The sequence below is a fragment of the Primulina eburnea genome, chromosome 10 (genome assembly GCF_022965805.1).
Source record: "Primulina eburnea isolate SZY01 chromosome 10, ASM2296580v1, whole genome shotgun sequence".
NCBI classification, from domain to species: domain Eukaryota; kingdom Viridiplantae; phylum Streptophyta; class Magnoliopsida; order Lamiales; family Gesneriaceae; genus Primulina; species Primulina eburnea.
In genome coordinates, this window is record NC_133110.1 from 3122202 (window position 1) to 3402684 (window position 280483).

Sequence of the window (280483 nt, forward strand, 5' to 3'; positions counted from 1 at the left end):
AGCTAAGAGTATTACTTTTCTATATTCTAATTTTGTGTTTGGATTTTTTTTTTCTCAAATTTCTTCGCAGAAATGGATATATTTTGAACAAAAATTTGTGTATCATAAATACCAAATTAGCTATCATATGCTATCTTTAGAGTTTTTCGATACCTTAACTTATCATTACAAAAATAAAAGCCTCACCAGAATCAAGCCAGATTTAAATTTCTAACAGTCAACTATGTTATTTTATAAATATAAATGTGTAAAAACCATTTTGGATATTTTTTTGGATACAATGATGGTGTTGTATATTTTCTAAACTACCTAAGAATATCCGCACAACTGAGATTTGATTATTTGAAATTAAAACCTTACTATTCTTGTTGTTTAGGCCTCATGTGTTGGAATACCATTTTTTCGAACCTAAGATACATCGAAGTTTAAAAGTTAAGAGAAATTTCAATCTCCGTCAAACTTAATAATATAATTAAATTCCTTGAATTCGACCATCTCAACGTAAACAAATAATTCATTATTCGTGTAACCCTCGATAATTCGGAGATGCATGTAATTGTAGGTTCACATCTCATGTGATCCGATATAACATTGATCTCTTGTACGTACTTACCATTGTTCTAGTTACGGTTGTTATTCTCATTATGTGCATCAACTCTTTGATCACAAGAATGTCAGTACTCAAGTCTGATTGCACTCATCAGATCATTCTAAGAGCATCTAATAGCGTCATCCCGTGAACCATGCATAGATACCACTGATAACACGTGCGAAATCCAGTACAATATTGTCAGTGTACAGTATGATCTCTTAAATATATATATCCATACCGAATTTGCAATCATTAGTATATCGAGAGTTGCATAAGAATTCGAAAACAATATGACATATCTTCAAATAATCATAACGGAATCATATGTGCAACTAATAAAACATCTTTTTATAAAGAACATGTCTCGTTCTGCAAGAGATTTCTTACACTGGTAATTTATCATATCACATAAGATACCAACACTCATAAATGAGCTGTGAATATCCGAATACAAAGCATTGAGTCATACTTATACTAGAACTATACTCAACCTTGCCACTTTATTACTTCTGTGGAGTCGATAAATAAATCAAAATGCATTGCTAGTCTATATAGCCTCCATATTGTCCTGAGTTAAATAACTAACGATGTACAACCATGATACGAACTTATCCACTCGATAAGTGATAACCACTTGGAAAGTGCGAGAAATGGTTGTTCATTGATGCATCATATAATCACTCGTTTGTATGTTTTGACATCTAAATGTAATTATAATGAAACATGATACACCACATCATAGATACTATTACATGTTCGAACGACATTTATCTGTACTTTACACGATTGAATCGATTAGGAACATATTTTATAATATACAGTAACTTATAAATGAATTTCAAAATCACCATCATATGAACGATCTCATAGTACCAAAATATATTTAAATATTTATCTATACACATTGTATATGTATACGAAAAAAGTAAATATCATAATCAGATAAAATCATAAAATATTGTTAAAATAAAAATTATTTTATATAAAAGCCAATAAAGTTCAATTCAGGAGTTAACTCATTATCATACCAAACGATCTTCCACATTTTTTTATATGTTTTGTTAAGAAAAATCTAAATTTGAAAGTAGATTATCATCTATCAATAATGTATTTTGTACATTATTTTGTATTACCCACCTCAAAACATTAATAACAATAATATTTAACAAAAGTCCAAAGCCCATAAAAATCTATCGGACGAACCATTGATACTTAGCAAGTCATTGGGCAGAAATGCTTGGGCAGATCAGCAGGAAATTGGCCCATTGCCGTTGTAGAATCTCAGTATTTGATTATCGAGCGACTTCATGTCCTAGACGAAAATATATTGTCAATCAGAATATATAGTTTACCTATGTACTTTCGATTTTTATTACCTATTTTCATGTTTATCAATCATTTTATTTTTCATATAATAATCACGACTAGCATGAAGTATTCTCTGTTTTCACTTAATTGGACGAGTCCATCTTAAAAACCCAACTTATTGATTAAAGCTGCGTTTGATTTGGAGAATAAAATAAACTAATGATTAGTAAGTAAATATAAAGAAAATGATTGTCGTAGAAATGTAATATATGGTGTTATGTTTGGTAAGACTTTTAAGTGTAGGATAATTTTGAATTTTTTGATGAAAGGACAAAATTGCCCTTTCTTCTTTTCTTTTCTTCTTCCACTCCGACGACGGGTGAAAGCGACGTTCCGACAAAGTCGGTGCGGCCGGCAGTCAGCGACGTCGACGGCTGTCGGTCGGCGGCGACGGTCGGTGGTCCGGACGTCAGCTGGTTCTCGGCGGCTGCCGCGGTGATCGACTGACGACGGCAGTTGTCGGCCGGAGTCGGCAGTCGACCGGCGGCGGAGGCGGTCGGTGGCGGCGGTCGTGGCGAGAAGTGGTGGTGAGTTTGGATATAGGAGAAGGATAAAATTAGAAAAATAGGAAAGATTAAGAGTTGGATAAATAATCCTAGGGGGTGAGGATGTATTATTTTAACCCACCTAATATAACCTAATCATTCATAAGGTGTATTGAATTGATTAAATAATAACGCGTATCAAACAAGTGATAAAGTGAGTTAAAAAAAATAAATCCACCTTATCATAGCAACCAAACGCATCGTAAATATATTATAAGCGGTCATGCTAGTCTTCTTACTTGTTTATTGAAATACATATTTGTGATACATGAATTTTCTAATATGATTTTTTTAAAAAAATTATGTTTAATTCATTATATAAAATATCATATTTTTTAGAAAGCAAATAACTTTGGAAAAATATACTTAGAAGACAAACCAAATCAATGAAACTGATCGATAATTAATTAACCCAAAATTATCCAGTATGTTTCTTTCCCATAAGTCTAGGCTTTTGCAAGAGCTACTATCTGATTGGTCCATTCCAGAGCACGCGGATGACCAATTGTCAATCACCACCGTTGATCCAACGAATCCAACGCTCCAAATTATCCACCACATGTCACCCCAGCTCAAATTCACTGTTACTTAAATCCAACACCACCAATCTCTCCTCATTTTTGTACGCAGAGTTCAATTTCCGACGAGCATGAAAGGAGCAGGTGGAAGAAAGGGCGGCGGTCCGAAGAAGAAACCGGTGTCGCGGTCGTTGAAAGCCGGCCTGCAGTTCCCGGTTGGCAGAATCGGTCGGTATTTGAAGAAGGGACGATACTCTCAGCGGGTGGGGACCGGGGCGCCGGTTTACATGGCTGCTGTGCTTGAGTACCTCGCTGCCGAGGTGATGCAATCTCTCTTCAATTTCAGTGTCGCTACTTCTTTTCATGAATTTCGATCACCTGATTTGTGATCACTTGAATTTTGGCTTTTTAAAAAAAAAATCGCTTGATCCTTTGAATGGTCACGGTCTCGGTTCCTGTTCATAATCTAGGCTTTCATCGATCGAATTAGGTTTAGAGTAGATTTGAATTGAAATGATTCACAAAATAGCACCATGTTCTGGACATGATTTTTTTGACATTTCTGTAAATTTTAGGTAATTTTAGCAATTTCTTATTAGTATTTAAATGTGTTGAATGATGATTTAGATATCTATACTGCTTAATTACTCTAGTAAATATATTATCAACTATGTTCTCAAAATTTTTTAAACGAAAATGTATATGTGTGATTGATTTCACACTTTTGGCAGGTTCTGGAGTTGGCTGGAAATGCAGCAAGAGACAACAAGAAGAATAGGATCATACCAAGGCATGTTCTTCTTGCTGTGAGGAATGACGAAGAACTAGGGAAACTTCTAGCTGGAGTCACGATAGCATATGGTGGAGTGTTGCCGAACATTAACCCCGTCCTTCTACAGAAGAAGTCAGAGAAGGTAGCTGAGAAGGCCCCCAAATCTCCGTCGAAGGCCAAGAAATCACCCAAGAAAGCTTAAAATAGGTGCCGGAGTTCTTGGTCTTTTGTAGTGTTGGCTTCTGTCTATGCCTTATTTGATCCAGTATGGAAGGGTGTTCATAAATGGTGTAATTGTACAATTCCCTTTTTTTAGGCTGAGTTGATAAATTATTGAATGTTGTTGATCCTTTGGTTTTCGAATCATCATCTTGGGAATGTGGTGTTTAATTTCTATGTTATGAAAGACATAAACTTTGAATTCTGAGTCGGGATTAACCGGATTATTCATGCTCGAATAACATATTGAACGACGTTAAATTATGAATATAACGTATGAAACATACTTTGCTATCAATATTTTATACTTCCATCAAAGAGTGTCGTTAACCGAATTTCTCTGTCCAAAGTACACATCGAGTCATTAACTCGAGAATTCCCTTCTAACTTGTACGAGGGCAAAAAAAAATTTACAGAAAGAAAAAAGTCTGAATTGAGTTCGGCTTGTGACATGCACTCATAAATTTTAATTTATTGGTATAGTGGTGATTTTAAATGAATAGTTTGATTTGTGAATTTATTTGTACATAATTTCGTGAGATTTTTCATATAATCAATATAATATTTTTATTGTATTTCTATGGACAACTCAAAAAATGGAAAATTAAACATGGATGGTAGGATTCAAGCTTATAAAAATAAAAATCAACTAAAATTGGTATACATTACCCCCTAGAGCTATACAATCATATAAAATTTACTCAATGATGTATAGTTGTTGACCAGGTTCGTACAAAGTTCGAATTATAAAATGCAAAACATGATGTATGTTTTAAGCTTTTGACAGTGAGTTGAAGCAATAATCCTAAGCCAATCTCACGTACATTACCAATTTATTTATCAAATATTTTTTATCACGGCGAGTTTGGGTAGTAATTTGTTTGTTTTTACTGTTTCAAAAACAAAAATTTATTAAATATTTTAAAAAAATTATAATTATATTGGATAACAGTTTGCCAGAATTGGTTTGATATCAATTTTTTTAAAAAAAACTATGTTTGAGTAAGGTGTTTTTATATGAGGGTGATTAGAAGGACTTAATTGAATGTCAACGCTTAAAAGTCTAAACCGATAAATAATTAGGCTTCTCAAACTCAGAAGCAAACCTAATACGCGTGGATTTGGATTAGCACTCGGCAAGTGGTTGACTACGAGATCGTCTCAAAGAGTATTTTTTTTGTGACAAATTTGTAGTTCGAGCTGTGGAAAAATATTGTTTTTTATTAAAAATATGGATCGTGTCAAGCCGTAGCATTTTATAAGAGACATATTCTTCTTACTATGAAATATAATTCATTAGTAATCACATACTCTTCTTGTGCATGTATTGTATATGTATAAATTAATCTTTTGGAATCTTAGAAAACGGCCAATAACACCTAAAAGTCATACTCTAAAATCAGCATATTTAATAACAAAGTAAGGTACGGTTTGATTCGTGGAATGAGACAAATGGTATGGAAATAAATAATATTTTTTTAATAATAAAACATGTAAAAATGATAGTTAATATAATATTTGATTGATTCATTTGATTAAATTTGAGATAATATGATATCATCGTTTTATCATTTGAAAATATTAATAAAATATTTATAATATTATTTATTGATGCTAATTTCGTAATTTCAATTCAATGATTTGATTGATGTTAGGGGTGTATTCAACGTGAGAAATTTATTGACTTTTAATGACTTTTGTAGATTTTAAAAATCTAGAGGTATTCAATCAAGACTTTTGCATACTCTATAGAAGTCTTGTGGTATTCAAAATAGACTTTCATGGAGTTTTAAAAAGTCAAGTGGTATTCAACATTGACTTTTATAAACTCTATAAAAGTCTACAGGTATTCAAATTTCCATGGACTTTTAATAACTCCATGGAATTCATTGACATACAAACATTAAAGCCTAAGGTACAACTACAAATTGTAAAAAATTGTATTTGGTTCACCCCAAAGATTTGAATGGATTTTTAAAACTTCTAACTCTCTCTCTCGCTTCACATCACATATCTTCATATCTTCTCTCCTCTCATCTATTTCTATTACTCTCTCAAATTTTCGAAGTGTATCTCTATATATTTTTTCATCTTTCTTTTTCAAAATTTTCATTTTTTGGCTGATTGTTCATTTAATAATTTTTTATTTTAATAACACGGGGAAATTTTGAATTATAAAATTGATTTTGTGATTTTTAATTTATGATTTATACAAATTAATGTAATATTCAATAATAATAAGATGATAAAAAAATGTTGTTTAATTCTTAATAATTGAATAGTTTCGTAACAACAATGATTTTTTAAATTCATTTTCGTATTTTTAATTAATATGTAAGCTATGATATTTTTATACAAAATTATATTCACACAATAATAAATAATATTATTTTTACATTTATATTATCAATTTAAAAATAAGATTACATGTTAATCAATTGATGTATTTTAAAAAATTTACAAAAATGCATATAAACCCACATATATATACATGTAAAGATTAAACGATTTAATTTTTAAATAAGTAAATTTATTTATTAATATAAATATTAAAAATAATTTCAAATTGTATGTTATATATGTCAATTAATTATTGGTTCAAAGAAATTAATAAAAAATCACATGTTATAGTTAAGTACAAAATTTATAAAATTCTATAAAAAAAATCTACAAAAGTCTATAAAAATCTTGGAAAAAAGTCTACATAAATCCACATAAATCTGTTTATAAATCTGTGAGATTCCATAAAAGTCAATAAAAATTTATCAAATCCATAAAAGTCTATCATTTTAAAAAGTCATCAAAACTCTGAATTGAATACACCCCACTAAATGATTGGTAGATGGATAAATAATACAGTGCATCAAACATAGATTAAATTGGATAAAAATATGAATAAAAATATAGATAAATAACAGCATGATCCAAATAGATGGTGAAATGATTTTTTCTTAATATTTCATAATAAAATGGTGAAAAAAAACCATATATTTTTAAATTTTAGAAGAAAAATATTATAATATTCGGCTTCTAACATTTTCTGAATACATATTTTTTTATCAAACAACAAATTTTTTTTAAAAAAATTTAACTGCAAAGATTTATGTAAGAAATTTAAAACAATAATGTAAATTTACTTTGTCCGTCTCTCATAACTATTAAATTTATTGTTTTGACTCATTCAAAAAAACTCCCACGATTTATCCCTATCATTGACGTTAGTTTAACTATTAAACAATTATGAAAAATAATAGAAAATTTTAATTTATTTTAAGAAAATAGACGTCCCAATCTCTCTTTCCCACAAACGCTTCCCTCCTCTTTTTCCTCGTACATTAGATCCCTCTTTTCTCCTCCTTTTTCCGGCGATCTGGTAATTATTTTCATTTTCCTCGATAGATTTTGCTTTTTACTTGCAATTTTGAGTTTTTAACAGCTGATTTTAATCGTTGGATCAAAATCTGCCGTTGGTAGGTGGTTTTGATTGACTTTTTTTGTTGCTAGGGTTTATTTTGAGGAAATAATTTTGGACAAACTGAAGCAAATCTGATGGCTGCTCCACCCGCCAGAGCTCGGGCTGATTATGATTATCTTATTAAGCTTCTATTGATCGGTGACAGCGGTGCGTGTTTTTTTGCACATTTTCGTTTGGGGTGATTTTTCTGTGTTAGACGGTAAAACGTGTGAATCAGATTATGTATTTGGTTTGTTCATAGCTGAGTTTGAGGAGAAATAGTCACATTGCTTGGCACGCATGCTATTTTAGATTTTAGGCAAGGAAATTTCAATAATTTCGTTACGTTAATTGGATTGAATCTTTGATAGGACATGTGTCGTTTATTATTATTTCTTCGATGCACTTGAAAATATTTGGTTGTTGGGATGGAATTTGTTAGCAATATTATTTGGACAAAATGGAACGATGCTTCATTTGTTCTTTATAGGAAATAGTAAGCTCTTCGTGTCTTTTAGATTCATAATATTTACGTACTTTTTACCAAGGGCGCATATCCATATGCAGACTTTAGTGTATTTAATTTTATTGTAGAAGTAATATGACTGGAGTTTGAGTCCTGGAAAGGAAGTTAGGATAAGTTTATTGTTTTAATAATTCATGAGACGGGGCTTGACAATATATAATCCAGTCTATACCCAAAAAAACATGTTCATCTTGAAAATATGAAAAGCTTGTCAGTTGAAGAAAATTTCCCCAATTTATTTGCTTTCTTTATTGGTTTTGGATTGCGTCTTTTCCAAACTCACATGCTAAAGATTATACATATCATCATAATATTTTTATAAAAAATTTGCTCAGAGGAGTTGAATTTATAAATTTTAAGCAATTAATTTATTTTTTTTGTGAATTGTTTTACAACTTCATTCATCTTTGTTTGATTTCGTATTTGGTAAATTTAACCTGAAATTGTCATTTGGAGTAGTCACTTGCAATGACTAGTATCGAAGTTCTAACTTATTGATGCCTTGTCAGGTGTGGGTAAGAGTTGCCTTCTTCTACGTTTTTCCGATGGTTCTTTCACCACAAGTTTCATCACCACCATTGGGTAGGATTCCTTCAAATTTAGATTCATTACAATTATGTTACCTTTTAACATTCTCCTACATGTATGATTCTGCTATATCATTCAGCATTGATTTCAAGATAAGGACTATCGAGCTTGATGGGAAAAGAATCAAGTTGCAAATTTGGGATACTGCTGGACAAGAGCGATTTCGTACAATCACAACTGGTATGCATTTGAACGATATTGGAATATGCTCCGCTCCCTTTCTCTTTTCTTATCGGGACATATCTAAGATTACAATTTCAGTTGGAACTTGTTTTGTTTCTGCCATTTTTGAGGCATGCAGTCGCTGTTGCACTTTATAATGCGAGGTGAAAAATCTGCATACGGTGAGCTCATTGCTTATGAGGACTCCATGATTTAGGTGTTGTGAAGCTGTGGTAAATGGTGATGAAGGGTGGCTATAGAAATGTGGTAGGGGTATTATGGTGACCAGTTAGGGATGATAGTGGCTTTACTAGAGGAAATGGGTGTGGCTGCTGGCTCTGCTAGAAGCAATCAAGAGGTTCTGTGGGTGCTATGGTGATTTTTGGTTGGATGTAGTCCGCAGTGATGAAGGTTTATAAAAGGAAAATCAAAGCATGGTCTGATGGTGTCATTTTTTTAATTATCAAAATTTTATTGGCTTATAAGCTCTTCACCACTCCCTCAGCTCCAACACTATTTCCAGTCTTATGACTCTTATTGCATGTTAATTTTTTTAGTAGATCTCCCTATCTGCAAGCAGCAATTAATTATTCAAAGAACCATTTCATTTCTTGAACTAGACTCAGCTCATTGCCTGAGCAATAACTTTTTTCAGCTTATTACCGAGGAGCAATGGGCATACTGCTGGTGTATGATGTGACCGATGAGTCATCTTTCAACAGTAATTACTCTTCACTCACACGTGCATTTATTAATGTTTTCCATACTTCTTAATTAACTTTTAAGTTTATTTTCCTTTCATGGTGTGCTGTGCTGTATCTAATCAAAATTAATTAATCCTTTTTTAGACATTCGGAATTGGATCAGAAACATTGAACAGCATGCCTCCGACAATGTCAACAAGATATTAGTGGGAAACAAGGCTGATATGGATGAAAGTAAAAGGGTCTGCCTTCTCTGTTTCTGTTTCTCTCTCTTTCTACACATGTATCTATCTATCTATCTATCTATCTATCTATCTATCTATCTATCTATCTATCTATCTATATTAACTGTTTATGCTTAAATTTATGTTCTCTGTTAGCCCAGTTTTCCCATGGTTTAGATCTAGAACTCGATTCTATCTATCTATCTGTCTGTCTGTCTTACTTACTTAAAGGATTTATGTTCTCTGTTAACCCAGTTTTACCTACTATCTTTCTATCTTTAAGCTTAATTGTTTTCCCAAGTTTTCCCATGGTTTAGATCTAGAACTCGATTCTCTTGAAGTTCGACGTGGGGTGATCGAACTTCAACCTTAGAAGTAAATTCGAAATTTTTAACAAATTAAGTGTAATGAAAAACAATATTTATTAGGCTTGTTTCCCCCCTTTAATGTGCACCCATCTTTCTATTCTAGTTTATGTTTTTCCTTTATCCAAAATAATCTGACTTACCCAGCTGAACCTGTATAGGCCGTTCCTACATCCAAGGGTCAAGCACTTGCTGATGAGTACGGAATCAAATTCTTTGAGACTGTAAGTCACACTTATTGCTGAAGTTTGAATTTCTTTTTTCCCGACTAATTCAGTTCAAATAACATCATTTGAAACAGAGCGCGAAAACGAACATGAACGTGGAGGAAGTGTTCTTCTCAATAGCCAGGGACATAAAGCAAAGACTTGCTGAAACTGACTCAAAGGCTGAGGTATCCAGTGCCATATTTTATAAGCTCACACTTATATCTCTTTTTTTATCATATCAAAAGATTGACCTCTGTAATTTTTTGCGTAAATGCAGCCCCAAACTATAAGAATCACCCAGCCAGACCAGTCGGCAGGAGCAGCGCAAGCCACCCAAAGATCAGCTTGCTGTGGTTCTTGAACAATACGGTTCCATCAAGGACAAGGTGATCGATTATGTCCTTTTATTTGACCATTTTGACAAAGAAACAAGTCTTTGTTATGAAAAACACCAGTGCTGCTTGTATTGTTGTCCCTCTCATTATTTTAGAAATACAGAATTATGTTGTCTTTATTGGTGGAAGTATTCAGTAAATTAACACTTGTAACGAACTTATTTGGTTTGAAATTGGAATCTCATGATATTGATTGGCTTTTTGTTTGTTAAAAATTTATCTTTTACGTGTTTCTGTTTTTTGTTTATCAATAAAGCACGACAGATCAGCCAAACTGGGAAAAGCAAAGAAATCATAATATCTTGGTCCAGCTATTTTGAATTGTAATTATATCAGTTATTTTGTTTTTGATTTGCGTAAAACATTAAAAATATTTCTCGTATGGTACGGTTAAAAAATCAGGTGAAGCCCATGGATTTACTGAATCTGGTAAAATCCCAATAAACTGAGACTTTTCTGGTCTGCTTATGATGAAACACATTACCCACGATAAGATTTCGTGTTTAAGAGCACTATAAATAGATATATGTTTCTGGGAGAGCTGGACTTTAGATACCTGCGTTTTGCTTCCATTGTCGGTATTTATCTCAAGATTATCCTAGAACATACTCTTTAAGTTTACTTCGACTGGAACTGAGTTTTCAAGTCTTAGTAAACCAATTTCATGATCACTAGGCTAATTGGTTTATTTCTGTTACTATAGCCATCACAATCATATTAGTCTTGCGCTGCGTGGAAATGGCCGATATCCGAGGTGATATAAAATGGATACTAAATTGTTGGTTTGTGGGTGAGGTTCCTTGCAATGAGTTACCAATATTTTGGGGACCGAAACCGTTGTTTTCTTTCTTCCAAATTGATGAACAAATGATAATTGTCTATTTTGTCTAAAGGCTCCGACATAATCATGACTTTTGGGTTAGTATTTTTGCTTCTCACTTTATGAAAGATTGTGAGTTTTACCTATGAATTATCGTAGTGGGAAATTCGTAAGATTGGCCTTTATGACAATGGCGTTAAGATCATATATATTAAACTAATCAATAAAATTTGATAAACTGTGGGAGACTTAATTGTCAACTTTATGTTTGTATAATATAATATACGAACATGTGTGTTCTCAGAGACATAGACGAGTTGGTAAGTCTTTGGGCGAACGTGAGTTGATATTAACTAACGTCACATGATTTATTTTCGTGTGGTACATATTCTCGTCGAAATATTGTGGGGATAGAGGTCGGTGTTTTCTTGTCTGCCTCCTCGGACTTATGTTTAGTTGTACACATCTCTCAATTTACCTTCTCGTCCACCTCTTTGGACTTATGTTTGGTTGTAAACATCTCGCAATTTACCTTCTCGTGTCAAGAGGTCACTAACTTATATGGAGCCATCGGCCAACCTTTAAAATAAATATAATAAATGAATATGCGTACTTTATTTTTTATTTTTTTTAAATAATCGATTTAGTTTAATTATTACAAAATAGAGAATTTTAAATACTTAATTTAGTTAAATTTCTAGTATCTAGAATGACACAGATACTTGAGAAAAAAGTGGTAAAAATATTGTAAATTCTGAAATTATTAATAAGTAAATTGAATGAAATGTAAATATTGAATATGAGGTTAGGGCAAGACTGAAAGAAAAATATGCTGGGACAGGTCATACGAAAATTGGTTATTATAAACTTGTCAAGGTCTATAATTTATGGCAAAAATTTGTGTGAGACGGTTTTACGGATCATATTTGTGAGACGGGTCTTATTTGGGTCATCCATGAAAAAGTATTATTTTTTATGCTAAGAGTATTACTTTTTATTGTGAATATGGGTAGGGTTGACCCGTCTAACAGATTAAGATCCGTGAGACGGTCTCATATGAGATCCACTCATAATTTATACTATGGTGGGATATATAAAATTAAAATATAACTCATAAAATATATTTATTATTATTATTATCTATTTATAAGGATGTAAACGAACCAAACCGTTTGTGAACTATTCGAAGCTCGATTCGATTAAAGCTCATTTGAACTCGTTTAATGAGGCTCGTTAAGATAAACAAACCAAATTCAAACTTTACAGTATTCGGCTCGTTAGCTCGTGAACATGTTCGTTGGGAAGTTCATGAGTAATCTTTTAGATGAAAAAATAATATCTTTGATTTATTGATTTTGCATATTATTTATGAATATATAGAAAAATCTATTAAATATATTTATTATAATAAATCTACAAATTTTAATAAGAATAATATATTTTTTTTAAATATATAATTTACTTTTTAATTAATTTAATGAAAATTTAAATGTATAATTCATATTTATTAAGCTTGTTTAGTCTCGATAAAAACTTGAATAAGCTCGTGAGCCATGCATATATTCGTTAAATAAAGCTCGAGTTCGGTTCGATTATAAACGAACCAAACTCAAACATTCAAGAGTTCGACTCGACTCGACTGGATTACATCCCTGTCTAATTATATCTATCTAGAATATTAGGTTGCCCTTGTCACGCCGCAGTGACCAATTACGGATGAGCTAATTATAACGTATAGATGGAATATGTTTGATTTTTTTAAAAAAATGAAAGATATATTAGCTTATTAATATTTTTTTAATATAGATTTTATATCTTTAAAACTTTTAATATTGGTGGTTGGTGCGATTAAGTCAAAAGACATGATTATTCGAAGGTTGGTATTGTTATCCTCGGTTGAATATTGATACTTGATATGATTTTTTTTATTCGAACAATAATTCTATTCCAACAAAGTAAACCAAACAATTAATTTATTTCTCCCAAACCCTCGAGTCGTCGCGTTGCAGAAAAGAGTACAAGGTTGTACAAATTTCATCAATTTTGTTTACCTCGTTCTTTTAGAATACTGGCTGTCACAAAATAATAAAGAGAAAAAGATTTTTTTGTTTCATCAAATCTTTTTTTAATCATTTTCGATGTTTTGTGTCCTTTTCATTTATATTATTTTGATAATGCAGATAGAGATACCTGATAAATTGGAATGCCTACGCACGATTTCACTTGGATTTCCTTTATAAAAAAAATTGTCGTCCAAAATTTTAATAATTGACGAAAAAGTTTCCAATGATGCGACATCGTATTTCATGACGGCACGGTACAGCAAAATGATACTGAAAATGAAAATAGATTCTTGTTTTATTTATGTTGCTCTCAGTGGAAAAGATTTAGCGAAATTGTTGAAACAATTCCTTTCTTTTAAAAAAAGATTGTTGGGTAACATCTTGATTAGGAGAAAATATTCGGCAAATTTTCTCCAAATGTGAGATGAAATTGGTTTTGACGCGTGTTCAAATTTTTCATACCATGTTAATTTGAGAAAATTGCATAATATTTTCTCAATTATCCAGATTTTGGTCTTTTATATTGTCAAATTTCAGTTTTACTATGTTTTTTTAATATATATAATAATAATTTTGGTATTTTTTTGACAACATGAAAGGTTTGAAGTTAACGAAGTGGAAATATACAGAACTAACAAATTAAAAATAGATGACATAAAATTTTCAAGTATAACCTTTTCGAAAAATTATATAAATAATATAAGAACTGATTAATAAATAATTTTAAGGTCTGTTTTTTTATATAATATTAATACATAGTATGGATAAAACTTCAACTAACATGACTGGACTCACAGGCAGGCGAATGAAATCAATATCCAACATCATCAATGGAGTCCTACTCTTTCAACAATGAGAGTACAGTAATGAGATTCCAGGATCATTTTAATGGGAAGAAGAGTCAGATTCCAGAGGATCCAAGCTGCTTTCAAAGTGCAAACATAGTAGAATGTTTAATTGGTGCAATGCTTATGCAGAAAGCACATCCGATTAAAGTTTAAAGGCGGTATCGAATCAATGGGATTCGAGGGCCCTGGGGTCTTTGACTTAGGCCTCGACTATCCATTATTAACGACTAACTTCTAAGGCACACGCGTCGCGCATGTACTAACATGAAATATATATATATATATATATATATATATATATAACAGTTCATGAGTTACATGGAGATTATATGTAAAATGTTTAATTAGTAGGGTCAAACTAGGTCAAAAGTCTGAGCAGAGAAGAAACATTTCACCTTATTTAATGCTAAATAAGAGAGCCGATGAGAGAACACAGTAAAGGAGCTTCTCCTGATCTATTACAATTATTAATAAAGCACAACAATCTTAACTCTCCTGTGGCTGAAATAATGGAGACAACCTAGGGCAGCCACACTCTTCCTATTATTAAAAGATAACTAAAAGTTTAATCTATTATAATTGTAAATTCGATCTTTAAAAATACAATGCACGACTATTTTTATCAAAAAATTTTGATTCCAAGTAGTGGTGTCTTTTTCTTTTTTGATTTGAGGAATACTTTAAAATTTGTTTCAGTTTTTAAATAAATTGCAATAATAATAATAATTCATTACTTTAAGTCACGTCATGCAATAATGTTATATCAAATGACAACAATTGAGTAAAAAATTCACACTATAATGGCTAAAATACATTTCGTATGAAATATATATGATTTTAAGTAGGTTTTTTATTAGACGATCTGACGGTTTATATCATTTTATAAAATTAATTTGGGAGGAAATAAAAATTATTCTGCATGCAAAAAGATTTTATAACCATCTAGGGTGCAGTGGAGTCAAGACGTGGTTGCTTTAAGTCACCACTTGTCAACTCTACTGCACATATATAAGCTGAATGCCCCTTCTCAATTTTTCGAACATTATATTACACAAACTATATATTACACAAACTAAGTATTGAACAAAATCATTGCAGAGTGAATAAGATAATAAAGGACAGTGTGACAGACTGACAGCAGTAAGTTTAAGGTAAACTTGTAATATATATTCTCGCTCTCATTTCTTATGTTGTTTTATAATGATTTTCAACAAATACATATAAATTAGGAAAGCTTAATAATGCAGAACATTGAAGTGATGTCTGGATAATGATTTAGTGTTTAACAAAGGATGAGATATTGGCAACATAAAAAAGCCGTGTAGTGTCTACCTATGTTTTTCTTCGTTTTTGCGTGAGGGCTTCATTTGATTTCCATGTTCCCTTTTTGTTACTATCCCCATATTTCAGTTGTTGTTTGTTTATCTTTCTAATGTGCACAAATAGGTGTCAGTTTGGGACGTGACAGCAAGAAAGCAAGCAGAAGTTGAGCTTCACAATGAAATTTCAAGTACCAGATGGGAAAACCCACCTTTTGTTCCAGAAGGCAAAACCATTCCTAGGTGTAATTTTCCTGCAAGCTGGGTTGGCGGGCATGGACATCATCTCCAAAGCTGCATTGAACGAAGGAATGAGCAATTATGTGTTCGTGGTTTATCGGCATGTCGTTGCCACCATTGTCATTTCCCCTTTCGCACTTGCTCTAGACAAGTTAATCTCTTTCAGTTTATACATCTCACGCTTTCGATTTCTTTATGTGAATATGTGTATCGTGTATTGGCTGGGTATAGACAATTATTCACTCATGACAAAATTTCAAATTTCTCATGTGATTTAATTTTCTTCTCTCAAAATATTCTTAATCGACCCAAGACTTACTTTGAAGTTTTAAGTGTGCATTGTCATGATCTTTCATTGATTCTAGCAAATTTAAAGAGAACAGTATGTGTTGTCCCACAGGAAAGTAAGGCCAAAGATGACTACCTCGATATTTGCCAAGATCATGCTTCTCAGTCTTCTGGAGTAAGCTCCATTGGATTTAAACTTAATTTGTTTTTCTTCTAGCTAGTGTCATCTGCCATAGCCATCATAACTAAATTCGAGATTAAATACATAACAGGCCAGTCATAGATCAAAATCTTTACTTCATGGGAATGAAATACACGACAGCAACTTTTGCGGCTGCTATGGCAAATGTTCTACCTGCCATTACTTTCTTCATGGCTTACTTATTCAGGTGAATTTTGTCGTTCAAGTATTAGTATAAAAAAGAAAAAAAAAAAATCTTGATATTTAAACACATAATTTATAGTGAAAATTCATCGAATGCACACGCACAGGCTTGAGAAGATAAGATTAATGAGCATCCGCAGCCAAGCAAAGATAATAGGAACTTTAGCTACCGTTGCGGGAGCCATGATCATGACCTTGGTAGGAGGCCCGCATATTGGTGTGCCATGGACGAAAGAAGGAAGCGGACATGCACATCAACAAAGTCAAATAAATCTTCAGCATTCAATCAAGGGTGCCATCATGATCACGACTGGATGTTTTAGTTGGGCTTGCTTCATGATATTGCAGGTAACTAATAAACTATATAAATTCTAATTAATAAGGACAATTAATGATATAACTTATAATCCAACCGTGAATTTTCCCATGTACTTAATTATAGGCAATTGTCTTGAAAACGTACCCTGCTGAACTCTCTCTCACTGCTTGGATATGCCTTTTGGGAACTGTGGAGGGAGCGGCTTTAGCACTTGTTATGGAGAAAGATAAGTCAGCAGCTTGGTCCATAGCATGGGATACTAAGTTTCTTGCAGCTGTATACAGTGTAAGTAATATGATGCAATAACATTTCGCACTTGCCCTATTGGATATTAAAATGTAAAAGGTTTTCGAAGTCATTAACGATATTCGATTCTGTAGAGTCATATTGCATTTGGAGATAAGGAAAACAATATAGTCCAGAGTCGTTTACAATCGAGTTTTGCAGGGTATATTCTGTTCCGGTATTGCTTATTACGTCCAGGGAGTGGTAATGAAAGAGAGAGGTCCGGTTTTCGTGACTGCATTCAGCCCGTTGAGCATGGTTATTGTTGCTGGCCTCAGCTCTGTCATCCTGTCCGAGCAAATGTATTTGGGAAGGTAAAGCCTCGACTTTTTATTTTGTTGTTGGTGAGAACAAAGTAAATACTAAAACAAATCAATACTATGGTTGAAAGCGCTCTATCATAGATATTCATATCCACCTAAAACACATGACAAGATATTTTGAGTCCCTTAAAACTCTGCTAAACACATGTACGTTCTTTACGCAGAGTCGCCGGTGCAGTCGTCATAGTAATCGGCCTTTATTTAGTTGTGTGGGGGAAAAAGAAAGACTACGAGCCCCATTTCGTCGTGGAACAGGAATCCTTATCAATCAAGCAAAGTGAAAATTTGAATGAACATGGCGATGGGAGTTCAAATTTGGAAGTTGTCACCACCAATGTTCTATCCGAAGAGGCAGCCATTCCACGAGACGAACACGTTAACAACACTAAATCCCCCCGAACATGGAGTTTTTACGTTTTCTGCTGCATCTGTTTGCATCCCAGTAATGTAACAGGGTCTAAATGAGCGAGTTGAATTCATAATGGCAGCAATTCTAGTAATCTAATCGGAGTTAAATCCAAATTCGTACGTAGCAGATAAACCATTTATGCTATTTTGAACGTCAACCCAGGATCCACAAATACTAAACAAATTACAAAAACAGCAACACCTGCAGGCAACTTAAAATAATAAATTTTAGTGTTTTTCTATGTAAATCTCGTTGTTCAATTTAATTTTTTTAAATAAATTCAAGATATAAGTCCTATAACCAAATTATGCTCCAATACTTTATGCTAAAATTTTCTATCTTTATTTATCATAAACTTTTTAGTAATGCAAATATTTTGATTAAAACAATAATTATGTGATATTTTTGAATATTTGTTTAAAAAAAAATTTGTAAAACCATGGGCGACCAGCGTGGATGAATGAGACATAAATGGTGAATTGTGATAGGTGGGCGTGGAGTCAGGTGTGGAAAAAAATGGGGCAGGATTAGGATGGCGCACGGTGGTGGTGGTAGCGGGGGTGGCGCACGCTAGCATCATCACCCATACTCCCACCTCATTCTTTCTACCTCATCATTCCAACCCCCACCACCACCACCCACCTAGCTACTATTGTGCTCCGCATGACTATTGCGCCCATCCCCACCCACTACCACTAGCCCCCCCACCCACATCCTCTTCCTTTTTTTGTTTTCACATTCATTTATTCTTATCATGTGCACCTTCCCGGCCTGATCTTCTCCCACACGAGAAAGACTCGATCTTTTCGCCGTGGATTGCAGCGTTCCTCCGCCTTGTTAACTTGAACCTCCGCCGTGAATCGCAGCCTACTACCACAAGGAAATACCAGTCTCGATCTATCATATCCTTACACCATGGCATCCGCCTCAACCGCAGTCGAAGGTGGGGAAGTAACGGCCACGGTTGCTGAGACGGCCGCGAAGGTTCCCCGGAGATTCCCACCTCCGTGCTGGACCCAAGAAGAAACATTGGTTCTGATCGATGCCTACCGCGAGAGATGGTACGCCCTCCGCCGAGGGTACCTCCGCACGGCGGACTGGGATGCAGTGGCGGAAACCGTGGCCAACCGCTGCCCGGATGCCACGACGGCAAAGACATCGGCGCAGTGCCGCCACAAGATGGAGAAGCTCCGCCAGCGTTACCGTGCAGAGAAACAACGCTCTGTCACCTACCCTTACCCCGCCGGACGCTTCTTCTCTTCTTGGTTTTTCTTCGATTACATGGAAGCTATGGAGAACGGAACCACCCCTCCGGCGGAAGCTCAGAAATCGGGGAATTCCGGTGATGGGCCTGACCCTAATCCTTATCCCGATCAGAATTCCTTGAAGCTGAAGCTTAAATCCAAGAATTCTACCGATTCGAGTCCTGATATTGGATTTTACAGTGGTGTCAAGCCGAATAAGTTCAATCCAGACACCAAGATTTCGAATTGTTATCCTTCATACCTGGAAGAAGAGGACATGCCTCCGCATGAAAATCCCGTAAATTCCCGATCAAGAAAGCCAATGAATGGAATCCCCAAAAATTTCCCCAAAAACGTAGATTTCGGCAACGGGTTCCATCAAGAAATGCTTCCACCAGGATTAAGAGGCAAAAAAATTGAGAAAAATTCAAATGAAGAATATTGGGGCAATAGCTTTGTTGCTCCAAGTTACAGAGCTGCGGCCACCAGTGGGTTAAAGCGGGGAAGAGATGCGGTGGAGGAGATGGTAGAATCTATCAATATCTTGGGGGAAGGGTACATGAAAATGGAAAGGGCAAAGATGGAGATGGCCAGGGAATTGGAGGGGATTCGAAGGGAAATGGAGATGAAGAGGAATGAAATGATACTGGAATCACAGAAAAAGATAGTCGATGCATTTGTTAAAGGGTTGTTCGAGATGAAGAGGATCAAGAAAACAGACGCAGACGCAGAAGAGAAATCTATTTGAATAGTTATAGATTTTAGATCGTTTCATGTGACTTAGAATATTGACGCATCTGCAAGATTTGGTTGCGAAGTTGAGGTTTCTGCTCAAGTTCGGGGTAGAAGTTGATCAGAGAGGAGCCAGAGAGTGTTTGTATATTTGTTGGGCAGGTATCGTGTGTATATTTGATTGTCCTTTCTGCTTAGAATGTGTTATGGAATGTGATGTAAAATAATGGGCTCTGTTGTATGGATTCTTGAAAGCATGGGAAAGGATTGAAAAGTCTGAGTTATTTTTTAGCTCAACACAAAAGGATGGCTAACATAAATGAATGGAAGTAAAGATGATAATTTTCTCCGAACTTGAATGAGAATTTGATAGCCGATCAGCATTGAAGAGGGTACAGTGGAGATTTTGTTATTTTTTTTATATTGTTTAATTTGTTAATTTTTATATTTTTCTATTTATTGTTCTCAACAATTCAATAAATATGTATAACTTACTCGAAATAATTCAAATTTAAAAAAATATAATTCTATGTGATAATAAAATTTTATAGGTAGATGATGATAAATATAATAAATGAAAATAAAAATAAAAAATATGAAAAGATCGACCCATTTTCGTAACTAAATGTCATGAGTACAACTCTATTGCAAAAATCGAGGTTAAATGCTTATTCATTTGCTTGGCTCGCAAGTGCATTCACAGGCGAAAAATACGGTGTTCAAAATAAAGGAAGAAAAACTTGGCAATTTGGTAACTGAAGTAAAACAAAAAATGTAATTGCAAAATGAAGGGGATGAAGGCTGCTAGATTCAAAGGTAAACTTAACACATATTAATGGAACGGATCAAGACTCTTAACTTTGACGTTCTACAGTAAAATTTGTCAGAAAGGTATATTTATGAATAAAGTAAACAAACTAAAGCAATGCTTTCCCAACTAAAATCACAACCTTTGTTCTCTTTATCGTCCCATCAACAAAACAGAACATAACGACAACAAAGCCATGCATCACACATCTTCTGCAAGTAATATAGGGTGCCACTGGATAACCCGAAAGAAGAACCAGACATACGCGCTTCATCATCTAAAGAGTTGGGCCAGATGACAAAAGCCTACAGTTAAACATGAAGGATTGCAACTTATAAGGGAGCTGATCCATAAAAGACTACTTCAGCTGGGCCAGTCATGTAGACGTGGTTGTCATCTTCTCGCCACTCGATATCCAATGGTCCTCCGGGCAAATCAACCCGACAACTCTGTTTAGTTGAAAACAAAAATGAGGAGCAGGAGAAATAAACATGTTGCAAGTGGCAAGAACACTAAACGTCGTCGCCATCGAGTGTTCATTCTTAAAGGAACTGAGACTAAATCTCTCACATGTAAATTTGCATGCCGAAAATTATTTCATGAGAATCCAAATTAATAAACTTTAGAGCGTGTAAAATTGGAGTCTCAAACTTACTCTCCCAGCACGACCCTCAAGAACCGCAGCAACAACTACAGCACAAGCTCCGGTCCCACAGGCCAGAGTTGCACCTGCAAAAAATAATAATAATAGTAACTGTCGAATTACCGTTATGGAAGTCAATGATCCTATATTTGTGATAGAAAAGATTGAAATTGTGCCTGCATATACATAAGCAGCTATAATGACATGTTAAAATATAGGTACAAAGAAAATATGAACCTGCTCCACGTTCCCAAACTCGCATTTTAAGGTGACTTGGTGAGAAGACTTGAACAAATTCTGTAATAGCACAGGGCAAAGTATTACAATGTAGTGACAAATACATGTGAAAGTTTTAAAATCATGGACAACAAGGAAATAAGACCAGATTGTTTTATTTTCTCCAAATATCGAAGGAAACAGCCTGCTGAGTACAACCATAACAGGGATTCATGTGATCTAGTATGTTAAACGAGTTAGTATACATGCTAATGACAGGGAAATACGACAGGATATAAATCTCTGCTAGCAGTGGCAGACTCAACGCACTGTACCTGTGTTTGTTCGGGCAGGGAACATCTCGTTATGTTCAAATTTTGGGCCAATTTGTGCTAAATTAAGTTCATCGACTCGTAAATCCTGTGCCATTAAAAGTAATCAGGGAGAGGAAGCAAGAAATGGAACAGCCATACATCATGACAATATGAGAAGATTACAAGCGGAGCTAATAAAATTTTACCTTGATCGCTTCTGTACTGAAAGTGACACAATGAGGATTTCCCATGCTAACACAAGAAACATTCCAGCGTACCCCATCTACATCCAATCTTTCTTTTACAACAGACTGATTTTCATTCGGAGGTAATTTGGTAGGAACCTCTGATGCCTTCAGAATTGGCTCCCCCATATCCACTCTGACCTGAATTTTTTTAATAAATACTGAATAAATTAGTTAAAGTAACGATACGAAAAAATCTACTCATCGATCAATTAAACCTTAAGGTTTTGCAAGTAAAAGTTAACTTTTCTATACTATTTACAACCCACCAAAACTCAAATATCAGAATGTGAGGTATAAAATTCAAAAAGTACCTTTCCATCTTCTTGAATTTCGGGAACAATTAAACCAGCACCAGTATGCACAGTGAAGCTACAAGACCAAACAATAATTCATTTACATTTTCCTTCCAAATCCAAGCGCACAAGGTTTTGGTTAGAAAGTGGATAGAACAATAAGGGTATGGCCTATGATATCTACTAAATTCAAAAGTATGCAGAGGTTAGATATAACAAGTGATTACAATTCTTCTAGATTAAATAGGAGGAGGAAGAGATGGGTTATATACATATATTGATCCACAAAAATTTCAATATACTGAATGGAATTTATGGATCCACAAAAAACAGTAATCTAATGATCCAGATCAACTTAAAATTCACAGAAATCATATGATGCCAACATAATTTGAGGCAATAAATTAGAAGGAAAGGAAGTTTATGGGAAAATATAAATTTCTTTTGACCAAAAAAATAAAGGGTTTTCAAACCTCTGCTTCCCATTTAGATTTTCAAGCTCTGCTATAAATCTGGCAAAACATCGAACTCCATTACCACACATCTGACAATAACACAAAAGGTTGCCAAATAAGCATTTTCTTTAACAAAGGTAATTATGCCAAATTATAGGAAAAGATAAAACAAAATGAATCGCTAAATGCATAGTTCGCTTAATGAACCAATGGAATCAGATATCCATCATACTTGCTTCAAGAAAAGGAGCTAACAAGGAAAGTTGAACTAATGGACTCTTTTTTTATATTCCTCTGTCTTCCAGTGTTAAGCTAACAATAAAGTCCTCCATATGCCTTCCGTTCTTAGTTGGAGAGTTTTGATGCCCCATATTTTATAGAATATATCATCTTCTTTTACCATTATATCACTGCAAATGCACCTAGTATGGAAACACTTGTATCGTTTCTAAAGCAGGTGTTAAGCAAAAACACTTTTTTTAATGCCATTCGATCCAATGCTTAGAGAAATAAATAATACCATCATGATTCTGTATACAATCAAAAGGAAGCTGGAATAGATAAATTAGTTTAAAATCAAAGAATGACTACCTCTGGTTCACTACCATCAGAATTAAAGATCCTCATGGTATAATCAGTTCCATTGATACCGGGCAATATAAATATCACCCCATCAGCTCCGACGCCAAAGTTTCTGTCACACAATTTCACTGCTTGCTCAGAAGTGATTTTGGGCTCCATTGTGTCCCGATTATCTACCTATTGAACCAGCTCTCACGGACATTAACAATTAGAAACATTACCAACAAGTCCTACAACTACATCCATTATCCAATGTGTATAAAGTGCACATGTACAAAACAATAAATTAAAACTAACAATAAAGCATATAATAACTCACTAGAACTGCATGAATTATTGGCTTCATGTGTGGTTCAAAAAGATATTAATACAAAATACACAATATCCTCTTGATGGCTTAGATCATTAAAAGATTTTTCGATTTAATAATACAAAATGAATGAAAGAATAAAGCTCTCAGATCATTTTTTGTGTCAGTCACTACAGAAATTCTTTTCTGCATTCATCTTTTGGTGAAGTTCAATTACGATCCTCTACTTGAAGGTAGTCGATTGGGCTTCATCTTCACCACATTCAGTGTAAATGAAGAAAGATCGATCAGAGGGGATAGATGAAAATGCCATCTCAACAATATAATGATCCCAAGAAAGTGAAGCCTTCAACAAAAAATTACAGAAAGACCACCACCGTAGCGCGGCTATGACCCTGCCTCTCATATTGATGAGTTTTGACCCTATCCTTGCGCATTTACAAATTTGAAAAAGATAAAACTTTTAAATAAAGATGAAAAAATTCATCTCATAAAGTAAGGGTAAAATTTCCATCAAGTATGCAAATATTCAAAGAAAATCAAAGAAAGATCGTGATATCACCATGTAGTTTATCAAGTCAACAGATGGTCAATATGTAAGAGGAAGACCAATAGGGGAAGGCCTAGCATTGCCTAAAATTCGATCATTCATCCTAAGATATATTAGGAACCTCAGCAACAAATTAACTTCATTAATTAGTATGGGATTAAAAAATGGTCCGCATTTAGCATAAATGTTGTATAACTTACCAATATGAAATCATTGCCCAGTCCATGATACTTGACGAAATGAAGGATTCCACTTTCTTTATGATCCAGAAAAGACGTAGAAGAGCCCTTCTCGGGAGCCTCAACGCTCATCGCAGAGAAAATGCGGAAACTGGGTTTGTTTGGGACAGAGGAAAGGATGTTTGAGTTCAGAATGTTAGGTTTCTGAATCGACGAAGACACGCGTAAGAAGTTGAAAGTAAGGTGGGAGGAGTACGAAAGCGAGCGGTGGTTCACGGCGGCAAACGGCAGCGTTGAGGCGGCGGCAATTGCCATAAGCGTCGGCGAGTTGTTGGAGAGCGAGAGAAGCTCGAGTCAAAAAGGATATGGAACTTGCCTTTAAATTTTATTTTAATGTAGTTAGTTTCGGTAATTTTATTTTTGGTTAATCCTACCAATTAATTTATTACGGAAAAGCAAACCTAGAGATATATCTGTTTGAACATTTCCATTTTTTGTTGGATTAGTTCAATAATATAATATAAACTTGAAAAAATATATATTATCAATTTTGTTCTTTTCATTTAGTAATTAAAACATATATATTCATTACCCACAAAAAAACATAAATCTCACATTAAATCATACAAGACTCGAGTATTTAAGACAGTACAATTTATTGTTTAGTGTCTATACAATATATTGTTACATGCAACAGAGTTTATGATTCTTTGGATAAAGAAATTAAATTCTTAAAATATTTATATATAGTCTAACACTTGATCATCATCATTAAAGAAGTAAGGATCCTAAAACATAAGAAATAATCGTAAAAACTAATCGAAGGTCAACACAAGAGTTGCCATACCTGATTCTCCAATGGCTAAAAGAAAACAATATATCGTTCTGAATTAAAATTTACATAATTCAAAGTGTCCAATCTGTTGAACAAACGAACACACAAAACTTGGGGGAGACTCGGCGATTGTTTAGATAATCCCAATTTTGTTGGCGACATCCAAAGCATCGTAATCAGGAGTCAATCTAACATATGCCTTCTTGGTTCCGTCCGGCCTGAAAAAAAGGGAAAAAACCAACCATGAGATGTTAGTCGCCTTTGCTCGTTTACAAAAGCCAGGCGATAAGTAGGCGGCAACATACAAGAAAATCTTCTATGCAAATCATCAGACTAGTCATAATTGTATCATAAACCAAAATATGATGCAAAGTGGAGTAAAACTAGTCAAGGGAGTTTAGAATTAGGAAATGAAAGTTTAACACAGATGCAAACATTTAAAAGGTGCCTCACTCCGCATTCAATAACTCACAAACTATACTTCTATGCCAAATTCTGATTGGTTTATCATTGTTAGACGTTATTTTTATCATCCAAAGACTATCAATCTACAAGATTAGTGATCAAGGTATGAACCATGATGCCATTAAAGCATTTGACAATTATATCATGAAAACAGGGCCTCTTGATTTTTATCGGCCAAAAATTGTCTATCCACAAAATAAAATTGATGATTAATGCAGCAATCATAAACCATAACTACGTTACAGCATTCAAAAGATGATTCTGAAACCAAATCCCTATTTTCCGGAATTGTACCGATTGATTTCAAACTTAGGCAATTTAGAAATAAGAACACATTTTCCATTGGCGTTGGTATATTTATCTCAGCGAACCTATTTTTGAAAGCTTCTTAGCAAGAATTATGCCAGTACTTCTCAAACAACCTATAATGAATTTATATCAAAGGCAGGTAAACTTCAGATACATTCAAAACCATGGGTGTATTATAATATGATGAAACAATCACAAAACAAATATGAGAACACTGATTCTTCGATTAGAGGTTACATGAAAAACTGCATAAGGTGAAGCAGGCAGTGAAAACAATCAAATCCTTAAGTACCTGATAAGAGTGTTGACTTTCTTGGTCTGAATGTCGTACATTTTCTTGACTGCATCCTTGATCTTTTTCTTGTCAGCACGAATGTCAACAATGAAAACAAGAGTGTTGTTGTCTTCAATTTTCTTCATTGCAGACTCCGTGGTGAGTGGATATTTCAAAATCTGGTAATGATCAAGCTTGTTGCGGGGAGGGGCACTAATGCGAGGATATTTGGGATTTCTGTCGGTCTTCAACGTCCTTGGTCGATGAAATGTAACTTTTGTGCGTATCTTCTTCGACTTCTTCTTAAATGTTATTGAACCTGATTTTACAGCCTTCGAAGTTTTCAAGGCTTGAGCCTTTGGGTCTGGCTTTTTCGCTTGATCAGCTGCAAATGAATGCAAAGGTAAAAATATTAACAAAAAACAGATATCCTCAATACTCCATATAGTTAATATCACAATGCTCAAGATATAACATCCAAATTAAAGCATAACAATAGATCTTCAATATGAAAAGCACAACCTGCAAATGCTACGTAAAGCCACTGAGATCAAACTGATGTGGCGTATTATTTTTTTCATTACTAAATATGCACAGGAACAGGAGGCAAATATTGGTCTCAGGGCCCAATAAAGGTTGACGGTTTCACAAGTAAATGCACAATTTCAAGTTGGTGACTGTTTTCAAAATAGCTTAACAGATACACAAGTAAATGTTAAAGACCCAGTTCTTAGTTCCTAAAAAAGCCAACTTCATGGGGGGTTACTCAACCAAATGTTAACATTCTCAATAATCATTGAAACTTTGAGGACAAATACAAATCGATATGTAGCATGAACTAGGCATGCGGCAAACATCTGAAATGAGCATTTCAAATATCTACTACCTAGTATCTACACAACGTCTTCCAAAAATTATAACGCTTTCCATACTATTCAATACAAACACCAACAATTTATAGGAATCTGAAACGAAGAAAAATATTACAGTAATCCTGGTAAATATAGCGGACAAAAAATTTGAAGCTTACATGTTTACAATTCACACTCTTAACGGAAACAGTCATTCATTGAACCTGGATAAAGACGTACCTTTAGCGGGGGCCATTTAGCGACGCCTTACCTGCAAAATCAATCGACCGATTAACCCAGAATTCGTAAATGAGATTAAAATCAGATGCGTGGAGCAGAAAAAATCGAATTCGAAAGAAATGTGTAAGCGAGAGCAGTATACCTCAACTCCGGAGAATAGCGATTTTAGGGTTTCTGGAGACGTAGTCGAATCGAGGGTTTTATACCACTTAGGCACGAGCTGTCCAACCTTAATATTGATTGTTTTAAATCTTTATAATAATTTTCTGCTGAAAATATTAACTGTAAATAATAAAATATTTATTTATCATTTCCACTCTTTTTTTGTCTCGAATACATACATATTGGAATAAGAGCAGATATCTTGTGAGACGATCTCACGAATCTTTATCTATGAGACGGGTCAATCTTACCGATATTCAAAATAAAAAGTAATATGCTTAGCATAAATAATATATTTTCGTGGATGACCCAAATAAGATATTTGTCTCACAAAATATGACTTGTCAGACCGTCTCATAAAAGTATATGTCTTGGAATAGATCTATGAATTTTGGATATTAATAAATTTTAATTGAGTATATTATTTATGACACATGTAAGACACGGAAATTAAAACAATTGATATATGTACATATTATTGAAATCATAGCACAAATTTACAACTTTTAAGTACTAATCAAATCAAATTAGGTATGTAATTACAATTTTTATGTATAAAATGTCACTTTTTGAGCCAATCTAGGTACATATTGTTGAAAATACAGTACATATGTAAGTGTTTCAAGTATCAAATGATTTCAACTGTATGTAAAATTAATTTTTGGTACAAAATCAGAACAATAATTTTGGATACTTCTAAGAAAATGTATTTTATAGCACTCAAACTAAAAAATGTGGGTATAAAACTTTAAAATTAAATCATCGTTTTATCAATTAACTACATCAATCGATTCACTCTTATGCTCATCGATGAGATGACACATAATAGATGCGTTGAAACATTTACAAATTGTAAACGTTTATGTATAGAAGTGTCCCCTCATTATTATACACGGAAGTGAGCAATGCGAATAAGAAACATATCGGCACTATATATATACACATACATGAGGGCTATAACTACAAAATCTGAATAAAAAACATAATATGCAACGAAAATTAATTATTTAACACACAAGTACAACTTGAATAAATATAGACAATATTTAAATTATGTTGTATTTGTGCAATGTCTCATTACCAAAATTCGCTAGAAAAATATGCAATCGTTTACATCAAAATAATACTAGTAAGAATAACAAAACCAAATTACTTAACACTCTAAGGAAATAAAATGCATCAAAATAAAACTAGATGCATAAATCTTAATTGCTTAAAAACAATAAAAGAACACTCTGCGTCAGTGTTGTTCTACACATCTCTTCAACATCAATCAGTAACACAGCATAGACATGAGTCGATCACTCAAATTCTTCAACACGAATATTGTCTCCAACTCTGAAATTCGTTTACATTCAAAAAAAAAAAAAAACTCCAGCAACTGTGTAAAAGTCCCTCTCCGAATATTGACCTAATTGTCTTTCAATAAGAACAAAAACCTACAAACATGAAAACAAGAGTTTATTATGAATAAAGTTCTATTCAAATCTAAGATATTATATCTCAGAGATAAATACAAAATGATATAGGATAAATATTATTCAAATTAAATTAGTCTAGACATGCAAAACTCTTATTTTTCGATTTGAATAAAAGTCAAATATTAATTAAGAATAAAATATTGAAAAAACATAACTTGATTATATTTCTATTATTGCAAGCTAATTTATTAAATAAAAAAATTCAAAAAAGAAAAACGAATACTATATAAAATATGTTGTTTATTGAACGGCAGAGAAGTGAGCAAAGCCGTCACGGCAATTCCACAAATATTTTATATTAATAATAAATCGCAAATAACAATCCAGCTTCCCTTGATTTGGACCTCCATAAAATACCACGTGCCTAACAAATGGTACAGTGGGCCCACTAGTCACGTGAAGTGACTAAATTCTACATATTGAGCGGCTGGGTTCTTAAGTACTATATTACACCCTAATCTCCTCTCAACCAATCAGCGACCGGCTCCCACGTGGGACTATAGAACCCTTCCACTTTCATGACATCACCTGACCACCCACAACCTCATTAATTCTCTGTTAATGATAAAAATTTGTGTGAAACGATCTTATGAGTCGAATTTGTGAGACGGATCTCTTATTTGAGTTATCCATGAAAAAGTATAATTTTTTATACTAAGAATATTATTTTTTATTGTGAATATGGGTAGGATTGACCCGTCTCACAGATTAATATCCGTGAGACAGTCTCACATGAGACCCACTACTAGTTAAAATACAATTATCTGATTTGTGAAATGTATTTTAATTAAAATAATTTGATAGTGGGTCATAACCGATTTGGATCTTGCCACAAAATATTTCGTCGACAAAAACCTAGAAATAACTAACAAGCTTTTAAAATAAAAATCTATCTGAAAACCATTTTTATAAATTTGTTTTCTTGATTATACAAATATTAACAAATTTAAGACGGAATTCTGAATTCCAAATTGAATTGTAACAAAACATCCTGTACTATGTCGAAAACTTGTATTAGACGATGTCACATGACGTATTTTGTGAAACAAGTCTCTTATTTAGGTATCAATGAAAAAACAGTACTCTTATTACATTTTATTGTGAATACGGTGCGGTTGACTCGTCTCACAGATAAAGATTCGTGAGAGGTCTCATAAGAGACTTACTCTTATTTTAATATATAATAATGTCAACATCATCGTTCTTTGTTTGTTTTAATATTCGAACGTTTTCAACGTCTGGGGTTCCATTAATGAAGGTTTTGGAGCTATGTAAATTTCTGCAAGTGCCATATCATCCATTTCCCATTTTTCTAAGTCCTCTCTGCCGAACCTACCCACCTACCTACCCAACCACCCTCTAATTTCTTTCTCCATATTTTCAAGAACACCGATCGATCGATCATATGGCATCTGGCTCTTCTGCTCAATACATCCACACGGTAAAACTACGTACTCGCCTTTGTATATATATCATCACCAGCTTTCTTTTCTTTATATATATATATATATATATATATATATATATATATTCGAACTCGATTGCAGTTAAGAGATCGAAAATCGAATACGATGATGTAAAAAATCAAATGATACTGAAATTTTTGTTGGTACTACAATGTTTATTGCAAACAATGGTTTTAAATTGAGGATAAAATTGATCGGGGGTGAAATTAAAACAGGTACAACACTTGATAGAGAAGTGCATAACGTTCAACATGAGCAAAGAGGAATGCATGGAAGCACTCTCCAAACATGCAAATATCCAGCCAGTTATTACTTCAACAGGTTAGTGGTTCACTAAAAGACGCATGTGGTCATGTCTTGCGAGCACATTATATGGCCCCCTAGGTGGTGAGACATTGATTCTTGATTAGCAACTACCTCGTATCTGTATGTCAGTCAAGTCTCTAAGAGAAGAATATAATACAATCTTATAAATTTATTTATATCATTCTGAATTCACGAAGTTAACTTCACTTTAGTTTTGTTAGCTTATTTTTTCATTTTTTAAATAAATTTTGATATGTGTAGCATATGATTTATTCTTGTTACATGAACTATATAAGATAGAATCGGTGTAAAACAAGCGATATTCAAAACATATTTGGAGTTGTTAATATTCTATATTATTTGTGATTGTATTTAAAATATTGTAGTGTGGAAGGAGCTCGAGAAAGAGAATAAAGAGTTCTTTGAAGCCTACACCAAGAATAGAGAGAATAAAGCAACTGAATTAGCAGAGACAACTCAAAGACTCCAGAAAATACAATTGGATTCTTCCGAGAAAGATTCAAATGATGGCTAATTATCAGTAGAGTACATTATTTTGGACGCTAGGCTATGTTTTTTTCTTCATATGATGGACATATGACGAAATTCGACAAAATTATATATTGGTTGTGGATTAAAGAAAATAAAAACCCAAATTTCATTGAAAACGAGAGAGAACAGTTTTTACTCCGATTTAGGTGATAAATTTCGTATATAACGTAATTTGATTTTTTTTTTTCACGTTTTTACGGATGAAAGTTGACTATATATGATCTACAAGGGCCGGCTTGAATGCAAAATATTCAAAATTTTAATAATTTTAATGAATATCGATGGGAAAGTCTCATATCTTCGATCAGTCCCTTTTGTTTCTGTAAATTTGGCGGTATATGAATTATTGCGTGGTAGGAATAAATGAGTACGACGGGAGGGAGATGCATGAGAATGACAGTTTCATGTTAAATGTTTTCTTGTGCCACACAGGCCACAGCCTACGTACGTTCGTTTTGGGTTAATAAAATATGTGAGGCGTCGTTTTGAGTAATCTTCATCATCTTCTTTTTCCCTATTGTTTGGGTGATTTTCGTTGAAAATTTGTGGGAACTTGTAAAGATGAAACCGGTAATTAATAATTATGTCTGTCATCTGCGTATCAGCCAAGACTCCTGGACTCGACACAGCTATCGCTAAAAGAATGGGCTGCGCCACCCCAGAGGAACTCTGCAACTTGACGTCGATGCTTGTGTGAATGACCAACTTAATCAATTTGGCGTTGGTGGTGTACTGCTGAGGGAGTACTCCAATGGCAAAAAATTACATTGCTCGTTTTGCTTCTTTGTCCCCCTCCCCGTTCACTTGGGAGTATGGGAATTTTCCTATTTGGTCGGGATTATTGTAATTGAACATTTCTCTGCTTGATAAAAGTTACAATTTAATTACCCATAAAAAAATGATGTTTATCCTTTATTTATGCAATTTATTTTTGAAAATAGAATGTACATGTGCTGTTAAAAATTGGCTACCAGGGAAGCAGATAACTTATAACTCATATGATATCAAGGTCTTATATTTAAGACGAGGTTTCGAGTTCGAGATTCAATTGTATCAATCTCCTCATTAAAAAAATTGACTACCTAATAAAAATTTACATGTTTTGACTAAAAAATAAATCATATAAATTTTTTATGAAATATTTTTTTCAAATACTACTGCGAATCAAGTTGACACCCAAAGCGACCCACTCGAGAAGTATTTTAGGAATATATATGTTTCCCGACTTCCAAACTATATCATTTACCAACATTTTCAAGGGCTTTTGAAAAATATAATGACAATTAAAAAAAATCATTACTTTTTCTCGGTTTCTTGTCTGCGCCTCAGTAATTATCATCATATTTTTTCAACAAAATATACACAATTATTTAATTTGTTTTTGAAACCATATTGCCTGCTTGATTTCTAATAGCTCCCTCCATCCCTAATATTGAATAATGATCGTAAAAACAAACTTGATTTCAAAGACATTACACATTATAATCCAACTAAATCTTGTATTTTATTATTTTTAATATATCGATCATAACCATGTATTTTTCAAGTTTCGGAAATTTTAGTATTTTTTTCATCTAGTGTTTTGTTCTAATTTTTGAATTGCTGTCCGCAGTAGCAGATCGGAAAATTAATTACCAATAAAAAAGGACTCGATCGTTTCATTTGGAAGCATATAGAAATATATAAAATAATCGAATCGAACACATTAACTTGCCTTCACGGAATTTGTTCACGACTTTTTAACGAACTGCATCGAAAATTCTTGCTTGGAGTCGCAACACGAGAGTTGTCAACGCCTCAAAAGCGTGCGTACGCATGCATCAAGAAACGCGACAAAGACCCATGGGGATAGCAGCAACCTTTGCAAGAATAGGTTGGTCAACTTTTTATTTTTATTTTTATTTTAACTGATATTATTTTACTAGTTACCAAACTTAAGTGTAGCGAAAGAACACAAATAACGTATTCCCCCACGTCAACACTGGCAAGCAACATTTTTGGAAACTTCCAACCTCCAAGCCTTTATATATAACCGACCCTTCAACTCCTGAAACCCCGCATACCAAAACAAGTTTACTCTCAAAATCTCCTTCCCAAATTCCAATCCTTTACCGTAATCAAGACTCCAAAGATCGACGATGCCGAGAAAAGGCATGAGAAGCTTACTGTTTTCGCCAAAATCTTCTTCTCCTGCCGTCTCTCCGTCTTCTGATCAATTCTCTTCTCTTTCGCGGTATGGATTTTCGCCGGCTCGCCCGAGTTTCTACGACTCGGTGATGGCTCGGACGCTGGATATGGTGGAGGCGATGATCGTTAAATGGGACATTGAAGCAACTGCTTTCGGGCGAGTTACTTCTCTGTTCTACGATAATAGAAAAGAGGCCAAGGATTTCATCAAATGCGTCAAAATTTTGCACAGGGGAATGCAATATCTGATCACCGAGGATTCCAAGTCTGAGAAATTGATTCGCGCGCAGAATTTGATGCAGATTGCTATGAAGAGGCTGCAGAAGGAGTTTTACCAGATTTTGTCCTTGAATCGGGCCCATTTGGATCCGGATTCGGTCTCTATTCGGTCTTCTTGCACCTCGATCGAATCCAGTGTCTCAGATTACGAGGACGATTACGATGATGATAATGGTGACGACGTCAGGGTTGTGAATGAGTCGATATATGAAGTTGAAGATGTCTCGACTGCAGTGATGGCGGATTTGAGATTGATTGCTGAGTGCATGATCTCGTCTGGTTACACGAGAGAATGCTTGAAAATATACAAAATCCTTCGCAAATCTATTGTTGATGAAGGAATTTACAAGCTCGGTGTGGAGAAATTTACTTTTTCTCAAATTCAGAAAATGGATTGGGAAGCTCTGGAGTTGAGGATCAAGGATTGGCTTAACGCCGTGAGAACTGCAGTGAAAACTCTCTTCAATGGAGAGAAAATTCTCTGCGATTACGTGTTCGCGAATTCAGATTCAATCCGAGAGTCCTGCTTCGCAGAGATCACGAGAGAAGGAGCTATGATTCTGTTCGGGTTTCCGGAAGATGTAGCAAAAACCTCCAAAACAGCGCCGGAAAAAGTGTATCGCCTCCTCGACATGTACACCGGAATCTCCGACCAGTGGTCAGAAATCGACTCAATTTTCTCATCCGAAGCAACGGCGAGTATCAAACAACAGGCGCTCACGTCGCTCATATGGATCGGCCAATTCGTGCGAACCTCGTTCAGTGACTTGGAATCAGCTGTATCAAAAAGGTCATCTAAATTGCCGACCACCGGCGCCGGGATTCACAATCTGACGACTGAAGTGATGAATTATCTTACCATCCTCTCCGATTACAGCAGTGTTTTAACCGACATCTTCTCCGACGAGCCACCTCCCATTAAATTCTCCTTGCAAGAATCATATCTCGAACTCTCGGACTTCGATACAACTCCGGCGCCGACGATTTCTCGGAAATTGGCGTGGCTTATTTCAGTCCTCCTCCTCAAACTTGAAGCCGAAGCAAAGACCTACAAAGACATTTCTCTATCTCGCCTATTCCTGGCCAACAATCTTCAACACGTGGTCGTGAAAGCCCGAACCTCGAACCTGAAATATCTCCTCGGCGAGGTATGGGTAACAAAGCACGAAACTAAGATCAAAGACCTCGCCGAGAACTATGAACGGTTAGGATGGAGCCACGTCGTCGACACAATCCGAACCGAAGCTTCGGATGTCGGTGCGGTTTAAAAAGTCAAAGAAATATTCAAGACATTAGAGTCTTTTGACCAAGCGTATAAAAAGCAATCAGAGTGAGTAGTACCTGATAGCCAACTCCGATATGATATTAAGGTATCTATCGCAAGAAACGTATTTCGACGATATCGCGAGTTTTACAATACTCGTTGTTCGGCAATACGGAGACAGGAAAGTATGGTTAGTAGTCAGATTTAACCCCGAGGATGTTTTGGGCCAGGGCGTTTTTCGTCAATTGAGTCGTCAGAGTCCAGACTAACTACAACATCAGCACGACTTGGTTCAGAATTCTGAAATATATATATCAATAGGTTTGAAAGATTCAATCTAATTTTCTCTTGAAAACAAGAGAAAAACATATTTTTATTTATTATTTTGAATCGCAAATATGATTTTTGGTATTTATCTATGAATGTGGTGTATTCAAATATAACTTTTGTTTTTACTGGATGTGGAATGATTTACATATGAAAGATTAATGATGGTTCGAACTCTGGATTGCTGTTTTAGTGGATCTCTGTTCGATCATTAACGAAGGTCTGGAAACACAGACAGGTAAAAGTCACAAACAATTATTCTAAAAACCCACCCGAGTTGTCGGCAAAATATGTGTGAAATAAATGAACACATGATATAAGATATCACATGCAATTTCAGAAGATGTGCGACAAAGTAGAAAGCAAATTCTCAATCGAATTTGCTTATTGTGTTCAATAGCCATGATATAGATCTCTCCACCATCATATCAAATCGTAACATTCTTTCTTTCTTCTTTAATCTCAATACATTCTTATTTGAATATGTTGTGAGGTTTGTTCTTCTATATTAAGATAAGAGAGTGTGTTATCTTTCAGTGATTTTACACCATAAAATATTATAGTGAAATTCTTTTCATCTAGTCTTGATTTTTTATCAAAATGATTTTTAGGAGTTTTCTACGTAAGTCTTGATGTCTAATTTTATCCATTTTCATATTTATATCTCAAGATGCGAGCATGATACCAACAAGTGATACTATAGCCTTAATTTAAAATTTCTTAAAATTATGATTATGTTATGTGGTTGCAACCTTGACTGATATTCAACATCAGAAAATATTTTAATGATATTTTTTATTAAGGCAAAGTTATTTTTTCATGTCTACTAAATTACTGTAAACATAATCACGGGTAGATACGAGATATATAAAAAGTTCAATCAGATCAATTTTATATTGTGGAAAATAAATATACAAGAAAATTATTTGTCGGCTATTGGAGATAAACAAAGAGAAAAGACGGACGATGGAAAGTCATTGGTAACATATGACTCTATATTTAATAGCTCTAGGTAAGTTTGGATCGTTCTCGAGGCATTTTTCTACCACCAGGATCATCTTCGAACTATCTTCGATCCAAAACGAGACAAATATCATATATATTATAGATATGTAATTTGTAGAAAATAATTTGTGAATATTTGAATTAAAAAAATTGACATTAATTTACGAGAAATAATGTGAGAACATTTGAATTTATAAATATTAGTATTTTCGTAAAAATTAATTGATAATCAGTGATCACAAATCCATACCAAATTCTGTTAATATAAGAAATTTTTTCTTAATATAATATTATATAATTGATTCTGAAGACGATGTATAGCAACTCTTAAAGACGAGTCTAAAATCAACCATTCATTTGGAGAAATTAATTAATGAATAATAAATATTTTGACATCTATTTCAACTGATTAATTTCTATTGATTGCAGCAATAAATTGTAATTAAGGTTTCCCTTAAATAATATCACGTACAATATTAAAGTTTGTTAATTAATAGAAAGACAAATGGCTGAACTAAAACAATTAGTAAGAAACTTGTGTGACAACTGATATGATTTCCACAACACATTTAAAAAAAAAATCTCTAAAATTTATCGTTCTCAACACTACTGTTTAGGTATGAAGAAATTATAATTATAATAAAATATTAAACAAGTAGGTCTCTTGTGAGACGGTCTCATAAATTTTTATTTGTGAGACAGGTACCGATATTTACAATAAAAAGTAATACTCTTAGCATAGAAAGTAATATGTTTTCATGGATGACCTAAATAAGAGATTCGCCTTACAAAATACGACCCGTGAGACCGTCTCCCACAAGTTTTTGCCAATAAAAAACTCAAACACAGATTTATTCTAATTATATTTTACATGCTGTTTTTTTTGTAAATAAAATTATATTTATACTAATAATTCAACAAAAAATGAATGCCAATTTAAGGAATGAAGAATAACAAGAAGTATTTGAAAAATGTGATATTTTTTTATTTAATATTTATGGCAGTTCAGATTTCAGAATTTGTAGACAATGCGGGTATATTTTTCAAAATGTAATTTAATGTTCATTAAATTATATGTTAATTATGAATTAAAGCCCAAGAAAATTGAGTAACTGCAAACAAATGGTAAAAACTTGGGTAGTCGAGGGATCTGCAACGGGAGCGAAGTGGAAAAGAAGAAAACATGACCAGGTTGCAAGGAAGTGAAATATGAAATTTAATCTGGAGTAGGTCTCTCGTAAGACGATCTCACGAATTTTTATCTGTGTGACAGGTCAATCCTATCGATATTCACAATAAAAAGTAATACTCTTAGCATAAAAAGTAATATTTTTAATGGATGACCTAAATAAAAGATATGTCTCATAAAATACGACCCGTGAGATCGTCTCACACAAGATTTATGAGCAATTTCAGCTTTGATATGCAAATTTATAGTTTTTATTTATAATTCAAGAAAAAAACAGAAGACCGAATCGAGACTCACAGTGTTCTAATAAAAGTTAGATTTTCGTATTCTTGTAGGACCCATGGAATCCAGATATCTCCACACTGGTATGATATTGTCCACTTTGGGTTTTAACCCTCATGGTTTTGCTTTTGGAACCACCCAAAAGGCCTCATACCAATGGAGATATCATTCAATCTTTATTAACCCATGATCTTTCCCTAGATCTTTCAATGTGGGACTTTGGTTGCATCCCAACAATTCTTCTTATCATATTTTGGCATGATTCGTGTTTGATACACCCACACGCAAAAATCTGAGCCAAACACGTACATGTTAAGTGACAAGAAATAGTTAAATATTCATCTAAATATAAATTTTGAGATAATATTCAAATGAAACAATATGCATGATAACTTCAGATGTTGCTTTATTTTTTATGCCCCTCTTAAGAATAATGTAACGAGGAAATGACAGAAAAAAGAGTGAGAATAGATGTAATATAATAATGAGAAATCAGACATGTCAAACGACCCACCTCGTGTTATTGAACAACGTAGGGTGCAACATAAGAATGTCAATGGGTCCGAGTTTTACCCAGATCCGTAATAGACTCGTGTGTATGGGGTGGGTTGGGCATACTACATGGGTTATAAGGTGGATCTCGAGTCCAATTTTTCAGACCCGTCTGGATATGGGGCGGGTCGTGAGTCCTATAATATCCGCCTCATACCCGCCCCATATATGTGGATATAAATATTTTAGGGTTTTAGTTTTATTCCTTTTCATTTTTTTAGTAGCTCACCTCAACCATAACGATCTTAGCTATTCATATGTCAACTGTTACATTTGAATATGCTTTTAGCAATAGGGGAAGAATAGTTGGTCCTCATCTTAGTAGATTTAAATATTGCATGCTCGCTGATTTTATATTGATCTGTTTATGACTTATTTGTGGGGATGTCAAGATATTTTTGGAGAGCTAGTAACTCTTTTTTTTATGTAATTTTTTATGTCGTGAAAATAATTTATTTGTTATTATTAAGTATGGTCGAAGACATGAATTAAATTTTCACAATGATGTATTTAGAGGCTTGTCTGTTTCATAATTCAGTCATGTGAGAAGAAATATTATTTTTTTATTTTTAAAAAATCCGGGTCTCACGGGTCTACCTGGGCCCATTTCATATTCGAGATGGGGTGGGTTCGAATAATATTTAACCGGGGTGGGGTGGGTAATGGGTCAAAGTTTTTTTCATGGGGAGGGTCTTGGATTTAGCCAAACCCGCCCCATTGACATCTCTAGTGAAACATCTCGCAAACTTGACATAGTTTTAAAATTTGATTTTGATATGCTAATTAAAAATGTTGTTCAGATTTTTGACTTAGAATCGGGCGAGTCAACAATTTCTCGATGTCGTGACAATATTTTTTTTATTATCAAATTTCAGAATTTTAAGTGTCATATCAGAATTTCTTTAAGGTCGATGGGCCAAATGAATTGTAAAAGATGATGGCAGCCCAATAAGGCCTAAGCTTCTGCCTTTTAGTGCACGTGTATATATAATTAAATTTTAAACAATACTCTTTATAGGATGCAAAGTCAAATATGGCCCAAAATTGTGTCTAAATAAATAATTTGAAAGAATCATTTCAAGATTTTCGATAATTATCCTACACGTCCAATTAATTATTACGTAAATAATAAATAATTTCGATATATATATATATATATATATATATATATATATATATTCTTAACATTTTATTTCTATTTTTCTAAACAAATGTTGAATTTTTTTCCCATACTTATCATTGAGAACACTGCGTATGTAGGTCAACATATTTTGAGTTTTAATTATATAACTCGTCAATATTTAGTTTTAATCTAACAATTTATATTTTTTTTGGTTTTCACATTTTTTCAGTCGAAATCACTAAATCAATCAAATATTAAATGGCTCACAAAACGAAAATAAAACATATATTATATATAATAAAATAAAATAAATCTAAGTAAAAATAAAGAGAAATGACAAGTTTTTTTCCTAATTTTGAAATATTGAATATTATTTTAGTTTTCTCATTCATTTTTGTTTTGATTTATTTAATATATGTAATATATATTTATTTTCGCTACATGAACTATATAAAAAAACAATATTGTTAAATAAACAATATTCGATGTGTTTAGTAGTTTACTGTCAAAAAATAAGCCTAAAAAATTATTAGATAAAAATCAAATATTATTCTTTTTTTCTTAAAAAAAAACTACTTTAATACAACCTACAATAAATGAAAAGTTTTTTTTTTTTTTTTTTCTCCGAGATACATTTTCCACACGTGGGGAGCCCACATACCACAATCAGCAGACATCCTTGACCTTGACTTTATATTAACCACACGCGGGGAGACCACACAAATCAAAATTTATTTTAGTATAAAAATATAAGTTTAAAAATTTCATTACATCAACTATTATCCTTAAAGTGTTTTAAAACAAGAGATTTTGTTAAAAAGAAATTAATTCAAATTATTCACTGTGTCATGTGCCAATTTTTTTTATATAAAAACTATAACGTATTAAATAATTCTTATCTTAAAATATAAATCGATATTTTTTAAAAAATAAAATGTGACATTTAGATATAAAATATTTAAATATTAATTTTAAAATAATAGACTGGTCTCATCATTATAATTAACTTTTTTCCTAATCATGTCACAATCAAGCTCTCATATTAAAATATTTTCATGATTTTTTTTACTCAAAAATATAATCATGATTAAACATGGAATTAATAATAAATATACACAATGAAATGTAGTTTTTTGATTTAAACATGGAATTAATAATAAATATACACAATGAAATCTAGTATTTAAGATGCTTTTAGCCTTATTTATTGTGTTGGATAATTGATTGGTTTCTTTACATGGATTAATATGCTGAAAAAGTTGAAAAATTGGACCTTTCTTTTTAAACCTTTTGTTGTTGAAAAATTCGTAATTCTTGCTTCTTTTCTGTAAATGATTGCTCAGCGTTGACTTAAATCCTTTAGCGTGTAAAGGGTTTTAGCGGAAATATGGAGTTAATCCATATAGAAATGTGAACACCAATTGACATACCGATTCTGCCATATAACAGGAATCAGATTTTGCTCGTGCATTCTTAGTGGGTTTCTTTTCTCCCTTTTTTTATTTATGAGTCTGAGTTTTTATGTTGATTTTTGGTTTCCACATGTGAAATTTGATCCGGGCTTGATTCCTAAATGGTGAAAAAAATGGGATTTTGACTGCAATAGGGACCTTGAAGTTTGGTTGATTAGTTTATAATGGAGGGTTTAGCTAGGCAACAAAGCTTCCATAAGAAGCAGATGAAGAAACAGTTTACTCGAAAACGAGATGATACCGCGTTACATTTGGCGACAAGAGCTGGGGATTTGGAAGTGGTTTTGGAGATACTTAGTAATAACGAGGGAGATGGATTAAAAGAATTGTTGTCTAAAGAAAACCAATCGGGCGAAACGGCGCTTTATGTAGCTTCTGAATTCAACTATGTTGATCTGGTTAAGGAGCTGATAACGTACTATGATGTTGGTTCTGCTTCAATCAAGGCTAAGAATGGGTACGATGCTTTTCATATCGCTGCCAAGGTTGGTGGATTGGGTAAGTGGTTCTTTCGTTTTTGTTAGAAATCGGACAATATTATTTACAATCACATATGATGTTATTAAATGATTATATATATCACCTCTATGGGAATGTAAACTAAGAGAGATTAAGTTTATAAAGTTTAAGGATTGCGTCTAGATCCCACTATGTTTGATTGGAAATGTTTGTGTTAGTCAGACCTAGTGTGTTGTTTAGTGTGTAATCTTGAAAATTCTTTTTTTATTACAGAAGTTCTAAAGGTCCTAATCGACGCCATTCCTCAACTTTTAGCAACGGTGGATCAATCAAATGCTACACCCCTTCATACGGCTGCAGCACAAGGTCATCTTGAGGTGGTTCAGTTTCTGTTGGATAGAAATAGCAGTCTTGCCACCATATCAAGAAATAATGGTAAAACTGCCTTGCATTCTTCTGCACGAAACGGCCATCTCGAGGTGGTCAAGGCCATTTTAGGAAAAGAGAAAGGAATCGCGACATGGGTCGATAAGAAGGGACAGACAGCTCTTCATATGGCTGTCAAGGGAAGTAATGCTAATGTGGTTGATGAGCTTATTGCATCAGATGATACTTCACTTACCATTGTTGATGGAAAGGGAAATTCAGCGTTGCACATTGCCACGAGGAAGGGTCGACTGCAGGTATGATTATTTTTCACATGTCATCTCTTTCTATGTAAGAGCACCTTCCAAAAGGACATTGGGTTCTACGAATGTGTGTTCTATAAATTTGTCATAAAAAAAAAGGTGGTTCTCTATATTTTTGTATTTTTTCCCTCTGTTTAGTTATATGTAAATTTTATCTTTCCAAAAATAACTGAAATGAAATTCTGGAAATAATGATTTGAACAAACTTTAAATTTGATACATACATAAAACAATAAAAGTAAAATTTGTTTATTCGATATTATTTGTTTACACGTCATTGCTCATGTAGTTTCAAGGAAGAAGGAATCAAGCTTATAGCAGAAGATATGAATCATAAAATCATATGAATAGTGTAGTTTCCAACCAGATTACTACGACTGTAAATCTGTTCATTTCGAAGATGTTGTTCTTGGGTTTGAGTCGCATTAGGTGCATCAATATAAATTTTAAGAGGGCAACAAACTGATGACGATGATCATAATAATAATTGCAATATGTTGTCATATAAACTTGCAAGTATTTGGACTTAGTAAGGTTCTATCTTTCAACGATTTATATTTGAAATTGAGGGCCATACCTATGTGCACAATATAGCTCATTCTTGACCCAAATCGTGCAGATTGTTCAAACTCTATTGAAGCACAAACAGGTTAATAAAGATGCCATCAACAAATCTGGGGAGACTGCTTTTGATACGGCTGAAAAAACTGGGCATTTAGAGATTGTGAGTATCCTACAGGAGTATGGTGTTAAGAGTGCAAAGTCCTTAACAACTCAACCACCCAAAAATCCGGCCAGAGAGCTCAAACAAACCGTAAGCGACATAAAACATGAAGTTCACGACCAGATCGAGCACACACGCCAAACTCGGAGAAAGGTTCGTGGTATAGCCAAAAGGCTCGGTAAAATGCAAACAGAAGGGATTAACAACGCAATAACCTCAACAACTCTGGTTGCTGTTTTGATTGCCACGGTTGCTTTTGCTGCTATTTTTACTCTCCCCGGTCAATATGCTGATAACCCGAAAGAAGTTCCTCCAGGATCTTCTATCGGAGAAGCAAACATTGCACCAAGACTCGATTTCTCGATTTTCTTGATATCTGACTCTCTGGCACTATTCATATCGTTAGCTGTTGTTGTCGTTCAGACATCTGTGGTAGTTGTTGAGAAGGAGGCGAAGAAACTAATGATGACGGTTATCAACAAGCTTATGTGGTTGGCTTGTGCTTTTATTTCTGTCGCCTTTCTTGCTGTATGTTACATCATTGCGGGGGATGAAGAAAGGTGGTTGGCTATTGGAATAACCGTTATAGGGACACTAATCATGGTTACGACACTCGGGACATTGTGTTACTGGGTGATAATGCACCGCATTGAAGCTTCTAACTTGAGAAACCGCCGCTTGTCGGCAAGAAATAGTAGATCACAATCATGGTCCGTGTCGATGGTTATGTCGGATGAGGAAATCACGGAGGATGACTATAAGAAACTTTATGCACTGTGATTTTCATATGTTAGGTTGTGTGATATGTTGTCTTTCAGTATAAGGAACTGGATTGTAATTTTTCCTTTTTGGATATAGAATCAGAATCACTTGGTGACACTTTATTGCCTAGTAATTATAGAAAATGTTGTATGATTATCATTTATCTAGTTTGTTTGTTTTGATTACTCATTTCTGCATCTGCATCTGCATCAGCATCAATATGTTAGTTCGAGTATGGCATGCGAATATATCGAGTTAGCTGCTTACGTTGATATGAACTTGGTGTTTCTAAGGTTGCAGTAGCAGCACCATGTAAATTAGAGACATGAGAGATCCTTAATCGTACCTTTCAGTGGGATCTGTTACAGCTGACTATGAATTTTGTCGCAAAATGAATAAAAATTGTTTTATTTTTTAAAATTTTTCGGTTATTTTTAAAAATTGTGTCTGTTATTCTTCTTCACGTGGTTTAGAATCATGAAATAAGTGCAGTGAACTAGCAAAGTTGTTTAGGAGGGAATAAGTGAGATCCACACCCGAGTGTTCGCTTTCAAGAAATTGCAGATTCGATGAATGGATTTTCAGGATTGATACTAGTGCCCCTTGAACAAATCTGGACATGAGTAGATCAAAGAAACGATGGTCAACTCGAAAGTGCAGAAACCACTCTGTTAAGCCATTGGCACGCACCACTTACTGTCCAGAAATGAGAACTACTGTACCAACAAGTTGTTTGGGACCGAGCAACTTTGGCCCTTTATTCCATTTGGCTCTTCCTATTTCTATTTTCCAAGATTATCATATATAGGGGAGTCCTACTGTTCTATGTGGCCTAATATCGAAAATAGACATGGTGGTTGTTCTACGGTATAAAAAGTTCAACAATAGCTTTTTGTAGGTTTGCTGCTTTCATCCAACAATGGATATATAGCTAAACTCCACTTTCCCGCGTCTCTATCTATGTGACATTTGGATGATCGAACAATTCAAAATATTTGAATACATTGTTACGTCCGAATACCAGACCATATTTTAAACCGGGGAGCTCCCATTCCCACCACGTGCAGCATTCCTAAAACATCCAATCTCTTGCCTAAACTTTACATGGATCGGTTTTACGTAGGTTCTTTTTGAGGGTTCATTTAGTTGATATAGTTCTTTTGAAAGTGTTGCATATAAGTCTGAATTATTGAGTTCACTTCCATTAATGAACTGAATTTCAATAATTTGAAGGGTGTTGCAGAAAAAACTTGATGAAACTTTATGGTCAAGAACAAAAATACTAGCTGGTTTCTTGTATTTTCTCCTAAAATTTAAAATAATCAGAAGAAGCTACATTAGTGAACTGGTCCGACATTGCTTGAGGTGGCCATGAAAATACATGTGATAGGTTCTTAAAGTGTTCGATACTCTCACACATTAATTACATAAGGAACTTTAGAAGATTGGGTGCAAGAAGAACGTATCAATCCAATGAACCAACATGTCAGAAGGGATTGTTCTGAATTTCTTGGACGTGGAACAATATTATCCACAATTGTAGGATCGTCGTATTTTTGAGGAAACTTGAGTATAAAATAGTTGTTAACGGCCACCATTCTTGTGGTTACAGTGGTATAATCCTCTCCCACAGAAGAGTTTAGGCTTCAAACTTGATGACAACAAATCTCCTCTCCCCATAATGTAATAAAGAAAAAAAAAGTTGTTAGCAGTGGCTTATGATTCCGTATTACTGCTTGCAGGTAATCAGTATCGCAATTTATTTGTTTTGTAGAACTTGGGTTAATGTTTTGTTCGCGATTACGGATGCGAAATAATTGTGGAAGAAATTTACCAAGTGTGTGGATGGTGGACTCACAAGGTGGCTGAAGCTTGACAAAATACAAGTAAAACTTACACAAGGAATGGAGTTTAAAGGGCCTCGACTCTGACATAAATTTGTTTGAGATTTTTTTCTTGGGTTGATATAGAAATAATTGGCCATCCGTATTCAAAAGTACTCAATTTAATTCTTGGGTTGATATTTTGTTAGTCTCACAATGCCATAAATCAGGGTAACATGAAACAACGCTTGGTCCATTTTCTGCAATCAAAATTAGATGCATCGACGATTTGATTTGTCTCCCCATTACGAGTACTTCTGTGTTCACACGTCTATTTTCTTGTTAAGGGGCCCCGACTCACTGAGGTTTCACATGCATGCTTTTCTGGTCTTTCTCTTAGTTGAATGTTAGGCTCATGTTTCACAATATTAACAATGGTTTGATGATATTTTGTATGGAAATTCTTGGAACATTTGCTTGTTAAATTTTAGCTTGATTTATAAAGGCAATCAATTAATCATTCAAGCAAAAAATCGGAGCTCATTGATTAACAAGTTGTACGTACTACAAATCTATGCAGTAACAATCAAGAAACTTGTCCAAAATCTGTTGAGAATTCTTGCAATGATCAATGGCTGCCTCTATTGAACCCTCAATCTCAGTGGCACTGCTGCTCCTTTTAAGCACGGAAGAGGAGGAGGAAGGAGAACTTGAGGATAAGAGTTTGATCGGAGAATTTAGATTCTTGGCATCAGAAACTGACTTCCTGCACACATTTTCCTCAATCCCTTTTTCAATATTAACCTTCGTTACAGCATCTGCAGTTTGATTTGTATCCTTTCCAATGAATACAATTGGTTTTTTCTTGGCAAATGTAGTGAACTTATTCGAACATTCCTCTGTTTTCGGCAAGTTTTGGGGTTCTGAATTGGGATTTGCTTTGGCACAGGACTCATCTGTGCAAGCAGATTTGTTAAAAAAAAAATTCAGTTTCTGCACAAGAATGGAATTTTTTATCAGCTCAAGTTTCTTGGACCAAGACCTTTTCATCGGGTGATTATTCATGAAACCGGTGAACTAAATAGGCCATTCGAATAAACCGTCATGGAGACCCGTTTCACAGCACTCCCTGCAAGAATCCAATGGCAATGTGGAGTAATTACCATATTTTTCTACGGGATGTTTGGCGATTTCGACTGGGGTGGTGGAGGCGGTTTGGTGGAGGAGGAGGTTTTGGACCATTTTCCGGTGGAGAGCTAGGCGAAGGGGGAGGATTTTGCCATTGTAGAAGAGCTCGTCGGCTGTGGAAATGGCGGAGTGTGTGTTATTGGAAGTGGAGGGCATTTGGAACTCAAATTCTTGGCTTCGTGGGGAGGAATTTGTGGAGACATCGAGCGAGTTCCAGGGTGAAGATGTAATTTCCATCTCTATGTAGTCTTCGTCTTCACATTCATGTAATGCAAGATTTATAGCCATTAATGGGAGATGACGAATACGAAACGATAACGAATACGAAATAGTTGCTATAGAGGTCCATTATGCAGTCACGCAGGCGTGGCTCCGAGTACAGGACGTTACAGAATGGTGATTGTGATTCCTTTTGTCCGACATGCTAAAAATTAAAGATTTAAAATGAATTTATAATGATTTATAAAGAAATTTTATAACAATTTGAGTTACTCATTTTCGTAAAACGGAGATAAATATGAAGTTCTTGCTATAAGAACTCATTATGCATTCACGCAGGACGTGACATAATCAACATTAAATATTTGAATTTGGTTGTGAGAACTTGTTTCATGACTTCATCTTATATTGGTTGGATTACGTCGGTATGCTATAAACTAACATATTTTTTTTGTCTAAAAATATTGGATTTCTAAAATTATATGGAGTCTAAAAATGTAGTCGCATTTTATATTTTTATTTAATATAAACCGAATAAAAATCTTCACATATTGATTGGTATCAACATATGCATATATCTATCTATCTATCTACATACATATACGTATGTACGTATTCGTGTGATCACTTTGGTTCCAAAGCACTCCAAAAGATCCTTTTCTCGCAATGCACTCGAGCACATGCGATAGCTACGTGCATTGATATGAACCATAAGATACGAAAGATTATATATAAGATTCAAAACCACATTTCAAGAAAAAGACAATAACATCACTTTGAGATTCTAATTGTGCAGAATGGCACTTTAAGACAGCATTGTGGTCGTGGAAATATGCACAATCCACTTCAAAATGTAGAGCCCATTAATCATATTCTAGTTTCAGCTTACGAATAATATGATATCAGTTTTGTATCACACATAAATACTATGTATTTACCTATGTCGTGTTTCCATCTTGTCTCGGGACGCTTTTTGTCGCTGGAGTGGGGACCTTGAACCATTAGATATGGATCATCATGGTTATCTAACAATTCATCATCTTTGGTCCGCCAGTGTCCCACGATCTGCAAGAAAAAGCTTGCATGCATGGTTAGGCCAAAGGTGACTAGATTTTGTTTGATTCTTGTACACTCTTTCTTGATTCCTTCTCAATCTTGTCATCAAATTCCCAGTCACAAATTCCGTCCATGGAGTTGTCTAATCCATGATCCTCAAGTTCCAATTCAAATTTTAGCTTTGATAGTTGTTCTTCCGCATCTAACGACTTCCTCCCAAGAGGCTCAGGTTTGTCTTGTGGAGGCTGCCTCGGTGATAGAAAGGGAATTCTCGAGGCTTTCAACTTTGATGGTGTCTCGACACTGATCAATGAAGTATTTATTTCAAATGTCGGTCTCTCAATGGATTCGAATTCTTGTTTGATCAACTCAAGCGCGTCTAATAGTTCCTTGATTCTTGCATCACTTTTCCTAGAAAGAATGAGTCATGTTGTTTATTTCAGAAGTTAAAAATCACGAGCAGATCCTGCCATGATACTAGAGGGAGCAAATAATGTTAAAATTTTGTAATGAATTTTTCTACTGTACTTGATTCGTTACCTGAAAGTCCACTCAATCGTCACATCATCTCCCTCTCCCCAATTATGGGATCCACCCTCTTTAAAGTTATACCAATAAGGCTATTAACGGGGGAACATTTTTCTACATTCATGAAACGTAGACACAAGTATAACTCACCTTAAAATCTTGTTATCTTGAGTAGGAAGAAGTCGTTGCTTAATGTTTTCCACTACACTGAAGGCTGTTAGGAACTGCAAGAACCAGAGAGAGATCAGTGAGACGAAAAACAGAATATGGATGAAATTTGGTAACACCCATGCCGGAAACACTGATGAAATGAATGAGACATTTTCTGATGGATTGAACTCTTATATGTTTGTACAAGACTTGGACATGTGAAAATTTGTACCTTGGTTTCTATGGTCTGGTACTGTTCTTCGAGTCGTCTTCTTGGATCGACTGCATCTGTTTTTTCCTGTATAGAAGCTGGTGCATCTAACCTGGCACCACTATATATCAAAATGTTGATTTTTTTAACTGACACCTACACTTCCAAAGAGATAAAGTACCTGTTTAACTTCTCCACGAGCTTAAAATTCTCCACAAGTTCCTGAATAGACGCAATAGAAGCTCCCAACTCTTCCTGAATAGTCAAGGAGGCACCGTACAAGTAAGAAACCATTGGTGTCATGCCTATGATCTAACCAGTCAACCATAAGTAGAATAGTAATGATATGGCCCTGATATTTGGTACCTTGTATGCAGATAGAAGTCTTATTGCCAAGTTTGCAAAGTACTCTTCGTGTCTCTCCAGTTCCTCACTACCATAATAGGGTAAAAGAAAAAGTTGGTTGACTATCAACAGCAAAGAAGATTTAAGATTACACATTTAAAGAATAGTCAAAGTGAGTACCTATTCAAATGAAAATTAATGGAAACTCTAAATTTGAGGGAGTAGGACAGAAACAAGAAACATACTTGACCAGTTTATCCTTATGTTCAGAATATGAGGACTGGAAAGCCCAGCTAGTTTCAAGAAACTGGACAAATGTGTCGCAAACCTCTGCCTCTGCTCTGTATGAAGCAATAGCTCTTGAAAGCTCATCCTCCTAAATAGCATTATTTCTTAAGATAATAATCGACTACATAATTCAGCATGTTAGTTTTAATAAAACAACTTACCTTCAACTTGAAATGTTGAAGAATCTGATTGCTAGCCTCATCAAACTGATCTCGTTCTTCCCTGGTATTCTGAAGTCGGCCATGAGCAGAAGTCAAGGAAGTAATAACCTAAAAAAAATTATTAGACATGCCATTATTGTTGAAGATTGAATCAAATGGTAATCAGACATCACAATCACTCGTAATGGAATTTGTATATAAGTATGATTTTAATGGTTGTATTTGATAAAACCAAGTATTTGCCCTTCAAATTATAACAAATTTACTCCTTGCGATTGACGAAAAAAAATAGAAAAAACTTTGAGGAATGCTTTAGTCAAGTAACGGGACTACCATAAATTCTTCTTCCTATTCTTTAATGTTTAGTACATGTTTGCTTCAAAGCCATATGCACCTACTATGACTTGGATTTCTGAACAGAAAATATCTGACAGAGTTTTGGATTCATGCAGGAATGAACTCTTACGCAATATAGTTCAGATAAAGCCATGACCTGATGTATAGGGTTGTCTTTCTTTTGCGTAAAAAAGTTTAACAATTATTTCTTGGGACGTGCTAGAGAATGGAGCTCATTTTAAGATAAGAATTTGTAAAGGAATAAATGCAAGTTAAATCTGAAAGATGAAAAATCGAAAGTATCATTCCGCAAATAAACATCTTCAGCTGCGTTGAAAAGCCAACATCTGGAAGTTTCAAGAAAAGTGTATAACCATTTATCACGCATATGGCACATATCAATCCTGGAATCTTGGTATTCAGTTTTAATTGTGGAAGAACCAACATATACTCGCTATTTCACGTTAATTTAACCACAAGCTACTCAGTACCAACAAATACCTTCATTTACTAGGCGATGCAAAGATGTAGATACAATTCAGGCATCACATTTCAGTAATAGAACTATAGACAGGAGAAGAGGAGAATTTAAATACCTTTTTCAGCTCCCCTTCAAGTTTGTCCTTTTGCCTTTCAAGAGCTTCAATTTCAGAAACCAGTTCCTGGGAAGGGCCAAAGAGTGGGTTAAGTAGAATAACTCATGAAAAGAAAAGATGTGTCACAAGAAAATCTAATATTCTAATATCTAGGGGCGGACCGCGGATGTTCGTCCCCAATAACCCCCCCAATGTAAAAAAATTCAAACACAAACTTCGTCCCCTTGAATCTATCGTATCTCCAACTCTTCTCCCCACGCGAATTCTGGATTCTCCCCAGGTAAAACCCTTGGGAAAGCATTTCGAAGTAGATAATGATTTATAGCATCTACGAAGCACACATTTCAGAGCTTAGCCATATAACAAGATAAATCATAATCGCTCGTTTCTATTTCAGCTTCCCTAGAAATTGCTTCCCTGGCTTCATTACGGTTGAGAAAAGCAGCAACAAGGTAGGTCGATAAAATTTGTTTAAGGAGAGTAAAAGCAACAAGTCATTATCAATAAGCAAAAATATTAAAAATAGTTAATAACGGGGAAAGTACTAGAATCCCCGCAATCCAGCTGACTATTCGGGAGTGAAAAGTACATTGATTTCCCATCATTAGTAGTAATAGTAGTAAAAAAAGGGACCTTCTCAAGTAGACTAACTTCACTGGTTTTGGTTACACGAAATTTAAGAGCTTCTTCTTTCTGTGTTCTGCATGCACAATAAATAGGACATATAATACACGCTTAACTCCTTGAGAATGTAACATTTCAATCTGAGATGAAAGGTATAAAGTTTTTATCAGCATAGCTATGAAGTTACTCTCTATAAAAATATATAAGCAACTTGCTGTTAAATGAGAGGTAAAAACATACCAGAAATTTGGGAAAAAAAAAAAAACGAGTCATTCTGACCCCTAGCTGGAGCCAACTACAAACCTGTTGTCTGAAATACGCTTTTCAGCTTTTGAGGCTGAGCTAACAAGAGATTCTGATAGTACCTTTAGCTTATCAACCTGCACAGTGAAGATGAGAACATTAGGGATAAGCCAATAAAACCGAAAATGAGAACAATAGGTATGAGATAAGCAAAGAGACTAAGTCATGTGTTGTCTGAGATATATTCGAAAACATCAACAAGATCCGAGAATTGCACTTGTCAGAGCAAACAATTTAATTTGTCTTCAGCAATAGGATGGTGAGAGTTACCTTTTGATTATGAGCAATAGGAGAATCCCTGATCTTCAAAACTTTCTTCCACAAAAGAAGCTCCTCTAACCGTGAACAAAGTTTAATCTGTTCAACCTCTTCCTCTGGAGACTGCAGCGACTGTAATCAGATGGATTAGAAACTTAGATTTTATGTTTACCAATTAGCAGTCTCAGGATCAAATGAGAAATAGACTATTTATGGTTACTAAACGAGGCATCAGGCCAACGCTGAGACAAGGATCACTACTTTATAGTTATAATTGGCTCATGGTCATTAGTTTGCCATTTATTCCACCCATGGAATTGTCAGATTATGGCCAGTGATTGGAAGCTATGTGTTAGATATATGGAACACGCTTTTACATTTGTTGTACATTTTTGATACACGATTTTGTTAGCCACACACACTAACTACCCTTCTGTATATATATGTTGGATCTGTACGAGAACACTTACTTTTCCAGAAGTCAAGTAATGAATTGAGCTTAGCTTCATGTCTTTCTTTGCACATTAACATGGTATCAGAGCCAGGTACTGGCGATTTCACTCTGATTTCTTCGTCCAACCATATGTTCATTTGCTCCACTGTCAATGATCCAATGAGAAAACATACTTGGTTTAGTTGAAGTACCTGCCATGTTGACTACCGGTTCAGCTGGAGATTGAACTTTGCAAGTACCCAACAACTTCAAGATTTCGGCATACTGAGCAGGCGTAAAAATGGAAGGGACAGCAGTGTTTTTGTCAGCTGTGTTGGTCAAGGTGGAAGCCTCTGTCAGTGCATCTTCAGATAAATTTGCAGATGGCCTCGGAGTTCGAGGATTATCCCTATATCTGTCTGTGCATCTTTCAGCTTGTTAAGACTCAATTTTCCGCCCTTGTGAAAATCATTCGAACCGACAATGCACTTGATTTTTTCAAAAATGAATGCACTTTGTTATTTGATTCCCTAGGTATCGTACACCAAAGTTCTTGCCCATACACTCCACAACAAAATGGAGTTGTTGAACGTAAACATAGGCATCTACTTGATGTTGCACGAGCCTTGTGTTTCCAATCTTCTTTACCTCTGAAATTCTGGGGGGAATGTGTCTTGACCTTGCTATATCATTAACCGCACCCCTACTCCATTGTTGCAAAACAGGACACCACATGAAGTCTTACTCCATAAACCTCCGTCATTTAGTCATCTTCGTGTTTTTGGTTGTTTATGTTATGTCACATCCTTGACTCATAAAGATAAATTTTCTGCTAGAGCAAGTGCATGTGTGTTCTTGGGCTATTCCACTAATCAAAAAGGAGACAAAGTAATGAGTCTTGATGCACAAAAGTTTTTTGTCTCCCGAGATGTTGTTTTTCATGAGAGTATTTTTCCCTTTGCTTTTCCTAGTCATCCTCAACCTATTTTTCCTTCTCCTGTTACTCCTGATTTTTCTTCACCTTCATCAGACCCTGTTGAGGTTACTTCATCTGCCCCGTCTTCTCCTTTAGATGGTCCAGCCCTACATTGTAAGAATATGATTTATTATTATTAATTATTAGTATTAGTATTATATTTATTAGGTATTATAAAGTGCAAAACATTGAAAAACATGAAGTGCAAAACATTGAAAAACATGAGTGCAAAACATTGAAAAAAAACATGAGTGCAAAACATTGACAAAACATGAGTGCAAAACATTGAAAATCAAATGTGCCAAAATTGACTAAAATAAATAAAATATATTAAAGTATGCATCAAATTGTGGAAATTATTTTAAAATCTTGCCTATAAATAGATGTATTGAGTTTGAGAGAAATCACACCAAAACCTTTCCATCTAGAGCAAGCTTGAAGTTTGAAATCATCAATCTTTCTTGAAGTGAAATTTAGGAGCAATAATTCTGTTATACTTCTGAAAATTCGTTCCATCACTTCCGACCTCAGAATCCGATCTTCACCGTTCATAATACACTTTCATATGTTTTAAACATCATATCAAAATTTCAGCCTCATCCATACGGTCAAATTTTGTGAAACCCTTCGGCAAGAAAACTGCTCGGATTTCAAACGAGTTTAGCTAATTTACGGATTTTCGGACGATAAATTCCAGCTTGTTTCTTCCATAATTTAGGAGCACCTTTCTGTAAGTGGGCTTATGTTTTAAAGTATTTAAGTATGTTTTCGAAAATTCGATCGACATGATATATTCCTTCGATTTGATATATGAATATTTTGTTTCAATATATTGTTAAGCATGTTTAAATCAATTTCAAGTGCATGTTCTTTTCGTTTCAAAATTATGTTGTCTTTGTTTCATGTTATATTCTAATATATATTCTTAAACACCAAATTGGTGTATTCTAAGAATTATGTTTAAAGGCACTGTTATGATTCAAGTTAGAAATGGTAAAAAAGGAAAATTTTCCTAAAACATGATAAGATATGACAAGTTTATGGCCCTGATGCGGTGGGTAATAATAACCGATATATGGCCTCACCCCTTAGAGGAATTACATATAGGGGACTGATCAGTAACACCATGGATAATAAGATGAAATAACAGTGCAATACGAATAATTTATGTCTATATGCATATGCTAAGTTATGTTTGCTCATTGTTAATATCATATCTTGATATGAATAATTATTGTGACATGAAATTCATTTAATATTTACATAAATATATATAAGTTATGTCGTATCTATCATTTTATTGTTCCGACGTTTGTTGAGACACGGAAAATTTCGAATGGTTAAAGATCTATATATGTATATCCTTGTGTTATTGTGATCGATCGGCCCCCACTTGCTGAGTATTTCACAAAATACTCACCCTTACACCTCTCACTCCCAGATAAGAATGAAAAACAAGTTGAAGAAGAAGAGCAAATGCATTTCTGGGGATGGTAACGAGGTTTCAGTTGATCAAGACATACTTTGGAATTTGACTATCTTTTATTTCTACGTTGTTCGCTTCCGCACTCATTTATTAAGTTGATTATGTTGTAAAGACAATGTATGTTTTATGAAAAGACTGGTTTGGTTGTATACTGTACTACGAGGCTTGTTGATTTACGATTGAATAATTGTAAAACAACGCCGGATGTCAACTCACCCCGGTATCGGGACGTGACATTTAAGTGGTATCAGAGCCCTCCAGGTTCATAATCCGGCTGGGAAATTGCCATAGGAAATTTGACAAAGTCAGTTTTTGGCAAGACCCTAGCGACTTCCTACCAATGAACAATATTCACTGTTCTTATCGTGACATCTGAAAATCACCATATTCTATTGTTGAAGCATCCAAAATCACGTTTTGCCGTTTTTGGTAATAATCGTGAATATCATAAACTCCTTGTTCTAAGCCTTTCCATTGGTTTTATTTCAGGAAATGGCTTCCCGTACTCGTGCTGAAATACCCAAACGTATGCGTGAACTCGCTCTTAGTAACCACGAGATTGCGATGGCAAACCTTAGAGCTCAACTTTATGAAGAGCAACAAAAACACCAAGAGCAATTGTTGGCCAAAGATTTGGCATATGAAAACTTGAAAAAGGAAAAACAAGAGTTAGAAGAGATCAAAGACCATTTTCAGGCTGACGTACAAAGGTTTGCTTACTATCTCAACTCAGAAGAGAAAAATCACGAAATGACCAAAAATAAACTAGAGGCTTCCCAAACAAAAGTCCTTGAATTGAACAAAGAACACCAACAAATGCTAGAAGAATCCCAAGCACTCCAGTCTCAAATTCAACAAAGTATACTGATGGAAAATCAACGTCGTCAGCAAGATGAGGCCACCATTCAAGAACTACAGAATTCAGTGCACAATTTGACTATGCAAAATGAACAATTACAGAATTATGTTCATCATCTTGAGGATGCCATCATTATGGCATTGGAGCCGGAAGTAGAACCGGTAGAAGAACAGATGGAAGATGAAGTATTAGGAGATGGCGAGGTTTTAGATGATTGAGTATTTAGTGTCGTGACTATTTGTAATAAGGATTGATAATCCATTTCCTTTCTTTTACTTCTTATCATTACACTTCTGAAAACTTTGATTTGTATTGCTTTTCCTTCTCATTGGAATCAATAAAAAGTTTATTTGATCTATTCCTTGATTGATTTCATATTTGAGTTAATCTTCAATATTTTTGTACATAATTATTCAAACATCTTAGAAATTCTCATGCGTGTAGGAAATGGCAGAGAGACCCTATCGTAGCAACCGCAACCCGCGATATGCCAATCGCAACAATGATTGCAACAACAATAACAACGAAGATACACCACCAGCAGCAAGAGTTGGCCTTAGCAGAGAAGATTTAATGGCCATAGCAACCATTGTGGCAACAACCATCCAAGGAATGAGCCATGTAAATACCAACACTAATCAGCCACCACCACCTCCACCACCGAATGGAATCAAACACCATTATGAATCTCTTCGGAGGAATCGAGTCCCAACGTTTGACGGCAACCCTGACCCAGAAGTTGGTCAAGGCTGGCTCAAGAATATTGAGACACAACTCCAATTGCTTGAAGTGCCAAATGAACTAAAAGTGACTGTGGTGACACCATTCCTAGAAGAAAAGGCGGCCAAATGGTGGGAGACAATCTCAGCAAATATGACAGAAGTCGGACCAATCACATGGCAAAGATTTCGAGAAGCATTCTTGAAACAATACTATCCACCAGAGTTGAGATTAAAATTGTTGAGTGAATTTGAGAATTTTACTCAAACCCCGGATATGTCTGTTGTGGAGTACACTTCTAAATTCAACTCCCTTGGAACCTATGCTCCTGCCATCATGGCAGATGATATCCTGAAGATGCATCGTTTCAAACGTGGTCTGAACAGCCGTATCCAATCAGCTCTGGCAGTTTACCAACCCACAGGTTTTGATGATTTAATGGGAGCAGCCATTAGAGCTGAGACTGATATCAAGCGCCGAGAAGATGAAAATAAAAATAAACGACCTCTCACTGGACAATCTTTTCAAGGTAAACAACCAGTTAAAAGGTCAAACCAATCAAGTGGACCATTCAAGGGAACTCCTTCCAATTCAACTACGACATTCTCAAGCATAAAACCGTGTCCATTATGCAACTACCGACACATTGGAGAATGTCGAAGGAACACTGGTGCTTGCTTCAATTGTGGGAAGATGGGACATCGAATTGCTAATTGTCCTGAACCATTAAAGAAAATGACATGGTCAAACACTAATGATACCCCCAACAAGCCAAAGGAGAATAAGACCAATGCTCGTATGTTTGCCATAACTCAAGAAGAGGCAGATGATGCAAACGATGTCGTGGCAGGTACCATTATAATCAATAAAATTTCAGCTTATGTGTTGTTTGACTGTGGTGCCACTCATTCATTTATTTCTAAGAGATTCACTAAGAAGTTAGGGCTTATACCAGAGATACTTGTTGAACCTTTTAGAATTGCTACTCCCACCAGTAAAACAATTGAAACACATAAGATACATCGGAACTGCATAGTATATATCAATGAACACACATTCAACGCTGAATTGATTCAAGTTAACATGGTGGAGTTCGACGTTATTCTGGGAATGGATTGGTTATCCAAGAGTCATGCAATAGTAGATTGTCGGCATAAGATTATCAAACTCCGAACTCCAAGCCAAAAAGAAATCACATACCATGGCAAGGCTAAGAAACGTAAATCCCTCCTTTCTGCATCTCAAACCTGGAAAGCCATGAAGTCTGGAGAAATAGTTTATCTAGCAATGGTAAACGAAGTAAAAGAAGGAGTCGAGCTCAAGATAGAAGATATTCCAGTGGTACAAGAATTTTCGGATGTCTTTCCAGAAGAGCTACCTGGAATGGTTCCGGACCGTGAGATAGAATTCGAGATTAACTTGGTACCAGGTGCCACACCAATATCAAAGGCACCCTATCGAATGGCTCCAGCAGAACTCAATGAACTAAAAGAACAACTTCAAGAGTTGTTAGACAAGAAACAAATCAGACCAAGTGTCTCTCCTTGGGGAGCTCCAGTCTTATTTGTAAAGAAAAAGGATGGAAGTATGAGATTGTGTATCGATTATAGAGAACTCAACAAGATCACAATCAAAAACAGATATCCTCTTCCAAGGATAGATGATCTTTTCGATCAACTCAAAGGAGCCACAATATTTTCCAAGCTTGATTTGAGGACAGGATATCATCAACTGAAGGTCAAACCAGAAGACGTTCCAAAGACAGCTTTCAGAACAAGATATGGTCATTATGAGTTTACGGTAATGCCATTTGGATTGACAAATGCTCCAGCAGCTTTCATGGATCTCATGAACAGAGTATTCAAGCCATTTCTCGACAAATTTGTGGTGGTATTTATCGATGACATTCTCGTATATTCCCCAAGTGAAGAGGATCACAAAGAACATCTTCACCTGACTCTTCAGATGTTAAGAGAAAAAGAGTTATACGCGAAATTCAAGAAATGCGAATTCTGGCTAAAAAGTGTGACTTTCTTAGGCCATATCATTTCAAAAGAAGGAGTATCTGTGGACCCTAAAAAAGTGGAAGCAATCACTGGCTGGCCGATACCTAAGACAGTAACTGAAATTCGAAGCTTTCTAGGATTGGCAGGTTACTATCGAAAATTTGTTGAAGGTTTCTCTTCAATAGCTACGCCTCTTACAAAACTTACACAAAAGAACTCAAAATTTAACTGGAGTGAGGAATGTGAAAAGAGCTTCCAAACGCTCAAGGAAAAGCTTGCATCTACACCAGTATTGGTTCTACCCACTGAGGACAAAAGCTTTACCATTTACAGTGACGCATCAAAAGAGGGTTTAGGATGCGTACTCATGCAAGAAGGAAGAGTAATCGCATATGCATCAAGACAATTGAAGCCGTACGAGAAAAATTATCCTACTCACGACCTCGAACTAGCTGCGGTAGTTTTTGCCTTAAAAATTTGGAGGCATTATCTTTACGGCGCCAAATGCGAGATCTTCACAGATCATCAAAGTCTTAAGTATTTGTTCACACAAAAAGAATTGAACATGAGGCAGAGAAGATGGATTGAATTGTTAAAAGATTATGATTTAACAATAAGCTATCATCCGGGCAAGGCAAATAAGGTAGCTGATGCTTTAAGTAGGAAAAACATGGGTAAAGTGATCCTAGCTTCACTTTCTGCACAACCATGCCTTCAAGAAACAATCAAATTAAGACAAAATCAAGATCCTACTTTGACAAAACTTAAAGAACAAGTCAAAGAAAAGAAGTCACAAGATCTTCATATAGACGAGAAGGGAGTTCTGTGGATGAAAGGACGATTGTGTGTACCAAACATCGAGAATCTTCGACAGGAAGTAATGTCTGAAGCACATAAATCAAAATTTTCGGTCCACCCCGGCAGTACAAAAATGTACAGAGATTTAAAGAAAAATTTCTGGTGGAGCGGAATGAAGAAGGATGTAGCAGAATACATCTCTAGATGCCAGGTCTGTCAACAAGTTAAAGCTGAACATCAACGGCCTGGAGGACTTCTTCAACCCTTGGAAATTCCAGAATGGAAATGGGAACATATTTCTATGGATTTTGTAGTAGGTTTACCCAAGTCTAGGCAAAGTCATAATGGAATATGGGTAATCGTAGATAGACTCACAAAATCTGCACATTTTCTACCTGTCCGCATGAATTATAATCTGGAAAAATTGGCTACCATATACATGGACAATATTGTGCGATTACATGGAGTTCCGGCAAGCATTCTGTCTGATAGAGATCCAAGATTTGTATCTCGGTTCTGGAAAAGTTTTCAACAAGCTATGGGGACTAAGGTTACTCTCAGTACAGCTTATCACCCTCAAACTGATGGCCAAACAGAGAGAACAATACAAACCCTTGAAGATATGCTACGGGCATGTGCTTTAGAATTCAGGGGTAATTGGAGTGAACATCTACCTTTAATTGAGTTCGCTTACAATAACAGTTATCATAGCAGTATTGGAATGGCTCCATACGAAGCTCTATACGGTCGAAAATGTAGATCACCTCTGTACTGGGATGAGGTAGGAGAGAAATCCATAACTGGGCCTGAACTTGTCCAAGAAACCGTGGACAAAGTAACAATCATTAAAGAAAGACTCAAAATTGCTCAAGATCGACAGAAAAGTTGGGCTGATCTAAAGAGGAGACCAGTGGAGTTCACAGTTGGAGAAAAAGCCTACGTAAAAGTTTCTCCCATGAAAGGAGTTGTTCGATTCAATAAAGCTGGGAAATTACATCCTCGATACATAGGACCTTTTGAAATTTTAGAAAGAATCGGAACATTGGCATACAGACTAGCATTGCCACCAGATATGTCAAGAATTCATAATGTATTTCATGTTTCACAATTGAGGAAATACATCCCAGATCCAAGTCATGTTCTTGAAACTGGACCGCTCCTGATGGAAAATAATCTGAATGAAAAACTAAGATATGAAGAAGTTCCAATTCGAATTTTGGACACCAAAGAACAAGTATTAAGGCGACGCAACATTTCCTATGTTAAGATACAGTGGTCTAATCATACCGAAAGAGAAGCTACTTGGGAACTAAAAGAGAAGATGTTCGAGCAATATCCCTATCTGTTCGAAAATCTAGAAAACTCAAGTTTCAGGGACGAAACTTCCAATAAGGAGGGAGGAATGTAAGAATATGATTTATTATTATTAATTATTAGTATTAGTATTATATTTATTAGGTATTATAAAGTGCAAAACATTGAAAAACATGAAGTGCAAAACATTGAAAAACATGAGTGCAAAACATTGAAAAAAAACATGAGTGCAAAACATTGACAAAACATGAGTGCAAAACATTGAAAATCAAATGTGCCAAAATTGACTAAAATAAATAAAATATATTAAAGTATGCATCAAATTGTGGAAATTATTTTAAAATCTTGCCTATAAATAGATGTATTGAGTTTGAGAGAAATCACACCAAAACCTTTCCATCTAGAGCAAGCTTGAAGTTTGAAATCATCAATCTTTCTTGAAGTGAAATTTAGGAGCAATAATTCTGTTATACTTCTGAAAATTCGTTCCATCACTTCCGACCTCAGAATCCGATCTTCACCGTTCATAATACACTTTCATATGTTTTAAACATCATATCAAAATTTCAGCCTCATCCATACGGTCAAATTTTGTGAAACCCTTCGGCAAGAAAACTGCTCGGATTTCAAACGAGTTTAGCTAATTTACGGATTTTCGGACGATAAATTCCAGCTTGTTTCTTCCATAATTTAGGAGCACCTTTCTGTAAGTGGGCTTATGTTTTAAAGTATTTAAGTATGTTTTCGAAAATTCGATCGACATGATATATTCCTTCGATTTGATATATGAATATTTTGTTTCAATATATTGTTAAGCATGTTTAAATCAATTTCAAGTGCATGTTCTTTTCGTTTCAAAATTATGTTGTCTTTGTTTCATGTTATATTCTAATATATATTCTTAAACACCAAATTGGTGTATTCTAAGAATTATGTTTAAAGGCACTGTTATGATTCAAGTTAGAAATGGTAAAAAAGGAAAATTTTCCTAAAACATGATAAGATATGACAAGTTTATGGCCCTGATGCGGTGGGTAATAATAACCGATATATGGCCTCACCCCTTAGAGGAATTACATATAGGGGACTGATCAGTAACACCATGGATAATAAGATGAAATAACAGTGCAATACGAATAATTTATGTCTATATGCATATGCTAAGTTATGTTTGCTCATTGTTAATATCATATCTTGATATGAATAATTATTGTGACATGAAATTCATTTAATATTTACATAAATATATATAAGTTATGTCGTATCTATCATTTTATTGTTCCGACGTTTGTTGAGACACGGAAAATTTCGAATGGTTAAAGATCTATATATGTATATCCTTGTGTTATTGTGATCGATCGGCCCCCACTTGCTGAGTATTTCACAAAATACTCACCCTTACACCTCTCACTCCCAGATAAGAATGAAAAACAAGTTGAAGAAGAAGAGCAAATGCATTTCTGGGGATGGTAACGAGGTTTCAGTTGATCAAGACATACTTTGGAATTTGACTATCTTTTATTTCTACGTTGTTCGCTTCCGCACTCATTTATTAAGTTGATTATGTTGTAAAGACAATGTATGTTTTATGAAAAGACTGGTTTGGTTGTATACTGTACTACGAGGCTTGTTGATTTACGATTGAATAATTGTAAAACAACGCCGGATGTCAACTCACCCCGGTATCGGGACGTGACATACATGAAGTCCCAAATTCAGTCACTGTTTCCCAGCCACCAAGAAAATCCTTGCGTCCTCCTAAGCCTCCTATCTGGACTAAGGACTATTCTTGTCCTACTTTGTCTCACAGTAATCTAGCTTCTTCTTCTTATCCTCTTACCCAATATCTTACTTATTCCAAGTTTTCCCAACCATACCAAAGTTTTTTAGCATCCATTTCTTTAGACAGGGAGCCTAGTTCCTATCATGAGGCTATTTTAGATCCCCGATGGAAGGCAGCCATGGACCTAGAACTCGCAGCCTTAGAATCCAACCATACTTGGGATTTAGTTCCATTACCAGTTGGGAAGAAGCCAATTGGATGCCGGTGGGTGTATAAAATTAAACGTCATCCGGATGGGACCGTTGATCGTTTTAAAGCCCGTCTCGTAGCCAAAGGTTACACACAACAAGAAGGGATAGATTATCATGACACCTTTTCACCTACTGCCAAAATCGTCACTCTAAGATGTTTGTTGAGTATAGCAGCTGCAAAACAGTGGCCTCTTCACCAAATGGATGTCACTAATGCATTTCTCCAAGGTGATTTGGATGAAGAGGTATATATGTGTGTGCCACAGGGGTGTTCTCCTCAGGGGGAGCAGCGTGTTTGTCGGTTGCTTAAGTCCCTCTATGGCCTTAAGCAAGCCTCTAGACAATGGAACACTAAGTTTGCTTGTATTATGAAGCTTGCTGGATTTATGCAATCGGCCAATGATCACTCTCTTTTTGTTCGACATAATTCCGCTCATATCACCTTGTTGTTTGTGTACGTCGATGATATCATTGTCACCGGGAGTAGTGAGAAAGCTATTTCAGATTTAAAGGTTTTCTTGAATTCACAAATTCACATCAAAGACCTTGGCCCTTTGCGTTATTTCCTTGGCATAGAGGTTGCTAGATCCAAGTTGGGCATTTACCTCAATCAACGAAAGTATGTGCTGGAATTGCTCGGTGATTCTGGTTTAATTGGTGCTAAACCTTGTGATACTCCTGTTGTCCAACATCTCAAATTGACTAGTCATGAACTTGATGACTTTAATCGCAAGAACTCTATCTCTGGTCTCACAGATCCTTTATTATCCAACCCTGATGCTTATAAGAGGTTAGTTGGAAGGCTTATCTATTTAACAGTCACAAGACCGGATATTTCTTATGTTGTACAAGTCCTTAGTCAGTTTATGCATGCACCTAAAAAATCTCATTTGGATGCTGTGTTCCGTGTGCTGCGTTATTTGAAGTCTGCACCAGGCTTGGGAATTTTGTTGTCTGCTAGTTGTTCCTTTTCTCTTCAAGCTTATTGTGATTCCGACTGGGCCGCATGTCCAATGACTCGTCGCTCAGTCACGGGCTATTGCATAAAGTTGGGGAGTTCCTTGATCTCTTGGAAGTCTAAGAAGCAAAGCACCGTCTCACGTTCTTCGGCAGAAGCGGAATATAGAGCCATGGCAAGCACCACATGTGAGGTTACTTGGATCCTTGGTTTGCTTAGTGATATGGGAGTGACATTGCTCGCGCCTCCGACCCTGTTCTGTGATAATCAGGCGGCATTACATATTGCTGCCAACTCGTTGTATCATGAGCGTACCAAACACATAGAAATTGATTGTCATTTGATACGAGAAAAAGTCAAAAATGGTGTGATCCGAACTGCTCACATTTCTACAAATGAACAACTTGCGGATATCTTTACTAAAGGCTTGAGTCGTGAACAACATTCCTACTTGCTGTCCAAGCTTGGTGTGTTGAATCTACACCAATCTTGAGGGGGAGTGTTAGATATATGGAACACGATTTTACATTTGTTGTACATTTTTGATACACGATTTTGTTAGCCACACACACTAACTACCCTTCTGTATATATATGTTGGATCTGTACGAGAACACTTACTTTTCCAGAAGTCAAGTAATGAATTGAGCTTAGCTTCATGTCTTTCTTTGCACATTAACACTATGCTACACAAGGATTGATTCAGGATTCTTAAAATAATAACAGTGGATTCTCTAAAATCATTTCAGTGCTCACTCGTCGTTCTTAAAAATAGACGAGAGACCATCCATAAGAAAACAAGACGAGAGAAGAATCTTACCTCTGTTGACATCTCATTTGCAGCTTCGGATGATTTATTACAACTTAGAGGTAATTGCTTCCCATGCAGTTTGTGATGAATACTGGAAACTTCGGAGTCTATTCTGAGAACATATAAAAACACAAACCTAGAAATGATTAAAATGGTAATCTATGGAAAGTGGAAAGATGCCAACTGCAAAGCCACCAACTAAGTATTCTACAAGTATATAAATTATGTCACTTGATTAACAGCATCATTTATCATGTAGAAGGCAAACCTTTCATTACCAATTCATAGAAACTCAAAGTACCGGAATTTGTCCAGAATTGCCTAGTTGAAATTTTTTGAAAGGCAGGCCTCTGAAAGAAAATGAATGATGCCGACTTTAAAAATTTCATGCTAGCTCATAAAATACTTGGGTCTTTTTGTGCAGTTTTGAGTCCCTTAATGGTTTGCTTCAAGGTAAATTTAATGTGCGCAATGAACCAGTTTGGAATTTCGCAACCAAGAATAGTCCCAGTCACATAGACTTGTCAACATTAAATAAGCATATATTACGAAATTATGGGAGTTATACCCTTAACCACCTTACTAACACAGCATTTTTTTTAAGCCCTGCAATAGCTTCTTGTGCATGTTGCAACAGTTCTTCCCTCTTTGCCTGGAGTTATAAAAGATGAAAAAATACCATTCACAAATGCTTCAAATATTCGGTGATATCATTGTTAATGGCATTGTAAACTGCCAAAATCTTGTTGTTTATTACCATACCAGTACTTCATCATCGTAGTTTGAGAATGTTTTTGCCAAATCTCGAATGTTGTTAACTGTTGCATTATGAGCATCTTTTCCACCCATGAGACATAGCCTGAATGCATGATAATGTTATCGTTCACCCAGGGAAAACATAAAATAATGAATTACTCGATATTCATAAAATCTATTAAGAAGAGTCAAGTAAGTATCACCCAAAAATCTCCAGAAGCAAGGAAATCTCCTCATCATTAGGCTTTTCCAGTATCTGGCCCAGAAAAGAGTCAATTGTCAGCCACCATCTATCACAAAGAACAAAAAAACCGTCCCAATACAGTGTAACTAGAAGACGAGACATCATCACAGTTGTGCTGCCATTACTGTAGAGAGCACGTGGAGATATATGTTTTTCAGCAGAGTACAGCAAAGGTGGGATTGGCAAAGAAGAAGAAAACAATAGGAACAACATAGAATGTAGTTGAAATTAATTATGAGGAAGATCAAGAGATATAAAAGTAGGAGGAATCTTTAGGAGTGGGGGCAGTTTGCAGATGTTTGAAAAGCAAAGAGAACAACTGAAAACTGTCACTCGTAAATCTTACCAAAGACAGTGTTATGCCCTCAAGAGCTTGACTATGAAGGAATACGTCTCGAAAATTCATGGGTTCTCCACCAAGATCATGATCATAATACAAAATCTGTCATTGTAATAAAGAAATATGATGGATAACTAATGCTAAAAGTTAAGAAAATCATTTGGATACTCTTTTGACGTAGAAAATTAAAAATCCTTCACAAAATTCAGGCCCAGAAAAATACAAGATTTTGTGATGGAGAGCATAAACTTGTAAATGCAAGCTAGAGAACTTGAATATTGAATGCAGATCATGCTGGAGTCAACACCAAGAAGCTATAACAAAAGGAATTCTACGTGTTGCAGCCTAAGTATATTAGCCTAGATTTGTTTGTAATTGTCAGGCCCATGTAATTGAGAAGTCCGCCTCTTCTCCCCCCGGAGAATATGAACAAAGCTGTCGGAAATTACTTCTTCCAAAGTTTGAGTTCATGGGACGTGACACAAAATAATATTTGTACTCCAGCAAAAAACTGACACAACTGATAGCTTCCAAACACGAAATTTACACACAAAATAACTTCTGCAAGTGAAACTGAAATCTCCAGTTAGAAACAGAATATAAAGGCTGACTGAAAAGACAAACCACTGTTGGCTTTGTAGGAGAATCATTAGATTCAAAAGATAAGTCAAGATGTTCAGTTTTGAGAGCTCCATCGAGTCTCTCTATCTCTTTCAAGGCCACTAACCATCTTCTTAGTAACTGAACTCTCTCTACCCCCCTACATGTAACAGAAACTTCTTCCAATCTTTTTACTGCAAGCTTGTAACTTTGGAAATTCCGAGCTCCCTGTAATTCCAGAAATTGACAAAAAATTAACAACAAAGTGCGTGGGACAAAAATGAAAACCGAACCGACATGAATAAATTGCATAAAGTAAGTCCAGATTCAAAATAGCATCTTATACTAAACAGAATGTAAGTGTGAAAAATAATAGTCTAAATATTGTAACATAAACGTTTGCATGTCATAATGTTTTAAGTAAATAAGGCGTTGCATATAATGATTCAATGTCAGTGGTCAATACTATATGTTAGTTCATAATCCATTAATTACAGTAAGAGTGTTTTGTAAGAATGCCCATAAACCTAAACACATCACTACAAGAAAATGATATTACAACTACAAGATAAATACAGGCACAAGGATTATCCAACCGGTGTGTACCACAGAATAGTCTGCTGGTCCATGTGATCTGACAACAGTGCCTTGTTCTGAATCTGTGTCATTAAACTCCCGGATGAAAATGCGTCGAACTTCAAAATTTTCCAAAACAATGATTTTTACCGATTAAAAGCAGAGGTGAAAAATGATCTTTCTGGATCCTAATGAGTTTAATGAAACTAATCTCGCACCACTAAAGCATTTCAATTAATGGGCCAAATCAACGCAAAGTTCCCCTCAGTTACACTCGACGCATGCACATGCACACGAACAAAGAGAGATTAACAAATAAAAACATTACAATGCGATCCTGGAAAATTTTGGCGCCACCAGCAACGGCTTGCCCCGCTTTATGCACGACGGTGTCTTTATAACTGCGGACAGCGGAGCTGAGTTGGACGCTGCCGCCGGCTTCCACAGCTCTGCTCATCGCAGATCGAATCCACGACATAATTGCGAATTGCTGCTACGATTCACAACAATAAATTACGCAAAATGGTAAGTAAGAAAAATGGAAAATAGAATCGATGAATGATAAATTTTATCAGAGAGCGAACGTTATGAGAAGTTCGAGTCTCGAGCCATTCGGTTCGCGCGTCGCCATGTGCTTTACCGAAAATGCCCTTGACGATTTAAAGATCTGTTTTCATCGATATTTGCCTTGAATGTGTATTTGTTGATACATCATATACATTTTTACATTGAAAAATCTTTATAAAAACAATATTTGTGAATTAAAATAATGCTTCGATTCCTTGAAAATCGAACTTAATTTCAAAAAGTTGTTTATTAGGATGAAAAATTTGTAAGATTTTCCGTAACTTTATTTTCTCATATTCGTGATAGTTCAGATTGTATTTACTTAAATGTTAATGGATCAAATTCATGCATCCAAAAAGATATGTGTCTATATGTCAGTGTTGCCTTATATCCTTTAGATATCAGTCTTACTCTTACCCTGTCAATATTACCTGTTAAGGTCATGTGACACTTTTTAAAGACCAACCAGATTAAGCTGTGACTCGTCAGTAGCATGACACACTCCTTAAGAAGTCACTTATCCCAGTACCACTCTCACTCATGCACAATTAATCCAACATCTCAATACTACTTCTACTCATACACGCTTAACCAAACAAATTTGTTTTTCTGAAAAGAAACAACTCAAGAAAATGTTATGAGAACATAGAAAAGGATTTGTATTAATATCATTTGAGTTATTCTATATGGATGAAGGTCAAAGGAGTAGATTAACAAGATAGTTAAATATCCGAGTAAATAAAGAAATGTGTCCTTACATATCATAGCAGAATTGTGGAATTTTCCAAAGTTTGAAAAAACATCATCACTTTTATTAACATGGACGCAAAATTAATAGGTGTGATGAAATAATAATTTATTGAATATGATCTAATTTGGATTTTGATAATGATAGAGTGCATCAAATTTATATGTGCGATTGGTTAAATAATTTATATGGTAACAACTTAATCAAAGTCTCAATGTTATGATGTGATCACATAATAATTCTTGACAAAAACTCGTGTGAGACGGTCTCACGGGTCGTATTCGTGAGATAGATCTCTTATTTGGGTCATCCATAAAAAAGTACTACTTTTTATGCTAAGAAAATTACTTTTTATTGTGAATATGTGTAGAGTGGACCCGTCTCATAGATTAAGCTCCGTGAGCACTCATAATTCTTTGGTTTAGACAACTTTTCTAAAGAAGAATAATTTTGAAATTGTTTGTTAAAATAATACTAACGTATATGTCTACAGGGATTCTAAGAATTTTTTTAGGTGATTTATCCATTTATGTCAAGTTTAGCATTTTTATGTAAATTGATCAAACCAAGCACATATAAACCAATCCCGATATAATAAGATTAAATTTTTTGGTTCAGAAATAATTAAACTAAAACATATTATTTATCATAGGAGGATACCTGATGTAGCCAAAAATTGGATTATACGAATTACTCTGCAGGTTCGTAAACGAATTCAAGTAATCGTAGAAAGATATTTCAGCTAGTTTGTAAACGGGTCCAAGTAGCCGGTGTAGAGAAATCTTTGTGAGTTATCATCTACGTCACAAACAAACGTCTGAGACGTCAGGGTTTGCCCGGCGTAGATATTTCAACGCTCAAGTTAGAAAACAATTTAAAGATGTTAATTAAGAGCTAAAAAGTTTAAAATAAAATCATCTCTCTTTTGAATAATGAGAATCTTTCCTTATTTATAATTTTTTTTGGAGTGTATAACGGATTTGGACCTTTATATTTAATTTAGACCTCAATAATAAATTGAATAAGTCATTACCCTTCAATACCTTTGTTTTTACTCAAACATAAAGCTAGCACAGCCAAATCTAACGTTTTATAAAAACTAACGACGTGATTTAAAAATTAAACTGAATAGGACTGTAACGAAATATTAATAAAAGTATGAGGGTAAATATGCAAAATGCTACAAATATGGTAATTTAATTTGCATTTATTCTTTCTGGTCAGGAAGCGCAGTATACATTGCTTCCTTGTGGCGATCCAGATCTTAGGGGCATTATCGGAACCAAAATCCTTTTTCACGCGATATTCAACTCCTTCCTCCTAACAGCAGCCGCCTTCCGCCGTCTCCACCGTACCCAAATGACGAAATTACCTTTCCTTTTCCTCGTCTTCTCCCTCGTTGTCATCCTGCCGCCCATGGCCGCCGAGATCAAAACCCTGAAAATTTCCTCCGATTCTCGTGCCATGATTCTCTTCGAGCGATTCGGATTTACCCACACTGGTCAAGCCAACATCTCCGTGTCTTCGGTCTCCGTCGATTCCCCCGGCGCATCCGCTGATTCCTCCCACCTCGGATTCTTCCTCCTATCGGAAGAATCTCTAATTCAAGTCCTCGTTGAACTACAACAAACCCCTTCTTTCTGCGTTCTTGAATCGAAATACACTACCCACCTCTTCACTTTTCGAGATCTGTCTCCGCCGCCGCGTTCCTCGTTCCAGCGCTCTTATCCGATCACTTCCCCGAATGAGTATTCGCTCTTCTTCGCAAATTGTGCTCCTGATTCTACGGTGTCGATGGAGGTGCGCACGGAGCTTTATAATCTCGATGGTCCCGTGAAGGATTTTTTATCGGCCGGGCTGACTCAGTTGCCCTCGTTATATTTTTGTTTCTCAGTTGTTTATTTTGCGTTTTTTGGTTTCTGGATTTTTATATGTTTGAAAAATAGGAGGGTTGTTCATCGGATTCACGCCTTGATGGGGCTGTTGGTGATTATGAAGGCGTTGAATTTGTTGGCTGCGGCTGAGGATAAGCATTATGTGAAGGTTACTGGAACGCCGCATGGGTGGGATGTGTTGTTTTACATTTTCCAGTTTATTAGGGTCGTTTTGCTGTTTACGGTGATAATTTTGATTGGTACTGGGTGGTCGTTCTTGAAGCCTTTCTTGCAGGAGAGGGAGAAGAAGGTGTTGATGATTGTTATTCCATTGCAAGTTTTGGCAAATGTGGCTTCCGTTGTCATCGGGGAGACAGGCCCTTTTATTAAGGATTGGGTTACTTGGAATCAGGTTTTCTTGTTGGTGGATATCATCTGTTGCTGTGCAATTATTTTTCCGATAGTATGGTCGATTAGGTCGTTGAGGGAGACATCTAAGACCGATGGGAAGGCTGCAAGGAATCTAGCAAAATTGACTCTTTTTAGGCAGTTTTATATTGTAGTGATTGGGTACCTTTACTTCACGAGGATTGTGGTGTTTGCACTTCGGACAATTGCTGCTTACAAGTACCAGTGGGTGGCCAATGCAGCTGAGGAAATCGCCAGTCTTGCATTTTATGCTGTGATCTTTTACATGTTTAGGCCAGTGGAAAAGAATGAGTACTTTGTACTCGATGAAGAGGAGGAAGAAGCAGCGGAGTTGGCTCTCCGGGATGAAGAATTCGAGCTTTGAGTCGGAGATTCAAATGGTACACTTTTTTGTGTTTACACCAGCCTCACATTTGAAGATATTGAGTTTGTTTAGCCAATCTATAGACGCATTTCTCTTAAAGTTAAGCAGCGTACCTGTTTCTCTCTCACATTCTCCAAGAGAAACATTTACTTTGATGTTATAGTTTGACTTTGGATTATGAAAACGTTTTATCGATCTGTCATTGAATGTTGTGTTCCACATCTTTACTTCATTATGATTATGATATAATTTCTTCGTTAAATGAACTAGGATGTAGATGGTAGATATCAAAATTGTGCGCACTAGCAAAAATGGCTTGGGATCTTCTTTCTCTATTTCTGCAAAAACCTTGTCTTTTATCTGATTGTTATTCTGACCATTGGAAACGAATGTGTTAAGTCGTCGTTAGCACTGTGGTTTTTGTTAATAATGGCTGTTGTTCGTTTCTTCATTTAATTATCCCCATCTATTTGACTTCAAAGATCATTATACTGGATTAGTATTGTCTTCCCAATTGTATTATGCAATAATTGTTAGTCGGTTAGTCCCCAGGAAAATGGCTATGCATTGAGTCAGCCACGAGTAAAACATGAACATGTACTGCATATGTCATGGACACGTGTCATAAGTATCATTCTGAGTATCCAGTGTTTCGTGGCCTGATGTGTGCAGCTGGTACATCCATAGTTGTCACAATGCGCGCTTTTTTGCACTTTAAGCGTGCATCGGATACAAACAGCTTTTTCTTTTAAAAAATTCTGATAGTGGATTTACTCCTTGCGCTTTTATTTACTACGGGCACATCAAATATATGAAGAGGTAGAAGGATGAAAATAGCAGCTGGTGAGGAAAATGTTATGAGAACTTAAAAGTGATAGCAGATCATTTTATTAGGGTTTCTATTGTTTTGAGCTCGAATATTTTCTTGTCCCCTCTCCAGTCTACCCTCCCTATACAACGGTTTGGCCCTGAAATGACTTGCTGATTCTAGACTTGAATATTGTCATAGATCTTGGGAAATTTATGAGTTGTGTTTGAAAGAATAGAAAATTAAAGTGATATTGATTAGTTGAACATCCGAAGTTCAAGAAACGTGTAGTTTTTGGCTTTGTGCCCACTTTAACACCCTTTTCATGTCTTTTATTTGGTAACAAGCCATGCTGTTTTGTTCTTTGTCACCAAGTCACGCCCATGCGTTAAAGGTGGTTTTGTTTTTTAACCGAACCTTCTTGTTTTATCCCAGAATAACAATCAATTCTGTGGTTAGAGCAATCCATACCATTTTCATTGTAAAGCAGCTTTGTCCTTTAAATTTCTATTTATTATTGTGTTGATGACTGCTATTTGATTCAGAATAAATTTTTACCTTTCTTGAGCTATTATTTTGTATGCTATCCTTCTTGTAGCTTGAACAGTGAAGAGATTCTTCCATCCAGCATCCTAAGTAAACCCAACCATGGTTATATTTCAAAACCGGAACCATTTCCGAAGGACTGAAACCAAGAACCAATGACCTATCCGTATGCACCAAATTGTCTCTAAAATATGGGCAATAAATTATTTGGTTAATGTTTGTCCTGAGCCAGGTCTAGTATGAAGCTCCTCTTGGCTGCTGCCTTTGTTTATTATATATTATGTCTTTCCTATTCTAAGCTCACTTTTGTCTCTTTGTTATTTTTTAAAACCTGAAATATACTTTATGTCGTAAAGGATGGTTAGAAATCCTTTATCTTTTAAACCTAATCGCTCTTTTGATTTCGGATTTAGGTTGGCCATGTTTTTCTCATTGCTGGAAAGCTGTTGCCAATGGGTTTTTGGCATATGAATTCAGCCTTCCACCTCAGAATATAACTGTGTTTTTCTAATGCATTTGGCATCAAAACTTGGTGATTATGTTATGTGTTTGTTTCACATCACCTGCGCATGGCTTTCGTTTATGATTGTTGATGATTGAATCGATAGATGTACATGTAATTACACCATGATCCTAATTAAAATTTCAAAAAGAGAAGCAATCTTTTTAAGTATAGGACTGATGCGTGGTTATGCTATTAAGTTTACCAGTTTGCCTTTACTTCATCAAACCTTTGTAACATGCTTTGACATAAAAATCCTCCTTGTCGTGCCCTTCATATTTCAGAGATTATGGTAGGCTTTTTTATTTATATAAATTGATTGAGGTTGAGAGTATGCTTATCTTGCATAGTATTGCTTGATTAAGGTTCCAAGCATATTTAGATGCGGGTAAGAAAAGTAGAATAGGCCATGCCTTTTTTTAAAAAAAAGTTTTGAACGATCCGTAGTAACTTTACCTTGTCTACTTGGTTAAGAAGCCACAGTATCATTGATTTCAATGACTTCACACCCATTTTTTTAGAACTTATTCTCGATTCATGATGTATTTCCTGCTGCATGTTTTTTTCTCATTCTTTACAAATTCTTTGGTGAATGTGTGAATGAAGAGTGAAGCTTATAGTTTCGTGCCCATGTCCGATCAAATTTTCATCTTGTTATTGTTGATTCAGAAAGATTGTACAACGTTATACCTGATTAAGAAAATTCAGTAACGTAGTTCGATATTAATTGAATATGATATGGATTGAATACAAATGTTCTTGAAGTTTGTTTGTTTGTTTGTTTGTTTTTTTTTTTTTATAGTATCAAGATAGAAATTTTTTCTATATACAATAATAATAAGCTCGTTAGCAATTATTTCATATTGGTTTTAAAAGTTTGTCATATTTTTTTACAACCAGTTTTACACTTCATGATGACTATCATATATTATCGGTTTAAAAATAATAATTATCATATATTATCAAATTTTTTGCCAAACCAAAATCTTGCCACCTCTTTATTTAAATAAATACAATTCAAATATTAACACCCGCTAGAATTAAATATGTTTTGCATATGTCAAACTCATTTAGTCATTACTACACCTGGAAATGTTTCGATTGAATGGTGAAATGGACAATATATTAAAATGAGAGTGATTGAATATTATAAGATACCATATGTTTTATATAATATTGTTTTTGGCAATAAATTGAATTATAAAATTGATATAGCTTGGTTATGTTAGATTACTTGATCAAAGGTAGCTAGGTTTATTGTAGTAACAACAATAGCCCCTCGTGTTTATCGGATGATCTAAAGTTTACCGTCAAGTGTGGTGGATATTAAATTTGAAATAAAACGATAAATTATAATTTTTTTTTTCGAATAATTAATAAATATAAATGATAATATTGTAATTTTAATTACATAAACTAATAATCGCAACCAGACTTTTGATAAGATTGAATTACCAATCTTATCTAGTCAACCAAAGGTAAATTATATATATATATATATATAGTAATTAATGAAAATGGACATGACATTGCATTAAATTTATACATAATTATATTATTTATAAGGAAAGAAAGAAATAAACTTTTTTTGTTTTGGGGGGGGGGGGGGGGGGTTGTATATAAATAAACATTTTCAAAAGTCAAGTTCCTTCACATCCATAGGGGTGGTGCAGGACAGAAGCCGACGGAATATGGCTCTAAACGCAGCAGCGGAAAAGTCCTTCACCTCCTTCATCACCACGCGCAGCCGAAATTCCCTCATCCGGAGGGTCCTCCACTTCCTTTCCCTTACCGTCGCCACCATCTCCCTAACCTTACCGAGACATTTCAGGGTTTTTTCAAGCGGAGTCTCTTTTTTTGAGAATGTGTAGCTTCTGAGATACATTTGCCTGCATGATATACTGTCCACCACCCTACTGTGCAGCCGCGCTCTGCCATGCACTGCGGCGGACTCCATGAACTCGACGTCGGATTCCGGCCACTTGTAGAGGTTGACATAGGTGGCCCTGACTGGAGATCTCGCGTCTTCCACACAGCTGGATATGCAGATTTTGCTCATTTGATCTGAAATGTTCTGTTTTTTTCTTGACTGATGCCGATACGGAGTACGAATTTTGTGTATAATTAGGCCTTTTAAATTTGCAAGAAAAGCCTATGTCTGCATCAAGAGGTGTATGTGGTGGTGGCATATAATATATGGAATATATGATTAAATATATATATATATATATATATATAGAAAGTCAAATAAAATAATAATATCTTTTTTAGGAAAAAGGATCATGAAGCGTTGAGTCACCATCAGAATAATTACTTAATATTGTCAAAAATTAATTATAGTTGAAAATATGCTATGTGGTGAAAAGGATTGCTTCAACATTTATCAGTCCAAGGAAAAACCATATAGTACTGATAGATAGATATATAGTCACTATGCATCTGAAAATTAAGTGCGATGGAGCATCCATAGGGACGGATACGGTACGGTATATCGTACTGAACTATAGTACCGTATAACGTATCGAAAATATCGGTATGTAATTTTTCCATACCGATACCGAAAATTCGGTATAAATTCCATACCGATACTGGAAATTCGGTATACCGCACATTCGGTATACCGAATTTTCGGTATGAAAAAAGTTCATATCGGTATCGTACCGACACCGAAAATTTTGTCGGTATACCGAACTTAAATTTTAAAAAAAGTAATAATAAAAAATTATTTTCGATATTTCGGTATATACCGAAATACCGAAAAAAAAAATATTCCGTACCGATACCGAAAATTTCGGTACGGTGATACCGTACCGAAATTTTCGGTATACCAATTTTTCGGTAAGTTCAATATTTTTTTCGGTACGATTTTTTGGTATTTCGGTATTTTTTCTCATCCCAACATCTGGCATTCCAGTTATTGTCATCTGACGATAGTTCATATCCTTTTATTCGACATTATATATACATCATGCCAAAACGAGAAAATTCAGCAAGAAATAAATGATAACAATAATGGATTTTGAAGAGAAACCTCTCAAGAATTCAGATTAAACTATAACTGTGGGGTACCAACCAAACTATTGCACATAGTCGAATATTAAAGCAAATGAATCAAAATAAAGTCAGATATCGGTAAAAACATGAAAACCACCACCCATCCATGGTTCGTTCGATCTTACATGTGGGAGCACTTGCCCCCACAGGATTTAGATGGTCCAGATTTAGCCATATTTGTGATTTTTAAAAAAAAATTGTGAACCTCATGTATTTGTGGTTAAATCTGGACCTTTGATCTATATATGGGGCACTGCCCCCACATGTAGGGTGAAATATTCCCCCATCAAGATCATGTATATACATCATTTTCTGGGTAGAGTTTGTAATTATGCCAAGCAGCTGGGGCGGAGCCAAGATCTTGGTATAGTGTAGGCAACAATATATTATAATTAATAAAGCAAAAAAAAACACTTATCAATCGATAGCTAAAAATAATAGTGTGTCATAAAATTTGAACATAAGTTACGCACAGCCAATAACATTGACAATTGATGAGAAAACGTCAAAAAAATGCGAACTATACAAAATTCAAAATCAAAACAAAATATGATGTAAAATATATGTTTGAAAAATAAGCATGATTTCATTATCGATTGAAAAAAGCATAAAATTATAAAATAATTGAATGATCGACAAGTATTGAACGAAAAAACGAACCTAAAATTCTATTTGCAATATATATCAGATCCAAAAAACTCTCGCGTATTTCTACAAGGCTTCATCCCAGAGAGTTCAAACTCCAAATACTATCCTGTATTATTATTATTATTATTATTATTATTATTATGCAGCTTCACCCAAATATGAATATTTCTATAAGAAATTCAAACCACTATGGCACTATACAATTGGAATAGAAACTAATATTCATGCAGTAACTTGCATGGTGCGACCGTGAATTCGTGGGAACTTTTTAAGCAAACATGAGCAATTTTTGGTGGTTTTTAATTTACTTGAGAGGAGAACTTTCGTTTGGCGAGATAAATGGAAGTTAACTTCTATTTAAAAATTATATTAATAGCGGAAATATATATATATATATATATATATATTAAAAAGAAGTTTTCACGTGCACCTCTTGCTTTATAACAATAATAATAATAATAATAATAATATTGGTTTAGAAAAAATATATCTTTTTATCATTACATAAACAAGCCGAGATAAAATCTTTTGTTTGATTGCAAATATTTCGGTAAGGATGAACTTGATGGATTGATTACAAAAAAGAAAAAAGAAAAAAAAGAGAATATGTTATCATAAATTCATAAAGCCGATGTATTAAGAAAATTGAACAGCCGCATTTGCATAGCCTTCAGATGTAATTACGCACATATCTCTTAATTCAATAAGATATATACCATTAAAATTACTCAAAAATGTCAGCAGTTGGATTCGATTTCTTCGATAATGAATATGATAAATAGATTCGAGCATTCGTAATTTTTGAGAGATTTAACCCCCAAAAAATACAATCATCTAATAATAATCCTATATGATAATGGAAATCATATAGATAAATCAAATTTATGAGCTAATTAGCTATACGATCTTCAATGGATTAATGAAGCAAGGATAATATTTATAAGTAGATGAGGTCTCTTGTGATACGGTCTCATGAATCTTTATCTGTAAGACGGTTCAAACCTACCAATATTCACAATAAAAAGTAATACTCTTAACATAAAAAGTAATATTTTTTCATGAATGACTCAAATAAGAGATCTGTCTCACAAAATACGATCTGTGAAATCGTCTCACACAAATTTTTGTCTTATAAGTATTTATTATAATCATTGTATGAGGCTAATTGAGACACTGTAAAACAAAATATCCGCTGATCCAATTCCAAACATCGAGACCAATCCATCAAATATATTGTTAAACCTACATTTTGTAGTCATTTTTATATTGGCAACCACTTTCTTATGGGAAAAACTTGGAATTCGCTTTGCAGTGCAGAATTTCCTCAGAAAAATGGTAATGGACATTACCTCCTTATGGCAGCATATTTGAATAAGAACATATACCTCACCACATGCTTTATTTCCAACAGTATTACTTACAATAACACAAACAGAGTCTGATAATTTATTACATATTTGATTGGTAATGGTATAAGCACAAACAATAATTTCAGTATCATATATGTATAATCACGATTTAGCTTTCACCCTGCATGAAGATGTAAATTAAACAATGTGAATATAAATAATAAAAAAAAACGAACGAACGAACAAAATTATGCATTAAATTTGTGCGCGTTGTGGGCACAAGAAGTTACCAAAAATCGTTTTTTGATATATGCCAGGAGTTTTTCAGGGTTGCACTTTGTTGGCTTGTAAGCATCAATCTTATTTATCGCCTGGATAAAAATTTGCATGAGCTAGAATTTCAGACGCGGTGAGAGGTGAAGACATGAGCAATCAACTATGAAATATGTGTAAGGTTCATGTGAAATTTATGAGATTTCGTGCATGTAGTAGTTTACATGGTAGTTTCATAGCTAAAAATAAAATATAAGAGCATTCATCCACAAGGAATCAACTATCGGTATACTTCACCATTTGGTTCGTCGGATGACAAGATAAAGATCTATAATATGCAAATAATTAACTGAAATATATGAATATTATAAATATGTTTAACTCAAATTATAGAAGTTGTTGATTGAGAGATAAGGACGTGAAATCTTATGATTTGCAATAGACGAGATAGCAATATAGCAATCACAGAAGAGAAAGAGACACGGGAGAGACACACTTACACTCTGACAGTACAACTACAGGACCAAAAAACTAGCTTCGATTATCTATTGTTTTTAATTTATTTAAATCTGTAATAATCTAATATCCACTTAAAACACCATAATGATAATAGCACCGAGACATTGCAGATATGGCTTGCACACACCATAAATTAAAGTTCATTTTGCAGATACAGAATGTGGAGGAGCGAGGAAATTTAAAATCACTGGAAAGCCTATTATTTCTAAAGATTTGCTTCGATTAGGAAAAAAACTGCGGACGAGATAAAACCTCTTGAAAAGGTTCAAGCATTTTCACAATTGCAACAAAGCAAAAGACAGAGCATTGGATCCTAATAACGAAAAGCTGTAAAAATAGAACCCCAACAGCAGTAGGCGAAATTTACACCTCCAAGAAGTGAAACAGCAAAAGAATCCAACAACACACATCTAAGAAGGCTGTCGCTGTGTGTTGCTATTCCAAACCAACGGCTCAAAGTGCAAGCAACTATTCCGATAACTACTAAAACACCTCAAGGCATAAACAAGGCATAAACAGATTAGAGAGAACAGTGCATGTTTTAGCATTAAGACCTTTCACTGTCAAGAAATAATGAATGGATCAAATACCTCAATCCATGCTGCTAGTTTTGGCCTGCCTGATGTAATGTTGTGTTTAAATATTTCTTGGAAAATGATGTGAAACCTCTCTACAAATGGAGCGTACACAGCATCTACCTGCAGAACGATTGACATTATGATCACCCTTTTGTCACACTACTTTCTAGCAATCATCACACATGGTCAAACATTACCTACCAATCGCGTTATTTTTCAAAAAACATTATCCAGAACCAACTCGAAATTCACAAATCTCCAGTAGTTCTAAATATTTTTCTAATATTCTTTTTTTTTTTTTGGTATGATGAAAGTAGGGGGAGGGGGTTGGTTGTTGACACATGGGATGAAAAATCAAATACCTGACTGAACTGACCAAGGAAGAATGGTCCATCATCAAACTTATGAAGGGCGGTTTCCAGGTAATCAAATACAGCAGCTGTGTAACAAAATATTCATTAAACCAATCAATATCATGATGGACAGACCTATGCAGTAAGAAAGGAGAGGCTACAACAATACCAGCTTCGTTGACAGCGTCTCCTTGAGTGATGTATACAGCTTGTTTATGAATGTATCACTATAGACTATCAACTCCTCAGCAAATTTCAGTTTGGCGGGATCCTGTGGTGCTCTCACATTAAGATTTATTTATACGAAAAAACAATTGAAGGAACGAAAAGATCAGATTCAGAAAAGGAGAACTCAAATCATATATTACATCAGGCAGTAGAGCCGGTCCACCAAAATTGCTATCGACGTACTTAACCAAATATAGGCTCTCTCCAATGACTTGGCCATTATGTTCTAACGCTGGAACCTACAGATGAGAAATGAGAAAAGTAAGCGTAATGGAGCCTCCAGTAGCTTGACTACGAGTAAGTTCATTTCAATCTGACAGTAGTTCATATCTTTTTATTCAACATTTATCACGCCAACCATGAGAAAATTCAGTAAAAAATTAATAATAATCACAGCTACTTATCATGGATTTTGAAGAGAAACCTTTCAAGTCTTTGTCCTTCTCTTTCTTTTTATTTTTGGGAAGGGGTTCTTAATTATGAAAGAATCAGGAGTGCATTGCATATATAAGAGTATCAGACTGAATGGGAAAAAAACTCGGATATGAGTTAAAACATGAATATCAGCACCATCAAGAACAGATACCTTATTTTCTGGGTATACTTTCTCCTTGTACCAAGCAGGCCTGTTCTCAAGGTTAATTAGAACCAAATTCACTTTATCATGTAAACCCTGCATTATATAATTTTTTGGGGGGCATAAGAACAGAACGAATTCAAAGACAATAGATTAAATCCAAAATGCTATCGGGTATTTTTATAAGGCTTCAGCGCAGACAGTTTAAATTCAAAATACTATCCGCCATTATTATGCAGCTTCACCCAAATATGAAAATGTATATCAAAAACTCAAGCCACTATACAATTCAAGTGAAAGTATAATCAAAATATGAAACCGATGACATAATTTCCTTAGCATAAAGTTGTCGTAAATCTCCCGACATGATAAATCAAATGACAACACATCCATATCCTTGTTCATCAATTTATTTTCCAGTCAACCCAAAAAACAAAACACACATAAAACAAGTCAATACTAATTCCTTGATAAGCTTCATTTAACCATAGACCTACGACACAAACACATTTTGCTACTTTCCAATTAATGAAACAAGAAGTAATGACAACAAAAACTGGCAAAAAGGCACACCGCACACCTTATAATTCCTGACAATCCATACACGCTGAGCATACGGGCACGTATCACTGATATACAACCTTCAGAAAATAAAACACCCTTCGAATTATTCCACATCAGATATAGATTTTCTAACAAAAAATCAGGATACGAACATTAGTAAATCACGCAGTAAAAGTACCTAGTTGTTCCATCAGAGAGAGGCGGCGGATCAGAAGTCGAATCCAAAACCGGAGGAAGAACCTCAAACACGGCGCTGCAAATTCACAAAACAAAAATTACTTCATCACCACAAACGAGTAAAGCAATCCAGAACCACATCAAAATCATAAAAAATTCAGAACAATCCAGTATACACTGACAAGTTGATCTTTCAGAATTCGAGGAAAACCCACGATATCAAAAAAAAGCAAAAAAAAAAGGAACTCACGGAGCAGCCATTAATGCTTTTCTTCGAGTTCAAAAGCAAAGGTACTGAAGATACCTAATGGAGCAGTGAAGCCTTTATATTCAACATGATCGGGTCCGTAGCAGCCAACAAACTTCGTTTGATGGCATGAAAAACGATATCGGCTCCGTCACTGCTTACGAGTATGGACTAGAAATTCTGAATATTATGCTAGAATGCGTCAAAGTCAAATAAAAAGTATTGATGCTGACATGGACGGATTTTGGTTCCCCACAGTCAAATTAAACCTCACATTTTCACAAGTTTCGATCCAATTTTCTGACAACAATTAAAAAGTCTAATGAGAAAAAGTATTCAATTTTTTATTTTTTTAATAAAAAAATATTATTTTTTGATAGTTATATAAATGAAAAAAATATCTAACTTAACTTTTATAAATTTTAATAATTATTTTTTTACTTAATTTTTTTTAAAAAAACGTCAACTTATCTTTTATTTGACTATTAATTTTGATGAAAAATTTCTTACCCTATTTTTAGATGTGATTTTTTATGTGTATAAAAACTTTCTTATTTTAATCATGAAGTTATATATATACTTACAATTTAATATATATGATAAATGTGAACTTGTAGTCGCTATTTTTTGATACACATTAGTGTTCAAACCATGATAGCGAGATAAATAATTCCTGACAAAATGCCAAAAAGTTTAATCGCCGAAATCAGTTGAGACTAATAAGCACAATAGATCAAATTATAATAAATGAATTTAGAATTCGAGTTGTTGCAAATACTGATATTTAATTACTATGATATAGTTATTAAACTTAATCTAGACATATCAATTTAAGTGGATGATTGAGATTATTAAACTAAATTATAATTTAACTAGAATGCTAACAAAATTTAACAAATCAACTTGCACGTGCTTTGGAATACATCGAAATGAAATGGATTTCACTTTAAAAGAATGGATCGAAATTTCAAATTTCATGCACATAAACAAATACTTTGGATTTAAATAATAAAATTTTAAAAAAAAAAATCGTATTAAATCCTTTGCTTTAAACTAGCCATGAGAAAGTAGATGAAGCCCTCTAACGAGGAGTCCACAATAACTTCAGTGAGGTTGGTTGTAGAAGTCCCAATTATCTACAATGACAAAATTACTAAACTAGAGCATTGCAGCAAAACGCATGCGGAAATGTTCGCGGATTATCTAAGTAGTTATTATTTATTGAGTGAAATCGTCTACGATTATGGTTGTACACCATTAGTCCTTCGATCCGAGACAACGTGAAGCTCTGAATACTAACATGCATTTTGATTCGTTTATCGACTCTATTGAGGGTCATCGAGTGACGAGGTTAGATATAATTTTGAAATTCTTAAGAATCAATACATTGGAGTTGATGATTCACCATTTGTCTATGGACGAAGATATCTTATATGATATGATGAGTTAATAGTGTAAGAAATTTCTGATCAGAGTAAGACATGTGAATTTTGGAAATGTGTTTCTTCAGTTAAACATATCATATCATTGTTATTACTCAAAGATGCATCACATCTTTATCGAATTCATATGCAACTCTCGATATACCAATGGTTGCATATTTGATCAGGATATATGAGATGAAAAAACCATAATGTACGTTAACCATAACTTAAGATTATTGTAAGCACTATCAGTAATACCTAGAGGATCATGAGACGATAATAATATATGCTCTTAACATGATCTAGTCTGAATAATGTATGCTATCAGACTTGAGTTCTGACATTTTTGATCAAAGAATTAATGAGAAAAATGAAGCTAATTAGGATAAGTTTGAATAAGAATAAATGTCATTTTGAATCTACATGAAGTTGTGAACAAACGACTAGCTATATCCCCGAATATTGAGGGTCATACAAGTATAGGATAATGTGTTTTCGTTGAGATAATCAAGTTCAAGAAGTTGAATTTGACACTGCAATTTTATGGACATAAAAATCAATGAAATTTTTGATATTCGAAACTTTCAATTTTCATTATATGAACAAGATTTGTACCCTATGTACATGAGTACATCGATGTTTTCTGATCGTCCTAGGATTTCTGAAACTATGGCGATCCAGTCTCAATGCAAAAATTGTTTAAGATATCTAGTGCTAAACAAATAATCAAGTATTCGACTGTGCGTCTCATTAGATGATTAAATGAGAGATCCGTTCGTAGATATTTACGAGAAGTATTAAATCCGATTGAAAATCGGAATAGTCGGAGTCGACGTTAAATACGCAAAGTTAAATAAATGACAGCATCCTATGAATGTTATAAATTATACAAATCTCAATAAATGTTTCGGAAATTAAAATTTTTAAACTTTCACTACTTACATGTTTTTTGGATGGGAAAAAACGGATATTTATCTTGTGGATAAATCGTTCTTTGAGGCAAGAATAAATGGCAAGAAAGAGAAAGTGAATGACAGCAATACGTCGAATTGTCAGTGTTTAGCATTGGATGGTAAAGTAATGATCAAGATTTGGCTAAACGTTATTTATCATGTGTGTTCATATAAAGCATGAAGTTCTGCTATTAAATTGTTCAAATCTTAATTTGATTATTATTTTATATAAAAGCTCTTGTATGAGATCGAATTTCTTGAAAATGACATTTAACATAATTTGTAAAATTATATAAGTCATTTCATAAGTATACATGTTATAAACTTTTTATAAATGTGATAATGTCACGTAAGATAATATTTTAAATAAGAATTTCAAACTTATTAAAATAATTCAAGAAATCATGTGTGACAATTAGAAGAGTCTGTAAGCATTAAGCCATAATTAATTATAAAAAAAACTCTTTGTATAATTAATTATAAAAAAAAACTCTTTGTATAATTAATTATTAAAAAAAACTCTTTGTAAATATTTTATTTTATGGGAAAATATTATTATTTTTACATATATTTGATATTCAGAATCAAAGCCAAAATTAACCTACTCGCGATCCTGAGGAATTAATCTGCCATTTCTCTCGACTTTAGGCTTCGTTTGGCTTACTTCACGTTCTAACATTTACACAGAAAAACTCCGCATACGCACGTGCTATGGCGGCGGCGACTGCTATCAAAATCGAAAACCCTAGAAACCTTTCGAATCTGGATTCGGATCCGACGAAGAAAGAAGCCTCCTCAAATATCCGAGCGACGTCTTCCGAATCAGATGCTGAAAAATCGACGGGTAAGATCGAGGAGGTCGATGCGAAAACGAGTGACGTTAATGGCTGCGCTGCGGTTACGGATATCCAGAAGAAGATGAAACGCGCTGAGCGCTTCGGAATGTCTGTCAAGTTCACTGAAGAGGAGAAGCGAAATACTCGAGCGGATAGGTTTACTTTTCTGTCCTCTCTTTCTCGTGAACTTCTTCTCTTTTTTTTTCAGTGTGTTTAGTATTTGACGATTTGTGCCAGGATTAAGCTTAGGGTTTGTTACTGGGAGCTTCAAGATGCACCCTTTTAGAGTTTTGAAATTTAAATTTGAAATTACTTTATCAATCTTCTCTATTCACTGCGACTCTTCTTTCATGTTTCATCTGTTTCTCACGAAGCAGCAATATAGGGTTATTTCATGATGATTAAATACTTTTGCTGTTCAGATTCTAAGTTTTTTACAGCCGGAATTGCTGTTGTTTTGTTGTTCGAATAAATTACTTTCATCTGTGTTGAGTGGTTTTTCAGGAGAGCTGCTTATGCTGTTAGACCTCTATAGTAGCCTCTTCAGAGTATAATAGCAAATAAAATTTACTTATTTTGTGAAACAATTTTTTGGTCGCATGATTTAAATGTAGGTTTGGAACTTGTACGTCCGTCAATGGATCAGATTCTTCAAAGAAAGCAGAGGAGCTGAAGAGGAAGGCTAGGGCTGAGAGGTTTGTCTTTTCTTATTTGATGTTCATGTTTCTTGGGTCATGCTGTTAAAATCGTATGTTGTGTTTCCCTAGATTTGGGGTTGTACATACTGTCTCTGCTGATGAGGAAGCAAAGAAGAAGGCTCGACTTGCTAGGTTTGGGTCCATTTCCAAGCCTTTATCGGTGGAGGAAGATAAAAAGAAAGCTAGAGCAATCAGGTTCTTGTCATTCCCCTCATGGCTCCTTTCTTGTGTCAATAAAACAGAGTTTAGAATAATTATGTGATGGGTTAGACCACCTCTATTCCACAGGTTTTCTAAACAACCTAGTTCATTGTCAAAAGAAAAGGGTGAAAAGAACATTGACGAGGTAAGATTCAAAATTTTTCAGCATCTAGTCTAGCAATTATTTTTCACTTTTATTCTGAGTCTTGGTCTGTTCCCCCATTTGTTCTATTTACAATTTTAGGAGGCAATTATCACAGGCGAGGCTGATGTAGGAACCTAAAGAAACTATTGTTTTTGAACAACTGTAAGACATTGCTTATATATTTTCTTTTGTTCAAATTTCTATGCGCTGTGATCTGGAAAAATTACATCACCTCAGTTCCTCAAAATGTTATTATTCTCATTTCTTTCACTCACTTCTGGCCCTAATTATCATTCTTCTTTTCCATTATTTTCAGGGTGGCAGGTTAGAGTGCTAATGCCATGCTTTCAGATATCTTTCTTTAGTAGCTAGTTATTTTACATTACCATAATAATTACAACACAACTAGGGCATCTTATTTCTGTAATTTTGAAGTTGGTAGTTCTGGTTTACCTGGTGAGTCCTGGAACAACTAAAAGCCACCTCTGTCGAGTTATTTATTGAAAATGGCCACCAACCTTATCAGAAGTTTGAAATACATGGAAGACTAGAATCTCACAAAGTCTTATGCAGAATGGGTATAACAACTATTGTGCGCCTTGATCTTTCTTATGATGATTTTTTTCTTATAATTGGACCTGTGTCCTGACTCCTGATGACTAGTTTTGTGTGATTTTGTACTTTGATGGTGGGCTAGTGTCGATGACACTTTTCGGAAAATTTGCTCAGTAATTTTTTTTAAGTCAAACTAATTTTTAGTAGCAGAAAGCTGTTTAGTGTGAACTCATTACTCTATTCCGACTGTTTAGAAAGAATGTCACAACTCACAAGTACAAGATATATAATCATGAGCCTATTTTATGATATTCTATTGATGTGGTGTTAGACTTTATAGGTCAAGTTTATTCTACTGGCCCATTAGATGGAGTAAAATATTTTCCCTTCCATTTTGCATTTTCCATGTTGATTTCTAATTTTCTATACGTATCTGAGAATTGTTTTCTCTAGCAAGAGACAGTTACTTATATGTTCTCCTGCATTGATCTTTTGTTTTCTCGATATGAGGCATTATGATCTTAGTCGAAAATATGCCACAAATTTTCAAGAATCTTGCAGATTTACTGGCTTGACGGAAAATGGTTTGTTTTTCTTCGGTGTTCTTTTTTCCCCCCTGAATAGTGGGTTGCATATTTTCTATGCGGCTCACGTGTTGACAGAATTAATGCAAGCGCTTGGTAGGTTTTTTGGTACTGTAATTGATAGATTGTTGTGTTCAAAGACTCAGTAGTCTATTGTCTTGTATTATCAAGAGCTACTAGTTGAGAAGTCCCTTTCTGTATGACTCAAGAGTTTCTGATGAGGTTGGTGGTTGAGATGCACACCATTTCTTTGGAGGTGCGTATTGTTTTCTAAGGCCTGACCAGGTGAATCTGCTAGGAACGTCAAGAATATGTTGTTTCTTCGACTGAATTGACTCGGTCTAGCTTATTTTCTTCCATTTTGTTGGTGCTTGTAAAGACGAGGTTTTACTGGTCTGGTATTCTTGTATTGAATCCATTCGTGTTCAGTTTTGTGCCTCGAATGCATGGACACATTTGCTTTTTGTTCAACTGTAGAAACTGGTGTGAATGTGTGTGCTTGCTTATTTTTTTTGCACACCTTGTGTAGAAGTATTTAATAAACATTTCAGTGCACAGTGGAGATGTTTATTTGTTTACACCTCTGCACTTAATTGCGCTGAAATGGCAGTGTTTAGTTGGTTCTTAAGCTTTGCTTCTCAACCATAAAACTTGTGTGAAAACAGGACGAAAATTTGTTCTTGGAACATTGTTGGATATATGTGAGGAGGCCATTTTTCTGTTAATCAATTATAAAGTTTGTTTAAATGTGATATTTTCTATAATAAAATTTTAAAATATCAGTAAAGTTGCTGCTCAGTTCTTGAAACAAGTTTATGTGTGAAACATGCAATCTCGCCTGTCAATGAGACGAGCTCTATATTTAAGAACGATTTATATTAAAGACGTGGGTTACATCAAATTTCAAACTTTTTGAGTCGCCGCTGCTGCACTGTAAATCTCTGGGTTGTTCAAGGGTCTTCAACTCTTGTATTTTTTATCTTCGAATTGGCCGATGGAACAATAGGGCGAGAGAGGTGGTTAAAATATCTAGACATTGTGCGTAATTTTTTTTTAAAATGTTGTGTGTTTGTCATTTAACTTAAATCGAATCTGGCTAGAGAAGCTTCTTCCAGAAACTAGTTTTTATATGTATAATGATATTAGATGCATTAGCTATTTTAAGAAGTGTTAAAAAACACTTTTCCAGAAGCAAGAAGACATCATTTGTGTTTCTTCTTTAACTTTTACTTAAAAAATAAAATTTTTTTTGGCATCAAAATAATATAATAGCTCGTGTTTTTTTACCAACATATAAAACTTAAAGTCTAGTACTTGTTTTTTGTTTTAATTTTTGGCTACTTACTCCATTAAATTGGCCTTCTGTCTGAGTGAACATTGTATGCTAAATTTGTAATATTAAGAATAACATTGTTTCAAATAGACATCGTGACAGTAAATTACTTTAAACTATAAAATAGTAGAAAAGGGTTCACTCATTTTTAACTATATAATCACATAAAAGGATGCGAATGCAACCATTAGAGTCAACAGCCAGAATCAAAGAGTACTTCAATTTAAGCTCTTTATTCCCTTCAGATATATTCTTTAGACGCTAATCTATTCAAGTATAATTGAGCCAAAAAACCTTAGTCTAGCCTACTGTAACCGCGTTGATACATCGTCGTTTCTCCATTGAGCTTTGAAGTTGTTCTTTAGCATTCCTTAGAGCATCGAGGACCTCTTTCACAGTAGCATCAAGAACTTCTGGATCGATAGTTTGACTCTTCTGCGGCGTATCGATTAGAATCAACGCCATCGAATTATCCACATTATCCTCTGAATCTTGATAATCTTCTTGGTTAAGTCCTTCATCAGTCGATGATTCTGTACTGCAATTGTAAATCATTTGAATGGACAAGCAATCAGCATTAGTGCCATTGTACCATAACTACGGTTAAATTTTTGATGTTTTAAACAAGAAGTTGTGCTTGGATTATTGCAATTATCAATCCAAGTACTTTGAATCAAGAGGAAATCGATTTTTGAAATCCTCGATTTTAAAATTTAAAATATCCAAATAATTAAAACAGATTGACTTCATAAATATGAAACTCTCGATTTCAAATGACAGTGTCAGTGAAAAGATGAAATTTTGAATACCAACCCCTGCTTATCCATATTTGAAGAATTTTCTGCCGAATTTAGCAAAAGATCCTCTGAAACTTTCGCGGACATTGGTATTTGATCCGACTCCATTTCAGTTTCCTGCCCATTTGAACCATTTTTGTCCATATTTTCTGATCCTCTAGGAGACTTGAAATGCTCCACCGATTCTTGATTTTCACCCTTTTCTTGAATTTCTTTGGCGCTTGAAGAAGCTAATGACGACTCAGAGGAAATGTCGCTTCTGTCCACTAAAATGGACTGCTCCGATTCATCAGAAACGTATAATAAATTCATGGATTCGAGCTTCTTGATCAAGAATCTCAGTTTCCTCTCGGCCTTGTCTCTTGATTTCGCCTCTTGTTTTAGCATGGTTTCCAGTTGAATCAGCTGTTATTTTCAGACATTAAGAAAGGTAGCAAAATCATCTGGACCTTTAAAACCTCAACTTCATCAAAAGACGGAAAAAGTACCTTGTTCCCTAATTGCTCAGCCTCATCTTTAGCATTTCTTGAGACCATTCTCTCTGCAAGCAATCTTCCCCTTAAAGAATCCACTGTTCTCACAATGTCTTCTTCCATCATTTTCTCACTGAAAAATAAAAATCCCATTTCAAATTTTGGAAAACATAAAAAGGTACAATATCATTTTCCATTATAATTGTCATAAAAAAAAAAATCACCTCCATTTCACATCACCATTGTCTCCTCCTCCTGACATTATTGAACTTCGTGCCTCAAGTTTTTTGGCGCATCAGGTGGGATCAGTCCGTGGAAAACAATGTTGCATACTTTTCTTTATCTCCCATTTTAGGCTTGAAGCAATTGGGAAAACAGTGAGGAAATATATAGTTAGTTTTTGGTACAATAAAATTTCTACTTTGGTATTTGGGCTCTGGTTTTTGAAACAACAAAAAAATATTATATTATATAATAAAATAATTAATTAATTTTTAGGTATGTCAGAGTGAAGCTTTGGCCTTTTCCCTGCCCCCACCATGAATGATTTTCTGGCAACGCCTTGCCTTCTCTCTCAATTACTTTACATTAAAGTAGTAACTGTTGTTTGCTGAACTTCTTGTAACTTTCTGTTTTGATGTACTTTCACCATTTGCCTAATTATTTTCTCATTAATAGTCATTCTAATTACAATTGATTTTATAATTATGTCTCATATATTTGATTAAGATGGTAAAATAAATTCCCCAAAACTACGAATATAATAAGTCGAGTTCCAAATTTGTAAGAATATGTATAAAATACGACAAACGTGGTTGTAATGGCACACTTATTTGTCCGATAATAAAATTTCTGGTTTAATTAATTAATTAATTTTTTAAAATGGAAATTTTTGCTCAATTTTAGTCACGGGAAATGGAGATGTGCAAATTTCACCGCCCCATGCCTCGTGTCACTCTTCGTGCCCTGCCAAGTTCATTTAATGCATATGGTATGGTTTTTATTACTCGAATTATTACTATTATTACTAGTTATTCTATACACGTATCGTGTGTGAAAAATAGAAGTGTGTTTTGAATATAAAAAAAAAAAAACCAAAAGTGTAATATTAATATCATGTAAAGTAAAGTTGTAAGAAAAAATCGATATCTTTCTCAAATAATTACTATCATGTTCTCAACTTTAATAAAATAAAATAGATTCAGCCTAAAATAAATATCAAAACATGATGATTTGAATACTATATAAAGCGCATTCGATCATGCAAGAGCCAATGTCAGTTCTTGTAAAAAAGTATAATTATCGAGATGAAAGATGCAATAATTGACGATGTTTTAACTGTCAATTTTATCTTTTGATAAAACGAGATTGAGCTCCTCTCAGTTTTTTTTTTTTATTTCTGTAATTTATAAGTACTATTGTGCATATATAACTTCGAGGATCACTCGGAAACATTTAGGGATGTAAATAAACTAAACCGTTCGTGAGCTATTTGGAGCTCGGCTCGATAAAAAGCTTGTTTGAGCTCGTTTGTTAATCATATCAAACCAAGCTCAAGCTTGATTTTGAGCTCGACAATTTAATCAAACCAAGCTCAAGCCTAAGCGTATTCGGCTCGTGAGCTCGCAAACATGTTCGTTAATAGGCTCGCGAGCTCGAACTCAGCTCGTTTAGGTGGCTCGTCAGCTCGAGCTTCACTCATTTGTTGAGTTGACAAATAAAAATATTAGTAGTAATAAAAGTTAAACTTTTATGTCTAATATAAAATTAGTTTATAGATATATTTAATTTTAACAAGCTCGAATCAAGCTCAAATTCGAGCACGATTGTATGTTTTACGAGTTCGAAAACGAGTCGAGCTCAAGTCAGGCTTGTTAAATATGATAAACGAGCTATTAATAAACCAAGCTCGAGCCGGGTTTGATTAACATGATAAACGAGCTTTTAACGAGTCGAACTCGATCTTTTCACAAGCTTAGTAATTTCAAAACAAGTCGAATTCTAGCCTGATGATAAAAGCTCGAATAAAGCTCGAGCTCGAGCTCTATCAATCTTAAACGAGCCAAACTCAAGCCAGATAATAAAAGCTCGAATCAAGCTCGAGCTCGAGCTTGAATTAATCTTAAACGAGCCAAGTTCAAGCCTGATACTGTTCGACTTGATTTGGATCGTTTACATCCCTAGAAACATGGCTATCATTACATTATTTCTTTTATTTTTAAAGAGAAAGACATGCTATGTACTTATTACTTGGTCGAGAGATTTTGGGAGTGTTTGGGATTTGAAATGTTGCTGGTGATGAATATTTATCAAACTTGGTTATTATTATTATTTTTTTGGTTGATGTTGAATTTTCTCCATCGTTTTGCTAATGGAGTAGGCCAAAACCAAGCGATGTTAAATTATTATTCCTAAAATATAAATTCTTATTTTATGGATTTTGCTATTATTTTTGTTTTCGTTGTTATTCTATACTTAAAATACGATTTTTATAATAGTAATTTAAATAACTAAATAAATTGGTTTTAACCAATCCTCCCAAATGAACAATTACTTTCTTTTTTCACATTTCAAAAGAATTCTTAACTATAAATATTTCTACAAATAATTTACAAAAATGAAAAAAATTATTTGTCGAACAGCAAAAAAAAAAAAAATAAGTGCGTGTATTTGGCGTGGCCACTTCCACACAGTAAAAAAAATAATTTTGTAATAATAATTGCCTTTTTTAAAAAAATCTTTCCTTAGAAGCTAAGCCTGGAGATCAACTATTCTAACATTCATAACCATTATTGCATTTTCCCATGCGTTCGGGCCATGTAATAATCACCAAATGACCATGGTTTATTAAATAATCTTTCAAATTACTTTAAATTTTTGGATCTTTTCCAAAAAAAAATAATCAAGGGATTGATAATAAAAATAGAAATAATTTTAAATTCAGCATTGAAACTGATATTAGAAACTAAAGATTTTTCAAATCCGAAATAACAAATCGGTTTATTTGTCGAATAAAATTCATTTTATAATGGATTTTAAATCTTTCACGAGTTATTTTTATGGGACAATGAAGTAGATTTTTACTTTCAAATCAAAATCTTCCGACCCAAATGCAATCTAAATATATTACATGACCAAATCGATTAATTTGATAAGAGTACAATTACACACAATTTACTTAATATTTAGTAAACAATTTTCTTAACAAATGGACGTGGTGTACATTTAGCCATCAAGGGTTGTACCTTGGGAGTAGTTACTCCCGGGCCTTCACTCATATCAATCTCCCCAATCTTTTTCCAATCAAAGCACTGGATCAAGGATCCCAGGCCCAGACCAATAGCAGAGATCGCCAAATTTTTGCCTGGGCAGGCCCGTCTTCCTGACCCAAAAGGAATTAATCTATAGCCCAAATCATTCTTCCTCTTTAAGCTCTCAAACCTCTCGGGCCTAAATTTCTCCGGGTCCGCCCAAAATTTTGGATTGTGGTGAATTTCCCAAGAGTTGACTAGTAGTATAGTTCCCGCCGGAATCCGGTATCCTCCCACCGTGCACTCCGCCGAGGATCGGTGAGGCATGATTATGGATACCGGAGGATGTAAGCGGAGGGTTTCTAGGATGATGTGTTGGAGATGTGGAAGCGCCGCCACGTCGGATTCGGCAATGAGGCGTTCGGTTCCGACGTTTGTGTCGATTTCGGTCTGCGCCTTTTTGAGGACGTGTGGATTGTCGAGTAACAGGGAAAATGCCCACTCTACAGCGATTGATGATGTTGACGAACCTCCTTGGAGCAGAACCTGAAATCGCAGATTATGTAAGTGATTTTTTAATTAGGTTTTTTACCATGCTTATTTGCAAATCGGAATATTTTTTTTTTTTGGCGATTTTTGAATCAATTTCTGAAATTTTATTTGATTAACCGATGTGCAATGTATACTTTTTAGCTGAATTCGTAAATCGACTTTCATATTGATTTGACCTACAATGAGACGATATTTTAAATTATATAGGTTCTTCAAATTATTGAAAGAATAAACTCAACTGTCTTGAATTTGATCCCTATCAGATTGCTTTTCTGAAAAAGATGTGTGTGGGACTTAATTGGGGAAAAAAATAAATTCTTACTCAATCATTAGAGTTATTTAATGCCGCTCAATCTTGACATGAACTGGTTCAAATATTCTTGTTTCGTTGTTATTCTATACTTGAAAACTCCAGCATGTATATATATGTTTTAAGGTCTATTTCTTGGCTCGATGATTGTAACATTTTGGCACCTGTATAATATAAAAAGTTAGGTTCCAAGATAAAAATGATATAAAAATCCCATTTTGATTTAGTTTAATCAATGGTATGTCATAATATATCAAGTTAAGTAAAGAATCAGTCGTTAAATAATAGGTTGTCTCCATTGAAGTTGAAATTAAATTAATTATATTAGTGCGTAGAGAAAGTTGGAAGTTGACATTCTGCAGCCTGTCTGTTGCAGCTGAATGGCTGCAGAACAATATTTTTGCGAAATAATAGTGCCTGAATCATAAATTGTGGAAATAACTTACCAAGAGGAGGTTTTTTATGGTTTCGTCGGTGTAATACTCAGGTTCTGATCTTTGCAAGTCCAATAAAACTTCCACCATTGTTTTCTTCTTTCTAACAGTTGCAGCATCAGCTAAGCAGGAACCTTGATTGTCCATCATTCCTCGCTGTTCTTCGAGTACCTTTTGCATAAAATTGTCTCGCTTTTCATGTATTGATGTCAATTTCTTTTCTACATGTTGGAATCCAAACCATCGCATGAAAGGCAAGTAATCGATCACATTCGTCTCAAAGGCCAGATTAGTTGTCTCAGTTGCTATCTCCTCTAGTAAATTGGCTTCTTTTAAGTTCTTCACGCTCTTCCCATAATACCTATGTAAACAAATATATAATTTATTATGCTCAAATATACTGTGAATCTATTTGATTGGTTGTATTTGAAAAGATTAACGTTCATACTTGGCTCCATGGGTCGTTCGAAATAATTATTTTTACCGGCTTGCTGTTGACAGTATGTTTAATTATCTAAGATTCCACGATCTTTATACATTCATAAATTTGAACATACCTTTTCCCCATGATCATTCTCGTCAAGACATTGAACATATACTCGAAAAGAGCTGATTTGACCTCTACAACTCTGTCGAGTTCTTCCCCTGTGACATGTAACAGCTTCCTAACTAGATTTAGAGTTTCATCAGCTCGAATTTGAGATAGCATCTGTATCCTGTGAGAGGACAGTAGCTCAATAGATGAAATCCTTCGAAGGTTCCTCCAATGCTCGCCATATGAGGACCAAGAGAGGCTTGTATAGTTGTAGCCAAAATGTCTCCCGTTGAGAAAATCGGGCCGATTTGCAAATATTAAGTCATTTTTGTTAGTTAAGCATTCTTCTACTAGAGAAGGAGATGAAACAAGGAAGACGGCCCGGGACCCAAGCTTTAGGAAGAGAGCAGGCCCGTATCTCCTGGAAACCTCAGAAAGGCTCCTATGGAAGGGTCTTTTTAGCAAGTAGATGTGCCCGATGAATGGGAGGGCTGGAAAAGGGCTAGGAGGAAGATTTCTTAGTTTGTTTATAACATGAACTGCGATGCAATAAAGGGCCAGGAGTATTACTGGAGAAAGATACAAGCATAGATTTTTCATTGCAGATTGAATTTCTCTCAAATTTATGATTTTCGATTTTGTGGCAAGAGTATTTATAAAGATGGTGGTGTGTCAGAAAGTCAGAAATCATGTAAATCAGTGCCTAGAAAATTAAACTATCAAGTATTTTTCTTCTTAACTTGTGACTATTTTAGAAGCTTGATATTGATATTAAATTGGGACGGTTGGTGCCTTCTCTAAACTGCATGTGGTGATCCAATTATATATGATGGATATTAGATTAATTAATATTTGCGGGGATAGAAGTTGAAGACTACTGGGTGAGGGTTTCTATTTTATTGCAATATTTTAATGATGAATTCATCTAAGTAGTCCACATTAGGTGTTTGAGCCTATTCTGACATCAAAAAATACAATACAATAGAGTACAAGTCAAACTAAAATATTTCTTACATTTTCCAGACAATATGCTTCCAACAATCAATATGTTCAGGTAAGATACGTGTGCATGAAAGTATGAATGTGAATGTGAATGTGGATGTGGGTTTTCAAAATTCACGACTTTATTGTTCATATGCATCTGTTTAATTAAATATTATTTATTATATTTTTTTTTCTTCAATTGAGGTGCATAAATAAACAGTTCCACACATGACAGGCCTTGTATCTGGTATTCCTAATTGGGCTTTGAGCAACCATGGATGGGTTGGATTGGGTTCTAGTCTGAAATCGACAACACATTTTGTCATATATTTAAAACTTGTTGGGACAATGAAAATATATCAGGGAAAGAGAATCCAAAGTGTGTGTGATATCTGATGTACCACTTCAATGCCACTCAAAGGGATCCAAAACAAGCAAATAATTGCATAAGCCTAATTTCTAATCTCATACTTTGTCGCTTCCAATTTTAAAAACACACTTGAAATTTTAAACTCAAAATTTTCCCTTTCACGTATCAATCTGAAACAGCTAAACCACACACGCAAGATTCGACGGCATTTTTTAATTACAAATGAGTGATACTCAACAATTCTACAACATTCATTCACTACCACCATTCGTTTCATTCTAATACTACATTCCTGCACAGACATATTTTGTTCTCCGATCAATGAGAAATTGTTGAAGCAGAATAATTGTCCATGTTGGTTAAAACGATCGAATCATGGTGTTTGGACTGCTCTGTTATCATTAGTTATAATTTTTTGCAAAGCGGCAAGCGATCGCTCCCATAATTGATATCAAAGTCAGGGTCATGAGTTCGATTATCATTGATTGCAATGACTTCAATCATTGATAGAGAGATTGTTGAAGTACAATAATTGTCTATGCTGGTTAGAGCGATCGAATCATGTGGTTTGAGATACTATATAGTATAAAATATTTAAGTTACACTATTAGCTCTAGTCATATTTTTTATAAAACGCCAGTGATCACATTTCTTTTTCCTATTGTCAAAAAGTGTTCCAATCAAAGTACCCCACTATGAGATATGGTGGAAAATTACATTTATAGAGTGAGTATATGTAGTTATTACAATTTATTTAAAACTGATGAGAGTAATAATTTATTTACATGTGAAATCTAAAGAATATCACCATCTTGGAGACAAAATATGTAATAATTTCAATTCTATCTGGAAATATTTGCTAATTTTCAATTATTGTCTCCATATCATTTACTAGGCAGTCAATATCGAGTATGAAGTATGAACTAACGATCAATATTGAGTATGAAGTATGAACTAAAGATCATGTGCGAAAGCAGTCGCCATCAGCACCACCACCGGGAATCCTGGTGAGATCCTAAAAAATTAGATCAATCTCACAGCGGACATCTAATGAAAATAATGGCCGAACGGCAGCTCACACTTCTCTCCCTTCCTTCGTCTCTTCCTTGCATATTACTCACTCCCCTCCAGTATGATGGCAGCGCCACCACCGTTGCCACTGCTGCTGCCACCCCTGTTCCCGCCTTTCCCAGCTGACCGCCGCAAGCCATCACATTTACAAAATTACTACATTTGGCCACCTTTTCAATGTACTCGTTTAATAATTCAAACGTTGAGAATCCGCGGAACCCGGACAGATTTAATATGTTATAGGAGACGTGCTTACACAGAAGAATCCGCCATTGCGAAAGCGTGTTTCGAGCAGTTCTTGACAGTCGTGTTGATGGAGTTCTCATAGGAGGAGGAGGAAGACGTGGAGGTCTCGGAGTTTAATGCTCGCGAAGGAGTACAGAGTTTGTGCGGCTGCACTGCAGCGCCTTGCATGGAGTTTTTAAAAAGGGTGAGGTTGTACAGAAGGTGGCGAGCTATGAGGAGGGACATGTGGTGCAGCCGTGCAGGGAGAGGGAATGGAGTGGCGGAGGGTGAGAGAGAAAAGGGTCGGGGAGGAAAGGCGTCGGTGGTAGAGGGCGGAGATGGAGTTGGTGAGATAGGAGAGTCTGGGAGGGGAAGAGTGGAGACTGGAGAGGGCTGCCATTATTACGACTCTCCTGAGATTTGGTTTGCATCATAGGATCATGAATGTGTAAGAATATTATTTATAATTAGGCAAAAATGTGTGTAAAACGGTTTCACGGGTTGTATTTTGTGAGACAGATCTCTTATTTGGGTCATCCATAAAAAAATATTATTTTTTATGTTAAGAGTATTATTATTTTTTATTATGAATATCGGTAGATTTGGCTCGTCTCACGGATAAAGATGCGTGAGACCGTCTCACAAAAAAAACATACTATTTATATTTACAGTCTTCGGAAATTTTATACTAAAAAAAACCAATTTTTTTTAAATAATAATAATGTTTGACCTAAATGGGGCATATTGTATCTCTAGTTAAAAAATTATCGTGCAAGCAAAATAATAATAATAATAATTTTTTACACGTAAAAAACTTGCACATCACCAGATAGGATAAAGCTCAAATCACTAAAAATTTTAAGAGTTGACAGTGTACAAACTACTCATTTCAAAGCTTTTTTTAACCACAAAATTTCTATTAATTAGTCGCAATTCACGATTATAATTAATTAAAGATGCCTCTGAGTAAATGGGGGAAGATAATTCAATGCAAATCATTCCAATATTACAATAATTATACACGCCATTAATATTGAATTGCCCTAATTCTAACTTGTTGTGAAACAATCACGGAATTCCCGATCAAGATTAATCCAAGAACTCAAATATACATTCAAAGAAGAATTATGAACAACCCTATATGAAATCTTAAGGACACAAGATATATAGTGGTTCGGCCAATAGCCTACGTCCACTTTGAACCAGGAGGAATCGTATCTTATTAAGACTCTCAAGAATCAGTTTACAGGGGAACGCTTCTGTCAAAGATAATAGAAAGTAATTCAAAGTGCCAGCTTAAAGAAAAATGAAAGCTCGATCTCCTTAAATACATAAGTCCCCACTTGTATTGAATGAGAAGAAATGATTAACAATTTCTCAACTGCCACTTAACCAACCAAGCTTCCTATTATTCAATATATTGACTCAAGTAGGCCCCTGTGCTTCCTTTGGTTGAGAGATGGATATAATTCATCGGTCAATGGTCAACAAACCTCCACCTGAACGATGCATTAACCCCATCCTCTCCCTCCTGGTTCGATCACCTTCCCATCTAAGGTGGCCTGCCAACTCTGAGTAGTGCTCGACAATGTTGAAATTTTGTCCCTGCCACTACCTTTGTTAGCATATCTGCAGGGTTGTCTTCAGTTGAAACTTTGTGAATTTTCACCTTTCCTTGAGACACCACATCTCGTATGAAATGGAATCTTACCTCAATGTGTTTGGTTCTCTCATGATGTACCAGATTCTTGGCCAGTTGTACTGCCCCTTGACTATCACACCACACCACAGCCTCAGTTGCATTTCCTTCCAACTCTTCAACCAAGCCTCTGATCCACAAAGCTTCTTTGAACGCTTCAGTTGCTGCTATATACTCAGATTCAGTGGTAGATAGAGCTACAATTGGTTGAAGTGTTGATTTCCAACTGACCGTGTTCCCGTATAATGTAAAAACATACCCGGTTTGTGATCTTCTTTTATCTTTATCTCCAGCATAATCAGAATCCACAAACCCAAACACCCTCTCATCATTTTCATTCCATTTGTTGCTGTAATTCAACCCAACTTCATAAGACCCTTTTAGATATCTCAAGATCCACTTCACAGCACGCCAATGTTCACGGCCCGGATTGGACATATATCTACTGATTAGACTTGAAGCATATGCAATGTCAGGCCGAGTGCTGACCATTGCATACATTATGCTACCAGTTGCACTGGAATATGGGATTTTCTTCATATCATACACTTCATCCTCAGATTTGGGACTTTGTTCAGTTGATAATTTGAAGTGTGCACCAACAGGAGTAATCACTGATTTGCAATTCAGCATATTGAATCTGTTGAGAACTTTAGAAATGTATCCTTGTTGTGTGATGTGAAGCAGCCCTCTTCCCCTGTCTCTTTGTATTTCCATTCCCAAAATTTTTGAGGCTTGGCCCAACTCTTTCATTTCGAACTCAGAACTTAGAAGATCCTTTAAAGAGTTCATTTCCATCACACTGTCGCTTGCAATGAGCATATCATCTACATACAACGCGAGGTATATTCTGGTCTTATCCTTTTGTCTTTTATGATAGAAACAGCTATCATAAGAGCTTCTTAGATACCCGTTATTGATCATAAAAGTGTCGAACCTCAAGTACCATTGTCTAGATGATTGTTTGAGCCCATATAAGGATCTTTTAAGAAGACATGCCTTATTTTCATCTCCTTCTTTCACATATCCCTCCGGCTGTGACATATATATTGTCTCTTCTAGTTCACAATGTAAAAATGCTGTTTTTACGTCCATTTGCTCCAGCTCAAGGTCATGGAATGTCACCATAGAAAGTAGGACTCGGAGGGATGTGTGCTTTACTACGGGTGAAAATATTTCATTGAAGTCGACTCCCTCTCGTTGAGTGTACCCTTTGGCCACTAATCTGGCTTTGTATCTTGCTTTTTCAACTCCGGGGATTTCTTCTTTAACCTTATAGATCCACTTGCATCCGACTAGCTTTTGGTTATCAGGTTTTTCCACAAGGATCCATGTATTGTTTTTACGTAGGGATTTAATTTCCTCATCCATTGCTAACTGCCACAGTTCACTATCATCACCGTTCACAGCTTCTCTGTAAGTGCTAGGTTCATTACTCATGGATGCAACAGCGGCAGACAGTGCTTGGGCAGATATGTCAGCATATCCATATTTGACAGGTGGTCTAATCTCCCTCCTCTTTCTGTCTCTTGCCAGCCGGTATTGACTCAAGCTTGGTTGGTTCTCACATTGTGAAGTTCCAGAGGTATGTTCATGTTCAAGTTTAACTTCCTGTTGTTGTTCCATCTCATAATCAGATGCCTCATCTTCACTGGACAATCATTATGTTGCTCCTTATCATATATCATCGTCACAGGGTCTGTTTTTAGCATTTCTTGTTCATTGAATACCACATCTCTGCTTATGATCACCTTTGATTTATTTTCATCTTGGAGCCAACACCTATAGCCCTTTACACCATCTGGATAACCTAAGAACACGCATTTCTTTGATCTAGGCTCTAACTTTCCTTCATTAACATGGACATAGGCTGGACAACCGAAAATTCTCAAGTTTGTGTAGTCAACTTCTTTTCCTGTCCAGACCATCTCTGGTGGTTTGAAATTTAATGCTGTGGATGGTGATCTGTTTATGATGTGTACTGCGGTTGCAACGGCTTCCCCCCAGAAACGTTTCCCAAGGTCTGCAAAATTTAACATACATCTAACCTTGTCTAGGATGGTTCGATTCATCCTCTCAGCAACTCCGTTTTGCTGTGGAGTGTGCCTTACTGTCATATGTCTTGCTATTCCAGAGTTTTTACAGAGTTGAGTGAATTCTTCACTCAAGTATTCCAGGCCATTATCAGTTCTGAGCCTTTTAATCCTCTTCCCAGTTTGGTTTTCAATTAGACATTTCCACTGCTTAAAAGTCTTCAATGCATCACTTTTGTGCTTGAGCATATACACCCATACCTTTCTAGAGTAATCGTCCACAAACGTGATGAAATAACTCGCCCCACCCAAAGTTTTTACTGAGGTAGGGCCCCAAATATCAGAATGAATATAGTCAACTGTGCCTTTGGTGTTGTGGTTTCCAGTGTTGAACCTTACACGAGTTTGTTTTCCAAGCACACAGTGTTCACAAAAATCCATTTTGTGAACATAATCTCTACCAAAGGCACCTTGTCTATTGAGCTCATCGATGCCTCTTTGGCTAATGTGTCCTAGTCTCATATGCCACAGTTTAGTCATGTCATTTCTTGTCTCAGAGAGCAGGTTGTTCATGAGGGGCATAGTATTACCTTGAAGGATGTACAAGCCGTTTGTTTTTATGCCCTTCATTATGACTATTGCACCTGATGTTATCTTTAGGACTCCACCTTCAGCCTTGTATGAGTAGCCTTTAGCGTCAAGGCTCCCAAGTGATATCAAGTTTCTCTTAAGGCCTGGAACATATCTAACCTCTGATAGTGTTTTGCAAGATCCATCCTTCATGCTAAGCTTTATGGAGCCAATTCCAGTCACCTTGCATTCTGCATTGTTTCCCATGATCACTTTCCCCCCATCATATTCTTTGAAAGTTTCAAACCATTCTCTGTTTGGGGTCATATGAAAAGTGCATCCCGAGTCCAAGATCCATTCACTTTCCACTCGATCACTTGTAATGGCCAACACATCTGAATTCTCATAACCATCAGAGACCATGGCTTCATCTGCAGAATCCGTCTCTTTTGTCTTCCACTTCCTTTTTCTTTCGGGACAGTCTCTTTGGAAATGTCCTTCCTTGTGGCAGGTAAAACATTTCAACCGTGCCCATGATTTTGATCTGCTTCTTCCCCTTCTATTATCGTTTTTATGATTTCTTCTTTCGAGTCTTCCTCTTGTCATCAATGCTTCTCCATCTCCTTCCTCTTTTATTGCCTTCCCATTCATTTCTTTGGCCTTGAGGGCAGTCTGGACTTCATCCAGAGATATATTTTCGCGGGCATATTTCATTGTATCCACGAAGATTGAGTAAGCCTTGGGCAATGAATTCAGAACCAATATCTCCTTGTCTTCATCATCTATTCTGATATCAAGATTTTCCAAGGAGATAACTGTCTTGTTGAATTCATCCAGGTTGTCCTCAATTGACATGCCCTCCGTCATTTTGAATCCGAACAATTTTTCTTTGAGATGGATTCTATTGAAAAGAGTATTCGTCATATATAATTGTTCAAGCTTGAGCCATACCCCTGCAGCCGTGGATTCTTTATCCACCTCACGAAGAACACGATCACCAAGATGCAAAATAATTGTGCTATACGCTTGTTCCAGCATATCCGCCCTTTCTTCGGTGCTTAAGTTTGATGGTAACTTCTCTTCTCCCTCAAGAGCTTTAGCAACTTTCATTTGTACCAAGATTGCTCTCATCCTCTTTCTCCAGATTGAGAAATCCGACTTTCCATCAAACCTTTCAATATCTGCCTTGGTCACCCCCATTCGGGACATCTTCGTGAAATCTTCAACCGAGCTCTGATACCAATTTGTTGTGAAACAATCACAGAATTCCCGATCAAGATTAATCCAAGAACTCAAATATACATTCAAAGAAGAATTATGAACAACCCTATATGAAATCTTAAGGACACAAGATATATAGTGGTTCGGCCAATAGCCTACGTCCACTTTGAACCAGGAGGAATCGTATCTTATTAAGACTCTCAAGAATCAGTTTACAGGGGAACGCTTCTGTCAAAGATAATAGAAAGTAATTCAAAGTGCCAGCTTAAAGAAAAATGAAAGCTCGATCTCCTTAAATACATAAGTTCCCACTTGTATTGAATGAGAAGAAATGATTAACAATTTCTCAACTGCCACTTAACCAACCAAGCTTCCTATTATTCAATATATTGACTCAAGTAGGCCCCTGTGCTTCCTTTGGTTGAGAGATGGATATAATTCATCGGTCAATGGTCAACATAACTGGATTGTTGAAATCTTGGTTTCAATTTCACCAAACTATTTACTCCATCTGTTCCAAATATATAGACTTTTTTTTGCCACAAATTAAAATGTCATCAGAACAACAAATTTTACAAACAATTTTTTTTATCCCTGTTTATTTCATTCAAGAAATTGTTGCACATATTTCAAATACTTAGTTAATATGTGTATTAGTACAAAAAAAATAAAATTAGAAGAGATGTTACTACATTAAGAAACTGAACTATATATTTGAGACAACCGAAAATGAAAACACAACTCATATATTTGATATGGAGGGAATATATCATTGTATTCTGAATTAGCATTCAAAATGAAAAATCCATAAATATAGATTTGTCTAAAATTTTAGAAACACGAAATTGTTCATTTAAGATTTAATTAACTAGGTTTCAAAAAAAAGTTTAATTAAGTACAATAATCTCAACATCACTCACCATAGAGTTGTATATTATCTAGAATGGAAGTATCATTAATTTAATTATTTATTTATATAAAAATTTCATTTTATCAACTTCATAAACTATAACATTATTTATATATATATATATATATATATATATATATATATATATATATATATATATATATATATATATATATATATATATATATATATATATATTGTATCGTTTAAAAATAAAATCTAAAACGTTTTAACTTTCATTATATATAACTTTTATAAAGTGCAATTGTTGACTCCGAATGTAATAATTACTACCAACTTTTAGGTAACTTAAATATCCAATTCAACGCATGTAATTCTAGATAATAATTCTTTCTCCAATTTATTCTCCATTCACTCGTCTCCATTGTAATTTCCTTTGCCCTTCGATCCATTTCTTTCACCACCGTACCTCATCTTTTTTCTTTCAGCGATCCCTCGTTAAAGTTCACTTGAGTCAAGATATTAGAAGTTTCAGCCATCAAATTTCAAGGTAAAATTAAATAATCCCGATATCGATTTAATGTTTTTTGTACCCTCCTTGGTTATAAATATAAATATTCTCCAAGTATATTCCACCGAATTAATGAAAAATATTTTTGTTCAAATTAATAAGACGATTCCTGGTCAACTATTCAGGAACATATATGTTTTTTTAATACATCCGAATATAATTTTTCGTCTTGTCGTTGATTATTCATTAATATTACTGAGTTACCATTAAATAGAAAATATTAAATGTTGATGGTCACTTTATTTAATTTATTGCGAAATATAAGACGATTGATTTTCGTTGAATAAAACTCGAGTTGTATATATATCCAGATCTGTATTAACGTTATCAGCATATACTTAATTATTTAATAAATGGGAAATTATAAGATTCGGTTTTATTTGTTTATTTAAAAGTTTGGAAATATATAGTAAAGATTAAAGGCTTACTTGATTCATGCTAGATCTGCATTTCTGTATGATTTCAATAAATTATTCATTAAGTTTTAACAGTACATGTATTTATCAAGATTTCTCATATGTAAGGAGACATCCATTTGACTCTAATTTTGTATTTAAAGAAAATTAACATTGAAACATTAATCGTCTAATATAATTTGAAATGAAATATTTGAATTGGGTCAAGGGGTACTTATTTATGGTTAGTGAATTTATGTAATGTTAAATTGGGAAAATCTTACTTTCGTAATCTAATCTTATTGCCTTAATCCATATATTAAAAAGATCATGATCAATGTACAATGAGAGTTATACATTGGTTACAAAGTGCATTTGAAACGACAAAACTTTCATAAATACTTTTCGAAAGAGTATTCTAAAAAAAATTCGAAGATAATTTTATCATTTCAAATACATTTTGTAACTCAATTTATAACTCGACTCCACATTAAAAAGTTCTGATTTTGCCATCTATTTATGTACAATAATGTGTGTGTGTGTGTGTATATATATATATATATATATATATAAACATTTAGATGCACATGCACATAAGTTACACACCATGCGCACACCTTTCCTTTTATTTGATCTTTGATGTGTGGAAATCAGAAGCGGGCAAGAACGAAAATGAGCTCCGCAGGAACATCCGGAAAATACCAACAGCCAGCATTTACAGCCGCAACAGCTTTACTCGAACTGGCGAACTCCCACGTGAGCCCCGAGCTCGAGGAGGCATGCAGCACAATCGTCTCCATGTCCCAGAAACAAGAAAATTTCCATGAAGAAGAAGCTCGGAGGTACGGGAACCCTACTCGACCCTTCGTATATACTGCTTCGGATGGCACCAAATCCGCAGTTGCTCCATTAAGAAAGGTCCATGGCAGCAACAACCCAGCTAAAGTACGAGACCACCGTCTGTTCAAAGACAGTCGACCCCCGCAATTTTCGATGCTGAATCTGGTGCGGGATGCGGTTGCAAGATTGGCTGGTGGGGCGGGAACTAGGGCCGACGTCTGTGATTTGGTTCGGCACTCGCAGTATTTAGTGGACGATATTGTGGAGGAGACTCTCGTGAAGATAGTTCGCGGGGCTCTGGATCGGTTGCGCTGCGAGAGTGATCCTTGTGTGGGATATGATAAAGATTTGAAAGTGTGGGTTTATTTGCACAAAGATAGAGGAGTAGAAGACTTTTAATTGATTTTGTAGGCTATGTTCTTTTGTAGATAATTTTTTTAAATTCTTTTGATTAAGGTTGTATTATTATGCAATTATTAATCATATAAATTTTAAAGAGTACTTTACAGCATACAACTATATATTCACATACAAACACGTTCCAAAGTCCAAACCTCGATCCTACATACATTTTTGTTAATGATTTGAAACAAATGCTTTTTGTGTGTATTGGGTAAACTCAGACAAACATAGTAGCTTACAAATCACTTTATAGCCCGTTAAACGTCTGGGAAAGTTCTGTGCAACAGGTTCGTCCAAAAAAATATTGATAAGAGGAATCAAAATCATAATCATTGGTCAAATATTGAGAGCCACTTCACCAACTCATACGTCTTGTGGGCAAACCTCATTCCTAATAGTTGCAAACAAGATTAATTAACTAAAGATGCCTTCTTGTAAACCATTCCAAAATATTAATTAATATTTATAAATGCATCAAAATCGATTTACGTTGATAAATAAAAGGAAAATTTGGTAAGTAGAGATTTTTCCAAATTTTTAGCTATACAATAATGTTGATTTAATATTTAAGTATAATTAACAATTTCGATACAGAGTATATTGTTTTTAGTATATCATATGGAATGGATGCAGTACTATTTAATTATATAATATTATCGTTTTGTCACCTTCGAAGAATCACTTGTTCATCCATATGCTTATTTGATGCACATAAGTTGCACACAGTTTTCGCACTCGCAGACTCCTCGGCAGAAACCTTCGCAACACATCTGGAGCTAACATTTACAGCCGCAACAGCTTCACTGGAACTGGCGAACTTCCACATGAGCCCCGAGCTCGAGGAGGCGTGCAACGCAATCTTCCGCATGTCCCAAAAACTAGCAAATTTCCATGAAGAAGAAGCTCGGAGGCAGGGGCGGATTTAGTGTAGGGCGAACGGGGCCACGGCCCCCCAAAAAATTTAAAAAAAAAATTTAAACTAAATATATAAACAGATTTATATATACATGGCTCCCCCAAAATGAATGATACGTCCATATATCTCAGTGGCTAAAGCCAATTATAACGTTTGATCCACCCGATTTCGAAACCTGATCCCTCTTTCTTTCTTTTTTTTGGCTTACCGAGAAATCCGCGACGATCGCAAAATAAACTAAGCGGCCCCTATGTCGAAATCCTAGATCCGCCCCTGCTAGGTACGGAAACCCTACTCGACCATTGTATATATCCACCCCAGGTGGCACCAAATCCGCAGTTGCTCCATTAAGAATGGTACACTGGCAGCAACAACCTAGAAAAAGTACGAGACCGCCATCTCTTCGAAGACAGTCGACCCCCACGGTAGATAATTTTTAAAAAAATATTTTGATCAGGGTTTTATTAATATTTGATTATTCCATCATATAAATCTTATTGTTTATCAAAATTCAGTTCTTCATTATATATATTAAATATCGATATTACTATATAAATTTTTACCAACACTAATGATTACATTTTATTTTTACGTAATTACATAGATTCTTAAAATGATAGTTTTAAGTAACTGCACTGTTTGTGCAGTATAGTTTAAGCATTGGTATTTGTCTACCATTAGTGTTGATTAAATTTTAATTTTAAGTAACTATAGAGATTATTTAATTTTCTTTGTGCAGTATTTGTGCATCTCGTTCTAAACATAATTGGTACTAGCTATCCACCTAGGCGATTTAGATTTCTAATTTAAGTAGGATTATGTTTCGTTCGATTTTATTCATATCTACAGTAAAAAAATAATATTTTATTACATAAAAATTTATCATTTTTATAGATCGGGTCGAGTCAGAAATTCAATTCATAAGAAGATGTCGTAAATCTTTTTGTTTATTTTTTAAAATCTTAAAGTTATTATTTTTATTTCCTATCTTACCCATTATGATGCTTGATATAGAGATTTCATCGGGATGGGTTTATGGTCAATTCTTTTCAAAAAAAAAATCTTTTGCAAAAGTCCTCCATGTTCTCACGTGTCAGTTTCAATTGAAAAACTTCTATGTTTAAAAAATTACGCTCTCGAATTTTGACATGCTGCACGTAACAGAAAATAACCGCATCTGGGCTGCCAAGGAACAAGCGTAAATATATGGAAATAACCAGTTAAACTTCATTTTTTAAAAAATAACCTTCTCAATTGTATCATTTTTCTATCTACTTAAACCATTAAAAAATGTTTATAAAGATAATATTGCTATTAGAATGTAATAGCATGGTAAAATAGAACAATCGAAACAAATCATTTTTTTTCTCTATCATTAGCGGGCAAGAAAGATTCAACTACAATCCTTCCAAAAATATTATAATTAAAAAAACAATTGGACAAGACAACACAATATCTCTTACTATTTATTAAGGCTGAGTAGGTTAGAGTAACTTCCTTGGTCTGTTTTTTAAAATACCTAAAATACCCTTCACCCCACTCTCTACATTACTAATTATATATATTAATAAAGTGTTAAAAAATAAAAACAAGTCACATGTAGTTTAGTGGATAAAACCTATGTTTCTTAATCATGAGGTTGTAGGTTCAATTTTTGCTTGGGTCTTTTTTATTCTTTTTTAATTTATTTTTTAGTTCATATATCAAAATTATAATGTAGCCACTCATTATTTTTTATAAATATATTTTGATCCTAATTTAAATATAAATCAAATAAATTATAAAAACATATCGTACAAGCACGCAACGCGTGCGTCGTTATACTAGTTATAATAATAACGTTCAAGTTCAAAACCAAAACAATTGTCGCAGGTCTCTACTCAGTTCTCAAATCATAGAAATCAAGTTTTGAGTACTTAAACATTTCAACTACAGTACGCTGGAAAATAACAGAAAATAAAACATCGACCTCAGTAAACCTTACATGACCGTATCCTACCATCGCTTACCTTCTCCACAATTTCATGGAGATTCGCTGCCCCGGGGAGAGCGGATATTTTCATTGTCATCGACAGATCTGCTGTTGTGTCTTGGATTGGGGCTTCTGCCCCGACCACTGGTAGCATAAGGGCTTTCATCGTCCCCCCTCATGGCAGGGTCCCCAGGGCTTTGGCTATCCCCCCTTATGGCAGGGTCCCCAGGGCTTTGGCTACCCTCCTTAGGACTTTCATTATACCTGTCATCTGGCTCAGTTTCCATTCTGCTTCTCCTCGGAGAAGGGCTCCTTCTCTCACTTGGACTATCATCCGTAATAGGCGTTGGGCTGCGCTTCCTGTTCTTGGAGGGAGTAGAGCCCCGTTTTCGTTCGGGAATTCTGTCTGCAGGACTTCTTGACCTCCTCTCATCGTACTCAGCATCACGGCCTCTTCTAGCAGGGGACCTTGACCGGCTGGACAGAATGAAGAATTAAAGATGGGTGCAATCAGTTGGAATTTAGTGCAGGAACTTAGTAGCATCTCTTTGCAGGAGCTGAAACTTTTAACCGGAAAATTTAATTTTAAAATAACAATCAACCTGTAACTGCGGCTTCTGCTGAAACTTCGACTCCTACTCCTGCCACGATGAGGAGAACGTGACCTCACAGGAGAGCGTGAATAACTGCGACCGCGCTTACTGAAATAGACTCGGATAAAAAATTAAGAGATGCTTACATAAATTACACACAACTACTTGTCTGGAAAACATCAGGCAGAAAAGGAGAGTAAATCACTATGGCAAATTAAATACACTTACCTCTGCTTCTTAGGGCTATCCTGGCAGTTCTTCTCAATATGACCTCTTTCCCCACAGCGATAACACTTGTTTTTCCAGTCTCCAGCCTTGCAATCACGAGCCCAATGGCCATCAATGCCACAATTGAAGCACCGTCCAGAACCTGGAGCAGGACCTTTGCCAACATATTCTCGAACTCCTCCAGGTCCACGTGGTACCTGCAGCCACATCATTTAACACCAGAGGCTAAGCATACAAAAAACTAAGACAAAATTGTTCCCAAGGAGCTTATTTTAGATGTCTCTTAAAAAATATAGAAGTGGCTACATTTAATTATGTCAAAACTGCATCTTCAAGTGACAAAAGGCATGACAGGGCCACATCCAGCCACGTTTTTTGCTTAAAGTGGGAAAAAATTGAAAGAATGAGCCTCAGATTCACTTACTCCCTTGGCAAATTCAACAATGATATGCCGTCCATCAACATCTCTTCCATCCAAGTTATATCTAGCATCATCAGCATCCCTAGGATCGCTGAATTCCTGATAATTGTGATGGGAACACAGAAACCCACACGTAATTGTCAAATATATAATGAACTCGTAAATGGAAAGATAGAAAGGAATCTGTTAATAATTACAACCAAGAACAAGAAAGATAGAGAGTGATGATACATACAACAAAGGCGTAGTCTCGCTTCATATCCACATCGCGTACTCTGCGGAAACGGTTGTCAGAAACATTAAGATTTAGGGCCATCATAACTTGCGTACTGGAGTGCATGAAACTTGGTCCTCAAGACGAACTAAACACCAGTTTGATTGTTGCAAAATCCATAAAAACATGCAAAGACAACATAAAGAATCGCCAAGACAATCCACCAAGTCCACCCTCTCACCATTGACCACCAGGTCAGGAATATTCCACCCTCCCACCATGGACCACCAGATCACGCAAAGGCTCAGAAACCTTCAATAGAACCATTCAAGTTAAACGCAGAAGCACCTCTGCCACACTGTTCCTTCACAAATAACATGATCACATAGGTGCCAAGGTAAGAACTATGCTTGGAAAGCAAAAATGTTCTTACTTGGAGGTAAGAAGCAGAACCACATTCTACAGTGCCAGATCTCTCATGACAGACATGAGCATGGGTTTGCTAGAAAGCTCATAAATCTTTTAAGGGTGGAAAACTATTTCATTACACTACCCAGGTAAACCAAGAGAAATAGTTGCCTATAAAGAACAAATTGGTCTGCAGTATCAAGCAGAGAATTTTAAAGTAGGTGATAATGGATAACAATATTAAGACGACCTCAGTACCTCGGCCCATTGTGAAAAACACACGTAAGAGAAATTCAGATTTAGGAAAATATTTCTCATAAAAAAAGAGACATTATTTAGAAATAAGAATGTAATACACTTAATAAACAAGCTGAATCAGCTACATTAATTTACACAATGGAGGTGGTGACCAGAGAAAGTAAGCATGTATTAAAATTTAGAGTACCTATAAAAACATCAATAACCAAAACACATCATCTACAAATATAGAAAATCATATGAATTAAATGAAACCTGACAAACAATTGTAAAAAGCATGACCCTCCACAAAATAAGCCGGAGATTTCACATTTGAAAATATCAGTAGAACAAATATCTTTGAACAAAAACGAGGACATGGCAATTTATTACCTTCCATATCTGCTGAAAACATGTTCCAAATCTCGAGAACGGGTTCTGGATGACAAATGACCAACATAAAGGCGTGTATTACCACCATATCGATCATCGTGACGAGGCATTTTTTAGCTGCAGCAAAAAAGCTAAAACTCAAGATTTGCAAAAAAGGAAAAAAAACATCATCAAGGTAAAATATAAAATCTCATATTAACAAAAACACTTGACACCAACAATGACCCAGCTAAACCTGCTTGAAGCATAAAGATAACCTTAAGTAGGCAAAACACTTAAGTTTGAGCCAAAGGGCATCCAGATACAACCAGGATAAAGGAACTGAACTTATCACAACTGTTTCTGAAAATTTATATTTTTTATTGATACCTCTAAACAACTTAAATCCCTCGTAAATTCCAAAAAGTCTCAATTAGAATACAAGAAAAGATTGGGAAAGTATGATATTAACAACCCATTCCAAGGAAAAATCAGAGAAATCATAGGAAAGTGAAACACAAATCAGATGATTGGAAAAAGAAAGAAAAAAAAGCTCAATTATTCCAGAGATGATACTTAGCCCAACTTCAAAGAACACGCTGCATTTTAAAAAAACAACAGAAAAAAAATTACTTTACAATAGAACAATACGCATCGGAATAAATCCAATAACTTCCATGAGCAGAAAAAAAATAATTTAACCAATTAAGATCATCCTCGATCCCAAATATTAACGCGGGGACAGAAAGTAATAAATATTCCCAAAATCCCCAGTCTAAAACCGATTTCTCGCCGAAAACAATAGCCAGAACCTAAATGAATAAAAGATAGAGCAAAATTTGCATAAACAGATACAATTAATACAAATAAACCTAAATATTGAGCACAAGAAAACCTGACAAAAGAGAGCCCAGATTTTGTTGACGAACCCTTATTATCCAGAAAACACCAAGACAGTACGGTTTCGAAGTCGGAAAATATTTTTATACCCTCAAAGCTAGTGATTCCTGCGGTCACGATGATTCATATGACATCTAAGGGCCACAAATTAGAATAAGGTGGGCCGAGATGCATCCCTAGACTAGGTCGTGTGATGCCCAAGGCCCACATATATTATAGTTTCTTAATCGATCCTATTCGTTAACTACATTTTAAATTGTCTTTAATCCTGCATTAGCCCAACAAACATGTATGCCAGTTCAATCACTCGAGATTTATTGGTCGTATTCATAATCAAAACGTCCGATGCTAACATGTAAGAGTGCGTATATAATATTTTTTATTTTTTATGCTAAGAATATTACTTTTTATAGTGAATATCGTTAAGTTTGACGCGTCTCAGACCATCTCACAAGACAACGGCTTATTGAAATTTTGGCAGCTCAATCGAATTCACGCAAAAGACTAAAGGCGCTAAAACCCACAAAATTGTACATTATATATAATAGGGTTGAATAGCAAATCAAGGTGACTTGGGTTGACTTCGAATATCAGGAGTCTATCTAAATTTTCAAAACACGAAAACTAAAAAAAAAAAAAAAAGAAACGTATCATATCAACTAGCCATTTTCCAGAATTTGATAAACACTGAGGTAATCCTCATGTGTAGGCATATATGTATGCATCCTAGATTAGCATCCGGCTGATGTCTCGAGATATTTGTAGGCGTTGATTCAAGATTTGTTCCTTGTCCTTGTATTCGATGCCTCTGAATTTGCAATTTTGATCGGCATTTCATGGTTGTGTCGACCCTCATACGTCGTTATGAAAGTGGAGGGATCTTCTGAAGTTCTCTCGACATACTTCCGCACATTGCACTTGGGGCTGGTGCACTTGTAGTAACTCCTGCAAGGGCAATCAAACACACCACAACCTAAGAGCCAAGAAACGGAACTGATGCCATGTCTTAATCGACACTGTCCACCCTTGAAAATAGCTGACTATTTCGATGACGATTCCCACTCCCCAAAAATTGTATCAGAAGACAAACTTAACTGGTTATGTAAATTAGTGTGCACTGCATTGCAAGATTCCAGTAATTTTAAAGAATAATAATAGCATCCTAAATTCATTAAGTAAAAGAATCAGCTAAAAAAATAATTGAAGGAGGAAGTGTTTTTCCTCTATAAATTAGTAACAATTTTTATAAAAATTGTCGCAATAATTATTTTAGCAACTTTTTGACATTTTTAATGCATGATAGCTCATGCTTATTGTATACCAAATGATCTGACAAAAATCAAGCAACTTGATCTACTAAAATGTCCCAATATTTTATTAAATATCTAGACGCGCATTTAATTTCTATACCAGGGGAAGATGCCCAGGGAGTTCGCAAATTTAATACTAACCTTGGGTATGAATTTCCCTTGACAACTTTCTGGCCATACTTTCTCCATCGAAATCCATCCCCGATGATATCAGAATCCGCGTTGTTCTGGACACCATTCCCAGGCTCGGGTGTGCCTTTCTCCGCACTACATGCTTTTAGTGATTGGATCTGGCATTTCCTGCAGTATAAAACCATAACCTCAGAATGCTGTTGTTATTGTGTGAATTCAAATATCAAAAGTTCACATATGAGTAGGAAAGCAATGGTATTGGCGTTCCGAGCTTTTCGAGCTAGTTTCAAACGTTATTCAATTCATGTTCGAAAATATCAAACTTGGCTAAGTTCTATCATATTTGATTACATATTTTTTAGACCAAAATATTAATTCAATAGCTCTAAAGGCTCGTGAGCTTATATTCATATTTTAGAAATATATTTCAAATTACATGAGCTCACAAGTTCGAACCTGAATTCAAGTTTTTACCTAATAAAACTCAGAAGTCAGGTTCAAATTAAAAGAATCGAGCTCGAATTCGAATTTTTAGTACCAAACTCAAGCTCAAGATAGTTTATTCTTCCAGCTTGAAGCAAGCTAAAGCATATGAGCTCAAGCCAATAAAAAAAAATACTATTAAGCTGAATTCGATTTGTTTGCATCTCTGTACATATCCTAGTGCCAGAGTAAAATAACTGTGTCACCTTCTTTTGCTTTTAAAGCCATCATCTTCCGCTTCCAAAGCTTCACTTCCTTCCTCCCATTCCCCTTTATCAGCATCATTGGAAGTTGAGGCACTACCATCGAACAATACATCCATAACTGTTTCATTGATTCTCGGAGAAGCACCAAGAAAATCTGATTGGGTGAATGACTCGATGGTAATTTGATCTTTAGACTCACTCGTAAGCCCTTCAATTCTATCAGCCTTCTGATTATTTGACACGGAACTGTTTACCTCAATTTGAGCAGTATCACATGCAGGTCCCAGAGGTTTTGAGTGGCTGTGCTCGCCCTTGTAGACCACCTCCGCAATCTGCTCATCAAGTGTTCTTTCTACCATCTTCTTCGCCAAACAATTCGGGTATGTACACTTGTAATAACTTCGTGGATACTCACTTCCCTTAACCTGTTTCTGTCCATATTTCCTCCAGCTATGTCCATCAGAAGAAGCTCGCTCCTCGTTGTTAGAAGGTAGCAAGAAACTTTTGTCTTCTTTGGAATTTACTAGCAAGTCATTTCTCATCAACTCTGATATTTTAATAGATGAACCAACCTCGGTATTTTCTCGTCTGGAATTAATGACATTACTCCCCTGGTCAAGTACAAGTTCATAAAACACATACCTTTGCAACAAATGCAAACATTTAGGTCACGGGTCATTTTTAGTTCCATAACCATGTTGGAGCGACATTTTTGGAACTTTATGCATGTAAATATTAAATTGGGAGATATAGGTAGAAGAAATAGTAAACTTGATCATTGTAAATAATTATTGAACTGAATTGATACTTGCATGTGCGTAGGTCTAAAAATGTCACAACTCAGCTGTTGAAGAATAAAAAATGATAACCAAAAATTTAGGAAATTTTGCTCTTATACTGAATCAACTGTACAACAATTAATCTCAGAAGAAGATTGAAAATATAAAAATGTTATACTAACCAAACTTGCCAAGACGGAAAGAGTTGCACTCGTTACAAATTTAGCAATTGGTTTGTAAACCAAATTTGATGCATCATTTGATTTTGGGGCCAACATCTCCACCTGGAATCATCGGATGCCAAAACATGGAGAATATGAATGAAAAAATTGCACAACAAAAAAATTAAAGGGCCTTGAAAGAAGTAAATACCTTCCCTGTTGGCTTGAACCGGAAAGTCTTCGGTCTTATGGCTATAACTGCAGTTTCAGAAACATCGGCAGGTGAAGAATCCTTAACTGCATCTGAAAGCAACTCCGATAAAGATTTATGATGGGAGAGGCCTGGCCTCCTGGCTATTGGTTTCTTAATTGCAGTTTCATCCTCTTCATTAACTTTTGTCATAATTGTCGTTACAGCAAATATTCTTCTGCATAAATTCACATTGTACATGAGATCAACCTCACGTCCTAAAAGTGAACAAAACAGCTAACTTTGTGACACAAGCCGATCATCAGCCGTTTCAAAATTCTTGGCTCTTGCTGCCAGCCTGCTATTTTGTTCTCAACCATCAATATTTGACCAATTAAACTTGGTTAGAATCAGGACCGAAGGGAATTATCAACAAACAAATCGTTCCCACTTTCACCTTTTATTGGAACCGACGCTATCAGTTCTTTAATCATATTTAGGCCGACTCTGAACACAGTCACTTCTCTGACCGAAAGATTATATTTTTTTGAGAATAAAACAACGTTCCATTGAAAAAAGAATTCAACATTCCTTTTACAATGGTAACAACAAAAAGGTAGTAAATTAAAATCCTAGTACCATCCCTTACCAATGGCAGCTTCTATTTCCCCATTTAAACAAGTTAAAGAACATATAATTGGAAGAATCATGTGCTCATAGAATCAACAATTTTCTCCACAAGTGGTAAGGAGTTGGAGATTGAATATGGACTAACCAGGAATTACCTAAATCCACTGTTCTCTCCACTTGAACATCAAGTCATTTTGCTCCACCTGCATGCACAGCATTCAAATTCAAACTAAACAATACACGTAAAACAAGCATTTAAAAAATCCCAGTAAATTGATAAGCTGTTCCATCCCCACAACCCAACTGTGTAGTCCATTACCAGCAATTTCATGGACAAAAAGACAAACCCACCAAAAAAGTCATACAGGAAATCAGAGTGAAGAGCTAAAAAGGAATTACCCAAGAAATTGTTCCACTAACTCTCCGGTGTTACCTATCTCTCTACCAGAGAAAAAAGCCAAATGTTTCACGAATTGTGCACATATTCATGGCAGGGGCAGGATGGGTAATGCCTGTGAGGCCAACCAACCCGGGAATCCGCATTTGAGGCAGATTCACTGATTTTAACCCCAAAAGAATGGTAGTTGAATGCCAACAGCCACGTGCTATAATCCCATCCCACCTTCCTGTCCATTTCCATCTTATAAATGGTACCCCACAGGCCCACTACAAAGTAGGTTCCACCTACGTGAAATTTTGGATTTTCCTTTTTTTTTTTTGGTTTTTAAATAAAAAAATGGAATTTCTTTTTTATTTTGGGTCTTTTGAGAACTCCAGGAAAACAGTACATATAAATTGATTTGTGCGTGATTTCACATTCGTCTTGTATCTACGTGCATGGGGTCAATATGTTGTGAATTGATTTTTGTTCGCGAATTATTGTATTTTGTTTGTATAACCACAATTGAAGAGAGTAAATTTAATCTCGTTTAGCCATCCTTTTGCAGCTTCTTCAGCAATTTCTAGGCGCTTGATCCAATTAAGAACCCTCCCACGCGTTAAAGGACCTAATACACAATCCCGAAAACACCTGATCAAAATTTTCTCTGGAATTTATTTGTTGACTATTTTATATCAGAAAACTTGAAGAAGTAAGGCCCGGGATTTCAGACATCGGCCTCTCCTTTTGATTTTTGAAATTTCTTAAATCATATTTTATTAACAAACTTTACTTTTTTTGAATATTAAATTATATTCACTTACATAATATAATAATTTCATTAAACCGATAATTTGTTGAAATCGGTATTGCTACAATATTTGTCAAGAAAAAATAAAATAATCCACAACTATATTTCTTTAGTTCTTAGAAATTTCTCACTTACAATGCATACACAGTCTATACGTGTGAATGTAAACACTGTTGCATATTCTTAGCAAGTTTATCAAGGCTCATATCTGCTAAATTTGCATAGCAAGCTTCATGTTTCACCAAAGAGCTATCAGCTACATGTCCTGCAAAACACTCGATGTTGACCATTCCCGAAATCCAGGCTCAATATTGAACCACATCTATAGAGCCGAACAAAATGCGCCAAGTTGCAGGTAGTGATGACAGAGTGAAATCCACAATGGTACAACTCGGATACAATTAAAAGAAATAAATTGTTCACAAAGTTGACGGATGCATTTTGATAGTTCATCAAAAACTTGAGAATCACTCAGTCAAGGGAAAAAAAAAGATAATGACTTAAGATCTAGGCTTCTCTTTTTTCTCCTTAAAGAGTGCAAGGAGTGATACACCAGACACCTTCACCACCTTGAATCTGACACCAGGAATATCTCCGACGGCATGCCCCTTACGTCCAAACCCAGCAATCAACACTTCATCCTGTACAAATAGCAGCATATCAAGTTTAAACTCTAATTCTGAGGGCAATTAAGTAAATCAAAGCCGAGGAACTGATAAAAGGAACTCACATTTTCTTCTATGTAGTTTAAACAACCATCATTAGGAACAAAAGCTGCAATCTTTTTGCCATTCTTAATAAGTTGAACCCTGGCACATTTACGAATAGCAGAGTTCGGCTGCTTAGCTTCAATGCCACTGCAAATGTCAATGAATAGTAAGACATGTTAAACCATAAGACATGAATGACATGATTAAGAAAAACTAGAAGGCCTGTGGGAATGAAAAATTAACATTTTCTCCAGAACAATCCCCTTAGCATGAGATGAGCCAGCAAACGGTTTCTTCCATTCATTCCCCAGGTGAGATTTCTTGTAGGCCTTGTCAGCCCACCTCTGCCTTCTGCGGTGGGACTTGAGCTTGCGACCAGCTCCCATACCACGCGTCTTTCTATATGATAGATAGTAGACAATATAATGAAATAACTCGAGAAGAATAATAATATCAATAAATGTTGTAAAACAATTTCTTATCAGCTGCGGTACATGGAAAATCCATCATGTCAAATCTTTCTCACGCAGAAATCTCAAACTTTGAACTAACAATAGAATTGACAAGAAAAACGCCTATTCTAAATTATACTGAATTCCCTTTCTCCAAATAAATCTTCCATGCACCTTAGGTGCTATATCTCACAGAAGAAAGGATCAATTTAGTGTCATTAGATACTATCCCTACATTTGACAAAAGTAAACAAAACCTCATTTGTCGTCAAATTCACCTACATGATCTTTAAAATGACTCTTTTACCATTAAATTACACGAAACAGCAATATTCTTCCATAGAAAAAATTAGCCAATGCAAATAAGCATGGAGGGTGGGTCGCGACATCCAGTTCTTTTCTCTTTCTTTTCGTAAGAACAAATGCTTAACCACTTCAGAGCCCAAAAAATAAACATCAAATTCTCGATACTACCACGCGAACAAAACAACACTCAATTTATCCCCTTTGACCAACAGTTTATTGATTCGAGAAACACAAAAAAAACAAAAAAAAAAAGAAACGCATTCCGGAGATCTTTACGTACCCCATGATTGCAGAATCGAACGACCGAAGAGAAGGCTGCTACGGAATCAGAGGATAAGAGTGGAACAGCAGCTGAAATCCAAACTTCAAAACCCTAATCAAATATATAATTTTAATAGTTTTAGGATGTAGAAGTTTGTCTTTGAGCTCATGGACCTACGTACGTTGGTATCCAATAAGGTTAGCCCAGCATGTTAAAGCCCAAAATAATATTTAGGTGAGCGTAAGGCCAATTTACTTGACCCAAATACTCTGGATTTTGAGGCCCAAATCCCCATATGTAGTATTATCATGTTAGGTCGTCTAAGTTTTGCCAGTTGGTCTTTAGCTCTTGGTCCTCTGTTAGTAATGATGGTCCAGTTAATCTTTAGCCCATGGTCCAAATAAAATTTAAGTAAGCGTAGATACTAAAAAATAATAATAATAACACAGTTGATTAAAACTCTAAGGGCGTTACTGCTCTTAAATAAACCAAATACAATGTCTCTCTTACATCAAATTTTAGCCATAAAATTCGGGTGCCACCACAAAATGGTCATTTTGAGATGGAGAATCACTGATTTTTTTAAAGCAAAAAACTACTAAAATGGCAATGAGGACCCTGAAACTTTCTTTGATCTACTTCTGCACTTTCTTTAACAATACACCACCAATCTTCTTCAACATATTTCCATTTTTCTTTCTACCGAAGTCATCATCAATATCTTCATAATACGGCGAACCCAACTTACCAGAAATTGTGTGATAGTCCAAAGAACCCGTTCTTTTCACATATTTACCATTATTTTCGGTAGAGAGCATTGCAGCGGCTGCCTCAGCAGCCTTTCTCCATTGATCTGATTGCACTTTCAATCTCCTTAGTTCAGTTTCAATCTCTACGTTAACAGCTTGAGTTGCATCAAGCTGCTCGGTAGCACGCATGGTTTTTCTTCGACTTTTTTCGGATTCCTCTGTCAAATATCCAATCTTTATCAAGGCTTCTTGTTCGGCTGCTCTTGATGCCTCGGTTAAAGCAATGGCCTCATTAGTTGCTTTGTTTCTCTCTGTTTCGTTCTTCGAGATTTCGGATTTCAGAATTTTGTTTTCTTCTCTGATGGTTTGCAACTGAGTCTCTTTCTCAAGTAAGCATGCCTGCAGATCTTTGAGGAGTGATTCTGACTTCTCTAACTCTGTTTCAAGTTCTGATTCTCTCTCAGATGGTGCACTTTCGTCGATCTTTAAACTCAACCCCTTGTTCTGTGAAATGCTTTTCAAAGCATTATCTTTTTCAGTCAGTTTTGCCCTCAATATGTCAGCTTCGACTCGGTACTCTTTAATCTTTGCTTCTATTTCAAGTTGTTTCTTGAACGATTCAGATTTCACATTCTCAAGAAGTTCATTGGCATTATTTATCTCAAGGGCGCTATGATTGTATTCATCTTGATGTCTTCTTTCAGCAGTCTTCAGCGATGATCTTAAACGATCAACTTCATGTTTCAATTCCATGAGTTCGTTTTTCGGGACTTCTGTTTTAACATCATCAAAAGGATACGCTGAGATCTTGTTGTGATGACCTAAGTTAGACTGGAGACTCCTGACTACTTTCTCCGATGAAACTACTCTATTTTTTGAATCTTCCAATTCCAAGATCAAATTTTTGTAGGATTCCATGGCAATAGCATGTTTAGAGTGTAATGTTTCTTCAGTAATCTTCAAATCTTTCAATTGCGTTTGAGCTCTACTAACATCTTCCACGGCCCGAGCTTCAGCTTCCCGGGTATTATTTAATTGGGTCTTCAACTTCTCAACCAACTCAAGCCTTCCGTTGAGTTCGCACCTCAATCTCTGTATCTCAACACAAGCTGACTCAGCATGCCTAGCATGCGAAACTTCTGACCCGGAAACCCTGTCCAGTTGAATCTTGAGATTATGAATCTCATTCGTAGCAGAAGCCAAAGCAGAAGAGTCCATAGAATGTTGCTTTTTTATTGCTTCGAGTTCAGATTCCCATGCTCTATCTCGATCCTGAGAGATCTTTCGTAATTCTTGGAGACGAGCTTCTTCGGAGTCAGAAAGTTCCTTAAGTTGCTTTTGAGTCTCCTCGAGTTTAACAGACATGGCTGCTAGCTGTTCCTTGGCTTCTTCGGATTCCTGCTGAGCACTTTGCCTCAATGACATGGGGGAGCTCAGCCGATCCTTCGCCTTTTTTAGTTCCTCTTCCAGCTGAGCTATCTGAGACTCCAATTCAGACACCCTGCTCGGTTTTTTCTTCTGTGGTATTGCACAAAAAACAGACTTTTAAAGAGTGGTTTAGAAAAGTAGCATCGAATTCAGAAGGATTTGAAATCCATACCTCCAAGTATTAGTGAAGTGAATTCTTGGCTATATCATAATTATAGTTATGTAAAATATTCACAACTATATACCTCAGTGGCTGGACTTCTCGGTGATTGGCGCCCAACAACCTTGGGACTTCTGTTTCTAGATGTTTTGCTAACTGGATCTGGCGACAAAGCAGGATCAGATTCCGATCCCGGAATTTTGAATTTCTGGACCGTACGTGACATGACCAGAGATGCCTTTTGAGGTGCATCAAGAGAACCGGGACTGCAGGCAAGAAACGAGCAATTTTTTTACTAGAAACAAATTTGAAACGTACTGTACAGGATAACACATTATTCCACCCTATCTAACAATAAAAGGATTAACAACCCACTTTTGAATCATTATAACTTCTCAAGGCCATAAAACATACACATTAGTCATAGAATTTGTTAATTCAAGTGAAATATACCTTTCCGTCACAGGGTAGTGATACAAAGAGGCAGCTATTTCAACTGACATATTAAATAAGCAATAGCAACAGAAAACCAACAAAAGCGGGATATCATAAAATAAGATAAACTTACCGAGAATTAGAGGCCTGCATAAATGTCTGCAACTCTGCAACACTTGACAGAAATTTGACTGAGGAATTAAAATTTTTGGGATGCAATAACATAGGAAAAAATAAAAGTTCCAAGGAAAAATACCAATTTTTCATCCATTTTCAATTGAAAAACAAAATTAAATGGGAAAAGCACGTAGAAGCAAAGTTATCCCTTGAAAGGAAAACCACATAAACAACCTCCACTCCCACGAACCAAAACCACAAAAAAAGAATATATGAAAATTTGAAAGAAAAAAAAAAGTAAACAAATAATGAAAATAGCTTTCGAATGATCTAACAAATATCATAAATTTTGCATTCCGTTTTACTCCAGGATTCGAACGCTCGCGCTGTTTAGGAACAAGAATAATTGAGAGAACATTAAGTGCAGAACTTCGTATAACCCACAATCAGCAGAAACAGTTAGAGCTTTAATATTCGAGAACACAAAAGATGCACAGTTCAACATGATAATTAAAGTGAAAGGTTAGTTTAACAAATTTTTAGTATGGATTCACTTGTTTTTACTATCGTGTTAAACCATGATATAAAAAATCAGTTTTCAAGATTTTGATCACCATCTGCAAAATCTTTGCCAATATTTTCAGTTCTTTTTTTAAAAAAAAAAAAGAAGTTAAAATTCTCAACCATATTCGAATAATTTAGGTAAATAAAAAATGCTATACAAACAACAAACATAAAACATAATTTCAATAAACCGTACTCATAGCATATGATAGAAAGGGAGAGAGGCAGAATCATTAACTTTTAAAATGCTAGACCATAGACAAGAAGCCACTCGAGCACAAAGATTTCAAGTAGTCAGCATATTTTCAAGAAAATCGAAATCCACATTGAGATATTTATGTCCCATTTTTCTTCTGAACTACTAAAATATAAGTATGCGAAAATAATTTGTTTACCACTCCACAATCCACACCCTTGTAACACACTCTCGAGACAGAACAATGCAGAATCATATACATCCATTATTCGTTCAAAACTTGCTATACCTCCAATACTCGAGCTTTAAATTCTTAAAAACCAGCACACATTGAAAAATCTTCAACAAACTCCCATATCCAAAACTCAGCCGATCTTTTAAGCACATATATGCAGAAAAAGATGGAACCCAATAAAAAAAAATCATACAAACAGCCAGCAGAAGCGAACCCACATGGAAAAAAATCAAATTACAAGGAAAAAACAGCCGTTAGACTCACCAAGAAGAAGAATAAAGTAGTCAAAGGACAGCAAAAGTTTGAACCCTTCTTCACACAGATATAAATGAATCACAGCTAACTTGTTACTGCTGTAACTCTAACACGATTCTCAAGAAAATTGTGAAATGAAGTCGAAAACCTAATCTTGGTAGACGTAGAAAGTCTGAGACAATGTGTGTGTGGTGTTCCCGAGTATTGCTTCCATTATTTTGTTTTTTGGTCAGAATTCAGAAATTAACAATGGGGAAGTCCCGCTTACTGTGTAGGGCGTGTTTGGTCAAAGAAGCAAGAAAACAAAAAAAAAATCACAAGCACACAAAATGTGTCTAAGTTGGTAGAGTATATGTTCATAACCAATTTATCACACTTTCTATTCTCTAAGGAAACCTTTTTGAGGTAGTCTCACACACAAATTTACCTAGTGTGATATATCTGATTGACGCGGTTTGCAGACTATTACGTTCAGCTCAAAAATTTATTCAAAATACACCTACTCCGGATTACCGAAAAATATCTCCAATAGATCCTAATTTAGTTTCCTGACTGGATGTTTAAATTAATTAAAGAAATAACTTTGCTCTTGGACGTGACTTGTTTGAATTCATGACATTAAAGTGAATTTTAAATTTATCGTGGTGATTTAAATATTAATTAAGTGAGCTTATTATATAAAAATTATTTTTATCAGTTTAAATAAAATCTATGAATCCAAAACATAATACAAAAGAAGCAAAACGATTTAATATATTATTCAAAAACGAAGACAAATGATTTAGTATATAAATTGATAATTTTTTTTATGTGGAAGTAAATAATCGTAATATTTTACGTACGATCCAATAAAAACATGATTGAATTCTACCTCAAACTTAATTTTTTTTAAAGCTTTAATAAGTGAGATGATTTCTGTTATATTTTTATCATATTATATAATAAAACAAAAGTGTATAACTGCTTATTTGGTCCTTTAGGATCGTTCGACTCTACATGTGGGGGAAGTGTCCTCACAAGATTTCCACGGTCTAGATTTAACCACATTTGTAATTTTGAAAAAAAAAAGTGGACTCCATGTACTTGTGGTTAAATCTAGACCGTGGATCTACACATGGGGGCACTACCCCATATGTAGGGTGAAATGATCCCTTTAGTACGAAAACAAATATCCATATCTTTCCCAATTCAAAAATCATGACGAACCACTACGAATTTTGAAATTAAGTAATTATTTCAATTTATCTTATAGTAAATAATTGATTATAAAAATATTCCTCAAAATTCTTGATTTTAATATAATATAATAAAAAATTAGATAAAAAGTTTACCAAGCACAAAAAATATTTATTAAAATATTTTATTTCTCCCATCCCAAACACGGTCTTATGATGAAAGCCCTCGCTCCTTGGTCATGGCGCTTTTAACTGGGAATTTGAAAATAAAATATTTGAAAAATCCGACAAAATATAACTTAGCCCAATTTGGTTGCACGTCCACGTCCCAATTTGGCTAAAATTTATAACTGAGCTCCAATAATTCGATGTTTTCGAAGATAAAGGCTTCAAGTTTTGCAATATTATGTTGATTCGTAAAATTTTAAAATTTGTGAGTGGCTTTTTGGATGGTACGAAAATAATTTGGACTCGAATTTAATTTAAAAAATAATATTTTGAATATGTTTGAATTTGGATCAAAATCTATAATTTCGAATATGAATCGAATATTTTTTGACATGTGTAGTTAGCTCGAATGACATACATATATTTTCAAAAAGATTATTGAGAAATAAATATAATAAAGACTACTCTATTGTCGTCGGAGGAAAAATAAAAAAGACATCACATTTAGAAAAAAGAAATTATCATAATTTATATTATATATATATATATATATATATATATATATATATATATATATATATATATATATATATATATATATATATATACTTAATGATATTTTTAATATACCATGAACTATTCGAGTTTCAATTTCATCTCATATTCGAAAATTTGACTTCATTTATAAGGAATTAATAAATATTTATATTAAAAATACGATTAAGTCGTATTATTGTCTCCACATAAGTTTTGGTAAAAATGTCAAGTGTTCGATATTATAATTTTTATCAATGTTAAAGTCACAAGAAATTCATACAAACTTGCTAATTTGTTAGATCGACTGTAGTATCGAATATTTGTGATTGATTAAGGATTGTAATGTTAGAATGGTGAATGTAATCACTAAATACAAATTTTTAAAATTCTTTAAAGCCTAATTTTTTTTATTAATTATGTAATTTAATTTCTCAAAAAGTTTTAAAAAATATATTTTATTTAATTAAGTATGTGAGTAAAATATGGTAATTGTTAGTCTGGTGGAGTATTTATTCCCCACCCACTCGCACACGCATACACCACTTCTTTTGTTTCAATTTTTTCGGGCAAATATATGATTCTTTGCAGCAATTGTCGTCTATACATTTGTTTTTATGGCTCTAAATTTCGATATCAAGCGAGTCCTCACATTTTTATAGAAATTAAAAATGTTGATGATTCTAAAAATTAACATTTCACAACATCATATGACAAATAATTCAAGTTTAGCACAAAATAATCATGTTTTTTTTTCCATTTATGCTACCCTTAATCCTTATTTTCTCATTTTTAATGTTAGTGAAAATGACTCGTTTCTTCCAATGAGTGATTAAAATCGTTCAACGATTTTTGCGTAATTCATCGATAAATATGGAGAACAATGGGATTTGAAATCGAGCATTTACACTTCGAATTATGTACATCTATTTGAACTTAAAACAACGAATCATGTAGAATGCATATACATATATATATATATATATATATATATATATATATATATATATATATATATATATATATATATATATAAAACGATGAAATTTATAATCGCTACTGTTAATTGGTCCACATCGGTTGGATAAATAACTTTTGAGTGATATATATGGGATTGGACAATCCTCCCCCCTTGAACTAGCTTTTGGGGTTGAGTTAGATCCAAGTTCCAATCTTAACAGCTACTTTTTTATAGTTATTGACACAGTGGTCTTCAACCCATGAAGTTAATTAGTTAAAACGTACTAAACAAACCCTATGTGATAAGCTCCTCGAAAAAATTGTTCACTTGCTATATTAACTCAAACACTCGAATCCATTTTAGTTTACAACGAAGAAACTTCCCAAAAAAGTGTGGAGTAAAATTTTTATATAGGCCCAATTTTGTGTGTATATATCTATATGGATTTGATGTGTTGTTCATAAATGATGTTTATTTTTATATCTATAACTTGAAATGACTTAGATATGATAGACAATATAATCGTCAGCAAACATCTAGGTGCTTGCAACGTAATCTTGATGATGGGAAAGGTACGCTGTTAATAGCGTGGGATGATACGTTGACAGAAACGAGTGTGTCATCTGATGAAGAATGCCTTTAATAAAGTAACGATCTTTACTTTTTTTTTTCTTATTTTATCTACACCACCACTGCGCTTTTGCTTCCTAGCTATTTCATCAACGTCCCCCACTTTATTCTCTTGTTGTTTCCTGATTAATGCTCAAAATTTAGTGAATCAATCATTTTGCTGGTCTAGTTTTTTTTGGTGACAGCATTGGTTTATGGAGATTTCGGCGGATTCGAAGTCGTGGAGAGATGATCTGGCAAGCTTAGTGCAAGACTCGGGGATAAGATTCCCCGGAGATTCAGTCAGAGCTGCGGTGGTGGTGGAGGAGGTCACGACGAGTGGGGAAAGGGAGAGTTTGAAGGATCAAGTAAAGGGTTTCGTGGAGGCGTGGGGAGAAATGGTGGTGGAGTTGGGGAGAGGGTTAAGGGATGTTGTGCAGCAGACGGTGCTGACTGAGGATTCTTACGCCGTGAAGGGGATCAAAGGGCCGCTGGCTGAGGTTTCGGAGAGGCTGAGGATTTTGAATGAGGTCTTGCCGGAGGATCGCCACCCGCTGCACGTGTGGGCGGTTTTTCTCTTCGTTTTCATTCTTGCTCTTGCTGGTAAATTTGAAATCATCTCATGATTTAGCTCTTTGAAATAATCGTTTCAATTTGTCGCTGAATTATTAGTGGATAAATTCGTTGTTCCAAGTAAACAGTAACTGTGATCCCATCAAGGAACCGCGGTAAAGAATAAAGATAGTTGAATCTTAAATGTTTGTGGGTTTGAAAGGAACAGGGATACATGAGCAGAGGAAATTCTGTTTCATCGGACTTCATTCTATATTTTAAATATCTGACATTCATTTCGTACTGGTTCTCCAAGCATCTTGTTTGTCTAAATCTTTGCAGTTCTGAATGTAAATAGTAGATATGAAAGTTACGTTTCGAGGATGAAGAAAGTTTCTATACATCCTCCTAGTGCTGTGCGTATATTGCTTTCGGATGGTAGATATATAGCATATCACGAGACGGGTGTTCCGGCCGATAAAGCTAGATTTACCATTATAATCCCGCACGGTTTCCTTTCTTCTCGACTTGCAGGTATTAGGCTTCTCACTTCTGTGAGTTTTTGAATAAAACTGCAGTATTATGGACTGTTTGAACAATGAAATGGCAGGTATACCTGGTATCAAAGAGGCGTTGCTGGAAGAATTCGGTGTGAGGGTCATTAGTTATGATCTTCCTGGTTTCGGAGAGAGCGATCCTCATGCTACCCGAAATCTTAATTCTTCGGCTCTGGATATGTCACAATTGGCAGATTCGGTGAGAGTAAAAGGCAAATTCTGGGTTCTAGGATATTTGAGTGGCTCGTTGCATGCTTGGGCTGCTTTAAAATATATCCCAGATGAAATTGCTGGTAAAATCTTTCAGGGACACTCAACACTTGAAATAATCCTTTAGTTTCCTATTATAATATTTGAATTGACAGTATTGTTTTGACTACAGGTGCTGCCTTGTTTGCGCCATTGGTGAATCCATACGAGAAGAGCATGACCAAAGAAGAGAAGTCGAGAACTTGGGAAAAATGGACACGGAGAAAAAGATTGTTGTACTATCTGGCTCGAAGATTTCCAAAGTCCCTCAGTTACTTTTACCGTCAAACATTCCTCTCGGGGAAGCATGGTCGAATAGATAAATGGTTATCTGTGTCACTTGGAAAGAAGGTAAGTCATATCGCATCCTTGTGGATCGAACAAACCATACATATCTTCGGGGTTGGATTATTTATTGAGAAGCTAGCTACCTGGGATAGTTGATGAACTGGGGTACTTGAAAATCAGTTCTCTACCACCCTTGTATTGGATGGAGCATCAACGTTAAAAATCAATACTATATTCCACAATCACCTTTGATTTTATTAAGACAACTCTAAGCCTTTCAGACTTTGTGTCGTGGACGTAGGCGTTCGTGAATGGAACCCATAAATATTACTCTTTCGTTTGTCCAGGATAAAAGTCTCGTTGAAAAACTTGCCTTTGAGGAAATATGGCACAGAAATGTCGAAGAATCAATCCGCCAAGGTAACACAAAACCATTTGTGGAGGAAGCTATGCTGCAAGTTTCGAACTGGGGTTTTAGCCTAACAGAACTTCAAGCACAGCGAAAATGTCCGAGAAGAGGCATTCTCCCGTGGCTGCAATTCATGTATGGACTACCCAAATGTGAACTAACCGGATTTCTTGGCCGGATTCACATATGGCAGGTCCATACCTATTCATTGTATCTATTTCCTAGTGCTTTTGTATTTGAGTTTAAGCATTACCTTAACTGGTAGTTTTCAGGGAATGGATGATATGGTGGTTCCGCCATCCATAGCTGATCACATAGCCCGTGTGCTGCCGAATGCCAGTGTTCATAGACTTCAGGAAGAGGGTCACTTCTCATATTTCGTCCTCTGCGATGATTGCCATCGGGAAATATTATTGACCCTTTTTGGCATCCCGCAAGGTCCACTAGATACTGTCCATAAAACTCCAACCAACCACGATGAAAATGAAATTCGGGATGAGACAAATACAGCTTCTGTATGAAACATCACTTCTCTTTGGTACACGACTTCAGGGATTTTTCCAATTCTGAAAACGGAGCATGGAATTTGTTTCCCCTTGTCATCTGTTTTCGAGATAGTTTATGTGCACAACAAGAATCAAGATGAAAGCATTCCTTTTGTTTTCTTGAGCGTAGAAAGCTTTTCTGCCCTATTTTCCCATAACACAGAGCATTATAGTAAGAAAGGGAGAGCTAATTTTCACTTTAATTCCAAAAGTTGAAGTAATGAAATTAATTAATTCCAAAAGGGTAAAATGTTAGGACAGGCCATTTGGATGAATATATATCTATTTTCGTGGCGAGATATTTCTACGAATAAAAACAATTATAATATAATTAAAAAAATTCTGGATAATATAATGCAATTACCCCTACTTTATAATTATTTTCCTTGGATCATTACGTTGTAAGTTCCTCATTTATATTTACTCACATATTTGATTTTGAATTTTTTTTAAAAAAAACCCTCAAATTATTAGTCATGGAAATTAATTGATAATTATTATCGACTAAATTTATATTTAATAATTATTGTAGGAGTATGAGAACTAGTCCTCACGAAAGTTTATGCCATATGTCGGATTTGAATCTTGATGGACTTTGTTTTTCATAGTTAATCCATATTTATTATCAACATTTCAAGTCCTCGATTATTCTACACATGTCGATATAATCAGTGAACAGAAGCATGAGCGATCATCTCGTCATGAGTAGTAGCTGGACACTGAAAACAAAGTTATCATTGACTTCTCTCCAATAAATATTTGATTTGCTTGATATTAATTCATTGAGATGTTTATAATAAAAACGCATAATCTCTATACATTCTCTTGATATAAAATCATTTAACTGACTTGAGCTTCGGAGTGACTACACTGAAGAATATTCTGACACCCCACTAACGATCTATGTTATCTTAAGTGTGCAGACATACCAGAGTCTGGACACCTCTCATCCAAGATCCGATATATCAGGGCAGGAAGCAGCCCGACCCGATGTAATTACCCACCACTCTCAAACCCAATTCACCCGGTCATCCTCATGCATCTACACTTCATCAACGTTAGATTGTATATATGTCTATATATTAAACATAAATCAGCAAATAGTAGGATTTAAAAAAGAATTGAAGTACCCATGGAAGTTTTTTTAAATTTAAAATTGTTGAAATCAACAGATTTGAGAGTAAACAAATACGTCTTCAAACATATTATATACAAGCCCACGTGCATCCCAAATCTCTTTTATTGACTAGGAACCACGAATCAACTACCCAATTGACTGTTAACTAAGTTTTAAAATATTTATTATAATTATTTTTGTTACGATGAAAGAACTCACATCCGTTACTCTTTTGTATAAACGGGATAAATCTCCGGCTAAATGCAGTAAATTAAATTAGTGTTAGATTAAATTTAAATACTCGAATTAAATTCAAAAATTATTTTAACCCCAATCTTTACAATTTCGGGAAAAATTAAAAAAAAAATTAAGGAATCAGATTATAGATGTTAAAGTTGTATAATTCATAATTTACATTTTAAAACTTTGAAGAAATAAGGAGAGATGCTCTAGAAGTCCCAACCCTAAAAAATCCCATTATTTAAATTTCTCTGACACAAGGAAAAATTCATCACAGATTTTTTTTTTTTAGAAAAAAAGAGGGTACCAACTACCAAGCCACATGGAGTTCCAGTGCAATATGAATTCTCAACGCTGAGAATCCAACTGTAATCGCTGCTAAATATTTGTTGCAGCTATTAAATTTTATATAATATAATTTGGATTCTTTATTTATATTATTATATAGTTATTAATTTAATATTTATTACAGATGTCGTAGATAGATGATATATCACAAACATTCAATGAATATATCATACACATAATAATGTATATTAATTTAATGGATGATAACATAAAATATCGGGGGTTTTGGTAAAATATATTACGGATCTATGATATAGATCATCAAAATCGTAAATAATCGTTTTTTAAGTAAAAGAAATGCATCAACAAACAAAATATTAAAGAACAAAATATTTTGAAATTAAAAACTATAATACTATGAACATGTGTGAAAAAATTATATATTTGGTGTTATATTCGACTATTTTGCAATTTCTGTTTCTTTCATTGTAACAAAATTTAATTTTAGTTTGTTATCTTCATATATTGTGAATTGGCTATTTTTTCTACATAAAGCTAATGTGATGTCGACTTGATATCGACGTAATGCTCATGTGTGTGTTACATCAATGGTAATATTGCCATAAATTGAAAATTACAAGATTTAGAATTTAATTTAGATAATTTAAATGACTCAAATTACAAAGACAGTATATTTTGATGCACAGTAGGTAAACCCCAGTACTAACTCAACGGCTTACCAATCACGTTAATTAGGTAAACTACGCTGGACAAGTTCTATATGACAAGCTCACCTAAGAAAATGTTGGTAGAATGAATCGAACTTTTGATAATTGAGCAAACGCTCGTCTGTATCACTAACTCGTACACCCTATTGAAAGTTGTCATGGTGTAATTTTGGATATGCCTAAAACAGTGTCCATATTATCAAATTAACTACACGGTTTTCGTATACTGTAACAACATTTTTTTCTTCATATTTTATTGTATTTACTACTATTTAATTTTAAAAATTGTATAGATTTTATTTTAATAAAAAACTACTTCATTTTTAAATTTCCACGATCTGCTAATAATACTCATGCACCTTCGTTTAAAGTGAAATTATCCAACAATTAGAATTTATTTTATAACAACTTGAAGCGACCGGAGTTTTGTTCTCGCCAAAATTTGAATATTGGGCTCAGTCATTCATCAAAGGAGAAGATTGTGTCTCTTCACCACACATAGGGAGTGAACCAAATATGGATAAATTATTCTAGTAAATAATGGGAGAAATTGAAATTTTAGTCCTATAAATTAGTATGTTTTTCGTTTTAGTCATGCAATTTGTTAAAATTTGTTTTCATGTAGTAACTTAGATTTGAATATGTTTTTTTGTAAGACAATCTTATATATTTATATTCGTGAGACGGATTGATCTGGTCCATGCATGCAATGTAAAGTAATATTTTCGAAATAAAAATTAATACTTTTCATAAACCAGGCATCGGATACTCATTTCATAAAATTAACCCGTCAGACTGTTTCGCGACAATTTTTACAGCAAAAAATGACTAAAAAAAATCAAGTCCCTATATGAAACCAAAATTTTGAAAAAAAATACGATTAAAACTCATATCATATCAAGTTACATAACAAAAATTGCAATTTTCTCTAAATCGGGGTTTTAACATGGTTATGTTCAGTCCTTTCAATCAGTATTGGTATTCGATTATGTTTCAACAAGGTATCATTAAACCCTTAGATATGGTGTGAGGGTACTACCCCTATGCTAGCATCTCATCAACCCATGAACAAGATAGATTGAATGTGGGAAAATGTTTGCCCTTTGATGTCTTGTACCAAACGACTTGCATGTCAGTAAAACATCATCGCGTCTATCGCAACCGGACCAACAAATTTTGGGATGACTCGATATTTTAGTGGACAAAATTCTAGATTATAATGAAAGTGTCGATAAAAATCTAAGTGAAAAAATGTAAATATGTTTGTTTACGATTCACTTAATTTTATTTGGCAAAAATTGTCTGATTACTCTTTTTTAACAATTGGATAGTTAATCCGATCTTTGTTATTGGAATACCTCATTCATTATTGGCATGTCTACTACCAGAGATTTTTTTTGATAAAATGTAAATATAAAACTCATTATAAATCAAGTAAATTAACGTTTTCCATAATTTTTTTTCCTTAAAACATGAATAAAATGAATTTGATTATTAGAAATAAAAAAATTAGTAATATTTTTATATATTTTAAACTTTTCACATATATTACACGAAATAAATATCATGTCCTCTATCCAAAAATATATACTATATGTGACATAAACAAGCCAGTCAGATGGCCAAGTGGTCGCATGTACATGATATCTGCGCCTTTAAATTTTTATTAATATATTAATTAATTCCAGTGATCGAAAATTTCGATTCGCGAGGCCCCTCTCCTGAAGCTCCCCTCTCCTTCAGTCAACCACGCACGAGCCACGCACAAATACTGGCAACGACACAAAAGATGCATACAAACACAGGAAAACACAAATAACATAAAAAGATCCGAGCAAAAATCACAAGATTCGGCGTAGGATCTGTGCTTCGTGTAGAAGGATGCTAGCTTTATCGAAGCCGCTATCAAGTCCAAGCAGGACTGACAAATTTCCGCCGCCGTTGCTGAAATTCTTGAGGAGCAATGTGGGGAGCAGAAGCCGAGGAAGATCGCGCACAAGCCCAATGTTCTACACGCGCAGCAGAAAAATCGATGCGGCTCTTAATGGAAATATTCAAGAACCATCTTCCCCGAAAGTCACTTGCATTGGCCAAGTTCGAGTCCGCCGCTCCGCCGTGTCGAAGGCCGAGAAACCACGTGGATCAGCGGCGCGCCGCCACACCTGCTGGTGGGTCAAGAAAGCCCTTTTTGGTGAGAAGAATTTCACGCTATCATGCTGTCGAAAGAGGTCATTCAGAAGGATTTTCTGCAAGTGGGGTTTGTTTTTCAGGTCTGGCTACTGCAAGAAAGTTGACGCCACGGAGGATTCCTTCAGGGCTTATTCTGATCAGAAAACCGAAAATTATGAATATTTTGGAGCTGGGGTGCAAGAATTTAAGAGGGATTTTCTTGAATCTCCATCCTCTCCACCAAAAAATGCTTTGTTCTTGACAAGGTGTAGATCTGCGCCTTACAGATCTTCTTCACTGGGTGGCAGGTTTTGGAGCTCTCCGTTATCTCAAAATGCAGACGAAAACGAGCCAGAAAATGAAGCAAAATCGGAGGAACTGACGGAACCCAGATACGAAAATAGTCCAGAAAGCGTAAAGGAATCGGAAAACTCGGCGAATATCGAGCAAGAATCGGAGGAAATTGCAAGATACTCGCTGCACCCGTTACTACTCACAAGATGTAAATCAGAACCCGCAAGAACAGGAGCAAGGCTTGATCCAGAAGCCACTTTGTGGAGGCACAGAAAATTAGGGGCATAATTTAGAGTAATTAATACAATATTTAATATTTTTTAGTTTTAATTTTCGTTTTGGATTTGTTTTTTGTTTTTTTTACTATGAAAATTTAAGGTAATTGTATGAAGCAAAAATTATTGAAAATGAAGATATTTTGTATTTAGATAATGGGATATTTTCGTTTATTTATCTTTTATATATAATATGATGTTCGTTGACGGATCGTGCTATTAAATTAGTGTTTCGTTGAATGGTTCACTGAAATTGTTTGGTGTAGTCGACGCGTGGCGTTATTCAATGCTCTTTGGCGGTAGAGTAGGCGAAATCATATATGATGGGGGGGTGGATCTAGTAATACTACATATTTTGCACACTCAGTGCGTGTGTACAGTTTTTTTGTGATTATCTATGGATTAAAATAAAATGTGATAAATTATCGAAGGACTAATTGTTATTTGAATTGTTGTAAATTTGATATCAAATTAGTGCAAAATTGATAAAACAAAAAACAGATCAATTTTTTGTCTCTATTAAAAAATTCTTAATAATAGTAATAAATATGTAGTATGAGTTGACACAATAAAACGGGAAAAAGGGTACAAACGAGACTATGAAAAATTTAAAACTTTTCATTTATAGTGATACATGTGAATTTTTGGGACGCAAGGACAAATGTTACTTGTGCGCGTCGTGTATGTGTGTGTGAATGTGTGCGGATACGATTGATAAGAGTTACAAAACTCTTATGAATTGAGCTCTATGAGTGTATTATTTTGATTTATCTTGAAGATATTGAGTCCAGTATTATGTAATAAGACCAAAGAAACTGATTTCCAAATATAGATATATGGTATCTCAGAGAGAATATGTTTATGAGACGATGTCTAAAAAATCCAAGATCGACAATTATACTCAATTTTTTCGAGCTCATTTTATTCAAGAGTAACAAATATTTAGGAGGATATTTGAAGTTTGTAATCAGGATATGTGAATTATCAAACAGTGAATGATATAGTAATTTTTATTTGGAAGTCGAGATCAAGTAACTTGTACTGGTTTGTTTTTATATCAATGGCGGAGGTGGTACACTTGAGATGCCCCGCAACTTCAAGATATCTTTATCTTTTATAAATAATTATAAATTTATATGCAACTTATTAATGTATGATTATTGTATTTACAGTAACTTAAATAGGGATCACTTCTAATTGAACGATAATTTCCAATATAGTTTAAAGTTATATTCAACGAATTTTTAATTTTTCTTTGGTTAGTTTCGAATTGTTGAACGAATATCTACTGTTATCACATAGTCAGACACGATCTTGAAATTCCCGAGTTAATTTAATAAACACAAAAACTTTTATGATACAATCTCAAAATTCAATTTGTAAGACATGTCTCTTATTTGTGTGACTTATAAACAAAATATTACTTGTTATTATAAATATGAACAGATTTGATTTATCTTACGAATAAATGTGAGATCGTCTGACAAAATAATTTACTATTTCCTCACAATAGAATTACTATTCTTATATCATAAGATTTATTTTTGTTGTGACATGATTTATATATCCCATCAACTTCTTATAGGACTTGTGGTTATCTTAATATGTTATGAATTATTATTATTCCTTATTATTCTTGGGCCACCATTGATGTTTATTAGTTATTGAATGTGAACCCCACTTCTTATCGCATTTAATTACAATTTATTATAAAATTTAATTGAGCTCTTTATTTTATTGGCGGTATGAAATTTAATTAGGCGACACTGAATTGTCATCTCATTTGTTACTATTCATTTAATAGCCCTCCCTACTTTATAAACAATTATCAAACCACACACACATATTTTATATATATATATATATATATATATATATATATATATATATATATATATAAAATATGTGTGTGTGGTTTGATAATATATTATACCATCCGAGACTTGGAATCTAAAGAGGAATCTGATTCGTGGCGTTGTTTTACAAAAACTTTTTCTTATTGGTTTTTGCAGACATGGAAGTTATTGGTTTCCAGCTTATATACCATCTTCAATTCAAACTGAGCTAAGAAAAAGAGAAATTTAAACTCCAGAATAATAATGAATATAAGGTTCTTATTTGGAAATTTTACAACACACAAAGGATTTATGAAAGATATACCAAAAAAATTAAACAGAGGATTTACCGAGGACCCAAAGAATCATAAATTCATAAAAATCACTCATAAACGTCTTAAACGTCATTTCTCGGCTAAGTTGGTTGATGGACTACAACATATATATATATATATATATATATATATATATATATATATATATATATATATATATATATATATATAAAATAAATAATCATAATATATTACTCGAAATATTTGTCATCGTCATTTGTCACGCTGTGATCGACAGGCAAGATTTGTAGGCCTCATTTGGAAGTTTGGATAAGTTTTCCTTCCTCCCTTCTCTACGGCTTACCATTTCTAGTAAAAAAAAGTTTTGTAATTAATGGGAATATATTTTAAAAAATAAAATAAAATAATTGACTTTAAATCATTCGAGACAATTATGAAATTTTATTATTTTTTTAGTGAGTCTCATGTAAGACCGTCTCACAGATTGTGTCATCATAAAAAGTATTACTTTTAGTATAAAAAATAATATATTTTCATAAATGATCCAAATAAGAGATCCGTCTCACAAATATGACCCGTGAAACCGTCTCACACAGATTTTTGTCTTTATTTTATAACAATTAAATCCGTAACTGCCATCATTTGTAAGGATTAATTAAACTTTAGGTTAACGGAATAATTTACAAATCAACTGCATTAGAAAACTCTATGCATAATGCTCGTTCGAGAAACTACTGGCAAACTCGATAATTTAAGTTATTTACGACTTAATCCTCGACTGTATTTAAATGTATTTGGTAAACGATATGAATGTCAAATACATAAAATACAGGAGTGATTGAATGCAAAAATTCTTTTTAATAAATTATAACTTAACTTCAAACAACTAAATATAAATACCGTTGTGTCCAATTTTATTTATTCGTTTGGAAAGCAAAGCTCTCAGCGCGGATGCTCTGTTGGGCTCCGCTGTGCTGTGGGACGGGCTTTGGTAGAAATAATATTTGAACTGAGAGAAATAATTTGTAAGCCCAACAAAAGTCCACTAAAACATTTGGACTTTATGAACCATCTTGGCCCAATATAGACCAGGTCCGCGATACACTCGTAAATTACGAATCTGGAAAACCCGGTTCAATGGAACCCCAACCGGTTAAGTTGATAAAACAGGCCAGTATTCCAATCCAAACCGGTTTACACCGATTTAAATAGTTTACGAATACCAAACTGCCCCGACTAGAAACTATACATTTTTTTTTAAAAAAAAAGTTCGATTTATGAGAGTCAGATTAAACTCGAGCTTGAACCTTGATTTATTAAAGGCTAAAGCGTCAACTTTCAAGTCATCTCATAGATATAGATTTGTGACATCGTATCACAAGAAATCTAATCTTTTTTTTTAAGAAAAAAGGCCCATCATTTAAAATGGACGTATCCACCTAATCAACGTCTTTACAAATCGGGGACCTTAATAATTGAGATGAAAAAGACTTTACAGTCGTTCGACCACTTATTCTTAATACTTTGTGAGGGAAATCCAATCACACCAATTCTGTCGCGATGTTTCGTGTTTGGTAAATGCCGTAACGTGCAACTCGACGACTAAGCAACACTTCAATCTTGTTGTTTCTCGAATAGAAAGAATTGATGGATCGAGTGACAGCAGCACGCTGGCCGTGTTACGAATAATATCAAATTTCGTCCTTTTCGTGTATAATATTTTTAAAATATTTCCAAACGCTTTTAAATTTGATTGCTCAAATTACCGAAAATCGAACATGTGATATCGATTCTGACACTTACTATAAGATTGAATGTGATTTACTCGTGTAGTACATATTGTGTGAACCGATGCGTTCGCCGGCAAGTGTGGACGCTAGCAGCACTTATAGTAGACATTGACTCCAGATTAGGACATTGAATTTCTGTCGTGTGTTAAAATTCACGCGTACCGGCTATTGATTTTGTGTCATCCAAGCCTACTCGAAAAGAACACCTCACCCCCAAATAAATATTCAGTCCTCTCCGAGCATTGCATTAAATTTCCCAACTACAAATGGTCACAAAAGATTAATGAGTGGTGACGCCAATCTTGATCATCAATCAGAATTGAAATTGATTAAAGAAAGATGCCCGCATTCAAAAAAAGGGAAAATAAAAAAATTCCCAAGAAATGAAGATCTATTATTCCAAACTTGCAAAAATTTGGTAATAATTGTGAATTTCTGGGACTTAAGAAGAAATATGGGAACATATGCCCCCGTGAACGACGAATATGCATAAAGTTGGGGAAAATTCACGATATTTTATATATAGTGAGGACACACGTAAAATGTTAGGTTGTGTGTTGTGTAGTTAAGTCCAGCCAAAAGGATGGTCCGGTGAATGGGATGTATATCTAAGACATTTTCAATAATACACACATGGGAATGTCCATAGTTTGCCCATAAGGGAAATGGCATGGGCACACTCATCCGAGTCACAACGTATATCTTTACGAGTAGGACTTTTGTGAGATGAGACTGATCCATATACATAATTACTAAAATAGTATTTTTCGTGAGTCAGGTTCAGTTGGAGATATGTCTCACAAAAATGACATATAAGCCGGTCTCGTATGAGTTTGTGTGTATTTTTACAATAAGGCTTTAAATTATATACATCAAATTATAAGATAACAAAACTACTTGTTTGGTTGGTTTTTTAAGGTCTGTTACAATCTTCGAGTCCCAACAGACTCATCCCTTCACCACTCACATCAAATGCCAAGGGCTGATCAGTGGTAAATAATATGTATTTTACATAGACCAATATATATATATATATATATATATATATATATATATATATATATATATATATATATGTGTGTGTGTGTGTGTGTGTGTGTGTGTGTGTATATATATATATAATGCTTTTTTAAAAACAAATATAAGACCAAATATATAATTATATCCGTTATTTTTCCTTTCTTTCTCCACACCTAAACACTGAACGAAGAAAGAGCAGATCTCACACTACATAAATGTCACCACCCAACACAACACAATTAGGTCCTTGAAGTCTATTGCTGTGCAAAATGGTGATGCTCTCACTTTCCAAATCCTTTCAAATATCACCCTAAATTCATTCATACTTCCCCACACATAAACTTGTTTTTTTTCTTTGACGAAAAAGCTACCCAAAACGAACTAAAGGAAAAGAAAGGGAAATCGAGTCATTTCGTCGATATCTTGGAATATGGAGTTTAAGGCTAGACTCCTCGGAACACTAGTACTCATTTTCCTCGTCGTAGCACCGAGTTTCTCCCCAGGTTTTCTCTTATTCCATGTTCTTTTTACTACTCTACATCCATTACTACTCTACGATGAGACGATTCAGGCGAAACCATGTGTTTTAGTTGTTTAGAACGTAAATTTCTCGTGGCATCAAACTTTATGGGTACATTGAAATCATAATCTTGATTGGACTAATTGACCTTTTGTTTTTTAGGGACATTGCAAGTGAAAAGTATGGAATCTGACGTTTATTATGTTGATTATCGAGGTCCAGAGACTCACACCTATCTCCCACCACCAAATAGGGCTGCGGATCAGCCAGGTGTCGATCCCAAAGCAAGCTTGGCCCATCATAGATCAAGAGCTCAAAAGGCCCAAAAACATGTAAAATCTCTCCTTCAAAAAATAAATATTTATTTCAAGAAAATTAAAGTAACTTGCATTAAAAAACAAAAACAAAAACCCTTTGCAATTAGCCTCGAGAAAATGTTGAGATATTTAGTTCGAAGATTAGGAAATTAGTATTGCATTAATATATAAAAAAATAATAGAGTTATTTCAGGGAGTGATGATAAATATAAAAACGGGATAAAAATATTCCATTAAAATTCGAGAAATAATTTTTAAAAAATAAAGGATTCGACGAAAAAGACAAAATTGCTCTTGTTTAATAATTCTCGATATACATTTATTTAAATTGTTCTAATAATAAATATTTTCTAATGAAACCTTGTTCTCAGGATAATAACTTGGGAGGCTGAAGAAGGATCTCTCGATGTTTATTGTGATTTTGTGTTAAATATGTGATCATAATACTCTTATGAAATTGTCTCATTAGTCAATTCTATGAGACAAACATTCAACTCGATCTAGCATAAAAAATATACCTACGTTATAGATATTATTATGATTATAATGTGATGTAATGAATTAGCAATTATTTTGGTTTTTACATTTCATTATAAAAATTGTAATGTCCATAGATGTTGCCACATATATTAATAATTATGTCATTATTTTATGGAAGTAGTAACTAGTTAATTCATTGTTTTATTTCAAGGTGTTATATTATTTATGCTAAAAACTTGTGTGAGACGGTCTCACGGGTCGTATTTGTGAGACAAATCTCTTATTTGAGTCATCCATGAAAAAATATCACTTTTTATGTTAAAAACAAAACTTTTTATTGTGAATATTGATAAGATTGACTTGTTTTACAGATAAAAATTCGTGAGATTGTCTAACAAGAAATCTACTCTTATTTATTTTATTAGAGAAAGAAATAGACAGCTTCATCCCCTCGTATCTTCTCGCTTCCATGCCGTCAAGTTCGTTTTAATTTTTGGTTTTTTTTTAAAAAAAAATCTCAGCGATAAAATTTATTTATTTGACCAAAATTCAAAGTATCTTGATAAAAAAATATATATAAAAAATTGCAAGCAACCGCGTGGCGAGATAAGCATTTCGAAAAGACCAATTCTTTCCTCAAGAAAGAAAGAAAGACCATTTCTTGATCTCACCGCTTATTTAACCACAACGCACAATCCTGATTCCATTAATCTCTGCGTTTTTTTGGTATTCGAATGGCAAATTTCGAGGAATCCAACCCTTTGCTTCCGAAACACGATCAAGAATTTGAGGCTACAAAGGATGAAAAGAAGCCCACCGCCAAGAACGGAGGAGCTCCTCCTCCCGCGGCGGTGTCGATAGGCTGGACCGCCGATGGGCTTCCAGTTGGTGAGGTCAATATGCAGAGGTCCCAATGGGATTCCGGCATCTTCTCTTGTCTCGGGAGAACTGATGAGTTTTGTAGCAGTGATCTTGAAGTTTGTGAGCCATTCTTGCCTGATATTTTTCCTGCCATATCAAGATTTGTGTTTTAACATATTTGGTTTGTTGAATCTATCACGTTTTTGGAGGTCGTTCACTTATTGTTGATGATTGAATTTGGGGTAAAGTCAAACAAAATTAACTAAATGAAATCAAATTACTTATATGTGTTGATCGGGTCGGAAAAGATTCGTTTTTTAATGTGTGATAGAGTAAATAAAATGAAAGATACGATCAAGAAAATTTATCATCAAAGGAAAGAAAAGGGGATATCTGAAAATCACGTTGATCATGCTCGAACCTATTTGTATCAAATGAGTGTGTGTGGTCTTTTAAATCCCCCAAAGGATGCACCTGTGATCGTAGAGGCTGAGGGCATATTATGACCATGAAGCCAATGACTTTGTGCCGTCTAAAGGCTTCATGCTCCTTTTAACCGTGTCTCAAATGAATAGGTAGTAAACCAAAGGTTAAATACTGACATAACTAATGACTGTTTGTTTTAACCCCCATGTTTCCTTCGTATGTTATTGATAACTATTTTGATGGTGAAGAAATTGTATTTTTGTCCGGTCAAATAGCTGGTTTTTTCTCTGGGTCATGTTCTTTCTGTGACATAATGTTTCTTGAAATTATGCATGTTTGCGGTCGTATTTCTCAACTTGCTTCTTTCTTTTAATTATTATAGTGTAATTGCATTGCTTTCAATGAATTTCATTTAGATTTCAAAAGCATGTTGCGTTGTTTAGACATTACTTCTGAAAAGTGTGTCTTTTCCAATTCTTTTGGTTTCAATTCTTCATGAATGTTTGATTATTCTGCATCGAGCAGGTTTGCTGGGCAGTATCGCCCCTTGCTTACTATATGGGAGCAATGTTGAGAGACTCGGAGCCACTCCCAGTAGTTTTACTAATCATTGCTTGCCATACACTGCTTTGTACTTGATCGGGAATTCATTTTTCGGTGGGAATTGCCTTGCACCCTGGTTCTCTTATCCCACCCGTACCGCCATTCGAAGGAAGTTTAACCTAGAGGTCAGTTGTGTTTTAAATTTTCATGCTACAAAAGATATATATAATTGTTATGCCACTTGTATGATTTACCTTGAGCTTTTAAGCATGAATCTTGATGTGCTATTTTTCTGTAGAACTTGTGTCTAATACTCTTCAGACATCATTCCACATGAACAACTTGTTTTGATCCCTTAGCGTCGTCATGTTCTGGAGCTGACAATTAAAATTGCCATTGAATACAATTGTTTCTACTTTGCACGGTGTTTTATAATTTACAGTTCAAAATATGTATATGCACGTTTCTATGCTCATATTTCCCAGCAAATAACTGGATCAGGTCATTTGCAAGAATAGACCTGTACAAATATTTTTTTTAAAAAATAGTTAGGCCTTATTTTACCTTTACACACAATACAATACATTGCACCAAGAGTTTTTCGATCACGGGGTTAATATTTTTAAAAACTTGTTCGTATATCATTCCAAATCATCGTAACTGAATAATTGTTTGTACATTTTCATGTCTTCCACTTAAATATGAATCCAAACTTGATAGTCATCCCCAGTTTATGTTAAGCATGTGAAATTTATGGTTCATGCCTTCTCAAACTTCCACTGCAAGTCGAAGAAGAACGGCTTGCATTTCTTCATTCACGTGTACGTGACAGGATTTTTTAGTTTACAAACCTATCACCTACTTCTTCCCTTTACCATTGTCGTGTCACCATCCAAGCAAAGACTTCCAAAAAATTCCATGGGCAACACATGTTAGCAAACGTTTCCCTCATTGTGCTGTATAGTTGCATGTATGAATTGCAATCGTAACCTGCCATCAAAGTATTATATAGTTTAAAATATTTGAGATGTATTATTATCATTTACTATGCCTTTTTTGCAACGCTAGAATTCCTGTCCTAGGATCAGATACATAACCTCACCTTGAATTGGTTGTCTGGTCTATATGGTAGATTTCTATCTTACGCTAAAAACATTACACACCAACAGGGAAGCTGTGAGGCACTTAACAGATCATGTGGATGCTGTGGAAGCTTTGTGGAAGATGAGGTTCATCTGGAGCAATGCGAAACGGCGTGCGATTTTGCTACTCACGTCTTTTGCCATCCATGCGCCCTTTGTCAAGAAGGTCGTGAGGTACGTCGCAGGCTTCATCATCCTGGCTTCAACGCTCAACCGGTCTTGGCCATGATTCCCCCGGGTGGTCAGATCATGGGGCGTGTGGGCTAAATTTGTGTGTCTATCTTGTACGAATCGAATATTAAAAACATCGTGATACTTAGTATGCTGTTGGATTGATTCACGTGTCTTGTATTCTTATCACCTTTCTTTTTTTTCGAGTTGAATGTGTTCTTGTTTCTTAGTAAGTTTGTAAAATTGACAATTATGTCTTTTTTGTGGTTCAAATTTATTTTTATTAATAAACGTCATTTATATGTAATGTTTTTTTGGAAATTTTTTTAAATTTGATTATGATTTAATGTAATAATATATTGGATTATAATATATTGAATTACATATAATTTACTATAATTGAAAAAAACTCAAAACTCAAGCTTAAGTTTTCCACCTTTTTAAACTTTAAAAATTATATTTTTAAAGTATATAAATATTCAATATTTAGAGATATATTTGTTTATCATAAAGTTTAAACTTAATTAATACGTACGAGATAATATGTAAAATTAGTTTAGTTGTAGAGAAGGTGTTTTAGAAATGGATGGTGTGGGATCCGTAATATAGGTAATTAAATTGAATTAATTTACTGTTATAATTTCTTGTCATCATTGTTAAATAAAGTATGGAAAGAAATTGATATTAGTTAATTTCATTTTTATTAAATACTTTGGATAGATAATTTTGGAGGTAAGAAGTAAGTGTAGTTGGATTAAAACATTACATTATAATAATTAATATTCACGATTCCTTTAATTAAGGGCATTTGGTCTAGTGGTATGATTCTCGCTTAGGGTGCGAGAGGTCCCGAGTTATTGGGCCTAATACTAGGCTTTATTGAAATCTATTAGTAACATTTTTATGACATTTGAAAAAAATAGGTTTATATTTGGGCTTCAATTGAGTGAGCCCAACATTTGCTTCACATATATAATAGATTTCAATGAAGCAAATGGATTCTCATCTTCCACTGATGATCCCAATCTCTATCCAACCAAATAACCACCTCAAAAGAATAGCAAAGGGCAAAAGATGTCAAGAATAGTTACTAATTCCATTCAACCAAAGCTTTAGAGACAATGTGTCCATTTTAGCTCAAAAATCCATAAATTCTGGGTCTTCCATAACCACCACACAATGTCAGCAAAGACATGTACTTGGTATGTGTAGTTGTTGGAATTTTGAACTGCGCAAAGTGTCTGCCACCATGAACCAAAATGGTCCGGAGTGTTACGGATTCTGTCCCAATTCAATGGAGCTAGCTTCCATATACCAACTTAGCTCTATTGCAATAAAAAGACAAATGTTCCAATGTCTCACTTTCCTCACCACCACATTGACAAATAGGATCCGCATTGATGTGTTTTTTGGACAAGTTACCGACGTTGGTGGGGAGAATATCATGGATGCACCTCCTCAAGAACAACTTGTGTTTTTCTTTGATTTCTAGCTTCTAAGTACTGTTCCACATGAGTTGATTTCTGTATCTGTGGTTACTGCTTTCAGTAATGAAACAGATTGGATAGTGAAAATACCTTCTTCTTCTTTTTTTTGTCAAGTGAGTCTCTCTCCGTTTGATGATTTTTATGTGCATGCATGATATTTATGTCGATGAATAATTTTTTTTTAGAAACCATGAACGAATTCTTTAGCTTATTTCGATGGTTTGATAAGGCCTCAAGTATGGACGAATCAGTTAACAAATTCCTCCCCAACTAAAAAAAAATTGTCATAAATATTAGAGAAATTTGTTTTTTTATCATTTATGTTAGTTTCTTGCCGATTTTGTCCTCTATTTTGTCAAATTCCAATCCAATATCTTTGTTTTTTTGTTGTTGCAATTTTAGTCTTTTTTCTAGCATGACATTGATGTAAAAGCAATGAAGTGCTAACGTGGCGCTGATGTATGTAGTGTCTTATCAATAATCTTGATGAAAAATGACTAAAATTGTCAAAACTCACCAGGATGTAGGACTAAAACTTAAATTTTATAACATATATTACCAAAATAGCAAAAAAAACAAATATATAGAAAATAAATTCCCTAAACACTTGAAATAATTCTTAGATAAATTACTGAAGAAGAAAGAAAGAGGAATCTTCAAAGGTTAAGAGCTAGAACCGATGGAAAACATAATTAATGAAGATTAAATAAGAAAGACACTAAAAAAGTTCTAGGCTCGAAAAGAAAAGAAAAATGCTTCCAAGACGTGTCTTTTGGACTTGGTAGGTTTTTGCACTCCAAAAAGCGTCCATCTGATTGAAAGATCATATACATCATAGACACAATACATAATATAGAAAAATAATAGAGAAAAGAAATTATGCATTCATATTGCTCATATATTCCATTCTTTTTTTTTATATCAAAAGAGTAACAACATTTTTTGTTTATGAACTTGTGATTTATTGTGCTATAAATCACAAATATAATTGTTGTATCTTAGAAAAAGAGTGGCACATTCACCTAAAGCGGGACATGTTCTTCTTATAGAAATTGTGTTCAACACAAACTGTTCGTTCATCTTCCAAATTTGGTCAACATCCCTGGTCTTTTTCACAGACGCATTAACTATAATATAAACCACCAAAGTTCAATCAACATTTAACAATGTCCATTTCCTCAAATTTGAGTACACATATTTACAACAAGGGAGATAAATTAATTCTTGAACCAAAATAAATCAATTGTTCTTCGTCTTGTCATCCATAGCAGTCGCCTTACAAACAGGGCATAAATTCTTCATAGATAACCATTTTCGGATACATCCCACATGAAAATCATGGCCACATACTTTTATCATCCCAACATCGTCCATGTTTATGTATCCATCCTGATAAATTCGACGATATAAAGAATCAATGACCATATTTTCATATCAAATGGACGACGAATCAATTAACAGCCAGAAATTTGCAACGCACCCGTTTGTTTTCATAGGGGTGATTTCGTCGGGAAACAAATTCAGACAGGTGGGATGGGTTAATGTTCTTTTTGGAAGTAAAACAAACCCAGGAAATGTTTAGGGACAAAATATAAATTTTTAAATAGAAAAAATATAAATAAAGCTAAAAAATATTTCCATTGATCACCTAATGTTGATGTTGTGTTTTTAATAATCACGCTTTTGGTTTTCACTCGTCTTCTTTGATTGGACAAATGCTAGACTAGTTGTTATGTGTTCTTGATGTTTTATTTAGCTCGGGTATGTCCAGTGTATTATGTAATTTACAAATTTTTTTATCTATATATTTAACATTTATTACTGATTTAAAAAAAATCCCATCGAAAAGTCAGCTAAAATTGACTGCTCTCTCCTCGACCACTTTGAATGCAAGCAAAATAATCCAACCAGAAATAACAATCAAGAAGATGATAGCAAGAATGCCCGAGAGTCTAACCAGACAAATAACACATGATCCTTCATCTTCATCTTGAAATAGGTCAGATGAACAATATATTGATTCGATGAGACATTTGGCAATCGACTCGTCAGACAGCCCGGTGCTGACGCTTCCAATTCTCTCTCCCAACTCAAGAAGCTCCTGTACATGTCAAATGCTTTTGTTTGATAACAATTTAGGTGTATAACTAAATACTTGCGACAAGAATCTAAGAAAATGAAGAAGAAAGTGACCTCATAGCTCATGTTTTCTGTGTCCAGTCGCATGTCCCTGTGCTGATCAAACAGAGCTCTGGACCCATAAAATGTAGTCTGCTGTTCTGAAATCACGACCCCCTGAATACACACACATGTTTAGGCGCAGAAAAATATTGAATAATACCCATTTCAACAAAACTTTAATCAGCAAGAAACAGATTTTATAGCATCTGAAACTAACTTCAGAAGTAGTGATATATCCATTTACAATTCTTACGTCTCCTTGAGTGTTTTGTCTTCCTTTCTACCTTGAGTTATTTTTTCAGGTAATGGAAGAACTTTGGAGTTATATTAACATCACTGACCATCTGTAACTAGAGGTCCTCCGCTTGACAGGCTAGGGGAAAATAGCAATGTTGGGAAAAAGAAAATAGTGCAGCAGTTTCATAAAAAAGTTGCCTCCACAAAATGGCACTCAGGCCAAAGTTGGTATTCCCAATCTTCTCACAGAGAACAAACCCTCTGAAGAAAATAATGCCAAATTCATTCACAATACTTTAAGTGGATACCTCCAATCGATTGTGGAAACTTGCGTAGTCATCACATGATCTTTGTCTTTCACTTGACATCAAAGCCCTTCCATTCCTGTTGATGTTGCGCATCCTAACGGAGGGCAATGCTCGGCGATTTCTGGGGTGGTAACTTTTTGCAGCAATTTGAAACCCTTCATCTGAGGGAGTTATGTGACCAGGGTGAAAAGTGCTTGAAGAAGCCCTGAAAGATGGGACAGATCTTGCACCATAGCCACTTCGAACTCCTCTGGTGGACTGGTTCAAGTTATTGTTTACATTTTGAGGAACAGGATTCATATTTGAGGTAATATCATTGTGGTAATCCCCAGCCTCAGCAGAAACATTAGGATGACTCGTAAGTGCATTCATGGGATTTGGATCATTACAAAAGAAGCTGGAATCTGAAATTTCATCATTAGGAAAACCTTAGACCCTAGCAACACAACTGACTGACAGAATGAAATAAATTGGTGCAAGTTACCTGATCCACAAGTCAACCCATTACCAGGAAGTAACTTGAAATTCTGGTTCCATTCCATTGTGGAACCATTAGAACTCTGGCTCCAGGCATCTGCAGGATTAGATTGATCAGAAGCCCTGTTGAAAAAGGAATTGTGCATAGAACTGCTAGGTAAATGGGTCCTGGACAAAGCGATTTCGAGGTCTTCCTCAGCTCGACTTCTCACATTTCTCAGAGTACCATTGCTACTGATAGAAAGGTTATTTACTCTGCAAGTGGGAGAAGGATACCCCCAAGATGAATTATAAGATTCTGCATTCTGCTTCTCCTCCCATGGGTCGTCAGTGGGCAAGTGAACATTGGATGAACTTCCAACATCATAACATCTGCTAGTAGAACCCCTGTCATTCAATGGAGGGTTGCCAAGGTATTTACGTTTGTAAGGTCCTCGGCCACTGTCAATAGTCTGATAAGAAAAACAACCATCTGCCACAGGTATCATTTGCTCAGAAAGGTTGGCGGAAGACGAATGATGCGGATAATTATCTTGGGGCAAAGGGAAATTTCCAGCAGCAGATTGACGAAGAAAAGGGTCGTGAGAAGAACCAGGAGCCTGGGGTTGATAACGTGACAGTTCGCCATTAAGAATGGACGGAGAGTAGCCACTAGACCTAGGAGCAGGTGTCCAGTGCAAAGAAATGTGTCCGCCTTGAACTGCTACATTATCCACAGGATTAATAAGAGAGCTATTGTCAGGAGCACTGACCCTTGCTTCAAAAACAAAAGAGAAGTAGGGACGTTAATCACCATTACTAAATATGATGAAGATGTTACTTCTTTAAAAACCTTTTGAAATACAACTACTTGAGAGTACAAGACAATCGAACATAACCACAACTTATTCTTTCCTAATCATGGCCTCAAGGTTCAAGATAACAAGAAATGACATTCAACAGTGTGGTTCCTCACTCCAAAGACAAATTCCTCCGTGGTTTAGTTCATCTAAACATTGAAAGAAAACAAATAAATATTCCACATTCAAGTTTGTGAATAGTGTCACAAAACTTAAGGTAAGAAACCAAATTTAACGGGACAAAAATATTCAGAATATTACAACACCAAAGAAAACTTCATGAATGGCTTTAAAGTAAGCAAATTGGAAATGTAAGATATTTTTCTTCCCCGTTTCAATAAAGAGAGGAGTGGCCTTGAACGAACATGAATGTGAGGAACTCATACCCATAGTCATGTAAGGTTGCTCAGAGTGATTCCATCCCTGATCGTCGTCCGTCTCAACAGTCTGAGGTGTGTTAAAAATATACCTATGCCCCATAGTTGACAAGATTCTGCAAAACCAATTTCCCCTTCGGATCAAAAGCTAGATGGAATCACATATAATCTGAGATAACAGATCTCAAGACCAACAAATAATTTTGAATAAATGGCAAAAAAGGAAGACTGGTCTTAAGACCACCATCACAGTGGTTCAAAGTAAGGTTTAAATAAATTGTATGTTAACCTAAAATGAAACTCACATAAACTTACGTGTTCCCTTTTCTGCATAAATATATAACTCACGGAAAAAGTTATAAAATGCAATCCTCTCATATGCACAATCATAGCAATAAGAACCCTGAGGCAAACTACATTGATAAAAGGGAAAAAACAGAACAATTAATCTTAATATTCGATTATTCATGACAATAGAATTTTAAATGACTCAGAAGTAAGAAATGCACTTTGATTTATTTGGAAACAAGATCTGTGAAGCTTTTCAGTTCTTATCTACTGCACACCTCCTGTCCCACTAATTGCACAGTCAGGGCAGTCTGACCATCATAGGCCACCCGCCACTCCACCTGCCAAATGGTTTTATTCTCCTAACAATTTTGAGGGAACAAATTTTTGGGAGTGATCTTTGGTTATAAATCCCACAATATGCATTAGCTCCTGCATAAGATGCACCAGCCACCAAATGCTTCAAAAATGAATGCGATTATAGGAGAAAATTTGCTCATTGGAATCGGAAATTAATCAAACTCTCCATCGTGATGTGATCATTATATGTTGATTTCTCTGAACCTTAAGCTTTAACCCAGAAAAGTTCCATATTCTTGCTTCGTTAGAATGTTGAGCTTGGCATTACTTAAGAACCAGTTTCTACATGATAACAAGACCAAGAAAAATATAAAGTTGTTTTAAAATCATTCATTATAGTTCAAATTGTACTCCATTTCAAAATGGGTGCTCAGAATAGTCTGGACAAAGTGCATGTGAAAATCTTTTATAATTCAAAAGAGTGCATGTTTGAGGACTTCAAAATGTCTTCATAGAGAGGCTGAGAAACCGTCCACTAAAAATAGTTCCCCATCACTGATAAGGAGGATAGCGGATATATGAAGTTTTTAACAATTTAGTCATCACTAAGCTACAAAAGATACATAAAACCACGACCTGAATGTATTATCCATAACCTCGCTGGGCTAGGCCATCATCTTACAACTGTAAAAGAAATACCTTAGCAATTGACAATAATTGAACTGCTGGCCATAGTTCAAGCTCATATCAAATGATGATACTTGTTTAAGAAAGAAACGGGGAGAGGATGAAAGAGCTGTGGATCAAAACATCTCACCTGTAAATTCTCTCACGGCGTGCTTCAAGAACTTAAGGCTATTTAAGATGAACAAAAAAAGAAAGTCAAAATTGACAAAAACCAAAAGCCCTCAGAATCATAAACCTAGGAATAGAGTTAAATGAAAAGGGAAACCATAAAGACTACTACAGTGCACACAATTTTTACCGGAAATGTCTGACAAGGAAAACAATGAATCAGATATAAATCAGCTCAAAGCACCAAATATTACCGATTTCAGTAAACCGGGTTCAATTTTCACCAAATGTTACAAGAGAAAAATTGGTTTTTTTAAAAAAGTATCCAACTACAGATAGACCAATATTAGATTCTAACAAATAATGCCATAAATTACATCTATTAGCTAAATCATCGTCACCATATTCACAACCCCAATAAACTTCGTGTGAAAAAACGGGAACCAACAGATAAACAGCAGCACAACAAAACTCCGAAAATCAAAGCTGCACAGATTCACAACAAAAGCAAACGACTTTGTATACCACGATCGTACTAAAAAAAAGCATCGATGATCGATAAAATTACAGAGAGGGAAAAAACTAGTTAATCGGAAAAATCGAAAACAAAAATCAGAATCAATAATTAGGTAACGAATACAGATTAAAAACGTAGAAATTTCGGACCAATAATTTTTTTTTAAAAAAGATAACTGATGTGAAATTCAGCTTTTAGCAGAAATAAAATTCAGAAACACGAAACCTTCGTGAATCGATGATCGGACGATTCAGATGAATTATCAACGCCGATGAACGTATGCAGTTAGCAAATCCAACAAGGAGTCGTGAAAATCGAAGAGAGAAAAGGCGATGGTAAGACGGGAGACGAAATGGTGAATAATTTATATGTCTGTTGATTGTAAGCGGTGGCTTTTCTCATATTACATCTGCTGCTATTATTACATAATATATTTTGTCTGAAACGCCCACAGGTACTAGAGAATTGCATAAATACCAAAACAAGAGGAAAATTATTATGGTTTTTGGTTAAGTTTTCCAATCCATTCACTGAAAATAATTTGCCATTAATTTGATATTCATTCTCAAAATATTATATGGATATGATATAGCTAGTCAAAGTTGTCGTGATATAAAATAAAATTATATTTTGCGAGGAAATATTGAAATAAAATAGTAATTGTTTGAACTTGATTAATTGACTTAATCGAACACATTATTAGTAATATTTAATGTTTTAATTAAGATATTCTAGTTGGAAGTTCAAAAATTTTAGACAGTTTGGCTCGAATTCGACTCGGAATAAATTTCGAGTTCGAAATTTCCAACTCTATTCGTGAGCTCTTCAAACTCTTGCTCTGAGGATTGCAAATGAAGGTTGGAAAGCTCGAAATGACTGAAAAACTCGGTATATGTATATATATATATCTTATATTATTAAAATATTAAAGTTCACTGGCGGTTCGCGAACTATCGAGTACAAAATTTTAGTTTAAAAAAAAATCGAACATATTTTAATTTAATAGCTTCAGATACAAATCAAATATTCATCAAAATTGCTTTGAAAAGCTCGTGAACTGTTCGATGATAGTAAAATTTTAGATTGATTGATGATTGGTTTAGAACGTAAAAGAACGATTTTTTCAAAATATTGAGAAGAAAAACATGGAGTGTAGTTTAATGCACATGTTATTGAATAGCTTTGTCTTTATTTTTATTTTTTGGTTTTTTTTTCCCTATAGAAATAGCTTTGTCATTCTACCACTCCTAACAGGTCAATTGGACGATGTGGGAGACTTGTTAATACAGTTTGTGTTCTCTTTGGTATAATATGTGCTTAATAATGTGTCTAAAATGTCCATTCTAGATTTCTTCTTTTTCTTTTAAGTTGGTCATCTACGAACTCATATCAAATACGAGTATTCGATATAACGATTACATGCATTATAATATACCAATATGATTATCGAAAGTGGATATAATATTGATATATAACCCGATATATAACATGAGTTTTTGCGACTAAAGAAAAAATGACTGTGGATGAAATGAGGTTTTGAGTATAATTACACAAATTGTTTATACTTGAAGATAACGATTAAATTAAATAATTGTTGCAAGACAAGGTATCAAAAATATTTCGAAATTATTCCTTGTACAGTTAAATTTAAAATAAATGAATCAGATAGATATTTTTGGCTTAAATTTAACGCCCACGTTGAATACAGTGGAGCTGGGAAATTCGTGGGACCAATCCATTAGCACTTTACGCATCTTAGGACTCGAAGCTCATCATCTCACATGTGAAATATATAAAATTTTAAAAATACAATGGCATCTTTAAAAAAAAAAATAAAAATTTGAAAAATGTACCAATTTTGAATGCCTAAAACACGATATACTAGAAAGTTGTGTCCACATTTTTTGTTCGAGTAGGTATTTTGTGAGACGGTCTCACGAATCTTTATCCGTGAGTCGGATCAACCTCATGGATGACCCAAATAAGAGATCTGTCTCACAAAATACGATCCGTGAAACCGTCTCATAAAAAGTTTTTGCGTTTTTGTTCATAGAGCATTTAATAACTCCTTTAATTTACATTGGTTAGATTAAAATATGTTATCTTGGATTTCTTGTATTTTAAAAATCCGATTTGATGAAATGAATGCTTAAATTTTTTTAAAATAATACCGACAAGAAGAAACGTGAAAAAAAACCACTTTGACCAACCAATCCAGGAGGATTATTATTTCTAGGTTTTTTGTGCACTTTTTGTGTGCTTATAATTTTTTTTAAGATTTGTGATTATTTTGTTATGATTTTTAATCATTCTTTGAATAAAAATGATGAAATATATTAGATACGTGATTTTGTAGAAATATTGTATAAAGAGTGGATCTCATGTGAGACCGTCTCACGGATCTTAATCTGTGAGACGGGTCAACCCTACTCATATTTACTATAAAAAATAATATTTTTAGCATAAAAAATAATATTTTTTCATGGATAACCCAAATAAGAGATCCGTCTCACAAATACGACCGTGAGACCGTCTCACACAAGTTTTGTCTAGTATAAATACTTGAAATTTGAAAATTAATGATACATTATAGGTACGAGTACATTATTCTACAACTGCTTTCAATTTTTATACATATTTTTGTATATTTGTAAAATACTAAATTTTATTTATATATCAATTTTTACCAATTTCAAATGAACTTCGTAAAATTTCAAACAGAATTTATCACAAGCATTTATTTTAAAAAATATTTTTCATATTTTACAATTTGAATTTTAGATTTATTTTACATATTTGTATGCATATATATATTTTTCACGTATTTTTTTATTAATTTTATATAAATTTTAAAACATTCATGCTATAAAAAGATAAATTAATAAAATATACTGTGAATAAGAGAGGAATATCATTCGTTATTCATATGCATACCAAAAAAATGATAAAATATTATTTTGACGGAAGATCAAAATATTTTTATTTTAATAAATAAATAAAAATAATTTTTAAAACTGATAATAAATATAAATATAAATAACAAATAGGCGAAAAATTTACCAAATGCGAGCTTGTGTAAATATACGTTAACAAGACAAAACCGTGGCCAAAACACTACATTTCTTCGCCGGCGCCGTCGTCGTCGTCCACCCCTGTCCCATCGGAACCTGGTTTTTCTCCTAGTAGGTTTTATTATCCCCTCGGCGCTCCGCTACTTCATTTTGCAAATTTCTTTAATTTGTCATGCGTCTAGTGAACTGGGATTGTGTATTGAGGCAGCAATATCTGATATTGAGGTAAGATACCACGGTTCTTACTCACCATTGTTTCTTATGAACAAGAACAAGTGAATTCTAAAATTCATGAAGTTCCTTCACATTATCAGGTAGAATATATAGAAATCAAAGAGAGAACGCCATTGCGTGTTCCTGGATACCAAAAACCTGTGGAGTTTGGTGTGCTGACTTCATTTGCTTATCCTTTGGAAGGAGGCTTAGGCGAGATTGTTGTGGCAACTACAAGGGTGGAAACAATGTTGGGTGATACTGCAATTGCTATACATCAAATGACACAAGATATAGCCATGTTCATGGAAAATTTGCCATCCATCCTTTCAATGGGAGGAAACTGCCCATAGTTTGCGATGCAGTACTTGTAGATATGAATTTTGGTACTGGCGCTGTTAAGGTGAGTATTATTTTTGCTGCCTTGAATGAGTGTAATTGATTTTTCCAACTCTTCCAAAAGAAGCAACCACTGTAATAAAGCATGATTTATTTTTCAGATAACACCGGCGCATGATCCTAATGATTTCGAGGTTGGAAAGCGTCATAATCTTGAGTATATAAACATTTTTAGTGATGATGGAAAGATAAACAGCAATGGTGGTCCAGAATTTGTTGGGATGCCACGATTTGAAGCTCGTGTGGCTCTGATAGAAGCATTAAAGGAAAAGGTACTTTATGGTTTATCTGCATTGAAAAAATTAAAGTAGGCCCTTTTACGCAGTAAGCCTGAATTATGTATTTATGTGCCAGAATCTATTTTCAAATCTATCTCAATATGCCTTTGATTCATATTAAAACGCATACATACATACATACATACATACATACATACATACATACATACATATGCCTTCAGAAACCATCTATTATACATATTTAGTTTCATTCAACTTCTAGAGGCAGGGTTAAATTCTTGTACCAGGAAATTTGTGCAGTTTTTTGTTATAGGACTCAAGGAAACTTTATTGACATTAAATTCCATCAATTATAGTTTTTTCCTTCTTTTTTAGGGACTCTATAGAGGTGATAAAAATAATGAGATGCGCCTTGGAATTTGTTCGAGAAGCAATGATGTGGTGGAGCCCCTCAAAAAGCTCCAGTGGTATGTCAACTGCAAAAGCATGGCGCAACAAGGTCTTGATGCCGTCATGGATGGAACAAATCCAAAAATGGAGATCATCCCAAAACAATATGTGGCTGAATGGAAAAGGTAAGCTGTAAATTGATATTTTTGTTTTAGGCTTTTACTGAATGTGATTTGGAAGAAATAAGATTTATCAAGGTTTTTACACGATGTGATTTGGAGTTTTATTTGCTATTTTTCTTATGTTGGTTGACCTACATGGGGATTAGTGATTACACTTACATTGATGGATTCTGATGAGTTCCTTGATAATCTGATGTCATCAGGTCATATATCATTTTTGTGAATTTGGTATCAAATAATGGTTTCTGGACATTGCAGATGGCTTGAAAATATTCGTGATTGGTGCATCTCAAGGCAACTGTGGTGGGGTCATCGTGTTCCGGCATGGTATGCAATGTTGGATGATGACGAATTGAAGGAACTTGGTGCATACAATGACCATTGGGTGGTTGTTAGGAATGAGGAAGAGGCTTATGAGGAGGCTAGCAAAATATTTACCAGAAAGAACTTCCAGTTGTTCCATGATCCAGATGTTTTAGATACTTGGTTTTCTTCTGGTCTTTTTCCATTATCTGTGTTGGGTTGGCCAGACCGCCAGATGATACTGATGATCTAAAAGCATTCTATCCAACATCTGTCCTGGAAACGGGTCATGACATCCTCTTTTTCTGGGTTGCTCGTATGGTGATGTTGGGAATGAAGCTTGGAGGTGATGTACCCTTTGGAAAGGTGAGCAAGCATTCCAATACATTTCCTGCAAAATGTTTAAGGCATTACAAGTTTAAAATTTTGTTACTTACTGATGCTTTGCTTGCCTCCTTATTGATTGTTGATGTCAACTTAGACTTTAAGGCTCTCTCTCTCTCTAACTCATCTCTAGATGATGCTTGTTTATGGACTTTTTATATCACAAGCCATGGTTGCGTCTTAAAAGAGGTTAAAGAATGTTTTTGTAAGATATAGAATAGTTCCTCCTGAAACTGGCTTCATTTCACTGGCCTCCTTTTGACGGTTTGACCTAATGCAGCTAATGGAGCGTGTAGCAATTAGGATTTACAGATTACATTACTTTTCTTTACTTTAGAAATGGAACTTGTCAATGAAGACTCATTCTTAACTATGGGCAGGTTTACTTGCATCGTATGATCAGGGATGCACATGGACGCAAAATGTCAAAGTCGTTAGGAAATGTCATTGATCCTCTAGAAGTGATTAATGGGGTATCCTTGAAAGATCTTCACAAAAGACTGGAGGAGGGTAATTTGGATCCTAGTGAATTGAAAACTGCTAAAGAAGGGCAAGTGAAGGACTTTCCTAATGGTATTCCTGAATGTGGTGCAGACGCTCTGCGATTTGCCCTGGTATCATACACAGCTCAGGTTAATATTTATTCTGTTTTATTTCCAGAAATTTCTGCAATTTTCTTCTTGGCTTCAGAGGTTAGTTTTGTATTGTTCTCTTTCAGTCAGACAAAATAAATCTGGACATTCAAAGGGTTGTTGGATACCGGCAATGGTGTAACAAGCTCTGGAATGCGACAAGGTTTGCCATGAGTAAACTTGGAGATGATTACATTCCTCCAGCAAAGATTGTTCCTGCTGCCATGCCTTTCAGCTGCAAGTGGATACTCTCTGTGCTGAACAAAGCTATATAAAAAAATGTTGTGTATCTAGATTCCTATGAATTTTCTGATGCTGCATCAGCTGTATATTCATGGTGGCAATTTCAATTGTGTGATGTTTTTATTGAAGTAATTAAGCCATATTTTACTGATAATGATCCGGCATATGAGTCTGCAAGAAGATTTGCACAAGATACTTTGTGGCTGTGTTTGGATTATGGTTTACGGTTACTTCATCCTTTCATGCCCTTCGTCACTGAAGAACTGTGGCAGCGCCTTCCTTCTAAGAAAGATTTTACGAGGAAAGAATCAATTATGATATGTGAATATCCATCACTCGTGTAGGTAAATCTATACAAATTTTTAATGTATAGCTAGCAACCAGTGACTCGTGAGTTACTTACTGCGTTCTTTTATATTTCAACCCAAGGGCAGTGCTTAGTTACATTAGCTCTATCTGCTTATTTGTTGCGAGAACTTTGATGGTAGTCTTATGCTGTTGATTTACTGTTTCTATTCTGCAGTTATTCCTGTTTCTTACACTGTAAGGACACTAACAGTGTTTTAAGGTCCTCATACTGGATTTCTCGTTGCATGTTGAAATGATTTTGGTTTTAAGGCCAGATGATTGTTTCGCTTCGCATAATCAGTCTCCTTCAAATCCATTCTTTCTGTCTGTAGTGTTCGACCAATGAAGATGTTGAGTTGGAGATGGATATGGTCGATTCTCTAGTAAAATCACTGAGGGCCCTTCGGTCACAGTTGCCGCCAAATGAGAGACACGAAAGGTAAAGAAAAAAATTATCCACCGCTATCATGTGAAGAGAACAGGCAATTACTATTAATGCTTATCGGACCAAGGAAAAGATAACAGAAACCAAATGAAACATGGTCATATTTTTTTTTCAGTGGGTATTGTTTGTTTTTGTGGCCAGTTTGCTGGTAGAATTATGAATAAGATGGATTATTGCTGTCATTTGAAGTATCGCTTCCATTCTTATTTTTTGTCTCCTTTATTTTTTCAGTTGGTTGTTTAAAGTTATTGAAGTCAGTTATTACTAAATTAAAATATGTGATCAATGACTGATTTATGAAGCATTCTTTAGAGTTCTAAATACTTGTTCGAGTAAATATGGCTAGTTCCTGCTGTGACTATTATGAAAAGTGCTGCTGTTTTCCAGGCGAGCAGCTTTTATTCAATGTCGAACAAACGATACATATGAAACCATCAAGAACCATGAACTGGAGATTGTTACTCTTGCCACATTATCGTCTCTGAATGTATGTAACATGGTTTTTCTATGTCGACTTCATTTGATTTTTTCATTATGCACATTCAGAATTTTTCCTGTTGTACCCTTACAAACAGTTTCCTCTGAATTTTAAAATGGTTCTTAGGTTTTGAGTGAGATTGATGATAAGCCAGTGGGTTGTAAAGTCGACGTGGTCAACGAAATTCTTTCAGTTTACCTCAAGTTGCGAGGGAGCATAAATGTGGATGCTGAACACGACAAGATCAAGAAGAAGATGGAGGATGTAAAGATGTAAGAGATATCTCGAACTATCTTCTTTCGTGTTCTTATTTTTGTGTATTGTGAATGCGTAATTGGATGAATATCCTTATTATATCCTGAAAGTCAAATCCAGTCATAACCAGTTGGAGTAGGTCAATTGAACCTCAAATTTGTTTGATTCGGTTACATGCTGTCACATCTCTTTTTCTTCTCAAGCCTAAGCAGTGTTGATTACATGAACTTCCGATTTGTATTGTTCTCAAATTGAGTTTAGAACTAATTTGGATTGACTGTAAAATTTCCTATTTCTGCTGTGCTATGCTAGAATTTTTAGTCCCAGTTATTCCTACATTTCTTGAGCGATGTTTAGGAAGAGTGATTAAAGTTTGCATCTCTTCCTTGCTGACTGAATTTCTCTTGCAGCCAATGTGATGGCTTGAAGAAAAAAACAAGTGCTCCGGGATACCAAGAAAAGGTCCCAGCCAATATTCGTACGAACAATGAAGCTAAACTGGCAACAATTGTTGCAAGAGCTGTTGTCCTTAAAGGAAGCTAGTGAGCATCTCGAACGAGAAAACGCAGCATCTCATGAATCTTGAGATAGAACCTTCATTTTTTCAGGTTTTGGAGCAGTTTGTGCTTCTAAGTTCCCTTTAAATTTATTCTAGCTCGTGTTTCATCTATTGTTGATGTTTATATAAGATAAATGAAATGGGATTAAAGCAAATTTAATTCAAAGACAATATTTATTTGAAAACATAGAGATCGAAACATCAATTTGTTAAAAAGTTCAAACGTGACTTAGAGCCTTAAATTTGCCGCTCCAGTATTTATGAATTAATATTATCATTTTTTCATGTTATATAAGAAATGTTGATACTCAAGCACTAAGCTTTAGTATGGTATTTCTGATGAATGTTCAAGTATTGGGTTTTGGTATTTCTAATATATGTTCTAATTTTGTTTCCGTAGTATGTGAATTTCAACGAAGATTGAAATTATGTCCAGGGAGTAAAAAACAAATACTCTTGGGATTTCTTGTTTCCTTTCTCGTGCGTAATATATATCTTGTTTCTATCCGGCCAACCAAAGCGGTTGGGGATGACTCAATGGAGTTTGTGAGGTGGTAAATCTCAGGTTTTTAAGAAAAAGTAACCGCAGATTTTAATTTGTTTCCTGTGATTAAGTGTCCAGTAAATGGCTTCTGGTTCTACCATGGGATGATCAGGGACGAAGGAAAAAGGGCGTGCTCCTCTTGAAGATGAAAAATTTCTCAATTTGGCGCTGTGTCCGGTCCTCTTGAATACGCCCTGATTCTTTCTGCAATCATTTCTTGGAGGGTCAAAAGGCAAGAACAACGAAAATCTAAGGACGAGTCATCGATGTCACAAGCGTTCTGGGTAGGGTAAATCCAATGGTATCAAGCATGTATCTCACGTGTTTTGGTTGATGATGACGGATTTATCTCGTAGCATCTCACTAGTTATGGAGTTGGATGTTTCATAGGAAGAACAGTAAGATGAGCATGGAAAGAATCCTGAGAATGCAACTAAAAGATTGGGATTTATGTACTCCATCTCAACTACATGGGGACTTTACCAGTTGGCATGAAGCATAAAACAATCCTATAGCTTAAAATAACTAGTCGAGTTTGGCACATTGGTCCAGGTTCCGAGTCTCTTCGAAATTCAAGAAATTAAATTTCATCATTCTTTTGAAAGATAAAACATACCTTTATAATCAACTATTTCCCTTTCTTGGCGATATGTTAGTATTTGGTTCATTTTCCACTGAGTGCCCGTTTGACTGCCTGTCGTTTCCTCTCTGTTATTTTTTAAAAAATTGTTTTCTTATGAATTTTAAAATATTTTATAAATGATTTTTTAATCATGATTTTAATCCATTTTAACACAAGTTGTCGATTGAGCTGCATCGTCTATTATATGAGGTTTTGTAAAAGAAAGGTAACCAAAGACTTGGAGGTACTAAAATAAAATGGGGAAAAAATAACAAATTAAAACTGAAATGAGACTATTTTTCATAATTTAATAATCAAATGTCAAATCAAATAATAATTAAACCATTTTTAGATCAGAGATGTTTGCGGAGGAATTTATAATGTCTTGCTAGCAGGAATGATATTGTTCACCTAACATTAATACTACAATACCGACAGCTCCAGGCCAAGTCATGCCCATGTTATTTCATAATATATATTAGTTTGATAATTTCAATATTATTATTTGCATTCTTGTGGGAGACGATCTCACGGGTCGTATTTGATGAGACTGATCTCTTATTTGGGTCATCCATGAAAAATCATAATTTTTTATGCTAAGAATATTACTTTTTATTTTGAATATCGATAAGATTGATCTGTCTCACAGATAAAGATTTGTGAGACCGTGTCTGAGACATACTCTAAATAATGAGCCCCCACCTTCTATGATATGATTACTGGATATTTTTTTATAATTTACTTTTCAGACTCCTTTCCAAGTTGAGCAATACATAAAATTTTCCATTATTTGACGACTGTCACCCACAGTCTCCTTGTCTAAATTTGATCGTAGACCAACGTAAGATGGGCGTTAAAATTTCAAATCAAATCATTTTAAAGTTTCATAGTAGAAAAGTCTCATTTTCTAGCAATGCAATGAGGAAAAACTCGATTAATATCTAATTCTTACGTTTGGATTGATGGATTTGGATTTGAGTTAACATTTCAAATCAAATCATTTAAAATCCATGAATGACTATGTTCATTAATTAATTTGAAATTAAAGTATAAAAATGTAATTAGCCAACACAATAAGTTTCAAATCTTTCATTCTAACTTTGAACTAAATGAAGACAAAAATTTATGTGAGATGATGTCACATATCGTATTTGTGAGACGTATCTCTTAGTTGGGTCATCATGAAAAATATTACTTTTTACGCTAAGAGTATTACTTTTTATTATGAATATGGATAGGGTTGACCCGTCTCACAGATTAGGATCCGTGAGACGGTCTCACATGAGACCTACTCCAATACGATTGATTTGATATGTGAATTTGAAATCAAATATTTTAATTCAAATTCAACCTAAACACGGTTTGAAATTCATTTTAGAGTGAGTCTCATGTGAGACTGTCTCACGGATCCTAATCCATGAGACATGTCAACCCTACTCATATTCACAATAAAAATTAGTACTCTTAAGGATGCGTTTGGTTGAGTGGATTAAATAAGGATAGATTAATAGTCAAATATTTATCGTTAAAATTTTAAGTTGTTTTAATAATCATTTTGCCCCGATTTAAGATCCAATTTTATGGATAACTATTTGATAAATAAAATTAGATCTTAAACCGGGTCAAAATGATTATTAAAACATCTTAAAATTTTAACGATAAATATTTGACAATTAATCTATCCTTATTTAATCCACTCAACCAAACACACCCTTAGCATAAAAAATAATACTTTTTCATGGATGACCCAAATAAGAGATCTGTATCACAAATACGACCTGTGAGACCGTCTCACACAAGCATTTGTCTTCATTTTAATAGGAAAATGATAGATAGATATGTATGTATTATGTGTGTATCTATATGTTAATTATCGAGAACAAAACTAATATATATAATATGGCCGTATAACCCAAAGAAATTTAATGGAATAGTAAGTTTTTAAAAATTTAGAGATGTTCATGATTGAATTGTGGTCGAATATATATATACATTATTTAGCATTGGATACTCCTTTTGTTCTTTCTTTGTTTTTTTTTTCGATAAATAGACATCGGCATGTGTGGCTAGTCCCAATAAGAAAGAATTGTTTGGTACGGGGAAACGTGTAGTTTGTGTTTTTAGTGTTTTTTTTTTATTTTTTTTATTTATAAAATTGCAAAAAAAAAAAAAAAAGACCAAAATTTTGATTAATTCGCTTGATCAAGAGTATATTATATATATATATATATATATATATATATATATATATATATTTCCGTTTATGTTGAATTAATTAATTGAAATGTCTCCATCTCTTTCGCCGTTTCCAAAGTCCACTTGTGCTGCAACTTGGAAAAATATTCTTCATTTTTAATTTATTAAATTCGAAATGAGCCAATTTATTGACTTAATACTGTGTAAATGTGAACGATTTAAGTCGACTTGCATACATCTATTTGACATATATTGACTCGCGAGATGGAACGTAGAGTTATCTTAAAAAATATCGACCATGGTTTAAATTAAATTAAATTGGAGTAGGAAAAATTATAATTTTTGTCCGATATATGTGTCTCTTTTGCGATTATAGTAATTGTTGTTGCATCGTCAAATTTTAATTTTAATCATTCGTTATTTGGTACGAGTCTATTTCACTTCATGAGACTTATTATGCAGTAGTGTCATATGAGCACGGTCACAGAAAACAAACTAAAATTTCTAAAGAAATACGTGACAAAGATTGAAATTTGATTAATATAAATAACTAAAATCACAAAGAGGACAAAAACCTGACAGAAATTGTAATTTTCCCTTTCGAATGTATAAACCTGAATTCTCTCGACCTTTGAACAAACTATTACTTTAATTATTATTATTTTAGTTGGATGAGAGAATTCTTATAATTGTATATCGAATATTAGATATCATCCTAAATTGAAGATTTTGGTGTAAGGTGAAATATGACTCATCACATTACTTTGAAATTTCTGATATTGATTGATTGGGTATTGATGTTCGAGTATGCTATATTGTCGAATAATTGAATGGATAGAGCCTAAATCTATATAATAAAAAAAATTAAATTTATTTTTGAATTTCATTCGACATCCCTTTTAAAGCATAGTAAGCCACAATTATTGTCATATTTATTGTTTATTTAATAACACAATACGATGGATGAATGCCCAAATTGTCGGTCTACAAAATTTATTTTTTTTTTAATCGAACATTCAATAATAGAGCGATTATTCTTTTTTATGATACAAATCTTATCTCAAGTCAAATAAATAGAATAATGAGTAAACATATAATAAAATTAACACAAACTCCTTTGAGACCATCCTACGATGCAATTTTGTAAGACAAATTTTCAACTAAATCTGTCCATTAATTTTTTTTTTGTTTTTATGTCAACTTTTTTTTAAAATATAAATCAGATCAACTCGTTTCACGTAATACTTACTCTAAAGTTAAATAACATGATATCCATAATCTAGAGAATGAAATCCAATCCTTTGTTAATGTTGTAGGGGTTTACAAATTCTACCTAGGGTCTAGGGACATTGAAAATCAAACCCTAAAAACGCTTTTTTATGACCAACGATTTTCAAATAGCATTCTCGAGATCAATAAAAAGGGTTGTAAGTTGTATAATCGCATCGGGAAACGCAGAGGGAAGGAATCTATGCAACACGTTGTCGTATTTGTTTGGACAAAACACCAATTTTTTTTTTGAGGGACAACACCCCAATTTAGGTCACCCATCATGTGTCCCTACGTGTGCATGCATGGTTCTTCTTCTTCGAAAAGTAAAATACCTTTTTCATATTCAACTTCTAATATAATTATAATAATTGGCCTACGATCATGCACCTATGTCATGCTAGTAAATTTTCATAAATTAGGAATTTAATTTTTTTAAAAAATATGAATATTGTGTTAATTTTACATTATTTACTATTTTTTGCTCCCATTTAAAAAAAAATTCTTAAATTGCATAATATAATCCCTTCTTGTGTTAATTCAAATAGTACCATAATTGTATTTGTTGGATAACAAGCGAAACATGTACTTGACCTGTTGCACCGTTACTACAAATTATAATACATGGTCAAACGGCAAACTCTCAATTTTACCATTGATATGAGGTATCAAAGCCAATGCCAGGTATTTGATTTTCATGGCCGTTTGCAATGAGTATAATTGTTGGAGTGTGGTAATTGTCTCAGTTGAAGTAAAACAATCGAAACATTATACTTGAGTTGTTCTACATTTTAAAAAATTTGAGTTACACGAAATTATTAATCAGAAATTTTAAAAAAAAAAACTTATTGAACAAATGCGTTATTTTTTTAATTCACTGAAAAAAAACATATGCGATAGAAAATCAAATAATTTTATTGTTTTCTAAAGTTCGAGAAAATATACATATCAATAAGTTTTTCTTTGAATTTTTATTTTTTTATTTCTACTTAAAAAAATTTATTAGTGAATTTGCCTCCCCTCCTATTTATATCCTTATTTCGTCTGTGAGTGGCCATGTCGTCGTCTATAGCTAGCTACACACACACACATATTTTTATATATCGTTCATTATAATTTATTAGTAATAATATTATAATTTATTAGTAATAAATTGGTTCGGCATAATTATATACGTGAGAGAAGAGCAAGAAAGAATAATTCTTTTGTAGAAACATCCAAATGCATTATTCCAAAAGCAATTAAAATAGAATACTATTTCATTCCACAGGAAATGAAATGAAAATATAGTGCACAATTATTTGGATACATAATATTTATTCCCGCTTATATGCAATTTTTTTTATGTTATGAAATATATGATTATTTAATATTAAAATTCAAAATAAATTTTTTTTATTAGGATATCATTTCCTAAAATGAATTTGATGAATTTTTGTTTAAAAAAGAATGTTTTGTAATTTGGAGAACAAATTTTTTTAGTTTATAAAAAACATATCATGGCAATAAAATTAATTATTATAAGTTTATCAAATAAAAATTAAATTAAATGAGAGGTCGACTGTCTGAAAGTTCTGATTGGATAAAGTAAGAAATCTACAGGGTACCTAGTCAGATTGCTATTCAATTCTTAATTTAAAAAGAGTGGGTCTCATGTAAGACCGTCTCACGGATCATAATCTGTGAGACAGATCAATCCTACCCATATTCAAAATAAAAGTAATACTCTTAGCATAAAAAGTAATATTTTTTTATGGGTGACCCAAATAAGAGATCCGTCTCACAAATACGACCCGTGAGACCGTCTCACACAAGTTTTTATCATTTAAAAATGGTTATTATAAATTTTGAGGATTTTACGATAATAAAAAATAAATAAATATTATTTACATATTCCATAGCCTCCTATTCGGCCAACGCAATGCTGTAAAGTAGGGGTGGGCTCGCGTCACGGGAGGATGAAACATTCATCGGGAATGGCAAAATCATTCATGTATTTTATTTTGTAAAATATTTGCCCGAGATATAGTACATATACAAAATAATAATTGTGAGTTTGTCAGTTCGTGAAACTCTATATTTATAGAAAATCATTTATTTATTTTTTAAATTTTTTATTTTGAAGAAAGCATAGAAAATCATTTATTAATAACTATAGAAGGAATAAGTGTATTACTATAACTATAAGAATCGAAATTTTCATTCATTTTTTCGAGAACGAGAAAATTCTTCAAGTATTTTTGAATTTTTTCTTGATGTAATTATTATTTCTTATTACATAAACACCCATTGCGTTACAAGATTTATTTGTAGTGTTTGATATATTGGATAATATATCGTATATTGATTTAATATATAATATTTTTTTAGTTTTTTATCACTCATAGTCTCATATTATACAAAACCATCTAATATCATTAATCAAATTGATATAAACATTTAAAATTAATTTTGAAAACTATATATATTTGTTATCAAATTGATATAAACATTTTAAATCAAAAATTAATCTCGTATACATGTATACTTAATTAATAATTTTAAAATATTTGTTTAGCTAGACCTTAGCTCCAAACTCAATAAAAAACAGGGAGATTTCAAGATTTAGTACTGCAAAGTTCTAATTATGTTGTTATCATTTGATTTCTGATGGTACCAGCAGTAAAGGTCATTTCACTTTTTACTCGTCTTGTTCACACACACATATGTGATATCAAAACCAGGGAAAATTTAAAAGTATTAATATTATATGATCAGCAAACACACACAGCCAAAAGTGAAAGTGTTGAACAAGAAACTATTTGACCTTTTATCACAACTTTTCGTATTCTTGATACTCTAATTTTTAATCGTTTACAATCAAATAAAATAATAATCATTAATCTTCTTTATTTTTTTTTATGAAGCGATAATACTTAGTCGTTATTTTTTTTGGTATATATTGGGTATACTCTTAGACTAATACAATATCTTGTAAATCACACTAGTCAGATAAACTATAATACTGTGTAAACCCTGTATGACAAACTTGTCTAAAAAAATGATGCGACAAACTTTCTTACTTCACCAAGTTGGATACTTTGAGGGAAACTCGCGGGCATATATATTTTTATCAAATGATAGTTCATCTAGGCTTAAAAATATTCAATGCATCAAATATTAAAACCAAAAATTTATTAAACGTTAGAATGTTAGATGGCAAGCCGGCCCTTATTTATATTCCATTTCTATATTCATATTCCTCTCAAAATTTTACGTGGTTATAGACTAAAACCAAATTAAACAATACAATACAAATATATATATATATATATATATATATATATATATATATATATATATATATATTTATATATATATGTATCTTGCATGTAAGTTGGATAATTAATGTGTTCAGTTGAGTGGAAAACATTAACTGAAATGTCCAATAAATATAATGCACTTAATTTGGCATATAATTAAGAAAATGGACAAATAAGAGAATACACCATGCTGTTTTTTTTAATAATGTATGATATCACAAAAACTTATATGAGACGATCTCACTAGATCAATTTTGTGATATAAATATTTTATTTTAGTTACTCATGAAAAAGTATTTTTGTATGCCAAATGTATTAATTTTTATCGTAAATATGAACATAGTTGATCCGTCTCACGAACAAAAATCAGTGAGACTTACTCTTGTGACAAACATTGAACGATTAAATATTAGAATACAACGCGTTTTAAAATAAATAGCATTTAAATCTTTATTTGTTTTAATTATACTCCAAGCCCTTTTATGTCCCATAAATATATGTTAGTATAATGATAAGGGGAACCGATATGATATATATTTCTTATTTCATTAAAATATTCGATATTGATTTTTAAAAATATTTCAAAAATTAAACAAACTAGAGGGGACCCTTTTCTTAACTAGATACAAGCAGCATACAGCCAATGCATACGTACAAATAAGTATATTGTAGAGAGAGGAACTAAGAAAACTAGAGAGAGAGGGGGAGTGGCCCCATGCAAGCTAAATCAATGGCTGACCAACTTTGAAAATTTTAGAGATAATAAAGGGATAAAATCTTCCATTGAAGATGAAAGAGAGAAGAAAATATCCGATACTGAGAGAAACGAAATATTCTCTTTAGTTCCCATTTTTTTTAAAATTTGTTTCTGTTGTCTGAATTCAAACAAACCCCTTCACTATAGCTATGTAACAGTGAATCCCACCTTTAGTTAAGGTTGTTTGTCTTGAATTTTTGTTGTTCGTAAGGATCCAAAGTTGTTTTTGGGTTCTTTGTTTCTTGTTCTTTTGGAAACAATATGATAGCTCAAGATTGGAATAATATATTATATATATAAACAACAAGATTTATCTGTTTGTATTTGTGGAAATTCTTTGTTTCTTTTGTTTTATAGTTCTTCCCAAAAGTTCAGTGGTTTTTTTTTTGCAAATTTTCTTCGTACATAGAAGCCAAAAGCTCCATATAATCTTCCCCAAATGATGTCTGGTGATGTGTTTTCTGTACCCATTTCTTCAACCAAAATTTTCCCTCAAGAATTAGAACAAAACCCTAACCCTACACCCAGCTCAAACAAGAAGAGAAGAAACTTACCAGGAACACCTGGTGAGATCTTGTGTCTATATAATTTTCAGTATAATTCAATTCCCTGCAATGAATTTTACAATGTGAATCTTTTTGTTGTTTCTAAAGTTTCTCTGGTTTTGCTTAATCAACAGATCCAGATGCAGAAGTCATCGCTCTTTCACCAAACACACTCATGACTAAGAACAGATTCATATGCGAAATCTGCAACAAAGGTTTCCAGAGAGACCAAAACCTTCAGCTCCACAGAAGAGGACACAATCTCCCATGGAAGCTGAAACAAAGAGCAAACAAAGATCAAATCAAGAAGAAAGTATACATTTGCCCAGAAAAAACCTGCGTGCACCACGACCCGGCTCGGGCACTCGGAGATTTGACTGGAGTCAAGAAACATTTTAGCAGGAAACATGGTGAGAAGAAGTGGAAATGCGAGAAATGTTCAAAGAAATATGCAGTCCAATCTGATTGGAAAGCTCACTCGAAAACCTGTGGGACTAGAGAGTACAAGTGTGACTGTGGCACACTGTTTTCCAGGTATTTAATTGAACTCCAGATTGCGAGAATTTAATGCATGCCTCTTATGTTTCGGCAAAGGTCTAATTAATTAATGTCCCTCCTTGGTTTTCTTTCAATTTATTGCACCCAAATGATTAGGTAATATATACTTCTGCTATTATCTGCTCCCATTTTTACGTTCTAATTAAGATGCGTTTCAACTATATATATCAGACAAAAAAATAAAACTAAATTTTACAGACTGGAACTTCTCAGCTATGGGAAATCACTAGTTGCCACATTATTCTATATATATTTGCACCACTTGGTTCACAAGATTCATGTTCTAGTGTTATACTGTGATATGTAACTTACTTTTCGAGAAGTTTTGTAAAAAAACTTGAAATGGGTTTTTCTCTAATAGCTGAGTATTCGTTATAATTATGTCACACGAGTTGAATATCCAACTTTGGACGATGGTTTGCGCTGTGTTGTTATATGGCAGTTTTTTTAAAATTTTTTTTTTCTGTCGATAAAAATGTTTCAGGAGAGATAGTTTCATCACACACAGAGCTTTCTGTGATGCTTTAGCTGAGGATAATTCAAGAATTACAACATCTGCACCAAATCTGAACTTCAGTAACGATTCGAATTCAAATATGATGAATTCACAGCTCAACAATTTGGCTCAAAGATTTTCGAATTCTGGATCTCATCTTAATCCAAGTTTTCTGAGTAATATTTCAGCTGGAAACTCACTTCTGGATCATCATCAACAGAAGCCAAGATTATCACCGTGGTTAGATATTCAAGCAAATTCTCAACTGATCAACAATCCCGTTGATCACGGTTCAAATCTTTACATTCCTTCGAATAATTCATCTACATTTCCTGATCAAATGATGCAAATGATGTCCAATTTCGGTTCAAACTACGCGAATCTCTCCTTATCTCCATTGCCGCCGCCACAAAACCAGCTAAAAGAGGAGACGATGATGAACATAGGGAGCTGCGCAAATACACCAAGGGCTGATTCTTTAGCATCCCTTTACAACTCTGATCAAAATCAAACCCACAATTCATCAAAATCTTCCAATTCAATTCCCATGTCTGCCACTGCACTGCTACAGAAAGCAGCTCAAATGGGTTCAACTAAAAGCAATCCAGCTCTCTTCGGTAACAGTACTGCTGTCGGTTTGATGAAATCTTCATCTTCATCTTCTGCTTCTCCCTCTGCAAATACTCTATCTTTCAGCAATCCTTTTACGCAGAGCAGAAGCGAATTGCACCAGGTTTTTGGAAAGAACCCGGATCAGATTAGCGTCAATCCCAACATGAAAGAAGCTTCCGTGAACAAAATAATGAACTTCAGCTCTTCTACGAGTGCGTTGTTGAATTTGGATTCCGGGTTGCGTGGAATGGATCAGAACGGTTTAACAAGGGACTTTCTTGGTATGGGCGGTGGTGATGACAGCGGCGGAGGCGACCCTATGTTTTTCCCGCAGGAGCTGGCGAATTTGGCTTCAATGAGTTCGGCCATGGTGCTGAACCACTTCGGCGGCAATCATCAGCTCTCTTGAAAAATCTTTATTGGTAATTTTATTTTCTTACAGTCCGTTCGTTTGTACTATAAAATAATTTCGTAACAATTACATTCTATGAAATGCATGCATCTTTCTCGAACCAGATGAATTTATGTCTCTTATACGTGAGGGTTTCTATATTTTTTGTCGTCATATTTTTTAATATACTAGTTACTCTGCACACGCGTTGTATGTGTACAATTTTTTTTATCATTGTCGATGAACTAAAGTGAAAATTGACAAATTATGGAGAGATTAAATTGATATTTGAATGATTGAAATAAAAAAAATAAAAATAAAAGAGTGTGTTGAAATTAAAAAAAAAATAAAAAACAAAAGTGTAATATTAGTAGTATATAAGGGTAAAACTGGAAGACAAAGACGGTGTCGTCCTTGACAGTTTTTATAAGGTACTCGGCCTTAATATAATAGTATAGAAGTATAGATATGTACGTATATATACATATATATTTAGAAAAGAAAAATAACAATAAAAAAAATAGGATCCCTCTTCCTCTGTTAACTACGTACTTTCATAGGATTCACTTATATAAATATATATTATTCTTTCAACATATAAAATCACGTGCTTTTGTTAATGTATTAATTACAACACTCACAAATAAAACATTAAACACGTTATAATAATCATCTCTTATTGTGCACATATACAATCAGAAGCCATCTAGTATAAAGGATAATACTTCGTATCGTTATTTCATCCCGCGTTCGATGTTTCGTATCGTTATATATACATACACACATATACATCTGTGTGTGTAAAAGGAGAGTAGATATACAATGTTCACATGCGCATGCATGTCACATGCTGACATGCAGTTAGTATAATACAAGATCGTTTATATAAAACAATCAAATTTATGAATTATGACATAATATGAAAAAATTACAAAAATATTATGTAACCTTATGTACTATGTCGCATGTTAATTTGAACTATTATAATTATTATTATAAACTAAAAGTCGAAACAAGTCAACTCTCAGCGTAACTTTTTCCTGCGATATAATATAGATAGTTAAACATTTATGAATTCATAGAAACTCCACTTTTTCTTTTTTGGAAACCCAATAACCATACAAGTGTACATAGTAATATTTATCTTGTACTATTTACTACATCATCCTCGGTGACAAGAATTATTAAAAAGTCACGGATCTTTGACTTCCGAATTTTAATGTTTCTCAAACTTTTCACAATCCTTGGAATTATGGCAGAATAATGTTAGGTAATGCAATAAAACTTACTGGACCTGGAAAAAGATTCTCGGGTACCTAAATGTTTGTCTGGAACCCGAATTTAATTTCACATAGCCAAGACTTCAGTTTTCCTACTTTCAAATATTATTATGTGTGCATGTGGGGTGAAGGAATATAACGGGGACCCTTTTTGCAGAAAGGTCACGAGTGGCCATTGAAATTCACTAGAAGAGATAGCACATGAAATTGCACAAAAAGTGAGACCATTTCAACCTTTATAAAGCTTTGTTACTTTTTTATTTTGTTTATTTATATATATATATATATATATATATATATATATATATATATATATATATATCTACTAACACTTTCATAGTACCCTAATTTTAATTTATCAAAAATAAAATAAAACAAAACAAAATTCAAATACAAATATAATAACCATACATTGTATTGAAAGTTATCATATACACGAATAACGTAGTTATGTGTCATGAAAATAACAAAAACCATATGAGACAGTCTAAAGAGTCAATCTTGTGAGACATGTCTTCTTTTTCACTCCACCTATGAAAATTTTTCATGTGAAAATATTAATTTCTTTTGTAAATATAATTGGAGCTGATAAGTCATGAACACTAATCGGTGAGATCTTTTCATAAGAAAACCTATTACAAAATTGAATTAATTTTGGAATATATAAATATGCTCTGTAACTGCAAATCATGCAATGTCATAAATATAGTACTACAGTACAAAAAATGTCACAAGATGTGTATTGAATAAACGCACCTAAAATCTCATTGTTCAAGTACTCGGGCTGAATTTCGGAGAACGGCATTTGATTATTCATCTGTATCATTATTTTAAAAAAAAAAATGAAAACAGGCGTTCGCCAACAAATAGAGAAGCATTACGTCAGTAAAGTGTTTATCCTTAAATAAATATATAAAATAAAAATAAAATCTCAATGCATAATACATTGGGAATATTTAGGTGAAAGCAAAATTATACGACATAGTTGGTGGAGCATGTAACAATCGTTCTTCTACTAACACTTCCTCAACGAGCATCTTAATATGTTATATCTGACTAACGTGATTCACAGACTATTGTATTAGTTCACGAGTTCACTAGTACGCACTTAAATGTTATCACATTATCTAACAAATAATAATAAAAAAATTTATACAACTATATCCTCATAATAAATATCACCTGGGAACCTAATGGTTAACGAACCCGAAAGAACTAATTTCAAACTTATGGGTCGGGCTTCATAAAACTTCAAGCCTTGCTCAAAAATCACAACCATATTGGGTCATAACTTTAGATCATTGGGCCGTTAGGTCTACAATAGATCCAATGAAAATGGGCCATAGCAAACAACTATCACACGTGGCATATGTCAATTGGTTTAGCCACGAATATGAAAGCAGCGGCAGAGTGCAACGTGGAAAGAAACTATTGGATGAAATCACGTGGAATGACACGCTTTGCTTGCTGTCTTCGAGGCTTTAACTAGAACGCCGTAAATTTTTTGAAATCCCAGCCCCTGTAAAAATCGATGTAGGAGTTACACGCAGTTTTTGCATCGATATCTGTATGTATAGTTTTGATTTATGAATTATGATCTGATTTAGTTTCGAGCATTTTGGAGCTGTGAGATGGTGGTTGGGATGAAATTCTGTGGTTTTGATTTGGTGGCATGGAGAGGGTTTATGTTCTCGCTATTTATCCTCAATTTCGTGTTTTGTTGCCAGCTGATACTCCTGCAACCGCTTGTTGCTGCTATAGGTAATCCTTACGCTTCGATTTCTGTTTTCGGGATTGAGGCATTTTGGGACTGCGAAATAATGGTAACCGTGGGAAAAAGCGATGGCTTTACTTTGGCATAGTTTCTTGTTGGATTGAAAGTGATCGCGGGATTAAATGTTTTGGTTGATAGAGTTTAAGTGCATTTTTTAGTTAGAGGAGATTGAAATTAATTTGTATGGTGGTTCATGTTGCCATAGTAAGTCGTGTATTTGTTTTATCGCATGGCCTATCAAAGCGAATGCCGTCTAGCGAATGAACTTCGTTACTGAAGATTGATTTTGTTACGTTTTTAACCAACTATTTTGCACGTGTACTTAAACAAATCTTTTCATATCAACAACATGATCCTTGTTGTGATTCTTTTCTTTTTATGAATTGATAGGTGGTTGCCCAAGTATTTTCATCCTTAATTTGTTTTATTCATTACCATGCTTTTCCAGCAGTTGTGTATGCGTATCTGCTTGCTTGTTCCTGCGCGATCATTTCTTGCTCATGCTAATCATGACGAGGTTTAAAATCTGGTCACGTCAACTGAGAATACCTGTTCGATGACGTGCATTGGCTGATGAATATGGACATATGCTTAATGAGTATATATTAATCTCACTGGGCTGTCGTCGTTGCATATTTTTCAAATCCTATGGTCAAAGTAAGCCTTGTGAGTCCTTTTGTGCAAGAGTTTAGCAGTATATTTGATGTGCAGATGGCAAAACTGGTGATGCTGCTACTCTGTTTGAGAGAGTTTCACAGAGTATAAAAGTGAAGAAATATAGTGAAGCTCTTGCTGATCTTAATGCTGCTATAGGAGCAGATCCTACAATCTCAGAAGCATATTGGCGTCGAGCATCTGTACTTCGTCAGTTGTGCAGGTTCTGTTTATGGTTTTCAATTTTATACTTTAGTTACACTCTGATTTGAGTGTGTGCGAAACGAAATTAAATGCAGTAATTGTTTTCAGTGTGAAATGGCTTTAAGGGTAAAAGATGCAGCTTCCCTGGTACCAAAGTCCAAACACCAAATTTTGAGAAACTCACTTTCTTTAGAATTCTTTATATTCTGTTCTCGTCTTTAAAAAAACTGTGAAATAAAAAAATTGTTTTATAAAATGGTATATTGAATGAACCTATTGTGGACCATTTTTCACTTCAAAAGAGTGCAACATTGAGGTTCTTTCACGCAAGAAAGAAGGAATTTTGAGTTGATATTTGGTGGCCATTTAACATATTTGCTGGTAGATGAGTTTTGAATGAATCGTATTCTCCCTTCCCATAATCCTGATTAAAATTCCTTGTAATTCTAATAATTACTTGGCTAATGCAGATATGAAGACTCAGAGAAAAGCTACAAAAAGTTTCTGGAGATGAAACCTGGGAATTCAGCAGCTGCAAAGGAGCTTTCTCAGTTATATCAAGCTCAGAATGCCTTTGATTCATCTAACAGTCTGTTTGAGACAGGTGAATTTTCTAAAGCGCTGGAACATATCGATAAAGTTGTTCTCGTATTCTCTCCGGCATGCACCAAGGTATCTTCTTAATCTTTCCAGCCACTAATTACCAATTTTTATTTTGTTTAGGCGACCTTTCTTTCTCCGGATTATGATATTGTTCTCAACCATTGGTTGATGCTAGAATCATTATCTGATGTTGTCTTGCAGGCCAAACTCCTTAAAGCTAGATTATTAATAGCATCCAAAGATTATTCAAGTGCCATATCTGAGGCAGGATACATTCTTAAAGAAGAGGAGGATAATTTAGAGGCCTTACTCTTACGTGGACGTGCGTACTATTATTTAGCTGATCATGATGTTGCCATTAGGTGTGTTATGAATAATCATGCAAATGATTTTCCCCACAATTCTTCCCATGAGTTGTGAGGCAGTGGAATAAGAATAGGATTAGGATCGGTAGAAGCGGTTACCATATGTTGCTGTAATTATTTGGAACTTGGAAATTTTATCTAAACCTTTCATCTCACTTTTCTCTCCTCAGGCATTACCAGAAGGGTCTTCGTCTCGACCCCGAGCATGGTGAATTGAAGAAAGCTTATTTTGGATTGAAAAACCTGCTTAAAAAGACTAAAAGTGTGAGTGATTTGTTCCGTGTGTTCCATGTTGAGATACATGACATTCGATCTAATCTTTGTATTGCTTTATGCATCACACAGGCAGATGATAACGCAAGCAAGGGTAAGCTTCGCCTGGCGGTGGAGGAATATAAGGCAGCTATTGCCTTAGATCCAAACCACTCTTCACATAATGTGAACCTTCATCTTGGTTTGTGTAAGGTCTTGGTGAAGCTTGGTAGGGGGAAGGATGCTGTGACGAGTTGCAATGAAGTACTTGAAATTGATGGAGATTCAGTTGAAGCTCTAAAGCAAGTATGTGTCTTCTGTTATAGCTAATGTGTTTGCAGTCTGCTTTAAAAGTCTATAGCATGGATACTTTTCGCACCTGTTCCATTTTGTAAATCAAACTATATCTTTAAGTTCATTTTTTTGATTTTCAACCAAATCTTCCAGAGGGGTGAAGCTAAGCTTTTAATTGAAGATTGGGAGGGAGCTGTGGCTGATCTAAAATCAGCCTATGAGAAGTCATCCCAGGTTGGTTACTTTTGTTTCTAATATATAATAATGTATTCCATATTTTCTGACTTATGACAGGGTGTCCATTTTTGTCAAAAGTAATTCTTAAACTTCAATAATCTTTGATTTTTTTGCTGTGAAAAAATATGTTTTATACAAGGCAAATAAATTATTTAACTTCAAAAAGTTTTAGCCTTTTTCATATGTAGTACTGTGTTTTTCAGGTTTTCTCTGCCTTTCTGTTAGCTCAACCATTTTTCTCATTGTTAAATAATGAGCAGCATCGTGTGCGTACCTGGTATTTCATTGTGGGAGTATTCTGGATTAATTTTATGATGAGATCTCTAACTATTGAATAATATCTGGTCAGAGTATTTCCTTTTCTTTTACTATAATGTTGTATGGACGATTATCACTATTGTCAAGACAAATTTGCTGCAATCTACACGATAGTGTTCTTGTGATCTAACCCTGTTTGACGTCAATCCTCACAATAATTTAGAACCCGCATGGAGTTTGCCATTGGATTCTTAAACCTGATGCTGTATGATCTTGTTGGAGTTTTTTCTCTTGATAACTGGTTATTAATTAAGAGCCTACAATATTTCTGGGCATCGATTTGTCCACAATATGCGTATCAGTTGCCTTGATTAATTGATTATAGTGTCTTGCCTTGTCACGATGCTCGGATTCACACTTGCTTAGCTATTGGAACACTTACTCAACAGCTTTTTATGTGGTAACTAAGTTTGTAACCCTTACAGGATATGGATATACGCGAGGCTTTAATGAGAGCTGAAAAATCATTGAAATTGAGTCAACGGAAGGATTGGTACAAAATCCTGGGAATTTCGAAAACTGCATCCATGTCAGAGATTAAGAAAGCTTACAAGAAGCTTGCCTTGCAGTGGCATCCAGACAAGAATGTTGACAATAGAGAAGAAGCAGAAGCCAAATTTCGAGAAATAGCGGCCGCTTATGAGGTATACAACCTTGTTCATCATTATTCTGAATTGCTCATGCTGTTAGATCTGGTAGTGCGTTTGAAGCTGTCACTATTAGTTTCATTACAATCTTGGGATCCTTTCATGTTGCACTCCTTTCTTTTTCATCTTTGTTAGGATTTTGAAGATGAACTTTTTCTTGTATTATATAACTTTTGCAAAAATATCATATATTTGCATGCAGCTTCTCGGTGATGAAGATAAACGCACAAAATATGACAGAGGTGAAGATATTGAGGAGATGGGAGGCATGGGTGGAGGAGGATTTAACCCTTTCGGAGGAGGCCAGCAATTCACATTCCACTTTGAAGGAGGGTTTCCTGGAGGGGAAGGGGGCTTTCCCGGTGGATTTGGAGGCTTTCATTTCTAAACTCCACTTAGTACAGAAGCATATATCTCCTGTGATTTTACTGGGAATGATGAATAGAGCATTGATTTTGTTAAGCATAGCAATTTTGACCAACAGTTGATAGCTTTAATTCTTTAAAAGTTTCTTAGGCAGTTTTTCTAATGTTCTAGTTTCAAAAGGTTGTACACTTACGAAGTCTCAATATGGAAAAATTTATTGTAAAAATTGTTATTGTAACAGATGATCTAAGGAATAATGGCAAATTACTAGGTGCACACTAATTTTTTATGGAGATTTGTTTAGCTCCTGCAACTTGTAGATAACACCTGGCAATGGAAAGAATTATCTGAATAATGGCTAAAAGAAAAGAATAGAATAATACGTAGAGGAATATAAGAGCAATTGACAAATTTAGATCAACCAAAGGCAGAGCATTTCATAATCAAAGCAGATTCACCATATGCTGATAAAATGGGTACATTTCCCATCAGTATCATTGGCCGTCATAGTTCGTTGGACACAGAAATCAGCTCAAGATTGGGAAAATCCATAATGTTAACTTATGTGTCATGGTTGTTCTCGATGAATTAAATAATTTTAGTTATTCTACGCAAATTCAACCAGTTCGGGTATAGTTGTTAATTCTGCAGGCATGTGCTTTAATAACTAAATACTTCAGAAATTATTACCAGTAATGTTTCTTGTATGATAATAATAAAAGAAAGAATGATCTGGATCACAATCAGCCGCCAACATCACAAGTTCCCATCAAGAAAGTGCAGCTAAAACTAGCAAAAGACTGAATATTGCAAGAAACAGGTATCCTGACCGGCAATTTGCCCCGGACGAATCTGGTGGATTGCCTCTATCAGAATCCGATGAAGCATCTGGTGATGCGGCACCTTCCTTGGGCTTTGATGGTGCAGAAACAGGTGGTGGAGGCACGAAAAAGCTCAGTGGAAGCAGCACTTGATCCACTTGGTACACTGCTAACTGGTTATCGCTGTATACTGTGTTGCCTATTGTTGCATTAGTCATTCCGGTTGTGATATTCACCTGGTCTCCTGTTGCAGTTACATTTAATGTGAATTGGCCTTCACTCCCACCTGCTTGGGTGCGTAGGGGATTACTCGCGGTTTGGAACTGTGATGGAGATAAAAGTACAAGTACAACATGAAATTGAATCAGTTCAACTTTCTGTTGATCTGTGAAGGAGTTTAGTGTGCCTGGCTTGAGGTTGGAGAAGGAGTTGTCGGTTGGGGCGAAAATGGTTAGCCCTTGGTTTGAATTGTTGAGTCGGATATATATCTGGTCTCCTACTTTGGTGCTCTGTAAGAGGTGGATGAATGTGGTGAATTGGCTGGCCTTTTCAAGTATGGAAGTGAGGTTGTCTGGTCCTGGTGGTGCTGGAGCAGCTGCTGGCGACTGGCTGGAGATTGGATAGAAATGAATGAGGAAGAGGAAAATAAGGGGGAATGGGGAGAAAAGCCTTTTCATTTATGTAGACTTGCGAAGTTTTTTTTATTGGTTTTCAAGAAAAAAGTAGTGAGCGTTCTTGGATATCTTGAATGGAAAAGAAGAGAAGTTGAGCTTTGGTTTATATATTAAGAGGGAGGAAATCTTGTTTCCACTTGACAAATTGAAGCTGGTAAATTTTGGGTACATAAATGTTATTACTCGGTGGGAAAATAGTACTGTCTTTAGTTAGGCGCATGATATTGGATTTAAGGTGGAAAATATACTAAGAAAATCTCAAAGAAACTTCTGCATTGCTTAGAATTGAAGTCGACATAAACAAATGGGGTGTGCTTGATGTTGGGACAGTCTTTTGGACCAATCTTTTTCTTCAAGCATTCTTTCACTACTCACTATGTAACATCTTAATAATTCATCTACTTACCTTTCTAGCATACTTCAGAATTTATTTATTTTTATTTATTTTTTTTAAAAAAGGTAGGCTTATCAGAAACTAGTAGGGCAATACAATCGTTCACAAATTTCCGAAATTGGCAAGTCTACAAAATTTGCATGTATTTCAGGCTCTCGAAAGTTCATAAACTCAATTTTTTTTAAACAAAGTTTTTGAGTTCAAAGTTGGACATAGAGTTGAAGATCAACAATTCGAGATCGACAATAATTCATCAAGATCGATGTTTTTGTTTAATTGATTTTAAATTCCTTTGTCTTGCTTAGATGGATGAAATTTAAAAATACTACTTATTAAGCTATGAAATTTCAATGATAATTGTGTATTTCAAATGTATGTTAAATGTGTATTATTTGAATTTTGTTTATCAAATATTTTTCCGAATCAAATCACTCATTATAAATCAAATTTATCAATTCAAATAATTGTAATTCAATATTAAATCATATCTCATTGTCATCAGATCTTTTTCTCTAATTTTTTTTACGTGTTTGATTAAAGAACAATTTGGATAAAAACACATGTTCTACAAACGTACTCGGTAAAAAAAAAAAAAATTAACAAAGGAGCAAGTATCGTTGAATAAAAATTATGTTTTGTTTTTTATTCTCGAATTTTTATTACATGTTTGATTAAGGTCAAACATTTTTTTCTTTTGATGTGCACATTTCCTTCAAATGTATGCTTGCATTATTAAGTTCGGTCAAATCTATTTCTTGGGAGTTCATTTCAAGAACCTCAGTTCATGTCTAGTTACAAATCAAGTGTTCTTATGTCTTAGTAACGTGTTGTAAAATCGCATATTGTTTAAGCACGTTTTTTTTTTTTTTTGGAGTAAATCAAGCCATGTCAAAGTATTTTGGAGGAAATGTCACTTTGCACTACTATCATTATTTCACAAATGCAGTCGACAAAACAAAACCTTAGCGCATAGCAGGTGCAGCAGCTTAACAGTGTGAGCCTTCTGTTCAAGTAATAGTCTGGGAAGTGAGCAGAAAGGGCAAAAAACCACGGAGGGAAAAAAACAAAGAAAAACAACTTTACAGAACATTAAACTGCGGCAGCTGATTTTGTTCATTGATCGGTACCATTGCTGACCTTGATCTCCAGAAGACGCTCCACTGGCTGCCGGCATATTGGACACCGGTTCGTTTGGAACCTCAAAACTTTAGCACACTCACTGCACATACACTGCATCCAAACAAAAAATAATGAAACATCATTCATAAGTTACGCCTTCACACAAACAGAGTTTCTATAAGAAATCAAGTGTTTGAGGAAAGACCAAATATCTAGTTGAAGAACAAAACTATTGTTGGCCTCCCCCCCTTGAGCTCTAGCTTTCTGGGAAAATAGCCTTAAAAATATTTTCAAGATTTATGATGTACAAAATCCCATGGATGTGAGGAGAGTGTTAAGTAACTAATATTGCCCAACCCTAAAAGATCTCATTTATACCCATTCATACCCCATGCCATTATAGGCCCACCTTCCTTGAAAAATCTTCCAGATATAAAGTATAAGTGGTGTATAATTGTAAAAAGTATAAAGTGGTGTGAAATTGTAATGCTGGGGAGAGAGCACGAGTACCATATGTCGACATGGAAGGACAGTGGTGTCTCGAGGTTCCGAAAGGCATATAACACATTCTTTTCCAGGATCATTTGCATCAAATTCATCCTCAACCGAATTCCCAATCCCATATATCTCCTGTAATTCATATCTCATGCCGTTCACCCATAGTATTTGCTTGACCACCCTAACATGATACTCGCCTTTATCCTTTCGAAACACAGCCTGAGTTATCTGGGAGTTTGAGGATCCACTGTCAGGATTGCCACTGTTGCTATCTGAGCATGCCTCAGCCTTAACTGCCAATGGGTACACGTCCAAGTCACTGTCTTTTGACAATTCTCCATCTTCGAACATTGAAAGGTCTATTCCAGCGCCCGATGGTTGTTTAAATTTTTGGGCCAAACCTTGTTGAAAATGAACCGTGATTGATGGATGTAAGCTTTCTTTTGTCGGAGTCAAGCAGCAATCTTCACCTTCCTTGGCAAAAAAAATTATTGTAATGCTGCATGTACCAAGGAAACCAAGTTAAATCATACTGCATCAAGAGAAGCATACAAAACAAATAGAACAAAAATGCTAGAAAACAACTCAATATCAAGTTTAAGTTTAAAATGATTCTTAGAAAAGGACGCCTGTAAAATGAGTGTGAGAGGATAAGAGTCATGCCATGAGCCCCAGACCCGCACAAAGAGTGTCACACCATGAGCCTCAAAGCCACACTGACACAATCGAGATTCTACTCAATAGATTCCACTAGGTGTATTTAAAATTCACTGTCACTTTGAAAAAAAATGATTGTTCCAAGTTACCAAAGAAAAATATTCCATAATCCATAAACTTATCAAACATCTCTTGACTACCATTCAAAAACAACAAAAACTCTCCCCACTAACAAATGTGAAGTAGGGGGTGAAAAGTAAGATTCTACGTTAAGTTCTCCAAAAATATAACCCCCAAAAGAACAGCTTCCAAATGTTTTACAAATATAATCACAACAATAATATATTCCATATCAGCTCAACAGACACCTAGAAAGTCATGAAACATTTTCAAGCTTGGCCAATTTATTTTTCAGCATTATGTGTATCAATCACTAGAAGGTTGGAACCGATGACACAAATTCTTGCGCAAGTTTTGGAACGAGCCCAAGATTTGTATCAAGTTTTAAACTTGTTCCATAAAACTAGAAATCATTCCCACTCCAAGATGACCTGATATTCAACATTAGTTACTTCTTTAAGAATTAAGATATCAATAGAAGGACAAGTTCACACGACGGAAAATTTCCACATGATCAGTCAAACGGAGCATTGCGTATTCTTTTAAAACCAAAATCGCAGCTAATAACTCAACAATGTTTACAAAACTCAACATAATAGAAAGTTCTTGAAGAAAAAGTATACCTTCCAGTCACAGTGGCATCGAAAGTGAATGCAACGAGATGCTTTCCAGGATTTTCCTCGTCAGGCACGATTCTTAAAGTTTCCTTCTTCAAATTAACATCATTACGGATGGTGACCGCTTTCTGGTGCTCAACGTACGGCTGCGCCGGAGGCTGCATCATGGGTCCGTATGGGTACCTCCCGTTAACCCAACTAGCATGCGCCGCCGCGTGGTGGTGATCGTATGGCGCTGGAAGAGGCATCGGCATCGATGCAGGAGGCGGTGGTGGGTAGTAACCCGGGTACTGGTAATAAGGTGGCGCGTTGGGATTAGGGTACTGCGCAGGAGGATACGGCGTCGCAGCTGCGAAAACATATCGGTTAGCCGTGATCTCGGGCTGCGGATCCTGTGGCGGCGGAGGGGGAGGGTGGCTCCGCCTGCTGGAGCTTCTTCTCCTCCCGTGCACCCCGCTGCTCCCAATATTACCCATGTCGCGTACAAATCCAAAATAATTCAAGGAAAAAACCCACCTTTCCTCAAGAAAAACACAAAATTTAAGAGTTCCAGCCGGAGGAACCCATCAAAAACGCATTGCTGCATAAAAAGGCAATAATGGAGGCCAAGAATATTTTTAGAAGAGAGAAGGGATTGTGGGTTTTGTTAATTGCGTGGACGTAATGAAAAGGAGGAAGAAAGTAGATGCATTACACAAGGGAAGAGTGAAGGATTACAATTGACAATTATAATACTGCTCAAGATCGGTGGGGGATTGCAAAAACAAATATAAATTTAAAGAAAAAAGGAATTTGGAAGAAGAATCTAATAATGAGAGAGGGGAATGGGGTGGGGTTAGGTCGGGTTGGGGGGTAGCGTAAAGCTCCACCTGCAACAGTTTCACTATTCAACGGGTCAAATCCAAAATGACACCAGCTTCACCATTTTCGAGTTTTTTAGAAATGGACTCACGTGAGTTTTGCTTTCGTCTTTCGTCCTTCTTCTCCCTTTCATTTTCACAATTATAATTTTTTTAAAAATTTGTTTTTTTTATTGAGTATTATATTTATATATCGAGATAAACCCCATTACTATAGATCAAAAGCAACAACTTTTATGAGATGGTTTTCACGAGTCGAATTTGTGACACAAGTATCTTATTTGTGTTATCAATGAAAAAGTATTATTTTTTATACTAAGAATATTATTTTTTACTGTGAATATGAGTAGGATTGATCCGTCTCACATATTAGTATCCGTGAGACGGTCTCACATGAGACCCACTTTAGACTAAAATGGCTATGGATTTAAGATTTCAAATTATTCTTTTGATCGGGTAGGATGGAAAATTTTCGAAGTGGATTTCAAATTTCTCTCTCACTTGTATTTACATCAACAAAATGCAAGTAGATTTTAAATACACAAAAAATATGTACAATGTGAAGTACATCTTCAAATCCAATTTATCAATTCAGTTCGAAACATAATCTCATTAATTAATGATTAAGCTCTTTCTCATTCGATGCAATTTTACGTGTTATATATAATCAAATAAGATAATATTATTATAATTATGACAATTTTAAGGATAACCAAGGTGTTTGTGTCGTTAGGACCAAGTATATAACATACAATATGATAAGATATACGCAAACAACATATTGAGATACTTGTTTTTTTAAAAGAAAGTAGAAAATAATAGTATAGATTGTGGATCTTGAATGCATTGTTACAAAAGAAAATATAGCACAAGTCCAAAAAACAATTAACATATAAAACCAAACAAACACATAGTCAAGCATGAAACTGATTTCTTCTATTTTAAGCTGTTTCAAATCCTCCCCGTGTACTTTAGCCGTCAATGCTATAGAAGATGAACACGTCCAAACAATCTCAAAACCAAAATTTCATGTTTTCTCATAAGTGAACTCGAAACTGGGACTCAGGCCAGGTTCAAGAACAAGATTGGTGAGGGGGGTTTCGGGTCTGTTTACATGGAAAACTTTGAGATCTTTATTATTTTCCGTTCATGGATGCAAAAATTAGCTCTCCTTATTGGTCAACTGTCAAAAAACAAAATTAGGGGCGACTGATAGTTGACAACTTTGTGGCTGTCAAAGTTTTATCTGTTGAACTGGATTCAATGCGCGGGAAAAGGGAGTTCTTATCTGAGATAGCTGCACTGTCTGATATCAGACATGAAAATCTTGTTACTCTACGTGGATATTGCGAAGATTTGATATGTTTGTCTTCTTGATAGAAAGTGAGACAAAAAGGGTGAAGTTCACTTGGAATTTGAGAAAACATGTTTCGTTAGGAATTGCAAAAGGGATTTGTTACCTCCATGAAGAATTGGATCCTCATATCGTGCACCGGTATATCAAGGCGAGTAATATACTTCTTGATCAGAATTTCACGCCCAAAGTTGTCGATTTCGGCTTTGTAAAGCTGTTCGGAGACGACATGTCGCACATCAGTACTCGTGTAGCTGGAACATTGTGAATTTCCACTTCTGTTACTGTTGTTTGATTTTTTGAATTAGACTTCTTTATACACTCGTTTGTAACTCTCATCGTGTTTATTTTGTTCGAGGTGCATAAAAAGGGGGTATTTATCTCAAGAATACGCTCATGACAGTGGCCATCTTACCCAAAAATCAGATGTTTACAGCTTCGGAGTACTTCTGCTGGAAATAGTAAGCGGGCGGCCTATGGTTGGTTAGCATCTGCAAAATGGAAGTGCAAGCATGGGAACTTTACAATGGCAAAAACTTTTTAACTGGAGGATTCTCCACTGAATGGAGATTTTCCAAAAAACAGGAACCCGTTCGGTTCTTGAAAGTTGGACTGCTTTGTGCGCAAGAGTCGACCAGGCTCGGGCTTTCTATAAACCGACGACGAATTTTAGTTGTTCTAGTCAAAATCATATAATTAAATCGATGATATATTTTAAAATTATAAACCTCAAGGTTTATAGAGTCGAATTAAACTTGAACTAATTTGACGTCGAACTAAGTGTGGCTTTTTCATGAGGAAAACTTTCCTAATATCCCACTTCTTCATTTATAATATGGGGAATAAATTCCTCATAATTTCAAAATCTACAAAATATATAAAGCAGTGATCCTTGGTTGGTTGAGACTTGAGTGTGTTCTGAATTTGATTTTGTGGATTTATCGTATACTTATTGTATGCTAGAGGATTACTCATCAGTTAAAAATCACTAACCGATTAATTTATTTCACTTTCGATAGTCTATTTCCTTCACTAGTTGTAGAGCCAACAAATCTTAAGCAATTTATTTTTTCGTTAGACCAAATTAGGAGATCAGAAGTATCGAAGAATTTGACTTATTCTTATACTTTTTTCACATCACCAATTACTAAAATTTATGGTGTATCCAAAAATCTGATGAAAATACTCATGAACTTGAAAAATTATGCATAAAAATTTAGAGTTTTTATTTAACGAGTACTATCACGCATTAGCTACCTTTTGAAGAGTTCAATCGTGCTTAATTTGACAAACTGGCTGATTGATAACATATTACAATATATTGATGCTCGAAAGGGCCAAAACAAGCACAAGAAAATAAAAGGACACGTTTGAGAAATTTTCTAGCCCATTGTTAGTATATGTTAGTAATTAGTTAATCGGGTCATGTGCAGAAAAGTCGTATTTTTGCTTTAAGGTTTTTGGGTTCTTAGTAATTAGTTAATGTACATGAACATACAAAATACATTGACATCGATTGTCGGCTCATCCCCGACAAGATCAAAGTTGGTTGCTCCAAACTGGATATGTTGCTTGAAGGGGCGTGTTAGTGTATGTCAGTAATTAGATATAATACAGAAAAGTCGCATCTTTATTTTAACGTTTTTGGACTCTTACAAAATGTGGCTTGTACAAACGTTCCATAATTCAATTCAATATATCGAGATTTATCATTTTACCTCCCAAGCTGTTATCCATTTAACACCCATAACACATGCTTTAATTTACATTTACTTCCATTCGTGCTCCTGAATGAACCCAGAGCTTTGATTGCTCCAGCCCTTAGAATAAACTGGTGCATGGTAGATGGTAGCAATGGCGGCTCCGATGAAGGGTCCAACCCAGAAAATCCACTGTAAAATGTCTATTCGAAAAACATAAATAAAGAGTGTGCTAAATTAATATAAATTGGTATTTTGTAACATTTTCTTGATGACTTTTACTTGTTAATCGCCAAACTGTTGAATGGTTTCTGATCGAACACATAGTTAAATACCTGATCATCCGAAGCTCCGGGTTGGGTTGATACGGGTCCCTGATATCGAGATAGTCAAAATTTGGGTTCGAAGGGTCATGTATTCACGCACTGGGACATGGGAGTCTCCGGCATTTCTCTTGGGGTCCGTGGAAGAGAAGAAAGTGTAAACGAGCACGAATGTGCCGATGATCTCGGCTGCCATTCCAGTTCTTTGCTGTAGCCATCGTTCAACATGTTGGCGCCTCCCCCTTATCGAACGTCGATGGACTTTTGGAAAGCCTTCACGAGCCCACATCAGCAGATGGCTCCCAAGCATCGAGCCACCATGTAGAGAATGGCGCGGACCAGCTACACTTTACGAGCCAGGGACAACCCGAATGTTACCGCCGGGTTGATGTGCCCTCCTGCAGACATCAACTACCATCAATCATGATAATTTACAGCTTGTTAGAAATGCTTTGTCCTAGAACTCGAGCTAATTGGAAGTAGGCCAATAACTAAATATGTAATCAACTCCTAAGTAACACAATTTCTTACCATTAAATTTCAAATAATTAGTATTTTTAAGAAAAATTGCATATAAAAATTATAATATTTTTATTCAATAGTCATGTGTGGATGGAAATGGATGTCAAAATTTGAAAGTCGAGCCCAACAAAATACATAAGCCCAATACATCGGGAAAAAAAAACATTTTTAATGCTGCTAAACTTAATTAAATTACATTAAAATCAGAATTATGTGAGATAATAAATATTACGCCCTACGCAAACCGGAGATGCCAGCGTTGCAGTAGACAAGGATGAAGATCATGCCACCAAAGGCCCAACCAATTCCCAGAATGTCCAAGCCGCCGCACTGATCTGTACCCAATGACAGTCAACACAGTAATGCACAAGGACAAAATAGTAGCCATGAACTCAGCAATTATCGCCATGTAAAATAACTACTTCCCCAGCTCCTTTGGGTAGACAAGCGGAGCCGGCGTGGGGTTGTGGTAGTCGCTGGAGGAGAATTCGGTGGCGCTAGATTCGACTTCCTTTCCCATTTGCACAAATTATCCTTGTTTTTTGTCAAAGACTGAATGGAAAAAACAAGTGAATTTTGTTGTTTTTCTGTGTGGGTTAAATGTGGTCGCGTTAATTACGTTCGATGGAATCATATGTCCCTTAATAGTGAGATATTTTCTCACAAGTTAAGTTAATATTTTTTAATTTTAATTTGATTATTTAATTATGTAAGGAACTTTATAAACGTAGGTATTGTTTTTTGTTTAATAACTTTTATACAAGTGGGAAAAAAACTTTTCTATAATTAGTGGAATATTTTAACCTTTTTAAATTCGTTTGAGGGATGGTATTTATTGGATTTGGTTAAAAAAAAATAAAAAAATTTAGATGGTTTTTTTCTTAGTTTTGTGTCATGTAATTTGAATATTTTTAGTTTTTGGTCTGATTTAATTTACTATCAAAGTCCACTGATTTATTATTTTAGTCCAATTTCATTAAATTATTAATATATACATGACATCAAAAAATATTGACATGTAATCAGAAATTGATTATATGATATGGACATGCTCACCGTATAGTAACCTATATTATGACAAAGAAACGGCAAACGAATGAGTCACGATACCAAAAATTAATTTCCCTTAAACATATAAAATGTACTGTCTCGTTTAAGTAAGTTAGCCTTATAAATTGTTTTTAACATTTATAATATGATATCTTTCATCGTCAAAATAAAAAAGTGTCTTCTTCATCAAATTCATGTTAAAGCATAACTCGCCCCACCCCCATCCCATTGTAAAATCTCAAAAGGGAAAAAATTATTTGCAGATTTAGTACAAATTAAACTTGATGAACAATTTCTTGGCATTAATTAGTATTTAGGGATTTTGGAATTAAATCAATGGTCATTTACAAAAATACACTATAAATATAAATAATTAACCAAAAATTTAATTATTTACTTTATCAAATCCCCAGAGCCCGACATATGAACCTGACAAGTCGGAAAATATACAGTGCCATGGTAGCAAACAAATATAGAACTTGTATTCATGCATGACAAGTCAGAAAATATACAGTGTCATGGTAGCAAACAAATATAGAACTTGTATTCATGCATGTAAATCATCCATAACAAACAATAATATTGTACAATGGAAGACATATCTTTACACAATTGTATGGTATTATTTACTTTGAGCATATTAAATTTTCGATTTGAGTGTATTTTAATACACTGTGGAGAATTAATTTTTGAGGGATTTTCTATAAAAAGGTCTCCTACAAACTACCATAATAAACTATTACACTATGTTATTTTTTTTACTTTTAAATTTCAAATAAAATATTTATAGTAAAAAAATAAATACTTTATCAATGAAAAGAGTAATTTAAAGAATATTTAGAAGCTATGTTCGGTGTGGTAAGCTGGTGTTCGCCAAAAATACCGCACAAAAAACCCCTCTCAAACATGTTTTGGCAAAAGTTGATATTAATAAAAGATAAAACAAAAAAAAAAACCATTATGGCTACTGATGGTCTGACGCACCTATGGGCGGGCAGAAAATGAAGCGATAAAGTGTTCCCTATCACCACTACTACTGATTTGAATCCGTTATAATTTTTTAGAAAATATTTCATTTCCTCTCGTTTTCTCTTCTTCTTCCATTGTTTTTCTGCGTGTTTTTTGCTTCGTTCATTTTCACCGAAATCGAAAATGGTTCTGCCGATCTACGTGGATATGGATCCCTCGTTTTCCCACAACGCCTCCGCCTCGGCCGACGCAGGTGAGTGTTAGTACTGTTGTTTTTTATTTTAGAAAGTCACGGTCACTAGCTCGTTCTCATTTCTCATTAGATTAATTTCGATGATCATATTATCTGGGTTCGTCGCCCCAGCGGGGTGTTCGAGCCCAGATTGATTCCCTCTAAAATGTTGGCCATTTTCTGGCTTGTTTATGGGGGGACAAAATACTGGTATCATCGTAAAGAAAAGAAAGAAATAATGGAGTTTAGAAAATGGGTAAAAGGCGGTGTTGAAGACCTCATTCAAGGTCTCGGACAGGCGGAGGGAGAACTAAAAGAGACATATAATCAGCTCACGGAGACTAATCAACAGTTGAAAAAGGTCAATAAACATTTGACACTCCAAGAGGCAAGAAATTCGAAGGTAAAAAGCTGGATCCAAAGCATTGTGGCCTGGGTTTATTGAGGTAAATTTGTTGTTGATTGCTACAATTTTCAAAACCGTTTTCTTGGTTTCTTTTTTCACATTTACATATGCACGTATTTCCTTAATGTGGGGGGTGGAATTTACAAGAGTTAACTGGTGTGAAGTTGATTAAGTAAACAGTATTCCTGAAAACATTAAGCACAGTGCTTGCTTGATTAATCTTTCTCGTATAGTTGTTATTGCAGAGGAATTTCAATCATTCCTGCTTTTATCGTAGGAATTTATTCAGTTCATTAACTCTTCTTTCTTCGCTTTTAAATATATACGTCGGACTTTTGGATGGTGTTGTGGAACGTGAGTTATTTTGTTTCATGGGTTGGGTACGTATGAACTATGGCTCGTTATGTGTGTGCATTTCTATGGGATTCGGTTTGTGTTTAGATAAAAATTTGAACCAAACTGTGTGTAAAATAAAAAATATTTTTATATCAAAGAAAAATCTCGCTACTTAAAAAAATTATTACGATGTTATCGATTTGGATCGGTTTATGTTCATCTATTATAGTCATTCATATTCATAGATAACTAAAATATTATGCCCTTATATGGTAAAAGCACAAAAAAAAATTATACTATTTTTGTAAATCATAAAAGAAAGAAGAGATGAATAAAAAAAATCAAAAGAATCAATATATGCAATTTTTATAGACCTCAATCACCAGAAAAATAACATACATACGTTACTCAATCACCGACGCAAGTGAGTGTTATTTTTGTTGTTTATTTTAAAAAATCACGGCCACTCATTCTCATTCTCATCATACGTTGTTAGATTAATTTTGGTAGTCACGTTATCTGGGGTTCGTAGCCCCAACGGGTTGTTCGAGCCCAGATTTATACCATATAAAATATTGGCTTTCTTCTGGCTTGCCTTGGGTGGGACTAGATACTGGTACCATCGTAAACGTAAAAAAGAAATGGAGGAGTTTAGAAAATGGTTCAAAGGCTACGCTGTTGGGCAGAAAATGGAGCGATAAAACTGTTCACTGTCACCACCAGATATACTTACAAATCCACTATAATTTTTTTAGAAACATCTTCATTTCTTCTGGTTTTCTATTCTTCTTTCATTGTTTCTTCCTATTTGCTGCACTTTCCATCGTTGTTTGCGATGAGCTTCCACCAAAATCAATTCCATAATAATGCATGGGTCTACAGACCGATGAGAATATGGATACCTCGTTTCTCCACTACGCCTCCACCTCCAATGCAGTTGAGTGTTATTTATGTTGTTTATTTTAAAAAATCACGGCCACTCATTCTTGTTTCTCGTCATACGTTGTTAGATAATTTTGGTGATCACATCATATAGGTTCGTCGCCCCAACGGGTTGTTCGAGCCTAGATTTATACCCTATAAAATGTTGGTTTTCTCCTGGCTTGCCTCGGGTGGGACTACATACTGGTACCATCGTAAACGTAAGAAGGAAATGCAGGAGTTTAAAAAATGGGTCAAAAGCTACGTTGTTGGGCAGAAAATGGAGCGATAAAACTGTTCACTATCACCACCGTATGTACTACTGAATCCACTATAATTATTTTAGAAACATCTTCATTTCTTCTGGTTTTCTATTCTTCTTTCATTGTTTCTTCTTATTTGCTACACTTTCCATCGTTGTTTGCGATGAGCTTCCACCGAAATCAATTCCATAGTAATACATGGGTCTACGGACCGATGGGAATATGGATACCTCGTTTCTCCACCACGCATCCCCCCCCCCCCCCCCCCCCCCCCCCCCCCCCCCGCCTACGCGGCTGACGTAGGTGAGCTTTATTTATAATGTTTATTTTAAAAAATCACGGTCACTCATTCTCGTTTCTCATCATACGTTGTTAGATTAATTTTGGTGATCACATTATCTGGGTTCGTCGCCCCAACGGGTTGTTCGAGCCCAGATTTGTACCATATAAAATGTTGACTTTCTTCTGGCTTGCCTTGGGTGGGACTAGATACCGGTACCATCGTAAACGTAAAAAAGAAATGGAGGAGTTTATAAATGGTTCAAAGGCTACGCTGTTGGGCAGAAAATGGAGCAATAAAACTGTTCACTATCACCACCGGATGTACTACTGATTTGAAAATTAATCCAATATAATTTTTTGAAATATCTTCATTTCTTCTGGTTTTCTATTGTTCTTTCATTGTTTCTTCTTATTTGCTGCACTATCCATCGTTCTTTGCGATTAGCTTCCACCAAAATCAATTCCATAGTAATACATGGGTCTACGGACCGATGAAAATATGGATACCTCGTTTCTCCACCACTCCTATGCCGCCGACGCATGTGAGTGTTATTTATGTTGTTTATTTTAAAAAATCAAGGCCACTTATTCTCGTTTCTCATCATACGTTGTTAGATTAATTTTGGTGATCACATTATCTAGGTTCGACGCTCCAGCGGGTTGTTCGAGCCCAGATTTATTTTCTATAAAATGTTGGCTTTCTTCTGTCTTGCCTTGGGTGGGACTAGATACGGATACCATCGTAAACGTAAAAAGGAAATGGAGGAGTTTAGAAAATGGGTCAAAGGCTACGTTGTTGGGCAGAAAATGGAGCGATAAAACTGTTCACTATCACCACCGGATGTACTACTGATTTGAAAATTAATCCACTATAATTTTTTAGAAATATCTTCATTTCTTCTGGTTTTCTATTCTTCTTTCATTGTTTCTTCTTATTTGCTGCACTTTCAATCGTTCTTTGTGAAGATCTTCCATCAAAATCAATTCCATAGTAATACATGGATCTACAGACCGATGGGAATATGGATACCTCGTTTCTCCACAACGCCTACGCCGCCGACGCCGGTGAGTGTTATTTATGTTGTTTATTTTAAAAAATCACGGCCACTCATTCTCGTTTCTCCTCATACGTTGTTAGATTAATTTGGTAAAAAAATAAAAAATTTAGATGGTTTTTTTTGTTAGTTTTGTGTCATGTAATTTGAGTTTTTTTAGTTTTTGGTCTGATTTAATTTACTATCAAAGTCCACTGATTTATTATTTTTTATTTTAGTCCAGTTTCATTAAATTATTAATATATACATGACATCAAAAAATATTGACATATAATCAGAAATTGATTATATGATTATGGACATTCTCACCGTATAGTAACCTATATTATGACAAAGAAACGGCAAACGAATGAGTCACGATACCAAAAATTAATTTCCCTTAAACATATAAAATGTACTGTCCCGTTTAAGTAAGTTAGCCTTATAAATTGTTTTTAACATTTATAATATGATATCTTTCATCGTCAAAATAAAAAAGTGTCTTCTTCATCAAATTCATGTTAAAGCATAACTCACCCCACCCCCATCCCATTGTAAAATCTCAAAAGGGAAAAAATTATTTGCAGATTTAGTACAAATTAAACTTGATGAACAATTTCTTGGCATTAATTAGTATTTAGGGATTTTGGAATTAAATCAATGGTCATTTACAAAAATACACTATAAATATAAATAATTAACCAAAAATTTAATTATTTACTTTATCAAATCCCCAGAGCCCGACATATGAACCTGACAAGTCGGAAAATATACAGTGCCATGGTAGCAAACAAATATAGAACTTGTATTCATGCATGACAAGTCAGAAAATATACAGTGTCATGGTAGCAAACAAATATAGAACTTGTATTCATGCATGTAAATCATCCATAACAAACAATAATATTGTACAATGGAAGACATATCTTTACACAATTGTATGGTATTATTTACTTTGAGCATATTAAATTTTCGATTTGAGTGTATTTTAATACACGGTGGAGAATTAATTTTTGAGGGATTTTCTATAAAAAGGTCTCCTACAAACTACCATAATAAACTATTACACTATGTTATTTTTTTTACTTTTAAATTTCAAATAAAATATTTATAGTAAAAAAATAAATACTTTATCAATGAAAAGAGTAATTTAAAGAATATTTAGAAGCTATGTTCGGTGTGGTAAGCTGGTGTTCGCCAAAAATACCCCACAAAAAACCCCTCTCAAACATGTTTTGGCAAAAGTTGATATTAATAAAAGATAAAACAAAAAAAAAACCATTATGGCTACTGATGGTCTGACGCACCTATGGGCGGGCAGAAAATGAAGCGATAAAGTGTTCCCTATCACCACTACTACTGATTTGAATCCGTTATAATTTTTTAGAAAATATTTCATTTCCTCTCGTTTTCTCTTCTTCTTCCATTGTTTTTCTGCGTGTTTTTTGCTTCGTTCATTTTCACCGAAATCGAAAATGGTTCTGCCGATCTACGTGGATATGGATCCCTCGTTTTCCCGCAACGCCTCCGCCTCGGCCGACGCAGGTGAGTGTTAGTACTGTTGTTTTTTATTTTAGAAAGTCACGGTCACTAGCTCGTTCTCATTTCTCATTAGATTAATTTCGATGATCATATTATCTGGGTTCGTCGCCCCAGCGGGGTGTTCGAGCCCAGATTGATTCCCTCTAAAATGTTGGCCATTTTCTGGCTTGTTTATGGGGGGACAAAATACTGGTATCATCGTAAAGAAAAGAAAGAAATAATGGAGTTTAGAAAATGGGTAAAAGGCGGTGTTGAAGACCTCATTCAAGGTCTCGGACAGGCGGAGGGAGAACTAAAAGAGACATATAATCAGCTCACGGAGACTAATCAACAGTTGAAAAAGGTCAATAAACATTTGACACTCCAAGAGGCAAGAAATTCGAAGGTAAAAAGCTGGATCCAAAGCATTGTGGCCTGGGTTTATTGAGGTAAATTTGTTGTTGATTGCTACAATTTTCAAAACCGTTTTCTTGGTTTCTTTTTTCACATTTACATATGCACGTATTTCCTTAATGTGGGGGGTGGAATTTACAAGAGTTAACTGGTGTGAAGTTGATTAAGTAAACAGTATTCCTGAAAACATTAAGCACAGTGCTTGCTTGATTAATCTTTCTCGTATAGTTGTTATTGCAGAGGAATTTCAATCATTCCTGCTTTTATCGTAGGAATTTATTCAGTTCATTAACTCTTCTTTCTTCGCTTTTAAATATATACGTCGGACTTTTGGATGGTGTTGTGGAACGTGAGTTATTTTGTTTCATGGGTTGGGTACGTATGAACTATGGCTCGTTATGTGTGTGCATTTCTATGGGATTCGGTTTGTGTTTAGATAAAAATTTGAACCAAACTGTGTGTAAAATAAAAAATATTTTTATATCAAAGAAAAATCTCGCTACTTAAAAAAATTATTACGATGTTATCGATTTGGATCGGTTTATGTTCATCTATTATAGTCATTCATATTCATAGATAACTAAAATATTATGCCCTTATATGGTAAAAGCACAAAAAAAAATTATACTATTTTTGTAAATCATAAAAGAAAGAAGAGATGAATAAAAAAAATCAAAAGAATCAATATATGCAATTTTTATAGACCTCAATCACCAGAAAAATAACATACATACGTTACTCAATCACCGACGCAAGTGAGTGTTATTTTTGTTGTTTATTTTAAAAAATCACGGCCACTCATTCTCATTCTCATCATACGTTGTTAGATTAATTTTGGTAGTCACGTTATCTGGGGTTCGTAGCCCCAACGGGTTGTTCGAGCCCAGATTTATACCATATAAAATATTGGCTTTCTTCTGGCTTGCCTTGGGTGGGACTAGATACTGGTACCATCGTAAACGTAAAAAAGAAATGGAGGAGTTTAGAAAATGGTTCAAAGGCTACGCTGTTGGGCAGAAAATGGAGCGATAAAACTGTTCACTGTCACCACCAGATATACTTACAAATCCACTATAATTTTTTTAGAAACATCTTCATTTCTTCTGGTTTTCTATTCTTCTTTCATTGTTTCTTCCTATTTGCTGCACTTTCCATCGTTGTTTGCGATGAGCTTCCACCAAAATCAATTCCATAATAATGCATGGGTCTACGGACCGATGAGAATATGGATACCTCGTTTCTCCACTACGCCTCCACCTCCAATGCAGTTGAGTGTTATTTATGTTGTTTATTTTAAAAAATCACGGCCACTCATTCTTGTTTCTCGTCATACGTTGTTAGATAATTTTGGTGATCACATCATATAGGTTCGTCGCCCCAACGGGTTGTTCGAGCCTAGATTTATACCCTATAAAATGTTGGCTTTCTCCTGGCTTGCCTCGGGTGGGACTACATACTGGTACCATCGTAAACGTAAGAAGGAAATGCAGGAGTTTAAAAAATGGGTCAAAAGCTACGTTGTTGGGCAGAAAATGGAGCGATAAAACTGTTCACTATCACCACCGTATGTACTACTGAATCCACTATAATTATTTTAGAAACATCTTCATTTCTTCTGGTTTTCTATTCTTCTTTCATTGTTTCTTCTTATTTGCTACACTTTCCATCGTTGTTTGCGATGAGCTTCCACCGAAATCAATTCCATAGTAATACATGGGTCTACGGACCGATGGGAATATGGATACCTCGTTTCTCCACCACGCATCCCCCCCCCCCCCCCCCCCCGCCTACGCGGCTGACGTAGGTGAGCTTTATTTATAATGTTTATTTTAAAAAATCACGGTCACTCATTCTCGTTTCTCATCATACGTTGTTAGATTAATTTTGGTGATCACATTATCTGGGTTCGTCGCCCCAACGGGTTGTTCGAGCCCAGATTTGTACCATATAAAATGTTGACTTTCTTCTGGCTTGCCTTGGGTGGGACTAGATACCGGTACCATCGTAAACGTAAAAAAGAAATGGAGGAGTTTATAAATGGTTCAAAGGCTACGCTGTTGGGCAGAAAATGGAGCAATAAAACTGTTCACTATCACCACCGGATGTACTACTGATTTGAAAATTAATCCAATATAATTTTTTGAAATATCTTCATTTCTTCTGGTTTTCTATTGTTCTTTCATTGTTTCTTCTTATTTGCTGCACTATCCATCGTTCTTTGCGATTAGCTTCCACCAAAATCAATTCCATAGTAATACATGGGTCTACGGACCGATGAAAATATGGATACCTCGTTTCTCCACCACTCCTATGCCGCCGACGCATGTGAGTGTTATTTATGTTGTTTATTTTAAAAAATCAAGGCCACTTATTCTCGTTTCTCATCATACGTTGTTAGATTAATTTTGGTGATCACATTATCTAGGTTCGACGCTCCAGCGGGTTGTTCGAGCCCAGATTTATTTTCTATAAAATGTTGGCTTTCTTCTGTCTTGCCTTGGGTGGGACTAGATACGGATACCATCGTAAACGTAAAAAGGAAATGGAGGAGTTTAGAAAATGGGTCAAAGGCTACGTTGTTGGGCAGAAAATGGAGCGATAAAACTGTTCACTATCACCACCGGATGTACTACTGATTTGAAAATTAATCCACTATAATTTTTTAGAAATATCTTCATTTCTTCTGGTTTTCTATTCTTCTTTCATTGTTTCTTCTTATTTGCTGCACTTTCAATCGTTCTTTGTGAAGATCTTCCATCAAAATCAATTCCATAGTAATACATGGATCTACAGACCGATGGGAATATGGATACCTCGTTTCTCCACAACGCCTACGCCGCCGACGCCGGTGAGTGTTATTTATGTTGTTTATTTTAAAAAATCACGGCCACTCATTCTCATTTCTCCTCATACGTTGTTAGATTAATTTGGTAAAAAAATAAAAAATTTAGATGGTTTTTTTTGTTAGTTTTGTGTCATGTAATTTGAGTTTTTTTAGTTTTTGGTCTGATTTAATTTACTATCAAAGTCCACTGATTTATTATTTTTTATTTTAGTCCAGTTTCATTAAATTATTAATATATACATGACATCAAAAAATATTGACATATAATCAGAAATTGATTATATGATTATGGACATTCTCACCGTATAGTAACCTATATTATGACAAAGAAACGGCAAACGAATGAGTCACGATACCAAAAATTAATTTCCCTTAAACATATAAAATGTACTGTCCCGTTTAAGTAAGTTAGCCTTATAAATTGTTTTTAACATTTATAATATGATATCTTTCATCGTCAAAATAAAAAAGTGTCTTCTTCATCAAATTCATGTTAAAGCATAACTCGCCCCACCCCCATCCCATTGTAAAATCTCAAAAGGGAAAAAATTATTTGCAGATTTAGTACAAATTAAACTTGATGAACAATTTCTTGGCATTAATTAGTATTTAGGGATTTTGGAATTAAATCAATGGTCATTTACAAAAATACACTATAAATATAAATACCAGTTTGAGTATTCAGTTCATTGAATTCACTATATTATTTTTCAGCATCACCCTTAGCTACTCTCTATCCATATCCTCAGTCTTTGACTTGAGCGTCGGAGAGACTACGCCAGGACACCCTCCTGAATCGGACTCTAAATTCCCCGTGAATATCATACGCAAACAACATATTGAGATACTTTTTTTGAAAAGAAAGTAGAAAATAATAGTATAGATTGTGGATCTTGATCTTGAATGCATTTTTACAAAAGAAAATATGCCCAAGTCCAAAAAACAATTAACATATAAAACCAAACACACAGTCAAGCAAGAAACTGATTTCTTCTATTTTAAGATGTTTCAAATCCTCCCCGTATACTTTAGCAGCCAATGCAATAGAAGATTAACACGTCCAAACAATCTCAAAACCAAAATTTCATGTTTTCTCATACAGTGAACTCGAAACTGCGACTCGGGGTTCAAGAACAAGATTGGTGAGGGAGGTTTTGGGTCTGTTTCCAAGGTAAACTTTAAGATCTTTATTATTTTCCGTTCATGGAAGCAAAAATTAGCTCTCTCATCAAATTTTAAATATTTCATGAACCAAAACTCACTAAACATGTTCAAAATATGGCTCGGCCCGAATCAAGTGGGCCCATCTATCTTCTTCAAAGGCCCCGCAGATTCCAGACACTTACCCTAGACTCGCTCCTCTTCTCTCCCCCGACCACCTGAAGATGAGACTGTTCAGGCATCCTGGTAAGCGAAATTCTGTTTTAATCTTCCATTGATTTTTCTTTTTCTTTTTATTTTTTTAGATTGAAATGGAAAACGTCAACTTTGTAGAATTAATTAGCGAACCTTAATATTTGATTTTGATTTAAGGTTCGATATTGAAGCTTCATGGTTCTTGATAATTCTTGATAGCTATAGGTTCTCTCGTAGATGAAATTGAAATCATGAAACCTTGGTAAGAAGATATGCAAAATTATGCTGCATCCTCCGATTGATTTTTCTGTGTATCCTCCTATTTTCTACTGCCATTTAGTTTCCACTTCTTTGTGTTTTCCCCTCAATTTCATTCTTCTTAAAACATCTTCTATCGATTCCAGGATTTGCTTCAGGTGGCTTCACTGCATGTGCTGTTTTCACTCTCTATGAAATTGTAAGGTTGGCTATACTGTAAATATTATGTTTAAAAAAAAAATTTGTTGCACAATATAATCTAGTTTTGAAAAAGATTTGCTCTACGAGTTCTAATACACAGAGTTATTTTTTTTAATTTATTTATAGAGACACGGTAGTCGAACATGAAGCCAAAAAGAGAGCTATCAGGTTACAATTTTAACTACTTTTGTCATAGTTAATTAATAGCAGATACATATTCATTACCATACTTTTTAGCCTGGCTTTGTCCCTTCTCTGTGATGTGGTTAAAATATTTTACACGATCTTTTGAAAAAGACTTCCAATGTTTTGTTGAAGTTATAATATATCTTCCCACCACTGTTTTTTCTCACAAATTTTTCATCTATTTCCTTTTAGCTTACTTAGAGTTTGAGAAATCCCATGGACTCAGAAGGTATGGTGCATACATAACTTTTCTCATTTTTTTCTCAAATGTTACCTGTACATGATCTTGAATCTGCCTTAAAATTATCCCCAACGCAATTTTTCTTGCATCATCGAGTCTCCCGAATTCTATATGATGTGGTTTCGTTAGTGTGACCTCTTGTTTTTATTTTGACTGGGACTCAAAGATTTGATGAGGCCATTGATGTGTTTTAACAGCTGCAAATATCATATTTTGTTCACTGAGTTTTCTACAATACGAAGTTCGGAGATATGTAGTTAGCCTCTCCTTTCAAATCAATTGTAATGTGTATCTTTCATTATTTTAGCCTAGAAATGAAACCAACGAGGGTATCTCCATCGTTGGGTGCGAAGTCATGCACACTTCTTGTTTAATTTTGTATCAAACATCAGATGCTAGCAGGTGTGTTTGATTTTGCACTATTTAATGATGGTTTGGCTTCCTTTGTGTTTTAGAATGAAAGCAAAACCTCCGTCTGATACTGTGACGCCTGCATATGAATTGTGCGTGATCTTACTTACTCGGAAACTTGCATTGAATTGAAATTATCTCCACAAGAATCTGAATTCTTCTTTGGGTATGCTAGCGAAATTTCACAATACATAGCTTTTTTGGGAAAATTGCATTTCCACTACGCCTCCGCCTCCGCCTATGCCGCCGACACATGTGAGTGTTATTTATTATGTTTATTTTAAAAAATCAAGGCCACTCATTCTCGTTTCTCATCATACGTTCTTAGATTAATTTTGGTGATCACATTATCTAGGTTCGTCGTCCCAACGGGTTGTTCGAGCCAATATTTATACACTATAAAATGTTGGCTTTCTTCTGGCTTGCCTTGGGTAGGACTACATACTGGTACCATCGTAAACGTAAGAAGGAAATGGAGGAGTATAGAAAATGGGTCAAAGGCTACGCTGTTGGGCAGAAAATGGAGCGATAAAACTGTACATTATCACCACCGGATGTACTACTGATTTGAAAATTAATCCACTATAATTTTTTCATAAATATCTTCATTTCTTCTGGTTTTATATTTTTCTTTCATTGTTTTTCTTATTTGCCGCACTTTCAATCGTTCTTTGCCATGAGCTTCCACCAAAATAAATTCCATAGTAATACTTGGGTCTACGGACCTATGGGAATATGGATACCTCGTTTCTCCACCACGCCCCCCCACTCCCTACGCTGCCGACACAAGTGAGTGTTATTTAAGTTGTTTATTTTAAAAAATCACAGGCCACTCATTCTCGTTTCTCATCATACGTTGTTAGATTAATTTTGGTGATCACATTATCTGAGTTCGTCGCCCCAACGGGTTGTTCGAGCCTAGATTTATACCCTATAAAATGTTGGCTTTCTTCTTGCTTGCCTTGGATGAGACTACATACTGGTACCATCGTAAACGTAATAATGAAATGGAGGAGTTTAAAAAATGGGTCAAAGGTTACTATGTTGGGCAGAAAATAGAGCGATAAAACTGTTTACTATCACCACCGGATGTACTACTGATTTGAAAATTAATCCACTATAATTTTTTTTAGAAACATCTTCATTTCTTCTGGTTTTCTATTCTTCTTTCATTGTTTCTTCTTATTTGCAGCACTGTCCATCGTTCTTTGCGATGAGCTTCCACCAAAATCAATTCCATAGTAACACATGGGTCTCCGGAACGATGAGAATATGGATACCTCGTTTCTCCGCCTCCGCCTAAGCCGCCGACGCAGGTGAGTGATATTTATGTTGTTTATTTTAAAAAATCACAGCCACTCATTCTCGTTTCTCATCATACGTTGTTAGATTAATTTTGGTGATCACATTATCTGGGTTCGTCGCCCCAACGTGTTTTTTAAGCCCAGATTTATACCATATAAAATGTTGGTTTTCTTCTTGCTTACCTCCGGTGGGACTAGATACTGGTACCATATAAAATGTTGGTTTTCTTCTTGATTTTTTAAAATAAACATAATAAATAACACTCACATGTGTCGGAGGCGTAGTGGAGAGGGGGGAATGGTAGAGAAACGAGGTATCCATATTCCCATAGGTCCGTAGACTCATGTATTACGATGTAATTGATTTTGGTGGAAGCTCATGGCAAAGAACGATTGAAAGTGCAGCAAATAAGAGGAAACAATGAAAGAAGAATAGAAAACCAGAAGAAATGAAGATATTTCTGAAAAAATTATAGTGGATTAATTTTCAAATCAGTAGTACATCCGGTGGTGATAGTGAAAAGTTTTATCGCTCCATTTTCTGCCCAACAGCGTAGCCTTTGACCTATTTTCTAAACTCCTCCATTTCCTTCTTACGTTTACGATGGTACCAGTATCTAGTCCCACCCAAGGCAAGCTAGAAAGAAAGCCAACATTTTATATGGTATAAATCTAGGCTCGAACAACCCGTTGGGGCGACGAGCCTTGATAATGTGATCACCGAAATTAATCTAACAACGTATGATGAGAAACGAGAATGAGTGGCCGTGATTTTTTAAAATAAACAACATAAATAACACTCACCTGCGTCGACGGCATAGGAGTGGTGGAGAAACGAGATATCTATATTCCCATCGGTCCGTAGACCCATGTATTACAATGGAATTGATTTTGGTGTAAGCTCATCGCAAATAACGATGGAAAGTGCAGAAAATAAGAAGAAACAATGAAATAAGAATAGAAAACCAGAAGAAATGAAGATATTTCTGAAAAAATTATAATGGATTAATTTTCAAATCAGTAGTACATCCGGTGGTGATAGTGAACAGTTTTATCGCTCCATTTTCTGGCCAACAGCGTAGCCTTTGACCCATTTTCTAAACTCCTCCATTTCTTTCTTACGTTTACGACAGTATCAGTATCTAGTCCCACCCAAGGCAAGCCAGAAGAAAGCCAACATTTTATAGGGTATAAATCTAGGCTCGAACAACCCGTTGGGGCGACGAGCCCTGATAATGTGATCACCAAAATTAATCTAACAACGTATGATGAGAAACAAGAATGAGTGGCCGTGATTTTTTAAAATAAACAACATAGATTACACTCACTTTCGTCGGCAGCGTAGGGAGTGGGGGGGCGTGGTGGAGAAACGAGGTATCCATATTCCCATAGGTCCGTAGACCCGTGTATTATTATGGAATTGATTTTGGTAGAAGCTCATCGCAAAGAACGATTGAAAGTGCAGCAAATAAGAAGAAACAATGAAAGAAGAATAGAAAACCAGAAAAAATGAAGATATTTCTGAAAAAATTATAGTGGATTAATTTTCAAAGCAGTAGTACATCCGGTGGTGATAGTAAACAGTTTTATCGCTCTATTTTCTGCCCAACAGCGTAGCCTTTGACCTATTTTCTAAACTCCTCCATTTCCTTCTTACGTTTACGATGGTACCAGTATCTAGTCCCACCCAAGGCAAGCTAGAAAGAAAGCCAACATTTTATATGGTATAAATCTGGGCTCGAACAACCCGTTGGGGGCGACGAGCCCTGATAATGTGATCACCAAAATTAATCTAACAACGTATGATGAGAAACGAGAATGAGTGGCCGTGATTTTTTAAAATAAACAACATAAATAACACTCAACTGCGTCGGCGGCGTAGGAGTGGTAGAGAAACGAGATATCCATATTCCCATCGGTCCGTAGACCCATGTATTACTATGGAATTGATTTTGGTAGAAGCTCATCGCAAATAACGATGGAAAGTGCAGCAAATAAGAAGAAACAATGAAAGAAGAACAGAAAACAGAAGAAATGAAGATATTTCTGAAAAAATTATAATGGATTAATTTTCAAATCAGTAGTACATCCGATGGTGATACTGAACAGTTTTATCGCTCCATTTTCTGCCCAACAGCGTAGCCTTTGACCCATTTTCTGAATGCCTCCATTTCATTCTTACGTTTACGATGGTACCAGTATGTAGTCCCACCCAAGCCAAGATAAATATAGGCTCGAACAACTCATTGGGGCGACGAACCCAGATAATGTGATCACCAAAATTAATCAAAAAACGTATGATGAGAAACGAGAATGAGTGGCCTTGATTTTTTAAAATAAACAACATAAATAACACTCATCTGCGTCGGCAGCGTAGGCGGAGGGGGGCGTGGTGGAGAAACGAGGTATCCATATTCTCATAGGTCCGTAGACTCAAGTATTACTATGAAATTGATTTTGGTGGAAGCTCATTGCAAAGAACGATTGAAAGTGCAACAAATAAGATGAAACAATGAAAGAAGAATAGAAACCAGAAGCCATGAAGATATTTCTGAAAAAATTATATTGGATTAATTTTCAAATCAGTAGTACATCCGGTGGTGATAGTGTACAGTTTTATTGCTCCATTTTCTGCCCAACACCGTAGTCTTTGACCCATTTTCTAAACTCCTCCATTTCCTTCTTATGTTTACGATGATACCAGTATGTAGTCCCACCCAAGGCAAGGCAGAAGAAAGCCAACATTTTATATGGTATAAATCTGGGCTCGAACAACCCGTTGGGGCGACGTACCCAGATAATGTGATCACAAAATTTAATCTAACAACGTATGATGAGAAACGAGAATGTGTGGCCGTGATTTTTTAAAATAAACAACATAAATAACACTCACATGCGTCGGCAGCATAGGCGGAGGGGGGGCGTGGTGGAGATACGAAGTATCCATATTCCCATATCGTAGACCCAAGTATTACTATGGAATTTATTTTGGTGGAAGCTCATTGCAAAGAACGATGGAAAGTGCAGAAAATAAGAAAAACAATGAAAGAAGAATAGAAACCAGAAGAAATGAAGATATTTCTGAAAAAATTATAGTGGATTAATTTTCGAATCAGTAGTACATCCGATGGTGACAGTGTACAGTTTTATCGCTCCATTTTCTGCCCAACAGCGTAGCCTTTGACCCATTTTCTAAACTCCTCCATTTCCTTCTTACGTTTACGATGGTACCAGTATGTAGTTCCACCCAAGGCAAGACAGAAGAAAGCCAACATTTTATATGGTATAAATCTGGGCTCGAACAACCCGTCGGGGGCGACGTGCCCAGATAATGTGATCACCAAAATTAATCTAACAACGTATGATGAGAAATGATAATGAGTGGCCGTGATTTTTTAAAATAAACAACATAATTAACACTCACCTGCGTCGGCGGCGGAGGCGTGGTGAAGAAACGAGGTATCCATTTTCCCATCGGTCCGTAGACCCATGTATTACTATGGAATTGATTTTGGTGGAAGCTTATCGCAAAGAACGATGGAAAGTGCAACAAATAAGAAGAAATAATGAAGGAAGAATAGAAACCAGAAGAAATGAAGATATTTCTAAAAAAATTATAATGGATTAATTTTCAAATCAGCAGTACATCCGGTGGTTATAATGAACAGTTTTATCGCTCCATTTTCTTCCCAACCGCGTAGGTTCGTTAGACGCATCCGTACTAGCCATAATGTTTTATCTTTTATTAATATCAACTTTTGTGAAAACATGTTTGAGAGGGATTTTTGTGCGGTATTTTGGCGAACACTAGCTTACCACACCGAACATAGCTTCTAAATATTCTTTAAAGTACTCGTTTATTTGATAAAATATTTATTTTTACTATAATCATTTATTTTAAGTTCTATATATATATATATATATATATATATATATATCAACATAGTGTAAAAGTTTATTATGGTAGTTTGTAGGAAACCTTTTTTTAAATAGAAAATCCCTCAAAAATTAATTCTCCACAGTGTATTAAAAATACACTCGAATCGAAAATTTGATCAAGGTTAAATAAATAAATACCGACTTGCTCATAATTCAATGGGAAGGCAAATTTTAATCCAGATAATTATATCATTCTCTCCTCCTTCCCACATAAATATCCCTCGACTCCATCCCCATGCGCACTCATCGCCACTCAGAAAAACAACAAAATTCACCTGTTTTTCCATTCATTCTTTGACAAAAAACAAGGATAATTTGTACAAATAGCAAATGATGTCTAATCTAGCGCCACCGAATTCTCCTCCAGGGACTACCACGACCCGACGTCGGCTCCGATGGTCGACACAAAGGAGCTGGGGAAGTAGTTATTTTACATGGCGATAATTTTTGAGTTCATTGCTACTCTTTTGTCCTTGTACATTACTGTGTTGACTGTCACAAAAAAAAAAAAAACTTAGTGACGGTTTGTGCGACGGAATAAACCTTTGCTAATGACATTAGCGATGGTTTTCAACGACGTCGCTAAAGTTATCGTCGCTAAATATTGTGTCGGTTTCTCAAAACGTGTCGCTAATTAGCGAAGGTTTTGTGAAACTAAATCGTCGCTAAATTAGCGACGGTTTAGACAAAAATCGTCGCCCACTTAGCGACAATTTCTTCAAAAATCGTCGTTAATTAGTGACGATTGTTTTTATATTCTGTCGTTAATTGTTTCGTTTTTATAAAAAAAAATGTTGTTTTATAATTTCTTAAAATAAAATTTATTTTTAAAATTATTTATACAAATATTTAAATAATCTATTCAACTCATTTAAATTAATGATTTTCAAATTTATAAATAATGTATGAAACAATTAAATCTTCCGATAATAAGTAAACAACAAAATTGCTCAAAGAGAGAAAAATATATTACATAGATGAAGATGCGTGATAAAATGGATCGAAATGCCCAAATTTATAGACAATTTAGCGACGGTTTCTCTGACGGTACCGTCGCAATTGGCGACAGTTTATTTAAACTCTCGCTAATAGACGACGGTTTTTAAAACCGTCGTCCAGTTAAATCGGCGACGGGTTTTTGAAAAACCGTTTGCAATGTCGCTAATTGACGACGATTTATCTTAAATCGTCGCTAATCAGCGATGTTTTTTGTTATACCGTCGCTAATCATCGACGTTTTATAAAACGTCGCTAATATTTGCGATGGTTTCAATAAAACCGTCACAAATATTTTTATATGCGACGGTTTTTGTATAAACCTTCGCTAATATCTGATTTTTTTTTTTTTTTTTTGCAGCGTGTCATTGGGTACAGCAGCAAGAGCGCCGCCGATCAGTGCTGCGGCATTGACATTCTCGGAATTGGTTGGGCCTTTGGTAGCATGATCTCCATCCTTGTTTACTGCAACGCTGCATTTCCGGTTCGTGTAGGGTATAATATTTATTGCCTTACATAATTCTGATTTTTATGTAAACTAATTAAGTTTAGCAGTATTAAAAATGTTTTTCCCCAGATGTGTTGGGCTTATGTATTTTGTTGGGCTCGACTTTCAAATTTTGACATCCATTAAAAATATTATAATTTTTATATGCAATTTTTCTTAAAATTACTAATTATTTGAAATTTATGGTAAGAGAGTGTTACTTAGGAGTTGATTACATATTTAGTTATTGGCCTACTTCCAATTAGCTCGAGTTTTAGGACAAAGCATTTTCTAACAAGCTGTAAATTATCAAGAATATGTTGATTGATTGTAGTTGATGTCTGCAGGAGGGCACATCCACCCGGCGGTAACGTTCGGGTTGTCCCTGGCTCGTAAAGTGTAGCTGGTCCACGCCATTCTCTAATGGTGGCTTGATGCTTGGGAGCCATCTGCTGATGTGGGCTCGTGAAGGCTTTCCAAAAGTCCATCAATGTTCGATAAGGGGGAGGCGCCAACATTTGAACGATGGCTATAGCAAAGAACTGGTCTGGCAGCTGAGATCAACGGCACATTCGTGAATACATGATCCTTCGAACCCAAATTTTTTGTTTCGAATCTAGTTCGTCAAGTGGATTGATGTTCATGTTTTGAACTCGGCTGCAGGTTCTAGCACCACTTCCCATTGGGTTTGTCGTGTTCATGGTTCATTTGGCTGACTATCTCGATATCAGGGAACCGTATCAACCCAACCCGGAGCTTCGGATGATCAGGTATTTAACTATGTACTCGATCAGAAACCATTTAAAAGTTTGGCGATTAACAAGTTAAAGTAATCAAGAAAATGTTATAAAATACCAATTTATATTAATTTAGCACGTTCTTTATTTATGTTTTTCGAATCGACATTTTACAGTGAATTTTCTGGCTTGGACCCTTCATCGGAGCCGCCATTGCTACCATCTACCACCAGTTTATTCTAAGGGTTGGAGCAACCAAAGCTGTGGGTTCATTCAGGAGCACGAATGGAAGTAAATGTAAATCAAAGCATGTGTTATGGGTGTTAAAAGACAACCGCTTGGGAGGTAAAATGATAAATCTCGATGTATTGAATTGAATTATGGAACGTTTGTACAAGCCCCGTTATATAGGAGTCCAAAAACGTTAAAATAAAGATGCGACTTTTCTGTACGTTATCTAATTACTAACATATACTAACACGCCCCCTCCAAGCTTAGTGCTTGGAACAGAACAGGTTCTGTACACTAAGCTTGAACAAGAGAAAATAGTGTTGATCTTTACTCAATCTTTTTCTGAAGATGTCAGCTAGTTTTTGTGAGGAAGCAACATATGCAGTTTGGAGGCAACCAACTTTAATCTCGTCGCGTCGCGGATGACGTGACAATCGATGTCAATGTAATTACTAAGAGCCCAAAAACCTTAAAGCAAAAATACGACTTTTCTGCACATTAACTAATTACTAACAGATACTAACAATGGGCTACAAAATCTCTCAAACGTGTCCTTTTATTGGCTTCTCTTTTCTTGTGCTTGTTTTGGCACTTTTGAGCATCAAAATATTGTAATATGTTATCAATCAGCCAGTTTGTCAGATTAAGCACGATTGGACTCTTCAAAAGGTAGTTAATGCATAATAACACTCGTTAAATAAAAATTCTAACTTTTTTTATGCATATTTTTCAAGTTCATGAGTATTTTCATCAGATTTTTGGATACACCATGAATTTTAGTAATTTGGGATGTGAAAAAAAGTATAAGATTTAAGTCAAATTCTTCTACACTTCTGATCTCCTAATTTGTTCTAACGAAAAAAAAAATCGATTAAGATTTGTTGGCTCTACAATTAGTGAAGGAAATAGACTATCGAAAGTGAAATAAATTATTCGGTTAATGATTTTTAACTGATGAGTAATCCTCTAACATATACTAAGTTTACGATAAATCCATAAAATCAAATTCAGAAAACACTCAAGTCTCAACCAACCAATGATCACTGCTTTATATTTTTGTAGATTTTGAAATTATGAGGAATTTATTCCCAATATTATAAATGAAGAAGTGAAATATAGGGAAGTTTTCCTCGTGCAAAAGCCACACTTAGTTCGACGTCAAATTAGTTTAAGTTTAATTTCGACTCTATAAACCTTGAGGTTTAAAATTTTAAAATATATAATCGATTTAATTATATGATTTCGACGATAACAACTAAAATTCATCGTCGGTTCATAGAAAATTAACTATAATTGATACAAAAAATTGACATTTTGTCTAAAATAAATGTAAACTTTTTTAATAGCTTTCACGAGTCAATGGTAATTGTAAACCATACTAATAACAACAAAAATATGGTAAAAATATGTCCCACTAAATCCAGCCTAATGAAAACACATGACTAATCAGGATGGGTTTTGCGAGAACCTCAAAAATCCATACTGTTTTTGGAAAATGGATTTTTGTAATAACAATTTATGATAAAACTAAACTAGGTTTTTAGCAATTATAACTTGAAAAATAAATAATACTTCCTTAATTTAATTTTTTTTAAAATTCATTATTTCTTTCATTTATTACATTAATAGGGAAAATCATCATATATTCTATAATGTTATTTTAATTTTTTGCTCATAAATAAAAAAATAACAAATTTAAGGAATCGGGTTAACCCGAACCTGTTACAATCTTGACAGGCTAATTTATATCCCAACAAAAAAAATATATATCCATATATTTAACATCAAAATTAAATTCCCATTCGAATCTCAATTTTCATTCAACCAAACATAATGTAGTAGTAAAATAGTAAAAATTTTGAAAATATATAAATCAATCCCAATCGATCACATTACAACAACAACAATAATAGCTAGCCAGCCAACACATGACATACAAAATAACTCACGTTTCAATTCCAAAACAACACCATCCAAATGTCCAACATACATAAAAATATAGAAGATAAAAGTGAAGAAAAGAAAAGTTGAGGGAACTGGGTGTGAGTCCAAGTTAGAGCTTGCTACGGTTGAGTTGATTAAGATAGAAGCTTATTTCGCATTTATACCACTTGGAAACTGAAAGAAGCTGTTATTGAAGACAAAATTAAACCAACAAAAGATTGATATTTCTCAAGCTCGTTTCAGAAAGATCGATTAGAATCCACATATATGTTGAAGATCAGACAATATCGGGAAGAGAAGGAAATATATGCAAGAATGAGCGTAACTTTTTCACCACATACGAAAAAGATTCTCCAACGCGAAATTTATTATCTCTTCTCATCCACCATGTCCCTAAATCACAATTACACAAAAGACCATGTTTTTATTCATCTTACGGATACAACAGTCGGGAAAAAATTTAACAAGATAGATTAGGGCCAGATCAGCCTTATAGAATTAGCTGTACCTTTGTTTTATCATGTACACCTCGGCAAGCTTTTCCCTTAAGTTTGCGTAATTAGAAAACAATGACGAAACGATATAACAAGCAAAAAAGGGATGAAAAGTGCTTTTCATGGAAAGAAATAATACAAAAAACTATCTGTAACTCAAACCTGTATCTCTCAAGATCTAGTATCCTTTCACATCTGCTACTGTTGAAAAACGAAGCATCTATCAGAACTAAGGGACCTCAAACTTCACAAGAATTGGAAAAACTTCAAACACAAGATTACATACCAAAGTTCTTGAACCCTGCAAATATTTAGTGGGCATGTTAAAGATCATAACAAAAATAACGAAGACGACAACGAGAATAGCAAGTAACGATTGAATTACATACAATACATCAATCAGCGTCGCACGCACGAAGCCCGCGGCAAAATTTGTCTTGTATCCCGTAACAAAATGTTTTCTATGAAACATAGCCAAAAATAACAGAACGCGTTCAGATGAGAAGAAAAATAACTTCAACTCAATCATCAAAGTCTGATGCAACTGAATTGAAAGCAAAAATGAAGTAGAACTAAGCCTTATATATGTGAATGAAGAGTGCAATCATTATTATTAACTAATACAAATGGGTAGATGAAATCCTACCTGTGTGGACATTACTATCACTTCATTTAAGTGGTAAGATCTTGCTACATGTACAATTCTATCCTATCATGGGACAATGACCAATGCCCACAAAATAAATCATACAAATGTGGGTTCAGTGTTAACTAGTTAATATCCAATAACAAAAATACAAAACAAACACAAAATGATAGGGCTTGAAAGATTGCTTAATAAGCACAAACCTCAGGATGTTCATTACTGTATCTTTTAATAAAAATTCCAGTACGGGGTAACCAAGAGAAAATCAATTGCATCTCATAATATAAAAAAACAGGACGATGATAAACAACCACGTAAAGAAGAGGAGCACAATCACAAATCATACCCGAAGAACCACATTGAGAGTCCCCGGCGTGCCAACTCTGAAAAAAAAAAAAAACAGCCCAAATGATCAAATCATTAAAAAAAAATATTTAACGAAAGCAATCTTTAGGAAAAATAAAAGTATACTCGAGAAAAATAAAGGATCCGTGGTTGACAGAGGCTGCTGTCGTTGAAGGGCCGAGCAAAATGATGAATAGATTAAAGATTTAGGTTACGGGATTTGGGTTACAAGGCAGCCATTTTATCAAGCCTTGGCTTTTTTAAAAAAGAAAACACAAGTAGCCATATATCGGCCCAATATGATTCGGACCTGTCAATTGGATCATTTTTTAAACTAATCCGTGTGCGGTGTTTTAGTTGTTCTCGATTATTTCAGCCGGGTTTGAATTATGAGTAGGTGTTATATGAGAACGTCTCACGGATCATAATCTGTCAGTGAGACGGGTCAACCCTACTCATATTCACAATAAAAAATAATACTCTTAACATAAAAAGTAATACTTTTTCATGGGTGACCCAAATAAGAGAGCTGTCTCACAAATACGACCCGTGAGACCGTCTCACACAAGTTTTTGTCTTGAATTATATGGCATGGTTTACAATTTAAAGTATTAGATTTATGGAGCATTATACCGAGGGATGTAGTCAAGATTTTGTTTACACAAACTCTTATGAGATTGTTTCACGAGTCAATTTTGTTAAACGAATCTCTTATCTAACCGACAGTTGATAAAATATTATTTTTCACTGCAGAAATTGACTAGATAGACTCATCTTATAGATATAGATATAGATATAGACAATCTTTTGAATTTGATGCTTGACTTTTATATTAAAATGTCCATTGATAAGAAATCTGATGGTTTAAGTTTAAGATATATGTGTCATCAGTATTTTCATTATCGGACTAGTCAACGACCTCTAAAAAACGATTCAACAGGACGGTCGGACTTGAACAATGTTATATTATATAAAAAAAAATTAGTTTATGTTAATGTCGGTTCATATTATCAACAAATAAAGAATTGATCTATTGTTCAAATTATACGAATACTTGTCCATTTTATTGATTTAAATAAAATACCAATAAATTTACATAATGAGGACAAATATAATTCTAGTTTTAGAACGATTAAATAATTAATTTTTATTTATCACAAAACACAAACCTATATATACGATTTTATTAAATTAAATTAATATTAATACTAGTTTGTACCGACCAATCAATGTGAAGCCATTTTCATCCTCGAACTTCAATGTTAACGAATATCCTAGGTCACGAGAGGCCACTCGACTGCTCGGTCACTATGACTCTCGATACCCATTTATCTATGAAATAAAAGGGTTGAACTACTACCAACAATGAGTGATGTCGATAAGGTGAATCGGGTTGAGTTTAGCGGACAATTACACTTCGTCGGGTAGATTTCGGCTCGGGACCACTGGAATTCGGATGAGAAATATACCTGGGGTGAAGAGTTTTCACACTTAAAAGAGCAAATAACGTTAGTGGAGCGCCAGAAGATTTTTCGGCATCTCTACTCCAATGCTCAAGTCAGTCAAGTGTTTATGCGAAAGAAAGTATAATGATAGAGTATGTTTTTTTGTGTAAGAACACCTGAATGCATTAATATCAAGCAAATATGGAATTATAGCAAATCTGAATGCATCTATATATAGCGATCGATTTTTCTCATTTCACACTTTTACATCTTTTGTTGCTTCTCTGACGATTTTCACATCTTCTGACTAGCCTCTCCTTAATTATTTCAAAAAATTTAAATTTTATTTTTGTTTATATTACATATATAATTATTTGGATTTTGAAATTTGTTAAAAATACTATGTAGTATTGAGGTTATATATATATATATATATATATATATATATATATATATATCTGTGTCTGTGTGTGTGTGTGTGTGTTTGTTTTGTTTGAATTTTAAAATTTGGCATATATATTTTTTATTATATATATACATATTCCTTAAAATTTAAATTCTCAATTATATTATTATTTTATTTAATATAACAGTATTCATGTACGTCCGTCCGGTTGAACCGTTATTTAAAGGTTGTTGAATGGTCCGGTTATAAAAACACCGATGACATACATATCTTAAACTTAAAATGTCAGATTTTTTATCAATGAACTTTTTGATATAAAAATCAAGCATCATAGACAAAAAATTATCTATATCCATCTTATCAATGAACTTTTTAATATAAAAATCAAGCTATCATAGACAAAAAAATTAAATATATCCATAAGATGGATCAATCTAATTCATTCATGCTGTGAAATTAATATTTTTTCAACTGTCGGGACATGTTCAATATTCGTGTAACAAAATTGACATGTGAAACAGTCTCATAAGAACTTATACAGACAAAATCCTAAATACACCCCTCGATATAATGCTCCAAAAATCTAATACTTATATTGTAAACCATGCCATATAATTCAAACAAGGCTGAAATAATGGAAAAAATTACTTGACGACATGAAACTAATAATAATAATAGTTAATCGTTTTCTTGACGACACATGTAGTCGAGTTGGGTTCCAAGAAACTACGACTAATTAATAAATGACCAAATATATGATCTTTTATAGTATTTTTACTTTCATGCATCCTAAAGCCCACCATGAAATATAAGCAAGGGTGCGGTGCCTACTAAGTTATATTTGGAGATGATCATCCTTCAATCAGCTTGATTTTGTTGGATTCCTATTCACTCTAGGACTCACGTGACTAATTAACCACAGATCCCCTCTAACCCTCACCTTCCTCGAACCATGCTCAGACCCAAACGAACCCAGCCCGAGCCCCTAACCACGCTGCAACTCTGCACGAGAACAAGAGCCGTGTGTATCCCTCCATAAGCGCCTATGAGTTTCCCACTCAACTAGGACCCTTTGCTCGAGCCACCCTCAAGCCCAGACCCTCATGACCCTCTCTGTACCACCCTGGGACACTGCCAAGACCCCACCCTATCCAAGCCTCTACCGAGCCACAAGCCCTCATAGCCGCAGGCTCCATGTGCGTGCATGGTGGAGTCCTAACTCACAAGGACTCTTTCCCAGCCGCTGATCTCGAGTCCAAACCCTGCTGGAACTCTTCCCAACCCTTGACCATGCCCAGCACGACCACCTAGTCCAGCCCTTACCGAGCCATGCATGGTGCCAATCTACCTAGCCGACCATCTTCCCATCGGCAATACTAGAAAACCCTAGGTGCATTTTCCCTTGCCATCTTCGATTCCAGCACTCTACTCTATCTTAAATTGTCCATGTTCTACCCATAAATCATCCCAAGTTGGCAGCCTAACCCTTATAAATCATAACGTTTAACAAACAAGCGTAAAATCGTCAAAACTTTATATATAATCATTCTATCGTAAAAGTAATCGAACACAAGTATTTTTCATGCAAAATAATAAAAACAAGCATATTATGGTTTGAATGATGCGTCAAAAAGGTTTGGTATGCCTTTTCATTTTAGAACGCTCGAATACGTGATCGTCAGCGGGGTACGAGGAAGGACGAATGTGTGACGATGACTCCTTGTTTTTCCTCCTCTCCTAATTTTGAAATTTAATGTTGTGTGTGTTGTGTTTGGCTGCTAGCTTTAAAAATACCCAGTCTCTCTTTTATAAATTTTATTTTGCATTATAATGGACTTAGGTTTTGGGCTTTCAAATTTAGGAGCAATTGAGCCTACTTAATATAGTTAAATTGGGACTTTTAACCCTTATTTAATTGTAAAATAAAATTTTATAAAAATTAATTTCCAATAATAATATTTTTTATCTTTTAAAAACTCCTCGTTTGCTCAAAACCGACTTTCTGGATAAAATCGAGATCGTCTCGTAAAATAATTCAAACTCTACAATTTCTAGAAAAATTTACTCAGTTTTAATTATATTAAGAAGCCTTGAAAATATTTAGTGAAAAATATTTATTTTTATCTTGGTCGTCCCCAATCCACTTTCCTCTGCCTATTATCGAATATCCGGGTAAAATCCTTCAATTTCATGAAATCATGTCATATAATCATTTAAGCATGCAATCATACGTTTAATTATATAATATGCATCAAGTAAGTATTTAAATCAATTAATAAAACAATTAAACAATTCAAATAATTTGCATACATGCGGTTTACGTGAACTGATTTTTCGAGCGTTACAGTGTTGTGTCCACACACACTGGCTCTGATACAAAATGTAACGATCCAGCCTACTTGTGAAATTGTCTGCTTTGGCTAAGGGTCATCAGGGGTTTAAAGTACGTCACAAGAGGTTGCTACACGCTCATTTAAATGTCCAGCATCTCACACGTGGTATGGCCATTATGTCAAGTAACAAACATTTGATTATATTGTATGCATGTTACTTTAATGTGACATATTTTCGATTCCACTCATAAAAAAATATTAAATCTTACTATTTGAATATACGAATATAAATTGGTGAACATTAAATCATATACAAAATAAGTTTCCACTGAGATAATATCCAATTGTAGGGTTTTAGTAAAATGATATATGCGTCCTTTGTCTTAAGTTTGTGGGCTGGGTACGGCGGAGGGTCTGAATTGGGCTTTAGCCCGTATCTGGTTTTTTTGTTTTTGTCTCTTATTCTTATTAGCCCAACAATGGCTTAAGGTTTAAAAAAGGAACCAATTTTTCTTTAATTAATTTGTCCCCATTTCGACGCACGAGAGAGAACAATCAACAATGGTTACTTGGTTTCAAAGTGAATTTTATGTTTAGTTATATATATAGATATATGTATATTTATATATTTTTGAGATTAAAAAATAATAATTTGAACTGAAATCAACATTTATTACACAATATATTTTTGATATAAAATAATATTTTTTAATCAAATATCATTTCTGATGTAATATTTTCTCATAACATAAATAAAAAAATATATGATATTTTTGCAGTGAAAAATAATATTTTGGAAATAAAAAATACTAATTTTTCATTAAAATTAGCTACAACAGTTAATTTTTTTAGTGTTTTTATTTATTAAATTATGTACTATATTTCGATGTATAAATATATAAGTGTATAAAGTAATTTGGCACTCGAATAGATAAGTTTATGCGGAACCATCTTTGGCCTACTTAGGCAGCTGTTTAGAACAAAGAAATGTACCGAGTCTCTAATCTTCTAAAATTCAACTAACAAGAGTTTTTCTGTAATTTTAAATATTAAACGATATTTATCTTTTTAATATTAGTATTTTAAATATATAGTTATTGTCGATGACTTGCAGCTCATTTAATACCAAATTTAACATAGAGTTCGGGATCAAAATTCAGTTCTAACAAATCACATCTCAAAAAAAGGAGGAGAAGAAATAATAGGTATCACCCATAAATGTTTGAAACCTCACATATTGATGAAATAGCTTAGTAGTCTGGTCTCTAAGAGCAAAATGTTTTAATTTTAGGAAGACAATTCTTGGTTGGTTTTCCTTTAGGTACATGTGTAATACCTTACTTCTTGCGTAGTTATGGCTTCATTTATTTCTATTCAACTTATTTTCAATTTTATGAAACGAATCTAATAATTTTTGCAAAATCCCTATACCGATCTGGCTGATAATTTTCACACAGAATCAAACTGCATTTGTAATTAAAATGCAAAAAAGAACATGTCTGCCGCAAAATCAACGATAAGAATAATCACAGGTATAATTGCCACCAAACTGAGTATTAATAAGTAAGCCCAATCGTGTGTACCATATTTCATACTGCTGAACCAAACCCATATTATAAAACTAAACAGATCGTGATTGCGTACTTAAATGTCACCACCTCGGAGACGAAGCACCAGGTGGAGAGTAGATTCCTTTTGAATGTTGTAGTCGGCAAGCGTGCGACCATCCTCGAGCTGCTTGCCAGCGAAGATGAGCCTCTGCTGATCTGGTGGGATACCTTCTTTGTCTTGAATCTTAGCTTTCACATTATCAATGGTATCCGAGCTTTCAACCTCTAACGTGATTGTTTTTCCAGTTAAAGTCTTGACGAAAATCTGCATTCCACCCCTCAAACGCAAGACCAGATGAAGAGTTGACTCTTTCTGGATGTTATAATCCGCAAGTGTTCTCCCATCTTCAAGCTGTTTGCCGGCAAATATCAGTCGCTGCTGGTCTGGAGGGATACCTTCTTTGTCCTGAATCTTGGTTTTGACATTGTCTATTGTGTCAGAACTTTCCACCTCTAAGGTGATGGTTTTACCGGTCAAGGTCTTGACAAATATCTGCATCCCGCCTCTGAGTCTCAGCACTAGATGGAGAGTCGACTCTTTTTGAATGTTATAATCAGCCAGAGTCCTCCCGTCCTCAAGCTGCTTGCCAGCAAAAATCAAGCGTTGCTGATCCGGAGGGATGCCTTCCTTGTCTTGAATTTTTGCCTTGACATTGTCTATTGTGTCTGAACTCTCGACCTCTAATGTTATGGTTTTCCCAGTTAAGGTCTTGGCAAATATCTGCATTCCACCTCTGAGTCTCAATACTAGATGGAGAGTCGACTCCTTTTGAATGTTATAATCGGCTAGCGTCCTGCCATCCTCGAGCTGCTTGCCCGCGAAAATCAAGCGTTGCTGATCTGGAGGGATACCTTCCTTATCTTGAATTTTCGCCTTAACATTGTCTATTGTATCTGAGCTCTCGACCTCTAATGTAATGGTCTTCCCAGTCAAGGTCTTGACAAATATCTGCATGCCCCCTCGCAACCGAAGCACAAGATGCAGAGTCGATTCTTTCTGAATATTGTAATCAGCAAGGGTTCGGCCATCTTCAAGCTGCTTCCCAGCAAAGATCAATCTCTGCTGATCAGGTGGGATACCTTCCTTATCCTGGATTTTAGCCTTAACGTTGTCTATGGTATCAGAACTCTCAACCTCGAGTGTGATGGTCTTTCCTGTGAGAGTCTTAACAAAAATCTGCATTCCACCACGGAGACGAAGAACAAGGTGGAGGGTGGACTCCTTCTGGATGTTGTAATCCGCTAGGGTTCGTCCATCCTCCAGCTGCTTCCCGGCAAAGATTAGCCTCTGCTGATCAGGTGGAATTCCTTCTTTATCTTGAATCTTTGCCTTCACATTATCAATGGTGTCAGAACTCTCGACCTCGAGGGTGATGGTCTTGCCAGTGAGGGTCTTAACGAAGATTTGCATCTGAAGGAAAAAGGAAAAGGAGCCATTAAGCCACGAGCATTTTGCAATGCACAACAAACAATTGGAAAAATTGAATATTCCACACAAGCACTTGAATACCAAATCTATCATCGATTTGCAAAAAAGAATTCCAATTGAAATAAAATTTCAGAAAATGAGAAAATTAACCAGACGCTCTTAATTCCTGAATACGTTTTTCTCAAACTCTTAGCTATGAAAATTCTATACTTTCATTGCTTCAAAAAAAAAAATTCAATACTTTCATCCAAACATTACTTTTTACAATCAAAATCCAGTACGTTTCACCAAAATCGAAAATTTCAAAAACCGTCAAGAAGCCAAAGTTTTATAAACATCTACCCCAAAACAGGAACTTTCGATTTGTCATAATTTCAAACAAAATAAGAAATCAAAATAAAATAACTATTAATAAAGTAAAAGAACCACAGTGCATCTTCGAATTAATATCAGCTTTGAAATCAACTTGTACAATTCCAATCAAAGAACAACGAAATATGGTAACATATTACCGATCCAAAAAGCACTGGCCCTTATGAATAGACGAAAAACAAGAAATCGACAACTCAGCGATCAAAGACCAAAAAAAAAAGAATCCAACAAGACACGATTCATAATGGAATAAACATATTAAACATAGAAAGGATCTAATCATTTCAAATCAACAAATCCGATACTGTTCACACAAAAAAAAAAAAAAAAAAAAAACAGGATGTTCAACGAATAGAAAGTACAGGATCATAAAGTACCAGACCAAAATCAAAGAATTTACCTTTGAAGAAACTGATTCAGGGGAAGAGTTCTGGGAGAGATTTGAATTTTTGGGCAATTGTTTCGGAACACGAATGGAACGCAAAATAGAATGAAGAAAATGGAGACGACCTAACAGCTTATATAGAGGCAAGCTGGTTGGGTCGGCTAAATATTAAAATATGTATTTTTGGAAAATAAACTAAATTCCGTTACTTTAAAGTTAAGGCAAAGACCTGAGTTAACGCTCAAACGAGAGTTCTCGACCAATCTAGAATCACACAAAATAGTCAAAGGGTCAAAAGTAATTTACATAAATTTAGATAATAAAAGTAATATATACGTATTTTAAAAAATCTTAGTGACATTTACTAGAATTTGAGTCTTTATTTGATATCTGAATCTATTTTGAACCTAAAGTTTCCAGTCCAAAGTGAAGATAAAAACAATAAAAGAGTGTTATAGGGGGCTGGGATGAATGGTTCTTCCAATGCTCAAGTGACGTTAAAGAATAAGTAACAGGAAGAGCTTAAACTTCTCTCGAAAAAGAAGTAATAAATTGCAACCCGATATTTATAATAGGAAATATAAGAGACCACGCGTGTTCAATAAGGGATCATGCGTGTAACTCGCGCGCTATTCACCTGGGGCTCACCCTCCAGGGTGATTCAAGGCATGAGAGCGAGACCAGAGCGTGAGACGAGCTACTCCTCAACACTCTTCCTCAGCATCCCAAACGTTCATTCTTGGATTAATCAACTCTCCTCTTTATCTTTCCATCCATCTATCCAATTCTTACCTCCACTTCTCGCTTCATCATTCCATATTATCATGTAATCCCATCATGGTTAGGGTTTAACTTGTTGAGATGGAGCTTCATACATTACCTCTCCTCATGGGCTGCTTCTATCCTGTGGGATTGGACCTAAGCTTTAGTTCTCACCTTTCATGTTTTAATTGGGCTTGAGCATGTGATGAGCCCAGGTATTGCTTAAGATTTAAAATTAACCAACGAGTCTGATTATCGTTCCATACAATTCAACATATGGTTTCCATTTTGATTTTTGGGAACCGGAAGCGAACGACCAATTCTTCATTCTAATTCCGATTTCCATTTCCAAACGGAAGTCGAAAAAAGATATTGCACGAAATATATATCCAACATAGGTATTATGTATCCAATGCTATATGGATCAGATAAATTTTTTTCAAAACCGACGATGGAAAATGAAAAATTTAGGTTGGAGATGACCTAATAACTCGATAAGAACATATTTTGTTGATTGGATGATAGATTATCTACGAATGATCTACATCTACATTCACTAAAGTATGTCTCACATCTTCATTCACATTTTATTGAAGTATCATGAACACATAATCACTCACTACGTACATCCATATTTTGTCGATTGGATGATAGATTGTCCACCAAGCAATCTACACTCACCAAAGTATTTCACATATCCCCAATCATTTTTTCATAAATTGATTAATAGATTATGCAGAGTGATATTCACCCGATGAAGCATCAACTGAATTCCGCTTTATATGTATGAAAATGCTCCAACTTGTCCTTTCATCGATCCTTTAAGCTGACCCTCTTCCCTTCTAGTTTCTTGTTACTAGCCATTGGTGGGACAATGTTGTCTGTGGATCATATCTTAACAGCAAGCAAGCGTCAGAAAATTAGTTGATAACACACATGGTCCTTCTTTATTATCCTTATTTCTTGGTTACACATGTTGTCTACACACACATGGCCTGGCCCTTTCATTTATTAGTTTTCTTATGGCATATTAAAGTACTTATTCCACATATTTGTTTGCAAACAATGCATATGCATAACATATTGCTTCTTGGAATTTAGAGTATTACATGGTAGTTTATGTTAGAGATTTTTCTCAAAATCGTGTTTCTGCACATATATAAACATGATAATCAATATGCGGAAATAGTTCTAGCATTACTTCCGGCCATTGAATAATTTGTAATTCTTCTGATTTTTCTCCGATTGAAGCCTTCTAAACACTTACGCTCTCTGTAGATGATGTATATTTCTTACGAGATGTATGCTTAGGGACTTCAATCACCTCTATTTATAGTCGTTTCTCATACCATCAACGAGAAAAGTCGGGAGTCTGAATGTCAAAAGAAGATGCGCATGTCATCTCAATTGTCAAAAATTTGAGGATACATGTATTGTTCGTAAAAAAAATAGTAGGCTTCTTGGTCGTCGTCAATTTCTACACGCTACTTCTTTTTATATATGTGTCATATTTCTTACAGTTTATAGATGATAAAATATTTGTGTGCACGCAATGCGGATGCCAAGATTTTAATGACCATAGTTTATCTCTTATTCACTTCCTTATTCATCATTTTTCCGTAACACGGAAAGACGTTCTCCGAGCGCACCATTTTACTATAAGATATATGATCAAATAATATAGATGCATAGATTGTTGAACAGTGACATAAATAGTGTAAGTTTCCCTTGGTCGAAAATTAAATTACATAAGATAATATAAACTTAATTACTATGTGAAGGGAAAATAAGATTCCAGATTACAAGATAGAATATACAAAATACTCTCCCACAGCAAGAATATTAAACTTTCCCAGTTAGCTTTTCCTTTCGATACCAATTTCAGGATCTAATCATCTCTGCTAGTCAGCAATTCAATTCAATTTTCTTTCACCTCAAAATATAATATTTCTGGGGTAACCGAGCTGCTCCATCTCCCAACTCAATTTCGAAGCAACCCTTTCATGGCGAGGTACATATTCCTACAGTTCACAAAGATTTGAGCAATTATGGGCTCAACTATAAGTTTGAAACAGTTGATCTTTCAGTGTGTTTTGAGGTTCTTTGCCGGGAGATTGTACTGAAAAATGATAAATCTTACCTCCAGTTTCTTTACAAGTTCCCTCGAGGTTGTTGCAGATACGATAATGTGACGAGCATTTGGACAAATGAAGCCTTCCTCTACAGCTTTGTCAATGAACGACAATAGGGAATTATAATATCCATCCACATTCAGCAATCCAACCTGCGAAAATGATCATGATACCTTAATATATGGCCCCCTTCACCACATTTAGATCAACGAGTTTCTTAGTTTTTCTTGATACGTATACCGGCTTATCATGAATTCCAAGCTGAGCCCAAGTTATGACTTCGAGTAATTCCTCCAAAGTTCCATAACCACCTGCATATTTCGGGTTAACCGGATTTGAGACTCGAAATTTACTCGATTCATATACAATAAATGTCATGTTGATGCTTAAAGATTAAGAGAAACATATATTGCTTTGAACTTTGTTAACTTGTCCCTTGTTTGTCCTGGCATATACAGTTAGTGGAAGACATAATCATATGGTAAAGTCACAGGTGAAGTGTGTTTTGTCTTCCTTCAGACAGACAAAACAGTTTTGAAATTTCAGTTTACTTTTTTTAGTACCACAGGTTGCACCACCTAAATCCATTAAAACTAACCCCCTCGTCCTAGGTCCGGGTCGGCTCATTTAGGCATAATACCAACCTGGTAAGGCAATAAAAGCATCTGAATGCCTAGCCATCTCAGCTTTCCTTTGGTGCATATCAGCAACTGCCTTCACTTCCCCGACGGTTACACCGGTTAACTGCAAAAAAATTAATCGATCCCATTAATTCAAAGTGTCGGATAAAATCCAAAACCAAGAAAATTTAATCACATTTAGGCGCTGTGCACTTTTTGCAATAAAAGAAGGGTGACTAATCCAAGAATCTTGAAAGTCGTCAACACCAGAGCAAGTGGTAGATTTACTACCAGATAAAAACATATACATACACTTGAATAACTTTTAAAATCACATAAAAGGCCAATATAGAAGAATACAAGAACACAGCAGAGCGAATATGGGGTGGGGGTGAAACAGAAAAAGAAATATGTTGGAGAACACTTGAGTCCAAAAATTCATAAATTGTTGTGAAAAAACACCAGCCACCTAAGTACTATACTGTGGATAAGGTTGTAAAAGACCAAACAAGACACAAGGATTTCCATTTTTCCATCATGTCAGAATCTAGGAGAACATCAGATTGATCACATTTCTTCAAAGAGGAGAAAATACACAAATTCAATTAAAAAAATGGAAAATAGTAATAAGAATTGGTAATGATGAATAAGCGAGCAATCCAAGAATCTACTGCAGCTAGAGCCATCATAAGAGAAAAGGCTCAAGAATTAGTAAAATCTTTTGTTGAATTTCTAGTTTATTTTACTTTTTTATTATTATTAATAAAAGGTCTACTTTTAAATCATAGCAGACAATAATATACCTCTCTAGGCATGAGAGTCTTGGGAATCACCCTGCATAGGGAGACAATAACATGACAAATATCACTTACAAAACCAAACATAACAAGCTTAGTAATCTTGAAAAAAGTAAAATTCTCATTTTTTTTTGGCTATTTTACAACCTTTGTAGTCCAAAGATTCAATGCGAATACAATTAGAAATTCAAAAAACAAGAACCTTACCCAATGACATGCCTACCGCCATTATGAACAGCTTGAGAAACCAACCCCATTAAGCCAATGCTACCTCCTCCGTAGACCAAATCAATGTTGCTTGAAACCTTATAAAACACGCAAATATATTAATATTATAGTTCCCAAAAAACTCCGGAAAAAGTACATAAAACAAAGCCGAAAAAATTATTATACTAACAGCCATTATAATAAGATTACAATTTACAAGTAATATACTGCGTGGAAGTACTTTTTAAATTACAAATGTTATTTTGATAAAAGATGAACCTCACTGCTAAAATTTAAGGGACGCCATTGATGAATTGACTGGACAAATGTGAAGTTGAATCTAAACTGGAAATCTATCTGAAACTAATGCGGGATTTTTGCTATTTAAATTCTGGAGGGAATAACAGAAAGAAGAAACAAAAATGAAGATTCTACATGTTTGTGGACTGGGAACACTACGTGCATGAGAGAATACGGAGTTAAATATTAATATAAAAATCAATGGCGAATGCAATGAGATTTAAAAATCCCAAATGCAAAAACACCGGGAATTTCTAAGGGAAAGAAAGAGAGAGATGAACTGAAGAAACTCTTGAAGCGATTTCAGGTCGAATTTCAAGAAATAACGATGAAAGTTGCAAAGGTTTAGAATAGATTTTCCACAGCCCATTTGAAAATAAAGCAACATTTTACAGCATACCCACTGAACAAAATAACAAGAATAATAAAAAAATGCCAACTTCGTTCAATAGGAAAGAAAGCGAAGAAGATACGAATATTACCAAAACTTTTCCCAGTTCAATAGCAGATTCTTGATAGCTAGTCTTCTTGCCTTGGCTACTCCCACAAAACACACAAATCCTCTTGAATTTTGATGACGATTTCCCTTCATTTTCTCTCTCCATTTCCTTTCCTTGCAATTTCTCTCTTCGTGTTTTTGGTTTATTATCCCTTATCATATATGTTGAACAATAGAGCAAAAGATGAATCTTGCTGCTAATAATCGTCTACCTTATATATTATGCATACGGCATCAAGGTAAGTCTTATGTGGGATATATATATATATATATAAATATATATATATATATATATAGAGTAGGTATCATGTGAGACCGTCTCACGGATCTTAATCCGTGAGACGGGTCAACCATACCTATATTCACAATAAAAAGTAATACTTTTAGCATAAAAAATAATATTTTTTCATGGATAACCCAAATAAGAGATCAGTCTCACAAATATGACCCGTGAGACCGTCTCACACAAGTTTTTGTCATATATATATATATATATATAATCAATTTTGATGTTATCTATCAATAATATTAATCTTCGTCTGGTTAATATCACACTTATATATTGAACACAACGAACTATGTCAAAATTATTCTTACATCAATTCTTTTTGTAACATATCATGTCTATGTCAGTTGTAAATTATAGCTTGGGACTGTTGTACGGGTTCTGTTTGATTAATGAAGACAAAACAACTTACAAAAAACTACCATTTTTCTCTGAAAATATATTTTTGATCATAAATTTAATAAATTCGTAAAGTTTTGTCAATATTTCCCATTATTTCCTTCATTACGACAGGCACGTGTGGACCACTTCATTTATTGATTTTATTCTCTTTTTTTTAAAACTTCCATCGTTTTAATGTTCATTAATAATTTTTAAAATCATTTTTGTAAGGAATATAGTGTTTTGTTCGACATATAATAACATATATCTAATATAATCAAATCAGTATAAGATGCAAATTCGTGTTTAATCAGAATTAAGTTTTGTGTCATATGTTACAACATCTCGAACAACATGCAACGGAATATTATATTTTAACACAAATTTACTTGAAATAAATAGATGAACGAGATTAAATTTGCACAAATATAAATACTTGTGTGGTGCCTTATGACAAAATTAATCACTAGAAAACCTAATCGTTTATACTAAAAGCAACCACTAATGATTAAGACTAAAATCAATTTCCTCAACAAGTTCAGAAAACAAATGCTTTCTAAAACAAATAACAAGAATAAAAACTTAATCACGAAAGCTAAAAACGTGAGCCAAAAGGAAATCCACGAAAACTATCTTCTGCCAACTTCTTCAAGGATGTTATCTGCAGATGTTCCTAACATTCAAGACAGCACGCGATCACCACTTTTCAACAGCAACGGCTTCGGAAATTTTTCTCTAAAAATCTCAACACCGTGTATATGTATGTATGATCGATATATATCCAACCCTTCACCAATGTCTCTGACCTCTTATTTATAGATAAGTACTTTTATCTTCACAAGAAAATCTAATATACAAGGGAAATAAGAGTTTTATTAGGAATAAACTCTTTAAACAATCTCATTAAATCATTCTAATAAATATCATATCTTAGAATATATTTGAATAATTATCTTATTATTTAAGAAAGGCAAAATCATAGTAAATATTTAATTAGTCAAAGCACGAGGAAAAGATGTTGTTAGAGAAATAATTTAAGTCAAGAAATATATCAATTAAATTCGGAAATAATATTTCCCTTCAATTTTTTTTTTTGCAAAATTGGAAACATCTTATATGCATAAGAGCTGTCACAAGGTTTTAAAGCCCGGATATACATACATACATATATATATATATATATATACACACACGACCTATATATATGATAGTTGATAGACACTAATTTTTTTTAAAGAAAATTGTATAAACATGCAATGCTTGTATTGTGATGCTAGTACCTAATAATGAATGTTGCATAAATATTTTTGGAGTTGATGAATAAAAAATAGGAGTGAAAAGTGCATGTTTGATGCATATTATTCTCACTGTCTTAATATTTGAGATATAGAAAGTTCCACGAGATTGATTGCAATGTGAAAATGACACATCAATAAAATTTTATCTTACATAATTACTTCTCTGAGGATTTTGCAATTCATTTTGGTTTGATTAGGAGATTGGTTGTAGTAATAAAAAAAACTTTTTCATGCGTTTTTTCTTTCTAAAAAAAAATGATGTCGTTGTTCATAAGGTGAATTCCATAATTTTTTATTATTTTAATAAAAATCTTTAAAATAATATTTGATTATATAATTACCAATATCTATTAGACCGACAGAAAAATATTCATCAGACAGAGTTAATTTTTTTCCAAGTAAAAGCATATGCATTTTTTTCATCCAGAAAATTATGCCTATCAAGTAAACTATAATGGATAAATCATGTGTAATAGACTCAAAACTAAGACGACAGATATATGGAGAGACTGAAACTCTGATCTCTTGGTAAAGACTCGCCAAATCCTACCATCCAAGCTACCTCTTGAAAAATACAATATGCATATTTAATTGAGGGTAAGGTGGAATCTAAAGTTTTTGTTTTGAATTCATCAAATGATTAATTAAACATGTATTAAAACATATAAAGAGTATTGGTGTCGCACAGAAGAACTCTCTAATTAGTGAAAACTAAAACTGTTTTAAAAATCCCCCATAAGAAGAATTAGTAGAAAAATATTATTTAAGAATAGTAATAAAATTTTACTATAAATATGGTCTCTCTTTTTTTTGTCAAAATTCATTTTAAATCATAATAGTAATTAAATTTTACTGGGGGGGCTAAAATACATTTTATATTAGTGTTGGGATTCTCACACAAAATGGACGACTGGTTTGTTTATGCACCTTTCGGCCAGAAACTTCAAAAGATTTTGAACTTAATATCTATTTTTAAATATATTACTGTAACATCGGTCTAATTATTTTTAATATGCACGCCTGTTTTACACTGTATCCCTTACTTGGAAAGCCTCAAATCCCTGAGTTTAATTGGGGGAAAAAAGAATGAGTTTCATCGAGTAAAACTGATTTCGTATATCTCGAATGGGTATCTGAGTTAGTGAACTTTCGATTCCTCTTGCAAAAACTTTCTCGGGCGAACCTGTCGCATATGCATAGGGTTTACCAATGCGATTTACTTGATTAACGTCATTTGCAGGTTATGTACTACCGAAAAACAGAAGTTACGAGTTTATAAGTTATATAAAAAATATATTTTTTTAAAATTTTGAATATATCTATTGTAAGGAATAATAAATATGTATATGTTGGTAAAAAAAAATCAAAATTCGAGAAATAAAAAATGATGATTGAAAAGAAAAGTCGGGGCTGAGGGTAACATATGGGTGGCCGTTATTAAGCAGCAGCCTTGTTGTATTCGCAGGGAACATTTAATTTTAATTTCACGGCCAACTAGCATGATGTCCCCACTTCATATCATATATATATATATATATATATATATATACTGAACTCACATGCTCTTCCCCTATTCCAACCCATAATAATACTGAAAACAAATTTATATTATCATAAAGTTGAGGTACTTTCATTAGTTACTTCGGCATATATAATATATTATTTATTCAAACAATTATTTACGCTAACCATCATATCACAATCAAGCGACGATATGTGATTTTTATGATAATATATCAAGTGTGATATAAAGTAAGTTTCTTAAACGTTGTTTGTCATGTCCATCGATTGATCACGTCGATACAAATCGAGTCACCACATAGAAAATGAAGAAAAGCGTTCATCTTGGAATCTCTTCGTCATTGATCTATATTCATTCGGTCTAAGTCTAGACGGCATTTTCATGCCCTTTCTATTAAGATAGAACATTATGTTGATAAAGAATTGATAATAACCTTCGTGTTCATCTTCTTGAGGATAAACATCCATGACAATCATCAATGAGTTCACGAGGAAGATATATTACAAATTTTGTTCTTTTTGTTGTTTAACATCCGCACTATCGAATTTCTGATAAACGCTTTAAAAACTAATTCTGATCTCTCTTGCTTGAGTTTGATAATAACCTTCATGTTCATCTTCTCGAGAGGTAAACATCACATGACAATCATCAATGGGTTCACGAAGAAGATATATTACAATTTTGTTCTTTTTGTTGTTTAACATCCGCACTATCGAATTTCCGATAAACGCTTTAAAAACTAATTCTGATCTCTCTTGCTTGAGTGTGTCACAAAATACCCGAACGACATATTCTCTATTTGACACACACAATGATATTTACACGTAAGCATTTAGTTGGCCAATGAAATGTGAGATAGGCACCCCAACAGTGAGCCAACACGTGTCCCATTGGTGGTGTGCATATTTTTAATAATTTCATTGGGTCTCAAAAAGTGTGAACACAATCATGAGTTGTCACCCCCTTGGATGGATTAAATAAAAAAGCACCCGACTCCCCTTCTGGCTATAACTGGAAATTGCCTCATTTTTTTCTTTTTTCTGCAATCATACTCGATTTGGAAAATAGGATTCAATTTTGCTCTTACTTGTAATAAAAAAGGAAGATTTGTTTAAATTCAAAACAACATAGTTAGATGTCTTTTAGTTTTTATCATCCCAAAACTTTTTCTACATTCTCTAATTCATACAAAAAATATTTTTGTTATCCTTGAGCCCACAATTATTTTTTCGGATGAAATTCGTTTCAAAACATTGAAAATCTGAAACATATATATAATATTGCATACAAATTGTTTTAGATCCGGTACAGATGATAGAATTTTGAGTATAACATGATTGTAATATATTAATATTAATAATTACTATATTTTTTTGTGTGCTCAAATATGATATATTAATAACTGAACTAGAAGAGATTATATTGAAATATCATGTTTTAGTAGCACATATTTAATGTTTTGTATTATTTTTCGTCCCAAAAACATGTGTAAATAATACCAAAATTTGTTACACATGTTTGACTACTCAAATATTATATATTAATATCATATCTAAAATATTTAGTTCTGAAATATCATATAGTTATTCCGGATTTTCAATATTTTGTACCGAATTTCCTCCGAAAATATACATTTGGACACAATGAGTACATAAACATTTTTTGGGTTAGTCGCAAAAGAATTTGATCTGACAGAAACTGAACGCACATGTAACTATTAGTATTGAGATTTATTGGCCTTTTGCTCTAATACAAATCTAATATGATATATTACATATGCAAAATTTTTACACAAACATAAAAATGATACAAGATTTTAGGTTATTATTCTTGAAAAGTAGAATTTAGGTTTTTTAAATAACAACGAATCAATCGCGACCAAGATATATAGTTTATATATGTTGCACATCTACCGTACATAGTTATGTAATCACCGACGCCACTCACTTGTTGGATGTAATGAAACATTTTAAAATTGTACATCTAATATGTTAATGACACATTATCGATGCTAAAATAAATGTGCACGATGGACATACAACATATCAAAACTATATATACACATAGTTGATCTTGTATGCATCCATTATGGGTATCAAGCTGAGTTGGTGTCCACTTTTTAGAAATGTTGAAATTATACATTTGATAGACAAACAATACATTAGTGATCACATAAACGTAGTGAGTGCATTGACGATCAATTTTATATATGTTATAATTTCTAACAAAAAACGTAATCGCTACACGATCTTCGAAAAAATGTAAATGCGATTATTAAAATATATCGTGTTCTCATGTTAGATTATATTTTCTTTTGTAGTTCAGACATAAAAATGGATTTATATCGCAGAAAAGTTTGATTTGGTTTTCGTTACTTGGATGGATGAGCCAAAACATAAGGAGTAGTGTCTCTTGTGAGACGGTCTCACGAATCTTTATCTGTGAGATGGGTCAACCTCACCGATATTCACAATACAAAATAATACTCATAGCATAAAAAGTAATATTTTTTCATAGATGACCCAAATAAGATAGATGTCTCACAAAATACGACCCGTGAGATCGTCTCATATAGTTTTTGCAAAAAATAAGGATGGATTTTTCACAAATTGACTATATATTTGAAACGTTGGATTCCTACAAATTAGTTATAGATTGAGCCTATATAGTCAATTATCAGAGTAATATTTACTAAGCTTGAAATCAGCTTAAAAATTGGAATATTCCGCTATCTGAATGGGATCAAAACTTAATAAATTCTAGATAATAAACATATGGCGCATATTTTTATCAAATTTCGCCCATCAAATTGGAACTAAAACTATCCCAAAATAGAGTCGGTGACTCGGTTGTGTGATCGGGCTGTGTTTTGTTTCCCGCACGCGAACATTAGCAATCACAGTGTGTTGTATGTACATATAACATGATATACGAATAAGTGTAATTTTAATTTTCAAATTATATTTTCTATAAAACGAAGATTTTCAAACATCTAGCTTAGTCATGGTTACTATTTGAGATTCTTGCGGTGATTAATATCTCTAATCAGTGAAGTAAAAACTTGTTGAGACGGTTTCACGGGTCGTATTTTGTGAAACATATTTCTTATTTGGGTCATCCATGAAAAATTATTAATTTTTATGCTAAGAGTATTACTTTTTTATTGTAAATATCGATAAGGTTGATCCGTCTAACATATAAACATTCGTTAAACTATCTCACAAGAGATTTACTCAATTAGTGAACCATGCTTTCGTGGTATAATAGCGTGTTATAGACACTATTGACTTTTTAACAAAACAATGTCATACAATTATAAATGATATTTATAGTTAGCGTCTCATTCGTTAGATGCACGATGTGTTCGATTTCCTTTTATCTGAATTTAATTTTTAAATTATTTTTTCATTTTATTTCAAGATTTTACGTGTAACTAAAAAGTAATGACGTGTCAATTAAAATGAGAACACCACCACCGCTCGTTCTAGAATTTAGATACACGATATATGCAAAAAAAAAAGGAATTTGATTCTCGTTTCTTCTTTCTCCCCTGCTGTCAATTTGCACCTTGAAATTTTCGGTGCGAGGTCCGGCGGTTCTTCTCTGATCTATTTCAGATAAGAAGGTACGCAGTCTTTAGATAGGTTCTTCAGTTTGGTGAAATCAGGAACCGCGATTATTGAAATAAACACTCTGTTTAAAAAATCATCAGTTGATCTGCTGGATTAGTGTTAATCTTTTGTTGTTTCTCGCGGACCAGTAATTGTGGCTTGAATTAATTTTTGATTTTGATATTTTATTAACGCCGATTCTTGTTCCGCGATCTTATTCTCTGGGCTACAATCCCATAGGTGTAGAGCCGCAAAATTCTCTCCTTTTCTTTTTCGTTTTTGTCTTTCATAAAAAAGACTGTCTGAAGCGCATCTTTTATATTTATATTGAAAATAATAATTTTTTAATAGTTAATTCGGACATAGAATTATTGGTGATTGGTGAGACGGTCACAAGTGATTTTTCCCCAAAAAAGTAATTAACAGTGAGATATTAGTATTTTGTATTTCTCGTTCCCAAACAGTGAGTTGGGTAATTGGAGCAAATCAATCCAAACGTAAAGTAATTATTCGGACGGCCTTTGAGACCAACGATGTATCATATGCCATCGGTTGAAATTCAAATTTTACTGCTTATTTATGTATCATACTTAAACAGGCCCATTGGTGAGGGTTGATTTCATCTACATGTAAGGGCACTATCTTTATGATCAAATTTAGCCACGTATACATGAGGTCCACTAATTTTTTTAAATCACATATGTGTGTAAATCTTGTCCATCCAAACCATGTGGAGGCAGTGCCCCACATGTGACATCGAACCTACCATTGGCCAGTGACATATGACACTGATTCGAATCCTGCAGACCAACGATGTATCATATGTCACAGGGTCGAATATGTCGATGAGATTTACCGAAGATATGAGTGATAATCCCTTTTCATGATGTATGGAATCTCAGATAGTCGTCATATGATGCATGATGTGCTAGCTAGTTAATCGATATATCATCTCTTCTCTAAATATTTTCTCTGGTGGCACTGGAGGTTGAAGTCGAGTTGGTTCGTGTAACACTCTTGGATTCGAAGCCAAAATGGGGTACGTGGTCGTGATATCTCTCCCGATCATCCTCTTCTTCTTGATCACAGCCATTGCTTGTTACCTATTCGGTAGGTCACGCGGCCGAGCAGAGACTGCCCGACTTCCTCAATACTATGGACCGCCAGTACCTGTACCTCCACCTCAGAAATAGACACTTTGTCATTGTAGATTTGTAAGTTCCTGTGATGTGCTAGCAGTTTGTATCTGTCATACAGGTACGAGTACTATTAGGAAGATGGAGCGTTATGTCCTAAATGAATATTGTCTGTTTTATATAACTTTCGAATTTTTTTTTTAAATTAATAATTGGAGATTGGAATGTCTGTTTGATGCGAGGACCTGCTTGAGTCCTATATACAGCTAATATTTTGGTTTATTATGGAATGTTAAAGACCACGAGATAATTCTTTGAACAAAATTTTGGGTTTCATTTTTGTCTTATATCTCCCGTTGCACAAATATATATATGGTATAATAACGGGAAAGTTGGTGAAAAATCTCCAATCAAAACATTTCTTTGGGTTCACTCTCTACCTACAAAATTGTGGTACTATGTCATACAAAATGTGGTATACTTCATGTGTAAATGTTGTACACTTCATGTAGAAATGTGGTACTAAAAAAGTACTCAGAGACTGAACACAAACAAAATCGACGGCTGGGGACTGAAGACCAATTTCCTGTATAATTTCAATTTTCAAAATATTTACTTACAATCTCGACTGGGGATTTCTCGTGTTACAATGCATTTTTTGTTCCTTGATCAAATTTCATGGGTCATTTGATTTTAAATTAGAGAAGGTGTGACTTTTTTTTCTCGTAAAGTTTGTTATAGATTGAGATTTGGATATAACTTATCTTCAAAAATTATCTCAGAAAGGGATTGTTTAAGTTTATATACATACAAACTTGAGACACGTGACATCAAATTAAATTCACTCGAATGCACTTGACAGACGTATGTATACACTCTATCGTGACTGGTTGTTGGGCGCCAACTTCATCCATATCCCTTTCCCAACCTAGCTACTGGTTTGGCCTTTGAACAATGTTGTTAAGTAATTGTTGCGATGATACCCAAAAAAATAGAATTTATATGAATTATAATATGAACACCACGTTGTGTACAAAAATTGGTGATGAAATATTTATATTTTATTTTCTATTAATTATATATATTTGCATAAAATTAAAATAAAAAATGTAAAGAGAGACCATGGCACATGGCACGAGTTGTGAAGTATTTACACGGTGATTAATCGTTGCAGAATTTGAGTTCCATACGTCTATAAATATTTTTATGTCCAGGATCAGAAACGTGAACACCTACCATGTAAATGTTGGATTAAATGTATTAGGTCGTGAGGTTTATCGGTTTTCATGTGAATGGATGAAAATTTGGAAATGTTGATTTGTCTCTCATCGAAAAAATAAAGTGATATGTATGAGTTTATATTATGTTGTACTTTATGGAAGTTTAACAATAATTGGTCAAGAGGTTTTTTCTCCCGGACTCCGACGCAGGAGAGGCTCAAATTTGTTGGTCCTACGTGAGGTAATTTGAGATAATAAATATGAAAATAAAGAATAAATTGGAAACCGAGATATGCGTGTAAAACTCCTAAAAATTATTATGGTAAAAACCACAAGCAAGATGAAAAGAATGTCACTATAATATTTATGGTGTACAACCACTCATCGTGTTTCCAAATAGAATACACACTCTCTTAATACAGAAGAACAAAATACCTCAAAAATATTATAAAATTACACACTCAAGACGTTGATGCCGGATGATATTTTTTCATCTAAGAACTGAAAAAATATAGAAAATAAATATCCCTACAACCCAAACGCTTATCAGTCTTAATTAATGGAATATTTTGACCAATTATATTATCACAAAAACTCTTGTGAGAAAGTCTCACGAATCAATTTCGTGAGACGGGTATCTTATTTGGGTCATCCATGAAAATGTATTATTTTTTATGCTAAGAGTATTACTTTTTATTGTGAAAATCGATAGGGTTAACTCGTCTCACAGATAAAGATCCATGAGATCGTCTCACAAGAGACTTGCTCTTATATTATACTAAATATTCCGCCAAAACTGAACAAACATCGATCCTCCTCCAACTCCCTGATGGATTATAAAGTTAGGTGTACTGTCTCAACAAATTTCAAACAAATAAAGCACCAAAATAGGGGTCATTATCGATACAGAGAATAAAAATACGTGAAACACGCTATCTTTGTAATTTTCCGAAACTTTTCCAGCATGCATACATCCACCTAACTGTATGGTCTTCCAGTCTTTCATGTGATGTACGTTTCTTGGTGTAACTTGCTGGGAAACGTTGATATTATTTGTCTTTCTCTTCATTTTCAATATATTAAATATATATAAAGTTCATATATATGCTGCACATATATCGTGCATAACATATATGAATACCAATAAAGTGACACTCATATATTAAATATGATGAAACATATAAAATAGTATGTATAATAGGTGAGTGTCACATCATCGCTATTCATGTAAGTGTACATGGTAGATGTGCAACATATCAAGACTAAAAAAATCGATTCCTGCAGAAAATTTTGATTTTATGAAAAACGAAATTAAAGTATGAAACAACGTTAATTGTAAGATATTTAACATATACTTAATCAAAGAGATTGATAGGAAAAACCATTTGCACTTTGCTATGACAATGTAAATTAATGCAACATTTACCTCTAACACTAATTAGTGACAGTAAAGTGAAAAGAAATAAATAATTTAGGTATAGGGTCAAGTCTTTTCGAAAATTATGTGTAAGGAAATTGGAGACAAATTTCTTAAGAGAAAGAGTGGCAAATTACTAAGCAATTACATAACAAAAAAAGTGGAGGAAAGTTTGACCATTGGTGAGAGATCCTTCATACACTGGTCAACGTAGTCAAAGCAACCGCATTTTTTCATATTTTATTAACACAAAAATTATTGTGAGACAATCTCGTAAGATAATTTTGATAGACAAATGTTCTATATAACCCATCTATGAAAAATTATTACTTTTATGTAACAAATATATATATTTTTATTGTAAATATATGTAAGATTGATCCGTCTTATCGATAAAGATTTGTGAAACAAGATACTTATTTATTAAGATTTTTTGCAAGGTCAAAATCTCTCAATTATCTATCCAAGAAATAAAAAAAATAGCACAAAAAATAATTAAATAATAAATTTAAGTCTCAAACTTTTATCCAATCCCATTGGCACTTCCTACCAACTACACCACAATATCCCTACAATGCATGTGAACAAAAATCAATATATAAAAAATCCACGTTCAAAGACACAAGCCCACAACCACTTCCTCAAATCTGCGCCGCCCAAAATTACCAAACCAACGGTCCAGATCAATCCTCAACAAACTCCTTCACACATGATTTGCCTGCACCATTCTCTCCTCTCATGCCAAATCCACCTACCAAAATCCTCACGTTTAATATTATGATATGCAAATTAGTAAAAATAAAGCACAAATTATGGTTTTTTTTTTGGAATATTTCCACAAAGAAAATATTAAAATGTGTTATTAAGCTTAAAAAACTTCTTTTGGTTATTTTTTTTGTTTTTTGTTTATTTCCTAAAAATATTTATGAAACATAAATATTTAACTTATAATATATATCTGATTAAATATATTATTGATTTTATATCTAAAAATTTCATCCTTCAATTAAAATTTTCAAATTTTATATTCAACTTTGTTCAGTCAAATCACTTTTCAAATATTATAATTATTATAAGATTGAGTTGTAATATTTTTTGGTGTTTTAGCAAAAGAATTAAATGAATAATTTTCTTACAAAACTATTGTGTATGGTACCGCTATTTTCACAGCCTATAATTGATTTTTTTCACGACAATGTCCATTGAAAGTTTGATTAACAGTCATGAATTTGATTATCCGTGCTTACGTTTTTTTGAATGAGCTTGTCGCACATGATTTGCTAAATGTGGTTTATTTGACTAGATGATTTATAAACCACTGTGTTAGCCATTGATAGATACTGATTGATGTGTCTCATTTTTTATATATATTAATGCACCGACGCACGCGTGACATATTTGTAAAATATTTTTTCCTAATTCATATTATTTATATCTAAATGATTATCAAAATGTAATTATAAGAAATAATGATGAATTATAATGTAATTTTGATATATGAATTAAAAAATAAATTGGAAAAAGAAATAAAAAAATAAATAACAAAGTAGGAATTGAATTTGTTCAATTGTATTTTTTTTTAAAAAATGGAAAATATAGTATAGTTGGAATAAATGAATGTACATGAATTTTCCCCTAAATTATGTTCACAAAAACTTGTATGAGACGGTATCACGGATCCTATTTGTGAGACAGATCTCTTATTTGTGTCATTCATGAAAAAATATTATTTTTTATGCGAAAAGTATTACTTTTTATTGTGAATACGAGTAAGGTTGACCCGTCACATATATTAAGATCCGTGAGACTGTATCACACGAGACCCACTCAACTCGGTTTATATATTAAAATCACAACCTAACAACGGATGCTTCGACGTTATTATAGGTGTAGTGCCCCCAACACTTAATCTAAACATAATGAAATGATCAAAATTTTCTAAAATTGTATGATGAATTATTGCATAAAAAACTAAAATTTTCAGATCATTTTTTTTTATAAAATCGTCTTATAAATCAATTTTATGAAAAAAATATTTAGTTTAACCGAATTTATAAAATATTTATTTTTTATATCAAAATCACTATTTTTATTACAAGTATAAAATAAGTCGAGCATATAACGGTCTTTAGAGAGATACTCTTTTTATATAGAGTGATTCTCATATGAGACCGTCTCACGGATCATAATTTGTGAGACGGGTCAACCCTACTCATATTCACAATAAAAAGTAATATTTTTAGCATAAAAAGTAATACTTTATCATGGGTGACCCAAATAAGAGATCCGTCTCACAAATACGACATGTGAGACCGTCTCACACTAGTTTTTGTCTTTTATATATATATTTATCTCATAAATTTTTTTTCCATAATAATAAACAATGAATCGAGCACGGGGACAACACCAAATCCCATGTATTTAAAGCCATAGACTTGCCAACTACATTTCACCAACTCTACAACAAATAAATCCACCAAGAAATCTCATTTCCAGTGCGTGTGACTATCTGGTGTATTCTCTCCCAACCATCTCCCATTAAATTCTCGTCATCTCCGCAAATGGCCGCCGCCGTGAAGGAGAATGGCCATGACTCGAACGAGTTTTGCATGCCGAAGGATCAACTGAACTGGGGTGTGGCGGCGGAGTCGTTGATGGGGAGCCACCTCGATGATGTGAAGAAGATGGTGGAGGAGTACAGGAATCCGGTTGTGAATCTCGGTGGCGAGACCTTAACTATAGCCCAGGTGGCGGCGATCGCCTCTAGGGATAATGCCGTGGCGGTGAAGCTGTCGGAGTCGGCGAGGGAGGGTGTCAAGGCTAGCAGTGACTGGGTGATGGAGAGTTTGAACAAAGGGACTGATAGTTATGGAATCACCACTGGTTTTGGCGCCACCTCCCACCGCCGGACCAATCAAGGCGGTGCTCTTCAGAAGGAACTCATCAGGTATAATTCATATTTTTAATTTGAATTTTCACATTTTTTTTTCAAATCATAATTTAACTCAAAAAATCAGAAGAAAATTTCAAATTCACTCCTCCAAATCAATTGAAAAAAAATACATGCATTTCACAATACGCCGACACTGAGATATTCTAATTTTCAAATCATATTTTTGGGGACAAAATATTATATTATATTCTGTCAAAAAATATATCAATATAGATTTTAAAATGATTTTATCCAGTTACATATGATGTATTATCATTATTATATACTATAATAATTTTATTTCCAAAATAAGACCAAATATAAATTTTATTTATCCAAATACTGTCCTAAAACTCCTCAGCTCACACATTGCTATAATGTTTCCAAAATTGAGAGAAGTCAACCTGCTAGCTGGCCGTTGATATTAATTTTTTTAATTATTCATGTGTGTGTGTGTATTATCATTTTATATATTTACTAAATTCAATTGTCGGCCACAAATATAGAACTAAAACACATAATATACTAGATTATATTTACGTATGTGAGCTATATTTGAGCATGAAGACAATCATATCAAAATTATACATGTTTGTTTGTTTGTTTATTTATTTATTATTTATGGTTTGAAGTCTAATTTAATAAACTTTTAAAAAATATTATTCTAATAGAATCTTTGACTAGTGATTGTTACCACGTTGGGGAAAATAAATGATTGGAAGGTGAAATATTCAAAATTGGAATTTTCTTATGTAATAATATATTTTATGGTCTTCTGTATTATAACAGGTTCTTGAATGCTGGAGTTTTTGGAAACGGATCCGAAACCAGCCATACACTGCCATATTCAGCGACTCGGGCGGGCATGCTAGTTCGAATCAACACCCTTCTCCAAGGGTACTCCGGCGTCCGGTTCGAAATCTTGGAAGCCATCACCAAATTCCTCAACACCAACATCACACCATGCTTGCCGCTCCGTGGCACCATCACTGCCTCAGGTGATCTCGTGCCATTATCCTACATTGCCGGGTTCTTGACCGGTCGTCCCAACTCCAAAGCGGTTGGATCCAAGGGCGAATCCTTAAATCCCGAGGAAGCATTCAAACTAGCCGGAGTCGAGGGAGGGTTTTTCGAGTTGCAGCCTAAGGAAGGCCTGGCGCTTGTCAATGGAACAGCTATCGGTTCTGGATTGGCCTCGATCGCCCTTTACGAGGCCAACATTCTTGGTGTGTTGTCTGAAGTTATGTCTGCGATTTTCGCTGAGGTTATGAATGGGAAGCCGGAATTCACGGACCATTTGACGCATAAGTTGAAGCATCATCCTGGCCAAATCGAGGCTGCTGCTGTGATGGAACACATTCTTGATGGAAGTGCCTATATGAAGGCTGCTCAGAAGTTGCACGAAATGGATCCTTTTCAGAAACCCAAGCAAGATAGATATGCTCTCAGAACGGCGCCTCAGTGGCTCGGACCTCAAATAGAGGTCATTCGCTCCGCCACCAAGATGATCGAGAGGGAAATCAACTCGGTCAACGATAACCCATTGATTGATGTATCAAGAAACAAGGCCTTACATGGTGGCAATTTCCAAGGCACCCCTATTGGAGTGTCGATGGATAACACGAGATTGGCCATAGCCTCGATTGGGAAGTTGATGTTTGCTCAGTTTTCGGAACTGGTTAATGATTTCTACAACAATGGGTTGCCGTCTAACCTTTCTGGTGGAAGGAACCCGAGCTTGGACTATGGATTCAAGGGAGCCGAAATTGCTATGGCTGCATACTGTTCTGAGCTTCAGTTCTTGGCAAATCCGGTCACGAATCACGTTGAAAGTGCCGAGCAACACAACCAAGATGTGAACTCCTTAGGCTTGATCTCGTCACGAAAAACGGTTGAAGCGTTGGATATCTTGAAACTCATGTCGTCAACATACCTTATCGCGTTGTGCCAAGCCATTGATCTCAGGCATTTGGAGGAGAACTTAAGATTGTCTGTCAAGAATATGGTCAGCCAAGTCGCTAAAAGAACCCTAACTACAGGATCCAATGGGGAGCTTCATCCGTCAAGATTTTGCGAGAAGGACTTGCTTCTAGTAGTGGATAGTGAGTATGTCTTCAAATACATTGACGATCCCTGCAGCGAATTGTACCCATTGATGCAGAAACTCAGACAAGTTCTTGTCGATCACGCTCTGAGAAACGGTGAAAACGAGAAGAATTCGAACATGTCCATCTTCCAAAAGATCGAATCTTTCGAGGACGAACTAAAGGCCCTATTGCCTAAAGAAGTCGAGGGTGCGAGATTCGCCCTCGAGAGCGGAAATCCAGCTATCCCTAACATAATCACGGAATGCAGATCATACCCGTTGTACAAGTTCATTCGAGAGGAACTGGGGACTCAATTCTTGACTGGAGAAAAGGTAACATGTCCCGGGGAGGAGTGCGAGAAGGTGTTCACGGCATTGAGCAAGGGGCTCATCGTGGATCCATTGCTTAAATGCCTCGAGGGTTGGAATGGTGCACCGCTTCCTATATGCTAGTTCCTTTATAAATCCAATATGTTTTTTTTTTGTCATATTGTCTTTTGTTGTTGGATGTAAGTTTGTATCTATGTGATACTATGAACGATAATATGTAAAAATTTAAAACTCTTTAACTATAATGGATATGTGTGTGCCAACATTTCTTGAAATAATTTGTGAGGAATCGAGTAAGGACCATATAAATAACGGTGAATTATGTTTATTATAAAAATAATATGCGTGGAACTGAATTTTTATTGTAAATATAAAATGAGCAGAAGCGCTATTTCTGGTGAGCTTGAGCTTTGGATCAGCAATGTTTGAACTGAATTAAAGTTAAATAACTAATTTTCGTTAATGAAACCTTTTTTCCTGGGTCCGGTCTGGTGAGCTTGAGCTTTGGATCAGCAATGTTTGAACCGGAGCGGATGGAGCGTTGTCCGTCTGCACAAACGAGCAGATATTGGAAGGTGCTGGGAATTTTTCCGACGTGACCACTCCGACGTTCTGATCGGATCTTGGTTTTAGGACAAAAGAAACGGGGAGATGCGATATGTAGAGTAGTGCTGAAGAAGTTAATGTCCGAATGCCCCTTTACAATGAAATATACCTGAGTTTTTATAATGGTTGAGAGAACTATTTATTATATTGAGCGAAAGTCTATCTTAGGTAATTTTTTTTATAAAAGTAAACTCTTCTCCAATCCTTATAATTCGGAAATGTCTTGATTTTCTTAAATATTAATCATACGTCGGACGAGCGGCCTCGACTGAGCACTTGTGCTTGGCGGAGCTATGCTCCGGGTGTTGGTTGGGCTCGAAGCTCGAATAAGCTTCAGAGCTTGTCCGAGCTCTACTCAATGTTTCAGGCGAGCACCAGAGCTCGGTTCGACCAATCTACCGAACATCAGCTGGTGCTCGGCGGAGCCTAGCACTAGGGCTCGGTTCGTCCGAGCCGCTGAACACAAGTCAATGGTTCGGCCGAGCTCGTCTTCAGATGATACCGAATATAGGGATTCGGACGAGACGTGCTCGACAGATTACGGTTAAGGTTTTCGAGAAGAAATAAGACTCAGACACGGTTAAATATTAGGGGCATCAATTTATATTTTAAAATCATTAAATTACAAAAACGGATTGCTAGATCCTATATGTGCAAGTATGGGTCTCTGCTTATAAAGTGAAGGGGATTAAATTTTTAGGTGAGGATATAAGGCAATTTATTGATATGATTGTTATAGATCGACATGCTAATTTATTTATTCTTTTTCTACAGATTTTCAGTGCCGAATGTACCATCTATTGATATAGTGATTTTTTTTTAAAAAAAAACAGCAGAAGCAGCGTTTGGATTGTTGATTTTTTTTAAGAAAAGTAGAAATAAAAAAGCGAAAAAAAACGAAATTTCTAGCTTTTAAAAAGCACTTGAATAAGTGATTTTTTTTTAAAAAAATGCTTTTGTAACATTTTAAATAAAAAAAGAAAAAGTGCTTTTCTTGGGTTGACTTCTCAAGCAAAACACAATCTAGTAGATGGATATTTAGTTTCTGTAATTATTTGGGCTTGATACATTTTTTTTTTTGGGAGGAAATGCACCATTGAAAACTAATTTAGGAAGTCAGTAGATACAATATCCAAGAAGCCGGAAAGGATAGCTACTCCCTATCCACTCCTCATTTATTAAAGAAGCAATTGCAAAACTAGCCAATTAATGTGCAACTTTGTTTGTTGTTCTTCACATATGTTTGATTGATAAAAACTTGGGAGCAACAAGAAGTGATATAATTTCTCTTGAGACTATGCCCTCTGGCCCGAGCTCTTCACTGGCTTTGTTGCTGTTTGTACCGTATGAAGAGAATCCGAATATATGTCAATATGGAATTAATTGGTGCCGGAGACTATTGAATCTTGTGTCTACATCCATTTTGAGCTGAGCTCATGTTGAGCATTTCCAATCCCAATAGATGGCTCCAGAGGGCTCGGGGTAGAGCACGCCGAATTCGCCTTGTGAAATGCCTCAAGCATAGAAGTGGCACAGTCAAATCTGTATGGAGAACACCTGCTTGTGTGGTGTATGCTTAAACTTACAAATTTCATTCCAAGTGGCCCATGAAATCATTGAGAATAACTCAAGCTTTTCCTTCTCCAACACCTTGGATAAAAACTCGGAATTTTTCCAAGCAGGCCTAACGGCCGTGCAGAATAATATAACATGGCTTTGTGGATGCAGATTCACTTCTGCACAAATGGTTTTATCAGTTATGGGAATATGATGGAAGTTTAAATTTTGCTCAGTAGAAATGGCATCGCGAGACGTCGCCTTTCACATGAAAATTCAAACTATCGGCAGAATGTGAAGACTCCACCAATATTTGGTTGGATTTGATGGAGCTAAAACACATTTCTCTTGCCTTGATTTGGTGGGAAAAATACAACATATATGATATTTATGTAATATATTACACAAATCTCAATTGCTAGGTCGGCCCACTCGGTCTCGCCAAATGGTCGGGTTGGGTTGAGTCGCAGGCCAACCTGCTCAAGCCTGTGTAATATAAATAAAATTTGGCAAAATCTTGTACAAGTTGAGTCTGGGACAATTTTCTCCATTCAATTAAATTGGTGAAACCTAGGGACCAAATTTTGTTATTATTAAATTTTCTAACATAAAAATAGCTTATTTTATGAGGAAAAAAACAGGTTCTATAATGTAAATTAACAAATTGTTTTCTACTTGCAAAAAGGAGCATAATACGCGCACGAAACGACTACGCTTCGGCCCTTCTTCGATTTTTTACCGAGGAGATTCGACAAATTGGGGTCAGCGGCTGAAAATGGCATCTCAAATCTGCAGACGACTCGCTCGCAGCCGAGCTAGTGGAATCTTCTCCTCCAACCGGAGCTGGCTCGACCGTAATTTTTCATCGGAATCCAATCTGATCCGTGCCACTCTCTTTCCCGGTGATGGCATCGGCCCTGAGATCGCCGAATCTGTCAAACAGGTCACATAGCGTGAATTTTTGTACTATATTTCTTTTTGTTTTGGTACTTTTGGTTTAGTTGGAATGTAGATTTTTGGCTTCTGGAAGTTGTATTATTTGTTCTTTCTTTATTTATCATGCGCGGTATAATTTTGTTAGTTTTTTGATTTTGTGCATGCTTTGGTTTTTCGGTCTTCTATTAAGAGGTGAAGGAGGGAGAGGAGTCATTTTACTTCAATATACGTTCATTACGTGGCTAGTACAACAACCGGTGAGGTGGTGACTGTCCCAATAATGATAGTTGGGCGTTCTACTAATCTAAGGTTTTGGGGGAGTTCGAATCAAAAGCAACATTTAGATTAACATCTTTTGTTATCCTGAAAATAACCAAAGAGAATTACGAGGTTAATTGAGTAAGAGGTAAATGTTTGATGTTTCTTTATGAATAAGTTCTCTCAGAATATATATCGAAGTAACGCGAGAGTTTTCAAGACCGATGCAGTAAACGGACCTAGAAAGATGAGTGCATAGTGGTTTTTTATGATCTTGACTTTTGTGTTCTTGAATGTTATGGAGATCTGGCCGTTATACTCATTTTCTCTATCCATGATTTGATTTCTTGATCTCTGAATTTCTAGTTATTCCAGTCTAAGATTGTGCTTGCTTACCTAATGAAAAGGTGAACTTCTTTGCTAGCACTCTACATGAATTAATGTATTTCTCTGTTTTCTTATTGACGACTCACAAAACTATGCGAGCTGTGAAATGGAGAGTCAACCTCTTTCCATGTCCTCATCATCAATGTTTTCCAGTTTTGTGGTTTTGACTCCTTATGGCCTTGGGCATGTTGTTTGTTTCCTTGCTATAATAAAGTCTCCTGCCTTGGGCATGTTGTTTGTTTCCTTGCTATAATAAAGTCTCCTGGCAATCGAATTTTTTTGTAGTATCAATCTCTTATCATTTATTCTACTGAACATCCAATTAAAGTCCAGGTATTTAAAGTTGCCAATGTGCCTATTGAATGGGAAGAACACTTTGTGGGGAAGGACATAGATCCAAGAACTCAGAGTTTCCTGACATGGGAAAGTCTTGAATCTGTGAGAAATAATAAAGTTGGTTTGAAAGGACCTATGGCCACACCCATTGGAAAAGGTCATCGATCTCTTAATCTTACCCTGAGAAAAGAGCTTAATCTATATGCCAATGTGAGACCTTGTTACAGCCTACCTGGATACAAGACTAAGTATGATGATGTAGATCTCATAACTATTCGTGAAAACACAGAAGGAGAATACAGTGGACTTGAACACCAAGTAAGCTACACACAGTGCATGCATGATATTTCAAAAGAATGGTTATGTTTTGAAGTTGACCCTACTCTTTTTAATTCAATATAGGTGGTGAGGGGTGTTGTTGAAAGTCTTAAGATCATTACACGCCAAGCAAGTTTGAGAGTTGCTGAGTATGCTTTTCACTATGCCCAGACCCACGGACGAAAGAGAGTATCTGCAATACACAAAGCCAACATCATGCAGAAAACTGATGGTCTTTTCCTAAAGGTATGCCTTCAGGCATATGCAAGACATTCCATTTATTTTACCCTTTTTCACCTTGTAAATTCTTCTTTACGTTGCAGTGTTGTAGAGAGGTTGCAGAGAAGTATCCAGACATAGTTTATGAAGAAGTTGTGATTGACAATTGTTGTATGATGGTAAGAGGGATTGTATGTTGAGGATTCTATGTTGGTGCAAACTTGTGTCCCTGCAAAAGTCGGTGAAAGCCTTTTGGATTATTTTGGAAACTATTACAACCGTGATGGCGTAAAAATTTGCTCGAACCCACGAGTTTTCTCTTTGAAAAGAAATAAATGTGTGGTGAAACTTTACTTAAAAAATATTTTTCTTAATAATTTTTTTTCCTGATTACAGCTTGTGAAGAATCCAGCCTCTTTTGATGTTCTAGTGATGCCTAATCTTTATGGTGACATAATCAGTGATCTCTGTGCTGGGTTAATTGGAGGCTTAGGCTTAACCCCCAGGTATATGCAATATCTTGCCATTTGTAGAATGTCCATAATGAATATTTTCGCCTGACTTGGTCTATGCAGTTGTAATATTGGCGAGGGAGGTATTGCACTTGCTGAAGCCGTACATGGATCTGCACCTGATATAGCAGGAAAGGTTTGTACCAAAGCAACTCATTTGTTTATTTAGTTAGTGAGCATCTCGTAGTGTTGGAGGCAATATGAATTCTCCTGCTAGCTTGTGTCAGACATTTTCATAAAGTAAAGATGGACACAAACTAGTTGCTAGGAGAAATCATTTTTCCTGGTCACGTTCGCATGGACCTTCACATCACGGGCCTAGGGCATAATCGAATGTTATCATAGATGACCCCAGGATTGCTATTAGCCTAGAGAGTTTGTCTAGATATCTATAGGGCATGCTCTTAGAATGTGAATGAATGCAACAAGGACATCCCATACCTATCATAATATGTTGAATAAAATGAATGGATTTATAAAGGCAATTGATGGTCTCTGATCTTGTGTTCATCCAATTTATCAAGCAAAGAATGATACGAAATAGTTGCTGACTTGCTGGTATTATACATAGTCTCACTTGCACAGACTCTCGTCACTCTACTACCTTGTGGGCCTGGAGCTTTGATAATATGTTCCAGAGTGATGAGAGCGTCACCGGGTCTTTATGTTAATATGTTTTCATTTGCTATTTTGATGTTTCTGTAGGTGTGTATTGGTCTTGCGAATTGTTTGGTACTTCGTTACAACATCAGTGTCTGAAGTCCATTTGCTAGGGGCAGATGTAGTAAAACCATTTGGAAAATACAATCATATTTGTGAACCGACATAGTCAAATCTGTTGGTTACCTATATTAGTTAGATATCTATGCCTACATATAGACGTGCTTTTGGAGATTCTGTAGCAGTTTATCAGTTATAATAGGAAAGAAGAACTCGTCTTGGGGAGATTTAAGTATTGAGTTCATATGTTCGTATGTTCGAATCTACCTATAAACTGGACGCTATTCATTTAGATGCAGTGTTTTGAACTAGCCTTCTGTGTGAGCAAGTGTTATGATATCCATATCTATCTTGAATCAGGAAGAAAACGGTTGCTTCATGTCAAATTTCAGAGAGTTCTTGTAGCATTAATGACCTAGAACAAAAAATTGCTCAAGCAGGTTTCTTGGTAGTATGCTTGAAGTGGGGTGTTGTGAACTGTGATAAAGACTGAGATCTCTTTAATGTGTTGACCCCCATAACCATCTTAGTAGCCATATATGTTTAGATTGTTCTATAATTGATCTCATAAAATGTGTTCTGGTAACTTAATCTCTGAATATGAGAATAAATCTTCAAATACAAATTGCTGGGAAGTTAAGGAGTATACCAGGTGGAATTTATTTATTATTATTTTTGTAAGTTTTCTTTCAATGCGATAACGTCTGTGTGCCAAACTAATTCATCTAAAATCAGAATTTGGCAAATCCAACTGCTTTGCTTTTGAGTTCTGTCACAATGTTGCGGCATCTGGATCTCCATGATAAGGCCGATCAAATTCAGGATGCTGTCTTGAAGACCATTGCTGAAGGGAAGTACAGAACAGGTGATCTTGGTGGTAAATCTAAAACATCGGAGTTCACCAACGCTATCTGTGATAATCTCTGAGCAGTGATTCAACACATGTACATTTGATTTTTCCGACAAAAGGTTATTTATTGTTGATGTTGCTTTCGATATGAATTGCATATCATCACTTTGAATTTAAGAAAATATCTTCCACCAGTATCACTTGTTGGAGAGAAATAATACATTGCAATGTTTATGGAAATCTGGGGCAATGCAAAATGTTACCTATTTGACCTAGACAAATTAATGACAAATTTTACTGCGACCGTTTCTGCACTAATTGTGTATCATGTTGAAAAACATCTTGGTTGCGGAGCTTGTTAAAAGAATACTTAAAATGTGATTGTGTCATCTTCCATGACCTCAAATCATTGGGAGTAGTCTCAAAATAACATGAGTAAGACCGATTACCTGTAGTTCATACGCATGTATAGTGTCATAAAATTGACTTTTCGGATGATCGCATAAAAGTTTTTGTGTTCAAGCGATTTGAACAATAATTTGATCATATAGTTTAAAATGATATATTAATTATTTTTATATAGGTAATGACATACGCGGGGAGAAAAAGGAGATGATACGTTAATATACGTTAAAATTTTGTTGTGGTTGGTAATGGTCAATGACGACATAATTGTCTGAAAACTGTACAAAAGAGGAGAAACTGCAAAATTATTATGTTTGAAAAGCATAAATTTTATATATTTTTAAAAAAACGTAAATTAATGTCTATCAGACATATATTCCCTCTCTATAATTTCCATTTAGTTCGAGTAAAATGTTTAAAATCAGTGTATATTTTAATGCGTGCAACTGTGTAAGTTGTATGACCAGTATTTCTTACAATGTAAAAGAGGTAAAACCACCAAAAAAAATTAAAATATAATGTTATAGAAAAAAGGATAGTTCATACTTATATACTTATATTTTGTCCATATTTTCAATTTTATCTCTAAATTTTAGCGTGTAGTAATTATATATATTATGTATTAGATCGTACTTCAATTTTGTCTTAGCTATCAGTTCAACGTTAAGAGTCGAAGACCAACACAAATGAGAATCACATTATTTCATTATTCGCATCCAAAATGAATCATTATCATCCATAATATTTAATTTCACATATAAGTTGAGCGCTTAAAATATAGCTTAGTAAGATGAAATTATGGATTCAGACGTTGATTGTTCAATTTGGGACATAGAATAAAGTCTGAGGGTGGGCTGACTGCTAATTCTTAACTTTAAACTTAACGGTTGAGGTGAAATCGATTCACAGTCTAAATTTGAGGAATATAACCAATGCACTCAAAATTAGATGGACAGAATTGAGAATAAGGCAAATTATAAAAACATAATAATGAACTATTCCGTGATTGATCGTGAACACATGTTAAAAAAAGAATAATATATGTGGTAGGTGAGCGATGGAAATATCATACCACATTAATTGATTAACTAACTTGCACTAAGTATATGAATCTGACAATTTGGCTAATTAAGTAAATTAGTCAATCGGATTGGATCCGATTTATATATAATATATTAAATTAGCTAAAAATTTATATATGATACGCTAAATTGGTTAAAAAGAGTAATATTTACCTATGTCAAAGGCCGTTGAACTTAATACAAAATATTAAATGGATGGTTTTAGTTACTTTAAATGTTTAATACAAAATATTAAATGGATGGTTTTAGTTACTTTAAATGTTAGATTTATTTAATTATCAGATATTTACAAATATATTCAACTTTTTACTATCAATGAATTGGTAACACAAAATTTAATATATTACTGAAATCGAATTACCCAAACCGTAACACAAGAAAATCAAACCAATTTGAAAAAAAAAATGATTTGATTTTTCGAGAAAAATATTCAAAAGCTAAAAACCGAATCGAACGGACTAAATAGTAATTTCCATCTTTACCCTTCGTACAATCGTAAAAGGTACTCATTCATTTATAAGCTGAATCGATATCTCAGTTACAGAGAATCATTGCCCCACCTCATTCCACCCACCACCGAGAGCTAGCCCCACGCAAATTTCCAAGGTAACCGCGAGAAGTGGAAATGGAGCACGAAGGAATCCTATTAGGAATGGGGAATCCGCTTCTCGATATCTCCGCCGTGGTGGATCAGGAATTCTTGGACAAGTAATTTCCGGAATTTGTCTCTTCTTTTGCGTGCATTTGTTTTAGCTTTGATTCATATGCTTGTTTGATATTGAGATCTGATGTTTTATGTACGTTTCTATCATTTTTTGGCTCGTTGTTTCACAGATCTGCGTAATTATGGAAATTTTGCTGGCCTGTATGTTTGTTGCGGCCTTGCATTTATTTTAGTTTTTTTTTTGGTTCCACGGATATGTGATTGCAGTGTTGCTACTATTTTGCATTTTTTTGTGGTTTCACATTTACGTGTGAAAATTTACTTGCATAATGTGTATACTTGCATGCGTTGTTGCTGTATTGCATTTCTTTTCGGCTTTATTGCGTAGATATGAGATTTGCTATTCATGATTCAATAATGGATCAATGCGTTAAGTTAAATTTATGAGATGTGGGTTTTTGGTACCCGTTGAAGTTGAATTGGTTTTCCCCCCTGCAGATATGATATTAAATTGAACAATGCAATTCTTGCGGAGGAAAAGCACTTGCCTATGTAAGTACTTTGAATGCTATTATTTGAATTCATGTTTTAGCTATTCGTTTACTTGTCAAGATTGTCCAAAATGAGAATTAGAAATCCATATTTACTTATGAAAGGACCAACATAATTGGTATTAACAAACCATACGTCGGTCTAAGTATAGGTTAGAATGACTTGCAAGGTTTTTTATCTGTTTATTTCATCAGGAATAGAAATAATTATTTGTCAATGCGTGTATCAGGTATGATGAAATGTCATCAAAATACAAAGTGGAGTACATTGCTGGAGGTAAATTATCTTTGGCGAAGACCAAGAATTTTTGAATTGGTTTCTTGGCTCACTCTGTCAGATATTACTAGCTTTTATTTGTGATACCAATGATTTTGCAATGCAGGGGCTACTCAAAATTCAATCCGAGTTGCCCAGGTACATTACATTGCTGTTTATGGCTTGATAATCATTGTCTATTTGAGAATTCTAGTTGGCACTGGCTGATATTTTAAAATTTTCATGCAGTGGATGCTTCAAATTCCTGGTGCAACGAGTTACATGGGTTCCATTGGAAAGGACAAGTTTGGTGAGGAAATGAAGGCCAATGCAAAACTAGCTGGCGTCAATGTTAGTACTTTGTTTCATTTTTTGCCTTTCAATTACTATCATCATTTTTGTAAAAAAACTAATTGGTATTAACACACATGTCTGTGTTAGGTTCATTATCATGAAGATGAAGCTGCAACTGGTACTTGTGGTGTGTGTGTGCTTGGTGGTGAAAGGTCAGTCTTCTACGTATATATATATATATTCAAGACTTTAGTTCCTCTTCTCTTTAATTTTATTGAGATATTTATTGGTTTGTATCATATAATGTTTGTGTTCTCATTGACAAAATAAAATTCTGAAAGTTCTATAATGTTATATATATATATTTCATATGAGTGTCACTTTGTGCTCATATCAAAAGGAGAAGGGGATAGTCACTGTATATAGCACTAATCAATTGTCTTCATCTCTTACTTTTCTCCTTCTAAATTAGTTACGATTATGTAAAACTACTCGTTTGACCGCCAGCAGCTCAAAATAATAAATTATAATTTATACCTTGCAATATACATTTCCTAGAACTTCATATTTATTCTTGGTTAAAGCTTCTCTTTCCATCTTCCATATTTTCCCTGTAATTCCAGTTGTTGGGAGCCCCACACTTCCATCCCCTTCATCCCCCTCCTTCTGCACTCCTTTGGGTGGCGACCTGCCCTCTCCTCCTTCAGTGCCCCATCTTTCCTTTTCTCCTATACCAACTTGTGTTTCCCTCTGCACTCATTGCCATGCGGATCCTTTTCTCAGAACCTCCCTAATTTTACACTGGTAATTGTATTAAACTTTCATGTATCACCCAATTTGATGAATGTATTGGTCATTGGGCTAAAAAATAATTATTAATGTACTGCAGATCACTTGTTGCCAATTTGTCAGCTGCAAATTGCTACAAAGTTGATCATTTGAAGAGATCAGAAAACTGGGCTTTGGGTATGTGTTGCATAATGAGTACTATTTGGCGCATGCTACACTTTCCATAACATGTTGTACTATGCACTCATCTAATCTTTCCGCAGTGGAAAAGGCCAAGTACTTCTATATTGCTGGATTTTTTTACACTGTTTCTCCCGAGTCTATCTTACTTGTCGCTGAGCATGCAGCTGCTAAAAACAAGGTTAGAAGCTGGATAATTTAGTTTTTTGCTCACTTGATGCTATTGCATGATTTACAGCAACAATATGAATTGCATCTATCTTTTCAAAGTTAATGCATTTGTAGGTTTTTGCGACGAACCTTTCTGCTCCATTTATCTGTGAGTTCTTCAAGGATGTTCAAGACAAAGTTTTCCCGTAAGGCTAGTTTACTAAATTTCTTAACAACCTAGTTTATTGGGAAGAAGAGACATTGATTGAGAGCCTGCTCTTATTTGGCTTTCAGATATGTGGACTTCCTTTTTGGAAATGAAACAGAAGCAAGAACTCTCTCTAAAGTTCATGGCTGGGAGGTAATGATATAATTACACCAGATTTAATCATGAATTTTAATCACTATGGACTTATGCATGTTGAATGTGGATGAACAGACAGAGAACGTTGAGGAAATAGCTTTGAAAATTTCCCAGCTGCCGAAGGCATCTGGAACACACAAAAGAATTACTGTTATCACACAAGGTGCAGATCCAGTTGTGGTTGCAGAGGACGGGAAGGTGGTGATGTACCCTGTGATTCTGCTGCCTAAAGAGAAACTCATCGATACCAATGGCGCAGGTGTGTGATTTACTGTTTTTAAGAGCCTCTAAGGCGAAAAGATAACTAAGAAATATCAGTTTTTGCATCAAAGCATAATTTAATTAAAGGTTAAAAGGTGACTTACTAAGACCATGGTAACAACATATTAGTGTTGTCCTGGTAATTTGTCGAACTTTGAGGAATCTCGCCATCAAAGATGATTCTCAAATTAGATTTATGGCCAGTTACCTACTCCAATGACCTTTTGTTATCTCAATATGAATCAACACTTGATAATATATTCTCTCACTTGTTGGAGATGTTAGTGCAAATATCAAATCAATATACCAGAACTTGCAGACCCATGTGTTGCAAATAGGGGGGAAGCAGCAGGAATGAGGGGGCAGTATTTTTTTTTTAAAAAAAATATAATTTATTTGAAAATCTTTCGTTTTCCCAAACTGCAAGTCACCCCCCTTGTATAAAATTCTGGTTCCGCCCTGTGTTACATGAGATTTAGAGTGATGTTAATTTGCATTTGTGAATGTTTTAGGGGATGCATTCGTGGGTGGATTTTTGTCTCAATTGGTTTTGGAGAAACCCATAGCAGATTGTGTAAGAGCAGGCTGTTATGCAGCAAATGTGATCATTCAGAGGTCCAGTTGCACCTATCCAGAGAAGCCCGATTTTGAATGAAGACCGATTTTGAATGAAATTTCACAATCCTTTTTTGCTTTTTTGAGAAAGTTATTACCTTTTAATTTACCTATATTTGGCATGCTTTCTTGTTTACAGGGGATTTTAACTGCCCCAAAATCATGTAAGATTCTGCTTAATAACAATGTTCTACCGCTATTTTTCTGAGGAAATTCATATGTAACACATGTTGTATTTGTACCAGCATGTCGCTCCACATTATTTCTCTACGATATTGTTTTTGTTATAATAATAAATTTGTGTTTCTGGCGGCTTATGTGTATGTATCAATTGAGCAAGAGAAGTATATTCTTATTATTGTTTAATCTGATTTAGCTCTCAGCAACTTCTAAAAATAATCCATGATCACTTATTTTTTGAAATGGTTTTGGGATAGATTATTCCACTCTAGATTCCAATAAAAGGGGGATACCATTTCGTATCCAGGTCCTAACAGATTCATTCGATTTGACCATGGTTATACACGTTACAAAGATGAGCCGCTCTTTCAAATGTCAACTTTGACTCGAAGTGGCCCAAATACTGACTTTCAATCTAACGAGCACAGTAGCATCTCATCGAGTCAGCATTAATATATAGTGCTCAGAGCTCAAGTTCGACTTCTTGTTATATGGCTAGGCCAGAACGATGGGCAGAGCAAAATCCCTTAGGAGGGTATGAAATACAAAATTATGGAGGGAGATGACATGGCCAAAAATCGATTGATTGATTCGGACATTGATGCATTTTCTTGAGTTTAGGAGAGATTTTGTGTCACACCGATATGATCCTCACACCAAATGAATGACCACTCCAGTGGCCCTCCCTCAGTCTCATTTCTTGGAACCAACAGCTTGAAATCGAAAGGATTTATTAGGACAACGATGTGTACCAATCCTAGTACCTTTGTCATCGTCGCCAGATTATGTTTTAGCCAATTTTGATAATTCAAATTCACGAACAGTCGTCTTTTCTCATTTCTACAACTGGCTACGCTTGCTAAATATATATATAAATTATTGAAATCAAAAAGTGTGAAAACCAATAGTTTTAAGTAGATTTATCAAAGATTCAAGACGGTATGTATGTTACATAGTATCCAATTAATTTTATTCTTCAACGGCCCGATAAGACTTGTAACATGAAGCAAGACTAACATATGATATATCTATTTGTAAACCAATTCACACGACTGAGAGACTAGAGAAAGTACATTAGTGGTGACAACACTATGGCTTGACTTTTAATTTTTCTTGTTTTTGCGTCAAAGACAGACTTCAACGAGCAAGTCGCACCGTGGAGGACTTTCTTTTCAGTGGCCACAATCAAGTCTTCTGCTATCGAATTTTTCCTGTCTTTATTACATACTTAAAGCCATCGAGAATCCCAGTTCCTGTCATCATCAGATTACAGACAAAAGGTACGATCTTCTCCCAAAATGTGGTTGAGAATTTGGTTTGGTGTTCTTGGATTTTCCTCCTGATCGTTTCTTGAAAAGTGTCGAAGTTTGTGTCTTTTTTGCACCCTTGTACATATAATGGAAGCTCGAACAGCCTCGTTTTTTTTCTTTTTTTAACTTGAAAATTTTATGTGTAATTCGCCCCTTCCTCTTCTGGTTTGTTTTGATCATGTGATTAAGTTTAACTTGAGATTTATGTTTGGCGATTCAAACACACGCACTTTACCAAAAAACTCACGAGCACGAAATGAAATAAAATGCTTCGATCGGTGGTCGCGGGTTCACATTTTACAGTGTTTACATGCGGCGGATGCTTGTTGCAGCAGTTAGTGTAAATAGCTTTGGTTAATGGAGCTGGGGACGCGCTTGGTTTTTAGCCTGGAGACGTATATATTCATTTGAAAAAAGGGCAATTTCCCAGTTTCCCTTGTTGGATCCATCTTGCTAACCAATGCTTCTATTTGATATCCTGTTCTGTTTTTCATGTTATTTGATATAAGCTTTTAAATGTGTGGCCTGTTTCCAGATATTCGGCTTGTTTCTGAGTTGGATCCTTTATCTGGCTTATAATTATTGCCCGAATTTTCAGGGAGTGGTGCTACAAACATATAAAACCATGAAATGCTTCCTGTTCTTCCATAGAGGGAAAAATATTGAACCGCAGACTTCAAGGCTAAATTCGGTTCAGCCCTCATTCACCGATCATGAACAGGGGAAACAGACTGAATCTGGACTTATTTCAACGAGTGGATCAAATCATATCACCAAGTCTAGAGGCCAAACTCAGTTGCCTTTGTTCGAGAGACCGAATAGTCTCAGGGTGTTTACTTTTCTGGAGTTGAAACAAATGACAAAAAGTTTTAGTATCTCTTACAAACTTGGGGAGGGTGGATTTGGGTCTGTTTATAAGGGCTTCATGAAGAGCTCGGAAGATCCAGCCAAGAAACATGCTGTGGCTGTAAAACAACTCGGTAAAAGAGGGTTGCAGGTCCGTTCTCCTCTTTCATACACTTCTGGTAAATTTTCTTGCGAGATTTATTGATTTATATCACCAATATTAGTGCTGCAGTATCAATCCTATCTTAGTATGTGAATATTGTGAATAGTGGTTGTTAGGAAGCAACAGTTGCCTCTAATGTTCTCTGAAAAATTCAAGCTGCGTCTTTACCACTACTTACAGTTTTTACTTTTAGTAAGTGGAAAATAATGATCCTATAGTTGTTTATATATCTATGCTATTGGAATTGGGTTAGCTGCTATGTTGGATCGAAAATTTTTTATGGCAAACATAATTTTTTGGCCGACTTGGTGTATTATGGTGAATAAACACTTACCAAGACTACTTAACAGGGTCACAAAGAATGGGTGACAGAAGTTAATGTTCTTGGAGTTGTTGAGCATCCGAATCTCGTTAAGCTCATTGGCTACTGTGCTGAGGATGATGAAAAAGGAATCCAACGGCTCCTAATTTATGAATACATGCCTAATGGAAGCGTGGAAGACCATTTATCAATTAAATCAACCACACCCCTTTCGTGGGCTATGAGGCTGAGGATAGCCAGCGATACCGCCAAGGGCTTAGCATATCTGCACGAGGAAATGGATTTTCAGGTCATTTATTTTGTTTCTCAACTTAGTTCTCTATTTTGTTGTCTGTTGCCTCATTAAAATGTCTCCCTCTATATACATATGTATGTATGTATCCAGATCATCTTTAGAGATTTCAAATCTTCGAACATTCTCCTAGACGAGCAGTGGAATTCTAAGCTATCAGACTTTGGGTTGGCTAGGTTGGGACCTTCGGAGGGACTAACACACATATCAACTGCGGTATGTTCAATGATATTAGACTCATGTCTCTATTATAGGAGTAGAATCAAATAAAACAAATTCAGAGAAGAAGAGCTTACCGTTGAGTTTTTATCACGTTCAAAACTTGCTTGATTAACAAATCATGCACCGCCAGGTTGTTGGAACAATGGGATATGCAGCTCCCGAATACATACGAACCGGCCACCTCACGTCAAAAAGTGACGTTTGGAGCTATGGTGTCTTTCTATACGAACTCATTACAGGCAGACGCCCATTGGATCGAAACAGCCCCAAAAGTGAGCAGAAGCTCTTGGAATGGGTGAAACCATACCTGTCAGATGCCAAAAAGTTTAAGCATATATTGGATCCAAGGCTTGAAGCCGAAGGGAAGCAAATCCTTAAGTCCGCACACAAACTCTCTCTCGTGGCTAACCGTTGCTTGGCCAAACAGCCGAAAACACGGCCAAAAATGAGCGAAGTTCTTGAAATGGTTAGACAAGTTGTAGAATCATCGGCAGGTACTGCCAATCCTCAGCTACCTTTGAAAACTAATGATCAGATAAAAACGTTCCAGGAAACTAACGGTACAGGCGAAATTCGAAACCGTGGATCGTTGATTAGTGCATGGTTATCAAAACGAGTAATAAAAAAAATTTGTTCTCGGAGACTCTACCTGTGAGCCACTTATCTGATCAGTGCATGGTTATCAAGACTTACCATATATCTAACATGTAATCTAAGAATTTTTGTTTATTTAGTATATGAACTGTAATGGAGAACATTTGAGATTATGTAAATTATACACAAAATATTTTTTTGACTCTCTTTTATTCATATATATCTTATCCTAGGAAGTTTTCCTCCACACAAGTATTTTCAGAAAACTCTATTTATTATTAAAAAATTGTAACAAGTAATCATATATGTGTGTGCTGTGCATTATTATCTAAACTCATATGCATATAATTAAAAAAAATTGAGATATATTCAAAAATAGAATTGTATTTTAATAATGTCAGTTGATATGTTTTGGATTTTAGTAATGTTATTTGTTAAATTTTGGTTTTTATACAAAAACTTGCTATTTTTTTAGATTTTATCATTTTTTCAACTTGAAATCACTAAACACAGCAAATATTGACTTATGGTAGTTTTTCAATTTTATTATTTATTCTTCTTGTTGTGCAATAAGCTCATGAAATATTGTCCGAGTATATTAGGTTCGAAAGAATAGTATATCACACAGGAGTTATGATCCACACGTTTCCCACCTCATCCTCTGTTCCTTCTCTCCACCTCAAGACACATTTCTATCATCAAATCCCCCCTACCACGACACGTAGCAATGTTTGTGGATTTCTGCATTGTGCTGCCTCTAATGGGAATCGTAAAATGATTAGCAAATGGGCAGTGCTTCGAAGCGAAGATCCTGATGCTGTGGTTGCCACCAGCATAGACTCTGCTTCCAGCGTCGTGAGGAAGTTTTACGAGGGAATCAACTGCCGTGATTTGGCGCAGGTGGAGGACCTCATTGCCCATAATTGCATCTACGAGGACCTTATCTTCCCTAAACCATTCGTCGGCCGCAAGGTTTGAATGCTTGTGTGTATGGAAATATATTTTCTTGTTTCTTCCCGCGACTACGAAATGGATTATTAAGTTTGTTGAAGTGAGTTATCTGATCGTCAAGAATCGATGAAAACTGCAGGCGATCCTGGAGTTCTTCAACAAGTTCGTCAATTCAATCAGCTCAGATTTGCAGTTTGCAATTGATGATATATCCGAGGAGGATGCCGCAGCTGTTGGGGTAACTTGGCACTTGGGTAATATCTTGTTAATGCAAAATGCCCCCAAGTGGTTGTATTTCAGTTCAATAAGTGGTTTGTTATTTCAACATAATCGCAGAATGGAAGGGGAAAACTTTTCCTTTTAGCAAAGGTTGCAGCTTTTATAGGCTGGATGTAATCAATGGCCAGAGGCAAATAATGTGAGTTTTTCTTGGTTGCTCTTCGCTATGGCTTCCTGTTAAATGAATCCATTTATACACGACATAGGTTGATATTGCTTGCACATATACTGAAGGTGTCTTTTGTACAACAGTTATGGGAGAGACTGTGTGGAACCCGCAATTAAGCCTGGGGAGACAGCTTTGGTATATATTTTCTTTTTCCTCCTACTCCTTGTCAATCCAGTATCTGGTACTGCTTACTCTTGTTATGTATTGTTTTAGATTACGAAACTCGATATTTACAAGGCCTGTGTGTGTATTTTGAATTCAGGTTGCTATCAGAGGAGTGACATGGCTGCTGCAGAAATTTCCAACTTTGGCTGATAAGTTATGAGGTGAGAAGCATGTCGGACCAAACTCCACCCGACGTGAGTTCAACAACATGTATATAAATGGGGCCTGCTTATAGGATTTTATACAAAAAGGCCTAAGAAAAGACAGTCGTGTTGTTACAAAATTTTGAAGATGTGAATGTGGAGATTGTTATGGCAAACAATACCCATTTCGTTACGTGTACATATTAAAAGCTCGAAATGATATAGGTAAAAAAAAACCCAAGAACTGAAGTGCCATCCATTCCTTGTACACAAAATGCTCTATAATTAGCTTGTTGTGAATCCTGATTGTAAAAGTATGAAATGAAATGCACTAATCGATCAAATCTAATAAAAATTGAAAGTATGAATTTTCTATAATGATGCGATCCTGGTGAAATGGACGAGCCGGGTCGGGAGCTCCACAGGATCTGCTATCAATAATTTATTTCAGGAAGATGAGCAAAGTAGATGGCTTCGGCTGTCACCTGCACACAATGAAATGAACTCGTGAATGGGCGCCGGAGGGGTGTCCGGCGTGGCCACTCCGATGCTTAAGTCAGCAGGGTACTCAAGCAATAAAACCAATGTAGCCAAGTGATGGCTGTGATATTGGTGTGAATGAATGAATCAATGTAAATGTAAAGAGAGAACCTGATATTTATAGCAGAAAAAGTAATGATGACCTCGTTCTCCGTGCTACCTAGCTACTAATTATAGTAGGACGGCTGAGCACACCCTATATTCTGACATGTCAACTCATCGGCACGGTGTCAGAGATGGGACATTCGCCCACATCCTATTCTGCTAGTATACTCGAGTGCGGTGCTCATATCGAGGTGGCCGGGTAGAATGCCTCCCTGGAGATTTATACAAGAGCCCGGGCCTATGACTGCCCGGAGAGTAGAGCATGGGCTTGCACCTGCCCGGCTCCAGAAGAATCCACCTGCAGACTTACTCGGATTTGGGAATCCATTTGATATTCCGGGTCATCCATGACCCGGGCTCTTACAAGGGTATCATCACACATCCCTTAAATAGTCGGGCTAGAGTCATACTCGCTGTCCCGATCAGTCATGCTTGGATTCCCAAAGAGACAATCAATTTTGTTCTATAAAAGCATCGGGGGCTTCATGTCTCCCAAAAATGAGATGAAATGCCGGAGTCTCGTGTCTCATGGACTTGAGATAAGATGCCGGGGCCTTGTGCCTCCCGGTCTTTGCATAAGATGACAGGGCCTCATATCTCCCGGACTTAGGAATGGTCGAGGTACGGAGCTCCGAGCCAGATTTGAGAACCCTGGGCTTATAAATAACCAAGGCGCGGAGCCTTGAGCCGGGGAGCATGTCCCGAGACTTGGGAATGGTCGAGGTGCGGAGCTCCGAGCCAGGTTTGAGAACCCTGGGCTTATAAATAACCAAGGCGCGGAGCCTTGGGCCGGGGAGCAGGTCCCGGGACTTGGAATGGTCGAGGTGCGGAGCCCCGAGCCAGGGTGTAGTGCCCTGGGCTTATCAATAACCAAGGTGCGGAGCCTTGGGCCGGGGAGCAGGTCCCGGGACTTGGAATGGTCGAGGTGCGGAGCCCCGAGCTAGGGTGTAGTGCCCTGGGCTTATCAATAACCAAGGTGCGGAGCCTTGGGCCGGGGAGCAGGTCCCGGGACTTGGAATGGTCGAGGTGCGGAGCCCCGAGCCAGGGTGTAGTGCCCTGGGCTTATCAATAACCAAGGTGCGGAGCCTTGGGCCGGGGAGCAGGTCCCGGGACTTGGAATGGTCGAGGTGCGGAGCCCCGAGCCAGGGTGTAGTGCCCTGGGCTTATTAATAACCAAGGTGCGGAGCCTTGGGCCGGGGAGCAGGTCCCGGGACTTGGAATGGTCGAGGTGCGGAGCCCCGAGCCAGGGTGTAGTGCCCTGGGCTTATCAATAACCAAGGTGCGGAGCCTAAGGCCGGGGAGCAGGTCCCGGGACTTGGAATGGTCGAGGTGCGGAGCCCCGAGCCAGGGTGTAGTGCCCTGGGCTTATCAATAACCAAGGTGCGGAGCCTTGGGCCGGGGAGCAGGTCCCGGGACTTGGAATGGTCGAGGTGCGGAGCCCCGAGCCAGGGTACGGATCCCTGGACTTAATAGATAACCAGGGTGCGGAGCCCTGGCCTTCATGAATGGTCGAGGTACGGAGCCCCGAGCCAGGTTTGAGAACCCTGGGCTTATAAATAACCAAGGCGCGGAGCCTTGGGCCGGGGAGCAGGTCCCGGGACTTGTTATGGTCGAGGTGCGGAGCCCCGAGCCAGGGTGTAGTGCCCTGGGCTTATCAATAACCAAGGTGCGGAGCCTTGGGCCGGGGAGCAGGTCCCGGAACTTGGAATGGTCGAGGTGCGGAGCCCCGAGCCAGGGTGTAGTGCCCTGGGCTTATCAATAACCAATGTGCGGAGTCTTGGGCCGGGGAGCAGGTCCCGGGACTTGGAATGGTCGAGGTGCGGAGCCCCGAGCCAGGGTGTAGTGCCCTGGGCTTATCAATAACCAAGGTGCGGAGCCTTGGGCCGGGGAGCAGGTCCCGGGACTTGGAATGGTCGAGGTGCGGAGCCCCGAGCCAGGGTGTAGTGCCCTGGGCTTATCAATAACCAAGGTGCGGAGCTTTGGGCCGGGGAGCAGGTCCCGGGACTTGGAATGGTCGAGGTGCGGAGCCCCGAGCCAGGGTGTAGTGCCCTGGGCTTATCAATAACCAAGGTGCGGAGCCTTGGGCCGGAGAGCAGGTCCCGGGACTTGGAATGGTCGAGGTGCGGAGCCCCGAGCCAGGGTGTAGTGCCCTGGGCTTATCAATAACCAAGGTGCGGAGCCTTGGGCCGGGGAGCAGGTCCCGGGACTTGGAATGGTCGAGGTGCGGAGCCCCGAGCCAGGGTACGGATCCCTGGACTTAATAGATAACCAGGGTGCGGAGCCCTGGCCTTCATGAATGGTCGAGGTACGGAGCCCCGAGCCAGGGTACGTATCCCTGGACTTAATATAATGTGCCGAGGCCTCATACCTCCCAGACTTAAGATATAGTGCCGGATGCCGGGGCCTCATACCTCCCGGGCTCTGAATATGAGTGCCGGGTCCTCCTATCTCCTGGACTTGAAAGATTTTGTTTCTCCTGCTATATTAGTTTTATTAAAAACCAAATCACTAACCTGGAAATACTGAATCCGAATTCATTTTCGGTAGAGTGAAATTCTCTAGTTGAGCTAGACTACAGCTGTATGCTACTGAGTACATCGCAAATACTCTTCCACGTCAATCCGGAATAGCTGCTGAGCTTCGAGCTCATATAAAATCCACATATAAGATCTGAATGCCGAGCTGGTCGGACTTCTATGTTTGCCAAGGAGAGTTGGGCTTACTGTGGTGCCGAGCAAGGTCGGACTTGCTTCGAATGGAAACCATATCTACGTCTTGAGCTCAAGTTTCTCACAGACGGCGCCAATGATGCGATCCTGGTGAAATGGACGAGCCGGGTCGGGAGCTCCACAGGATCTGCTATCAATAATTTATTTCAGGAAGATGAGCAAAGTAGATGGCTTCGGCTGTCACCTGCACACAATGAAATGAACGTGAATGGGCGCCGGAGGGGTGTCCGGCGTGGCCACTCCGATGCTTAAGTCAGCAGGGTACTCAAGCAATAAAACCAATGTAGCCAAGTGATGGCTGTGATATTGGTGTGAATGAATGAATCAATGTAAATGTAAAGAGAGAACCTGATATTTATAGCAGAAAAAGTAATGATGACCTCGTTCTCCGTGCTACCTAGCTACTAATTATAGTAGGACGGCTGAGCACACCCTATATTCTGACATGTCAACTCATCGGCACGGTGTCAGAGATGGGACAGTCGCCCACATCCTATTCTGCTAGTATACTCGAGTGCGGTGCTCATATCGAGGTGGCCGGGTAGAATGCCTCCCTGGAGATTTATACAAGAACCCGGGCCTATGACTGCCCGGAGAGTAGAGCATGGGCTTGCACCTGCCCGGCTCCAGAAGAATCCACCTGCAGACTTACTCGGATTTGGGAATCCATTTGATATTCCGGGTCATCCATGACCCGGGCTCTTACAAGGGTATCATCATATAAAATAACAATTGTAAATTAAAGATATTTTATGTGGGTTTATGACTGGGTGTTGATAGAACCAAGTCTTGTAGCACACATTTGTTTTCTTGTTGTCTGATCCTTTCTCTTGAAGATTAGACATAATTCATCTAAAATAGTTAACCAAACCAAGACTTCTCATTTAGAATTCATTTAGTGATACGAATCATTCATTTACCCTTGTTCAAATTCCAGTCGCTTTTAATATCTCTATCACCTATATTTGGGAGTCAGCACCACAAATTTAACAAATTGCTATAGTTTGTCCTACTTCAGAGTACGTTTATCGACAGAAGATATCTTCCGCTGTTTTTTTCGGAGCATTACTAGGCTGCCAAAACAAACTACTTGTTCTCCTAAATATGTTCAACAATATTTAGTAGATTGTGTACTGGATCCAACAGTATTAAAATTTATCTTCCCAGCTATATGCAGTTATTTCTGCTTACTTATTAGGAAAAAGACGTAAATGTTTTGATTTGTGTTAGCTGTTTGCCTCACAATGAATTGCGGTAATATTATTGGATATCCTCATTGTTTTTCTTTACATTTGTTTAACCTCCTACATTTGGCGACGCATCATACACTCCGCGGCATCTTGTTTTTTTATGGTATTTCGCTTTCTTCTCTAGGTCCCAAACAGGAGTTGGCCACAAAGGGTTCAAGTATGCTTACAATGATGAGTGCATAATGACATATTTTGTACTTTTTGTATTTCTACTTTTGGAAAACATAATGTAAATTTTATGTGAATTATAATGTTATTGTGTTACTTTACAAAATATGTTGTATTACCTACATTATTAGGTAAGATCTACAGAAATATAAACACATAATTATTTACTCTGGAAAAAAATTGTTTACTCATATTTTATACTGTTAACCTAGGTAGGACACCTCAAGAATTGAGGTGCCCATACCTAGTGTTAAATAAAATCTGAAATCTTTCACAAGATTTGCCACAGCAGCTACTTCGTGACTGGAATGCGGAGGCACCAAGTTAGAGGAATATACAACGCCATTCGAGGCAGATGTCGACACAGCTACTCCGCCTACTCAGGATATATCCTACCATGCATGGTCTCCACTGGCACGATGGCTGGTGGAGGTTTAATCGGACGGACGGAAGTGCATATAGCTTCCACTCGTAGATATTAATATAGGTGGCGTCGATGATTAATGGCTCGGCCTGGTGTAGGAACCACTGGACGGCCTCTCCTTCGGAGCGGTGACCGAGTTCCTGGTTTAGCTGGAAGACACGGGCGGCAGCACAAAGATGCGGAATGTCACCGGAATTGATGTGTACCTGAGACTAGTTGGCTGAAAATTAGTCTCCAAATGTGTTGCAATAATTGTTTTTGTTAGAACTATGTATTCAAATTTGACTTAAGTTTGTATATTTAAAATATTTAAATTGTATGGTTAATTTCGACTTTTATTTTTGAAAAAACGATAAATATTATATCATACAATTGATATTTAGATAATGTTACATATTCAGTTATCATATATTGTAAAGAATACAATTATCGATATTATAATTGTTGAATTTGATAATTATTCATGCTAGGAATGCAATAGTTAAATGTGATGCTAAAATGTTATATGTTTTAAAATTTTAATTGTAAAGTTATCACAAGTTATAATTTTTGAAAGAACGACATACATTTGATTTTATAATTGGTATAAATGACAAGGTCACATATTTGATAATCGTAGATCGCAAGGATTACAATTATTGAGAGAATAATCGTTAAATTTAGTGTTTTCAGATAAAAAAAATCACAACAAAAAAATTCAAGTTTAATTGATGAAACCAAACTTTGACAAATAAAATACTAAAATTCAAAACTGATGAACTTACATGGCTAATATTATAATTTCTCAATTTTTTTTGTTTCTTATATCTATGCTTATATACTATATTATATTACAAATATTGGAAGGACCTAGACTAACTATTTTTTGTGTCATGGTGTGATTTTTATTAATAAAAAATACAACTATAATTTTTTTTTATCTATAAATTTGAATTTTTAAATGATTTTACAACTCATTACATAAAATAATAAAATACATATATAAATTTTCTATTTTAATATATTATATGGACATAGCTAACAAACTTTATTTAACATAATAATAATATTATATATATATATATATATATATATATATATATATATATATATATATATATATACAGTTTTGATATCCTGCACACCTACCGTGCACATCTTTGTGAGCACCAATGATGTGTCACTCACCCATTGGATGTGATGAAATATAGAAAAATTATGCATCCAATGGGTGAGTGACACCTCATTGGTGCTCACAAAAGTGTGTACGGTAGGTGTGCAGGATATATATATATATATATATATATATATATATATATATATATATATATATATATATGTCCACAAAAATGTTGCGAGCATTTTGTGTATTATATGTCCACAAAAATGTTGCATCTTTCCCACCTCGCAATATTTTTCAATATTTGCAATTCAATATTCTTTTTGGTAAATTCTGACTCCATCATCACGTGTGATGTCAAAAGTTCAATAAAGTGATTTATTTATTTATTTCCTTTTTCTACTTTAGAAATTCTCCATTAGAACGTTGATTGTATTAACATGTTTAAAAACTTGTATGAGATAATTTTACATGTCGTATTTATTTGAGTTATCCATGAAAAAATATCACTTTTTGTGTTAAGAGTATTAATTTTTATCGTGAATATAAGTAGGATTGACATGTCTCACAGATAAAGATTCGTTACACCGTCTCAAAGAGACCTACTCTGTCCGATATCATGTTTGTTAAAAAGAGACTAAAGTAAATAAAGAAAACTTATTAAATTCTGATCAAATTTTGAATAATCGAATTATCAAAACTCAAAATTAAATAAGCTAATTTATAAGATAGTTTTCCAATGAATATTATCTTAAATTAAATTAGGTAAAAATTCGAAGGGAAGGGGCCATTCAGGGTGCGCATTCGGTCGGTTCGGTCACCGACGAACCGAATTGTCAATAACCGAACCGAACCGAATTTTATTTTGATAACCGAACTGACCGAATTAATTTTAATAACCCATCATAAATTAACCGAATTAAAATCGGTTAACTCGGTCGATGACCGAATTAATCGATTTTTTTTTTAAAAAAATAAAATTAAATATAAAAACATTAAAAATATTATAAATTATATAATAAATCTTTTTTTTAAAAAAAATTAATTTATTATTCGGTTAATTCGGTTAACCGGTTTTTTTTTTCGAAAACCGAAACCGAACCGAATTAACCGATTTTTTTAAACTTTCAAAACCGAATTTCCGAAATAACCGAACTGAATTTCCGAATTAGCTCGATTCGATCAGTTATTTCGGTTTAACCGAGATTTTGCTCATCCCTAAGGCCCCTGCAATCTCTTCAATTACTAGTCTCCATATTAGTAGAGCAAGAAACCCCCGGTAATGTCTCCATTTACATATTCTTCACGTGTGTTTATTTAGATTCTTCCAAAGAAAGACACTGAATATAGACAGAAGCGAAAAATAGTAAAATACTTCGTACCTGTCTGCAAAAGAATTCATCCAGTTCCAATTTATGGCCATTCCCAAAATAAGAATTAACATATATAACAAGAGAGAAGATAGACTTTATAAACTTTGGAAAATTACAGTTTTTTTCCTCAAATTTGAACATTTCTCATTTTTAAAAGGACCAAATTATGGGACTAAGACTAAACTTTCAATGATTCGCAAAATGCGAAAAATGATCAAGTCACAGAATCAAAATCGTAATCTTCTCCATCTTGACACTCCAAAGTGAGATAACAATGCATTATCTACATATGACACAATATTAGCGAGTTGAACTCGAGTCGAAACTACATGAAAATGAATTGTAAGTGATCTGATTTAAAACTCGATACAGCGATTATGAAGAAAATGGTTCATCATTTTTAATGACAAACAAAACTACATGAAAACAAATTTGATTAAATTTTTAATGTTATGGTAATTGATTGGTATATATATTATGTAAAACATTTGGAATATATATATATATATATATATATATATATATATATATATATATATATATATATATATATATATATAAATAACGACAACAATTGAAAGTTCCATGAGATTTAGAACCAGAACTTAACAATTCGAGCTCAAACCCAAGTCGAAAGGGATCATCTCCCACTCCTATGTATGGTTTTATGTTGGATTCATAAATTTATTTCGGCTGTACGTAAATCCGACAACAATTGTGTCGAAGTCAGTAATTGCTAATGCAGCATCATCAAGATTCTCATTACGAATTACCATATATATATACATGTATATGTATAAACATATATAGAGAGATTCTCTGAATGTGAATCTTGAAAACGCTGCATTTGCAAGAAACGACTATTCATTCCCCCAGACGACTAATATCAGTGATTCTTGGCTACTGATTCAAGAATTTGGGTTCAAAAGATGAAAATCAAATGGGTAACCATAAGAAGTTGATCTGGGAAAAAAAACAGCTTCTGCATAACAAATGTAAGATCTTGTATGCGTAGGAAAAGAACTTACTTATTTGGAATTTGAAACGATCAGATTGGTGATGTGGGGATCAGATCAGATGATCAAAATTGTTCCTGAAACAAATTCATATATAGATATACTCATTATAATAAATAGATCAAGATCTGACTGACAGGAAAAAGGGATTTAAATCAAGATTTTTGCATCTGATCACAATTAACAACAAGTGTAATCTGATAACCAATCGCCAAAAAGCATTAGAAACTGAGTGTGCTATCCGTTGGGAAGATAGATTAAAAAGAACGAGGGTTTTGTGGGGGAAATCAGCGGTGTTACAGTGCGTGTGGAAAGAGTGAATAAGGTTGGAACAAAAGATATATGGAGCTTCAGGTGTCCGAGGTTCTAGGTTTTATACTAGGTTTGGTTTTGGATCTGGTCTTCCGGCGTAAAATTCTCCTATATTCCGGTATTTTTCCCTCGTCAAATAGCCTTTCTTTTTACATATTCAATCTTGAGTGAGTCTCATGTGAGACCGTCTCACGGATCTTAATCTGTGAGACGGGTCAACCCTACCCATATTCACAATAAAAAGTAATACTCTTAGCATAAAAAGTAATACTTTTTCATGGATAATCCAAATAAGAGATCCGTCTCACAAATACGACCCGTGAGACCGTCTCACACAAGTTTTTGCCTTCAATCTTATATTTTAAGATTCATTATTCTTATTGAAAAATATGAAAATTTATTAATTTGAGAATAATAAAATTTTCTACGTTTAGATAAATATATAATTGTACAATAATATAGATATTAACCATATTATAATACTTCCTTTGTGCAATATATTTAGGTTTGTTTGTGTTTCCACATAGATTAAAAACGTTATTGGAAAAGTAAATTTTAGAAATAACTATTTATTTTACTCTTATTTAATGAATGTTTTAATAATATAAAAAAAATTGTTGGAAATATTTAATGTATTTAATAATAGGGTAGATCGGTAAAATAATAAATAAATAAGAGTAAGTTTCTTTTAAGACTGTCTCACATATTTATAACCACGAGACGCGTTGATTCCGTCAATTTTTTTAAAAAAAAGAAAGTAAAAGTAATATTTTCATTCCCCGGGCCAGGTTGGAGATCTGTTAGCCATAAGAACGATTTCATAGGAGTTTTTGTGAATAAAATAATAATTAATATGGTAAGTGAACCATATATTTGAGACATATGAAAAATAAATATGATATTTATAGTTGGGACGAAAAAGATGTATGGTAATAGTTATTTTACTTTACATCTCTTTGAATTTTAGGCACATATTTTGATAAAAATAATGGACATTGATTCACATTTATATTATAAATTTTCAAACATAAATTAGATCTTCTTAATTAACACAAATGTAAAAACTTGTGTGAGACGGTCTCACATGTCATATTTTGTGATATAGATCTCTAATTTGGGTCATCCATGAAAAAATATTACTTTTTATGCTAAGAAAAATTACTTTTTATTGTAAATAGCGGTAGGGTTGACCCGTTCACAGATAAAAATTCGTGAGACCGTCTCACAAGACACCTACTCTAACACAAATATGTATAATTTGAACTGAAATACTTATACTTATGTATATACTTTTATAGGTAATTTAACTAAATAATTTTATCATTAGTTTTCAATCTATGTGTAGCTAGTTCTATGCTAAAGTATTTAAAACCATAATGTAATGTAAAAACATATTAAATTATTTCAATTTGTTTACTAAAAATAAAATATGTCTAAATATGTTTTTCCTTACATAAAATGTAATATTCTTGTGAGGAAAATTAATTTTTTTTTGTTCTTGAATTTCGCCTCTATCTGGATTTCGGTCCTCTACATAATCAAAATCAAGTCTTAGTACAATAACTTAGTTTGTTTTGCGTTTTAAATCACTTTTTTTAGGAGTTGGCATCACCTTAACGTGGCCCGGATCAATAATGACAATCGTTGTTATGCCAAATTTGTAAACTAAATGGTTGGTAGTAATTTTCTAGTAAGACGGTCTCACATATTTTTATATATATTTATTATAATAAGTAATATTTTTGATATAAAAAGTAATTTTTTTTCGTAGGTGACGCAAATAGGATACATGTTTCACAAAATTGGTTTGTGATATCATCTCATAAAAGTTTTTATGAACGATTTAATAGGCATCATCATAACGAACACTATTATTAAATTTTCGTCCAAGTACAATTAATATGCAAACTTATGATTAACGACCTCCAAAACCTAATCAAACAAGAATGGCTCTCAATTTATTGATTTGTACCCAGAAATTAATTATTAATTTCTCATGTAAAAGCTACTCTATTGGATAATATTTTTTGAGCGGCTTGTGGTCCATTCATAGCTGGAATCTGTAAAATATTATGTAGAATATTCATTTGTCATGGAATAAATCTTTATTTTCAATTTCATTTTTTTATTTAACAAAAAAATTAGGTCTTTTGTAAGACGGTTTCATGAATTTTTATCTGTGAGACGGATCAACCCTACCGATATTCACAATTAAAAATAATACTTTTAGCATAAAAAGTAATATTTTTTCATGGATGATCCAAATAAGAGATCTGTCTCACAAAATACGACCCATGAAACCGTCTCAAATAAGTTTTTGTCAAAAAAAAAGTATTCGTGGTACATTAAATAAAGTCAATTCGACATTTAAGGATTCTTTATACTATGAAGTTTAATTAAAAAGATGTCAGCCGTGGTTGCCGAACGGCTTTTATTTTTTAAATATTAAATATTTGTTTTTTTATTGCTTCGCTCTTTTTAAATTTCTCCTCCGCCAAAAAATAATTATAGTTCGAGTCAATGTGATTTAAACAATGTTTTCGGGATCTTAATCAGAAGATTTAATTAATCTTATAATTTATTTATTGACATTTAGTTTAACAAACCATACATTTGGTAGAGATTGCATCTAGTTCTTTCATTTCGATACTCAATTTTTTACATTATTGATCAGACATATTTTTATTGAGATGTTATTGTTCCAATATATATTAAAGGGACCGTTTAAAATAATTATATCTTCGAACTAGGAAAAAAAATATCCAATTGTAAATTAAAAAATATTTATACAAAATTTTAAAAACTAAATATATATATATATGTATATATATATGTATATATATAAACAAAAACAATAGATTAAATAAACCCTAGTGCTACTATTTTTTTTTTTTTTTAACAAAGTCCAAATTCTAAATAATCATGTATATAAACAAATATTAAATTTATGATTTTGTTAAAAAAAAAAATTATTTTTTCATAAAAATAAAATAAATTTCAGAAACCGTTTGAATCTATTTCGATCTGTCCGACCGGTTCTTGAACAAGTTTGACTATTAAACAATTTTTGATAGTGTTTCAGATTGGATGACTGATTTTCGGCCGAACCAGTCAATCTGGTGTGATTTTAAAAATATTTACATCATCTATATATGTAGTCAAATCTAGTCATCAATTCGATAAAGGCAAAAATTTGTGTGAGACGGTCTCACGGGTCGAATTTGTGAGACGGATCTCTTATTTGGATCATCCATGAAAAAGTATAATTTTTTATGCTAAGAGTATTACTTTTTATTGTGAATATGGATAGGGTTGACCCGTCTCACATATTAATATCCGTGAAACAGTCTCACATAAGACCCACTCTTCGATAAATACTCATTTCTTGGTGTCGTGGGCAAGCATAGCTTTTGATTAGGCATTAGTAGATGAAGTAGAAATACTAAAATTGCAATATTGGTAATGTACATTTGTCTATTATAATTTTGATTATTCAAGTTGATAAATTTCAGTTTTAATAATTTATCTTAATTATTTTTGCAATTTCAGCTCTCTTTTTTCTGACTTGATTTTAATACGGTCAAAACAAAACTGACTTAACGTTGATGTGATACTCATGTATATCATCTCATATCAATAATTTGGACCAGAAGTACTATTTAAAATATCTTTAAAAAACTAAAATATATTAGAATAAATCTCAATTTCAGTAATATAAAAAATAAAAATTGTAAATATATAAAGATATCGTGCCAAAATAAAACTATAATTACAAATAATAAAAGCAGATTCCATCGGAACCAGTCGGCCATTCGAAGATGATGGTCCTTAGAAGAAAAGAGACCATTGATGGGACGAATAAATTATCATTTAATATAGTGGAGGGCCGGCTTTTCCCCCAAAATAACATAGGAAAATTACGGAAAATATTATAATTGTACCCTATTGTCTCCAACCACCACACTAAGTCAAATTTTGAGGGACCAAAAAATATTTGATTTTGAAATGCATCCTATGATCTCGCAGTGCATCGATGTGTGGGAGAAAACAAAAATGTTAATTTATTAGTTGAGGGAAATGGACAGACGGTGCCTATTTTTTAATTGACAAAAACTTGTGCGTGACGGTTTCACTGGTCGTATTTGTGAGACGGATCTCTTATTAGGGTCATCCATGAAAAAAATATTTTTTTAATTCTAAGAGTATTACTTTTTATTGTGAATATGAGTATAGTTGACCCGTCTCACAGATTAAGATATGTGAGACGGTCTCACATGAGATCTACTTCTTTTTTTATTTGAGATTTGAAAACATTTTATACGGGGCCATGCATGAGCAGATCGGGCAGAGTCATGAAGTACAACTGGGGAAGTTGTAAATATTGGGAAATTAATATTTTTCATAGATCGAATCGGAGATTTGTTTGACAGGTGAGACGATGTTACAAAAAATTTTGTGCTTATAATGTTAATATTATATATAATTTGTTTGAGTATAATCTTATATTACGAAGATCATTAGTGCGTGCACTTTGATGGCTCCGTCTATAATAAATTGCGTATGTTATTGTATAAAATCATATTGAATGTAACACTCGGTATAGCATAGACGGAGCCGCCTACATTTTGAGTAAGTGGGGTGTATTCAATTCAGAGTTTTGATGAATTTTAATGACTTTTTTAAATGATAGACTTTTATGGATTTGATAAATTTTTATTAACTTTTATGGAATCTCACAGATTTATATAAACAGATTTATGTAGACTTTTTTGCAAGATTTTTATAGACTTTTGTAGATTTTTTTTTTATAGAATTTTATAAATTTTGTACTTAACTATAACATGTGATTTTTTATTAATTTCTTTGAACCAATAATTAATTGTCATATATAACATATTCAATTTGAAATTATTTTTAATATTTATATTAATAAATAAATTTACTTATTTAAAAGTTAAATCGTTTAATCCTTACATGTATATATATGTGGGTTTATATGCATGTTTGTAAATTTTTTAAAATACATCAATTGATTAACATGTAATCTTATTTTTAAATTGATAATATAAATGTAAAAATAATATTATTTATTATTGTATGAATATAATTTTGTATAAAAATATCATAGCTTACATATTAATTAAAAATACGAAAATGAATTTAAAAAATCATTGTTGTTACGAAACTATTCAATTATTAAGAATTAAACAACATTTTTTTGATCATCTTTTATTATTATTGAATATTACATTAATTTGTATAAATCATAAATTTAAAATCATAAAATCAATTCTATAATTCAAAATTTCCCTGTGTTATTAAAATAAAAAATTATTAAATGAACAATCAGCCAAAAAATGAAAAATTTGAAAAAGAAAGATGAAAATATATATAGAGATACACTTCGAAAATTTAAGAGAGTAAATAGATGAGAGGAGAGAAGATATGAAATTATGTCATGTGAAGCGACAGAGAGAGAGTTAGAAGTTTTAAAAATCCATTCAAATCTTTGGGGTGAACCAAATACAATTTTTTACAATTTGTAGTTGTACCTTAGGCTTTAATGTTTGTATGTCAATGAATTCCATTGAGTTATTAAAAGTCCATGGAAATTTGAATACATGTAGACTTTTATAGAGTTTATAAAAGTCAGTGTTGAATACCACTTGACTTTTTAAAACTCCACGAAAGTCTATTTTGAATACCACAAGACTTCTATAGAGTATGCAAAAGTCTTGATTGAATACCTCTAGATTTTTAAAATCTACAAAAGTCATTAAAAGTCAATAAATTTTCCACTTTGAATACACCCCCCTATACATTGCATCATTAAATTGACCACAAATATTCGATACAATTTTATAACGATTTACGGTTTATAATAATTATTTTTTTATAAGAGAATTGCTCATAATTGACCCGTGAAAAGTAAAAATTGCGTGAAACCCCATGTATAATAATAGGCGTTTAATCCGCGAATTAAAGTAGAAGCTTAGATCTCCATATTTTGATTAGTATGACATTTAAATATGCTTTTATCCTTCATATATAACTTGGTTATGTTTTTATTTTACTATCTGTATTATTTACATATGAAGAAATAATAAAATATGTGAGTCTTAAACTGATTTTGCTAATATATGGAAATCATTTTTTTTTTCTAATTAAGCGTAATGCCATAAAAGACAACATGCTCAAAAGACTTTGTAAAAAAAAATTTCTTATACAAAATCAGAATTTTTTTTTATATTTGAAACATATAGCTATCTTGATTCTTTCTTTAGTCATTTTGTGGGTATTTAATTTTATTTATTCGATAATTTACTATGCCAAATAGGAAAAAAAAAATAGCTAATAACATTTTATGCTAACTAGGGATGTAAACGATCCAAACCAAACCAAACAGTATCAGACTTGAGCTTGGTTTGTTTAAAACTGTTTGAGGCTCGAGCTCGAGTTCGAGCTCGATTTGAGCTTCTATTATCAGGCTCGAGTTTGGTTTGTATTGAAATTACTGAGCTCGTTAAAAGCTCGAGCTCGGCTCGTTAAAAGCTCGTTTATCATGTTAATCAAGCCAGGCTCGAGCTCGGCTCGTTAAAAGCTCGTTTAACATGTTTAACAATCCTGGCTCGAGCTTGATTCATTAATAGCTCGTTTAACATGTTTAACAATCCTGGCTTGAGCTCGTCTCGTTTTCGAGCTCGATAAACATAGAATGGAACTCGAGTTTGAGTTTGAATCGAGCTTGTTAAAAATTAAATATATCTAAAAAATTTTCAAATCAGACATAAAAATGTAAATTCATTCATAAATAACCAAAACGACACAAATAAGAGAAAAAAAAACATAAATAAGTATATTATTGAACATTCCAAAATCATGTTTGTGAGCCACCTAAACGAGCCGAGTTCGAGTTCGAGTATGAGCCACCTAAACGAGCCGAGCTCGAGCTCGAGCTCACGAGCCTATTATCAAACATGTTTGCGAACTCACGAGCCGAATATCCTTAGGCTTGAGCTTGGTTTGATTAAATTTTCGAGCTCAAAATCGAGCTTGGGCTTGGTTTGATATGATTAACAAACAAACTCAAACGAACTTTTTATCTAGCCGAGTTTCGAATAGCTCGCAAACCGTTTGGTTCATTTACATCCCTAATGCTAACAAGAAAAACTAATATAAGAAGTAAATTAAACTGAATTTTACAAAATATAACCTTCGTGCAAGTGTTTTATTTAGTTGTCCTAAGATGAATTTTGTATATTTAGACAAGTATAAAATGAGAAATACACATTAATTAGCATACGATGTTAGAAAGCTTCTGTTTTAAAAATAAAAGAGATGGGTTTTCCGCAATTTTGATTTTTTCATAGTGAAATTATGGCCAGGTTAAAGAATTCCACTGACTGAAAATTAAGAAAAAGTAGATTCCTCCGTGAAAATAATAATTTGAATCGAAAACCCGAATCCAATATTATTTAGGGTTCCGACAACAATTTATGTGAGGCGATCTCACATGTCGTATTTTTTCAAATAGATCTCTTATTTGGGTCATTTATGAAAAATATTACTCTTTTTATGTTAAGAGTATTACTTTTTATTGTGAATATCGGTAGGATTGACCTATTTCACAGATAAAAATTCGTAAGATAGTCTAACAAGAGACCTACTCATAAGTAAGTACCTACAAAATTTATTCAATTTAATTTATGAAAAGAGTACTTTGTCAGTAATAGTTGAGGTTATGTGCCTAAATATGGCGGACAACCTAGTACCAAATATAAAACAATTCACACTTTAAAAAAATCGAACATTGATCCAAACCAAATTGTATTTTTTTATTCGATTTTAATCGATGACGGTTTGCATCAATTTTAAAAATCAACCAAAGTCTGTTTGGTGGGAGATGTCAACGAAAACATATTATTTGGTTAAAAAAATTGTTTTAAAAGAACACTTAAAAATATATATTTTTTAAGTTAGAATTTCTGGTTTTTGAGTTTCTTCTTATTTTTTTTATTTAAAATTATAAAAACAAAAAACACTTTTCAACAATTATTCAAACATTAAAACAATTTCTGCTTTTAATAAAAACACTTTAAAAAGTTATATTTGTTTAAATATTTTTTAAGTTCAGACTTTTGTATCCAAATTCGTTACCGAAATTGTTATTTTGTAATAATTGTTTCACAACATGCGAATTTGAAGACTGATTCTATAAAGATATATAGAGCATTTAGCCATTTAGATAAAGGAAAAAAATGCTTTTTGTTTTTGTTTTTTATGTTTGTTTTGTTACGATATTAGTATTTTATGTTGTTAAATTCAGTTTTAGTCTGATAAATTTTTTTTATGCAATTTTATTCTTCTTCCAGACGTGGCGCTGATGTTTCATTGACGCATGTAGTGTTATATCAGGATTCTCAATAAAAAAGACTAAATTAAAATTGTTAAAAATAAAAAAATACACGATTGAGATTGAAATTTGAAGACATAGATAACCGAAATCGCTAAGAAACAAATATATATAACCAATAAAAATATATAAAGAAATTTGAATACTTTTTAGCTGTCAAAACCAATAAAAATATATAAAGAATTCAAGAGAGATCTTTCTTGAAATTGATTGAAAAAGAAAAACAGATATAGTGAAATGTTTCGTAGAGATTGTTTATATAACCTAAGGAACATCAATCTGCTCTAATACAAAAGTTTATTGTTGGATTACCAATTTTGATCAATACTTAAAACAATTCAATGACAATGATATCTATTTGGGGAGCAAGTCATGTAATCTAATATATATCCCTATATCCCTATAAAAATGTGGATCACTCATTTGTTTTTCAATTGTGAAAAGACACAAATGTCTTCTTTATTAATATGAATTCAAAAAATCATATAAGGATATATATGTAAAATTGTAAGACACAAATGTCTTCTTTATTAATATATATCTAAAATTGTAACAAATGCTAATAAATTGTCATTACAACATACATTGATTGTAATAATTTATATCATTTCAATAATAAAATGTAACTCCAATATTAAATTTATCAAATAATTGATCTTTATACTACATTTAAATGGTTTATTCTTTTAATTTTCTCTATACATTTTTTTTTATGATTTTATTATAAACATACATTGATTGTAATAATTTATACCATTTCAATAATAAGATATATTAAAAAATTTAACTATATGTCCAATAGTAGAATAACATGATAAATATAAAATAATATGATAATGTGAAGTTTAATATTAACATATTTTATGGATTTTTAAACAAAGAATTGAAAGTAAATAGTTTAATAAATTTATCAGAAGAATTTATATCAATAATTTTGAATGTTAATATATTAATAATCTCATAAAATATGAAGCTCTTAGAAAAATTTGGAGAGTTTGACTATAGTAAGAAAAGTAAAGATTTTAGTAGCACTTTGAAAAAAGATTATACATACAACAAATTTATAAATTCATTACACAAAAATTTTGTGATATTTAAAATATCTACTAAGATTGATTAATATTTATACATTAAATGTCTAAAGCTAAACCTGATTATGGTTATCAAGATCAGTAGAACCAAAATCAGACTAAATCTTTTCTTAGTTTCAATTCTAAAATCAGTTATCATAATTTTGCAATTTAAAAAATCTTTAATAGAAAATTGTAAAATAAGAAATTTTGAAAATAATATTACATAAAAATTGCATAGATATTCGATAATAAAAAATACTTTACAGAAATAATATTTTCTTCATACATAATTCTTACAAAAAAATATTAAAAGAATAGCTTTTTTTAATAAAAATATAGTTTCTTCTTAAAAATATATATTTAATTATTATACTAAGTGTAAAAAAAATAACAAAGTTTTTCATTGTAAATTTTCTACTATTCTCATAAATTTTGTGTTGTTAGATTAGTTGCATGAAAAATTTTCTACATAATCATTAAATACATAAAGATCATAATAGTGTTTTTTTATATTTTTTAATAGGAAATTTCAACATAAGAAACTTTGAAAATAATGTTACATAAAAATTGAATTGATATTTGATAATAAAAATACATTATAGAAATAACATTTTCTTGCTACATAATTCTTAGAAAACATATTAAAAGAATATATTTTTTAATTTAAAAAATCATTAAAAAATTAAAAGAATATATATTTTATTATTATACTTATAAAAGTGTAAACAGAATAATAACGTTTTTCATTGTAAATTTTCTATTATTTCATCTTTATACTAACTTTAAATATTTTATTCTTTTAATTTTCTTTCTACATATTATTTTATGATTTTACTGCAATTTTGTAATTATATTTTAGTGTAGTTTCTAATTAAGTAATAAATCATAGTATAAAAAAAATATAAGAAAAAATAATTATATATGTAATAATACAATAACATGATAAGTATATAATAATATGAAATTTAATAATAATATATTTTTATAATTTTTTAACTAAAAATTGAAAGTAAATAATTTATTAAATTATTTAGTATAATTTATATCAATAATCATGAATGTTAATATACTAATAATATCATAAAATATGAATCTGATGGAAAAATTTAGATAGTTAGCTATAGTAAAAAATTAAATTATTTTAGTAGCAATTTTTTTAAAAAAATATATATATCATACAAGTGTTTTAGTGGAATCCTTCTTACAGAGGAAGAAGGGGGTATGAGCGTTTTTCTCCGAACATCCATAAAATTCCCGTTTCTTTGCTTTTCACAAGTTTTTACATTTCAAACTATATCTTGTTGTTTAAATTGCCAACCGGTTGAAAATATCATTAAAAATATTGAATCGTCTTCCACACTTTTCACGTGGTTCATATTCTAATCGTTTGAGAAAATCTTTCAACCACCTAAAAACGATCGAAGACAAAATTTAATAGCATATATTTTTAAAAGAGTTTATTCACCCCATCTAAATTCTTTTCTAATCCCAACAATATACAATCACTAAACACATACAAATACATAATATATATATTATTGTAATTGATAGCTTGATGAAAAATATGAATTATATATTTTTTAAAAAATTATTTATGAACTAATGTATATGAAAATTAATTTATCTATGATATATAATTCTAAAGCAAAAGGTAAAAAAGTTCTGTATGAAGTTAAATAATATTTTAATTGAATATTATAGATTATATTTTGTAATCAATATTATTATTTAATTAGTTTGATAATATTTTGATGAGTTAGTCACAAATATTTTAAATTGATAATTATTTGTCCTTAGTGTGCTTTACATATATAAATTATTATTTATGTATCTATAAAATCCATAATTTGGTTGATTTTTAGGTTATTATAACTTATACTTGGTGCTTAGATATATATTTTCAAATTTTGTTTCGGTTCAGTTCGTTCTATATATTATGCTCATTATAATTTATTATATAACATAAAATCAATTGCTTGAATTTTAATTTGGAAAACAATTTTGAAAGTAAGGTATATAAGTTCTTAATTAATTTATTCGTCTAATATGATAAAAGACTAATCCAATATGTTAAGACTCATAAGAACTTTTCTCAGAAAATGGAGATGCTTCATTGTTCGAGAAATGAGCTTCCAAATTGTATCTAAAGAAAGAAAATGAACTATTTATACTAAACTAAATATAGAAAAAATGTGTTTTACTAAAAGCGTGTTTTGTGAATCTTATTCTACCAACACAATATAAATAAAAAAAATGATTCCAATTAATTTTTTAAAAAAACAAATTTTAATTTTTAGAAAAGTATGTCTATTGTGAGACAAACTCACGAATCTTTATATGTGAGACGGGTCAACCCTACCGATATTCACAATAAAAAGTAATACTCTTAGCATAAAAAGTAATACTTTTTCATGGATGACCCAAATAAGATATATGTCTCAAGTCTAAGGAATGAAAGGGCCGCCAGGGCATCGGGAGAAGTAAATTTTCTTTCTAGTAAGAGATAATATTTATATTTAGGAAAATTTCAAAAATAGCCCGGCAGTAAATTGGCCTCGATAAGATTTGAGAAAATTATATTTTTTGTCATATATTTATTTATTTGTAATTTTGATAATTTATGTTATCAAATTTCAATTTTAGTATCGTATATTTCGATTTTTTGTAATTTTAGTCTTTTTTTATATTGGGAGTGCTGAGATGACAATATTCGCATCACCGCCACATCAGTGCTACATTGGTGCTATACCAGCTCCACGTCGAAAAACTAAATGAAATTATATTAAAAAACAAAATTATTAATAGATTAAAACTGAAATTCGATAACATAGATGCCTACTATCGTACAAGACCATAAAAACAAATTTCCAATATGATTTCAGTCAAAGTGCTCACATAACATCGAAAATTTCAGTAATATTTGACAACAATCAATTAAATATGTAAAAAATTATTTTATTGAACTAAGATCAAATTTTGATAAATTAGATCATGAAAAATCTACATTGACAAACTTATAGGGCCAATTTTTGTTTTTATTCATTTTCCACACACACGCACACACACTTATAGTAGATTTTTTATAGACGGTTTCACGGATCTTTATCCGTGAGATGAGTCAACATTATTCATATTTACAACAATAAGCAATACTTTAGACATAAAATTAATATTTTTTATGAGTTACTCAAATAAGATATACGTCTCACAAAATTAATTCGTAACACAGTCTCAAAAATGTTTTTTTTTATATTATCTATATATCACCTTTTTTTTTCAATATAATATTACATTTTGGAACTTCA

General features: G+C 34.5%; 35 protein-coding genes, 7 long non-coding RNA genes and 6 pseudogenes across 77 annotated transcripts; 27 read left to right on the forward strand and 21 right to left on the reverse strand.

The window, feature by feature from the left end:
* The first annotated feature begins 3104 nt into the window (after window positions 1-3104).
* On the forward strand, window positions 3105-4222 carry LOC140842527 (histone H2A-like). The gene is made up of 2 exons (XM_073210494.1): window positions 3105-3343; window positions 3755-4222. Exons 1-2 carry the CDS (start codon window positions 3155-3157, stop codon window positions 3995-3997), a joined length of 432 nt encoding a protein of 143 aa, XP_073066595.1. The 5' UTR covers window positions 3105-3154; the 3' UTR covers window positions 3998-4222.
* Window positions 4223-7256: 3034 nt separating this feature from the next.
* LOC140842528 (ras-related protein RABE1c-like) lies at window positions 7257-10840 on the forward strand. 3 transcript variants are annotated; one of them, XM_073210495.1, is made up of 9 exons: window positions 7257-7387; window positions 7489-7636; window positions 8504-8576; window positions 8662-8762; window positions 9400-9465; window positions 9593-9690; window positions 10199-10261; window positions 10339-10431; window positions 10524-10840. In XM_073210495.1, the coding sequence occupies exons 2-9, from the start codon at window positions 7564-7566 to the stop codon at window positions 10605-10607; spliced, it is 651 nt and encodes a 216-aa protein (XP_073066596.1). In that variant the 5' UTR covers window positions 7257-7387; window positions 7489-7563; the 3' UTR covers window positions 10608-10840. The 3 variants fall into 3 exon arrangements, with proteins under 3 accessions (XP_073066596.1, XP_073066598.1, XP_073066597.1); XM_073210496.1 differs by having other exon boundaries at window positions 7258-7387; window positions 7519-7636; XM_073210497.1 differs by lacking the exons at window positions 10339-10431; window positions 10524-10840 and adding an exon at window positions 9777-9832 and having other exon boundaries at window positions 9593-9732; window positions 9974-10236.
* A 4566-nt stretch (window positions 10841-15406) lies between these two features.
* LOC140842529 (WAT1-related protein At2g37460-like) lies at window positions 15407-18053 on the forward strand. Of its 4 annotated transcripts, none has more exons than XM_073210498.1 (8): window positions 15407-15523; window positions 15819-16082; window positions 16332-16394; window positions 16492-16608; window positions 16712-16952; window positions 17047-17208; window positions 17371-17522; window positions 17696-18053. In XM_073210498.1, the coding sequence occupies exons 2-8, from the start codon at window positions 15871-15873 to the stop codon at window positions 17994-17996; spliced, it is 1248 nt and encodes a 415-aa protein (XP_073066599.1). In that variant the 5' UTR covers window positions 15407-15523; window positions 15819-15870; the 3' UTR covers window positions 17997-18053. The 4 variants fall into 4 exon arrangements, with proteins under 4 accessions (XP_073066599.1, XP_073066601.1, XP_073066603.1 ...); XM_073210500.1 differs by having other exon boundaries at window positions 15432-15512; XM_073210502.1 differs by having other exon boundaries at window positions 15449-15531; window positions 15826-16082.
* A 310-nt stretch (window positions 18054-18363) lies between these two features.
* On the forward strand, window positions 18364-20200 carry LOC140842531 (uncharacterized). Its single transcript, XM_073210504.1, has one exon. It carries the CDS (start codon window positions 18856-18858, stop codon window positions 19930-19932), a length of 1077 nt encoding a protein of 358 aa, XP_073066605.1. The 5' UTR covers window positions 18364-18855; the 3' UTR covers window positions 19933-20200.
* A 521-nt stretch (window positions 20201-20721) lies between these two features.
* On the reverse strand, window positions 20722-24886 carry LOC140842530 (diaminopimelate epimerase, chloroplastic-like). Its single transcript, XM_073210503.1, has 9 exons — window positions 24536-24886; window positions 23485-23652; window positions 22912-22982; window positions 22457-22514; window positions 22104-22283; window positions 21919-22003; window positions 21605-21664; window positions 21380-21453; window positions 20722-21173 (listed from the first exon to the last, which is right to left on the reverse strand). Exons 1-9 carry the CDS (start codon window positions 24827-24829, stop codon window positions 21057-21059), a joined length of 1107 nt encoding a protein of 368 aa, XP_073066604.1. The 5' UTR covers window positions 24830-24886; the 3' UTR covers window positions 20722-21056.
* Window positions 24887-25253: 367 nt separating this feature from the next.
* LOC140842532 (large ribosomal subunit protein uL23-like) lies at window positions 25254-27734 on the reverse strand. Of its 2 annotated transcripts, XM_073210506.1 has the most exons (5): window positions 27631-27734; window positions 27489-27519; window positions 26416-26782; window positions 25472-25567; window positions 25254-25434 (listed from the first exon to the last, which is right to left on the reverse strand). In XM_073210506.1, exons 2-4 carry the CDS (start codon window positions 27502-27504, stop codon window positions 25483-25485), a joined length of 468 nt encoding a protein of 155 aa, XP_073066607.1. In that variant the 5' UTR covers window positions 27505-27519; window positions 27631-27734; the 3' UTR covers window positions 25254-25434; window positions 25472-25482. The 2 variants fall into 2 exon arrangements, with proteins under 2 accessions (XP_073066607.1, XP_073066606.1); XM_073210505.1 differs by lacking the exon at window positions 25254-25434 and having other exon boundaries at window positions 25468-25567.
* Window positions 27735-30403: 2669 nt separating this feature from the next.
* Window positions 30404-31599, forward strand: LOC140803782 (uncharacterized). The gene is made up of 3 exons (XM_073159660.1): window positions 30404-30572; window positions 30813-30918; window positions 31290-31599. The coding sequence occupies exons 1-3, from the start codon at window positions 30537-30539 to the stop codon at window positions 31436-31438; spliced, it is 291 nt and encodes a 96-aa protein (XP_073015761.1). The 5' UTR covers window positions 30404-30536; the 3' UTR covers window positions 31439-31599.
* A 1829-nt stretch (window positions 31600-33428) lies between these two features.
* Window positions 33429-35682, forward strand: LOC140842533 (exocyst complex component EXO70H1-like). The gene has a single exon (XM_073210507.1). It carries the CDS (start codon window positions 33594-33596, stop codon window positions 35187-35189), a length of 1596 nt encoding a protein of 531 aa, XP_073066608.1. The 5' UTR covers window positions 33429-33593; the 3' UTR covers window positions 35190-35682.
* Window positions 35683-40844: 5162 nt separating this feature from the next.
* Window positions 40845-43943, forward strand: LOC140842534 (ankyrin repeat-containing protein At5g02620-like). Its single transcript, XM_073210508.1, has 3 exons — window positions 40845-41633; window positions 41868-42277; window positions 42903-43943. The coding sequence occupies exons 1-3, from the start codon at window positions 41300-41302 to the stop codon at window positions 43785-43787; spliced, it is 1629 nt and encodes a 542-aa protein (XP_073066609.1). The 5' UTR covers window positions 40845-41299; the 3' UTR covers window positions 43788-43943.
* A 2187-nt stretch (window positions 43944-46130) lies between these two features.
* Window positions 46131-47072, reverse strand: LOC140803813 (probable membrane-associated kinase regulator 4; annotated as a pseudogene).
* Window positions 47073-47774: 702 nt separating this feature from the next.
* On the reverse strand, window positions 47775-67282 carry LOC140842535 (uncharacterized). Of its 4 annotated transcripts, none has more exons than XM_073210512.1 (18): window positions 67094-67282; window positions 66214-66417; window positions 65596-65691; window positions 65209-65261; window positions 65012-65108; window positions 64828-64901; window positions 64259-64361; window positions 51868-51987; window positions 51598-51674; window positions 51304-51370; window positions 50671-50736; window positions 49739-49807; window positions 49535-49665; window positions 49311-49377; window positions 49126-49199; window positions 48966-49065; window positions 48734-48807; window positions 47775-48466 (listed from the first exon to the last, which is right to left on the reverse strand). In XM_073210512.1, the coding sequence occupies exons 1-18, from the start codon at window positions 67241-67243 to the stop codon at window positions 48106-48108; spliced, it is 1983 nt and encodes a 660-aa protein (XP_073066613.1). In that variant the 5' UTR covers window positions 67244-67282; the 3' UTR covers window positions 47775-48105. The 4 variants fall into 4 exon arrangements, with proteins under 4 accessions (XP_073066613.1, XP_073066612.1, XP_073066611.1 ...); XM_073210511.1 differs by having other exon boundaries at window positions 48966-49056; window positions 49739-49846; XM_073210510.1 differs by having other exon boundaries at window positions 49739-49846.
* Window positions 67283-69307: 2025 nt separating this feature from the next.
* Window positions 69308-70966, forward strand: LOC140842536 (protein CANDIDATE G-PROTEIN COUPLED RECEPTOR 7-like). Its single transcript, XM_073210514.1, has one exon. The coding sequence runs from the start codon at window positions 69440-69442 to the stop codon at window positions 70745-70747; it is 1308 nt and encodes a 435-aa protein (XP_073066615.1). The 5' UTR covers window positions 69308-69439; the 3' UTR covers window positions 70748-70966.
* A 3270-nt stretch (window positions 70967-74236) lies between these two features.
* On the reverse strand, window positions 74237-74662 carry LOC140803687 (uncharacterized). Its single transcript, XM_073159583.1, has one exon. It carries the CDS (start codon window positions 74660-74662, stop codon window positions 74237-74239), a length of 426 nt encoding a protein of 141 aa, XP_073015684.1.
* A 2972-nt stretch (window positions 74663-77634) lies between these two features.
* Window positions 77635-81367, reverse strand: LOC140842538 (glutathione S-transferase L3-like; annotated as a pseudogene).
* A 2767-nt stretch (window positions 81368-84134) lies between these two features.
* On the forward strand, window positions 84135-86994 carry LOC140842537 (uncharacterized). The gene is made up of 6 exons (XM_073210515.1): window positions 84135-84539; window positions 84998-85078; window positions 85151-85276; window positions 85370-85427; window positions 85527-85589; window positions 85744-86994. Exons 1-5 carry the CDS (start codon window positions 84259-84261, stop codon window positions 85563-85565), a joined length of 585 nt encoding a protein of 194 aa, XP_073066616.1. The 5' UTR covers window positions 84135-84258; the 3' UTR covers window positions 85566-85589; window positions 85744-86994.
* A 1015-nt stretch (window positions 86995-88009) lies between these two features.
* LOC140803578 (uncharacterized) lies at window positions 88010-89595 on the reverse strand. The gene is made up of 4 exons (XM_073159479.1): window positions 89394-89595; window positions 89185-89302; window positions 88713-89101; window positions 88010-88437 (listed from the first exon to the last, which is right to left on the reverse strand). The coding sequence occupies exons 1-4, from the start codon at window positions 89429-89431 to the stop codon at window positions 88200-88202; spliced, it is 783 nt and encodes a 260-aa protein (XP_073015580.1). The 5' UTR covers window positions 89432-89595; the 3' UTR covers window positions 88010-88199.
* A 2708-nt stretch (window positions 89596-92303) lies between these two features.
* On the reverse strand, window positions 92304-95099 carry LOC140842539 (cytochrome P450 81Q32-like). The gene is made up of 3 exons (XM_073210516.1): window positions 94274-95099; window positions 93729-94077; window positions 92304-92966 (listed from the first exon to the last, which is right to left on the reverse strand). Exons 1-3 carry the CDS (start codon window positions 94849-94851, stop codon window positions 92355-92357), a joined length of 1539 nt encoding a protein of 512 aa, XP_073066617.1. The 5' UTR covers window positions 94852-95099; the 3' UTR covers window positions 92304-92354.
* On the forward strand, window positions 92843-94199 carry LOC140842540 (uncharacterized). The gene is made up of 2 exons (XR_012120432.1): window positions 92843-92983; window positions 93827-94199. It is a non-coding gene; the product is annotated as an uncharacterized lncRNA (long non-coding RNA).
* Window positions 95100-96507: 1408 nt separating the features above from the next.
* LOC140803688 (E3 ubiquitin-protein ligase SGR9, amyloplastic-like) lies at window positions 96508-98453 on the reverse strand (annotated as a pseudogene).
* A 6480-nt stretch (window positions 98454-104933) lies between these two features.
* Window positions 104934-105500, forward strand: LOC140803689 (uncharacterized). Its single transcript, XM_073159584.1, has one exon. The coding sequence runs from the start codon at window positions 104934-104936 to the stop codon at window positions 105498-105500; it is 567 nt and encodes a 188-aa protein (XP_073015685.1).
* Window positions 105501-108270: 2770 nt separating this feature from the next.
* Window positions 108271-111866, reverse strand: LOC140842541 (uncharacterized). 2 transcript variants are annotated; one of them, XM_073210518.1, is made up of 7 exons: window positions 111760-111866; window positions 110886-111002; window positions 109869-109908; window positions 109637-109732; window positions 109213-109409; window positions 108994-109092; window positions 108271-108868 (listed from the first exon to the last, which is right to left on the reverse strand). In XM_073210518.1, the coding sequence occupies exons 2-7, from the start codon at window positions 110993-110995 to the stop codon at window positions 108442-108444; spliced, it is 969 nt and encodes a 322-aa protein (XP_073066619.1). In that variant the 5' UTR covers window positions 110996-111002; window positions 111760-111866; the 3' UTR covers window positions 108271-108441. The 2 variants fall into 2 exon arrangements, with proteins under 2 accessions (XP_073066619.1, XP_073066620.1); XM_073210519.1 differs by lacking the exon at window positions 111760-111866 and having other exon boundaries at window positions 109869-110159; window positions 110886-111008.
* A 416-nt stretch (window positions 111867-112282) lies between these two features.
* On the reverse strand, window positions 112283-116237 carry LOC140842542 (WRKY transcription factor 44-like). Of its 2 annotated transcripts, none has more exons than XM_073210521.1 (7): window positions 116055-116237; window positions 115811-115858; window positions 115047-115263; window positions 114857-114958; window positions 113896-114506; window positions 113216-113374; window positions 112283-112709 (listed from the first exon to the last, which is right to left on the reverse strand). In XM_073210521.1, the coding sequence occupies exons 3-7, from the start codon at window positions 115236-115238 to the stop codon at window positions 112538-112540; spliced, it is 1236 nt and encodes a 411-aa protein (XP_073066622.1). In that variant the 5' UTR covers window positions 115239-115263; window positions 115811-115858; window positions 116055-116237; the 3' UTR covers window positions 112283-112537. The 2 variants fall into 2 exon arrangements, with proteins under 2 accessions (XP_073066622.1, XP_073066621.1); XM_073210520.1 differs by having other exon boundaries at window positions 115801-115858; window positions 116055-116236.
* Window positions 116238-117215: 978 nt separating this feature from the next.
* Window positions 117216-118735, reverse strand: LOC140842545 (small ribosomal subunit protein uS12). The gene is made up of 4 exons (XM_073210526.1): window positions 118594-118735; window positions 117799-117954; window positions 117576-117702; window positions 117216-117486 (listed from the first exon to the last, which is right to left on the reverse strand). Exons 1-4 carry the CDS (start codon window positions 118596-118598, stop codon window positions 117346-117348), a joined length of 429 nt encoding a protein of 142 aa, XP_073066627.1. The 5' UTR covers window positions 118599-118735; the 3' UTR covers window positions 117216-117345.
* Window positions 118736-119015: 280 nt separating this feature from the next.
* On the reverse strand, window positions 119016-122980 carry LOC140842543 (interactor of constitutive active ROPs 2, chloroplastic-like). Of its 4 annotated transcripts, none has more exons than XM_073210524.1 (4): window positions 122724-122980; window positions 121481-121514; window positions 120998-121178; window positions 119016-120842 (listed from the first exon to the last, which is right to left on the reverse strand). In XM_073210524.1, exons 2-4 carry the CDS (start codon window positions 121498-121500, stop codon window positions 119211-119213), a joined length of 1833 nt encoding a protein of 610 aa, XP_073066625.1. In that variant the 5' UTR covers window positions 121501-121514; window positions 122724-122980; the 3' UTR covers window positions 119016-119210. The 4 variants fall into 4 exon arrangements, with proteins under 4 accessions (XP_073066625.1, XP_073066626.1, XP_073066624.1 ...); XM_073210525.1 differs by having other exon boundaries at window positions 121481-121522; XM_073210523.1 differs by having other exon boundaries at window positions 121481-122598; window positions 122724-122979.
* A 3110-nt stretch (window positions 122981-126090) lies between these two features.
* Window positions 126091-129017, forward strand: LOC140842546 (uncharacterized). Of its 2 annotated transcripts, XM_073210527.1 has the most exons (6): window positions 126104-126764; window positions 127056-127247; window positions 127324-127563; window positions 127653-127870; window positions 128155-128409; window positions 128489-129012. In XM_073210527.1, the coding sequence occupies exons 1-6, from the start codon at window positions 126377-126379 to the stop codon at window positions 128735-128737; spliced, it is 1542 nt and encodes a 513-aa protein (XP_073066628.1). In that variant the 5' UTR covers window positions 126104-126376; the 3' UTR covers window positions 128738-129012. The 2 variants fall into 2 exon arrangements, with proteins under 2 accessions (XP_073066629.1, XP_073066628.1); XM_073210528.1 differs by lacking the exon at window positions 127056-127247 and having other exon boundaries at window positions 126091-126764; window positions 128489-129017.
* Window positions 129018-132768: 3751 nt separating this feature from the next.
* LOC140803571 (uncharacterized) lies at window positions 132769-134003 on the forward strand. Its single transcript, XM_073159476.1, has one exon. It carries the CDS (start codon window positions 133016-133018, stop codon window positions 133883-133885), a length of 870 nt encoding a protein of 289 aa, XP_073015577.1. The 5' UTR covers window positions 132769-133015; the 3' UTR covers window positions 133886-134003.
* A 4959-nt stretch (window positions 134004-138962) lies between these two features.
* LOC140803598 (uncharacterized) lies at window positions 138963-140323 on the forward strand. Its single transcript, XR_012111909.1, has 3 exons — window positions 138963-139316; window positions 139496-139665; window positions 140022-140323. It is a non-coding gene; the product is annotated as an uncharacterized lncRNA (long non-coding RNA).
* A 396-nt stretch (window positions 140324-140719) lies between these two features.
* Window positions 140720-143586, forward strand: LOC140842547 (cell number regulator 8-like). The gene is made up of 3 exons (XM_073210530.1): window positions 140720-141111; window positions 141943-142145; window positions 143130-143586. Exons 1-3 carry the CDS (start codon window positions 140865-140867, stop codon window positions 143367-143369), a joined length of 690 nt encoding a protein of 229 aa, XP_073066631.1. The 5' UTR covers window positions 140720-140864; the 3' UTR covers window positions 143370-143586.
* A 2309-nt stretch (window positions 143587-145895) lies between these two features.
* On the reverse strand, window positions 145896-151499 carry LOC140842548 (probable E3 ubiquitin-protein ligase ZFP1). 15 transcript variants are annotated; one of them, XM_073210535.1, is made up of 9 exons: window positions 151305-151498; window positions 150585-150622; window positions 150404-150451; window positions 149189-149295; window positions 147971-148720; window positions 147487-147890; window positions 146954-147055; window positions 146718-146861; window positions 145896-146149 (listed from the first exon to the last, which is right to left on the reverse strand). In XM_073210535.1, the coding sequence occupies exons 3-9, from the start codon at window positions 150418-150420 to the stop codon at window positions 146000-146002; spliced, it is 1674 nt and encodes a 557-aa protein (XP_073066636.1). In that variant the 5' UTR covers window positions 150421-150451; window positions 150585-150622; window positions 151305-151498; the 3' UTR covers window positions 145896-145999. The 15 variants fall into 15 exon arrangements, with proteins under 15 accessions (XP_073066636.1, XP_073066644.1, XP_073066639.1 ...); XM_073210543.1 differs by adding an exon at window positions 149495-149592 and having other exon boundaries at window positions 147971-148666; window positions 149689-150622; XM_073210538.1 differs by adding an exon at window positions 149495-149592 and having other exon boundaries at window positions 149746-150622; window positions 151305-151497.
* Window positions 151500-154178: 2679 nt separating this feature from the next.
* Window positions 154179-159804, forward strand: LOC140842550 (valine--tRNA ligase, mitochondrial 1-like; annotated as a pseudogene).
* Window positions 159805-167931: 8127 nt separating this feature from the next.
* On the forward strand, window positions 167932-170636 carry LOC140842551 (zinc finger protein JACKDAW-like). The gene is made up of 3 exons (XM_073210547.1): window positions 167932-168476; window positions 168590-168989; window positions 169498-170636. The coding sequence occupies exons 1-3, from the start codon at window positions 168350-168352 to the stop codon at window positions 170528-170530; spliced, it is 1560 nt and encodes a 519-aa protein (XP_073066648.1). The 5' UTR covers window positions 167932-168349; the 3' UTR covers window positions 170531-170636.
* A 2622-nt stretch (window positions 170637-173258) lies between these two features.
* On the forward strand, window positions 173259-177782 carry LOC140842553 (dnaJ protein P58IPK homolog). 2 transcript variants are annotated; one of them, XM_073210549.1, is made up of 9 exons: window positions 173260-173553; window positions 174278-174443; window positions 174895-175096; window positions 175229-175389; window positions 175563-175656; window positions 175738-175950; window positions 176092-176172; window positions 176919-177137; window positions 177343-177782. In XM_073210549.1, exons 1-9 carry the CDS (start codon window positions 173424-173426, stop codon window positions 177526-177528), a joined length of 1452 nt encoding a protein of 483 aa, XP_073066650.1. In that variant the 5' UTR covers window positions 173260-173423; the 3' UTR covers window positions 177529-177782. The 2 variants fall into 2 exon arrangements, with proteins under 2 accessions (XP_073066649.1, XP_073066650.1); XM_073210548.1 differs by having other exon boundaries at window positions 173259-173553; window positions 175563-175950.
* A 141-nt stretch (window positions 177783-177923) lies between these two features.
* LOC140803572 (fasciclin-like arabinogalactan protein 11) lies at window positions 177924-179709 on the reverse strand. The gene has a single exon (XM_073159477.1). It carries the CDS (start codon window positions 179002-179004, stop codon window positions 178276-178278), a length of 729 nt encoding a protein of 242 aa, XP_073015578.1. The 5' UTR covers window positions 179005-179709; the 3' UTR covers window positions 177924-178275.
* A 656-nt stretch (window positions 179710-180365) lies between these two features.
* On the reverse strand, window positions 180366-183314 carry LOC140842554 (probable E3 ubiquitin-protein ligase LOG2). Its single transcript, XM_073210550.1, has 3 exons — window positions 182413-183314; window positions 181025-181511; window positions 180366-180625 (listed from the first exon to the last, which is right to left on the reverse strand). Exons 1-3 carry the CDS (start codon window positions 182880-182882, stop codon window positions 180509-180511), a joined length of 1074 nt encoding a protein of 357 aa, XP_073066651.1. The 5' UTR covers window positions 182883-183314; the 3' UTR covers window positions 180366-180508.
* A 2889-nt stretch (window positions 183315-186203) lies between these two features.
* On the reverse strand, window positions 186204-187790 carry LOC140803573 (probable aquaporin PIP2-5; annotated as a pseudogene).
* A 10951-nt stretch (window positions 187791-198741) lies between these two features.
* On the forward strand, window positions 198742-199639 carry LOC140803576 (uncharacterized). Its single transcript, XR_012111907.1, has 3 exons — window positions 198742-198845; window positions 199199-199256; window positions 199380-199639. It is a non-coding gene; the product is annotated as an uncharacterized lncRNA (long non-coding RNA).
* LOC140803577 (uncharacterized) lies at window positions 199639-200162 on the forward strand. The gene is made up of 2 exons (XR_012111908.1): window positions 199639-199668; window positions 199878-200162. It is a non-coding gene; the product is annotated as an uncharacterized lncRNA (long non-coding RNA).
* A 1177-nt stretch (window positions 200163-201339) lies between these two features.
* LOC140803690 (probable aquaporin PIP2-5) lies at window positions 201340-207931 on the forward strand (annotated as a pseudogene).
* Window positions 207932-209843: 1912 nt separating this feature from the next.
* On the reverse strand, window positions 209844-211457 carry LOC140842555 (uncharacterized). Of its 5 annotated transcripts, XR_012120437.1 has the most exons (7): window positions 211341-211457; window positions 211216-211252; window positions 210598-210684; window positions 210386-210424; window positions 210238-210273; window positions 210071-210122; window positions 209844-209913 (listed from the first exon to the last, which is right to left on the reverse strand). It is a non-coding gene; the product is annotated as an uncharacterized lncRNA (long non-coding RNA). The 5 variants fall into 5 exon arrangements; XR_012120436.1 differs by having other exon boundaries at window positions 210088-210122; window positions 210238-210424; XR_012120435.1 differs by having other exon boundaries at window positions 210238-210424.
* Window positions 211458-216898: 5441 nt separating this feature from the next.
* On the reverse strand, window positions 216899-219343 carry LOC140842557 (polyubiquitin-like). The gene is made up of 2 exons (XM_073210551.1): window positions 219210-219343; window positions 216899-218419 (listed from the first exon to the last, which is right to left on the reverse strand). Exon 2 carries the CDS (start codon window positions 218417-218419, stop codon window positions 217043-217045), a length of 1377 nt encoding a protein of 458 aa, XP_073066652.1. The 5' UTR covers window positions 219210-219343; the 3' UTR covers window positions 216899-217042.
* Window positions 219344-221664: 2321 nt separating this feature from the next.
* Window positions 221665-224731, reverse strand: LOC140842559 (cytokinin riboside 5'-monophosphate phosphoribohydrolase LOG3-like). Its single transcript, XM_073210554.1, has 7 exons — window positions 224495-224731; window positions 223713-223810; window positions 223512-223542; window positions 222733-222832; window positions 222329-222399; window positions 222097-222240; window positions 221665-221977 (listed from the first exon to the last, which is right to left on the reverse strand). The coding sequence occupies exons 1-7, from the start codon at window positions 224669-224671 to the stop codon at window positions 221891-221893; spliced, it is 708 nt and encodes a 235-aa protein (XP_073066655.1). The 5' UTR covers window positions 224672-224731; the 3' UTR covers window positions 221665-221890.
* A 6727-nt stretch (window positions 224732-231458) lies between these two features.
* On the forward strand, window positions 231459-233047 carry LOC140842560 (uncharacterized). Its single transcript, XR_012120438.1, has 2 exons — window positions 231459-231623; window positions 232597-233047. It is a non-coding gene; the product is annotated as an uncharacterized lncRNA (long non-coding RNA).
* A 4776-nt stretch (window positions 233048-237823) lies between these two features.
* LOC140842558 (phenylalanine ammonia-lyase-like) lies at window positions 237824-241013 on the forward strand. The gene is made up of 2 exons (XM_073210552.1): window positions 237824-238329; window positions 239104-241013. The coding sequence occupies exons 1-2, from the start codon at window positions 237944-237946 to the stop codon at window positions 240851-240853; spliced, it is 2136 nt and encodes a 711-aa protein (XP_073066653.1). The 5' UTR covers window positions 237824-237943; the 3' UTR covers window positions 240854-241013.
* Window positions 241014-243550: 2537 nt separating this feature from the next.
* LOC140842561 (3-isopropylmalate dehydrogenase, chloroplastic-like) lies at window positions 243551-247732 on the forward strand. Its single transcript, XM_073210555.1, has 7 exons — window positions 243551-243836; window positions 244808-245128; window positions 245213-245374; window positions 245452-245526; window positions 245744-245853; window positions 245923-245995; window positions 247315-247732. Exons 1-7 carry the CDS (start codon window positions 243669-243671, stop codon window positions 247504-247506), a joined length of 1101 nt encoding a protein of 366 aa, XP_073066656.1. The 5' UTR covers window positions 243551-243668; the 3' UTR covers window positions 247507-247732.
* LOC140842562 (uncharacterized) lies at window positions 243865-244832 on the reverse strand. Its single transcript, XR_012120439.1, has 2 exons — window positions 244697-244832; window positions 243865-244652 (listed from the first exon to the last, which is right to left on the reverse strand). It is a non-coding gene; the product is annotated as an uncharacterized lncRNA (long non-coding RNA).
* A 1732-nt stretch (window positions 247733-249464) lies between the features above and the next one.
* Window positions 249465-253351, forward strand: LOC140842563 (adenosine kinase 2-like). The gene is made up of 12 exons (XM_073210556.1): window positions 249465-249624; window positions 250079-250132; window positions 250362-250408; window positions 250515-250546; window positions 250637-250738; window positions 250829-250893; window positions 251571-251647; window positions 251734-251831; window positions 251936-252006; window positions 252095-252161; window positions 252240-252423; window positions 252938-253351. Exons 1-12 carry the CDS (start codon window positions 249542-249544, stop codon window positions 253078-253080), a joined length of 1023 nt encoding a protein of 340 aa, XP_073066657.1. The 5' UTR covers window positions 249465-249541; the 3' UTR covers window positions 253081-253351.
* A 976-nt stretch (window positions 253352-254327) lies between these two features.
* LOC140842564 (serine/threonine-protein kinase PCRK1-like) lies at window positions 254328-257163 on the forward strand. Its single transcript, XM_073210557.1, has 5 exons — window positions 254328-254500; window positions 255129-255527; window positions 255890-256150; window positions 256247-256369; window positions 256506-257163. The coding sequence occupies exons 2-5, from the start codon at window positions 255156-255158 to the stop codon at window positions 257028-257030; spliced, it is 1281 nt and encodes a 426-aa protein (XP_073066658.1). The 5' UTR covers window positions 254328-254500; window positions 255129-255155; the 3' UTR covers window positions 257031-257163.
* Window positions 257164-257510: 347 nt separating this feature from the next.
* Window positions 257511-263613, forward strand: LOC140842565 (uncharacterized). 2 transcript variants are annotated; one of them, XM_073210559.1, is made up of 6 exons: window positions 257511-257941; window positions 258060-258174; window positions 258257-258338; window positions 258452-258503; window positions 258631-258694; window positions 263425-263613. In XM_073210559.1, the coding sequence occupies exons 1-5, from the start codon at window positions 257603-257605 to the stop codon at window positions 258691-258693; spliced, it is 651 nt and encodes a 216-aa protein (XP_073066660.1). In that variant the 5' UTR covers window positions 257511-257602; the 3' UTR covers window position 258694; window positions 263425-263613. The 2 variants fall into 2 exon arrangements, with proteins under 2 accessions (XP_073066660.1, XP_073066659.1); XM_073210558.1 differs by lacking the exon at window positions 263425-263613 and having other exon boundaries at window positions 257512-257941; window positions 258631-258912.
* The last annotated feature ends 16870 nt before the right edge of the window (window positions 263614-280483 follow it).

Bases quoted from the DNA above. Each gene is read 5' to 3' on its own strand.
- LOC140842527 (XM_073210494.1), top strand. From the start codon at position 3,155: ATGAAAGGAGCAGGTGGAAGAAAGGGCGGCGGTCCGAAGAAGAAACCG. The intron at 3,344-3,754 runs GTGATGCAATCT...CACTTTTGGCAG, and splicing joins TTGAGTACCTCGCTGCCGAG to GTTCTGGAGTTGGCTGGAAA.
- LOC140842528 (XM_073210495.1), top strand. From the start codon at position 7,564: ATGGCTGCTCCACCCGCCAGAGCTCGGGCTGATTATGATTATCTTATT. The intron at 7,637-8,503 runs GTGCGTGTTTTT...ATGCCTTGTCAG, and splicing joins TCTATTGATCGGTGACAGCG to GTGTGGGTAAGAGTTGCCTT. The intron at 9,691-10,198 runs GTCTGCCTTCTC...GAACCTGTATAG, and splicing joins ATATGGATGAAAGTAAAAGG to GCCGTTCCTACATCCAAGGG.
- LOC140842529 (XM_073210498.1), top strand. From the start codon at position 15,871: ATGAAATTTCAAGTACCAGATGGGAAAACCCACCTTTTGTTCCAGAAG. The intron at 16,395-16,491 runs GTAAGCTCCATT...AATACATAACAG, and splicing joins ATGCTTCTCAGTCTTCTGGA to GCCAGTCATAGATCAAAATC. The intron at 16,609-16,711 runs GTGAATTTTGTC...GCACACGCACAG, and splicing joins TTCATGGCTTACTTATTCAG to GCTTGAGAAGATAAGATTAA.
- LOC140842531 (XM_073210504.1), top strand. From the start codon at position 18,856: ATGGCATCCGCCTCAACCGCAGTCGAAGGTGGGGAAGTAACGGCCACG.
- LOC140842530 (XM_073210503.1), bottom strand. From the start codon at position 24,829: ATGGCAATTGCCGCCGCCTCAACGCTGCCGTTTGCCGCCGTGAACCAC. The intron at 22,284-22,456 runs GTACTTTTTGAA...AAAAAAATTCAG, and splicing joins AAATTCAAGAAGATGGAAAG to GTCAGAGTGGATATGGGGGA. The intron at 21,665-21,918 runs GTACAGTGCGTT...GTGCTATTACAG, and splicing joins CCCTGCCCGAACAAACACAG to AATTTGTTCAAGTCTTCTCA.
- LOC140842532 (XM_073210506.1), bottom strand. The intron at 25,568-26,415 runs GTACTTAAGGAT...CCTTTTTTTCAG, and splicing joins AAAGTCAACACTCTTATCAG to GCCGGACGGAACCAAGAAGG.
- LOC140803782 (XM_073159660.1), top strand. From the start codon at position 30,537: ATGGCATCTGGCTCTTCTGCTCAATACATCCACACG. The intron at 30,573-30,812 runs GTAAAACTACGT...AAATTAAAACAG, and splicing joins CTGCTCAATACATCCACACG to GTACAACACTTGATAGAGAA. The intron at 30,919-31,289 runs GTTAGTGGTTCA...AAAATATTGTAG, and splicing joins GCCAGTTATTACTTCAACAG to TGTGGAAGGAGCTCGAGAAA.
- LOC140842533 (XM_073210507.1), top strand. From the start codon at position 33,594: ATGCCGAGAAAAGGCATGAGAAGCTTACTGTTTTCGCCAAAATCTTCT.
- LOC140842534 (XM_073210508.1), top strand. From the start codon at position 41,300: ATGGAGGGTTTAGCTAGGCAACAAAGCTTCCATAAGAAGCAGATGAAG. The intron at 41,634-41,867 runs GTAAGTGGTTCT...TTTTTATTACAG, and splicing joins TGCCAAGGTTGGTGGATTGG to AAGTTCTAAAGGTCCTAATC. The intron at 42,278-42,902 runs GTATGATTATTT...CAAATCGTGCAG, and splicing joins CGAGGAAGGGTCGACTGCAG to ATTGTTCAAACTCTATTGAA.
- LOC140842535 (XM_073210510.1), bottom strand. From the start codon at position 67,243: ATGTCGTGGATTCGATCTGCGATGAGCAGAGCTGTGGAAGCCGGCGGC. The intron at 49,666-49,738 runs GTAAGTTGTTTT...AATGCTATTTAG, and splicing joins TTCAACATTTCAAGTTGAAG to GAGGATGAGCTTTCAAGAGC. The intron at 49,066-49,125 runs GTACTTTATCTC...TTTGATATATAG, and splicing joins CTCGTGGAGAAGTTAAACAG to TGGTGCCAGGTTAGATGCAC.
- LOC140842536 (XM_073210514.1), top strand. From the start codon at position 69,440: ATGACGAAATTACCTTTCCTTTTCCTCGTCTTCTCCCTCGTTGTCATC.
- LOC140803687 (XM_073159583.1), bottom strand. From the start codon at position 74,662: ATGAGCAAAATCTGCATATCCAGCTGTGTGGAAGACGCGAGATCTCCA.
- LOC140842537 (XM_073210515.1), top strand. From the start codon at position 84,259: ATGGCGGCGGCGACTGCTATCAAAATCGAAAACCCTAGAAACCTTTCG. The intron at 85,079-85,150 runs GTTTGTCTTTTC...GTGTTTCCCTAG, and splicing joins AGGAAGGCTAGGGCTGAGAG to ATTTGGGGTTGTACATACTG. The intron at 85,428-85,526 runs GTAAGATTCAAA...TTACAATTTTAG, and splicing joins GTGAAAAGAACATTGACGAG to GAGGCAATTATCACAGGCGA.
- LOC140803578 (XM_073159479.1), bottom strand. From the start codon at position 89,431: ATGTCAGGAGGAGGAGACAATGGTGATGTGAAATGGAG. The intron at 89,303-89,393 runs GTGATTTTTTTT...TTTATTTTTCAG, and splicing joins AATGGTGATGTGAAATGGAG to TGAGAAAATGATGGAAGAAG. The intron at 89,102-89,184 runs GTACTTTTTCCG...TGAAAATAACAG, and splicing joins CTGAGCAATTAGGGAACAAG to CTGATTCAACTGGAAACCAT.
- LOC140842539 (XM_073210516.1), bottom strand. From the start codon at position 94,851: ATGAAAAATCTATGCTTGTATCTTTCTCCAGTAATACTCCTGGCCCTT. The intron at 94,078-94,273 runs GTATGTTCAAAT...TTGTTTACATAG, and splicing joins AGAATGATCATGGGGAAAAG to GTATTATGGGAAGAGCGTGA. The intron at 92,967-93,728 runs GTAAGTTATTTC...CTGCGATTTCAG, and splicing joins CCATAAAAAACCTCCTCTTG to GTTCTGCTCCAAGGAGGTTC.
- LOC140803689 (XM_073159584.1), top strand. From the start codon at position 104,934: ATGAGCTCCGCAGGAACATCCGGAAAATACCAACAGCCAGCATTTACA.
- LOC140842541 (XM_073210518.1), bottom strand. From the start codon at position 110,995: ATGCCTCGTCACGATGATCGATATGGTGGTAATACACGCCTTTATGTT. The intron at 109,410-109,636 runs GTAAGTGAATCT...ATGTGGCTGCAG, and splicing joins TTGTTGAATTTGCCAAGGGA to GTACCACGTGGACCTGGAGG. The intron at 109,093-109,212 runs GTAAGTGTATTT...AGTCTATTTCAG, and splicing joins GATAGCCCTAAGAAGCAGAG to TAAGCGCGGTCGCAGTTATT.
- LOC140842542 (XM_073210521.1), bottom strand. From the start codon at position 115,238: ATGACAAAAGTTAATGAAGAGGATGAAACTGCAATTAAGAAACCAATA. The intron at 114,959-115,046 runs GTATTTACTTCT...CGATGATTCCAG, and splicing joins GGTTCAAGCCAACAGGGAAG to GTGGAGATGTTGGCCCCAAA. The intron at 112,710-113,215 runs GTTAGTATTAAA...TTGCCCTTGCAG, and splicing joins AAGGGAAATTCATACCCAAG to GAGTTACTACAAGTGCACCA.
- LOC140842545 (XM_073210526.1), bottom strand. The intron at 117,703-117,798 runs GTTAATTTTTCA...TGACATTTGCAG, and splicing joins GGGATTGTTCTGGAGAAAAT to TGGCATTGAAGCTAAGCAGC. The intron at 117,487-117,575 runs GTGAGTTCCTTT...CTATTTGTACAG, and splicing joins TAAACTACATAGAAGAAAAT to GATGAAGTGTTGATTGCTGG.
- LOC140842543 (XM_073210523.1), bottom strand. From the start codon at position 121,614: ATGAAAAATTGGTATTTTTCCTTGGAACTTTTATTTTTTCCTATGTTA. The intron at 121,179-121,480 runs GTAAGTTTATCT...TCTTGCCTGCAG, and splicing joins ATGCAGGCCTCTAATTCTCG to TCCCGGTTCTCTTGATGCAC. The intron at 120,843-120,997 runs GTATATAGTTGT...GCAATACCACAG, and splicing joins CGAGAAGTCCAGCCACTGAG to AAGAAAAAACCGAGCAGGGT.
- LOC140842546 (XM_073210527.1), top strand. From the start codon at position 126,377: ATGGAGATTTCGGCGGATTCGAAGTCGTGGAGAGATGATCTGGCAAGC. The intron at 126,765-127,055 runs GTAAATTTGAAA...AAATCTTTGCAG, and splicing joins TTTCATTCTTGCTCTTGCTG to TTCTGAATGTAAATAGTAGA. The intron at 127,564-127,652 runs GTAAAATCTTTC...TTTTGACTACAG, and splicing joins TATCCCAGATGAAATTGCTG to GTGCTGCCTTGTTTGCGCCA.
- LOC140803571 (XM_073159476.1), top strand. From the start codon at position 133,016: ATGCTAGCTTTATCGAAGCCGCTATCAAGTCCAAGCAGGACTGACAAA.
- LOC140842547 (XM_073210530.1), top strand. From the start codon at position 140,865: ATGGCAAATTTCGAGGAATCCAACCCTTTGCTTCCGAAACACGATCAA. The intron at 141,112-141,942 runs GTGAGCCATTCT...TGCATCGAGCAG, and splicing joins TAGCAGTGATCTTGAAGTTT to GTTTGCTGGGCAGTATCGCC. The intron at 142,146-143,129 runs GTCAGTTGTGTT...ACACACCAACAG, and splicing joins GAAGGAAGTTTAACCTAGAG to GGAAGCTGTGAGGCACTTAA.
- LOC140842548 (XM_073210532.1), bottom strand. From the start codon at position 149,648: ATGAATAATCGAATATTAAGATTAATTGTTCTGTTTTTTCCCTTTTAT. The intron at 149,296-149,484 runs GTGAGTTTCATT...TTGGTTTTGCAG, and splicing joins AAGGGAACACGTAAGTTTAT to AATCTTGTCAACTATGGGGC. The intron at 147,891-147,970 runs GTAACTTGCACC...ATGAAATTTCAG, and splicing joins TGGGTTGACTTGTGGATCAG to ATTCCAGCTTCTTTTGTAAT.
- LOC140842551 (XM_073210547.1), top strand. From the start codon at position 168,350: ATGATGTCTGGTGATGTGTTTTCTGTACCCATTTCTTCAACCAAAATT. The intron at 168,477-168,589 runs GTGAGATCTTGT...CTTAATCAACAG, and splicing joins AAACTTACCAGGAACACCTG to ATCCAGATGCAGAAGTCATC. The intron at 168,990-169,497 runs GTATTTAATTGA...AAAATGTTTCAG, and splicing joins TGTGGCACACTGTTTTCCAG to GAGAGATAGTTTCATCACAC.
- LOC140842553 (XM_073210548.1), top strand. From the start codon at position 173,424: ATGGTGGTTGGGATGAAATTCTGTGGTTTTGATTTGGTGGCATGGAGA. The intron at 175,097-175,228 runs GTATCTTCTTAA...GTTGTCTTGCAG, and splicing joins TCTCTCCGGCATGCACCAAG to GCCAAACTCCTTAAAGCTAG. The intron at 175,390-175,562 runs GTGTGTTATGAA...TTCTCTCCTCAG, and splicing joins GATCATGATGTTGCCATTAG to GCATTACCAGAAGGGTCTTC.
- LOC140803572 (XM_073159477.1), bottom strand. From the start codon at position 179,004: ATGAAAAGGCTTTTCTCCCCATTCCCCCTTATTTTCCTCTTCCTCATT.
- LOC140842554 (XM_073210550.1), bottom strand. From the start codon at position 182,882: ATGGGTAATATTGGGAGCAGCGGGGTGCACGGGAGGAGAAGAAGCTCC. The intron at 181,512-182,412 runs GTATACTTTTTC...TGGTACATGCAG, and splicing joins GATGCCACTGTGACTGGAAG to CATTACAATAATTTTTTTTG. The intron at 180,626-181,024 runs GTACTCGTGCTC...GTTTGGATGCAG, and splicing joins TCCTTCCATGTCGACATATG to TGTATGTGCAGTGAGTGTGC.
- LOC140842557 (XM_073210551.1), bottom strand. From the start codon at position 218,419: ATGCAAATCTTCGTTAAGACCCTCACTGGCAAGACCATCACCCTCGAG.
- LOC140842559 (XM_073210554.1), bottom strand. From the start codon at position 224,671: ATGATAAGGGATAATAAACCAAAAACACGAAGAGAGAAATTGCAAGGA. The intron at 223,543-223,712 runs GTAAGGTTCTTG...CTCCCTATGCAG, and splicing joins GGCGGTAGGCATGTCATTGG to GGTGATTCCCAAGACTCTCA. The intron at 222,400-222,732 runs GTTGGTATTATG...CGAAATATGCAG, and splicing joins TGCTTTTATTGCCTTACCAG to GTGGTTATGGAACTTTGGAG.
- LOC140842558 (XM_073210552.1), top strand. From the start codon at position 237,944: ATGGCCGCCGCCGTGAAGGAGAATGGCCATGACTCGAACGAGTTTTGC. The intron at 238,330-239,103 runs GTATAATTCATA...GTATTATAACAG, and splicing joins CTTCAGAAGGAACTCATCAG to GTTCTTGAATGCTGGAGTTT.
- LOC140842561 (XM_073210555.1), top strand. From the start codon at position 243,669: ATGGCATCTCAAATCTGCAGACGACTCGCTCGCAGCCGAGCTAGTGGA. The intron at 245,375-245,451 runs GTATGCCTTCAG...TTTACGTTGCAG, and splicing joins CTGATGGTCTTTTCCTAAAG to TGTTGTAGAGAGGTTGCAGA. The intron at 245,996-247,314 runs GTTTGTACCAAA...ATCTAAAATCAG, and splicing joins CACCTGATATAGCAGGAAAG to AATTTGGCAAATCCAACTGC.
- LOC140842563 (XM_073210556.1), top strand. From the start codon at position 249,542: ATGGAGCACGAAGGAATCCTATTAGGAATGGGGAATCCGCTTCTCGAT. The intron at 249,625-250,078 runs GTAATTTCCGGA...TCCCCCCTGCAG, and splicing joins GATCAGGAATTCTTGGACAA to ATATGATATTAAATTGAACA. The intron at 252,162-252,239 runs GTAATGATATAA...GTGGATGAACAG, and splicing joins CTAAAGTTCATGGCTGGGAG to ACAGAGAACGTTGAGGAAAT.
- LOC140842564 (XM_073210557.1), top strand. From the start codon at position 255,156: ATGAAATGCTTCCTGTTCTTCCATAGAGGGAAAAATATTGAACCGCAG. The intron at 255,528-255,889 runs GTCCGTTCTCCT...ACTACTTAACAG, and splicing joins TCGGTAAAAGAGGGTTGCAG to GGTCACAAAGAATGGGTGAC. The intron at 256,370-256,505 runs GTATGTTCAATG...ATGCACCGCCAG, and splicing joins TAACACACATATCAACTGCG to GTTGTTGGAACAATGGGATA.
- LOC140842565 (XM_073210559.1), top strand. From the start codon at position 257,603: ATGATCCACACGTTTCCCACCTCATCCTCTGTTCCTTCTCTCCACCTC. The intron at 258,175-258,256 runs GTAATATCTTGT...ACATAATCGCAG, and splicing joins TGGGGTAACTTGGCACTTGG to AATGGAAGGGGAAAACTTTT. The intron at 258,504-258,630 runs GTATATATTTTC...TTTTGAATTCAG, and splicing joins AGCCTGGGGAGACAGCTTTG to GTTGCTATCAGAGGAGTGAC.